The sequence below is a fragment of the Culex pipiens genome, chromosome 3 (genome assembly GCF_016801865.2).
Source record: "Culex pipiens pallens isolate TS chromosome 3, TS_CPP_V2, whole genome shotgun sequence".
Lineage (NCBI taxonomy): Eukaryota > Metazoa > Arthropoda > Insecta > Diptera > Culicidae > Culex > Culex pipiens.
Genome location: NC_068939.1, coordinates 119,924,901 through 120,201,392, shown reverse-complemented (window position 1 = coordinate 120,201,392; position 276,492 = coordinate 119,924,901). Strand labels below are relative to the sequence as shown.

Here is a 276,492-nt window from a genome sequence, read left to right as displayed (position 1 = left end):
AAGGTTGATATTCACCACAAGCCGACACGTGTGGTGTTCCCTCCTCAAACTTGTCGCGCGCAAACACACTCACACTCAACTCGGTCCGCACGCACGCACGTGTTGTACGCGTACGTGTCCGTTTGTTTAACACAAACTTGCGTGCAAACGGTGCAGTGTTGGTATTTCTTCCGCCCTCTACCAAGTGTGCCTGTGTATTGGTGTGTTGTGTTCGAGTTGAATGCTTTGATGGTTTTATTATTTTACCTTCATTCACAACGTCACTTTTGACAACTTTCTTGCAAGATTAGTTTGATTTTGGGGTGAATAGTTTAGTATTGTTTTGAAAGAGTTTTAAACTTGAGTGAAAAGTGCAAGGGATTGCTTGGATTTGGGTTTGATTGCAATAATTACGCGCCAAATTGACTTTCAAGTTGATATCGGTGGATGCAAGCTGGCGGCGTACAAAAATTGCATTCTCCATTTTGTTTGCAAGCAAGCCACTTCTAGGGAAATCCGGGAGTCGTGTGCAAGTGAATTTTCATGAAAACGGGTTCTTTGTTGCAACTGTCGATAGAACCGTACGACCGTGAGTCTGCGAGCAACCGAGCCACCGGAAGTGCCAAGATGAGTTCGATCGACTGGAAGCGGGGCGCGACGGAAGTACTGCTGAAGCTGTACAAAGAGCATCCGATTCTGTACAACATGAGACATCCCAAGTACTACAACAAGGGCGAACGCCAGATGGCGCTGAACACGATCATCGACCTGCTGGAAGATCACCGGCCCGGCACGACCACCAACGACATCCTGAAGAAGATCCAAACCATGCGAACCCAGTTTGGCCAGGAGTACGGGAAGGTTCGGCGGGCGCAGGAAAAGGGCGGCCAGTACGTGCCAACGGTTTGGTGGTACACGTATCTGTCCTTCCTGCGACAGCACATCCGGCCACGGAACGGAGCAGCGGAAATTGTCGAAGACGACGACAACAGCTACCAGCAGGCCGAGGAAGAGTACGAGACTTACGAGACCGAGGTGTACGAGGACGATAACGACGACTCGGAGATTGTGTACGAGATTCAGAGTGCCCAACCGGGCAAAGGTAAGGAGTCCCACTCGTAGTCCTGTTCAAGACTAATTCAACCCGTTCTTTAACCTGTAGACACCAAGGAGGATCTGCTCGGCAAAACGAAAATGGTCCGCAAAAGCCACAACGTGTCCGCCTCGATGACCCACAACGGCCCCAAGGAGGAAATCATCTTCGAAATCACCGACGCCAACACGGTCGTCGCGAAGCGCAAACACGAGGTCATCAGCGCCGCCGACCTGGCCGCCGCCACCCCAGTCAAGATCATCCGCACCGATGTAATCGCCGCGCCACATCCGCAAACTCAAACCCCCGCCGCACCCACCAGCCTTCCCAAGCACGAACCCGTCGGAACGCCAGCAACGACGCCCGCCAACACCTCCGTCGAACAAGTTGAACCGATCTCTGTCGAGTCGGACCGGGCCCGCAGCTTGGGAAACTTTGTGGCGGCCCAGATCAACGGCATCAAGGACGACTATCTGTTCTACTCGACCCAGATGGACGTGCTGAACGTGATCAACAAGGCGCTGCTCAAGCAGCTGCACATGGACAAGGAGGAGAAGGCGGGCCGGAAGTCGTCCGCGGTGGAGTGAAGGAAGCAGACGCTTTTGTTTTAGATTAGTTGACCACCTTTCATTGAAGTGTAAGAAATGAATAGATTTGTAACGTTTATTGTAGAATTTTTCAATAAATCTATTGATATGTTTTTATAAGGGAATTCAATCTACATGCATGCATTTGTCTTTCAATCTTGAGATATCTTGAAATAGTAGTTTATGCACCAAGTTGCAAAAAGAGGTGAACCTCGTTAGATAAATGTACGACTCGTGCTGAAAAAATCAAGTTTTGCAACGAGTTCCATACAACAGTTTTTGCAATTCCGAAAAACACCCATTGAGTGAAATTTTAAGTAAAATTTTCATGTATTTTGTCAATAAATCAAAAAAATGTTGAATAGTGTTACTTTTCGAAACAAGTGTTGAAAAGTTCAACTTTTCAGCACCCATTTCATTGCTGAAAAGTAGAACTTTTCAGCATTTATTTTGAAAAGTGTTGCTATTCGATTCTGTTATTTTTGGTACAGAAAAGTAGGCTTTTTCGTCGTTCAAGAATGACAGGAAAAGTAAGTAGTTTCACGACGAAATTGCAAAACAGATTTTTTTTTCAATAGACCGATTCTTCGACTTCTATCTTCCAAAATACGAACACATGAGCACAACGCAAAATCACTCGTGGACTCTCCCTTCATCTATCGTTCGCTCAGAGCCCGTTCGTTAGAATCTTCCGAAATTTCGATCGCTTGGCCCATGACTGCTTCAAATGATTGCTGTCACCACACTTACCCGAGTTCCGAGAAAAACGCGTTTTATTGTTTGACCTTGAATAAACAAAAACGGGAGCACGCAATGTAAACAATAACAAACACATTTGTGTTGGTTTACCATTCTGTGCATAGTCCTGAAGTTTGGTTGATTTGGGTTGCTGGAGTTAAAATTACAAATGTTTACGTACTTGTGTGAAACGCGTACTGACCTGAAATCCCTACCTATTAACACCATTTCAGGTTCTTGGCACTTGTAAAGCAGCTCTCCTAGTAGCAACAAGCGTTACTAACATCCCTTTCGCTTCACTAGGAGACGTTGATTTTAGCAGATTGCAGACTTGCCTTTAAATCGATAATAAGGAATAGAACCAATTCCACTTGAACCAGATTCGCACCACCATGGCAGCCATCCATTGCCGGCCGCTCCCATCTGTACCGCCCACCAGGGACATGGAAAGGGATTTGGAAGACAGAAAGTGTTGATGCTCCACTTTTTTAAGGGGGGCGAGGGAAAATCTCCACGGTATCCACAAGTAAGTTTCTATAAAGGAGGTATAAGACTGCGGCAAACAAACACACAAACTCGCACATTTTGACAGTTTGTCAGTTTGTCCGCCAACATTTGTTTGCAGAAAGGTCAGCTTGCATACATTTCTAGAGTTTTTTTTTATTAGGTCCTATAAACATATGAAAGACAATAGTTTATTGGTCCTTTTCAAAAAAAACTCTGGATTTTATCTTGTTTGCGAGTTTGCCGCAAACAAGTTTGCGAGTTTGGCAAACTGTCATACGCGATAAAGTGCGAGTTTGTTTGTTTGCCATAGTCTAATACCTCTTTTTAGCGAGGTAATTTGGGTAATTTAGATTCAATTTCAGATGCGTCTGCAATCTTGTTTAGTTCTGAAATTCAACTTGCATTCAACTTGTATTCTCATCCGATTCCTGGATTCAACTATATCAGCCTATAAGGTCCTCATTAAGCTACCAATGCTCCACGGTAAAGTGGAATGCATTTTGCTTTCCAATCTAAAGGACAGGGGATCGTGAACCCCACCTGTGGTAACTTCATGTTTTTAATTAATTTCTAATTCAATGACCGGGACCGTGGTGTAGGGGTAAGCGTGATTGCCTCTCACCCAGTCGGCCTGGGTTCGATCCCAGACGGTCCCAGTGGCATTTTTCGAGACGAGATTTGTCTGATCACGCCTTCCGTCGGACGGGAAGTAAATGTTGGTCCCGGACTAACCTAAAAAAAGGTTAGGTCGTTAGCTCAGTCCAGGTGTAGGAGTCGTCTCCCTGGGTCCTGTCTCGGTGGAGTCGCTTGTAGGCAGTTGGACTAACAATCCAAAGGTCGTCAGTTCGAATCCCGGGATGGATGGAAGCTAAGGTGTAAAAAGAGGTTTGCAATTGCCTCAACAATCAAGCCTTCGAACACCTAGTTTCGAGTAGGAATCTCGTAATCGAGAACGCCAAGGCAATGCTGTAGAGCGAATAATTTGATTTTGAATTCAATGAGTCCAGATCTTTCTGGTTGAGGGCAGATGGGAATCGAACTTAAAATCGAGATCTACAAACTGACATGGCGAGCGCCGTTGGTGTTGACAGGATATTGCGGTTCTGTTCAGCAACGGAGGGGCAACCATGGGTGGTCTCTCATGCTCAAATATCGTAAATAACACAAAAAATGGTCATTTTCACTGCAAGGCGATCAGTTGTTTTGAGTGTGTGTTATGAGACTGTGCAAAAGAAAAAAAAAACACTTAGTTTTGTGTTTAGATAATCCAATTATTTATTTTTGATTGCCACTTATGGTTAATATATGTAACTTTTAGTCTAAAAAGGCGATGGGGGAATGATTTCAACGTGTTTTCTCTCAGATTCAGGTCGCTACTTTTCTACAATCAGATTCACATCGATATTGGTTGGTAATACTCTTGTCGCTAAAGGCAAAACTTTCTTCTTCTTCCATCACTCACTCACACCAACCCGTTCGCAGTACGCCGCCCACAACCTGTCCCGGTACGTCTTGGCCGCGTCCTCCTGGTTCTTGGCGTTCAAGATGCCTCGGCCCACAACGCAAATGTCCGCTCCCTTCTCCTTGACCACGTGCTCGGGGCTGTCGTACTTTTGGCCAAGAGCGTCAACGCCCTCCTCAATTTTAACGCCCGGCGTCAGCTGAAGCAGCCCCGGCGATGCAACCAGATCAGCGCTCTGGCACACGATTCCGGCCACAAAGTCACCCTCCATCTCGGTGGCGATCTTCATCGTGGCCGCGCTGTACTGCGCCGTGGCTAGGTTGCCTTGGGAGCTCATCTCCGCCAGCAGAAACACTCCGCGCTGTTGCGTCGGATCGTTCAGGACCGACTTGAGTCCCTTAAGGATGCCCTGGCCGGGCAGCGAGTGAACGGTTACGAGATCAGCCCAGCTGGAGATTTTGAACGCACCTCCAGCGTACTGCTGCGCTACGGTGTTCCCGATGTCGGCAAACTTACGATCCTCCATGATCATAAAGTTGTGCTTCTTCGCCAGCGATTGCAGCGACTTGACAAAGTTCTCGCTGAAATCCTCGACGATGTCCACGTGCGTCTTCAAAATGCAAATGTACGGCCCAACGCGCTCCACCAGATTCAGAATCTCCTCCGAGCTCGTCAAATCCGCCGCCAAGCAGAGCGTGCTTTTCTTGTTCGCGATCAGCTTCATCAGCTCCTTCGTGATCGCGCACTTGGCCAAGTCGGCCCGAGCCTCGAACGACATCCCAACGCGGCTCAGCTCGTTCACCACCTTGGTGCCATTCTTCATAAACGACCCGTCGCTGCGAATCTGCGCCCCGGCGATGTACTTCGCCACCGATTGCACCGTCTTTTCCTCGATCCGACCGGCTTCGAGCAGCACGTTCAGCAGATAGGACAGCGTAAACAGCGAGTGCATCCGGACGCCACTTTCCTCCGTGTTCTGGACGCCACCCTGCTCGCGGTCCACCACCACGATGGCGTCCGTTACGACCAGACCTGGAAGCCGGAATACATCATTGAGTTATTTATGCAATTTTGTTGAACGGTGTTCAGTTCTTAAAAAAGTGCTGAGTAGGGGAAATATACCCATTTTAAGCCTAATAAGCGGTCGTGTTTGAATGATGCTGGATAATCTGGAGTGTTCCTTGAAATTTACTAAAACCAAGTACACCAACGAGTAGAGCAACTTTTTGTGAACATTTCTGTTTATATTCACTTTACTAAAAGTTATGCTATTCCTTTTACAAGCATTTAAAAAAATATATTTCCCAAATGCATTCTAATCAGTCGAGTGCATTGGGCCACGCCCATTTTCCTATTTTCAGCTTAGTTCTTTTTTTCTTCCAGCGCTCTTTTGGGTCTGCTTAGTGCTGCCAAAATTGATGAAATTTTAAGCGAACACTCACGAAAAGTAGCATTTATAGAGAATATTTCCTGGCAGCACTGGCTCACCCACAGGCGCTGGTGGTGGTGTTGATGGCCACCCTTGGTTCTTTCTTTGCCTTCGCTTCTCGCTCGGTTTTCTTCAGACTTTGATTGGAATGGGTCGTCAAAATTCAAACGTCAAAAGACTTGGCGCGTTTGTTTTTTTGATGGCGCTTGCTAAATATTTACATGTTTCGGTCATAAAAAAACCCTATATTATAACCTCCATACAACCTCCCAATAATTTTTATAATACTCACAAATAAAAAACCTTCAAATCCCCTAACTTCCTATCCCTCACAAATCATTTCAATTATCCCCCATCATCTTCCATTCCATTAATCCCATCCCATCCCTTTATATTCTTAACTATTACTTCATTATCAAAAAAAAACAAAAAACCCAAACAACCACAAAAAAAAAAAAAACCACAAAAAAACAATAAAAAATCCCATATTTTCTTTATACACACATAAAAAAATAACCCAACAAAAACCCCAAAAAACAAATAAAAAAAACTACAAACAACAACACTCACCTTCTCACACTCCATAATTAACATCCCACCCCTCAAAAAAAAAAAACAAACCACCCCTTAATTCAATCAAATAACCCCACCCCCCACTCATATCCATATATAATCATCACAAACATATCATTACTCTATCATCTCCAAATTCAAATACATAATAAATTCATTTTAAAATTACCTTTAATCCCCATATAACATATATTCAAAATATATTCCACTATTCTATCAATAAAATATATCCTCAAAAATCCAAAAACCTTCATTTTTTCCCCCCCCCCAACTTCCTTCCTCTATTTACCCAAATATCTTCTACATTATTTATTCCCTATATAATAATATTAAATCTATATTTAAATCTCCTCTTCATATTACTCCACTCATCCACCCTTTCAATCTACTTAACTACATAATATATAGTTCTCCTCCAACACCGAACTCATTCCTTATCAAACCCTCATACACTCTACACACCCTCTCTCCTTAAATCTTCTTCTTTTAGCATCTATTCTCACAATCACCATCATCCAACTCCCTCATCCCAAACATCTCTAGAATTCATACTTATTTTATGTGCATCTTGCTGTTGTAGTGCGCGGTGAGTTCGCTCCATGTTGAGCACACAGTAAAAAGAGAGAAGAGTATCCCAGTCACGAAATATTCTAGCAGATCTGGTTTTACCAGAATCCTGCTAGACTGGTGGAACATTTCTGCTAGAATGCTGTAAGAATATCCAGCTCTGTGAAAACCCTACTAAATCCTACTAGAGCGTCGTGACTGGGATGCTGCTGAGAAAATTTTCGTGTTTACGGATTTTTTAATTTTTTTTTCTCAGTTTGGTATCAAATTTCAGATAAGCTTGCAAATTTTTAAATTGATATGAGACCAACCAAAATAATTTTCAACCGTGATCCAGTTTTTCCACAGCCGGCTGTCTAAGACTGAATCGATTCTAAATCAACAATATTGTAATACCTAGACAGACATTTTCTCAACTGTTGCATCTTACGCTAGCCGGTTCTCACAGATGCCAAGGCTGAATACTTGGTGAGGACTTTCCATTGTTATTGTGTTAATTTAGAAATATTAAATATGCTGATTAATCCCATTACACAAACAATTTGAATTATTAACTAATTATGCTTTTTTTAATCGGTCGTTTTAATTCAAATTATAAGTCCTACATTTAAATGAAACAAATAAATAATTAATGTTTACTTAGCATCGCTGTAAGAGTTTAAAATCAATATTCCAATTATGCGTTAAATCATTTATAACACCGAATTTCGCTTAAACACATAATAACTAAAGAAAAATATAAATTTCTCTGTACTCTTACAGTCGGTAGCTTGAGTTTAACAGCATACATGTTAAAACTGTGTTTAATCAGCATTGCTTTTGCATGAGAAAATGGTTGGTTAAGTAACACAAAAGTAAATTTAATCAAACACGGCTTCGTCGCGTTGTATCTGCCGTGGCTTTAAATAGGATATATATATATAAATCATGCATCGTTCATACTGTACAATCATCTGTATAAGTTTAATAATACAAAAAACTAACTCTACTTGATTCGCCCGCAACGCCTTTCGGGGTGTATCCTAGGGTTTTACCTCTCTTACTAACATTGAGTCCAAAACCACCCTACAAACATCTATACCACTAAGGTGACGCAGGGATCCTTGCGCACTTTAGATAGGTGTTTACTAACATTCCTTCCGTTCCCCAAAGGATAGCTTAGACCCGGCAAGGACCCCCTTATGCCCTGGGCTGTATTACACACTCATCAAAAGATGAAGACATGGTATCTCCCGTGTTGGATTATTATTCCGGATGAGGGTCTAACACAACCAGACCAAACAGTGGGATAAGCGTTGTGGAGCCATTCGTGGATAGGGCGTCCTGAAATGCTAATGCTAATGCTAATGCTAATGCTAAATGGTCTCGCAAAATAGAAATTATGATCAAAAGTGCATTAAATTTGATTTTTTTGGCCAGTAAATGGCATAAATTTGCGTGCTTACTCGAGGCGGTGCTGTTGCTGGTAAGTTTCTAGCCTAAATAGTATTTTTGGAGCTTTAATCGAGCATCAAACTCTTCATATGACGAAGATAGGTGTTTGATTAGAAAGGGTATATTTCCCCTAGTTGAAAAAATCATAACTGAGGCTATCGAACGAATTCCAGGAATCAATTTCAGAATAAACATTTCAAAGTGCTTCGCTTTGACTTTTACTATCGCCGATTCGAGCGAGTACTTTGCTACTATTCCCAACCGGCACGTCCATAAAATCTAATAAAGTCGCGGCACACCCAGCTACTACATCTGATAACCGATTAAAGTTATGACTGTTTCAATCCACAACAAGAGATAGTGCAAATGCACAACTTCCACGTGCCTGTTCCGGCACTTATCTACTACTCTGGGGTGGCCAATAAATCACCCCTCACGATAACGTCGACGCGACCCAACAATTCAATTAAACTCACCCTCGCCGCGCAGATCGTTGACCGTGTCCAGAATGCTCGACCCGGACGTGACCACGTCCTCGATGATGAGGCACTTGTCGCCGGCGTTGAACTTGCCCTCGATCAGCTTCTTCGTGCCGTACGTTTTCGCCTCCTTCCGGCGGATCAGCATCGGTTTGTCCGCCTTGATCGAGATCAGCGTCGCGATCGGCAGGGCCGTGTACGGCACGCCGCACAGGTGCACCCCCATGTCGACGCGAATCTGCCGGATGTACTCGGTCAGCAGCTCCGACAGGGTGTTCATCACGTCCGGATAGCTCACGATGACGCGCAGGTCAAAGTACACCGGCGAGTTGATGCCGACCTTCATCTTGAAGTCACCGAACTTGAACGCGTTGATCTCGAACAGCCGCAGGCCCAGTTCCTTCAGCTTGGTCTGGTCCATGGTTTCTCGCGTAGCAGAAATTGCACGTGGTTTGATCGTGAACCTTTTGCTCGTTAAAAAGCAACTCAACCTGTTGATTCCGAAGGATTGTCGCCGGGGACACTAACCACGCTGTTGAAACACCTTCCAAAAGAACGGGCACTGTTTGACGTTCCCGAAATTCGACACTGACCTTTCCCGGTGGACGTTTTGCTTGGTAATAAATTCTTGGGGTTTTCGTTTCCACGCTACACGCGGTAGAACGCAGTAGGCAGGTAGGGTGGTGGGAGATACTGTTGAACTGTATGTTCTGAGTTGTTCTATTTCTCGCAGTTGGAGCAAACATGTGGCCAAGTACTGTAAAGTATGAATGTAGTGAAGAGTTGAATTTTATTAGAGTTGATTGAGCTTGAATGTGTAGGAATGTTTCACTTGTGTTGGAATTTGTTTGTATACTGCTACTCACACAACAAAAATTTAACTAACTTTTTTAAACAGCATAGTCGGCATTCACTAACTAGGAAGCTAACTTAAAAAAAACATTACTTAACGGTACACATCAAGCAGATCTGGAGCCTAACATTTCAAAAGGGCACATAACTTTTGTAAACAATAGTGTATCCCTTTCACTCAAATGACAGTTTACATAAGGTGTGAAAGGGACACACTCTTGCTTAAAAAAGTTATGTGCCCTAATGAAATGGCAAGCACGATCTTTTACATCAAGATTTTTGTTACAGACATTTTAGTATCTTCAAAACTACGGGAACTATCGATATTATTTTTGATTCATCCCCTAAAGTACTATCTACAAAATAATTTACGACAAAGTTTGTTTATTTTTACAAACAGATTGTTGCAGGATAGGGTTCATAAGTTTGTTATTGATTTTTGTATATTTTTAAAAGCAAAATATCAAAATCAGGCTTCGTCATGCACTAGGTCATGCGAGCTGTCAGTTATGGTCAAGGTACATAGAAAATTATGGTATGCCAGATATTGTAGTGATATCATGTAAATTCTATCATACTTTTTTATGTGTTTTAAAGGGGCTGAATTTATTAACTATGAATTTATTTATGGTCATATTAAAATGTTTTCAAAAAGTTGTTTTTTTTCTCCACCATTTACAACTGATTGAATTTCGCAAAATTGAAACCACATTTAACGCAGATCACGGCCATCAAGAATCTGAAACAAATCCAGATTTCATTCACAAATTACAAAAGACTAAACAAAATTAAAATAACTCACAAAACAACGATTTTTTCAAACAATTTCTTTGGTCGGTTTAGAATTGTCAATCTGAATAGCTCAAAGCTAACTCGAACCCGGTAAACACACGAAGCTTGACATATCAACAAAACAACAAATCTGACAACTTCCAATTTATAAGTATAAAAATTCATTAAGAGGCTAATAAAATTTAAAAAATACGTTGAAAAAAATTATTTTGATTTGAAAATCTGCCATACCATGAGCGTTTAAAGCCTTGAAACGCTGGTGCAATTTTGACAGTTTGAGCTGGTGTGAAAACGGCGACAGAGCTCGCACCGCACAGGTCATGCACACCCAGGGCCTCGCCTCGAAACGTCATACAGGAACAAAAGCTGCGAACTGAAGATTCGCGTGACGTTCTGGAATTTTGACAGTCTGGAACGCATGAATTACCCCATTATCGGTTTCCCGCACGGGTCAAATGGAAATTGTTGCACATGGCTGAAGTTGGAAATTTTGCAACTTATCTTAATTTATGCTAAAAATCAATATTTAAACAACAATCTAAAGCAAACCGGATTAGAAACTAAAGATAAACTAAAGGCACGATGATTTGTTGGGTAATCTTGCTTAGAAACGCGATGAAAGCGGTTTAAATTGATTTTTTTTTATTTATTTTTTCTGTTCTAGAATTTAACGAAAATTTGTTTATTTTGTATAACTTTAAAATTAGAACACTACGGTTATAGAAAATTTTACAAAAAAGGATTTTTTTGGTTCGTCCACAAAACATTCTCATGTTGGTAAACAAACGACGCCATATTGCCAATGATGTTCGGTAGCTTTTATCAGGCGATCGCCGGGGCCCTGTGCACACCGGATAGTCTTGAGAGTCTTAACCACAAATTTCAGCTCATTTGGTTTATTTGTTTAAAACCAACAGGCACCACATGCCCAAATGGTGTGCTTAAAACTTAGTACATGTACACAAATTATCGCCTAAAAAACAATTAAAACTTATGTTTGATGAAGTCACGGTAAATAAAAAAAAAGAAGCTACAAAATTGAATGCTTTGCGGTCCATCCCATCTCGAGATATTGTGGCACTCGAAAATCAATTCTTTGTTTAGGGACCATCCACGTGGACACTTTTTTGGTAACAAACAAGCATAGATTGTATTAAGGGCAATTTTTAGGGCGGATGAAAAAATATTCAATTAGATAAAAAAAGAAAAGGCACATGATAAACAAAATTAACATTAAGGAAAGCAGACAGTTACAGCAGCATCAATTGGTAAATTAGAGTGGAAAAGCGTTGAGAGATAAGAGAATCAAATAACCAAAATCGATATCAAATGGAGGATAATAAACAGAAACCGTGTTAGAAAATCAGTGAAACAAAATAAATAGGAGATAGATGGTAACAAACTGAAATAAAAAGAAGAGAAACCCCGTTCTGCGATGTTCAGATACATCCACAGCAGTTGACTCAACATACTGCGAATCAAAACAATACCGTCTACAAGCACAAATTACTTCCCTTTCCCACAATGACGCGCCCCTTTCTTCTAGCCGTCTCGACTCTGACACTCGCTGGTCAACGGTTTACGAGCCGTTTCCACAGGCCACCAGCTAGGTTACACCTTGCCATGATGACAAAACCAAGCCAACGTGGAGGTAAAAAATAGGACACTTGCAAGGAACCAGAGCCAAACTGTGTTGACCAACAGCACTACGGATGTAGTTGGGCTCCTTCCGGGATGTTCCTCGCCTGGGCGTCAACCGACGAGTATCATCAGTATCATCCACCCTAACCCTGCAATTTTTCCTCACAAAATGTAATGATATTATGAAAATTTATCATGTATCTCCTGAATAATGTTAGCTTTTCGAAAAAACGTTCAAATTAATGCGAAGATATTATTATCACTTCTATAAACGAAATACATTATAATCTTATGTTTCTAAGTGATAAGTATTCAATTGTTAGCCAATAAACATTATGTTTCATGCATTGTTCCTCTTGCCCCATCGGGTTGTTCATTTTCCTTAGCATGCTATGAAAGCTTGATGAACACCGCGACGCCATACGTCAGGCAGCTACCACGTGGTTGAAATATTTGCAAAAAAAATACAAATTTGCTATGCAAAGATTCTGAATTCGACTAAATAATATCAGGATTGCATGAAATGATCATTTTCTAGTTAAAAGAAGGTTTGCAATTGAATATTCCAGCCGTTTCTCACCCACGTGTTAGCTGTCTGACGTATGGCGTCGCCGTGTTCATCAAGCTGTCATAGCATGCTAAGGAAAATTTGATGCTTTTTGAGGGAAAACCGTTGATTTCGGAGACATCGGATTGTTTGCCAATGCGCCAGCTCTAGGTACAACGAATCCGTGTGCTCTCTTCGGGAAAAGTTTTTCCAGACCATTCCCCTTAGGCCTGACCATACCAGAAGTTGGCGCGTGATTTTCCCAGACCTGTAGGAGCGTTTGAACAAAAAGTTCCAATTTCCCATAGTAGGGGAGCTGGAGATAAGACGGCTAGGCGGGGTAAGACGGCCACCCCACTGTTTTACTAAGACTCGGATTAGTTTTCAAAAAGCCGTAAGAGCCATTGGTAACCAAAGTCCTTTTTGCGTCGGTACTCCATCTACTTACGAAAAACCAAAATCAAAAATGCTCGAGATTGTTCATCTACACGTCCTTCAAGTGCCCCAAACTGAAAATAAATGAAATTTAGTTTCATTTTCGAGAAAAACGAAAATTAGTGTCAGAGGTCGCGGTGGCTCTTACGGCTTTTTGAAAACTCACCCGAGAAGTATACTAATGAATTTTACTAAAATGTTTAGCAATACTGTTCCTCATGCTAAATAATGCATATGGAGTCACCTTTACCAAACATATTGTTTGAAATAGTATAAAAATAGCTTAAAATAAACAAATATTTTTTCAACTTGATACTGGATGTTATTTTTATGATTTACAACTTAAGCATTTTTGTTAGATAACAATATGTAATCCTTCTTTAAATATTTTTTCATGTTAAATTGAAGTTATCCCAAGATTATGTCGCTCGAAAAAGTTTAAAAAATGCGATGAGCTATTTGCAAAAAATGTTTTATAAAATAAGTAATTTGGGGGCAAGACGGCCACCTCCACGGGGGGTAAAAAGGCCACCCGTAATTTGTAAATTTGATTTGATAAAGGTTAATTTTTTGTAGGATTTTTGACTGTTAAGACATATTTGACATATTTTCGATAAAACTATCAATTTTTAATCAAAATGCTGTTAACTGCCGGTTCGTCAATATTCCTTACTGTGATATAGCAAAATTCATTGAATAGTATGAAATTCTTTCAAACTTTTAATAAAAGTCGCTAATTTAATATTGTTTACATAATTTGCATTTACAATTTCAAATCGAAATACACAAACCAGTTAATTTGCATTAAATTGGGTATATTTTCGTGTAAAAATGCAAAGTTTTTCATGAAATGTGGTCGCAATAATATGAAATTCACATAGCCAAAATATAAAATTTGAAACTAGTTTTTTTTTTCAATCAAAATAATTATGATGTTCAGAGAAGTCTGTTCAACCAATCATGTAGGTATTTGGGTTGGTTTAGCAAAGTTATCAAGTTAATTTATAACACTGACCGTCTTACCTCACATGGGTGGCCGTCTTACCCCGCGTATTTCATATATATACGATTTCAATTATTTTTTTTTTAAATTGCTGAAAAGTATTCAAATTTGATTTCTAGACCAACTAATTTATGTCATTTCTATAATGGACTATAAGTAGAACAATATGTACCTGATTTGGGTTCAAAATAATCAGTAGTGTTAATTTTATGAGACTTCTCCCTTGGGGTGGCCATCTAACCCCCATCTCCCCTAATTCCCATGTAATCTTTAACCCTGATGCGCGCAGCCAGTTTACAACCAAATGAGCTGATATTTGGCATTAAAGTCCCTATGGGTATGCCCTACAATGGGACCATACTAAAACTGGATCCGAGAACTTTTTGAAAAACGTACCCACCCTATTATTTATGCACTTTTTGGAGGCCGGATCTCAGATATTTTGATGAAAACGTTGTCCGTTGTGCGACCAACGAGCACGAATTAAATTGGAGGTTTGACTACCCTATCATAAGTTGTTAGCACATAAGTGCCCTGAAATATGAAGATCTGACAACCCAATCTGATGGTATGAATAATGAGTCAAGTTTATAGAACACTGAAAGGTCCGCCCTTTCGTGTCTATTTTGGATAGCATTACCCTTAAAATGTGAGGAAGGCACCAAACACCCAAGGGTGGATTAAGTAACGTTTTTTAGTAAAATTTGTATTTTTAAGGTCCATCTTGTAATTTAAAATTTAACTTGTAAACTATGGATGCTTTCGGATCCCAAAACGGTAAATTAAAAAAATAAATCAATTTGAATTCAAAAGACTAGTTTATGATTTTAACAAATTCTACAATTCCTTACCCCTACTGCTTCACCGCTCCACTCCGACGAACCCCCTCGCCAGCACAAAGTTCTCCGCCGAATCCGCCCGACTAGCCCGGGGTTTTATCCGCTTCACCTGCTGGTAGTACCGCTGGATATTCTTCTCCAGCGCCGGAACCTCGCCGTTGTCCCAAACCTTCATCAGCAGCGACGCATTCGGCGAGGACATTAAAATCGCAAAACGCAACACCGAATAACAAAGAGTGATGATGTTCTCCTGGTCCAGCGACCGCACCCCGGTCGCATTGGGGGCCATATCCGAGAGGACACAATCTATCCGTTTTTCGCCCAGGAGGGAGCGGATTTTGTCCTGCGATTCAGTCCGGGTAAAGTCCGTGTTTCCCAGCGTGGTGGCGTGCGCGATTGGGTAAATTTGCAGCAGATCCACCCCGATTACGGTGCCTTTGGGTTTGCCGGGTGCCGCGCCATCGGCGTTTGACTGTTTAACGGCAATCTGGGACCAGGAGCCGGGAGCGGCACCACAGTCGATGACCGTGAAGCCGGGTTTGATGATGTTGTACTTTTGATCGATCTCCAGCAGCTTGAACGCACTGCGGCATCTGATTCGGCAAAAAGGTTTTAATTGATCAGAAAAACTTGAAACTTTCAAATATTACCTGTAATTTGCCATTTTGGCCCGTTCCACGAAGGGATCGTTGAGCTGCCGGGTGAGCCATTCTTGAGAACTTTTCTTCTTGCCCTTAAGATTGGTAGGAACGACTTTGCTAAATGAAACACTTGAAGTGTGGAATCTGCGGACGAACATTTTTCTTGCTTTTTTTTATCAAAATTATCTGATTTGCTTGCTTAAAATTATTGGTAATTTAAATTTAATTCAAATTTCTGCTGAAATTAGAACGTAACGTTCCAGGGGGGCGACATCTATATCTCACTACAGGCAGCTCGCCCGTAGCCAACACAAGCTGTCAACTTCGGCATCAGAACAAAAGGGAACTGTCAACTTCGGCGCCAGCACAAAAGAACAGCTGTTCGTTACGGAACCAAAATAAAGCAACTGCGCACTGTAAAAAAAGTACAAAAACTGCAGGCATAAAATGGAAATAAAGTCATTATTGTTTTTATGTAAAATTTTACCGCAATGTACGTTTAAATGTTAGTGTATGTTTGTGAGGTGATTTTTATCAATTTATTTGCAAAATAAACTACTAAAGTTGGGATTATTAAGCACATATCGGGCCGATGACCTCATTTAAAGTTCTACTTTTATCACATGAAACGTTAAACTTAACTTCTGTGTAATTTGACTTTTACGACAGTAATTCTTATAACAAAAATTTAATTATTAATAAAAGAAATATTTTTGGTTTTCACTGTGCGCAGTTTGCGCGCGTTATCAATCTCAATCACCCAAGATGGCGGCCTTTAGCATCCCCCTGTAACGTTCAGCTCACACCGAAAATGTTTTTGTTTACTTTGAACCGTCAAATGACGTTTATGGATTTCAATATCAATCACATACACGGTGACATCCGGCTACGCAACATGCATATTAATAAAACATGATTCGCTGAAAAATTAGCATTACACATTGTTCAATTTACTTTTACACATTAAGGGGAACCGCATAAGTTTCCATCGTGCACCTAATGTTAGCACATTGAAGGAGATTACAGATTTTAAAAAGCATGATAAGCCCATATCAAGCAATAAATATCTTAATTAGCAGTGAGCAGAAATCTCAGTGGGCAATTGGGTATTAAAATGGGGTCTAAAAGCCTATCTCGGGTGAGTTTTCAAAAAGCCGTAAAAGCCATCGTAACCTCGGACACTAATTTTCATTTTTCTCCAAATTAAAACAAAATTTAATTCATCTTTAATTTAGAGCACTTGCAGGACGTGTAAATGAACAATCTCAAGCATTTTTGAAGTTACTTTTTCGTAAGTAGGTCGAGTACAGTTGCAAAAAGGGCTTTGTTTACCAATGGCTCTTACGTCTTATTGAAAACAAATCCGAGCTATAGGCATAACTGCAATTTTTTATATACAACAGTTATAAACACGATTGAAAATTTCTGGCGACAAGATTGGGTGAAAAGTTCATCGCTCGGAGATCGCGAGCTGGCGCGATTTGCCGTTTTATCCTCAATTCTCCTTGTAGAACAAAAGAAAAGTTCATCTGCGGCCTGTCAGCAGCGCGCTTTTTTGTTTGCTGGATCAACATTTGGAAATGTCGAACTTTGAAGGGAATCGCTGAAAAAATGGAAATAAACCGATTTCTGATGTTTTGGCTGCAAATGGAAGGTAAGGATTTCTCTAGGGATGGCTTCTTTTGGGTTCCGATCTGTAAAGCTAGTTCTGGCGAGGGTTCTGAGCACTGCGGTAACTGGAAAACCTGCTACAACTTTGAATTGAATGCACAAAAAATACAAAAATACAAAAATACAAAAATACAAAAATACAAAAAAACAAAAATACAAAAATACAAAAATACAAAAATACAAAAATACAAAAATACAAAAATACAAAAATACAAAAATACAAAAATACAAAAATACAAAAATACAAAAATACAAAAATACAAAAATACAAAAATACAAAAATACAAAAATACAAAAATACAAAAATACAAAAATACAAAAATACAAAAATACAAAAATACAAAAATACAAAAATACAAAAATACAAAAATACAAAAATACAAAAATACAAAAATACAAAAATACAAAAATACAAAAATACAAAAATACAAAAATACAAAAATACAAAAATACAAAATTACAAAATTACAAAAATACAAAAATACAAAAATACAAAAATACAAAAATACAAAAATACAAAAATACAAAAATACAAAAATACAAAAATACAAAAATACAAAAATACAAAAATACAAAAATACAAAAAGAAAAAAAAACTTTGACTTCTCTTTAAATAATCGTGTAATCATTGAACATTTTGCTATAATATGCCACACTGGCAACACTGCTGGCTGCGTCATTCCTCCCGTCAAATGACAGTTGCGTGACACATCGCTGTTTTTGCACAACACAAAAACATTTTCCATCACAAAACTTCTCTTCCTTCAGTCAGTTCCAGAAGTTCCACTCGATCGGATGATTATTGCGTTTTCGTGTGCCACCATAAAGTGCTTTTTCCACTAGAAATCTCATTGTTTATTCAACGTTTCTGCTAGATTATTCTTCTATTTTTGGTGGGTGTAAATTGCGTGGAAACCTCCGCCGTCGTCGTCGTCGCGTAAACTCCAGTGTAATGACCGCCGAGGGGGGAGTGTGCTTTGGAAGAAGAGTGAAAAATCTGTGCAAGCCAATTGTGGCCACTAGTGAAAGGCACCGATATTGCCTGGCAGGTTCCAAGTGAGGACGTCGGAAAAAGTGTTCCTGACATTTTGTCCCCCTTTCTAGAACTGCATGAAGAATCAACTGTAGGAAAAGAGTCGCAAGAAAAACATTTCTCCCGCGATGAGTTGGGGAAGGATTTACGGGCTGCTGCTGCTGCTGGCAGTCCAGTTGACCGCCGGAACGGAGGATGCCCTTGAGGGTGCTGCGTCACGGCAGCGAAATGAGGTAAAGCAAGAGAGAGAGGGGCACATTTTACTGCGTTTTAGCCAGAACAGAATTGCTCCGTTGGCAATTGGAGCTCTGGTGTGATAAGGCAACGGAGCGTGAGGGAAGTCCCACAGACCGGCTTGGGAGGAGGAGGTGGAGGAGGAGAAAGGTGCACGGAGGATGATGAAATCGTGGCTCAAGTGCCCACCTCGAATGTGCTGGAAAAAGGGGGCGTTAAGCTGAATTTTGGGCGATTTAGAAACTGTTATCTGAGTCATGGCAAGATTGTTGAACGTGTTCGGCTTTTTTAATCTTTCGATTCTAATCTTTAAACCCGGAAGAGTGCGACGCAACTTAAACTCAAGCGGTTGAATCTAAACCAATCAACAAAATAGTTATTGCTTATTATTTAAATAACTTCGCAAAAGTTCATTTGAGAAAAACAGTGCTGACTAAGTTTTGCTGACACGTTTCTCCTTCTCTGAATATGTTTGGCCAAACGCGAAAAATAATATTAAGCACTAAAACAGCTGCTCAAGCACCGACCAAAAAGGCAGGCAAGGGCAGGGCCGGGCGCAAGCATTGTGGTCGAACCAGTTTTTGTGTTTGTTTGTTCCTATCGAGGAGCAGGTTTGGTTGCCGGCAAGCTATTGTAGAGTTTAGGGTTTGGGCTTCGTTTTGCGCATTATGCCGGCTTGTGGATGTTTTGAGTTTTATCGCCGGTGGTTAGATTGCATTAACTCAACACTTTTCAAAAGCTTAGAATAACATTTACATAAGTAAAATGGGCGACAGTTGTCCATAGGAATAATCTCGTTGAGCTTGAGCAATGTCCATAAGGCTGGTACAAATTTTATTTAAAGTTTTTGTCTCCCAGCATTGTTAAATGCTCAAATCAGTATCGGGGCAATATTTTGCTGAATTATCGTGACAAATTTTACAAAGAAAAAAAAATTCAGTCGTCTTGGTTCTTCCAGCTTTGATTTTGGGGTAATTTCAATGAAAGGTAGAAATCTGAAAAAATGATGATCGGAAACTTTTTATTGAGGGCCAAATACACGGTGCTTCTGTAAAAATACTATTTTATTGCATTGGTTTGAAACATTTTGTTAACAATAGAAACGCAAAAATGAAGGTTTTCTATACAAATTTAAAACAAGTTTGCGAGTTTGGCAAACTGTCTAACACGAAAAAGTGTGAGTTTGTTCGTAAAGGAGGTATTAGACTATGACAAACACACAAACAAATTCGCATTGTTTCGTGACAAAATTTTCAGATTTTTTCCAAAACCGGGAAAAATTACGTCAAATATGTTTTTGCATAAAATTTCGATTTTTTCCAAAAATCACTATTTTTTCGAAAATTCATAACTCGGCGGCAGTGGCTCAAAAGTTGCGGGTTTTTGTCCTCTAAGACATATAAAAAATCTCGAAAATAAAAAAAGTGATTTTTTTTTATTTTCGAGTGATTTGTGAAGCTACAAGGAGTAAAATAATCCATTTAGCTCAAATTTCGTAACTTTTGATTGTTTTTATAAGGCAGGAAAAGGGTGGTCCATTCTGCCCCCAAGTGGAATTTAATTTAACACTTCCACCACCAAGCCTCTAAATGATTTGAAGGTTCCGTTGTTGTTTGTTAACCTTGATAGTAACCTCTAGTAACATTATAAGCATTGAACAAACTTTTTCAAACAATCCAACTTTTCAGAAAGCTTATTTAAAAACCTCTAAATAAACAACATTTGCGTGGTTTTTCAATAAATTTACATTTTTGCTCATAATTCGAAAAATACAATGAATTCATACGTCGTTTTCGGTATGGTGATGTTATTTGACGTCCTTTATAAGACCCTTGCCTTACAGTTGGTCTAAATCCATTCTAAAGCCCAAAACCAAGGGTGGCCCATTCTGCCCCCCTGGTCCATTCTGCCCCCCCTGCCCCTATATGCCGAATACAAATTTCAATGCTTTAAAATTCGTATCGATTATTATGTATCCAATTGTTCATTTATTTCTACCAAATCTGAATTTTTCAAAAAAAATATTTTTTAGAAATGGTTACTCTTGGTCACTATTTAAAAAAAACGAAAAAATGGAAATATTTCGCTAAAATCAAACTTTCGGTGGCTATATCTTGAAAACAGAGCCCTTCATAAAAAAATCTGTAAAATACTTTTCGATTGCAAATTCAATTTTGCATTAAAAAATAATGTCAAATTTGTTTTTGCATAAAACTTCGATTTTTTCCAAAAATCACTATTTTTTCAAAAAAATTAAAACTCGGCGGCAGATTTTTTGACCATGTTTCTCTATGGCTCAAAAGTTGCGGATTTTTGTGCCCTAAAACATATCAAAAAATATCGAAAATCAAAAAATACGTATTTTGGGAAATTGAGTTTTTGTGAAAAAAAAGTTGATTAAAAAATCTGCAAATTTTTTTCCGTTTACCTATTTTTTCTCAAAAGTCCTTAACAATACCTACAACTTTGCCGAAGACACCAAATTGATCAGAAAATTCACTCAAAAGTTACAGCTGTTTGAATATTTACATACCATTTTTGTATGGACAGCAGCCAAAATTGTATGGAGACTTGTATGGGTGAACCAATGACACAAAATAGCTTATTTGGTCATAGGGAAGGCCTACACAAAGTTTGAGCCAAATCAAAAAATACAAATTAAATCCATTTCCGGTTTTGGTAGAGAATTGCTCATATATTCATACCAAGAACTTTATATTTTTGGTAAAATAGAGTTAAAACTCAATAAATATGCCAAAAATCACTTTCAATTCATGTTTTGAAAAATTTACATAGATTTTGAAAAGTTTAATGAAGAAAAATCAAAGTGTCTCATTGTTACCCATGGGCTGAAATGAGTGGGGAACAATGAGACAGCCCTGGATTCTGGGTATATTCTAAATTTTGGCCAAACCTAATGAAAGGACATTGTAGCCCAACTGGTTCAGTGCCTTCCTCTCAATCATAGAGTGAATCGAACACCCCCAAAAGTGTCCACAAGGTTTATGGATCTCCCCTAACGTGATCGCAGCACCTATAGGAGGTCCTAATAAAAATAAGTTATGAGTAAAAAAAAACAGACTACCTACAGACTTTCTGTCAAGATTATACAGACACCGCCTTTGAGGAAAATGGCATCCCTCTACACGGCTTTTTCGTGGCAATCAGACCCGGCCATTTGAGGTTATGTAAATTCAGAGCATTTTTGAAACTGCATGTAATTTTGGATACACTGAAAAAAATCAACATAGCTAAATCAAATGTTTTTTAACGTGAGCTGCTCCAAAAACCAACACGATAACTTCACGTAATTTTCCTTTGACTTTCACATGCTTTTCATTTCAAATGAATGTAAAAATCATTCAGCTCCAGCTGATCATTAGGAAAAAAACATTCACTCATCTTTCGCATGGTGTTCACGTGGGATTCAAATGAATTTCACTATGATTTACCCCAATCGGCTTGTCCTTTGGTGTTGAAGTGGAAGTCATGTGAGATTCAAATGAAGTTCATTTTGATTTGCCCTACTCGACTTGTCCGTTGATTTCCAAGTGAAATTCACGTTAGTATCAAATGCTATCGATGATGAAAGTTAATCCTAAAGCAAGATGGCAATTTTCAATGGGTACGAGTTAGAGCTCGCACTTTTAATTCTAATTTGCTCCCGAAAAAAGTGGTTTAAATATTTTAATTATTTCAGGATTATGTGGTAAGTATTTTTTTATTAATTCTTAGTTAAATTGAATACTAAGCAGACAATTTTATACCATTTTTCCAGGAAATCACGGATAGGCTAATTTCCTGCGAAACTCAGGGATTTCCATGGAAGAGACTTTTCCAGGTGTGTGGCTAATGAGTCCATGCATGGATCACTGATCGTCTTGAATGTGCGTGCATCTTATTTTTTAGTGTGAATTGTAAAGTTTTTTAAGTGTTTTTAAGATTATAAAAATAAAAGGCAAAAATCAAAAACATATGAAACGTATTTAAATAATATGCTACATGAAATTTTCACTTGAAACTAAACTGAAAATCATTTGATATTAATGTGCAATCCATTTCATTCTCAAAAACATTTCATGTGATAATCATGTGAAATGACACGTGAGGTTAACGTGATTTGCATTTGAATCTACCGCGTAACGCGATGAATTTTGTTCAAGTGATTTGCAAATGACATTCACAAGTAACGTCGTATGGGGCAGAATCACGTGTAAAACATGTGATATTGCTATGTGTCTTTCTTTCAGTGTAGGTATGTCAGATCTTGAAAATTCTTAATACACAAGAATGGTCATTTCTGAACCTTTCTATAAATATATAATATGGCAGGTTTTCATGCAAAAACCACCCTTTTTTGCAAACTGTGAAATTTATATGCAGCAGTTTTTTAAGCATAACTTTTGATGTGCTTTACTAAATCTCATGAATTTAAATAGGGACTTATGGGACCCCAAGACGAATCGAAAGAGGTCAATACGGTCAAAATCGGTTCAGCCAGTGACGAGATATTCCAGTGAGATTGATTCGGTACACATGTCTATATACAGCCAAACACACAGACATTTGCTCAGCTGGTGATTCTGAGTCGATATGTACAAATGAAGGTAGGTCTAGGAAGTCTAACTAAAAAGTTCATTTTTCGAGTGCTTTTATAGCCTTTCCTCAGTAAGGTGAGGAAGGCAAAAAGCGAAAAGGTAGAATTGCCAGAGAATCTGTACTCCAGGACGTGATCAAGCTGCTCGCAGCTGGAATTCCGGGCGCATGCGAACAAAACAGGGGACAACGTCCGGGTGCTTGAAAGCTGCCTATAAATTGGACAACCAGGCGATCCAGAAACTTGATCCGAACTGAAATTTTAAAATGTTTACCTTTATTTTCAACAATAATTAAATACGCGCTGATCCCTGTTTGCCTGCTGGGATTGGAAGTTTAAAGATAGATCGAGAACCCGTTTGTTTTTTGCTCTATGTTTAGGCGGGGCCGGACAGTGCCCAATGACCTCGGAATTGGACCGCAAGGAGCTCTGTCATTCTGAAACGGGTCGTTGGAAGCAGCGCGAGGGCTATCACCACCTAATACCCGGGACTGATATAAACTGTATCAGCATAACCCAAGTCTGATACAAACTATACTTTCCCATAATTTCGCTGCCGGCCAGCGGGTATTGGATTGGATCACCCTGAACCTGTTGTATTTTAACCTGATATTCTCTACTTTTTATGTAAAGATAAGTGTGCATTAATTTAAGTTTTGTCCCAGATTTTACATTGACTCATTTGGTGTGTAAAACAATATTTCCCCAAAACGACTCAAAACGAAAAATGTGGGCATTAGATGGTTATCGTTAAAGCGTGTTTTGAATTAGTGGTCAATACCAATTATTGCATTCAGCTGTGTGTTGTATGTTTCGTCATCTGCATGAAACGTGTTCAGCAAACAAACTAATGTTACGTTTATCAACGCAAATTACAACCATCAATTACTTAGAGAGTTTCTAAAAATGCTAAAAATAATTAAAAATGTAAATATAATCTCATTCCTTTTTTTTCCATCCAACCATTTACAGGACTGCACCGCCGTTGTCCCGGCCGAGGAAACGCTGCTGGTGTTCTCCACCCTGGGCGGTGGCCTGACCGCAATCGACCCGATGACGGGCGAAACGCGCTGGTCCATCGCGGACGAACCGGCGATCCGCGTTCCGTCGCTGTCGGAGATGAACCCGCACTATCTGCCGGATCCGCGGGACGGCTCGCTCTACACGATCCGCAACCCGGAGGGTGGTCTCAAGAAGCTCCCCTACACGATTCCGCAGCTGGTGGCCAGCGCGCCGTGCCGTTCCAGCGACGGAATTCTGTACTCGGGGAAGAAAAGCGACGACTGGTTCCTGATCGATCCGAAGACGGGCCGGAGGGAGAAGGTGCTCGGATTTGGGGCGCCCCTGGACGGGGACAAGGCGGAATCGATTGGGTGGGCAACGTCCAGGGCGGTCTACCTGGGAAGGACACAGTACACGGTGATGATGTACGACAGTCAGGCCACCGGGCGGAACTCGAAACCGTGGAATGTGACGTTCTTTGATTATACGTCGCACACGATGGCACCGGAGTTGACCAAGGATTATGGTGAGTTGAGGGGTGAGAGGGAATTCCCGTCACGCAAGTGATAAGATGCGTCGTCGCCACGCGGGTTGAATCATGCAACTTTTATCAGCTCACACATGTAATCAACGGGTTCGTCTGTGTTTTGGGAAGAAAGTAAATTTAAATAACAGTTTTGAACATTGAAACGTATTATCAACTTTTATTAAGTTTATTGCCTGGGTGGACTTTCCTAACACGATAAGGGTCATACGATGGCAACTATCGTGCTAAAAGTAGAACAAATCCATGAATGTTTGTTGAAGGTTTGCTAACAACCGTGATACTTGCGCAAACTATTGTTTATAAAACGATGTTATTTATGATTTCAATATCAACTGTTTAAGCAAGTGTCGCTCGTGTGACTGTGCTGAAGGCTTTGTTTGAATCTAGATAAATTGTAATGATTGAGTCATGCACGATGTAAATTTAATTTTACTATGGACTGGAATAGAAAATAGCGATATGTCATTGTAAATTCAAAGGTTTTTTCCTTAGTACTTTACTTAACTTAATTTTTGTATAGCAATAGTGGGGATGTCTTTGAACTTTGTTTATTTCGTTAAAAAGTTCTTAGATAAGTAACCAACATTTTCCGCAAAATATGATGAAGTTTGATGAATCTTATAATTAATGCCGAACTTTTTTTTACGAAATTCCAGAGAAATCCAAGGAAATTTTACATTCAATCAAAATGGTTCTGATTAATATTTTTTTGCTTTTTCGATATGAAACTATTTTTTTCCTGTCATTTTCGTCGCCAAAATAAACCGGTCTAAAAAGTTCTTTTCAGCATGAGTGCTGAAAAGTTCAACTTGATCGAAGTTCAACTTGATTGAAGTGGGAAAACAAACCTTTCACTGAAAAATTCCAATTCAAGAGATGTTTTCCGGAACTGCAAAAAATGTTGTATTCTACGATCTTTCACGAGGTTACAAAAATCCCAGGAACAAGAAATTTTCCACAAATTTCCTTGAAAATAAATTTTAAATTTATCAAAAAATATTGTGATCCTGATTCTGATTAATATTTTGCAACAAAACTGTATAGAGCAAAAATATTAATGGTAAAAATGAATGTGAGGATCAATTAATGGCTTGAATCGTTGTAAAAAATCATACAACTTTTATAAAATATATAAATTTTCAAATTTTATATGCTGGCTTTCAAACCGTTCCAAACCAAAAAACGATCTTTAGTATTTATTTCTTTTCATTTTTTTATTCAATTTGTTTGGACAGTGAGTAACATCCACACTCCACAACCATAAACCAACGATTGCCTTTAATTTTTTTTCTGTGACAAGTACGAGAGAATAGGTTTAAGAATAATATTGACACATAAAGTTGAAAGGAAAAAAAACCATGCAGAAATTATGTTTTTCATGGCAATTAACTTTTTCCATCTTATGAATAAATTGATAATCATTGAATATACCTACTCTCACTACTCCTGCTTTTTTGCGAGTTTTTGAAACATTAGTATTCTTTGAGCACCTTTGATATGCAAATACGAAGTTGTTGCAGCCTAATAAATGACTTAGGTTAAAATAATGTTCACGGTGCAAAAAGTGGATTAAAATAATTATGTTTTTCATACTACCTACACCCTTGGTAGCTCTTTTGATTTATACATTTTTATCTTTAAATTGTAATTTCTCGAATACTATTGAACAAATTCTTCTTGCACCATCCTCTTCGAAAAAAAATAATGATATCAATTCAATATTCATCCAATTTGGTCACGGTAAGCAAAAACGTTAAAAATCTCAATCTTAATCTTGGCCAGAAGGAGTTAATATCTTTTTTGCAATTCCGTCGTGAAACTACTTACTTTTCCTGTCATTCTTGAACGACGAAATAGCCTACTTTTCTGTACCAAAAATAACAGAACCGAATAGCAACACTTTTCAAAATAAATGCTGAAAAGTTCTACTTTTCAGCACTGAAATGGGTGCTGAAAAGTTGAACTTTTCAGCACTTGTTTCGAAAAGTAACACTTTTCCACATTTTTTTATTTAGACGATTTATTGACAAAATACATGAAAATTTGACTTAAAATTTCACTCAACGGTTGTTTTTCGGAATTGCAAAAAATGTTGTATGGAACTCGTTGCAAAACTTGATTTTTTCAGCACTCTTCGTATTTATCCAACTCGGTGAACCTCGTAGGATAAATGTACGACTCGTGCTGAAAAAATCCTCTTTTTGCAACTTGTTGCATAAACTACTATTTTCCAACAACCATTTTCGTTAAAAAAGGTTGCCAAAAAAAACCTTTATTTGCATTCCATATTAGCTTAATTCTAGCAAAACAATGTAAGAGGGCCGTTGTCGAAGTGTAAACAAAGAGTCTGTCCTGCTGATTCCGAATGTAAACATCAACTAACGTGAGCAGGATAAACTCTTTGTTTAAATTTCGACAACGGCCCTATTACATTGTTTTGCTAGAATTTGTGTTGCCCGACAAATAAGCAACAAAGACCCATGTAAATTTTTATGTACAACGGTAGGGCGTCCAATTTTCTCGGGTTTGGAATTTCCCGGTAAACGGGAAAAATATTTTTAATTTTTTTATTTTTTTTTATCCCGGGAAATTTTTGAAACAGTCATAAAATCTATGTTTCTCATTATATTTTTATGTTTTTCAAGCTTTAACGATCACAGAATTACACAAAACCATTAAATGGTGATAATCTACACTTCAATCGAAAAAAGGACAGCAGTTTTAGATAGCTCAACATTCCAACGCCCAAGGCTTTAAAAAAGTTGGAACGGTAACTTCAACTCAATGCAATGGTTCTCGGGCATAACTCAACCAATCAAGATAATTCTTCTTTCCAGTGATTTGTTAGGATGTCTAGATGATTCTAGAACTTTGTAGAACTCAATCTGATCAAATCTGTAATTTTTGCGAACAAAAACATCGTTCCAACTTTTTTTTTCGCGTGTAAAAAAAATTCGCCAAAAATTCCGCGGAGGCAGTCTTTTTAAAAAAGGTGGAACGCTGTTTTCGGTCGCAGAAATTACAGATTTGTTCAAATCAAGTTCTGCAAAATTTTAGGATCATCTGTACATTCTTACAAATCACTGGAAACAAGAATCGTCCCGATTGGTTGAGTAATGCCCCAGAACCAGCGAGTTGAAGTTACCGTTCCACCTTTTTTGGGAGGCTTGGGCGTTCGTGTTGGACATGCGTTGGGCGTTCCAGTGTTAAACAATATTTTTGTTTGCTCTTTGGTATGCCTTGAATTTTAAATGAACCACATTTTTTAATCAAATGTTATTCAAATTAAATAAGTCTCTTATGCTTAAAATTTTCTTTAATTTTTTTTTTATATTTCATGACTAGAAAATCTAGAAAAAAATCTATGAAAATGATAAAAAACAACAAATAAAATGATACCAAATAATGTCAATTTAAGATAAGTTTAGAATTTCATGTTATGTATAAAACATATTTTACAAATTATCTTTAAGTCACCACTGCCAAAGAAAATCAGGACTACAGTCTGAATATGTACATGAGATTTTAGAGCAATAAATTTGGAAATCCTTGTACTAATTTACTTGTTCTGTTCCTGTTTTAACCGAAATCAATCAACATATCAAAATTGGCTTGATTAGCTGTCTTAATTCGTTACATTTGTCCTGATTTTGATGAAAAATAATTATATATTATATATTTTTAATTTAAAATCATAAATACACGTAAATATAACAACCCGTCTATTTAAAAATATATCAAATCAAAAGGGAAATATTAAAAGCGCTAGGCATTTTGCGGATCTGTTAACTATCATTTTTATCAATTCTCTCTAATAAGCCAAACTTATGCTGATATATGCCGAATATAAATGTTAATGCTTTAATTTTTTTTATTAATATTTAACTGTTCATTTATTTCAAATTTCAAATTTCCCTACCAAAATGGGATTTGAACGGTGCGCGTCGCGGTAATCACGCAGGATTTTCGTTGCCGTTTCCGTCTTTGTTTTCCCCCCGATTGTGTGCGTATTTCGACCCGGGTGATTTCGCGATTGTTTGACAGTTGCTTTGGAGGATTTGAACGGTGCGCGTCGCGGTCATCACGCAGGATTTTCGTTGCCGTTTTCGATTGTGTGGGTTTTTCGGTCCGGGCGGTTTCGCGTTTTCGCATTTTATTTGGTTTTATCTTTCCACAGCCGGCTGTCTAAGATTGAATCATTTATGCTAAACTCAACACCAAATAACCGGGAATAATCTCATCCGCAACATCCGACTGTTTGCCTTGAGAATGCATAATACATCACACTATTAAACCAAATTTATTGATTATTGGGTCGCATCATCATCCTCTATGTTGAATCCTGGCCATTACCCTTACCCACTAACAAAATCCCAAGTAGAAGTAGTTTTCCGGCACACGTGGGGGTGTGGATATCGTATAGAACCCACCCTTGGTAGCAACCTGTGCTAACTAACATTCCCGTCCCAATCCCCCGAGATCTACAAACTGACATGGCGGGCGCCGTTGGTGGCCAACGACTGTTACCTATTTGCTCCAGATCTAGTTTTAATGATCTTGATGTTTTATCTTTTCAGCGCATTCATACATGCTGTTGATAAGGGAAACACCATTAGATCGTTCAAGCGTATGGTCGGTTGTATTGATAGGATATTACGGTCCTGTTCAGCAACGGAGAAGGACAACCATGGGTGGTCTCTCATGCTCATGCTCATGCTCAATTTCAAATTTCCCTACCAAAATTGGTTTTTTTTTTCAATCTTGGGAATTCCCGGGTTAAAATATAAAAAAAATCTCGGGATTCGGGAATTCCCGGTTTAAGAAAAATCCCGGGAATTTTGTCCCGGGAATTCCCGGGATGGACGCACTATACAACGGTTAAAAAACACGATTAAAAACCATTTCTGATCACTTTTTTTCCATTTTAACGCAAAAAAAAAAAATGCCAATACATCATTTTTTCGATGGATCAACGATGGTCTCCTTAGAACGAGCTGTCAAGTAGGACCGCTCCTGTCAAGAAGGGCAGCGAAGTAAATTTTTGCGTTTCTCACCTTACTGAGGAAAGGCTATAAAATCACTCGAAAAATGAAATTCTTAATTTAACCTCCTAGACCCACCTTCACGTATACATATCGACTCAGAATCAAATTCTGAGCAAATGTCTGTGTGTGTGGTGGGATGTTGATCAAAAAATTTGCACTGGGTTATCTCGGCACTGGCTCAACCGATTTTGTCTGTTTTGGTCTCATTCGATCCGTCCGTAACGTTTTTTTAAAATTGATTTGAATATCAATTTTAAATAATTTGCGGTCGTACAAAGGCTCATTGTACTCAGAAAAATAAGCTTAATCGTTGTGAGCAATAACAAATTTAAGCTTAATTTTAGAGCCCAATGATTTCCAGTTGTTCTCCCATATTTTTTTTTTAATTCTCAAAACATTGTTGGCAAAAAATTAAAAAAATCTATACTGCCGCTTAAATTTCGGAAACAGGCAAAATTATTTTTCTGGAAATCCCTGGAATTCTTTTCTCGGGACGGGAAATTGGACGTTTTAAACACAACCCAAAGTCTGTGCACAAGTAGAGGATTTTTTTTTAAATGTTATTGCAACTTTCGGACACTTTGATAATCCCTGGGCCTTGGGGCATGAAAATTTGGGTGTACATTCTTTTTTATAAGCACTGTGGACAGCACTTCATGCTAGGAGAACTTGCTTTGTCGTAGCCCCGACCTTTTAGATGTCTTTGTGAACTAGGAAGTTCTCCGATAGTAGTAATATCACAATTCTTCTTTTGTGATTTTTTCCCTATCATAATGTGGGTTTTAGGTTAGGACTTCAGGATAGTACAATTGTGTTGTTATTTTTGTGTTTATATTTAAAAAATAATTATTAAAATTTTTTTTTTAAAAAAACAGCTTAGCATTATAATTGAAAATAAATCTGCACCTTTTCCAAATCTATTAGAAGTCAAAGTTAGCTGCAAATTATAAGCTAGAGGTTAGTAATGCTAATTATTAAATTTCATTTAGGTAGAATACTAAGCATTTTTTATGTCAAAATTTCCATAGAGTCTCGATCAATCAATAATGTAATGATTTCGGACGAAATTCGTTGATCTGTTGAACTAACGGCTTTCGAATTATGTTTGTATCGACCATTGTTGCGAATCGAGGAACTACGGATTCATGGTCATTTTCAAATCAAGTAAAGACACAGTTTGATATTGTTTCTCTAGCAAATCTAAATATTATAAACTGGAGGCTACAAAGCCGACAACAATGTTTAACAGTTTTCTTCACATCGTTCAATTAATTCTCACAAGGTCCTTGCAAGAAAGTTCTCCAAGAAACACCCATTTCTTCCGTTCAATTGTCGCCCCAACTGCTCGCTTTCCCACAATTATCGCCGTATCGATTTCCGTTTCCCACCTACTAGGCACTACTTTCCGACAAATCAATCCCACCTGTTTTGTGTATCATCGATCCAAGTCAATTAACAACCCACACCATTTATCACTTTCCAGAATTCCTCCACCTGACCAGCAGCTCGTCTGGCCTGACTGCGACGTTCGAGCAGAAAAAGGGCATCCCGCTGTGGCAAAAGGACGTCGCGAGTCCGGTCGTGGCGGTGTTCTTGCTCGGTTCCGAGGGCCTGCTGAGCGTCCCCTTCCAGACGGTGTCGGACGAGGTGCTGCAGGAGATCAACGAGCGGGCCCAGGACGGGAACAACTTTGACAACTTGAAGCTGTTGTGAGTAGACATTGGAGGAATTTGATGTTTTTAAGAATCTAATTTGAATCTCTTCCATTACAGCCCAACAGTCTACGTCGGGGAAAGCTCCAACAACATTTACGCGATTCCATCGCTGGTGGACAAAAACACGGCAACCTTGCCGTCGGAACCGACGGTCAACCTTTTGGGAGGTCCCAACCGGCGTGACGAGCCGGGGCTGCAGCCCGGACATGAGTTGATCGCCGCCGAGTCGGCGCGAGTTCAAAATGACAACATCATCATCCTCGGTCACTATCAACCGCCCAAAACGGACGAGAGTCTCAAGTTGGACATCTCGCCGGGATCTCCCGGGAGGTTCTACAAGGACGGTGGACTGTCTACAGTGCGGTTGGAGTTGAACGGCGGTCTTCAGAAAGATGGAAAGAATACAAAGACGATCGGAGTTCAAACGGACCAGCTAAACGGAACTTCGTCCTCCACGACGGCACTCAAAGAGGACGTTAGCTTGCGGACGCTCTTCACCAAGCTGTACATGGACGTGAAGCTGTGGCTAGACGCGCAACCAAACAAACTCCCCACGATGATGTTCGTGGCGTTGTTCGGAGTGGTCGTCTTCGGCTTTTGGTACTTCCACATGCAGATGAAAGCCCTCCAAGAGCAAAGCCAAAACGGATCGCAAACCAACTCGAACCGCAGCACCGGAAGCAACTGTGTCGAGGCCATCGACTTTGGCGACGGAGAAATCCGCGTTGGCAAGATTCACTTCAACACCAGTCACGTCCTGGGAAAAGGTTGCGAAGGAACGTTCGTGTTCCGAGGCACCTTCGAAAAGCGCGACGTGGCCGTCAAGCGAATCCTCCCCGGTTGCTTCACCCTGGCCGATCGGGAGGTCACCCTCCTCCGCGAAAGCGACAAGCATTCCCACGAAAACGTGGTCCGGTATTTCTGCACCGAGCAAGATCGTCAATTCTGGTACATTGCCGTAGAACTATGTGCCGCCACCCTCCAAGACTACGTTGACCCAAAATCCGCCGACACGTTCCAGAAGCAAATCTCCGTCCAGGAAATTCTCTGCCAGGCGACCTCCGGGCTGATGCATCTGCACTCGATCGATATCGTGCATCGGGATATCAAGCCGCAGAATATTCTGCTCTCGTTGCCGGACAACAAGAAGCGCGTGCGAGCGATGATTTCGGACTTTGGGCTGTGCAAGAAGTTGAATTATGGGAAGGCGAGCTTTTCGAGGCGGTCCGGAGTTACGGGTAAGTTGCAGTGCTTTCGAGTTTTTGCTAAATATTGGCAGGGTCATTTAAAAAAAAACTAACTTAATCCACCTATGTGATTGATGCCTTACTCACTCTTTACCAACAACGGATAATATGATAGGTTCGGTTGGACTAAAATTTCATCTATTTTTTTAGATCTGGTATAAAAAGTACATAACCAGAGTTTTTTTTGTTAAATGGACCAATAAAATACTGTCTTTCATATGTTTGAAGGACCTCATAAAAAAAACACTAGATAAATATCACGAGCAATTCCAGCTCAAATCAGGAATTTTTCTGGTACTTTTGTACCCGACCCTCTCCGATTTCAATGAAACTTTGTAAACATGTTATCCTAGGCCTATGTGTTTTATATATATTTGTATTTTTATTTCAAAAATATACATAAATACAAGCCTTTTATCGTATACAGAGACATCATTAATTTCGAAAATGATAAAACTACAAACAAAAAAAACTTAAAACTAATTAAAAATTAGGTTAGAGTACATCAAATGATCATTAAATAACTTAATCTAAAAATAACTTAACCTAAAAACAAATGAAAATGACTTCAACAAGAAGAATTCAAGTGAGAAAATGTAAGCCGTTTTTGTGTATTGTACTCGCCAATTGTACTCGAAAATGGCATTTGAGAAGGGCGCAAGTTATTTAAATATTTTTGTATTTTGTGATTTAAAAATTTCTGTATCTCAAAGCTGTGCATCGTATCAAAAAGTGGTCAAAGACAAACTTGGAAATTGGACGGGTTCTTTGAAAAAAAAAAATACACTGAAAGAAAAAAACACTTCACTTCTATGAGATTTTTAAATTTTCAAGTTTAAAAATTAAATTTTTAGGTGACGTCACGACTTTTTTTTACATTCAAAATTTTTAAGGAAATAGCCTGAGATGTGAGAAAAAGACTCCAAAAAAATGCAGGATGGTATATCTCTCCTAAAAAAAATACAAAAATCATTTACTAAAACTGTTTTTTTTTGAAAAGTGGTCTAAACGTCTAAATTTTCAAAAACCGATAGCAAAAATTGATTTTTGAGACAATTTTACTTAAAAGTCTCCATATTGACCAATGTCGTATGTCTAATCCTTGTCAAGATACAGCGGTTTTAAGAATAAAAAAGCTGAAAAATAGTTTTTTTTGTGGTTTTTTGGCAATTTCTCTATGACAGACTTGATTTTTCAGTTTCGAAAATATTTTTACCGGAAAGTTCGCCCGATTTCCCATAAGTTTGCCTTTCACAGATTTTAAATGACCAAAACCGGGAATTTTTATATTTTGTCTCGGTTTTCTTGAAATTGAAAATAAAATATTAATTCTGAACTGGAAATTCAGATTTGGTTGTGAAAAAAAACAGTTGAATAATTTTTTTTTTATAAGTGGATTCAGGAAAATTGTTAAAATTTTAGTTTACGGATCCGGAAAATGTCTATAGAGCAATTCTCTACAAAGTAGGTCGAAGTTTTTTTTTTTAATCAAGACTAAAATTTCAAAAGGGCGTAATATTGAATGTTTGACCCTTTTATAATGTTAGTTTTGATTAAAAAAAATAAAATATTGTTTTCGAAAAGATCGAAAAATTTCACGATTGTTTCATATTTTAACATTGAAAATCGGACCATTAGTTGCAGAGATATCGACATTCAAAAAAGGTGGGATGTTTGGGTGAGACTAAGAAAACATCAATTTTCCTGTTTTTAAATCTTTGCATGGCAATATCTCAGCAACTAAAGCAAAATATAGAGAATTTGCTCAGCTTTTCAATTTATTTTCCAAAAGTGGGCAAACATGTGCACTGATTTAAAAAAATGAACAACTGTGACTATTTTCAAAAAAGTTACCTAAAAATGGCTATAACTTGAAAACGGTGCACTTTACCAAAATTTCATTAAAGTAATTTTTGATTGCAAATTAGATTTTACATCGAAAAATGAAGTTGAAAAATTTTTGCGACCAATATTTCGATTTTTTGAAGAAAAAAAACAGTATTGATTCAAAAATTCATAATACGGTGCACAGTCTGGAAATTTTTGAATAGATGGCCTTTTATGTCCCCTAAAGCATATCAGAAAATGAAAAAAATAAAAATAAATCAAGTTTTAGTGTCAAAAAGTGAAATTAAAAATCACCAAAAAAAAAATTCAACGTGTCTCATTTTTTTTCAGTGTAGTCCTAATCCATATCTACAACTTTGCCGAAGATACCAAATCGATCAAAAAATTCCTTCAAAAGCTACAGATTTTTGAATTATCCTATATCATTTTTGTATGGACAGCTGCCAAATTTGTATGAAAAATTATGTGGACAAACTAATGATGCAAAATGGCTTCTTTGGACATACCGAAAGCACCAAAAAAGTTTCAGCCGGATTTAAAAATACAATAAAATCGAATGACCGAAATCTCAGAGAATTGCTCAGTTAGAGCCGAGGGACAAAAACTTTGAAACATATTTGCATCGGCCTTATTCATATTTAGCATGTTTGGGCTCGTTTAGAAATATTTTGATTTTTATGAAATTCCAATGTACAGTAACGAAAAAACTTTTTCTACTCGCAAAAAAATCCTTATTACTTAGATAATTTGGAAAGTTATGAATGTTTTGAATTTTTTGAGAATTCAAAACTTTGAAAATTTTATAAATTTATAAATTCAATACAGTCCAGACTTAATTATCCGAAGCCTCGATTATCCGAAGCCTCGATTATCCGAAGTTCCTTTATCCGAAGGACGTCGGATAATCGAATCACGAGCAAAAAAATTTTTTTTCGTATTTTTTATTTTCGAGTTCTATGATCCCAATTTAGTCAAATTTAAATGGTTTGATTGCCTATAAAATTGAAAAATGTATTTTTTCAATATTTAATCACCGCCATTTTGGATTTAAAGATTCTAAATCACTTTAGAGTGGTATATAACAAAAAAAATCTTTTCGTGATTCGATTATTCGAAGATATGATTATCCTAAGTGAAATTTTTCTGAGGCCTTCGGATAATTAAGGCTGGACTGTATTCAAAAAAATGTAAAATTAAAAAAAAATCTAGAGATATTTTTTTGAAAAATCAGAGATTTTGGTAATCGAGTACAAAGTGTATTTAAGCTTTTTTTTATTCTTGGAATTTTCAATTTCAAATTTTAAAATTTTAGATTTTATCAGATTTTGAATATTTGAAATTTTGGATTTTCAGATTCTTAAACTTTTAGAATTTTAAATATTTTAATTTATGAATTTTAGAAACCTAAACATTCAACTGAATGAGGCTTTCTAGTCGAAAATTTACTAACACGTTCCTAACACACCTCTGGGTTTTTTTCTCATACAAACTTCAACGTTCTATCGGAACCCTTAAACCTTAACCGAGTTGGCTCAAAATTGGCACAGATACTTATTTTTGCCCTAAGGAATCGAGCCATGGGGTTTCCACTATAATCTCCACTTTTTTTGCAATTTTTTTTCAATGCCTCATGCTGAATTTAAACTAAATGTTCAAACCTTCGCTTTCCCCCTCAGGCACCGACGGCTGGATCGCTCCGGAGATGCAGCGCGGTCACCGCACCACCACCTCGGTGGACATCTTCTCGCTAGGTTGCGTATTCTACTACGTAATGACCCGCGGTCAGCACCCATTCGGCGACAACCTGAAACGCCAAGCCAACATCCTTTCCGGGGAGTTTGATCTGCGCGGGTTGCACAAGGAGCGGAAGGTGACGCACGTGTCCGTGCTGGCGGAGGAGTTGATTGGGGCCATGATTGCGAACGATCAGTCGAAGCGACCGCCGGCGGCTGCGGTTAGGAATCATCCGCTGTTTTGGGACAATGAGACGATTCTGGGGTTCTTGCAGAACGTAAGCGATCGGGTGGAGAAGAGCGATATTATGCAGCAGCCGTTGAGGGCGTTGGAGCGGAACGCGAGGTTGGTGGTGCGGGAGGATTGGAGTTTGCACTTGGACCAGGAAATTACGGCGGATTTGCGCAAGTACCGCGGCTATCAGGGCTTTAGCGTGCGGGATTTGATGCGGGCGTTGAGGAACAAGAAGCATCATTATCATGAGTTGACGAGTGACGTTCAGCAGGCGCTGGGGACGATTCCGGACGGGTTTACGTGCTACTGGACGGGGCGGTTCCCGCATCTGTTGTCGCACGCGTTCCACGCGCTTGCGGACTGCTCGCAGGAGTCGATCTTTACGCGATACTACAACGACTGCGTCGGCTATCGGTTCCCGCGGCCGGCGTACTTTGACGAGGAAGCGAACGACAATCACGAGCTGATCCGGTACTACGAGGGCGCGCAGAAGGCGAAGGCCACCCAGAGTCCGAAGAGGAAGCCGGGGACATGGACGACTGCGTCGTCAGCGGAAGATTCTCCGCTCAAGAATAACCGAAGGGGGGCGTACAACTTTGGCAAGTACGCCAACACGGGGTTCATCACGCGGGAGCAGATGATGGGAGGGTCGGCGGTCAATCCGGCTGCTGTTACGGCGGGGGAAGGTGAGGAAGAGGGGGTTGAAGGCGGCGCTGAGAAGGATGACTTTGTTACCGTTGTTAATCATAATCACAATAATCGTAAGAGGTTCAACAATAATAACAATCACGGCGTGAGGCGGAGAGAGAACGTGAAAGTTACGTGGAACTTGAATCCGCAGCAAGCAGGTAGTGAATAGGAAAAATCTAGATTAATAAGTTAAATTATATTTTTTGTGTTTAGGTAAAAAAACCATTCCTTCGTTGCAATAAGTCTAATTAACTCTACTTATCAGTCACAAATTGTGTAAAATTTTTGTATATTTTCAAAAAATATCTTCTTCAATCTGTTTACAGTTTATAGAGAAAAGCATCAAATCTTAAAGGTTAGTTTTGCCAAACAACGTGCTCAACTCTGCAGTGAGAAACCGTCGAAACTCTTTTGAATCAACTTCACCCCAAAATCTGCCAACCCCGCTGGTAATTTTGAGTGATTTGATTGATCTCTCTCACACAATCAAAAACAATACACAAAACACAACTGAAGTTTGATGTTTATCGGCACGGAAGCACACAACTTAGAACAAAAAAATTAAGCGCGTTTATTTTGGAGAAAACGAAAAAAAATGTCTGTGATACATTTTGCTACTTGATTTCAAAACTTGTGAGCCTTTTGACGAGAGTGTCATACTGTGTAGATAAGTTAACGGAGGAAAAAAAAGGAACAAGATTGGGCATCGCGAAGGTTTTGTGTTCCTGAAAAAGGAATGGAACTTGTTTAAGGTTAGATTTAAGAAAAATGTGTACTTTTAAGGTTTTTACTACTAAACGACATAACTTTGTGTTGACATTGTGAATAAACTATAATTTTTAACAGAAAATGTGGTTGTTTTGTTTAAATTTTGATGACAGCAATGAAAAAAAGAATAATAAATGGAAAATAAGTCGGAAAGCCTTTACTTCTCCACATTCTAGTGAAGCATTTTTTTTGTTAATTGTTTTATTGTATTTTTTTTTTTATTATTATTATAGAGACTTTACACCATTGTGCATTCATCTCTTCAAGGTGGATAGTGAAAGAGGAAAGATTACAGAGTTTAAAATCACTTCAATAATTATTACCATGCCTTTTTTCTAACGATTTCTGTCTATGTTTCAAATATTTAGCGGAATATTTAAAGAGTGAATTATCAAGTTCTTCAAGTTTATCTTCGTCCTCTTCTTCCAGGGATTTAGAAGTTATCTCACAACACTTTTTCTTATAATATTTTGCTTTTATGACATCTTCGTCTTCTTCATCTGTTTCTTCTGCAGCCATCTCTCTTCGTTTTTTTGATAGTTCGTCTTCCGCGTCCAAATATGCCTGTAAGCGCTTTCGGCGGCGGGTGTGCTTAGAAAGCACGGTTTCGAATCCATCGTTGTCTTCTTCGTCAATTTCACTTGTTTCCATTGCATTTTGTTCTGGTTTACTGTTGTTGTTTTTACTGCTGCTGCTGCTTGGCTCGGGTTCAATCGGTTGTGTACTGCTTTTTTGGTTCACCTTTTTACTGCAAAGCGATTTTTTGCCTATAATCGTCACTGCTGCAGCAGCATTGTTTACAGTGATTGATTTCGGCGTTGGCTGTTTCAGCAACATCCGCAGGGTCCGAACTCCATTTGGGATCCCTGGGAAGAAGTTAATCCAGCGGTCGTTGGTGATGGTCAAAACTTCGCCGTATTTACTCATCACTTTGACTACGTCATCATTGCTTATGCCTAGAGGTAGGTCAAGCACACGAACTTCCGTAGCGTTGTTGTCCAGGTAAATCGGGATTTTGCAATCCTGATATACCAGAGGTTTGTCGATGATGGACGAGGCCATTGCTGAGTCGGCGAACTGCAACACGGCTATTTTTCTTCTATTGCATAATTGCAATGCTCGCAAGTTTTCTTGGTTTACTTGAAGGTCTGCGAGAAATTTTTTTACAAGCTTTGGGCTTGGTTGGTTTTGGAGTTGACAAAAATCCAGAACCACACTGTTTTTGTCTACGGTGCACATTTTAAAAAAAGCGGCGACGCGCACACAAACTGCGGACTGGCGTTAAGAATGCGACTTGTAAGGTCGGCGGTTACTTTGCAACTGATTGTATTTTTTGTTTTTTTTTTATTTGATTGAAACATTTTTTTTTTTTATGATCAAAGAAGACATTTTGCATCATTAGTTCTTCCATACCAGTCTCCATACGGTTTTGGCATAGATTAGACATTTTACACAAAACGATTAAATTGCGCAAAATGTCCAATTTTGAAAAATCTAATTTTGGGTATTTTTGACAAAGAACTTTATCCTAAGGTTTCTATACGTGGTGTCAATCCAAAATTTTCGCGAAGCGAAAACGTTGCGTGACGAATTCCCCTCTCGGAAAATTTCCCCTCTCTTTGGTGCACGCTGGTTGGATGAACGAACGTTTCCCAATCAGTCAATCGAGAGACGTGAAATTGATGTATCTAAAACCACCCCCACTCCACCTCATAATTTTCAGATCGTCGACGAGGCAACAAAACGCGGCTCGGTCGGTCCCGAAAATTCATTCTATTGCTGGACGTCGACGAGAACACATCAGGCCACCACCTGGACTGGAGTGGCCGGAGGCCCCGCGGATGTTCCGATGGGGGGACATTTGCCGAACCGTAAGAGTTGGGGCAATATGGGTATCACAATTTATGGTTTTTGATACTGGACATGAGATTTGACAGTTCGGCAGTAGTGGCCACAATCCGGAGTGGCCGGAGGCCCCGGGGATGTTCCGATGGGGGGACATTTGCCGAACCGTAAGAGTTGGGGCAGTATGGGTATCAAACTTTATGGTTTTTTATACTGGACATGAAATTTGACATTTCGGCAGTAGTGGCCACAGTCCGGAGTGGCCGGAGGCCCCGGGGCGGTTCCGATGGGGGGACATTTGCCGAACCGTAAGAGTTATATATAAAAGTTGCATTTGGCCATTTTCTGAAGTTAAGCAGTTTAAAAATTGCTTATTAGGCAGGAAGTAATAAATAGATTACTGCGATGCAGATTTTTTAGTGCCGCTGCGAAAATCTTTTCTGGAAATTTAGAATAACTATTTCGTAATCAATTAGAGCCCTGTAAAGGGCAGTTTTAATGTCTGCTGTTGAAATTTCCTTTACTGCCGCCGATTGCTTGCAACAGCCTTGCAAATAGGACGTTAATTATAAGGGAATTATGAGGAAATTTGGAACGGACATTCTAATCGAAAATTTCAACAATCATCTTGCAAAGTTCTTTGTCATACTGGTCATGTGTAACATAACAACCTGCACCTTTTTTTAGATAACATAAATTGACACTTTTTGAGCTACCGTCAGTGGGGGTGAAAAAAAACGATATACCTCTCGAAATTTCTTAATAGCACAAACAATTCAAATAACATCGAAAATCTTTCAACGTAGATTTGTTCTTAGATAGTTTACTAACATTTTCCCAAAATATGGTGGATTTTGATGAACACTCCCTTAAATGCCAATAGTTTGAAAATTTACCCAATCTCACCCCTTAGAGGGGGTGACATTGGGTCAAATGAAACTAAAATGATGCTCAAATACAAAGATATGGTAAAAACAAGTCATCCAACAGCGTTTCTTGTTCGAGGGAATCGTATTGACACGCTACAATGTTTGAAGTGGAGATTTTCAAACATTTGGGTAGTTTTCGAGCAATTCTAGCAAAAATATTAGAAAAATGATTTTTCGAGAGGTCATTTTCGGCCAAAAACGTATCCCAACTTTAGACATCTGCCAAAATAACAGGATTTGTTCTAGGAACGAGATTTTTTCAGCGAAGTCATCTTAAGATGTCCCTTACACAACCCCTTTAACAGAATTCAGTTTCATAGAGAATAACCTGAAAAATGGTAAAATCCGTAAAAAAATCACTTTGACCCAATCTCACCCCCAGACACAATATCACCCCCACAGACGGTATTATATAACTTACTGAGAATCCTGGCCAGAATTCTCAGTGGGAACCCACTGAAAATTTTGGCTCGAGCCTCGACTCGATTCAGGCTCCATCTCGAGCCAGATCGACTCGAGGCTCGAGCCAAAATTCTCAGTGGTAAGTTGTTTAAAATTCCTATGGCAGTGTTGCCAATTTTGCGAAAAGATCAAAATCTTTAGAAAACATGGAAAAAGTAAAAAAAAAACTTTTTGATTTTAGTTTAACATTTCATATCTAATTTGCAATCAAAAGGTACTTTACATAAAATTTGTAACGTGCAGTTTCTCGAAATTATAGTCACTTAAAATTCATTTTTTTTGATAAAAAAAATCAAACCATCCACATTAACGACTCCCGGGTCTTTTGTGGTCCCTATTGCAAGTTTCTGCTCGAACCTAGGAGTCCGAAGGCTTGAATGGGGAGAGCACCCAAACCTCTTTCTACTCCAAGGAACCTTCCACCCCAGTGTTTGAACTGACGACCTTTGGATTGCGAGTCCAACCGCCGCCAGCGATTCCACCGGAGTAGGCTTGGTTTGGTGTGTTGTTTGTACTTATTAACGGCCTAACAACCAAGGCCGGGACCGACATTTTACTTCCTCATCCGATGGAAGGTTGGAGCAGATGGGAATCGAACCCAGAATCATCCGCTTACAAAGCGGACAGCGTAACCATTCGGCCACGCACTGCCACTTTTTTTGTTAAAAGATGCGAAAAAAATTCTACAAATTTGCTTTAAACGCAAGTCAAGAAATAAAACTATCATGAAATCTCGGATTAGTTTTCAAAGGCCGTAAGAGCCATTGGTAAACACAGTCCTTTTTGCATCGGTATTCAACCTACTTACGAAAAACCAATATCAAAAATGCTTGAGATTGTTCATCTACACGTCCTTTAAGTGCCCCAAACTAAAAATAAATGAAATTTGTTTAATTTTTTAGAAAAACGAAAATTAGTGTCAGAGGTTACGTTGGCTCTTACGGCTTTTTGAAAACTCACCCGAGAAATGTTCTCCTTTCCGAAATCAATATTTTTTAAATTTTCAAATCAACCTCGACATTTGGTATGATAAAAATAAGTTAATTGAATTTATTTACTTTTTTTAAGGCAGGAAAAGCCAGCAAAGCAGCGACACTAAAAACTTCACAAATAATTTTAAGTTGCATAACTTGAAAACGGTGCACGATAAACTAATAATAAAATCAGAAATGTAACACTTAAGTGCTAATAACTTTTGAAAGAGTTGTCAGATCTTCAATATTTTGGACTCATTGAAAAGTTCTTTCAAATGTCTTCTAATGATATATAACATGCAGGGTTTTCTCACAAAAACCACCCTTTTTAAATCTTGCGAACTTTAGTCAAAATCGTTTTGTTAGCATAACTTTTGAAGTACCTAACTAAACATCATGATTTATAGATAGCGGGATCTCATGACGGATCGAATGAGGCCACAACGGTCAAAATCCGTTCAGCCAGTCCTGAGATAATCGAGTGACAATTTTTCGATCAACATCCCTACACATGCCCAGACATTTGCTTAGAATTTGATTCTGAGTCGAAGGTGGGTCTAGGACGTCAAATTAATAAGCTCAATTTTTGAGTGATTTTATAGCCTTTCCTTAGTAAGGTGAGCAAGGCAAAAATTAATTTGAGAAATTTTCTGCACTGTAAAAAAATACAAAAAAAAAGAATAAAGAGCTCGATCAAGAGAAACATTTAAAAAAAATCTGCCCCCTCCCCTTAACACAAATGGAGCCTAACATTTCAAAAGGGCACATAACTTTTGTAAACACTAGTGTATCCCTTTCACTCGAATGACAGTTTACATAAGGTGTGAAAGGGACACACTCTTGTCTAAAAAAGTGATGTGCCCTAATGAAATGGCAAGCACGAAATGTATGCGCTCGAGATAAGTCTGTATAATACGAAATGTTGTAAATTAAAACCTTATGGTTCGAATTAACTGTTAGATTTGTTTTGGAATTTTCAATTCCAATTTCAATCAGAATTTTCAATTCTGATTCAATTAGACTCACGATGATATTTCCTTCAAAAAATAAAATTTAAATGTAATAATCCGGAATGGAAATGGACAGATTACAGATTTCAAATAATAATCAAACGATCTATTCAAAACGTTAAATTTCACCCGCGTTGAAAACCATTTTAACGAAAGGCAAACCCTGTCACGATCCCACTTTAACTTTTGGGGGGGGAGCGGGCGATTATCGGGGGTTGCCAGTGCCAGTCAAGACGCTTTAGTTAAGACACAATCCTCAAAAATTTAGATTTTTTGTGGCAAACGCACACCATCATGTTTCACGCACGCCGACACGCACACTCTCACACGCTTCATAACGCGTCAACTGTCAAACTTTTTCAGTGACGTTTATCAGAAATTTCGTGCCATTATTTCGTAAAAAGTGTTGATGCGATTTTGCCTCAAACTTTCAGGTAAGTTTTTTAGGAAAATACTAAACATTTCATGATCTAATTTAATATTCTTTTGCTTTTTGACAACCAGAAACACTTGGCAGCTGAAATCCACAGTCCAACAAATGTATGGTCCAAGTTTTGCACAGTCCCTTCGCCACGGAAACTTGCTTGATTAATCAAGCTGCCTGGAACGTCCCTTGACCGGCCCTACAACCAGAATATGGGAAGCTCGCCGATCCGCGACCAAAACATTACTCCACTCCGACTTTTCCACCCCTTCCGATGGAAAGTCCTAATATTTCCGGTGATTGAATGGCCGCGAAGATGAAATCTTGTTTGCGGCACAGAAAATGCAGTTTTCGGCGACCAGTTCCGTGCTAGCAGCCGACGATTTGTAGTGCATATCAAACCCACCGGAAGTGCCGTAAGCTGTACTGAAGGAATGGCTCAACGGGTGCGTCCACTTTGGGCAGGTGAAGACTTGGGTGAAGACGAAAAAGATTTGCGGAAGTGTCGTGGTCAACCTGATTCCCATCATGCACAACTTGAATGCTCCCCCATCAACTTTCGGTCTAAGAACGCTCGAAAATTCAATCCGACTCGGCGTGCGTGGTTCCTTAGCGGTTGAATAGCGTTGAAAAGGTTTGTAGATTTTATTGAATGTGTTGTTTTGAGTTTAACGTTAGTATTTCTTCGAACAGGTTCCGCCTTACAAACTATCGAGCGGGGAGAATTTTCGCCAGGCGTTTCTGTTGAACTGCAACGCCTTCGGCAACAGAATCAACGGAATCACGTCACGGCTTGGCGATGAGTCCTGCACGGCCCAAAACCTGTTAGCTCGGATCACCCAGAACGCACTGCTGCGCAAAAAGCTGCAAGTCCAGCGCAAGGTGCTGTAAAAGCAGGCCGTCGAACCGGCCGTCCATCAATTTGTCCAGTCCTTCTGCCTCAACATCCATCGAAGTCTGTTGGTGCTGAGCAAAATGGTCGCCGGAGCGAACCGTCAGCTGCCAACTTAATGTTCCCCGACGGATCAACCGAGGCCGAGCTGTCCATCTCGCTGCAGCAAACGCTGCATCTCTCGAAACCCCAGGGACGTTACGCCGCCGGGCTGGCCGAGTTCGCTTCGGCATGGGTTCCGTCACCTGGAACCTCAACTGAGCAGCGTTGATTTGCTGATTCGCATTTGTTCCTTTTTTTTTTGCTTTTTTCCTGAGAGAGAATTGCCTTCTCGCATCCTTTTTGTTCCGGTGCTAGTTCTGCGCTTTGATCTGCGGAATAGTAGTTTTTTATTACTTTTCAATGTTTTCACTTATTTATTTCCTCCCAAAACATTAATTTTTTTGGTCAATTTTTCTTTTTACTGTGTTTCGTTTCCTCAGTATATTTTTAAAGACTAAAAGTTTCCATAATTATTCAATATTTTCTTTAAAAATGCAAAAAATACCCAAAGATACATAAGAAAAACCAAAAAACTTTAAATACAAAAATACACGAACAGTACAAATTAAGAATTACTAAAATAAAAAATACAACAAAAAGGTATAAAAATACTAAAATACTAGAATACAACAAAAACCAAAAATTAAACTAAAATTAACTAAATTTAACTAAATTTAACTGAATTTATCAAAATTTAACTGAATTAAAGTTAATTTTAGTATATTCAATAAAATTTAACTTAATGTTTAAGAAATTAGGCAAAATTAATTAAATTAAAGTATATTCAGCCACTTTAAACTAAATTAAACAAAATTTTACTAAATTGAGCTTATTTTAACTTAATGTAACTTAATTTTACTCATTTTAGTCAAATTGAACTAAATTTTATCTAATTTTGCTTAACTTAAAATATGTTAAACTTTACTAAATTTAACTGAAATTACCTTAATTTGATTTTTACTAAATATAACTTAATTTAACGAAATTAAACTTTTTTCCACTTGATTCTACCAATTTTAACTATGTTAATCTTAATTGAACCTAATTTAACTTAATTCAACTCAATTTAACCTAATTTAAATCAATTTTGCGAAGTTTAATAAAATTTATTAAACATTACTGAATTCAACAGAATCAAACAAAAATTAACCAAGCTTAACTAAATTTAGCCAAACTCAACTAGTCAAATAAATAAACTCAACAAACAAACAACAAAATTTAACACAATTGAACTTAATTTAGCCAAATTTAACTAAAATTAGCAAAATTTAACTAAATTTTGCAAAAATTTAGCTAAAACATCATTTAACTTAATTTAAGTAAATTTTACTTAATTGAACTAAATTCTGCTTAATTTACTTAATTTAATTCAATTTGAGTTAATTGAAAGTAATTAAACTCTATTTTACTAATTTTCTATAAATTAAGCCAAATTTAAGTAAATTTTACTCAATTTTACTAAATTTAAGTGAATTCAGCTAATTAAGCTTAATACTACTTTATTTTGTAACTTTACTAAATTAAGCGAAATTTTACTAAACATAGATGATTTTTACTTTACCTAACCTAATTTTATTTAATTTAACCTAATTTAACTGAATTTAACAAGGAATTTAACTCATTTTGGCCAAATAAAACTAAATTTTACGAAATTTCGCTAAACTTAACATTTTTAAACTAAATTTAACTTAATTTAACAAAATTTACCTTAATTTAAATTAATTTACTTAAGTTCTGCCAAACTTAACTCAATCTTACTAAATATAACATAATTCAACTAGATTTGACTTTATTTAACTTGATTATATCAATTTTAACTTAGTTTATCTTAATTTATATAATTTAATAATTTAATTTGACAAAGATTATTAAAAAATATTAAAATTAACTGAATTCAATAAAATTAAACATAGATTTACTAAACTTCACTAAATTTAGGTTTCCAAATTTACCAAATTTAACGTAATTTAACTAAATTTAGCCAAATTTAAGTAATTTCAATAAATTCAGCCATATTTAACCAAATTATATTCATTTTAACAAAATTTAAATAAATTCAACAAATTTTACATAAATTTAACTTAATTTAGAAATTTTTTACTAAATTCAGCCAAACTTAACTTAACTTAGTTAAATTTAACTAAATTTAACCACATTTATGCAAATTAAACATAATTTTGCTTAATTTAGCTTAATTTAACTAAATTCAACAAAATTTTTCTTAATTTTACTAAATTTAACCTAGTTTTACTAAATAAAATTTAATTCGACTTAATTTAAATTAATTCAACTTTTTTTAAACTGATTTTATTCAAATTTAGCCACATTGAAAAGAATAAGACTAAATTTGAGTAAATTCAACGAAATCAAGCTTAATCGAACTAAATTTATTCAATTTGAAGTAAATTAACCGAAATTGTAATGAACTTGAATAAATTTTACTTATTTTTATTAAATTAACCTAAATATAGCTTAATTTGACTAGTTTTAACTTTATATAACTTAATTAAGCCAAATTTAGTTAAATTTAAATAAATTAAACGAAATTTTACTAAATTTAATTAAATTTTAACTAAATCTAAAAAAAATATTATTTTAACAAAATTCAATTAAATTTTTCTGAATTTTAATCAATTTAACAATTCAACTAAATTGAATTTAATTTCACTAATTTAAACCTAATAGAACTTAATTTAGCCAAAGTAAACTAAATTGAAATAAATTATGCTAAGTTTTACGAAACTTAATTAAATTTTACTTAATCTAACTAAATTTTACTTATTTTAACTGAATGTAACTAAATTCAACTAAATTTATTTAAATCTTACTAAATTCAACTGTATTTAACTAAATTGAACTAAGTTTAACTAAATTTAGCTAAATATAACTTAATTTTACTAAATTTAACTAAATTGAAATAAATTAAGCAAAATTTTAAGAAATTTAATTAAATTTTATTTAATCTAGCTAAATTTTACTTATTTTGACTAAATGTAACTAAATTCCCATAATTAAGTTAAATTTAATTAAATTTTATTAAATTTAGTTCAACTAAATATATTTCAATTTAAGTCAATTTAAATTAATTTAACTTATTTTAACTTGATATAACTTAATTTAGCCGAAGTAAACTCACTTATTTTGCCTAACTGTTATTAAATTCGACTAACTTTAATTAAACCTAACTAAATTGAACTAAATTTAACTTAATTTGACTAAATCTAACTAAGTTTAACTTAATTTAACTTAATTTAACTAAATTTGCACTAAATTTAACTAAATTTAACCAAATTTAACTAAATGTAACTAAATTTAACTAAATTTAACTAAATCTTACTAAATTCAACTGAATTTAACTAAATTCAACTAAATATTACTAAATTTAACTAAATTCAACTAAATATTACTAAATTTAACAAAGTTTAACTAAATTTAACTAAATTCAAATAAATTAGGCGAAATTTCACGAAGCTTGTTTAAATTTTACTTAATCTAATTCTAATCTAAATTTGACTTATTTTGACTAAATGTAACTAAACTCAACTAAATTCAATTAAATATAACTAAATTCAACAAAAATTTAACTTAAATTATCTAAATTTAACTAAATTTAACTAAGTTTGATTAAATATAAATAAATTTTACTAAGTGTATCTAAATATAACTCAATTAAACTAAATTTAAATTAATTTCACTAATTTTAACTTAATATAACTTAATTTAGCCAAAATTAATTAAATCAAGCGATTTTACGAAACTTTATTAAATTTTACTTTATCCAACTAATTCACACTTATTTTGCCTAAATGTTACTGAATTCAACAAACTTTAATTAAATCAAACTAAATTTAACTTAATTTGACTAAATCTAACTAAATTGACCTAAATTTAACTAAATCTAACTGAATTCAACGGAATTTAACTAAACTCAACTAAATTTTACTTAATTTAACAAAGTTTAACTAAATTTAACGCAATTGAAATAAATTACGCGAAATTTAATGAAACTTAATTAAATTTTACTTTATCTAATTCTAATCTAAATTTGACTTATTTTGACTAAATGTAACTAAATTCAACAAAATTTAATGAAATCAAACTAAATTCAACTAAATTTAATTAAATCTAACTTAATTCAACTAAATTTAACTTAATTTAACTGAATGTAACTAAACAAAACTAAATTTAACTAATTTGAACTAAATTTTACTAAATTTAGCTAAATATAACTAAATTTAACTAAATTTATCTAAATGTAACTCAATTCAACTAAATTTAAATTAGTTTAACTAATTATAACTTAATATAACTTAATTTAGCCGAATTTAACTCGCTCATTTTGCCTAAATGTTATTAAATTCGACTAACTTTAATCAAACCTAACTAAATTGAACTAAATTTAACTTAATTTGACTAAATCTAACTAAGTTTAACTTAATTTAACTAAATTTGCACTAAATTTAACTAAATTTAACCAAATTTAACTAAGTGTAACTAAATTTAACTAAATTTAACTGAATTTAACTAAATTTAACTAAATTTAACTAAATTTAACTAAATCTTACTAAATTCAACTGAATTTAACTAAATTCAACTAAATATTAATAAATTTAACAAAGTTTAACTAAATTTAACTAAATTCAAATAAATTAGGCGAAATTTCACGAAACTTTATTAAATTTTACTTAATCTAATTTTTATCTAAATTTGACTTATTTTGACTAAATTTAATTAAATTCAACTAAATTTAATTAAATATAACTAAATTCAACTATATTTAACTTAATTTAACTAAATTTAACTAAATATAACTAAATTTAAATTAATTTCACTAATTTTAACTTAATATAACTTAATTTAGCCAAAATTAACTAAATTGAACTAAATTAGGCGAAATTTTACGACACTTAATGAAATTTTACTTAATCTAACTAATTCACACTTATTTTGCCTAAATGTTACTGAATTCAACAAAGTTTAATTAAATCTAAATAAATTTAACTTAATTTGACTAAATCTAACTAAATTGACCTAAGTTTAACTAAATCTAACTGAATTCAACTGAATTTAACTAAACTCAACTAATTTTTTGCTTAATTTTACTTTATTTAACAAAGTTTAACTCAATTGAAATAAATTAGGCGAAATTTAATGAAACTTAATTAAATTTTACTTTATCTAATTCTAATCTAAATTTGACTTATTTTGACTAAATGTAACTAAATTCAACTAAATTTAATTAAATCAAACTTAATTCAACTAAATTTAATTAAATCTAACTTAATTCAACTAAATTTAACTTAATTTAACGGAATTTAACTAAACAAAACTAAATTTAACTAATTTGAACTAAATTTTACTAAGTTTAGCTAAATATAACTAAATTTAACTAAATGTTTCTAAATGTAACTCAATTCAACTAAATTTAAATTATTTAACTAATTTAAACTTCATATAACTTAATTTAGCAAAAGCTAACGAAACTTTATTAAATTTTACTTTTTCTAACTAAATGTAACTTATTTTAATTGAATGTAACTAAATTCAACGAAATTTAATTAAATTTTACTGAATTCAAACTTAACAAAATTTAACTAAGTTTAATTAAATATAACTAAATTTAACTGAATGTAACTAAATTTAACAAAGTTTAACTAAATTTAACTAAATTTAAATAAATTAAGCGTAACTAAATTTAATTAAATGTTACTAAATTTAAATAAATTTTACTAAATCTAACTAAAATTAAATAAATTTAATTAAATTTTACTACATTTAATTTAGTTTAACTAAATATAACTAACATTAACTATATATAACTCAATTTTAGTCAATTTAACTTATTTTAACTAATTTTCACTTGATATAACTTAATTTAGCCAAAGTTTACTAATTTGACATAAATGAAGCGAAATTTTACGAAACCTTGTCAAATTTTATTCAATCTAACTAAATTTTACTTATTTTAACTAAATTTAACCAAATTCAACTAAACTTAATTAAATCTTAATACATTTAACTAAATTTTACTTTATTTAACTATATTCAACTAAATTTAACTATAGTTTACTGATTTTAACTGAATTTAACTAATTTTAACTAAGTTTATCTAAATTTAACTAAATCTAACTAAATTAACTAAATTTGTCCAAATTACCAATAAAATCAATTTAAAGTCCTCTTAACATACTAACCCAACTTATATTTTGTTTAGCTAGTTAGGTAATTAGTTTAAGTTTTTTTATTAATTCAATATTTTTGTAAATAAAAAAATAATCTGTCGTGTTTATTTGTCACCCTATTTTATTTAATCGCCCTAACTTGAAATCCGAAGTAAACAGGAAGGAGAAACCCCCCGGTTTCCGGCACGTCGGTCCCCCATTTATAGGCCCGTTATCGTGGTCATAACGGGCCCAAAAGCGTGCCACAGACGGGCGTAACACAGCAGCCAAAATGCGTAACGCCCGCCTAAATGTTGCATTCTGGCACGCAATGGGCCACAACGAGGGGAAAAAGCGTGCTGAAAATCGGGCCCGCTTTCAGGCAAAACGTCCCCGCTTTTTGGCCGTTTTCCGCCCATTTTTCTATGTGGGGATGACATATCCTTCAGAAAAACTTAACGAAGCAAGCCTCTGTTGATTGCTGTGCTTTTCCCAACTAAACATCCTGCGAGGAAAAATCGCCGTCGCCGTCGCGGTAGCACAAGCGGGGGTGGCGTCGTCGCATCAGCGCCAGACACAACACACTCACCATCCAAGCTGGATTTTCCTGGAAGTCATGCTTCCATCCACGCACGCACGCACACCTCCACGCATACTTTGATTATTCTGAATGCGCCTGAATGTATACTAGAATGTAACAAAAATGACTTTTTAGCGGGCATTCAGGGGTTTGTTCCGGTGGGCATACTGAGCCCAAATCCCAAATATGAGCTTGATTGGACGTAACAGGAGCTGGCGCTCCGCCCTTCAATTTTAAATGGGGTTTAACCCGTAAAAAAAGATTTTTTTCAAAAATGTCAATTTTCGAGGCATTTTGGCCACTGAAGAGTTTACCAAAAACATCACTGGCGTGTAGGCCAGATCCTTGCGCATCTTTTGGTATATATAACATTGAAGTTTGGAGCATCCTGGAGCTCGGTACAGACCTTCAAAGTTTGGCATTTTTTCGAAAAATCGGTCCCAGCAAAATCAAATGGCGTCTCGGGCGTCGCGAGACGCGACGCATATCTTTTTTGCCGGGGCCGGTTTTTCGAAAAAATGCCAAACTTTGAAGGTCTGTACCGAGCTCCAGGGTGCTCCAAACTTCAATGATATATATACCAAAAGATGCGCAAGGATCTGGCCTACACGCCAGTGATGTTTTTGGTAAACGCTTCAGTCGCCAAAATGCCTCAAAAATTGACATTTTTGAAAAAATCTTTTTTTACGGGTTAAATCCCATTTAAAATTGAAGGGCGGAGCGCCAGCTCCTGTTACGTCCAATCAAGCTCATATTTGGGATTTGGGCTCATTATGCCCACCGGAACAAACCCCTGAATGCCCGCCAAAAAGTCATTTTTGTTACACTCTAATATATACCCTTGTTTGGTGGTGTGATAGCACGCTTACGGTGCTTTTTGACACGTGTTTGCCATCAGCGTGAAAAAGTCACGATTTCGCGTTTCGTTATTAATTATCAAACTAATTGAAATATTGTATGATAAAATTAAAGTTTTTCTTGAAATAATTGCCAAAATTATTCCATTTACTACTTTTAAAACCAATAAAAAGGCTTTCGGCGTTTTACAGCTTTTTATTGAAAGACAACTTGTCTGAATCTTTTATTTTGAGTGAGATGCCTACAAAATGACTAAGAAATGTTGTAAAATTGAAAAACAACTCAATCGATCATGATCATCTCCAGGCCTAACTTAACCTTTACGGACCGTTTTTGACAAGATTTTTGCTCGCCTAATTTTACAATTAGCTTCCGTTTTGCAACAAGTTTTACATATTTTTTATGGTCGATTTCATAGGCTAGACCACTGGCCGAAATTTGAACATGATCTTATTGCTTTTTCTTAGTGAACTACTGAGGGCGTGTCACAAGATAGCACACACGCAACCTTCGTAAAATTTTCTAGATTGCCCCTATGAAAATGGTGGCTTCTGAGTATCTCACGGCGAATGTATTACAAAAAGTCGAAAGACATGAGGTCAAAATTGGATAAAATGTCTAAATGTCTCTATCTCTATCTATATCTTCAAATTTTGGACACAAGCAGTTTATGGCGTAAACTTTAGAATTGCTACAATATACAAATTGTGGGTTTAGCGAGCGGTTTCCAGTGATGGAAGGTACAAATTATTGAAAACAGACATCACTCAAGTATTACAGAAAAAGAGCTCTCAAAAATCAGGCTTTGAGTTCCAGTTTTCGGGTCAAAATACAATCGAAAGAGCGCATCGAAACCTTCAAATTAGTAATAACGATTCCTAACCAGAGCACGAGTTTTTAAATTTTGTGAGTAAAGCGTTTTTTTTCAAAAGCTAACCTGAACCCTTCCTTTTTTAAGAAAGGAAAAATATGAAAAACAGGATAGAAATAGAACTTCATTAAAATAAGTTCGAATTTTGTCTATTTCTCATATAACTTTTAAATAACTGCTCATGTTTGAAAGAATGAAAAAACAAAAAAATGCGCAGGAATAAATAACATTGAGTTAAGTTATAAAATATCTGGAGCTACATTTTAAAAGGGCGCATAAGCATCTTGACAGCTAGAACTATTTTGCAAATTCCGAAACAACAGGTAACTATTTAACAAAACTCGCTAAGTTAGATGGTAGCTGAGAAGGCCAGCTATTGTTTAACACAAAAAGTTACCTGTTGGCACGAAATTTGCAAAATAGTTCTAGATGTCAAAATGCTTATCCGACCTTTTCTCGTATTGTTGTAGCAAACAAACCTTATAAAAATAATTAAAATACACTTAATGTTTGAAGGATAAAGAAGTCACAAAAATATGCTAACGAAACAAAATATATTATTTCCATAGAAAAGTTTTTCTTTTAATGCGTTTTAGTTCTCTTTTTACCTTACAACATTTTTATAGAAATTTTTATGTTTGAAAGAATAGAAACTTTTCAGAAATAAAAATAAACTGATCTTAAAAAAAACTTTAAAAAATGTGCATTTTTTTAAGAATATCATGCTTGAAAAAATGGGCAACTCACAAACATACTTATAGTACAATGTAAAACCCTTTTAAACATGTTTGAATTAAAATAATGCCATACAAATATTTATAGAATTGTTATGTTACTTTTTTTTGTACATTAGAAATAATACAAAATTAATGACATTTTTGGCAGGTGTCCTGCCAGAATGATAATTATTAAAAATATGCTTGCCCAAGTTCTTCAACTCAGAGTAAACTTTTTCAATAAGGCTATTGCAAATTGTTTTCCACAATAATGAATAAATTATTTTGAAATTATATATATCTATATTTGTTATTTGTTAAATTTCTCTGTTAAATCTAAATTGTTATTTGTTAAATAGGAACTTTCCCTTCATTTTCTAACTTTCGATCTTTATAAGAAATGAAGTGTTAGGAACAAAATACACTTAAAGAATAAAAGTTATAGCTTTTTAAGGGAAAAGTCAAATTTTCAAACTGAAATCACTGAAATCGCAAATTTATGTTAGGTTTTTAGGCATTTAGTTTTTTTTCGCAACGAGAAATTTAGCTTAACAAATCGATGCCTCTGTGCTCTCTTGTACTAAGCTTGCTGGTTTTTCTATTTAGTTAGCATAAGAGAGCACAGAAGCATCGAATCAAAACGTTAAAATAAATCCCAGATGTTAAGGGTGTTTTACATGAAAAAATCTGTTTTGCTTTAGAAACAAAACCATATTTAGTTGTGTTTTTTTTTCGATAAGCGTGATTTCGTGAATTTTCACCCACCATCGCGAGGAAAATCGTCCTTTTCACACCCACACCAACAAACCGAGCGATTTTCCACCACCACCGATCTCAGTGGTGGTGGTGATACGAAAACTCCTGTGCTGCTAGAAGGGAAGCTAGGGCAGGCAGCAGCAGCAGTTTAGTTTGGTGCAGTTTTTCGTGAAAAGCTCTACTTACATTCACCCCTCTGCTGTCTGCACACACTGTCTGTCTGTCTATTCCTGTTCGTCTAACAAACTGCTCTGGGTTCCCTCCTGTCTGGGCCTGTCTGTGAAGATTACCGAGGACAAAACCATGGAAATTTGTTTGAAATAGTGAAGTGCGTCCTGTTTTTCGTGAATTTCGTGTCGTGAGTGTGATTTTAGGTTTTTGACCAACCTCGAGAGAAAAAAAAGGAAAAACCTCAAGGCAAGGACTGCATGTGCTCTCTCTACCCCCTCGAAAGAAAAAAAGGACTATGAACTTGACCGATTGATCGCGCCCTCAAGGATACCAGGCTAGAGTCATGAATTTTTCCGCCTTCGGAGGTCCCTTCTCGGGGATCCACCAGTTTGCGGCCAAATTTGGCAGCAACGACGGGGCCTTCACGAGCACCAGCAATGCTGCGACGGCGGCGGCGGCCAACGCGACGGGAAATGGCGCCGGACCAGGTGGCGTCGGAGGGGGTGGTGGCGGCCAGGGTGGGACCGCGGGCGCCACAAACCTGGTCCAGCAGCAGCAGCAGGACCTGAACCGGTACCACGGATCCAACGGGAATCACTTCAATCAGAATTCTACCTCAAGTAAGTCAGGTGGTGCCGCCTTTTGGGCGCTGAAATTTGCCGAGAAAAAAGGTCGAAATTTCCTACAAAAAAAAGAAGGGTGTGTAGGCGTGTGACGGTGTGTGTTGCATACATTCAGGCGAATTGACAATGAAAACGACCAACCACCCCCCTGGAACGTTCTTTGTGTTGGTGGAAACAAGGAGGAGGGTGGAAAATGCGTTAGTGTTGGTGTGTTTACACTCAGGCAGTTCCTTTTGTTGAGAGGGGTGTGGGTGGAGATGATAATGAAAATTTCGGTGGAAAGTCGCAGCGCAGCGCAGGATGGGAAAATGGTGTCTTGCTGGCTGTTTTTTTTGTGGTTGTGTGGTGAGGGGTGATTCACCGATGTTAAGGGTAGGGTATTTACATTTTTTACTTGCTTCGCGTGACGATGATGCGCGCACTAATGCAGCAGCACTTTGCAATGTAAGGTGAGGTGTTGATTTGGAGAATTTTGGCATGTGTTTAATGCTGTTACCACATTTTTTTTCTTGTTTGAAATACATAATTTTAAAGCAAAATTGAATTGAATTGTCAGTTTCTGATGAATTTTCATTAGGTTCACATTTTTACACATTTTATGAGTAATATAACTCAAAAAAGAGGTACCGTAAACTGGGGTGACATTGATAGCCCGGGGTGACTTTGATAGGATTTTCAAATGGCCGTCAAATGAATATCTAAACATTTTTGAGAATTTTGAGTATGTAAGCATTAAGCGATAGCTTATTATCGAAAATATATGCAAAAATGTGACTGTTACATTGGATGTATCAAAATAAGTGGCCAAATCAAATTTCTATCAATGTCACCCCAGGCGATCATAGTCACCCCAGTTTACGGTAATATTCAACCAACCAAATTTTCAACCTTTCAAAATGGATTTTTTTGCTGTGTGTTCAAACATTTTCAATTAAATGGAAAAATGTTTTTCTCATTAATTCCCAGAAAATGTGTAATTTTTGTACCAGGAACTGGTGATTTTTCATAAGGTTCACGTTTTACACTTTTTGCCTTCCTCACCTTACTGAGGAAAGGCTATAAAATCACTCGAAAAACGAAATTCTTAATTCAACTTCCTAGACCCACCTTCATGTACACTCAAAAAAATGAGTTCGCGTAAACGTGAACAGCGTTCATGCCAACGGGAACCAGGAAGAAAACTGTTCACTTTCATGGTGCAATGCACTATAAAAGTTGAACAGATTTCTTCCTGGTTCCCGTTGGCATGAACGCTGTTCACGTTTACGCGAACTCATTTTTTTGAGTGTATACATATCGACTCAGAATCAAATTCTGAGCAAATGTCTATGTGTGTGGTGGGACGTTGATCAAAAAAATTTGCACTGGATTATCTCGGCACTGGCTGAACCGATTTGGACCGTTTTGGTCTCATTCGATCCGTCGTGGAGTCTCATAAGTCGCAATTGAAAATTATAAAGTTTAGGTAAGTACTTCAACAGTAACGCTAAAATACGATTTTAACAAAAGTCCGGAAGATTGTAAAAAGGGTGGTTTTTGTAAGAAACCCTGTCATGTTATTCATTTTTAGAAAGGTATTCGAAAGACCTTTCCAACGAGTTCAAGTGATTGCAGATCTGGCAACCCTATCAAAAGTTATAAGCACTTAAGGGTTATTTATGAACTTTTTAGAGGCCGGATCTCAGATATTTTGACAGAAACGTTGTTCGGATCTATCATGCGACCTGTCGTTGGATAGGTAATCAAAAGACCTGTTCAACGAGTACAATCAACGAATACAGATTGAAGATCTGACAACCCTATCAAAAGTTATAAGCACATAAGAGCCCTGAATTATGAAGATCTGACTACCCAATCTGATGGTATGAATGATGAATCAAGTTGATAGAACACTGAAAGGTCCGCCCTTTTGTATCTATTTTGGATAGCATTATGCTCTAAATGTGAGGAAGGCACCAACCACCTAAAGGTTGATTAAGTAACGTTTTATTGTTGTGTTGAGTGAGGAAATTTAACCTTAAAAATAATTGTAACGAACAAAGAAGTTTTAATGTTTTTTAATAGTTATAATGTTTTTCAAGGTATTCCATTCCAATCAGAAATTACAATGCAATTTTTTGCAATTCCGTCGTGAAACTACTTACTTTTCCTGTCATTCTTGAACGACGAAATAGCCTACTTTTCTGTACTAAAAATAAAAGAATCGAATAGCAACACTTTTCAAAATAAATGCTGAAAAGTAACACTTTTTAACATTTTTTTGATTTAAACGATTTATTGACACAATACAAGAAAATTTGACTTAAAATTTCACTCAATGGGTGTTTTTCGGAATTGCAAAAAATGTTGTATGGAACTCGTTGCAAAACTTGATTTTTTCAGCACTCTTCGTATTTATCCAACTTAGTGAACCTCGTTGGAAAAATGTACGACTCGTGCTGAAAAAATCCTCTTTTTGCAACTTGTTGCATAAACTACTATTATAAAATTTAAAATTAAAATGAACTTTTTTTAATTTTCTTCGCAAAACAAATATTTTTATTTTCTTTAAAAATCTTCTTGATCAGGTATTTTTTTTTTCAATTTTCATTTAATCCTGTCAATGCTTCTAAAAAATCAGATCAGCCGACAGGGCCAAAAGTGCCAACTCTGATCTATACTTTTTTGAGAACTAAAAATTACACAACTTAATCGAATTACGCCCATAATCGAAAATTCGGCTATTATGCCAAATCAAGTATTCCGAGAAAAACGCGTTTTAGTGTTTGTCACCAAATCTCCGTCAAGGCAATTTCCCATAAAGGTGGCATATGAGCCGTTAAGTTTTTCGCATCGGCAGCCAAATCTAAACACATCCTCTACCACCTGGTGCTAATATTTCGTTTTTGCCAAAAGTGGATATTAGCCGTTTTTTCAATGTTGGGCAGGGTACTTCATCACTAGAGGGTGACGAGCGGGAATTCCCGGGAAATCGATCATTTTTGGACCTCTCGATTCCCGGGAAATTTTGTCGAGACTCCCGGGAAATTTTATTCTTATAAATATATAAGCCAAATTATATAAACTAATCAGAAAACCATTTGAAAAAAATCGAAATTGTCCAGAACATTGAGTGTTCAATGATCGATATTTAAGTTCGAATAAACCAATGCTTTTATAATCTTCTTATTTAGAAAGTGTAAATTTTAACTTGTCAAAAATTCCAATAACTATAATTGAGTGTAAACAAAAGTTACTTTAAAGCATACTTTGCAGGCACACCCCAGAAATGAAAAACTCAAGTTTTTTTTAAATATTATTTCTATTTATTATTTCTAAGAAGGAAAAGCCCTTTCAAAATAAGTTCAATTTCCATATCATCTCTCGAGCATAGCAAACCTTATAATTTTGTTTCTTTTAATCTAAGTAAGTTAATTTCGCTGTATCAAGGAAAATTCCTTTTTGACGTCAATAGTAGTATTGGGTTTAGTATCAACCGCAATATTAAATAACATTTTGGAAAAATAACTCTGCAACTCTTTGTAATGTGTAGGTCCGCCAATTGTTAAAATTCTGGTTTTCCGGATAACTGTTAATATTTCTTCATTTAATATTTACAGGTGACCCAAGAAGGAAAAACAATTTTAAATTGTTGTTTTGAGTCGTTATTTATAAAATTGCAAAAATAAAGAAACTGGGAACGTATATATTAGCTAATTTTAAATTTTTAAAAATCTAATAACAAGTTTATGCTAAAAGCTTCAGAATTCAGAAAAAATATATCAAAATGTAGAACTGTGAACTATAAAACGAGGCTACTTAAATTAACGTTTCATTGAATAAGCCGGGTCCGGTGGTTTAGTGGTTAGCGTGGTAGCCTCTAAATCCCAGTATGGCCTGGGTTCAATCCCAGACGGACCCGGTGGCATTTTTCGAGACGAGAGTTGCCTGACCACGCCTTCTATCGGATGGGGAAGTAAAACGTCGGTCCATTTGCGTAAAAGAGGTTTTGGGTGACTCACCACACACAACCTTCGGACGCCTAGAAATGAGCAGAAACTTGCAACAGAGCCCACAAAAGACCCGGGGGTCGTTAAAGTGGATTGCTTTGCTTTGCTTTTGAATAAGTTTGAATTAATTGTAACTAGAGGGTGACGAGCGGGAATTCCCGGGAAAAAATTCCCGGGAAATCGACCATTTTTGGACCTCTTGATTCCCGGGAAATTCTTAACTTATAAATATTGAAGCAAAATTATTTAAACTAATCAAGAATTATTTGAAAAATTTAAAATTGTTTGGAACATTGGATGTTTAATGTTCGAGGTTCAAATTCAAGTAAACCAATGCTTCTCTAATCTTCCTATTCGTATTTTTTTATTTTTTAAATTTTAACTTGTCAAAAATTCCAATAACTATAGGGGAGATGGGGGTAAGACGGCCACCCTAAGGTAAAAACCCATTTAAAATCAAAATAAACCATTATTTTTAACTCCAACTTAGTACAGATCCTAGTTGAAAGTCTCCTTTATAGAAATTACCTAACTTGGTATCTTTAAAATAAACTTTTCTATACTTTTTATTGATTTCAAAAAAGTGTGTTTTTTCGATCCTTCCTCCTCTTGCGGGGGTAAGACGGCCACCGTATTTTGCAACTTAGATAATTAAGATAAAAATACATAAAAATCTAATATTTTTATCTAATACTGTTAAGGACATTATCACCATGACTGCGAAATGAAAAGCTTTTAGTAATATACTCCAAAATGTTTTTAAAACAGTTTATAATCAAAGAACTTTTTCCAAATGATAAATATTACGACACATTGGTGATTACGGCAGTTTTTTCTTAATTATCAAAATTTTGTTAACAAACCACTTTTTAGCTTTGCAAAAAGTGGCTTAAAATAACCTATTTTACCTAAGGTACAATATCATTAGATATTTTGGTAACTTTTATCATGTTAAGTAGTAAAACAAGCGCATGGCCGTCTTACCCCGCCTGGCCGTCTTACCCCCACCTCCCCTAATCGAGAGAAGCCAACAAAATGTGGACCCCAAAATTTACCTTAAAACATACTCTGCAGTTACTTCCCAGAAATGAAATTTAATGTTTTCTTTTTTATAAATCCAGAGTGTTTATAGGGCGTTATGAAAAAAACTCTAGAAATATTATTTTTATTTATTATTTCTAAGAGGTAAAAGCTTTTTCAAGATAAGTTCAAATTCTATATCTTCTCTCGAGCATAGCAATCCTTATTTTTTTTAATTCTTAGTACCTATGTTAATTTTCAAGGTAATTTTTTTTTATGTCAAAGCGATGTAATTTTATGTTTCACGTCAACCTCAATATTAAACTTACAGATGACCTTAAAAAGGATGAAAAAAATTTAAATTGTTGTTTTGAGTCGTTTTTTATCATATTGCAAAAATCTCGATACTGGGAAATTATAATAATAAGAAGTTCATGGAACAAGTTTGTGCAACATTTGAAAAGTCACTCATTGCGAATTATGATTCGCAAAAACATTTTAAAACAATTATTGTAAACTATATAGTTCCGAAAAATTATGAGTATACTTAATTTAACGAATAAATAACGAATTTAATACTTTTCTTTTTAAATTTTGCCACTTTTGGCATAGTAAAAAAAAACTCCCGGGTCCCGGGAATTCCCGGGAAATGGCCAAATTCAACTCTCGATTCCCGGAAAATCTCGAGAATCGTCACCCTCTAATTGTAACTGAATTAGTTTATAACATAACATGTTACTTAACAAATTTATGAGGGGGTAGGCGTGGCTGAATGGTTACGCTGTTCGCTTTGTAAGCGGAAGGTTCTGGGTTCGATTCCCATCTGCCCCTATCGAGAAATTATGGAAAGAAGGAATAATTCTGAACACTTGAATATGAACGAAAAATTCATTAGCTCGCGGCGGGGTTCGATCCCCCGTCCTTTGGGTCAGCAGACAAAAATGCTAACCACCAGACCATCGAGGCTTAGTTGTCTAGAAGGATTAAGAATGCTATAAGAATCCAAGAAACTTGATTGGAATCTGTGTGAACCTAAGAACAGGAAAATGCAATATTGAATGCAAGTTGAATTCAAGGACACTGGTTGCATAATTGTTAGGCGAATATTGAACATTCAACACGACCAGAATTCACCACATAAAGCTTGGTGAACCGAATTGGAAAGCTTCCAAAAATGAATCCAAGAACATACGAAGAATTAAGGACTATAAATAGATTTGACCGGCCGCATCACTTACCACGGTGAATCCTGGCTTCACACCCATCTTACTAACACCCTCAAACCTCACGTGATACTTTGTCGAAGACGCAGCTGATTTAGCGGTCTTCATCACTCAAGTATCGGACTAAAATTCCTATCCACTTCCCCCGTGTCTTACCACTGGTCGTGGCCGGCGCTGTGATTGGCTAGCATGATAGGGACATTTGAAAGTTGCGAAGTGGTGATGATTGGTTCCTACTCTTCATCTGTGGTCCACGGAGCAATTCTTGGAGGTCCTGGTCAATAACAGAGTAGCAACTACGGGTAGACACCAATGCTATGCTATGCTAACATGTTACTTAACAAATTTATTACATTTCTGTTAAATTATTGGCACTATTGCATAGTTTAAAAAAACTCCCGGGTCCCGGGAAATACCAAAATACAACTCTCGATTCCCGGGAAATTGAAAATCTCGAGAATCGTCACCCTCTATTCATCACATTTTAAAGTTATCGCAATTTTAGCGAAAAAGCAGTTTTTTACCTAATTTCTTAAAATTGTGTTTATTAGTGTTTTAGTTTTGGCTGGCGATGTGAAAAACCAAAAAAAAAAAATAAAAGAGCTTTAGTTTAAATGATGTGCAGTAAAAAAGGAATCAATTTTACATATTAAAAACTTTGGCGTTGAATTTAAATGTGGAGTTGGAGGAATTGAAAAAAGTTGTGATTTGAGATTAGTAGGGCAATAAAAATCCTTAAAGCTTGAAGAATTAGCCTGGAATGAGTGGAAGTTAGGGGGCCTCGTGGCGCGGTTGTTAGCGGTTTCGGCTGCCGATCCCTAAGTTGCTATGGGGCGCGGGTTCCATTCCCGCCTTATCCTCCTGGCCTGGGAAGTTAAACGTCGGTCCATTTGCGTAAAAGAGGTTTTGGGTGACTCACCACACATAACCTTCGGACGCCTAGAAATGAGCAGAAACTTGCAACAGAGACCACAAAAGACCCGGGGGTCGTTAAAGTGGATTGCTTTGCTTTTGAGTGGAAGTTAAGTTTTAAATCCAGTTTTTTGTATGTGTTCTGTAAGTTTTGTGGTTTCTTTTGAAATTAGATGATGACTCTTGCACGTGGACTGACCAAACGACCTAACCGGGACATTTACTTCCCCATCCGACGGAAGGCGTGATCATTAGCCTGTCCCATTTTGAGGTCATGTCGAGGAATTTCAGGTGCTCACTTCTTAATTGATAGATTATGATGTTAGGAACAATGTTTTCTTAGACAAGAAAAAATAATAAAATACTTTCTCGCACCCCCTAGTCGATTTACTGAAAAAAGTCACTTTTTTGAACAAATTTTCTAAAATCGCTTGGAATCAATACGAAAACTGTTTCGATCAGGTGTGTATTATCTTCAAATGATAGGTTTTTGTCCATAGATTAAGATGCACTATCAATATTGGACCAAAATTTAAGTTTTTGGACTCTCCCAGGCGGATTTGTGTCGAAAAAATCGCGTTTTTTCGAAACTTTTTTCAGAAATGTTCATTTAATTTAGGGTAGCCTATTTTTCCCAGTGAAACCAATACATGCAGCTTGTAGGAAATTTCATGGCGAACATTTTTCCCTCTGAGAAAATGCAATTTCGACACTCCAGAGCCGAGATATTTGAGTTTTAGTGAGGAAAAAAGTGCCAATTTTCAAAATTTCTCAGAATTCAGAAGCAAGGCCTACTAATTACACGATGTAGCAAGCATATGTCTCAAAGGTCAGGGTATGCTTTTTTATAGTAATTTTGGCCGCTGAATCCGAATCTGAAATCAAATTTCGTGTAAACAGTGATGTTTTGGAGCTACACCCTTATATAATGTTATTTGCGTGTTTAAGAGGCAGTTTTTGTAAATATTGATCGGTTTGTTCTAGAGGTCGTATCGAGGTGCTCCAATTTGGATGAAACTTTCAGCGTTTGTTTGTCTATACATGAGATGAACTCATGCCAAATATGAGCCCTCTAAGACAAAGGGAAGTGGGGTAAAACGGGTATTGAAGTTTGAATTTTCTGAGGATTTCAAATATGACAAAAGTGAGACTAAAAAGTGCCGCTATGGATGCCTACAGGACAATAACTAACGTTGTAAAATGTTTGTTATAGAAAAATCGAAAAACTATTAGAAAAACTGTGATTGGCCAAAAAGTTATTACCGTAGGCTTATAGTCTATGAAATTCCCTAACTTTTGAACTAAAAGAGTATGGGTGTTAGAGGCTGTTGCAAAAAGATATTGAGGTTTAAAAAAAACCATTTTAACAGTAATTTGCAAAAGCTATGAGAAAAAGTTAAACCAATCCTGGATGTCTATGGCCCATTTTGAAGTGCTTCAAAAGACCTTTCGAATGCATCTAAGAGAGTGGGAATTGATGAAGTATTACTAAAATGCGAGCAATTTAATTTTAAGATTTTTTATGTTTTTACCCCACTTCCCTTTGTCGTAGAGGGCTCATATTTGGCATGAGTTCATCTCATGTATAGACAAACAAACGCTGAAAGTTTCATCCAAATTGGAGCACCTCGATACGACCTCTAGAACAAACCGATCAATATTTACAAAAACTGCCTCTTAAACACGCAAATAACATTATATAAGGGTGTAGCTCCAAAACATCACTGTTTACACGAAATTTGATTTCAGATTCGGATTCAGCGGCCAAAATTACTATAAAAAAGCATACCCTGACCTTTGAGACATATGCTTGCTACATCGTGTAATTAGTAGGCCTTGCTTCTGAATTCTGAGAAATTTTGAAAATTGGCACTTTTTTCCTCACTAAAACTCAAATATCTCGGCTCTGGAGTGTCGAAATTGCATTTTCTCAGAGGGAAAAATGTTCGCCATGAAATTTCCTACAAGCTGCATGTATTGGTTTCACTGGGAAAAATAGGCTACCCTAAATTAAATGAACATTTCTGAAAAAAGTTTCGAAAAAACGCGATTTTTTCGACACAAATCCGCCTGGGAGAGTCCAAAAACTTAAATTTTGGTCCAATATTGATAGTGCATCTTAATCTATGGACAAAAACCTATCATTTGAAGATAATACACACCTGATCGAAACAGTTTTCGTATTGATTCCAAGCGATTTTAGAAAATTTGTTCAAAAAAGTGACTTTTTTCAGTAAATCGACTAGGGGGTGCGAGAAAGTATTTTATTATTTTTTCTTGTCTAAGAAAACATTGTTCCTAACATCATAATCTATCAATTAAGAAGTGAGCACCTGAAATTCCTCGACATGACCTCAAAATGGGACAGGCTAGTGATCATACAAGCCGGGTAGTCCCGTTTTGCCCTATAGTTGATGGTATTCTATTCTTTTTGCTCCTCAGGATTTTTTTTCTGAGACAAGATTAATATTTTGAATCTTAATGATATTTATTCAGAACTACATCATCTGTGGAATTAGATTAAAATTATAGTAATAATTTGCCTTTGAATTTAAAATTGACTAATTTTTCAAATTTTCTGTTCATTTTTCAGTGATCAACACACCGATGTCCTACGGCCAAAACATTTCGCTTCCGTACAGCCAACCGCAAACTGCCGACCACGGCACGGGCGGTTTCGTGCAGAACATGCAAACCGAGCAGAACAAGCTTAAGAATGCGACGATCAAGGTCGACCGGGACGAGATGATCAACCAGCAGATTCTGCAGAACGTGAACCAGTCGTGGCAAACGTTGGCCAATCCGTCGAACACGGTGGACTATTCGTCCCATCTGCTGTCCGCGACACTGCCAATTTCGATCCAGCACTTCCTCAAGTACTCGGAATCGATCAAGAAGGAATCGAACGGGGTTGGGACTGGGTTGACCTCGCCGGGACCGCTGAGTGGACTGATTGGGGTTGAGACGAACGCGTTTAACGTACAGAAGGACTTGCTGAATCTGAAGAATGGAAACAATTTGAACTTGGCGTTGGGGAACGTAGCTGTTAGTGCTGCGGCCGCCAGCCTGGGATTGAACCACCAGCATCTGACTCATCACAATAACCACCAGGACAATGGTCACGGGTACGGAAACGTGAACCAGCTGTCCCAGATCGCAACCAACGGCCAAACACAAAATGCCAACCAGCAGCAGAGCATGATTAACGGCGGAACGGGTCCGGCTGTTACGGCCAACGGTGGCCAAAACGGCACCACCAACGGAACGGACTCGACCGCGACGACGACCACCGCAACAACCACCGGAACGGGGCTGACCAAGTCCGGCAAGCCACGCAAGAAGAAGGAAAAGAAACGCAAACCACCGAAGGAGAAGAAACCCCGACCGAAGCCGGGCCAAATCCGGGAGACGAAGGCCCTCGACGGGTCACCGCTGTTTTGCTGTCCCGAGTGTCAGATGGCCTATCCGGAGCGTGGCCTGATCGAGCAGCACGTCATTTCGCATGCCGTCGAGCGTCGCTTCGTGTGTGACATTTGCCACGCGGCGCTCAAGCGGAAGGACCACCTGACGCGCCACAAGCTGTCGCACATCCCGGACCGGCCGCACATTTGCAGTGTAAGTGAATTGGTCCAATTTCAGTCCAAATTTGTGCGATTCATTAGCTAAAAAAAAGTGACGAATGACCTCTCTAGGTTAAAGTCACGTTAATAAAATAAACAACAACATTAGCTAAAAACGGATGTCCGGAATTCGAATCAGCTTTTATCAGTGTCCGGGATTCGAAGCACAACAAGTCATTTTAATTTTCAAATTCTGATGAAAAATCGTTTGAAAAGGCATATTTTGCATGCATTCTCTTAAAACTGACTGATAATACTACATCATGATGATATTTCTTCATTTCCAACTTATTACATGAGCAATTCTCTACCAAAACCGGAAATGGATTTTATTTGTATTTTTTGATTTGGCTCATACTTTGTGGGGGCCTTCCCTATGACCAAAGAAGCTATTTTGTGTCATTGGTTCACTAATACAAGTCTCCATACAATTTTGGCAGCTGTCCATACAAAATAGGTACTTAAATATTCGAATATCTTTTTTATTTTTTTGTTAATAAAAAGAAACTTATGATTTATAAATATTTTGATCCCCACTTTAGGATACAAATAATTTGTTCAAAATATTTTATAATTAAAACAATTTCACACGTTTCAATGTGAGTGAAACTAGTAAATATCGTCAAAACTTTCATGGAACATTTTTAGAAATATATATAAAAAAAAACGTTCCGGTTTGACTTGGGTAGAATTCTGTAATAGTTGCAAAAATAAAAGTTTTCTTTATTAATTTGCAAGTCATATTGACCCTTTTATGAACTGACCCTCAAACTTAATGTCACCACCATTTTCGAAATATAAAAACAAAACTCTATTTTTTTTTTTAAAACACAAGTACATTCAGCTAAGATTTTTTTTTTCAAATACCAGAAACAACAAAATCAACAATACCGATAGAAACTCGTTATTTGGTGGTTTCTAATATTTTGAAAAGACATTTTTTTAAAATAACAGAAATGTAATCTTTTACATTAAAATAACGTAATTTATTTTTTTAAACAACCTTTTTTTGTAAATTTGGCCCGCAAGCTCATTTGAGCTTCAAATTTGGCCCGGCCTTCAAAAACTTTGAGCACCCCTGTTATAGATATTCGAATATTTACGTACCATTTTGCCTTCCTCACTGAGGTAAGGCTATAATCCTGCTCGAAAAATGAACTTTTGAAAAACAGCTCGTAGACCTATTCATGTATACCTATCGACTCAGAATCGAAAACTGAACAAATGTCTGTGTGTGTGTGTGTGTGTATGTGTGTGCGTATTCACTTTGGTGCTCAAAATTCTTGCCAAGTTTTCTCGGCACTGGCTGATCCGATTTGAGTCAAACAAGTTGCATTCGATTTGTTTTGGTGCTCCATACTGCACTATTGAATTGTTTGAAGATCCGATAAGTAGTGCAAAAGTTACGTATAAAAAAGTGTCAGAGTTGCGAATCAGGTGCTGGAATTTCGATGCCGGATCTCACTAATCTATATGAAAACTATGTCCGGATCTATCATCCGACCCATCGTTGGTTAGGTAATCGAAAGACCTTTCCAATGAGTCCAAAACATTGAAGTTCTGGCAACCCTGTCTCAAGTTATAACCACTTAAGTGATATTTATGTACTTTTTTGAAGCCGGATCTCACTTAAATGTATGTAAACTATGTCCAGATCCATCATCCGACCCATCGTTGGTTAGGTAATTGAAAGGCCTTTCCAATGAGTCCAAAACATTGAAGATCTGGCAACCCTGTCTCGAGTTATGACCACTTAAGTGATATTTATGTACTTTTTTGAAGCCAGATCTCACTTAAATGTATGTAAACTAAGTCCGGATCCATCATCCGACCCATCGTTAGTTAGGTAATCAAAAGACCTTTCCAATGAGTCCAAAACATTGAAGATCTGGCAACCCTGTCTCGAGATATGACCACTTAAGTGATATTTATGTACTTTTTTGAAGCCGGATCTCACTAAAATGATTGTAAACTATGTCCGGAACCATCATCCGACCCATCGTTGGTTAGGTTTGAAGATCTGGCAACGCTTAGTTTCATGTTATGACCGCTTAAGTGACATTTGTGCATTTTTTTTTATTGAGAAATAGATGAAATTGGTGTCCAAACCCATCATATCACCAAATGTTGGTAGAAAGTGAGGAAGGCGCCAACCACATAGCATAGCATAGCATAGCATTGGTGTCTACCCGTAGTTGCTACTCTGTTATTGACCAGGACCTCCAAGAATTGCTCCGTGGACCACAGATGAAGAGTAGGAACCAATCATCACCACTTCGCAACTTTCAAATGTCCCTATCATGCTAGCCAATCACAGCGCCGGCCACGACCAGTGGTAAGACACGGGGGAAGTGGATAGGAATTTTAGTCCGATACTTGAGTGATGAAGACCGCTAAATCAGCTGCGTCTTCGACAAAGTATCACGTGAGGTTTGAGGGTGTTAGTAAGATGGGTGTGAAGCCAGGATTCACCGTGGTAAGTGATGCGGCCGGTCAAATCTTTTTATAGTCCTTAATTCTTCGTATGTTCTTGGATTCATTTTTGGAAGCTTTCCAATTCGGTTCACCAAGCTTTTTTGTTGTGAATTCTGGTGGTGTTGAAAGTTCAATATTCGCCTAACAATTATGCAACCAGTGTCCTTGAATTCAACTTGCATTCAATATTGCATTTTCCTGTTCTTAGGTTCACACAGATTCCAATCAAGTTTCTTGGATTCTTATAGCATTCTTAATCCTTCTAGACAACTAAGCCTCGATGGTCTGGTGGTTAGCATTTTTGTCTGCTGACCCAAAGGACGGGGGATCGAACCCCGCCGCGAGCTAATGAATTTTTCGTTCATATTCAAGTATTCAGAATTATTCCTTCTTTCCATAATTTCTCGATAGGGGCAGATGGGAATCGAACCCAGAACCTTCCGCTTACAAAGCGAACAGCGTAACCATTCAGCCACGCCTACCCCTAAGGAAGGCGCCAACCACATAGGTGGATTAAGTTAGTTTTTGTATGGACAGCTGCCAAAATTGTATGGAGACTTGTATGGGTGAACCAATGACACAAAATAGCTTCTTTGGTCATAGGGAAGGCCTCCACAAAGTTTGAGTCAAATCAAAAAATAAAAATGGTCGAAATCGGCCGATTTCATAGAGAGTTGCTCACATGATTTTTTTGTCAGCTATAACGAAAATGATATGCTACTAAGTGTCCGGATTTCGAATCATGACGTTACCCGACACTTTCCGATTTCAATGACCTTTGTAGACATGTTATCCTAGGCATATATAAGCCATTTTTGTGTGTATGGAGCATATGACATATGAGAAGGGCGTAAGTTTTTTAAGTATTTTGGTATTTTGTAATACAAAATTTTTCTTACTCTTGGTGACACCTTTATTTACAAGTAATAATTGTTCCAAAATGGATTTGATGTAACACACAGCTGAAACGAACTCCAAAACTCTGTTATGTACTTCAAAAGAACTTATTGTATCTTGATTATTCACCAATAATAACATTTTTTGTTATGGAAGAATACCTCCAACTGTTATTGGGGTGATCGGATTAGTTGTTTAAATAACAACAATTAATAACAAAAATTTGTTTGAAGAATAACTGAAAATGTTTTTAGTCTGTTATTACAATAACAATCCAATAACAAAACAATCATAACGGCGAATATCAAATCTGGTTATAAATAACATAAAATGTTATTGGCCTAGTATTTTCAAATATCAATAAATGTTATTCCCAAGTTATTACCGTCTGCTCGGGATACTGACAAATAGTGACTTAGAAAGAAATAGTTTGAAAATTCAAAATACGCCAAAAATTGTTTTGTAAGAAGTTACACTATTGCTGTCTACTAAAAATCGAAGTTGACTTTATAGCTGTCGGCCACCATTGCTAGTACCAACCACTAGTGTCTTCCTTTTTAACTACAAGGACTTCGCCGCCCTGGGCTCCTAAGTGTACTAGAGTATGGCACGGAGCGACGGCGCCGAATACCCATATTTACACAAAGAATTTTAGAGCGCCCGCCGCGGGATTCGAACCAGTGCGCGGTCCGATTGATCCACACGGGCGGGACAACTACTGTCTACTAGGAACAAACAATATGTTGATTGATATTTTTTTGTAAATAATTTTTTTCGATACAGGTTTTCGATTACAAATAATCTAATGAATATTTTATTTTTCCAGATATGTTTGAAATCCTTCAAACGCAAGGAACAACTAACACTGCACATTGTGATTCACACCGGCGAGAAAAAGCACGTGTGCATCGAGTGCGGCAAAGGTGAGTCACAGTTTACCACCAATTTTAAACTTTTGTTTTACTAAACCATCAATATCTTTTAAGGCTTCTACCGCAAGGACCACCTCCGCAAGCACACCCGTTCGCACATCGCCCGGCGCGTCAAGTCGGAAATGTCAACGCAGGGCGGTGGGAGTGGCAGCGGCAGTGGCACCGGTTCCGGCTCCAGTGCTGCCAACCAGAACCAGAACAACTCGGCGGTCAACAATGCCGCCCTGGCCCCGTCGCTGATGGCCACCAACATGCAGGGCGCTCCGGTGACCGCCTCCTGAGCCTCGTACAAGGACTTTTGGTAAGGTGGATGTTCTTCAGCTCTTCTACTGCTAGAAGATCTCGGGTAGTTTGAGCAATGTTGGTTCCATTCGCACGCGATGGGTTTGGCGGAAGATATTACCTCTCGTTTGGGGACTTGTTTTTCATTTTCTTGTTTTTAAGCACAACAACCGATCAATAGTTCTTGTTAAGGTGAAGCAATTTTTCGGTTCTACCACAATCTAGCCACAATTAAATAGACCATTTTACAACTCTTTCTAAAAGAAGAGTGACAGTTAGCACTAATTTAGGAACCGAAACTTAAACGGAACGCACCGTGATGCCAAACCTGGCCAACATTGCCCTGCCCGAGGGAACATCACTGGAAACCTTACCAGAAAGTCCATACGATGGTTTTTGTGTACTATTATACAAAGCCAAATCCCCCTTTTACTCTCCACCTGAGTTATACTTAATTTATTGAAGTATGCTAATGAAAAAACGAAACGGAAAGTATACGTGCAATCTCTAACAACCTGAAACCTGAACCTATCTCCACCGGCCGGTATCGATGCACAAATTAACCGAAATACGAACAAACTAAAAAGGAATATTACGCACTGCTGTCTGAAGAAAAAAAAAATGAAAACTAACTAAACTTATCGCAGCATTTGCGAGCGCTTTACAATCTATAATACGAGCAGTTTTATGCAAAATTATATTATTTTTTCATATCATGATCATATTTGGGTTAGACAAGCCCCTATTGAAAATTTTGATATTTAAAGTAAGAACTTCCAAAGTTATGCTTAAAAGAAATTTTAGGTGGAGTTTATGTAAGATTTTTTTTCGAGTGGATCATTATGGGTATTGAATATCTGGCAACACTATTATCAGTTTTGAGTACTTATGTGAAATGTTAGGAAAATGAAAACACATGAAAAAGTTTTTTTTTAATTAAGTTATTAAGTTTGATGACTTGGCAACACTGTTGTATAGCTAAAGGAGGTACTAGACTATGACAAACAAACAAATATATTAGTTTTTTTTGTGTTTTTGTCAGTTTGCCAAACTCGCAATTACAGCAAAATGTATGCAGGCTGACATGTTTGCAAACAAATGCAGGCAAACAAACAAAGCAGGCAAACTGCCAAACTGTCAAAAAGTGCGAGTTTGTTTGTTTGACATTTTTTTAGGAAAAATTATGGAAATTTATAAGGCCAGAGTTTCATTCGTTAATTCTGCATTTGAATTAGCGAATCCGAATTCGCTGAATGGAACGACTGACAGCTTGTTCCAAGGGGACCATAGTTGATCTATCGTTAAAAGTTGTTTTGTTATTTTTTTGCATTAAAAAAAGTGATCAGAAATGGTTTTCAGGCGTGTTTTTTTAGAACTCTTGTGCCACAAAGAAAGGTTAATTTTTACATAAATTTTGAGAATGAATCTGTATGAAAACAGATATATTCAAAAGCCTAATATCATCTTGCAATAGCCTCCAGCAGTAAAAATCGAGACATTGTTCACCAAACAGTTCCTAGTTTCTTGCGACACAAATCAACAATACATAAGCATTTATTATGCTTTAATATTATTCGTTTATGTCTTTGACATTACCATCTTGCATTTTTTTTCAGCTGAACATTTTATTGCAAGAATGTTAAAAAAAATATTCCTGTTGTTGGAGAAGTAATTTAAAACCAACAATTGGGTCCTACAAGCAGGCATAAATTGCTGATATGATTGTTTATAAAGATAAAGCTAATTTTGATCAGCGCAATGAATTTTTGTACGACCAGAAGGGTTTAAAATAGGTTTTTGAATCAAATTGAAAAAAAACTCACCGGCCTTTGTAGGCAGAAAGTAGGGGAAATATACCTATTCTCGTCAGTCATTTATCTTCGGCATATGAGGAGTTTTTTGCTCGATTAAAGCTAAAAACCGTTTAGGCCATAAACTTATCAGCAACAGCTCCATCTCGAGTAAGCACACAGATTTACGCCGTTTACTGACCAATAAGATAAAATTTAATGCACTTTTGAACAAAATTTCTATTTTGCGGCACCATTTCTAATCACTTTGTTTGAACATACACAAGATTAATATCAACTCAATCGCTTAACGAAAGTCGCCAATCATCTTTTCACTTGCGCTAACGCAAACTCACTTGAAAAATAATACCGAAACATGTAATTGATTAGCAAGCGCTATCAAATAAACAATTGCCCTGAAACACTTGACGTATCACCTATTCTTATCGATGCCAGGAGACTTTCAATGGAAGTAGTACTTTTTACCTAAAAGTGGTGTGCAAATGATTTGAACTGACAACACTTGGCAGACACACAAGTGCGCTGAAAGAAAAAAAAGGCCGATAATAGAAATTGCGTGGGCTTCAGTGCATTCTTGTGTGATTAGAATAGACGAAAGAAATATTTTTGTAATATGATTATAAAAGGAGTAGGAATAACTTTTGGTAAAAGTCAAATTCAACAGAAATGTTCACAAAAAGCTGCTCTACTGGTAGGTGTACTTGGTTTTAGTAAATATCTAGAAATATCTAGAAACATATCGAGCATCATTCAGACACCACCGCTTAGAGGGATGGGAATGCCTTGAAGTGTTCTATTAATTCCACCTAACTATTCATTAATATCTCATAAAAGTGCTGCCAAATAACGTTGCAATAGGGTTCTATACAGCCCTTTTATAAATTTTTGTGCACAACTTTTTAAAAAAAAAAATGAAAAGACAACATTTTTTCGATGGATCAACTATGGTCCCCTTGAAACGAGCTGTCAAGTAGGACATTTTCTGTCAAGATGGTTCGCGAAGTTATTTTTTTTAATTGATTTCAAAATCCATTTTTAAATACTTTGCGGTGCGGGTCATTGTACTCAGAAAAAATAGCTTTATCGTTGTGTACAATAATATCACAAATTTGAGCCTAAATTCGATAAATAATTTTAAATTGATGTTTCCTCAATTGTTCTTTTTAAGGGTTATGCCACCTGCCAACTTTTTGTGTTTTGAATAATTTCAGCGAAAACAAAAAAATAAAACGTAATTTTGCATAGAACTGCTCCGACCAACTTTCCAAAGTCGAAAACCGAAATCTTCGCCTCTAACGCAGATATGAATAATAGCAATAATATTTCGAGACAAAAAATCCACGCGATCGAGACTAAAAGCAGAGAGACTAAAATATTGAGAATATACGAAATCAATAAACTAAAAGACGGATAATATTTTTTCTTATCGAGAGTTTGCGATTAGTAGATATTTGGTGGCCGCGCAGTTATACGACGATATACAACAATTGGAGAAAGTGTAATATTTTATTTACTGTACGGGAGAAGTTAAGAAAAAAAAAAAAAGAATAAAACACGACGTACGGTAGTCAGATATCTTTAAGAATAATATATATATTTTGTACTGAGTATTGAGAGAAACCAAAAGCACAGCGGAAGAGATGTTTAAGCTAAAACAGAAACTATATATTAAACCAAAGTATTACACGATGACTTAAATATATATGCATAAAAAGAAGTTTTAACAGACAAGTAATAAAGATGGGGGAAACGGATTTTGCTGTAAACAGTTGTTACGTTGAGATTGGAACGGAGTTTTGGTAAACCGGATTCGAGAGAACGCAAACGGAAACAGGAAAGGAATTGCATCGGAAACCGCCGCTGAAATATAGACTACCTTGCATAAAAAAAAACTATGTCTACCTATCTACAACAAAAAAGTACCGACAAAGGAATCGTTTGAAAAATACAAAAAATCTCCTATCTTACTCACTACTAGAGGACACACACAGATGAAACAAAATAAAACTAAAAACAAAACACTATCGCATGCAGCAGCAACACACAACAAAAAAGTATAAAAAGAATTCAAAGTACAAACTAACGAAAAAAAAAGAGAAGAAAAATAAATACTGTTGACACAATAGCGAACACAAAACACAACAAGAGTTGCAGATGAAAACATAAACTAAACAAAAAACACTTACCAAAGCGATGTTCAAATAATTACAGCAACTACAACACAAGTGGAGGAAAGAAGACGAAAAACGTACGAAATTTCAACAATACAACATAGAGTATAAAACAAACACAAGAGAAACCCCCTATCATATTTCATATAACCGAAGAAGAATTGATATTTGTCGTTCAGAGAATTATGAAAACTATAACGAGAAAGGATATCCCACAAATGCTATTTTATTATTTTTCAAGTAGACACAGCGAACGAGACGAGCGATACCTGTAGAGAAAGAAAGAGAAAGGGAGAAGCATAAACTTCACAATACAAAACAGAGAAAATCAAACGCAGAAAAAAAACAAATGTATAACGAAATATAGTGACAGAGACAAACAAACAAAAATATAAAATCAAGATAACAAAGCTACACCAGAATAGTACCGTTAACATGAAAAAACACAAGTAAACAGAGAATAACAAAACCCACACAAAAGTACATAAACATACGTTACAGCCAGCTGTTGTGCAATAGCAATAGGTAAACAGAACCCACTTTTAGTCCTCATGAAGAGAAGAGAAGACAAACAAATGTTAAATTTACATTTTTTTTGAATCTCCGAGAAAAGAATTGTGACTCAGCTCATTTCAACAATTTCTAAAATTTGTTGTTGCAAAGATGATCCCTTTTAATGAATATTTTGACAGCTAGCTGTCAAATTAGTTCCATATTTCGCCACTCTGTTTGGTGTGGCGCACGAATTATCGGCATTAAAAACTATTTTTTCCCGAAACGAAAAATGCACTTCAAAGTAAATTTTAATGGTAATCAAATAAGGTTAGCAGATATGATTGAATTAAGGCTTCAAACTTAATTTTGATCGGGTTCCCGAATATTTTTTGTTTTATTACTGTGAATTTGTGTTGACTGATGTTTATATTTAGTGTTATTTGATGACGATAATGACCTAATTTTATGTCTGATTAAAATTCTGGAAAAGGTATATTTCTGGAGTTTTTTTTTAAAGGTCCAATAAACCAAATATCCAGTTTTTTGCTTTTTGGGTGTTTTTGAAACCACCTTGAGTCAGGGGTATTAAAAAACATCCAAAAAGCAAACACTGAAAATTTGGTTTATTGGACCTTTTCAAACAAAACTCCAGATTTTTATGATTTTGGTAGGGCTGCCAATAATTTAACTAAACGAAACATCATTTTTGAAGGTTTAATTTCATACTTCACCCTATTTGCATAAGTATTTTTGAGCAAATTAAAGAAAAACCTTTTGTAACCTTTTGACAGGGTGACCAGCCTTATAATAATGTAATCATTGCTTCTAAAGTTTTCAAAATAGTTTCCAGAGTGACTAGATATAACTTTTATGACTGTCTTGTTGTTTTTTTTATTACGATATAGGGTTGCCAGCAATTTAATATAGAAAAAAAATAATTTAAAAATGTTTGTGAAATTATGGTTAATGTGTAACTTCCAGGAAGTTTGAAATTGTGAATGATAAATTTTCTTTTGTATATCTTTTGATAGGGTTACCAACCAAATTTCAAACTAGATTCACATATTTATGAAATGTTAACCGTTTGGATATTTTTAAGGAGAGTTTGTGAAAGAATCTTTCAAGTTTAATTCTAAGATTAAGTTTTATTATTTATTTTTTCAAACTTTTTGTGAAAAATCTTTTTATTATCATATCGATCAAACAAAATTCAAACAAAAATACAGACTTGTTCTTGCTAATTGACGTTAAGTCGCAATTCTTTTTAGGAATTCAAAAGTTATCACTTATAGTTTGAAAATATTTTCCGAAAAATCGACGATATCAACATTTAAGTACGAAGCAAAGGCACTTGTTTCCCTAATTGTGTGTGCTGTATAAAACCTTCAAACACCCGTTGTGTAAATGTAACTTACTCTCCTTTTTCATTGATATTGTGTAATAGTTTAATTTCCCGAGCGGTGAATCTTGGAAATGAGAAAATAACCTAAAAAGTAAGACGGAAGACGACGGAAAACAACACGAGAAAAAAAGGAAGATTTTGAGTGGAAAATTTGAAAGCAGGCGGTCAGAAAGTGTAAAATAATAAAGTATTACTTTGGAAGGAGGAATTATGCGTACAATACAATATATATTTTTATACAAATATCTACTTTATCTCGTATATTTTGTAAGTATATTGTAGTATCATGACGGAGGAGGTGGAGAAACACGTTGGAGAAGTATATTACTATCAACATAGGAGGAGAATGTTCGTTTTGATGGCAACAAGTGAAACAGAAAATACATTAATTTACTCTAATTTAGCAAGTACTGGACAAATATTTGAGTGAACGCAAAAAAGGAAAAAAAATATCAACTCAAAACTGGGTTATAAAATTTTAAACGCGCAAAATAAGTCTTACGCAACAAAATCGCATTCTATGTTATGATATAAGTTATGATTAATACACGCAAAAGAGAAAAAAAAAGTTTTAAAAAGCAAACAAAAAACTAAGCAGTTCCAGTTCCAACTAAGGGCGTTTAAGCAGGAGTCGAAATCCGAAATATGAAAGCGATATTTTTAGGGTTTTACTGATTTACTGAGCAACACGTGTAGCCTGTAAGGTGAAAACAGCAACAACAACAACAACAAAATAATATATACGATAAATTTGTGCTTTTTCTTAAACAAACTTGGGGGCGTTTCTTTTGCGTTCTACACAGAACGGGTGAAAGCTTTGATGACAGTCATACATGTCTAAATGACTAAATATATGGATAGAGGATGTTGCAATGCATCTTTCACAAATAAAAATCACTTAATTAGTCTTTAGTTTTGGCTGTTTTGGCCTTAAGACAAACGGCTAATCCACTTGGTCCTATAGAAGGGGTTTGAGTTTACGCGCCAAGTACTGGGTTTTCTTATCATCCCCCGCGGAAGTGATGACAACATGTGCTGCTATGTGAGCCATCGATTAGAGTACAGAGCGGATTCGTTAATTCGAATATCGCTAGTTCGAACGTGCGTTAGTCGGAATTCTCGCAAATTCGATCGGATTCGAAATAAAAAAGGACTCAACCGTCATAACTAGTTGTCAAACTGATGTTCACATGGGGTTTTTTCGAAGATTTCCGAGCACGTGGATTCATGCTTTTGACAGTTGTCAGTCGTTCCAATTGACGTATTTGGATTCGCTAAAAAAATATTATTAAACAGGCTACCTGATTTATGGAGCCCTAATATAACAAAAAGATGTTCTGGTGAAAAACAATGAAAGAAAAGTACACAAATAGTAGTTTATGCAATAAGTTGCAAAAAGAGGAAAAAAATGAAAAAATCAAGTTTTGCAATGAAATCCATACAACATTTTTTGCAATTCCGAAAAACACCCATCGAGTGAAATTTTAAGTCAAATTTTCATGTATTTTGTCAATAAATCGTTTAAATCAAAAAAAAGTTGAAATAAGTTACTTTTCGAAACAAGTGCTGAAAAGTTCAACTTTTCAGCACCCATTTCAGTGCTGAAAAGTAGAACTTTTCAGCATTTATTTTGAAAAGAGTTGCTATTCGATTCTGTTATTTTTGGTACAGAAAAGTAGGCTATTTCGTCGTTCAAGAATGACAGGAAAAGTAAGTAGTTTCACGACGGAATTGCAAAAAACAAATTTCAATCCGCCGCTCAGTCAAGTGCAGTTAATCAGACCACCTGAAAAATACCGCGATGATGTTTTGTGCACACGAACGGCAAACAGATTGGCGGCTTCATTCAAAAATTAATAAACAACACTACGAATCAAAACGATGCAGCCACTGAAATTGAAGTTGACCTGCTTGCTAGCCATACGCTACGGCTAACTCGTTCTCTTCGATCATCTGAGCACTCGCATTTCACTTGCAACTGAGTCAAAAAGAAACTCGTCGGCGTCGTCACCGAAACCATCACTGGGGCCATCACCGGAGCCAACGCCGTAGTCATCGCAGGCAGCTACCTCGCAGCAACGCGGCAATTGCAAGTCAACGGAGACATCGCCGAACAGCTACGTCGGCGTCGGCGTCGTCACCGAGTTATCGCAGGCAGCTACCTCGCAGCAACGCGGCAATTGCAAGTCAACTGAGACATTGCCCGTGTGCTGTGTATGTCCCCCTCACAGCTACCTCGCAGGCAGCTACTTCGGCATCGTCACCGAGTTATCGCAGGCAGCTACCTCGCAGCAACGCGGCAATTGCAAGTGGACTGCGTTATGAACATGGGATTGGAACAAATTTTCGTATGTTGATCGACACATTTTTGCAAGAGATACTTGTTGAGTTTAGAATAATACGTCGGCGTCGTCACCGAGACCATCACTGGAAACATCGTTTTCTTTTCACATTTGAAACATACAAATTAGTAAATACCCTGACTGACAAACCCAAACAACATAATTAACAAAAGCAGTCCAAACAGTTGCAGTCTAAATTTGCCCTCCTGTTTCTTTGTACAAGTTATGAAAAGAATTCAAATCGTACAAGTCGTATTCTTTACCCGATTCAATAAAACATTGAAGGGGCAGTTTGCGCTTAGACAACATGCGGATTCTGTTTTCAACCAGATTTCCCAGTTCGTCCTCATCCACCGGACGCCAACACACAAATGGGTTCGTACCCAAGCTAGACAACCAAACCCGGGATGTGCTTTGTCACTGGCGAAAGGAAAGCTTGGGCCGTATTGCTGATAACGCGTCGCGCACGCGAGACCGACCGGAAAGTAGCATTCATGAAAACTATCCCTCTCGTGTGCGCGATAAGTTTATCTGCATTACACGACACTGCGTTATGAATTTTTGCATGAGATGCTTGATGAGTTTAGAATAAATCCCCCTACATAAGAAATCGATTCTTTGGGGCCACTTAGGTCAGTGCTGAGGTTGGTCTTTAGTCCTACGGTAATCGATTGGCCATATTTTGAAGTGAGAGGTGAGATTTTGCCTGCACTTGCTAAGTTAAAAAAAAGGTTTAAAAAGTTTTTTTTTTCAACAGGACTTGCGGATTGCGAATGGAACGCACTATGTCAGTTTTAGGGCTGAGGGCGCAGTTGTACTCCCTTGACAAAGGAAATAAACCACTTAAGGACTTGCTGTTCCAACACAACACAATCATTCAGAAAATGGTGCGCGAAGGGGAATCGATCTCTTATCTGGAAAATCACTATACCTTCATGAGAGCGATTCCACAGCTGAGGCAGGAGCTCGAGAACGTTGTTCAACTGGATGGCGTGGATGTGGTGGGGTCAACGCGTCAGCGGAAGAAACACGTGGTGTGTCATCACTGTGGAAATGCGGGTCACAAGCGGAACAAGTGCTTGGCGCGAAAACGCAAACCACGTCCAGAGCCAATGGAGGTGGATGAGGAGCCGATGGAGCTGCCGGTGCCATCAAGCTGTGACCCGACAGTGGCCAAACGAAGGGCACTAATGGCGTCTCTCAGTGACGAAAGCAACATTGAGGACAAAATTCGAGGTTTGGCGGATCGTAAATTGCCGCTACAGTGTTGCATAGAACCAGGCGAAGCGTACAATCTGTATGATGTGCAATCATTTAATGAAATGTACGACGAAGCAATGATGCAAATAAAGTCGAATAGTTGATTGTTATCCTTTTCTGTGTTTTTTCTTTTTTTCATAAAATCGAAACTTTCTTGCTAGTATGTTGGTATGTATTGTTTTGTATTGCAGCAACTTAATTTTAAAATATGGCTAATGTCTTAGGGGGCCTTTCATAAACCATGTGGACTTTTTTCTTTAAAATTTGATAGGTTGAAATGAAAGTTTAATCCAGGTGGGTCTAAACATGGAGTTATTTGCGATACTATCAATGCTTGTGTGCTCGATTGTGCCACTTTTGCTAGGTTTCTTATCTTGAAATTGCAAGTGCGCACTAGGGTGACAAGAAAAAAAAATGTTTTTTGTAAATAAAATCTTAAGAGATCACCAGCTTTAACTACAGACTGTCTAGGGAAACAGACTGGCCAATGTAAAATAAACAGGCACTGGCAACGTATGTTTTGCGCTTGCAACACTGCCAGTTTTGCTGGGCGTAAAGGGCGTTTGGTGTCCAGAAACATTGGCTAGACAATCTGTAGCTTGACCGATCTTTAGCGACCCTTAAACCTTAACCGATTTGGCTCAAAATTGGCACAGTTACTTATATTTTCCTAAGGAACCGAGTCAGGGGGTATCCCTGATATCGATGTCTTTTATTGTCACCCTAGTGTGCACCCATGCATGTATAGTAGGGTGTTTCAACCAAACAAAAAAGTTCTCAGATCACGGCAAACCGAGGTTCCCCTTGTAGAGGATACCCATAGGGACTCTCAAGCCAAATATCAGCCCATTTGGTTGAGAATTGGCATGTCCCCAGCGAGTTGAAATTTACATGGAAATTATTGGGTATTCAGAGAAAAATGTCATCCCCGTTCGCCGAACAAGCGTCACTTTGCTTCCGCGCCGACCCAAATCCACCAAAAAGGAAGTAGGGTGAACGGTCATGCGGCTTCGTAGTTCCCCAAATCAGTTCCGTGACGGCTCTGGGAGCATAAACAAATAGACATAAGAATCAAAAAGCAACAGTGTACACAGAAAAAAAATATGTGAATTTACTCGACACGGAAAAAATGAATCAAATGTAAACTCAGTCGATGTAAATTTGAGATTTGACGTAAACGGTTGAATCACACGTAAAATCATGTTTTTACGTATAATTTGTTGCACATTTACATCAAATTGTATTTAAATTTAAATGTTTAATGACGTGCAAAAGTGTTACATCATAAATGATGTAACATTCGGATTTTTTTTTGTGTGTAGGGAATATTGAAGGAACAGTTGATAGAAACAGTTGCTTGACCAGTTCATTTTCTAACTTGATTTTTTCTTGTAGAAGTCATTTTCATTTGTTTTTAGGTTAAGTTATTTCTCTTCAATTATGATGAAATGTACTATAACTTAATTTTTAGTTATTTAAAGTGTTTTGTTTGTAGTTTTGCCATGTTTTACTTCAAGTGCGGTTACATTTTGAGTCTCTTTGTAATTTGATTGTTATGTCTGTTTGACTATGCTTCCAGAGTCGGCGCGGAAGCAAAGTGACGCTTGTTCGGCGAACGGGGATGACATTTTTCTCTGAATACCCAATACCTACTGTTGTACAACGACTCGGTGGAACCGGCGATCACGCCGAACGATCCGCCAGGGCGTGAAAGAGACTTTAAGCTTTCATCATCAAAGCCCACGGATGGTAAAAAATTGTAGAATTTAGTCACAAAAGTCAACTGATTAACAAAAGAAGGGAAAATTCTTGCATAACATCACATTGAAAGAATGCACAATAGGGTGACAAGAAAAAATGAAAATTTTGGGAAATCTGAAGAGATACCCCCTGGATCGTTTTTTTAGGCAATAATAAGTTACTGTGCCAATTTTGAGTCAAATCGGTTAAGGCTAAGGGGTCGCTTTTTATCGTTGAAGTTTATATGGGGAAAATCGCTAAAATGTATGGGGAAAAACATCGCTTCAGGATTTTGGCAGCAGGTGGCGCAGGTCTCGCCCAAAATTGTCCAAGTGTGAGATTCTTGTAGGAAATTTAATCTCCTGCAACTTTGTCGAAGGGTGCAAGTAGATCCGGGTTGATCCTGATGAGTTATTAGCAATGCGATGAAAAGAAATTGGCTTATATACTTGAAAGAATATAAGGGGTATATAAGAAGTACACAAAAAAATACTTTTTACTAGAACAATCATCAAAAATCAGGATCAACTCGGATCGTTTTGCACCCTTCGACAAAGTTGTAGGAAATTAAATTTCCTACAAGAATCTCACTCTTGGAAAATTTTGGGTGAGACCCGCGCCACCTGGCAGAAAAATATTAAAACGATGTTTTTCTGCATACATTTTTGCGATTTTCCCCATATAAACTTCAACGGTAACGGGGGGGGGGGGGGGGGGGGCGGTCGTTCAACTAGAACGGACGGTTGAATGTTGAGGGTTATGAAGATAACCAGGGCGAAGAAACTGTGGAGAATGTTCCCTTGGTGGAACAAGTGAAAGGTAAGTGAAATGTAATGGTTATAAAATATTGTGAAAATGTTATGCAGCTACTTGTTTTGCCATTTTCTTCAAAGACTGCGTGTATTTCCTTGACAAAAAGTCAGCAATTAATCGTATGAATCGAAAACATCACTAAAACATACAAATATAAATTGAGTGTATAGACTTATCTAAGCCCGATTTCACGCACACTACCTTACCATTTGTGTTAGCTGGCGGGTACAAATTTTAACTTAAAAACCCTTCTTGTACGTACACGCAATACACGCACGTAGATAACTCTATGGGCATATGTTGTGGAATGTGGTAAAGAATTTCACTTCTTTGATTAGAGCCTTAGTTGAACGATTAAAGAAGATTTTTGTTGCTTTTGGTTCGTCATGTTACTCTTTCGTGCGCTTTTGTTATAAAGTTGGACTGTATAAAAAAAATGTTTCGCGAGTTTTTGTGAAAAAGTTAAAATGTTGTCCATGACCAATATATTATCCAATTGCCAATTATATCTTTCAATAACTTAATATAATATAATGTTTTCAAGCATTGCCACCTCCGTGAAAATAAATTGCCAAAACACGAAAGTTGTGCGTAACTTTACATGTTTAATTGGAAAAATAATATGCTTCGATGCATTCCGTCAGTGGCCATTATTTTCATGTACCAAATGATATTGTGATATATGATGTATTTTTACATTGATTTAATTTTCATTGGAAATGAGCCTTGACCCAGTCACTTCAAAAAAGTGTTGAATTGCAATGTCCGCTTCATGACGTCTCGCCCAGAGGTAACGTCTGTTAACGTCTGTCTGGTAGTTGTTGGCAACGATGCGAGGTTAAATCATCGTAGGTCTTCTTTTCTGGAAGATCGCTCGTCTGGGTGGGCTGAATACAAGAGTAACTTTTCCGTTAGGATGGTTCCCGCTTCGCAGACCGTTAACTGGCACTTATCGCTCCTCTAAAACGCACCCATCTAAATCGTACCGGAAGTGCTGCTACAGATATTCTGCCAACCACCGAAACACAATCCGAACCTGGTTACCCGATTAGGGGTTTAAAAGAAACAGAAAAAAAACTTGTTCTTAAAAATCAATCATTTCGAGCCACCTTAAGGTGTATTAATAAATCTTTGTACAATATGTAACAATAGATCTTCGCTTTAGTATTTCCAAATTATTTTCAATTGCACACAGGTTATCGTTGTTTCAGCGAACGATTGGAGCACCGTTAAGAAAGGAGCGATTCTGAAATTTGTGGTTGAGTTTGAAATATTACATAGCAAGCAACTGGCGTGTGAGATCGGGGAGATCTTATTCTTCGTGAACGTGTTGAATGAGGCGTGGGTGAACGTGCGCCGTCTGTCGATCGGGAACGTCCAGGAGGGATTAGTTGCGATGAGCAGCGTTGTCATCATGAACACGAGCAGCGAGAAACGGATGTGTTTCAAAAAAAGGATTTATTTCTGTCGGACATGTCCATATTACACGACATCGATGTTCAAGTCCAGGTCCCACGACATACTGTGGAAGGACTGCAGCAACAATCCCTTCTGTACAAAATGCCGCACGTTGTTTTCGAACTCAACGAACCTAGAAATTCACGTCTCGAGGGACAAATGCGAAGATCTGAAGCAAAGCGAGATGCGTTGCGTGAAACGCGGGAAGGCGTTCAAAAATAACAAATATTTAAAAAGGCATTCCAGCAAACAGTGCCTGAAACTGGTGATGCAACAACGCTACACCATCGATGCAAAGAAGGCACTGCCGGACATCATCCCGCAGTGCTCGTACTGCTTGCGCTATTTCATCGAACAAAGCAAATTGGATGCCCACCTCAAAAAACGTGCCAAATGTTGCATTACGTCAGAAAAACTGCTGAAAGATCCTTCTACAATTCGTTGCACAAAGTGTTTGATGGTGTTCACGTACGAAAAAACAATGAAAGTACACCGAGACAATAATTTCTGCCGAACTCAAACACTTTGCACAATATCCGGCATAAGGTAGGATGCAGAGGCCAAGTCTTCCGCATACCTATTTTCCCGGAGGACGACACCGTTTAAATTCGCGTCCACGACTTGCCACCACAGATGCCGAGCGATGATAGAATGGGCTCTTCGGTCGCGTTGCTCGGATGATTTTCCCCTCAAAACAGGTACTTGACATTCCCGTCCGTGAGTGGGAAGCGCTCATTTTGCTTGCAAAATCTCTGCATTTTGAAAACATTTTAAAACATTCAATTGTTTCCAGGGCTGTGGAGTCGGAGTCGGAGTCGGAGCCGGAGTCGGTGGAGTCGGGTCTTTTTGGGGACCTGGAGTCGGAGTCGGAGTCGGAGTCGTCAAAACTCGAACAGCTGGAGTCGGAGTCGGAGCCGGAGTCGGCTAAATTTGAAGAGCTGGAGTCGGAGTCGGAGTCGGAGCCAAAGATTTCTGATAACCCGGAGTCGGAGTCGGAGTCGGAGTTATCTTAAATTCAACAATTTTTTTTTATTTTCCAGTATTTGCTATGAAACCGCTTAATAACTCAAAAAATTAAAATCATAATTGGTTTTGTAGCCAGAATTAATTGATTCTTGACTGCTTCCTTTTGCCTGTATTCATGTACCCTTTCAATGCAAATTTGACCAAATTTAATTCAGTTCTGAAAAAAGTTTACACACAATCATCTTATACCACAATAAAAACCCGTTTTTTCAACATTTTTATTTTTAAAACCGCTGTATCTTCCCAAGGATTGGACATAGGACAATGGTCAATATGGAGAGTTTTATGTAAAATTGTCTGGGGAATCGAATGCCACTACCGGTTTTACAAAATTTTGATGTTTAGACCACTTTTCAAAAAAAACTTTTTTAATAAATGATTTTTGTATTTTTTTAGGAGAGACATACCATCCTTTATTTTCCGTCAGTCTTTTGGTAACATTTTAGGCTATCTTCTCAAAAATTTTAAACAAAAAAAAAATCGTGACTTCACCTTAAAATTTAACTTTTAAACATAAAAATTTAAAAATCCCATAGAAGTGGCGTGTATTTTCCTTTCAGTGATTTTTTTTCAGAAAGCCCATCCAATTTCCTACAAGTTTGTCTTTGACCACTTTTTGGTACGACGCAACGGCTTCGAGATACAGTAATTTTAAATTACAAAATACAAAAATATTTAAATACCTTACGCCCTTCTCAAATGTTGTTTTCGAGTACTATTGGCTCCATATACACAAAAATGGCTTATATAGGCCTAGGAAAACATGTCTACAAAGTTTCATTGAAATCGGAGAGGGTCGGGTACAAAAGTACCAGAAAAATTCCTGATTTGAGCTGGAATTGCTCTATATATTTTTTATATCTTGACAGATACGTATTTCGTCAACTACTTGCAGACTTCATCAGTGTTCTGTTCTCGACTATTAAATATATCGATTATCTTAATTTTTACTATTTCTCTACTAAAATCTGAGAATGTTGATCCTTAGGCAAACTATTTTGATATTGTCGCATACTATCGTTAAAAAAATCTCAATATTTCTGGACAGAATAGAATTTCAAGATAAAAAATGTATAAAAAATGATAGGATTTTAATTTATGTTTAAAATATTATTCAAAATAATCAAATTCAAAATAGTATTCAACCGGTAATATTTTTCTCATTCTGTTTGTCCCACGTCAATATGATATCCGTGCCCTAGAAATTATTTTACCTGTAGATTTTTGTGTTTATCCAATTTTAAGTTTTTCATATATTTTGATGGATGCGCGACCATTTTTTTTTTATTTAAAAAAACAAAACAAGGTGACTTTGATTGTCACTGTGCGTTTTATAAATCGTCAGCTGTGTGCTATCTTGTGACAACGATCATTTAACACTTTTCGAGAAAATCGATTTTTAAAGTTTGATGATAAATATTTTCAAAACTATGAATGATAGAGCCAAACTTTTTGAAGCAATCGGTTCGTATACTATCGCTTAACAAACGCTCCAAGTTTCAACTAATTTGGTTACACCAGTTAAAAGATACAGTAAATTATGTAATCAAAAATCTGAAAAGCACGTGTCACAAGTGTGTTTCGAAAGTAAAATTGTACTACGTGTCACGAGTGTGCACAGAATTTCCATACAAACTAAAATAGACTTAAATCAATAGTTTAACCGACTTAATCAGTATATTTTCAAAAACAAAAGATTGCAATGCCTTCAGAAAATGAGTATCAACATAAATTTGTGAAAAACAAGAAAAATTTCCCACATTTTCCAACAACATGTATGACGTGTCACAAGTGTGCACGATCATTTTGTTGATAAAATGGTCTATGTCACAAGTGTGTATTGCGATATCCGGGAAACGAAAGCGAGTTTCCAAAATCGGGTTAATGCATCTTGTGGTGTTTGTTAAGTATAGCAAAACGTCATCATTAACTCATTTTCGACCAAAATGGTCTATGTCACAAGATAGCACACAGCTGACGAAATGTCAGCCTTGAAGTGAGCAAATTAAATTTATATGTAAATCGATTATTAAGGCCAGTTTTCTTTTAATGATCATTCAAAACATAACATATCAATATTTCAGCTTTTAATAAATTTATTAGAAATTTGAGGTTAAGTAAATAAATCCAAATTTACTTACCAAACTGTTCTTCTGAAAATGCCTTCAAAAATGGAGATATTTTTTGATTGCTGTTTCAATAACTAATAAATAATAAATAATTCTATTCATCAATGTTTTCTAACTAACTTTTGAAACATTTAAAAATATGTGGAGTCGGAGTCGGAGCCAACCATTTTTTAAAAACTGGAGTCGGAGTCGGAGTCGGAGTCGGCTAATCTCAGAAAGCTGGAGTCGGAGTCGGTTGGAGCTGAGAGCCGGAGCCGGAGTCAGAGTCGGAGTCGGCTAATCTCTGAAAGCCGGAGTCGGAGTCGGAGTCGGAGTCGCTTGAACAATGACCCGACTCCGTAGCCCTGATTGTTTCAATAGTTAAACTATTTTGCCAACAATGAAAGTTTTGTGGTAAATTGCTGAATAATTTTCGAATCGAATGGAACATAAATCGTGTCGATTCGATTAGAGGGAAGGAAGATATAAGCGTTTGACGGATGACGCAGTATTCCAGGGCCTTCGGCCCGGGTTTTTTGGAATGGCACCCCAGTACCTTCGAGTAAGACGTAGCCAACGAGCCAACGACCTCGGACGATGAGCACCACACAAAACCAACAGATCAAACAAACTTCCAGTCCAATCCAATGGATCTTTTTTTTTTCTTTCTGTTATAGTATTAAGCAACTTAATCCTGATAACGAGAACTATTGTAGCGTGTTACCCATTTTTACTGTTATTAAGCATTTCCAGATCTATAACACAGTCCCTATTGAGAGGGAAAGTGCTGCCGCGAAACGGCGCCGCGAAACGCTGCCGCGAAACGGCGCCGCAAAACGCTGCCGCAAAACGGCGCCGCAAAACGGCGCCGCGATGATTTTCTTGGATTTACTAATTCGCCGTTCAACATATTTTGTTTTGTTGGTTGGTTGTCAGGATTGCAGTGATGTGCTTGCCTACGCGCACGGGTATGAATCTTCAAGCAATTTCAATATGGCGACTTGTATCAGAAGAAAGCGAAGCATTTTCGCTAGTTCTCACTGTTCTGTGTTCTGAGTGCACGTCCGCAAACATAGACCACACACATACTAACACAAAGCGCCACCAAGAGACAAAAGGTGATTACGAATATTTTTGACACTTTCGTTAAAAATATGCGGTTTTGCAAAAACAAATAACAAAACAAACTTTTTAAGTGTAGTTCGGCTGTCAAACTTGTAATTCGTTGCTGATTTGTTCGAAAATTTGTTAAAAATAATAAGTTTTATGCAGCACCCATTTTGGACGGACATTTCTGTTGTCACCTTCTGGTTCCTTGGATTGGCCATGGATAATTTTACAGTGTAATAAACAGGGCAGCTAACACCACGCGGCGCCACTGTTCCGAATGAAAAAATGATACAGATTTTTCAGACGAGTTTCAATCCCGTGCTACGCGTCTCTACGTATCTCTTCTCTCTGCAGAGACGGGAGAGCTTTTGGAATTTTTTTTTTTTTTTCATAAAATTATTTTTATTAGGTCCTTTTCGGTACTGGGACCTGGTTAGGACCGAGTCGGCTTTTGTAATTACATTTGGCTTAATAATTACAGAGGATCTTGTGTGTAAATGTTAGTGGGAGGGGAGCCGATTACCCGCGGCCTACTCGGGGTTAGTAGGGAAGGGATTGATGTTAAAGACAAGGCGTGGGAAGGGAAGGGGGATTGTGTAGGGGTCTTGGTTGGCTCTGCTGGCCTTTGCGTTTTGTCCTCAGCCGCAACTCGGTGTCCAGCTGCTGGGGCGTTCTTGCTTTGCTTCCGGTGCAATCCAGAAACGACGGCTTTGTGCGAAGGCGAGTTATACTAACAGAAGGAAAACTAACTGAAGGAAAACTAACTGAAAGAAAACTAAATGAATATTTTGGAATCTGAGAGGAACTGATAGATCGGATAGAGAACATCAAGGTCAAGTTGAGACAACGCGTCTCGCATCGGGATTTCTGGTGGTCTTCCTCGGGCCCTGAGGGTATCTTTCAACTTAATTCTGTGAGCCTGGTGATCTGGACACGCCCATACGAGATGGTCGATGTCCTGATAACCCTGCCCACAGTCGCAAAGGTTCGTATCACTCATGTTGATACGGTACAGATGAGCCTTGGACGAGTAATGGTTCGACATAAGGCGGGACATCGTTCTGATGAATCCACGCGTCAAGTCCATTCCCTTGAACCAGGCTTTTCTTTGCACCTTAGGTCGTATGGAATACATCCAACGTCCTTTGGTGTCGCCGTCCCATTGTGTTTGCCAATCCAGAAGCGCACGCTGCCTCGGAAAACCGTAGCATTCTTGTAGGCTAATTGGCCTTTCAAAAATGTCTCCACTCTCAGCACCCTTCTTGGCGAGCAAGTCCGCTTTCTCATTACCCGGAATCGAGCAATGAGCGCGGACCCATACCACCGTGATGCTGAAGGACTGAGCCGCCAGGTTGTTTAAAGTCTTACGTATTTCCGTGAGGAAAAACGTAGACTCCCTGGTCGGCTTCAGAGACCGGATAGCCTCAACAGAGCTAAAGCTATCGGTGAAGATGAAGTAGTGGTCAGGTGGCATGGTCTCGATGATTCGCAGTGCGCAGTAAACCGCGGCTAACTCTGCGACATAAACCGAACTCGGGTCCTTCAGCTTAAAGAACAGCTGATAAGATTCATGATAAACACCGAAGCCCGTACAGCCGTCGAGCTTGGAGCCATCGGTGAAGAATCTGTTGTTTGGAGGAACATGGTTGTACTTAGATGCGAAGATCGACGGTACAACTCCCCGCAGAAGATGGTTTGGGATACCGCGAGTATCGGCTTTCATGGACGTGTCGAAGCCAATCAGGGTGCTGCTGGTTAACGGAGGCGTGCGCTGTACCGTTGTGCTCGGGCTCCCCTCCCACGATGACATAAAGTCATAATATAGAAGCATGCGCCGAGACTCAACGTGAAGGTTCAGCAACGTTTCAAAGTTGTCAATTACCAGTTTATTCCTGTAATCACACCGGATCAGGAACCGGTAAGACAGTTCGTAGTAACGAGTTCGCAGAGGCAATACTCCCGCCAAGACCTCGAGGGTCATGTTGTGAGTTGAGTGCATGCATCCCAAGACAATGCGAAGACTTCGGTACTGTATCCGCTGGAGAACCAACAAGCGTGATTTCGCAGCTGTTTGGAAGCAGAAACTGCCATATTCCAGCACTGAGAGTATCGTAGTCTTGTACAGTCGAAGCAGGTCAGAAGGATGAGCACCCCACCGGTTGCCAGAGACGCTGCGCAGAAAATTAGTTCTTTGCAGGCACTTTTGCTTCAGGTAGTTAATGTGCTTCCCCCATGTTCCCTTCTGATCAAAGATGGTACCCATGTACATGAAGTGGTCCGACTGCTCGATAGTCTTTCCCGAGAGAGAAAGATTGAGCTGCGGCGGTTCATGCTTCCCCGTAAAAACGACCAGTTCCGTCTTCTCCGGAGAGAATTCAATACCCTTTCCAACTGCCCAATGGGCCAAGTTGTTCAGGGTATCTTGCAAGGGTTCTAGCAGATCGACTTCCTTCTTGGCAGCGATTGAAACCACTGCGTCATCTGCGTACTGTATAAGGGTGCAGTCTCCGGTCAAGCAATCGTCGATATCGCTGACGTAGAAGTTATACATGGATGGGCTTAGGCGTGAGCCTTGTGCCAAACCCATGTAACTTATCCGGGTGATTGCCAGATCACCTTGCACAAAGTGCATGTGTTTTTCTGACAACAGGTTGATGAGGAAGTTGCACATCGTCGGATTGAGACCGCTCCGCCGCAGCTTTACTCCCAACACATCGATGGAGACTGAATCGAATGCACCCTTGATGTCTAGGAAGACAGAAGCCATTTGCTGTTTTTTACCACGGGCTATGTCGATTCCTGTGGCCAGCAAGGCTAGACAGTCGCTTGTTCCCTTGCCTCTCCGGAAGCCATACTGCGTGTCTGACAGCAAGTGCTCTCGTTCCATCCATGGTTCGAGGCGGTCGAGGATCATCTTCTCCAGCAACTTGCGTAGACACGACAGCAAGCTGATTGGACGATACGAGTTGTGGTCGGACGCCGGCTTACCGGGCTTTTGAATGGCAACCACCCGGACCTGTCGCCATTCGTGTGGAATTACGTTCTGCTCCACCAACGTGTTGAACAGTTTCAACAGACGCTGCTTGGCGACGTCCGGAAGATTCTTCAGCAAGCTGAACTTGATCTTGTCCGGACCAGGAGCAGTGTTGTTGCCCGTCAATAGTGCTATGGAGAGCTCTACCATCGAGAAGGGAGGATTAGCATCGCTCCCATCAACAACGTCGAATGATGGTTGTGTCGGCACCGAGTCCGGGCACACCTTCTTGGCGAAATCCAATATCCACTTGTCCGATTTTTCCACACTCTCGTTCGGAACGGAACCTCTACGCATGGCCCTCGCAACGCGCCACAGAGTGCTCATGGACGTATCTGCTGGTAGTCCTTCAACGAACTCCCGCCAGTACATTCGCTTCTTCCGCTTCAGAGTATTACTGTACCTGCGATCAAGAGCTCTGTACTTTTGGAAGTTCGCTCGGATTCCACACTTGCAGAAGTCCACATAAGCTTCAGACCTGGCCGCCGAGAGATCCGTACACTCCTTGTCCCACCAGGGGAGTGGAGGGCGCGTTCGGATGTACGGTCCCGGGACGGGTTTCGTCTGAGCTTGTAACGCACTGTCATAGATCAAATTAGCCAGATACGCATATTCTTCAAGCGGTGCCAACCCATCTCGCAACTCAACTCCAATGGAGACTGCCTCCGCGTACTGTTTCCAGTCGATATTTCGCGTCAGATCGTAAGGCATCTCCACCGTTGTCGATTGCTGTGGGCCATGGCTAACCAGAATAGCGATCGGCAAGTGATCACTGCCACGAGGATCTTGAAGCACGTTCCAGTCACAGAGAACTGCCAGACTGTTGGAACAGAGCGACAAGTCGATGGCACTCGCCTTCGTGCCGGACGTGGTTGGCGTTGGTGGTGTTGCAATCCGCGTAACTTGCTTGTCCCTATTTAGGAGGGTCATCTGGAAGTCGTCGCACAGTTCATGAATCAGATATGCTTGAGGGTCTGTTTTGTGACTTCCCCACTCGGTGCTGTGAAGATTAAAGTCACCCAGAACCAGTCGCGGTGCCTGCAACAGCTCAAGCATACCCCACAACTTTTGTCGAGTTAACGACACCTGTGGGGGAACGTAGACGGATACAATGCAAATGTCCAGTCCTCTGATCCTGGCCTGTACTGCGACTGCTTCGATTCCTCCTAGCTTCGGGAGCGTGACCTTTCTAAAGGTGTGGCATTTCCTGACCCCAATCAGTACGCCTCCACCTCTATTTGGTCCTGCCCTGTTCTCTGTGATGATGTTGTACCCCCGGAAAGCTGGCGTCTCATCTCCGATAAGAAACGTTTCGCTCAGCGCAAACACATCACAGTCCCGTTCGAATGCGAATTGTTGAAAATCGTTTAACTTGGGGGTTAAACTTCTACAATTCCATTGTAGGAAGGAGATGCCATTTTTCGTTTTTGGTGTATTACCCATCGAAGGAAATGAACGACAAGAGGGGCATCGTGGTAGCAAGCTGTTTCCCGATGTGTCTAGCGAGAGGCTCAAACCGCTTTATGATTAAACGCGTCGGTTCACTCACGAAAGAGCACAGCCATTCCACGATTGTGGAAAAAGGAAGGACTCCTTTGAAGGCATCGGTGATCGGATTCGGTTGAGGAACCGGTTTGAGGGGGATCTTTGGCAGCTTGGGAACGGGCTTCAGCGGCTTGAGAGGAATCGGTGCCGGCTTCGGTGTCGGCTTCGGAGCGGGCTTACCTGACGGACCGAAAGGAAAATCCTCCTCGAAGTTCAACGAGTCACTTTCCTTACCCTTGCCGCCAGCGGCTTTTCTGGACTTGGAAGCCTTGTTGCGCTTCGGGTTTGGCCCGGAAGAGTCACTTTCCTCGTCTCTCTGGAAGAGGACCTCCACATCGGAATCTTCATCCCCCGAATCTTCGTCCGCCAAAGGAGCGAAGCGATTGGAGTGGGTCACCTGACTAAGGATTTCCGCGAAGGACTTCTTGGAGCGTTCCTTCAAGGATCGCTTCATCTTGTCCTCGCGCTCCTTGTACTTTGGGCACTGCCGAGTTTTGTGCGGTTCCCCGCCACAAAGCAGGCATTTTTCAGCCTGCTTTTGGCAATCCACGTCCTTGTGGGGGCCGGCGCACTTTGAACACTTGCTCTTGTTGCTGCAGTAGGTCTTGGTGTGTCCCAACTGCTGGCAGTTTTCGCAGCTCATCACTCGCGGAACGTACAATCGAACTGGAAGCCGAAGCTTGTACAGCTCAATGTAGTCCGGCAGAGCTGACCCTGCAAAAGTCACCCGGAACGAAGCAGAAGGAATGAACTTCTTCTGGCCACCCTCGGTGGTGACGTTGCCCAGTTGCCGACACTCGAGTACCTCCACAGCTGGAAGTTTAGGGTTCTTGAAGCGTCCCACCGCCCTTGAGAGGTCGACAAGCGACAGACTGTCATCGGTCACCACGCCGTCGATTTCGACTTTGTGGGCCGGAATCCAAACACGGTACTCAATGCAGAACCGCAGATCAGTTACGATCTGATTAGCTTGCACCGCGGAGTTCACGATCACGCGGAGCTTGCTCTTGTTCAGCTTGGTACATTCGACCACCCCAGGATAGTGCTTCTGCAAATCCTTGGTGATCTGTACAAAGTTTAACGGCTTCTGTTTGGGCCGGAAGAAGACCACCCATTCCGTTTGCGATCCCTCTTGATACTGACGAGGACGAGGAATCGGTTTTTGAGAATGAGGATTCAGGGGCGGAGGGGGATTTGGATCCGGATTCGGCACCGGTGTTTTAGGAGGAATTGGATCTGGATTGGGAGGAATCGGTTCTGGAGTCAAGGGAGGAACCGGGTCTGGAGTCAAGGGAGGAATCGGGTCTGGAGTCAAGGAAGGAATTGGTGGTTGAGGGGGAACCGGATTCGGATCTGATTTAGGACGCTTTCGCTTCTTCGTCTTAGACCCGTCCGAGGATCCCCCTTTACCGCCAGCATCCTTATCCTTCAGGAAGAGGTCCCTGTTGGTGGTGTTTGAAGGAACTCCCAAAACGGAGTCCGCCATTTCCACGTCCTCATCACCCTCAAGGGTAGAATCGAATTCAGATTCTTCATGTTCCGACTCGGTCGGATCCATGATTGCGGAAAAACGGAAGAAAACTAATCAAAACTAAAAATAATGAGACTAAAATAACGCAAAGAAATGAGAAAAAAAAACTAACAGGAGAAAAAAAAAAACTATGAGAAAAAAAAAAAAAAACTAAAAGCAAACAAAAAACTCGCCTTTTGCACTCACCGCCGAACTGGCCGCACTGGCTGCCGCCCGCAGCGGGATGCGCGGGAAGCTCGTTTGCGCGCGCTTGTTGTTGTTGTTGTTGTGCTGCCTGCTGCCAGCCACACACAAACACCGGGGTTGTCTCCGACCTGGCCTGGCCGGAAACTGGTCCGTCGACTGCAGTCGACTCTCCGGGGCCGCCTCCTGCGACCACCGCTCGTTTGCGTCTGCCGCCGCCTTCTCCTGCTGCCGCCTCACGGGAGCGGGAACTCGGGAAGCTGCCTTGGGGAACTGCCGCTTCTGGGCCGTCGCCGTGTCCACTTCTTCCGGAACGTGGTCCGCACCACCTGCAACCGCCGGAACGGGAAATCGCCGTCGAAGACGCCGAAAAAATCGCACAGAAAACTCGCGTGTAAGAGACTCGCTAAACACGACCGACTCGCACCGAGTTAGACAGGGCAATGGCTTTTGGAATTATTTCTGCGTGTTTCGCACTTACCGTTCGCGGCTCGTTTTAACCATCGCTAGCGGACAAAAGCCGGTATGGTAATATATAGGAGGTACAGAATGTTGACGTAGTTGGTGCTAGGCTTCCTCAACAAAGCCCGTAGCGCACACTGCCTTTGGCAAATTCTGTTATCGATGTGACGGTTGATCGCTTTGTCACTTTCAAAACATTGGTCGCAGCGTGGACATGGATACCATTTTTCGTTCTTTTTCCCTTCTTGGCGATTCTTGCCAAAGGTTTTGCTCTTCGCGGCGTTTGTAATATTGAGTTTGATCGAGCATTAGGAAATCGCATTTACGACAAATAAAAATTTTTCGTACTTTCTGCAGTTTGTTACGTTTTTTGAGGTGGGCATACAATTCGCATTGATCCAAGAAATATCGTAGGCAGTACGAACACTGCGGGATGATATCCGGCAGTGCTTTCTTTGCGTCGATGGTATAGCGATGTTGCATTACGAGCTTCAACCACTGTTTGCGGGAATGCCTTTTTAAATATTTGTTGTTTTTGAACGCCTTCCCGCATTTCACGCAACGCATCTCGCTTTGCTTCAGATCTTCGCATTTGTCCCTCGAGATGTGAATTTCTAGGTTCGTTGAGTTCGAAAACAACGTGCGGCATTTTGTACAGAAGGGATTGTTGCTGCAGTCCTTCCACAGTATGTCGTGGGACCTGGACTTGAACATCGATGTCGTGTAATATGGACATGTCCGACAGAAATAAATCCCTTTTTTGAAACACGCTGCTCGTGTTCATGATGACAACGCTGCTCATCGCAACTAATCCCTCCTGGACGTTCCCGATCGACAGACGGCGCACGTTCACCCACGCCTCATTCAACACGTTCACGAATGAAAAGATCTCCCCGATCTCACACGCCAGTTGCAGGGTTGTTACGGACGGCGCGGATCGCGCGGATGGCGCGGATGGCGCGTATCGCGCGGATCTGGCGCGGATTTGCTGGCTAATTTTGTTCAGGCGCGGATTTCGCGCGGATAGCAATTTTCATAAATAAAATAATTGAGAACGATAGAATTTCTTTCAAGGTACAAAGGAAAATATTATAAGCAATTAAATAAATTCAATCTTTTTCTTTGAGTGCAAAAACATCAATTTCTAAATAGTTGTTAATGAAGAATTTTTTTTCTGAAAACTATTCATTGTTTTTTTTCTTAATACGAATCTTTAAAAATAGTCTTAAGGAGCGTTTATTTTTAAAAATGTATTGAGATTTCTTATTCTTATAGCAAACAATAAATATTGAGCGATCATATTAATTACAATTTCAAAATTACAAAATTCGAAAAATTTCAGAATTTCAAAAAGCTTTACTTCTTTTTAGATTTTTTAAGTTTTTTCAATCTTATATTTAAATTTTGAAATTTGCGATTTATTAAAAAAATTAAAGATTCTGTTGCCACTCTGATTTAGGTGGAATTGGTTCTACTCTCAATTATCAAAATATGACGAAATCCACTTAGCAATCTGCTAAAATCTCCGTCTAAAATTGAAAATTTCAGAATTTACATATTCAATTAAACAAAAAAAATAGAATTCATAAATTTGCCAAAACATGCAGACTCAAAAACGATCCTAAATTCTCACATTGAAAAATTTAAAAAAAATAACATGGATTTTTTCTAATTCTTAAATTCTTATTTTTTTATGAAAGTTCTTTAGTTATTCAATCATTTATTTATTAAGTTATTAAATTTTTAAATTATTGAATTTTTAAATTAATCAATAATTAAATTATTAAATTATTAAATAATTGAATTATTAAATTATTAAATTATTAAATTATTAAATTATTAAATTATTAAATTATTAAATTATTAAATTATTAAATTATTAAATTATTAAATTATTAAATTATTAAATTATCAAATTATTAAATTATTAAATTATTAAATTATTAAATTATTAAATTATTAAATTATTAAATTATTAAATTATTAAATTATTAAATTATTAAATTATTAAATTATTAAATTATTAAATTATTAAATTATTAAATTATTAAATTATTAAATTATTAAATTATTAAATTATTAAATTATTAAATTATTAAATTATTAAATTATTAAATTATTAAATTATTAAATTATTAAATTATTAAATTATTAAATTATTAAATTATTAAATTATTAAATTATTAAATTATTAAATTATTAAATTATTAAATTATTAAATTATTAAATTATGAAATTATTAAATTATTAAATATTTAAATTATAAAATTATTAAATTATTGAATTATTAAATTTTTAAATTATTAAATTATTAAATTATTAAGTTATTAAATTATTAAATTATTAAATTATTAAATTATTTAATTATTTAATTATTTAATTATTAAATTATTAAATTATTAAATTATTAAATTATTAAATTATTAAATTATTAAATTATTAAATTATTAAATTATTAAATTATTAAATTATTAAATTATTAAATTATTAAATTATTAAATTATTAAATTATTAAATTATTAAATTATTAAATTATTAAATTATTAAATTATTAAATTATTAAATTATTAAATTATTAAATTATTAAATTATTAAATTATTAAATTATTAAATTATTAAATTATTAAATTATTAAATTATTAAATTATTAAATTATTAAATTATTAAATTATTAAATTATTAAATTATTAAATTATTAAATTATTAAATTATTAAATTATTAAATTATTAAATTATTAAATTATTAAATTATTAAATTATTAAATTATTAAATTATTAAATTATTAAATTATTAAATTATTAAATTATGAAATTATGAAATTATGAAATTATGAAATTATGAAATTATGAAATTATGAAATTATGAAATTATGAAATTATTAAATTATGAAATTATGAAATTATGAAATTATTAAATTATTAAATTATTAAATTATTAAATTATTAAATTATTAAATTATTAAATTATTAAATTATTAAATTATTAAATTATTAAATTATTAAATTATTAAATTATTAAATTATTAAATTATTAAATTATTAAATTATTAAATTATTAAATTATTAAATTATGAAATTATGAAATTATGAAATTATGAAATTATGAAATTATGAAATTATGAAATTATGAAATTATGAAATTATTAAATTATGAAATTATGAAATTATGAAATTATTAAATTATTAAATTATTAAATTATTAAATTATTAAATTATTAAATTATTAAATTATTAAATTATTAAATTATTAAATTATTAAATTATTAAATTATTAAATTATTAAATTATTAAATTATTAAATTATTAAATTATTAAATTATTAAATTATTAAATTATTAAATTATTAAATTATTAAATTATTAAATTATTAAATTATTAAATTATTAAATTATTAAATTATTAAATTATTAAATTATTAAATTATTAAATTATTAAATTATTAAATTATTAAATTATTAAATTATTAAATTATTAAATTATTAAATTATTAAATTATTAAATTATTAAATTATTAAATTATTAAATTATGAAATTATGAAATTATGAAATTATGAAATTATGAAATTATGAAATTATGAAATTATGAAATTATTAAATTATGAAATTATGAAATTATGAAATTATTAAATTATTAAATTATTAAATTATTAAATTATTAAATTATTAAATTATTAAATTATTAAATTATTAAATTATTAAATTATTAAATTATTAAATTATTAAATTATTAAATTATTAAATTATTAAATTATTAAATTATTAAATTATTAAATTATTAAATTATTAAATTATTAAATTATTAAATTATTAAATTATTAAATTATTAAATTATTAAATTATTAAATTATTAAATTATTAAATTATTAAATTATTAAATTATTAAATTATTAAATTATTAAATTATTAAATTATTAAATTATTAAATTATTAAATTATTAAATTATTAAATTATTAAATTATTAAATTATTAAATTATTAAATTATTAAATTATTAAATTATTAAATTATTAAATTATTAAATTATTAAATTATTAAATTATTAAATTATTAAATTATTAAATTATTAAATTATTAAATTATTAAATTATTAAATTATTAAATTATTAAATTATTAAATTATTAAATTATTAAATTATTAAATTATTAAATTATTAAATTATTAAATTATTAAATTATTAAATTATTAAATTATTAAATTATTAAATTATTAAATTATTAAATTATTAAATTATTAAATTATTAAATTATTAAATTATTAAATTATTAAATTATTAAATTATTAAATTATTAAATTATTAAATTATTAAATTATTAAATTATTAAATTATTAAATTATGAAATTATGAAATTATGAAATTATGAAATTATGAAATTATGAAATTATGAAATTATGAAATTATGAAATTATTAAATTATGAAATTATGAAATTATGAAATTATTAAATTATTAAATTATTAAATTATTAAATTATTAAATTATTAAATTATTAAATTATTAAATTATTAAATTATTAAATTATTAAATTATTAAATTATTAAATTATTAAATTATTAAATTATTAAATTATTAAATTATTAAATTATTAAATTATTAAATTATTAAATTATTAAATTATTAAATTATTAAATTATTAAATTATTAAATTATTAAATTATTAAATTATTAAATTATTAAATTATTAAATTATTAAATTATTAAATTATTAAATTATTAAATTATTAAATTATTAAATTATTAAATTATTAAATTATTAAATTATTAAATTATTAAATTATTAAATTATTAAATTATTAAATTATTAAATTATGAAATTATGAAATTATGAAATTATGAAATTATGAAATTATGAAATTATGAAATTATGAAATTATGAAATTATTAAATTATGAAATTATGAAATTATGAAATTATTAAATTATTAAATTATTAAATTATTAAATTATTAAATTATTAAATTATTAAATTATTAAATTATTAAATTATTAAATTATTAAATTATTAAATTATTAAATTATTAAATTATTAAATTATTAAATTATTAAATTATTAAATTATTAAATTATTAAATTATTAAATTATTAAATTATTAAATTATTAAATTATTAAATTATTAAATTATTAAATTATTAAATTATTAAATTATTAAATTATTAAATTATTAAATTATTAAATTATTAAATTATTAAATTATTAAATTATTAAATTATTAAATTATTAAATTATTAAATTATTAAATTATTAAATTATTAAATTATTAAATTATTAAATTATTAAATTATTAAATTATTAAATTATTAAATTATTAAATTATTAAATTATTAAATTATTAAATTATTAAATTATTAAATTATTAAATTATTAAATTATTAAATTATTAAATTATTAAATTATTAAATTATTAAATTATTGAATTATTAAATTATTAAATTTTTGGAGTCGTATTTTAGTTTAGAGAAATTTAGAGAAGAAAATAAAATAAATTTCGTGTTTCGATTTTCCAGCGTAAAATTTTGGTGGGAATTATCAAGTACAAAATCCCTAGATTTTATAATTTGGTTGTTTATTTTAGGGTTTTAAATTTTTTTAAGTTTTGAATTTAAATTTTTTTTCCTGAATTTGTTTTTAAAGCAACGATATTTAAAGTGTTACAAAAAATGTTAATATTGTTTCAGAAATGGCAGAAAAGGTTCCACTTGGCGCAGGTGGGATATGAATCCACAACTGATCAACGGATCAGTAATGCTTTCTGTATCATTCTTTTTTCGTTTAAAATTTTATTCATTATGTTACTCTCTTCTATGTTTGTCGCGATTTTTTTATATGGCGCGGATTTCGCGCGGATTGGGTTTTGAGGTCGGCGCGGATCTGGCGCGGATTTTTTTTCGACTTTTCCGTAACAACCCTGCAGTTGCTTGCTATGTAATATTTCAAACTCAACCACAAATTTCAAAATCGCTCCTTTTTTAACTGTGCTCCAATCGTTCGCTGAAACAAATATAACCTGTGTGCAATTGAAAATAATTTGGAAATACTAAAGCGAAGATCTATTGTTACATATTTATTGTGATGACTGTAATTGCGAATGACGGAGGCCGAACGAACCTAGCACTAGTAACGCGCTTTGATGGAGCCCTCTCGGAATCCGAGCTTGCATCCTCGTCGCTGTCATCTTCCTCCGATGAGGCGTTTGGATCGTTCTCCTAGGAACAAAGAAATGTTGTTTTGAATGGAAAAGTCAAAAAAATCTATCAGCCATTCCACGTCAAACAGGAAGTCTCCAAATCAAAAGTGCTCCGATTTGGCTCAAATTTAGAGTGGGGGTTCTTTGGCCCAAATAATTAGACCCGTATTTTTTGTTTGGCGATTAGGGTGGTCCTATCCGAAATAGGGTGGTCCAAAAAATTGCGTTTTTCGTCGATTTTCACAAAAACCACATTTTTCAAAAAATCATATCTCCGGAACGGCTGAACCAATTTTGGAGCGAAAGAAAGGTTATTAGTTGGGCTTTTAAGGAAAAATATGTTGAGGTCCAAAAAAACTAGCTGAATATTCGAAAAGGTCCTATGAAAATTTCATTGGCCGATTTCAAGGTCTCGGGACCAAAGAGCCCACGTCTGAAAATATTTTTCCCTGATTCCTTGTAAAATTTTACATAACATAAATGGAAAAATGACGAAAACGGGTAAAAATCTACTTTTTTCACTAAAACTGCGATGACTTGAAAATTTCAGCGATGACCTGTACATGTTTGGGTACCAAAATTTTCGTAATTGAAAGACGCAACTTTTGGTACCTAGACATATATAGCTTCAAAATTTTTCTGGGGGTTCCTTGGTCGAAATAATTAGACCCGTATTTTTTTGTTTGGCTATTAGGGTGACCTATGCCGTGTTGGGGTGATCCGAAAAATGGCAATTTTCGTCGATTTTCGCAAATACAACTTTTTTCAAAAAATCATATATCCGCGCCATTTCGTCCGATTTTAGTTGTCTTAGATGCAAAAGAAAGGTGATTAGTTTGACTATTTAGGAAAAATAGTAAGAAGTTTTGAAAATTTAGCTCTACACTTGAAAAGGTCGTATGAAAACTTAATATGCTGTTTTGAAGGTCTCGGGACCAAAGAGCCTATGTCTGAAAGTATTTTTATTGGATTCCTCGGAAAATTTCACGACTTTCGACGCGCCACGCGCAAAAATGGGAAAAAGACGAAAACGGGAAAAAATTGACTTTTTCACTAAAGCTGCGATAACTTAAAAATTTCAGCGAAGACCTACCAAAACCAAAATACCAAAATTTTCGTAATTGAAATACGCAACTTTTGGTAATCTCAAATACTTAAAACATTAAAATTCGATATCTCTGGAACGAAACTTTCTGTCGAAAAGTGATTCTTATGAGCAGTTCTCCAGGATTTCGGTCATTCGATTTTTTTGTATTTTTTAATCCGACTGAAACTTTTTGGTGCCTTCGGTATGCCCAAAGAAGCCATTTTGCATGATTAGTTTGTCCATATAATTTTCCATACAAATTTGGCAGCTGTCCATACAAAAATGATGTATGAAAATTCAAAAATCTGTATCTTTTGAAGGAATTTTTTGATCGATTTGGTGTCTTCGGCAAAGTTGTAGGTATGGATACGGACTACACTGGAAAAACATGATACACAGTAAAAAAAATTTGATGATTTTTTATTTAACTTTTTGTCACTAAAACTTGATTTGCAAAAAAACACTATTTTTAATTTTTTTTATTTTTTGATGTGTTTTAGAGGACATAAAATGCCAACTTTTCAGAAATTTACAAGTTGTGCAAAACTTTGACCGAGTCATGATTTTTTCAATCAATACAGATTTTTTCAAAAAATCGAAATATTGGTCGCAAAAATTTTTCAACTTCATTTTTCGATGTAAAACAAATTTGCAATCAAAAAGTACTCTAGTAAAATTTTGATAAAGTGCACCCACGGGTTCCCCACAGACCGTTATTATGAAGAAAAAATTTCCACCCAAACCAATGATTGGACATGGTTTCTGGGACCATTCTGCACCTCTGGGCCAAGTTTCAAGATATTTGCCGGCAGAATTTTCGAATACGGTCAGTTTTAGTATTTTTAGTTGAAATTAAGGGGAAATCGCATGTAAAATGCATAGGTCATCGTTCGACCAACCTACAGCCGGTAACAACAAAGTTTTCGGTGCTCCACAGTTTTTCCGAAAATTACGTCGTAAATTAGAAGTGATTGTCCGCGAACATCTCCCCCGGGATGCCTAAACCCGGCCGGGGACGCGGGAACTCGAGTGTGGCCTCGAGGCAGTCCCGAAGCACTTCAACTGGCCGCGTGATAAAAGGTGCCAAGACGAACAACGCCGCCATCCTAACCTCACCAGCGGGCCAAGATGGAATCAACTCTAATCTGCTCCATGCCAACACCAACATCCGTCCAATTGTACCGATACGTAGCCCCGTTCGTACGAGAGGCATGTTGAGCAAAAGTGGCCAGAAGAACCAGGTACCTTCCGGCAGTAATTCTGGAACGCAGCAATCCACAACTGTAAACATCCCTGCGAGAGACACGTACACTCCGCTCATGACAATGACGACATCAGCATCAGCAGCGTTGATGACGGTGACGACGACGACGGCTCAACAAGCAAGTCGAAGAAACGTAGCGGCGCTACTACTACGGCGGCGAAGGAAAAAAGACCTCCGCCGATATTCGTCATCGACACAATAGCCGACAGCGTGGACGAGCTATTGGAAGGGCAAGAATACAGCTTGAAGATTGGTAAGACTGCAGTGCAGGTCATTACTTTGAGCAAGAAGAATTTCGATAAAGTGCAAATGGTCCTGAAATTGCACAATGTGAAATTTTATACGTTTGACCTTGCTCAAAATGTTCCTGTAAAAATCGTTTTGCAAGGCTATCAAGATCGATCAATTGAAGATCTGACCCAACACCTTGCTGACGTTGGTGTGCATCCGCGAGACATCAAAGTGCTCTCGCGTACGACTACGGTTACAGGTACTCATGTGTTGTACCTGTTGTACTTTGATCGTGGTGCTGTAAAAATTCAGGACCTTCGACGGAACAAGACTCTGGACGGATTCTGGGTTACCTGGAGATTCTACTCCAAGAATCCGGCTGATACAGCACAATGTCATCGTTGCCAGCGCTTTGGCCACGGTTCTCGCCACTGTAACCTGCCACCAAAGTGTGTGAAGTGCGGCGAAGAACACTTTACCGAGAGGTGTACTTTGCCCCGCAAGACGAGCTTGGGCGATAACGACAACACTCAAAAACATAAGTCCCTTGTGAAGTGTGCCAACTGCCAAGGTAACCACACGGCAAACTATCGTGGGTGTGCCGCAAGGAAAAACTACATCGAGGAGCAAGAGAAAAAGAAGCAGAAATCTGCTGCATCGAAGCAACCTCTGCAGTCTACGAGAGCTACGCCTGTACCTAAACCAACGGTTCCACCAGGGTGGGGTCGCTCGTACGCAAGTGTGACTGCTGCTGGGAGTGGCACTGCTGCAGAACAATATGCCGTCACCGGCGAAAATCTATTCACCTTGCCAGAGTTCTTCTCCCTGGCTGGTGAGATGATGACCCGCTTTCGAACCTGCCGGAACAAGGCGGAACAATTCCTGGCTCTTAGCGAGCTAATGATGAAATACATCTACCACCCGTGAGCTGCATTCGACGTCAAAAGACATCAATCACCTGTGATCTAGTTTTTAAGTTTTCCTTTTTCTATCCCCCTTTCTATAACAATTGTAGTAGTTTTTTTTTTGTTGAAATTTTTCCTACTCTGGATTAAACCCTTTTGCTAGTTCTAATAGTATCACTAAGTGTAAATTTTGATGTCAATCCACCCAGCAGGGCAATTTGACCAAATCAAAAATCCAAGTATGCAGAAGTTATCTACCAAATTGGTACATATGTCTACCTCGAAGGATTTTTAGTCTACCTCAATAGTTCAATAAGTAGCATTGCCCTGCTGGAAAGATACCTGTTTTCAAGAAAACGACGTCAAATCAACTTCTGAAGTAATACAAAGTAGTCTACCTCCGTTCTACCTAACGAATCTGCAATCAGATTTTTCCTAAACTTCTTATAAGTAGTACTTCTCTTTATACTTAATTTTCAAAGTACTTTATATATCGATTTTGACCATGGCATCGTGTTCCTTGGAAAATTCTAGCCCGATTTGACCTATGAAAGTCCATACTTAAGTTGAAAAATGACGGTTCTGGAGCAAATTAAAGATTGTTAAAAAATGAGCTACCATGCGTCTCCATCAAACAGAATAATTAAACCTTAAGTTCAATATATCTGCAGTTCTGATTATTCCTAGCATGTAGCAAGTATTTCTGCTGCAAAATGATGCCACATAATAATTTTATCAAGTTCTACCCCATAAAGAAATAAAGATAGCTAATGAATACTTAAAGAACGACAAATGGAAATTTTAATAAACTTTCAAATAAAAGCAGCCCTGCTGACAATCTGTGGCTCATTCAATGATTGGAGAATGTTGTTCTGATGACTAAGAATAATATTCAGTCATTCTACCAAATTCTACCTCATTGTAAAATTGTTTTTAAATACATTTATTAAGAAATTCCAACAAATTCCTTAAGAAAATTGCAATTTTAATAAAATTTTAAATAAAAACTGCTCTGTTGATAATCTGAGGCACATTCAATGATTGGAGAATGTTGTTCTGATGTCTAAGAATAATATTCAGTCATTCTACCAAATTCTACCTCATTGTAAAATTGTTTTTAAACACATTTTTTAAGAAATTCCAATAAATTCCTTAAGAAAATTGCAATTTTAATAAAATTTCAAATAAAGCAGCCCTGCTGAAAATCTGTGGCTCATTCAATGATTGGAGAATGTTTTTCTGATGTCTAAGAATGATATTCAGTCATTCTACCAAATTCTACCTCATTGTAAAATTGTTTTTAAATACATTTATTAAGAAATTCCAACAAATTCCTTAAGAAAATTTCCATTTCTAATAAAATTTCAAATAAAAGCAGCCTTGCTGACAATCTGTGGCTCATTAAATGATTGGAGAATGTTTTTCTGATGTCTTAGAATGATATTCAGTCATTCTACCAAATTCTACCTCATTGTAAAATTGTTTTAAATACATTTTTTAATAAATTCCAACAAATTCCTTAAGAAAATTGCAATTTTAATAAAATTTCAAATAAAAGCAGCCCTGCTGACAATCTGTGGCTCATTCAATGATTGGAGAATGTTGTTCTGATGTCTAAGAATGATATTCAGTCATTCTACCAAATTCTACCTCATTGTAAAATTGTTTTTAAAAACATTTTTAAAGAAATTCCAACAAATTTCTTAAGAAAATTGCAATTTTAATAAAATTTCAAATAAAAGCAGCCCTGCTGACAATCTGTGGCTCATTCAATGATTGGAGAATGTTGTTTTGATGACTAAGAATAATATTCAGTCATTCTACCAAATTCTACCTCATTGTAAAATTGTTTTTAAATACATTTATTAAGAAATTCCAACAAATTCCATAAGAAAATTGCAATTTTAATAAACTTTCAAATAAAAGCAGCCCTGCTGACAATCTTTGGCTCATTCAATGATTGGAGAATGTTGTTCTGATGTCTTAGAATGATATTCAGTCATTCTACCAAATTCTACCTCATTGTAAAATTGTTTTTAAATACATTTATTAAGAAATTCCAACAAATTCCTTAAGAAAATTGCAATTTTAATAAAATTTCAAATAAAAGCAGCCCTGCTGACAATCTGTGGCTCATTCAATGATTGGAGAATGTTGTTCTGATGTCTTAGAATGATATTCAGTCATTCTACCAAATTCTACCTCATTGTAAAATTGTTTTTAAAAACATTTTTAAAGAAATTCCAACAAATTTCTTAAGAAAATTGCAATTTTAATAAAATTTCAAATAAAAGCAGCCTTGCTGACAATCTGTGTTTCATTCAATGATTGGAGAATGTTGTTTTGATGACTAAGAATAATATTCAGTCATTCTACCAAATTCTACCTCATTGTAAAATTGTTTTTAAACACATTTTTAAAGAAATTCCAACAAATTTCTTAAGAAAATTGCAATTTTAATAAACTTTCAAATAAAAGCAGCCCTGCTGACAATCTGTGGCTCATTCAATGATTGGAGAATGTTTTTCTGATGTCTAAGAATGATATTCAGTCATTCTACCAAATTCTACCTCATTGTAAAATTGTTTTAAATACATTTTTTAATAAATTCCAACAAATTCCTTAAGAAAATTGCAATTTTAATAAAATTTCAAATAAAAGCAGCCCTGCTGACAATCTGTGGCTCATTCAATGATTGGAGAATGTTGTTCTGATGTCTAAGAATGATATTCAGTCATTCTACCAAATTCTACCTCATTGTAAAATTGTTTTTAAAAACATTTTTAAAGAAATTCCAACAAATTCCTTAAGAAAATTGCAATTTTAATAAAATTTCAAATAAAAGCAGCCTTGCTGACAATCTTTGGCTCATTCAATGATTGGAGAATGTTGTTCTGATGTCTAAGAATGATATTCAGTCATTCTACCAAATTCTACCTCATTGTAAAATTGTTTTAAACACATTTTTAAAGAAATTCCAACAAATTCCTTAAGAAAATTGCAATTTAAATAAAATTTCAAATAAAAGCAGCCTTGCTGACAATCTTTGGCTCATTCAATGATTGGAGAATGTTGTTCTGATGTCTAAGAATGATATTCAGTCATTCTACCAAATTCTACCTCATTGTAAAATTGTTTTTAAACACATTTTTAAAGAAATTCCAACAAATTTCTTAAGAAAATTGCAATTTTAATAAACTTTCAAATAAAAGCAGCCCTGCTGACAATCTTTGGCTCATTCAATGATTGGAGAATGTTGTTCTGATGTCTAAGAATGATATTCAGTCATTCTACCAAATTCTACCTCATTGTAAAATTGTTTTTAAATACATTTATTAAGAAATTCCAACAAATTCTTTAAGAAAATTGCAATTTTAATAAAATTTCAAATAAAAGCAGCCCTGCTGACAATCTTTGGCTCATTCAATGATTGGAGAATGTTGTTCTGATGTCTTAGAATGATATTCAGTCATTCTACCAAATTCTACCTCATTGTAAAATTGTTTTTAAATAAATTTATTAAGAAATTCCAACAAATTCCTTAAGAAAATTGCAATTTTAATAAAATTTTAAATGAAAACTGCTCTGTTGATAATCTGAGGCACATTCAATGATTGGAGATTGTTGTTCTGATGTCTAAGAATAATATTCAGTCATTCTACCAAATTCTACCTCATTGTAAAATTGTTTTAAAATACATTTTTTAAGAAATTCCAATAAATTCCTTAAGAAAATTGCAATTTTAATCAAATTTCAAATAAAAGCTGCTCTGTTGATAATCTGAGGCACATTCAATGATTGGAGAATGTTGTTCTGATGTCTTAGAATGATATTCAGTCATTCTACCAAATTCTACCTCATTGTAAAATTGTTTTTAAATACATTTATTAAGAGATTCCAACAAATTCCTTAAGAAAATTGCAATTTTAATAAAATTTCAAATAAAAGCAGCCCTGCTGACAATCTGTGGCTCATTCAATGATTGGAGAATGTTTTTCTGATGTCTTAGAATGATATTCAGTCATTCTACCAAATTCTACCTCATTGTAAAATTGTTTTAAATACATTTTTTAATAAATTCCAACAAATTCATTAAGAAAATTGCAATTTTTATAAAATTTCAAATAAAAGCAGCCCTGCTGACAATCTTTGGCTCATTCAATGATTGGAGAATGTTGTTCTGATGTCTTAGAATGATATTCAGTCATTCTACCAAATTCTACCTCATTGTAAAATTGTTTTTAAATAAATTTATTAAGAAATTCCAACAAATTCCTTAAGAAAATTGCAATTTTAATAAAATTTTAAATAAAAACTGCTCTGTTGATAATCTGAGGCACATTCAATGATTGGAGATTGTTGTTCTGATGTCTAAGAATAATATTCAGTCATTCTACAAAATTCTACCTCATTGTAAAATTGTTTTAAAATACATTTTTTAAGAAATTCCAATAAATTCCTTAAGAAAATTGAAATTTTAATCAAATTTCAAATAAAAGCTGCTCTGTTGATAATCTGAGGCACATTCAATGATTGGAGAATGTTTTTTTGATGTCTAAGAATGATATTCAGTCATTCTACCAAATTCTACCTCATTGTAAAATTGTTTTTGAATACATTTTTTAATAAATCCCAACAAATTTCTGAAGAAAATTGCAATTTTAATAAACTTTCAAATAAAAGCAGCCCTGCTGACAATCTGTGGCTCATTCAATGATTGGAGAATGTTGTTCTGATGTCTAAGAATGATATTCAGTCATTCTACCTTATTAATAGATTCAAATTTATTTTCATATTCATAGATTAAAGCCAAGGCAGCTTTTATTTGAAATTTTATTTAAATTGCAATTTTCTTAAGGAATTTGTTAGAATTTATTAAAAAATGTATTTAAAACAATTTTACAATGAAGTGGAATTTGGTAGAATGACTGAATATCATTCTAAGACATCAGAACAACATTCTCCAATCATTGAATGAGCCAAAGATTGTCAGCAAGGCTGCTTTTATTTGAAATTTTATTAAAATTGCAATTTTCTTAAGAAATTTGTTGGAATTTCTTTAAAAATGTTTTTAAAAACAATTTTACAATGAGGTAGAATTTGGTAGAATGACTGAATATCATTCTTAGACATCAGAACAACATTCTCCAATCATTGAATGAGCCAAAGATTGTCAGCAAGGCTGCTTTTATTTGAAATTTTATTTAAATTGCAATTTTCTTAAGGAATTTGTTGGAATTTCTTAATAAATGTATTTAAAAACAATTTTACAATGAGGTAGAATTTGGTAGAATGACTAAATATTATTCTTAGTCATCAAAACAACATTCTCCAATCATTGAATGAGCCACAGATTGTCAGCAAGGCTGCTTTTATTTGAAATTTTATTAAAATTGCAATTTTCTTAAGAAATTTGTTGGAATTTCTTTAAAATGTTTTTAAAAACAATTTTACAATGAGGTAGAATTTGGTAGAATGACTGAATATCATTCTTAGACATCAGAACAACATTCTCCAATCATTGAATGAGCCAAAGATTGTCAGCAAGGCTGCTTTTATTTGAAATTTTATTTAAATTGCAATTTTCTTATGGAATTTGTTGGAATTTCTTAATAAATGTATTTAAAAACAATTTTACAATGAGGTAGAATTTGGTAGAATGACTGAATATCATTCTTAGACATCAGAAAAACATTCTCCAATCATTGAATGAGCCACAGATTGTCAGCAAGGCTGCTTTTATTTGAAATTTTATTAAAATTGCAATTTTCTTAAGGAAATTGTTGGAATTTCTTTAAAAATGTTTTTAAAAACAATTTTACAATGAGGTAGAATTTGGTAGAATGACTGAATATCATTCTTAGACATCAGAACAACATTCTCCAATCATTGAATGAGCCACAGATTGTCAGCAGGGCTGCTTTTATTTGAAATTTTATTAAAATTGCAATTTTCTTATGGAATTTGTTGGAATTTCTTAATAAATGTATTTAAAAACAATTTTACAATGAGGTAGAATTTGGTAGAATGACTAAATATTATTCTTAGTCATCAAAACAACATTCTCCAATCATTGAATGAGCCACAGATTGTCAGCAGGGCTGCTTTTATTTGAAAGTTTATTAAAATTGCAATTTTCTTAAGAAATTTGTTGGAATTTCTTTAAAAATGTGTTTAAAAACAATTTTACAATGAGGTAGAATTTGGTAGAATGACTGAATATCATTCTTAGACATCAGAACAACATTCTCCAATCATTGAATGAGCCAAAGATTGTCAGCAAGGCTGCTTTTATTTGAAATTTTATTAAAATTGCAATTTTCTTATGGAATTTGTTGGAATTTCTTAATAAATGTATTTAAAAACAATTTTACAATGAGGTAGAATTTGGTAGAATGACTGAATATTATTCTTAGTCATCAAAACAACATTCTCCAATCATTGAATGAGCCACAGATTGTCAGCAGGGCTGCTTTTATTTGAAAGTTTATTAAAATTGCAATTTTCTTAAGAAATTTGTTGGAATTTCTTTAAAAATGTGTTTAAAAACAATTTTACAATGAGGTAGAATTTGGTAGAATGACTGAATATCATTCTAAGACATCAGAAAAACAGTCTCCAATCATTGAATGAGCCACAGATTGTCAGCAAGGCTGCTTTTATTTGAAATTTTATTAAAATTGCAATTTTCTTAAGAAATTTGTTGGAATTTCTTTAAAAATGTTTTTAAAAACAATTTTACAATGAGGTAGAATTTGGTAGAATGACTGAATATCATTCTTAGACATCAGAACAACATTCTCCAATCATTGAATGAGCCACAGATTGTCAGCAGGGCTGCTTTTATTTGAAATTTTATTAAAATTGCAATTTTCTTAAGGAATTTGTTGGAATTTAATAAAAAATGTATTTAAAACAATTTTAAAATGAGGTAGAATTTGGTAGAATGACTGAATATCATTCTAAGACATCAGAAAAACATTCTCCAATCATTTAATGAGCCACAGATTGTCAGCAAGGCTGCTTTTATTTGAAATTTTATTAGAAATGGAAATTTTCTTAAGGAATTTGTTGGAATTTCTTAATAAATGTATTTAAAAACAATTTTACAATGAGGTAGAATTTGGTAGAATGACTGAATATCATTCTTAGACATCAGAAAAACATTCTTCAATCATTGAATGAGCCACAGATTTTCAGCAGGGCTGCTTTATTTGAAATTTTATTAAAATTGCAATTTTCTTAAGGAATTTATTGGAATTTCTTAAAAAATGTATTTAAAAACAATTTTACAATGAGGTAGAATTTTGTAGAATGACTGAATATTATTCTTAGACATCAGAACAACATTCTCCAATCATTGAATGTGCCTCAGATTATCAACAGAGCAGTTTTTATTTAAAATTTTATTAAAATTGCAATTTTCTTAAGGAATTTGTTGGAATTTCTTAATAAATGTATTTAAAACAATTTTACAATGAGGTAGAATTTGGTAGAATGACTGAATATTATTCTTAATCATCAGAACAACATTCTCTAATCATTGAATGAGCCACAGATTGTAAGCAGGGCTGCTTTTATTTGAAAGTTTATTAAAATTTGCATTTTTCGTTCTTTAAGTATTCATTAGCTATCTTTATTTCTTTATGGGGTAGAACTTGATAAAATTATTATGTGGCATCATTTTGCAGCAGAAATACTTGCTACATGCTAGGAATAATCAGAACTGCAGATATATTGAACTTAAGGTTTAATTATTCTGTTTGATGGAGACGCATGGTAGCTCATTTTTTAACAATCTTTAATTTGCTCCAGAACCGTCATTTTTCAACTTAAGTTTGGACTTTCATAGGTCAAATCGGGCTAGAATTTTCCAAGGAACACGATGCCATGGTCAAAATCGATATATAAAGTACTTTGAAAATTAAGTATAAAGAGAAGTACTACTTATAAGAAGTTTAGGAAAAATCTGATTGCAGATTCGTTAGGTAGAACGGAGGTAGACTACTTTGTATTACTTCAGAAGTTGATTTGACGTCGTTTTCTTGAAAACAGGTATCTTTCCAGCAGGGCAATGCTACTTATTGAACTATTGAGGTAGACTAAAAATCCTTCGAGGTAGACATATGTACCAATTTGGTAGATAACTTCTGCATACTTAGATTTTTGATTTGGCCAAATTGCCCTGCTGGGTGGATTGACATTAAATTTTGAATTCATAGCTGAAAGGAACTCCAAAACTCTATTTAGGTATATAAGAAAAACAAATTGTTTATTGATAACTGAATGAATAAAAACTGAATTGAAAAAAAAAAAAAAATGCATAGGAAAACTTCAAAGTTTCAATGTTTTAACTCTAAAACGTTACTGGTCATGGTTTTAAATTGTACTTACATGTAGTAGAATGATATAAAACGATTTACGGAACTGACTTAGCCGGATTATGCCTTAGTTAAGTGACTTAAGTACATTATTTACAAGTTTATATCAAAATATTTTTTAAAAACTCCTTCATTAGGCATTTTTAAGTCTAGGAAGACTAGATTGCACAAAAAATAATTAAAATGGGGTGACTTTGAGCCAAGGGGTGACAATGTAAAAAAGATAGTTTTGATAAGCATTAAGTTTATGTCAATATTTGTTTGTAGACTGCTTAATTTGGTCTATTTATGTTCCCAAACCCAAAAATAATTTGATGATATTGCTTCGCAGATCGCAAATTAATATGTTTAAAAAGGCCTATTGATTTTAAATCACTTATAAGTGACAAATTTGAAAATGATGCGCACATGTTCCAGTTCTGAATCGATTCCTTCTGAATACAAATGAAAGAAAAACAATTATGTGACGTGGCAAGTTTGTAGCATTGCATTAATAATAAAATTGTTTTTTTTTAAACGTTTAGAAACTTGAACAATACGAATAAAATGTAGTGAGTATTTCAGCTATCATTTAGCTCAAACATTTTTGTTGCCCTGTGTAATGATTATAATTAGCAAAAGTTTAATGGCACAACTTCCCACAGGATTAATATTTCAAACCAATTATAATTTTGCAAAATTTCAGTTAATCATCATAAAACTGTGTTTTATAATTGATTAATGTATTGTTGATACAGTTTGATCGTCGTTGAAATTCATCAAAACATATTAATGATCAGCAATACTTTTACTGATAATATATTCAGTAAAACAAAACCTACGCCTGTCTCATGTGAAAACACAACCACTTATCTACTTTTTTAACAAGCCTGGCATATCTTAAGAAAATTTGAAAAAAAGTATAGTCTAATATGTATAGGTTATTGAAGTTATAAATATTTACATATGAAGGACGATGTAAGTTTTCAATGTAGTTTGTGTCCTAAAACTCTTGTCAGGGTCCAACAATAAGGCTAATAATTCTTTGTAGTTTTTTTTTCGTTCTTATTTAACTTTTTATGGAATTTTTCAAAATTGTGGGAGAAGACAACAATATTTACAACGAGTAATCCTTACAATTCAAGCTTATCGAGCTTGTTGTTAAGCTATTTAGTTATTAAACAAACGTAAAATTTGGCACAATGTCACCCCTTGGCTCAAAGTCACCCCATTTTAATTATTTTTATGCAATCTAGTCTTCCTAGACTTAAAATTGCCTAATGAAGGAGTTTTTAAAAAATATTTCGATATAAACTTGTAAATAATGTACTTAAGTCACTTAACTAAGGCTTAATCCGGCTAAGTCAGTTCCGTAAATCGTTTTATATCATTCTACTACATGTAAGTACAATTTAAAACCATGACCAGTAACGTTTTAGAGTTAAAACATTGAAACTTTGAAGTTTTCCAATGTTGCCCGGCTGAGGAGTGGCGTCCGCCGTCCAGTGACGTTTGTTCGTTTTGAGTGAGGGAGAGAGAGCATCGTCAGTGTTTGGGGTCATCGCGGTTTGTTGGTAAACAGATGACATGCTGGCGCTGTGCTCTAACGGTGGTGGGTGGTGTTTACTACCGAGTCTGGGTGTTGGGTGGCAGGCTCATTGGTTTAGTGATGTTGGTTTGCGAGTGATCGGTGGCGGTTGTGTTTCAAAGATGGAAGGTGAACTTCTTCATCTATGAAAGCGAAAAATTTCTGCGAGTGGGGGATTATCAACTATCATCTGGTGAGTTCGTTCCATGTTGCGTGTTTACTTGATTTTTTAAGTATGTGTGGGAGATATAGGCCCTTTTCTTAGTGAATCCTATTGTTTTAATGTATTTTTTTGTTGGTTTTATTTATTTCTGCCTTTAAAAATTGTCCACGTTGTGTTCGGGCCGTCGCAAACTATTAACGGTTTAAATTGTTTCTACACTTTGGCAATTACTTTAAATCAATTCGATTTTATTTTTGAACAATCAAGTGAGTTCATTGATCATTAGTGCAGTCCTGTTTTTTGTGTTATTTTCGTCTCTTTTGTGTCGCTGTTTGTGTGCATGGGGTGATTGGACTTCTTCTTCTTCTTCTTTTTCATTTTTTTTAGTTCGCGCGTTCGTTGGCCGATGAGTTTTTTTTGTTCTCTTTATATAGTTAAAACGATCCGAGTTCGTTAGGTTTATCGCGCAACAAAATTATTTTGATTTATCAAGAACGTCGTGTGGTGCGCGAGTCTTTTTTGTGTTGAAAAGACCTTCCCATAGCTCCGTAGCTCGGAGGGCTCGACGTCGGTTGTTGGTGTGTTAAGCCCTCTCCATAGCATCGAAGCTCGAGAGGCAACGAAAATCAATACCTTATCTAGCTAACAGAAAGAAGATCGGAAGGCACTTGATGGTTGAGTTCGTTGCGTCTATTCCGTAACAAATTCATGAACTAAATGATTATATAATTAAAAATCAGACTACGCTATCATTGCAGCATTGCGTTTAACAACTCATTTTATAAATAAATATTAGTTGGTTTATCTTTCCACAGCCGGCTGTCTAAGATTAAACCATTTCATAAAAAATTTAACAGCAGTTAAACGGGAAATGTCTCATCCGCAGCATCCGATTGTTTGCCTTGAGAATAAAATATAATACCTTTCAACAAACACTATGATTTTGGGTCGCATCATCATCTTCTATGATGAATCCTGACCAAACACCCTATCCTACTAACAAGTTTTCAGGTTCCTGGCGCTCGTGGGGTGTAAGCACAGAGTAAATCAGCTGCCCTAGTAGCAACCTGCGCTAACTAACATTCCCGTCCCTTAAAATCGAGATCTACAAACTGACATGGCGGGCGCCGTTGGTGGCCAATGACTGTTACCTATTCGCAACTGATCTTGTTTTGGAAATCATGGTGTTTTATCTTTTCAGCGCATTCATACATGCTGTTGATATGGGAAATACCACTTGATAGTCGAAGCCTATGATCAGTAGTGCTGAAAGGATATTACGGTTCTGTTCAGCAACGGAGAAGGACAACCATGGGTGGTCTCTCATGCTCATGCTCATGCTCATGCTCATGAAACTTTGAAGTTTTCCAATGCATTTTACATGCGATTTCCCCTTAATTTCAACTAAAAATACTAAAACTGACCGTATTCGAAATTTCTGCCAGCAAATATTTTGAAACTTGGCCCAGAGGTGCAGAATGGTCCCAGAAACCATGTCCAATCATTGGTTTGGGTGGAAATTTTTTCTTCATAATAACGGTCTGTGGGGGAACCGTGGCACCGTTTTCAAGTTAAACCCATATTTAGGTGACTTTTTTGAAATTAGTAGGAGTTTTTCATTTTTTTTTAAATTAGTGCACATGTTTGCAAACTTCTGAAATTTTTTTTTTAAAAGCTGAGAAAATTCTCTATATTTTGCTTCTTCGGACTTTGTTGATACGACCTTTAGTTGCTGAGATATTTCAATGCAAAAGTTTAAAAACAGGAAAATTGATGTTTTCTAAGTCTGACCCAAACAGCCCACCATTTTTCAATGTCGATATCTCAGCAACTAATGGTCCGATTTTCAATGTTAATATATGAAACATTTGTGAAATTTTCCGATCTTTTCGAAAACAATATTTTAAACCATGACTAACATTTTAAAAGGGCGTAATATTGAAGTTTCGGTCGGATTAAAAAATACAAAAATTAAAATTGAAGAAAAAAGACCGATTTCGTAGAGAATTGCTCTTATGTAAAATTGGCCGGGGAATACAATGGTGAGGTTAAATTTAAAAAAATAAATAGGGCTGTTTCGAGATACGGCCATTTAAAGTTTTCAATTGCGCAATACAGGTAGAACAAAATATTTTAATCTCAATTTTGGTCACGAAAATGGATTCTACGTCCAATTTCCTTCAATATTGAGTCTAAGACCGACCCTCTAAGATTTGTGGTTCCTCCTGAGTTATCGTCGTTTGAAGATAGGGGTTTCGCTCAAAAATCGCAAAAAAGTCGATTTTTTTGGAGGGTACAAAAATGGAGGGGGTGGTCCGATTTGGATGAAATTCTGATTTTTTTAATGTATTGAAAATCGCGAATTTCGTGTAACCACCCTGTAATTTTAAAATTTGCATTTTTTCTTGCACACTTCAGGTGGAATGACCCATATGTAGATTGCAGCAAATTTTGATAAAACTTAAATGTTCAAAATGGCATATCTCCGAAAAAGCAAAAAATCGCAGGCTGGAAATTTCAGCAATGTTAGATTATGATCCAATCTTTCAAGTGATCTTAGTTTCATGTTTAGCATCGGTTAGCAAAAAAAAAGTATTCGATTAACAAACACAAAAAAAAAAATAGTTTTGTCAAAAAATGCTCCAGTTATTCGATGAAAACTTCAGTTTTTGGTTTGGAAACAACATTTTATCTATTAATAGTTTCAAAGCTAATTTCATTACCTTTCCAACGATGTATAATTGTCCTAATAAAATATTTAAAATGGCTGAGCTATGTTAAAATTAAACAATCAGCCTTTTTTACGAAAAACGCTAGTTTTTTAATATACTAATTCTCAGAACAGCAGTTCTGGCTTCACTTCTACAACCTAACGGTCATTTCAAATAGCACTGTAGCGGTCAGTTCAAACTACACTGTATGGTGGGACAGTACAACAGTTCCTACACAATAGAACTGCATGACGAGTTCTCTAATGAGAACTCGTCTTTGTAAAGATAATACCATCCAAGCCGAATTGAAGATCGTGAAACGCGAGTGCTTTTTCAACACCTCTCCTCAATTCGGACGTTGAGGGTATCAATTAACTTTCGATGCTGGATTCTGGGTAGCCCCTTGGTGAATGCATCTGCTGGTTGATCTTCTGATCTTATGTGCTGCAGCTGTACTTTACTGCTCCTAATGAGATCCCGAATGAACATGAATTTTAGGTCCAAGTGTTTCATCCTTTGATGAGATCGTGACTCCTCGGCGAACTGGATGCATGGGATATTGTCCTCCATGATTGTGAATGTGGTGTTGACTACACCTAACTCATTCAATAAGTTTGTTAACCGCACAAACCCTCTTTGACCGCAGTGCAAAGCGAAACCAGTTCGGCTTCTGTCGATGACAGACTAACCGTCTGGTGTTGACGTTTCGTTGACCATGAAACAAGATTGCCATAGACCTGAAACGCGTTTCCTGATACTGACTTTCTGTCATCTGTATCGTTTGCAAAATCCGCGTCAGCATAACCTGCTAACCCAAGAGTATCCCTCTTCTTGGCATAAACCAGTTTTGTTGTTGTTGTTGTTTCTCGTAGATAACGTTGTATACGTTTCAACCCCGTCCAATGTGCATCTGATGGAGCCGCTTGGTGCTTACTAAGTGCGATCACTGCAGCGCATATGTCAGGGCGTGACGTAACTGCCAAATATTGTACACATCCAAGAAGCTCTTTGAATGGTTGCGATGTCAATTTATCTGCTTCCGCCTTAGTCCATCTCGCGTTCGGGTCTAGGGGTGTTCCCATTGGTTTACACTCGGACATGCCAAATCTTTTTCATATCTTTTCAACATATCCTTCTTGTGAGATTTCCAAATTACTTTTTGAAAATCACGTTTGATTTCCATTCCTAAGAAGTGTTTGACGTCCTGTAAGTCTTTCTGGAATAACCTTCCGAGCTCTGTTTTCCATTTACATTAGAAATACTGATAAACGCAAGAATCACTCTTTGAAGAAACAAATCCAAGCATTTTGATTTCGTCATCAAAGCGATTGTTCCAAGTTCTGCTAGCCTGTTTCAACCGTTTCAACCCATACAGACTTTTCTGCAGTTTTACTATTTTGGAACATCCCAATTCGTCCTTTGGGAGCTGCATAAAAATTTCCTCATCCAAGTCTCCAATGAGAAAAGCTGTTTTTACATCCATTTGATGCCAAATTCATTTGCCAGGGCAAGAATGGTGCGAACACTTTCCATTTTAACCACTGGAGCAAAGGTTTCGACGTAGTCAAATCCAGGTCGTTATGAGCATCCTTTTACTACTAATCTAGCTTTGTACCTTCCGTCATCTTTAATCGAAAATACCCATTTCAAATGAATTGCTTTCTTGTCTCTAGGAAGAAAATTAACCACCTTCCATTTTTGAAATTTGAAATTAAATATGTCTTTATTGAACTTTCTTATAATAATTACATTTATTTTACATGCTAAGTGGTATGGCCTAATGCTCTTCATCTTTGTTGTATTTTTCGTTTTATTATTAACTGATCACATTTATTTTATTTACTTCAAATTGTTTTACATTATTGCATTGAATCGAATACATTTGGGTAAAAAAGAAAAAAAAAATCACTTTAACAACTAATCCTAACTTAAAACTAAAAAAATAAATTCATTGAAATATTAAAAATCACTAGAACGAGTAAACTACGAACTGTATTTTAAGATGAATGCTCCAAGAGTTCTTACTTGTTCCTGGCGAGTTTTGAAACCACGCAGTGTTGTTGTCATCTCGATGAAAATGTTAAGAAGTTCTTGTGGTGAAAACAGGTCACTACTTCCCTCACCCGTTGATGCTGGTTGGTTTTCCCTCGGTTGCTGACTGAACCCAGGAGGTGTTGTATTCTCTGCAGCTTTTTGCCGCTGATTCAACGGCAATGGCTGCAGATTTGGAACCACTCGAACAGATCCCGCTCCAGGTGACGCCAAAGCAGGAAAACCCACGTCCGTGAAAGTTGGTGGTGTTTTGCGACGATTTGGTTGGTGCCTCGTCGTCGCTTGCTGCCGAATTTTCACAAACTCAGCTCGTTTTGGGCAGCTTCGATTCTTGGTCGAATGGTCGCCGCCGCAATTGAAGCATTTGGCTTCAATGTTCTCGTTGATTGTTTCGCAAGCTTGAGTTTTGTGCTCACCTCCGCAGGTTGCACAACGACTCTTGATGAAACAGTTCCTTCCACCATGTCCAAACTGCAAGCAGTTCGAACATTGCGTCACGTCACGGTGCACTGGACGATAACGTTCCCAAGTCACGATGATATTGAAAATTGCCCGAACTGCTTTCAGCTCAGACGGCGTTGTCGATCCTTTCTCGAGTTGAACCAGGTACAGTTGATCACGATACTTGATGTCCTTGTTGTGTCTCGTCATCTTGAAGACTTCGATCACGTTCAACTCAAGAGTTTTGAGCTCTTCTTTCAGCACACTCACATCCATGTCGTACAGGCCTCGGAGGACCTGTTTCATGGGGCGTTTACCTGGATCGTCATGGCTGTAGTATTCAATCTTTGTATTGTTCAGGAAATCCCGAACGTAGTTGTAATCAGTGCTGAAAATGTCAGGGGTCATGACTCGAAAATCGGCGACGCTGACACGAATTTTTGAGATCCATTCACTGAACAGAAAAACCGTGACATAAACAAACCCGGCGCAGTCGTGCGTGCCCTAGCTCATTGAGCAGCTGCAATTCGAGGCAGTAGTCGACCAACGCTCATTCGACGTTGCACGCACACACATAAAGAAACAAGTTTTACACAAAAAGTTCGAATTTATGCTTGGAAATGTAATTTTGAATATAAGTTATGGTTGTTTTAAGTGTTTTGCACAGTCTACAACCATTCAACTGTTTGAAAATAGTCAAACACTATGTTTAAAGAGGATTCTACGAGTCAGTCATATGACACGAATTGAGTGAGTGTAGCTCATTTTTTCACGTCTCTCATTCTCCAGCAGCCGACCGGCACAAGTCAGGCGGCAGTGGTTGAATAGACACAGTAGGCTTGCAGTCACATGCTAGCAGTGAACAGACATTTTGGTTTGCTCTATGTGTACGCTGTGTTGGAAACTTTTTGCAGGTCTGGTTGTAATCCTTTCTGGTAGGTAGCAGAATTTTGAGTCCATCACCACACAAGCGAATGGAAGCTCGTAAGGCACCAGATTTGATAAACCCGGTCAGCCACTTTCGCACCGAATCCGATGACGATGTTTTCACAAAAATGGGTGGCAACTTTTCCCGTCGTTCAAATTCTTCCTTCTCGCTCTCGTCTACAGGGAGGGTAGCGAACTGGTTTCCAGACAAATTTCGAGCGTCCTTGCTCAAACTGCCTGGCTTTGCAGGTAGCGCTTCGGCATTCTTTAGCTTCTTCAAATCTGACGATCCTGCTGGTGAGGACCGCCTCTTTTTCTTGCTGTGAGGCATTTTTGCACTTTTTAAGCACTTTTCAGGAGCTAATATCCAGGAGTACCTCACTGATTGGTGGTCCACAAATGAATGTGAAACCACCTTCCATGTTTTATTTTCCTCTAGAGATTTGAATTCCTCAGCAATAGCTTCTCTACAGCTCTCCCAGTCATCTCTACTTTGAAGATCATTCAATGATTGGGGCGCACTCTTTTAGCGCGCTCTTTATGTGGATTCTGCTTATCGGTCAACTTGTTTTCTGTGTTGGCGGTTTCTGGTTCAGAAACGGGTTCGTTCACAGGTTCAAACTGCTCGAACTCGTCATCATTTTCTGGTGGGGTTTCCTCCGTCGGCGTTTTGTCAGTGCTCCCAGAATTACTTTCTGGCTCAGACTCACCGTCTGGTAAATCTTCTTCGGAAGAAGATTCCACGCTTTGATCACTAATAGACTGACTATCTATATAGTTTTGATCGTTGGCTTTTTTCCTTGGGAACGTGTGCGAAGGCAGTGGTCCCAAATATCCTCAGATTGCAAAGATTGGGCAATTTTCCAGTCAAAACTTCGTATGATATTTTGGCTTCAACAAGACCTCTAGTTGGTGAACGATTCAGCAAATATGTTGCACAGTATAATGCCTCTCCCCACATGGCTTTAGGAAGCTCACTTTCAAAAAGCATAGCCCTAACTTTCTCCATTAGGGTTCGATGTAATCTCTCACTCACTCCATTTTGTTGGGGTGTGTAAGGAACTGTGAGTACTAGTTGGATTCCCTTTTCTTTGCAGAAATTCTGGAAATCTTTCCCCACGTATTCTCGGCCATTATCGCAACGTAATTTTGACAATTTTTGACCAAAGTGTGCCGTCGCCATCGCCTCAAATTCTTTGAATTTTGCGAGAACTTCGCTTTTGTGCTTCAGAAGATAAACCATAGCAAAATGCGACAAAATTACGATATCCATCGTTAGTTGATTTTTGACCTCGAGCGGTCTGCTCGTCCTTGGACTTAAACTTCATGCTAGACTGTTTCCCAGCTAAGCAACTCTAACAAATTTTATTTTTGGACGCAAAATCTGTGGATTTCAATCGATACCTTCGACCATCTTCTTCTGTACCAATTCATTGATACCACTGTAGCTTAAATGCCCAAGAAGCTTATGCCAATGCTCAATACTAACCTTCCTCTTGCTCATCAGTGCCGATTTGTCCGTAACCCGAAACAAATCTAGCCAATACAAACCGTTTTCCATTCTTCCTTGAGCGATAACCTCGCTAGAAGTCTCAATATAGACTGCTGCACCTAGAAAAGTAACCCTTTTCCCTTTTGAGGTAGCCATTCTTACTGAGAGTAGGTTTTCGTCCAATCAAGGAATGATGAATCGTACAAGAAGACATCGTACAATTCAACATCGTTTATTTTGTTGCCAACAACGCTTTGGAGACGAACGGTCCCCTTTTTGAACGAGCGCAGCGTCTCGCCAGACTTGGTGGTCGATATCTCCAGCGGCTCCTCCAGCATCTCTACGTCCTCAAGGTCTCGATCATCATTCACCATGTGCGTGGACGCACCAGAGTCCACAGCAAATCGAACGCGACGACCTGACGGCTTCCGGCCATCTTCACGTGGCAGCAGCACCTCCCGACGATGTTGGCGGCCCACGGCTAGACACGACGGACCTGCCTGCTGGCCGTCCTGCTGCTGGCCTCCGGCGACAACCGGGTTTTCTGCTACTGCAGCATAGTGGTGCCCGATCCTCCTTGGTTGGTTCCGTTGGAAATAACCGCCGATGCGGAGGCGCGCCATCAGCGCTTGTCCACCTTGTTGCATCCAAGGCTTCCTTGGCAGCGGTTTGGGGATCTTCGGGCACTTTGATTTGAAGTGTCCGATCTCGTTGCAATGGAAGCAACGGGTACGGGTTTGAACGCTCCGTCCGGGTTTCTTACATTACGTTGAAGTCCCCGGACGAGCGGCCTTCATTGCCACGCTCGGTGGCCCCGAACCTCTCCTGCACGGATAGAAATCCTGTCCGGGAAATCGACAACATTGTTCTCGATTCGTTCTGAAATTCGTTTCAGAATGTTGTCGACCAGTCGTCCGGTAACATTTGCATCAAAATCGAGAACAATGTTGTTGATTTTGAGTCGTCACGGTTGGTGACGCCTGGCAAAACAGAAAGCACGCAGCCATCCCGAACGATTTATTCGGTTTTTGAATTGACCGTTGGATTTGGTTTTTGAATTGACCGTTGGATATTTCTTTTGGTTCAGTAAAACAGTTGATTCGTTTTTTTTTATTTATTGAGGCAAAAAATACATCATTAATTAAAAAACTACTATTTGTGTGTGTGTGTGTGTGTGTGTGTGTGTGTGTGTGTGTGTGTGTGTGTGTGTGTTTGTAATATGGGAATACAAGAAATTTAGGAATTTGGGAATATGGGAATTTAGGAATTTGTGAATTTGGGAATTTGATAATTTGGGAATATGGAAATTTGGGAATTTGGGAATTTGGGAATATGGGAATTTGGGATTTTGGGAATTTGGGAATTTTTGAATTTGGGATTTGGGGATTTTGGGAATTTAGGAATTTGAGAATTTAGGAATTTGGGAATTTAGGAATTAAGGAATTTGAGGATTTGAGAATTTAAGAATTTAGGAATTTGGGAATTAAAGAATTAGGGGATTTGGAGATTTGGGAATTAAGGAATTTGACAATTGAGGAATTTAGGAATTTAGGAATTTAGGGAATTGAAAATTTAAGAATTCAGGAATTTGGGAATTTGGGAATTGAAGAATTAGGGGATTTGGGAATTTGGGAATTGAAGAATTAGGGAATTTGGGAATTTGAGAATTTGGGAATTTAGGAATTTGGGAATTCGGGAATTTGGGAATTTAGGAATTTGGGAATTTCAGAATTTGGGAATTTGGGAATTTGCGAATTTTGGAAATTGGGAATTTGAGAATTTGGGAATTTAGGAACTTGGGAATTTTGGAATTTAGGAATATAGGAATTCAGGAATTTAGGAATTTAGGAATTCAGGAATTTAGGAATTTAGGAATTAAGGAATTTAGGAATTTTGGAATTTTGGAATTTAAGAATTTAGGAATTTAGGAATTTAGGAATTTAGGAATTAATGAATTTGAGAATTTAGGAGTTTAGAAATTTGGGAATGTAAGAATTTGTGAATTTGGGATTTTGGGAATTTGGAAATTTGGGAATCGAGAAATTTGAGAATTAAGGAATTTGGGAATTAAGGAATTAAGGAATTTAGGGATTTGAGAATTTAAGAATTTGGGAATTTAAGAATTTGGGAATTTGTGAATTTTGGAAATTGGGAATTTGAGAATTTGGGAATTTAGGAACTTGGGAATTTAGGAATTTAGGAGTTTAGGAATAAAGGAATTTAGGAATAAAGGAATTTAGGAATAAAGGAATTTAGGAATAAAGGAATTTAGGAATAAAGGAATTTAGGAATTTAGGAATTTAGGAATTTAGGAATTTAGGAATTTAGGAATTTAGGAATTTGAGAATTTAGGAATTTAGAAAATTGGGAATATAAGAATTTGTGAATTTGGGAATTTGGGGATTTGGGAATTTAGGAATTTAGGAATTTAGGAATTTAGGAATTTAGGAATTTAGGAATTCAGGAATTTAGGAATTTAAGAATTAGGGAATTTGTAAATTGGAGAATTTTGGAATTAGTGAATTTGTTAATTTGGGAATTGAAGAATTTGTTAATTTGGGAATTTAAAAATTGAAGAATTTGTTAATTTTGGAATTTAAGAATTTGGGAATTTAAGATTTTGGGAATTTGGAATTTGAGAATTACGGAATTTGGGAATTTGTGAATTTGGGAATTAGTGAATTTGTTAATTTGGGAATTTAAGAATTTGTTAATTTGGGAATTTGGGATTTTAAGAATTTGGGAATTTGGGATTTTGGAATTTTGGGAATTTTGGAATTTGAGAATTACGGAATTTGGGAATGTGTGGATTTGGGAATTTTTTGAATTTGGGAATTTAAATGAATAAGTGAATTTGTAAATTTGGGAATTCGGGAATTTAAGAATTTAGAAATTAAGTAATTTAGGAATTTAGGAATTTAAAAATGTAAGAATTTTAGAATTTTTGAATTCTTGAAGCTTTGAATTTTAAAATTTTGGAATTTAGAAATTTTGGAATTTTGAAATTTTGAAATTTTGGAATTTTGGAATTTTGGAATTTTGGAATTTTGGAATTTTGGAATTTTGGAATTTTGGAATTTTGGAATTTTGGAATTTTGGAATTTTGGAATTTTAGAATTTTGGAATTTTGTAATTTTGGAATTTCGGAATTTTGGAATTTTGGAATTTTGGAATTTTGGAATTTTGGAAATTTGGAATTTTGGAATTTTAGAATTTTGGAATTTTGGAATTTTAGAATTTTAGAATTTTAGAATTTTAGAATTTCAGAATTTTAGAATTTTAGAATTTTAGAATTTTAGAATTTTAGAATTTTAGAATTTTAGAATTTTAGAATTTTAGAATTTTAGAATTTTAGAATTTATTTTAGAATTTTAGAATTTTAGAATTTAAGAATTTAATTTTAAAATTTCAGAATTTCAGAATTTCAGAGTTTCAGAATTTTATAATTTTAGAATTTTAAAATTTTAGAATTTTAAAATTTTAGAATTTTAGAATTTTAAAATTTTAGAATTTTAGAATTTTAGAATTTAAGAATTTTAGAATTTTAGAATTTTAGAATTTTAGAATTTTAGAATTTTAGAATTTTAGAATTTTAGAATTTTAGAATTTTAGAATTTTAGAATTTTAGAATTTTAGAATTTTAGAATTTTAGAATTTTAGAATTTTAGAATTTTAGAATTTTAGAATTTTAGAATTTTAGAATTTTAGAATTTTAGAATTTTAGAATTTTAGAATTTTTGAATTTTAGAATTTTAGAATTTTAGAATTTTAGAATTTTAGAATTTTAGAATTTAAGAATTTTAGAATTTTAGAATTTTAGAATTTTAGAATTTTAGAATTTTAGAATTTTAGAATTTTAGAATTTTAGAATTTTAGAATTTTAGAATTTTAGAATTTTAGAATTTTAGAATTTTAGAATTTTAGAATTTTAGAATTTTAGAATTTTAGAATTTTAGAATTTTAGAATTTTAGAATTTTAGAATTTTAGAATTTTAGAATTTTAGAATTTTAGAATTTTAGAATTTTAGAATTTTAGAATTTTAGAATTTTAGAATTTTAGAATTTTAGAATTTTAGAATTTTAGAATTTTAGAATTTTAGAATGTTAGAATTTTAGAATTTTAGAATTTTAGAATTTTAGAATTTTAGAATTTTAGAATTTTAGAATTTTAGAATTTTAGAATTTTAGAATTTTAGAATTTTAGAATTTAGAATTTTAGAATTTTAGAAATTGCTAGTGCCTTAGTTAAAGAAATAATTGTTCCTAAATGGATTATGATGCAACACACAGCTGTAAGGAACTCCAAAACTCTGTTATGCACTTCAAAATAACTCATTGTATCTTGATTATTCACCAATAAAACCGAATTGAATTGAAAGAATTTTAGAATTTTAGAGTTTTAGAATTTTAGAATTTTAGAATTTTAGAATTTCAGAATTTTAGAATTTCAGAATTTTAGAATTTTAAAATTTTAAAATTTTAGAACTTTAGAATTTTAGAATTTCAGAATTTTAGAATTTTAGAATTTTAGAATTTTAGAATTTTAGAATTTTAGAATTTTAGAATTTTAGAATTTTAGAATTTTAGAATTTTAGAATTTTAGAATTTTAGAATTTTAGAATTTTAGAATTTTAGAATTTTAGAATTTTAGAATTTTAGAATTTTAGAATTTTAGAATTTTAGAATTTTAGAATTTTAGAATTTTAAATTCTAGAATTTTAGAATTTTAGAATTTTAGAATTTTAGAATTTTAGAATTTTAGAAGTTTAGAATTTTAGAATTTCAGAATTTTAGAATTTTAGAATTTTAGAATTTTAGAATTTTAGATTTTAGAATTTGGGAATTTTAGAATTTTAGAATTTGGGAATTTTAGAATTTTAGAATTTTAGAATTTTTGAATTTTGGAATTTTTGAATTGTAGAATTTTAGAATTTTAGAATTTTAGAATTTTAGAATTTTAGAATTTTAGAATTTTAGAATTATAATTTTTGATGCAGAATTGAAGATTGTTAGTAGGGTGTAACAAAGTGTGTGTGGATGGGCTATTTGTGTGTGTGGAAGGGCTTGACTGAGATCTCCTCCAGGATACCGACGGAGCTCGAGTTCGGTAGATGCGTCTCGTCTCGTCGTGGAACCGTTTACCGGGTCGCTTTCCTCATTGCCGTGGTTCAATTCGAAGTGGCTGCAGATCTGGTGAAGATGTTGGCGTCGCTGCCTGTTGCGGAATGAAGGTCAATTAGGTCGGTCGATAACGAATAGGAGATTTTTTCATTATAATTTTATCAAGCTTTCGAAGGACGTACCTGCATCAGTTGCGTGGCTAGCCTAGTGTTGACTACTTTCTTCAACTCGTCATGCAGTGAAAGTGGCCCCTACAGCAGGAGGAGGAAGAGGAGGAGGAGGAGGAGGAGGAGGAGGAGGAGGAGGAGGAGGAGGAGGAGGAGGAGGAGGAGGAGGAGGAGGAGGAGGAGGAGGAGGAGGAGGAGGAGGAGGAGGAGGAGGAGGAGGAGGAGAAGGAGGAGGAGGAGGAGGAGGAGGAGGAGGAGGAGGAGGAGGAGGAGGAGGAGGAGGAGGAGGAGGAGGAGGAGGAGGAAGAGGAGGAGGAGGAGGAGGAGGAGGAGGAGGAGGAGGAAGAGGAGGAGGAGGAGGAGGAGGAGGAGGAGGAGGAGGAGGAGGAGGAGGAGGAGGAGGAGGAGGAGGAGGGCAAAAGCGTCAGTTTCGTCCCCGTCGCTAGTTTCGTAACTCTCGATGTTGCTTCTTGGTTCCGGCGATGCTATTATTCCGCAGTCCGCCTTCTCGGGCTTGTCCGTGGGCAATGGTCCCTATTCCCACTCCGGAACTGACACTCTGCTCGTCCTTTCCTTCACTCTTGCACGTCAGGATCGATGCTGGCGGTGCGGTTCGACCTCGCTCACTTCTCTCGGCCATGTGATTTCGGCACTTCCGAAACCTGCAGCTACAGCTGGACAGCACAGACGACCTACACGTCTTCCACTTGGCCACCATCCTCGGAACGGAACCTGCTACTTTCGGGCCACCAGTCACGATTTTTTTCTCGCAAACATTAACAAAAAAAACAAACAAACTGTCATCAACCTCGGGTTGACGTTTTGATTTAGGCTGCGTTTTGACAGATGTTACGCTCCCCAAAAAGGGTGACGGAAAAAGTTCCGCTTTCGAAAACAAAAGTTTTCGAAATCGAAGAAAATGTTTTCATATTTGAAAACATTGTAAACGAAATCGAAAACAATCGATGTTGTCGATTTTAAAACAATTAGTTTTCGGTTTTTCGGACAGGATTTCTATCCGTGTGGCTTGCAGGGAATCCCTGATTCCGTCGTCGGCGTCAACCAACATCCGTTTGATCTCCGGAATGGATTTCTTTGCCAGCTCTTCCCGGTCCAGGACGGTCAGAGCGGCAACGACATGGTTTAGCGCCGGGGGTGCGGCCAGAAGTAGGGCATGCACCCTTTCTTCTTGACTTACACACGCGTTCATGCGGTAAAGCTGACGCAAAACCGCGTCATACTCATCAAACAACTCCCCCAACGTCTCAAACGATCGGTTGATTCGTTCGTTGTTGATTGACAACACGATCTCGTCTAACGCCTCCACGTCCTCCCCCTTCCTTTTCGCGACCCTCTCCAGCCGCTCTTGCTCCTTTGATGCATTGTTCCCCGGCAGGTAGTAGTCTTCCTCCTCGGGCGTTCGGGGAAGCGTATGCAACAGCTTTATCCTGCCGAACCGGCGCGTCAGACGCAAACGCCATGCGTCGAAGAACTCCTCCGTTCCGTCAAACACGTTGATCAGTTATTGTTTTGATCTTGGTGCCCCCGAAGATCGTGAAACGCGAGTGCTATTTCAGCAGGAATAAATCTTACTATTATAATAATGAATGTTGTTTATTTTTCTTTTGCCAAGGAAAGCACTGTGTGATTGTTTGAACTCTATCTTCCACCCCGTTCACCAATTTGAAGTCTACCCAACAAACGAAAGAGAAAGTCTTAAAATACAAGTTGAATACCTCCTAAAGTAGAAAATACTAATTCAAAATAATCAAAAATTACGAAGAAAAATAAAAATTTCAGACCGGAAAAACACCAACATGGAAGGAGTTCCTTGTTCATAAAGATTGTCAGGAGGCTCACCGGAATACTGGAAATGTGTTTGTTACCGATTTGGTAATAATTATCATTTTCCATTCTGTTATTTTTGGTAGAGAAAAGTAGGCCGTTTTGTAGCTCGGGAATGACAGGAAAATAAGTAGTTTCACGACTTAATTGCAGAAATAGATTTTTATTCTAAGCAAGCCTTATGGGCCATCTACAATCACTTAGCTTAGAACATCTAAGTAAAGTAGTTACTTAGGAAAGTACGCAACTTACGGCCGTCATCCACAATCAACTTAGAAATTTTGCTGGGCTGATATACGTTGCTATGCAGTTGTTTGTTTACCTTTGATATTGAAACGTCAACTTACCGTAGATTTTGAAATTTATCAAACCATACGTCAGTTTCTAATTTGATAACTTTTCCATTGTAGAAGCTCGGCTTCATTTCCATTGATTCAAATTCCTAAGCTAAGTGAAATTTTCTAAGCTAAGTGATTGTAGATAGGCCATTACCCGACAAACTTCGTTCTGCCTTTATTTCGTTTGTTGACGTTGTTTTATTTTTTGCTTATTCAGCCTCCTGTGATCAAAATTTGGTTTTACGTAACTTTTCCCATACAACCTGCAGATTTTCCGGAATCGGTTCCAGAGTGGCCAAAGTTGTAACTTTTTGGCGTAAGAACCTTCCATGGACTTATACGAACCCAACGCAACAAAGAGCACCTCGATCCGACGCTCCGTGTTGAATTGATTCGCGTTCGAACAAAACCGTCGAAATTTTTTATATATATAGAAGAAGAAGATTTAACCATAAACGTGTGTGTGCACATTTTGATCCGTAAGACAACATCTGTGTACCTGTGTACCTTTAATGTAAAATCTTGAAAATGATGGGTCGCTTGTTGGTTCAAATTTTGAGCGCACATTGTAAATCGGACCATTAGTAGTTGAGATATCGACATAAGAAAACGGTGGGTTGTCTGGGTGAGACTTAGAAAACATCAATTTTCCTGTTTTTAACATTCCAACGCCCAAGGCTCCAAAAAAGTTGGAACGGTAATTTCAACTCGCTGGTTCTCGGGCATAACTCACTTAATCAAGACGATTCTTTTTTTCAGTGATTTGTTAGAATTTAGATGATCCTAGAACTTTACAGAACTCAATTAGATCAAATCTATAATTTTTGCGATCAAAAACATCGTTCCAACTTTTTTTTTCGCGTGTTAAAAAAAATCGCTGCAAATTCCGCGGAGGCAGTCGTTTTAAAAAAAGGTGGAACGATGTTTTTGATCGCAGAAATTACAGATTTGTTCAAATAAAGTTCTGCTAAATTTTAGAATCATCTAGACATTCCTACAAATCCCTGGAAACAAGAATCGTCCCGATTGGTTGAGTTATGCTCGAGAACCAGCGAGTTGAAGTAACCGTTCCAACTTTTTTGGGAGGCTTGGGCGTCCGTGTAAGTTGGACATGCGTTGGGCGTTCGAGTGTTAAACACTTGCATGGCAATATCTCAGCAACTAAGGGTCGTATCAACAAAGTTCAAAAAAGCAAAATATAGAGAATTTTCTCAGCATTTCAAAAATATTTTTTTCAAAGGTGGGCAAACATGTGCACTAATTAAAAAAAAAGAAGAACTGCGACTTTTTAAAAAAAAGTTACCTAAAAATGGATTTAACTTGAAAACGGTGAACTTTATCAAAATTTCGCTAACCCACCGGAGGTCGCGTACGTGTACTTTGTACACAGTTTGTAAGGGCACTTGTAAGAAAGGCGAAAACACGCGACTTCTCGAAGGCTAAAGAGCAATTCCAGCTCAAATCAGGAATTTTTCTGGTACTTTTGTACCCGACTCTCTCCGATTTCAATGAAACTTTGTAGACATGTTATCCTAGGCCTATATAAGCAATTTTTGTGTATATGGAGCCAATAGTACTCGAAAATAAAATTTGAGAAGGGCGTAAGGTATTTAGATATTTTTGTATTTTGTAATTTAAAAATTACTGTATCTCGAAGCCGTTGCGTCGTATCAAAAAGTGGTCAAAGACAAACTTGTAGGAAATTGGACGGGCTTTCTGAAAAAAATACACTGAAACAAAAATACACGCCACATCTATGAGATTTTTTGATTTTTAAGTCTAAAACTTAAATTTAAAGGTGATGTCACGATTTTTTTCGTTCAAAATTTTTGAGGAAATAGCTTAAAATGTTACTAAAAGACTGACGAAAAATGCAGGATGGTATGTCTCTCCTAAAAAAATACAAAAATCATTTACTTAAACTGTTTTTTTGAAAAGTGGTCTAAACGTCAACATTTTTAAAAACCAGTAGTGGGAATCGATTTTCCAGACAATTTTACATAAAAGTCTCCATATTGACCATTGTCCTATGTCCAATCCTTGGGAAGATACAGCGGTTTTAAAAATAAAAATGTTGAAAAAACGGGTTTTTTTGTGGTTTTTGGCAATTTCTATATGACAGACTTGGTTTTTCAGTCTCGTAAATATTTTTACCGGAAAGCTCGTCCAATTTCCCATAAGTTTGTCTTTGACAGCTTTTTGATTTATATCGTTTTTATATTTACGTAAGCAAATTTACTATCCTTGTTTCTACCACACTGAAAAAAATATTCTATTTTCAGTTATTAGCAATGCAATTAAGCTTATATCTGTAAGCCCTTACATCCTTTTGAAATGCTGTCCAAGGCACACTTATAAAAATGGCTTATATAGGCCTAGGATAACGGAGAGGGTCGGATACCAAAGTACCAGAAAAATTCCTGATTTGAGCTGGAATTGCTCTAAAGTACTTTTTTAATGCAAATTTGATTTTACATCGAAAAATTAAGTTGAAAATTTTTTGCGACCAATATTTTGTTTCTAAGAAAAAAACAGTATTAATTAAAAAAATCATAACTCGGCCAAAGATTTTTTGTACAACCTGGAAATTTCTGAAAAGTTGGCATTTGATGTCCTCTAAAACATATCAAAAAATAAGAAAAAATAAAAAATAGTGTTTTTTTTTGCAAATCAAGTTTTAGTGACAAAAAGGTAAATAAAAAATTACAATTTTTTTTACCGTGTAAAATTTTTTTTAGTGTTGTTCCTAATCCATACCTACAACTTTGCCTACAAGACACCAAATCGATCAAAAAATTCCTTTAAAAGATACAGATTTTTGAATTTTTATACATCATTTTTGTATGGACAGCTGCCAAATTTCTATGGAAAATTATTCGCAATTCGCAATTTTCAGTGTAAGAACGGGCCTTGACCGATCTTATGCACCAGGTTCCCGACGAACACGCACTGCCCTTACAACTACATCTTACCCTTGCTCTGAGTCAGTACGAGCAACAAGCTAGAACACGCTTTGAGTGTTCGTGCCAGGCATGCACACCTTCTTTTCCGGTTACGCATTTTAACTCGGCCGGGGGTGATACATTACGTAGGGTTTGATGTAAGTATAAGCGCCTAACCATTTATAGTGTGCCTACCAATTTTCATTAAAGCAAAAACTGTTATATTTTAGTTTGAATTCAAAAACTTATTGTTATTTACTGTGTATTGTTTTCTCCTGAAATCTTTCTTAGTGTTGAGTCGTGTTTATCTGTTGCTATTTCTTTTGTCGCGGTGTTTTGTTATAATATTTTGGTCCTAAGCATTTTAGAAAAGTTTTTCAAAAGTACAATAGTAATATTTGTGTTAATCCTTTAATCATTCCATAAATTGAGTAAGGGCTCGAACCTCACTTGCTTAAGAAAAAGGAGAAGTTTCAAAACAATGGACAGTGAAGGAAATATACTATGAGCAATTCTCTGAGATTTCGGTCATTCGATTTTTTTTGTATTTTTTAATCCAGCTGAAACTTTTTTGGTGCCTTCGGTATGCCCAAAGAAGCCATTTTGCATCATTAGTTTGTCCATATAATTTTCCATACAAATTTGGTAGCTGTCCATACAAAAATGATATGTGAAAATTCAAAAATCTGTATCTTTTGAAGGAATTTTTTAATCGATTTGGTGTCTTCAGCAAAGTTGTAGGTATGGATATGGACTACACTGAAAAAAAATGATACACGGTAAAAAAAAATTTGTGATTTTTTTATTTAACTTTTTGACACTAAAACTTGATTTGCAAAAAAACACTATTTTGAATTTTTTTTATTTTTTGATATGTTTTAGAGGACATAAAATGCCAACTTTTCAGAAATTTCCAGAATGGGCAAAAAATCTTTGACCGAGTTATGATTTTTTGAATCAATACAGATTTTTTCAAAAAATCGAAATATTGGTCGCAAAAATTTTTCCACTTCATTTTTCGATGTAAAATCGAATTTGCAATCAAAAAGTACTTTAGTGAAATTTTGATAAAGTGCACCGTTTTCAAGTTATAATCATTTTTAGGTAACTTTTTTGAAAATAGTCGCAGTTTTTCATTTTTTAAAAATAGTGCCCATGTTTGCCCACCTTTGAAAAAAATATTTTTGAAAAGCTGAGAAAATTCTCTATATTTTGCTTCTTCGGACTTTGTTGATACGACTCTTAGTTGCTGAGATATTGCCATGCAAAGGTTAAAAAACAGGAAAATTGATGTTTTCTAAGCCTCACCCAAACAACTCACCATTTTCTAATGTCGATATTTCAGCAACTATAGGTCCGTTTTACAATGTTAAAACATAAAACATTCGTGAAATTTTCCGATCTTTTCGAAAAAAATATTTTCAAAAATTTTAAATCAAGACTAACATTTCAAATGGGCGTAATATTGAATGTTTGGCCTGTTTGAAATGTTAGTCTTGATTTTCAATTTTTGAAAATATTTTTTTCGAAAAGATCGGAAAATTTCACGAATGTTTCATGTTTTAACATTGTAAATCGGACCATTAGTTGCTGAAATATCGACATTAGAAAATGGTGAGTTGTTTGGGTGAGATTTAGAAAACATCAATTTTCCTGTTTTTTAACCTTTGCATGGCAATATCTCAGCAACTAAGAGTCGTATCAACAAAGATCAAAAAAGCAAAATATAGAGAATTTTCTCAACTTTTCAAAAATATTTTTTTCAAAGGTGGGCAAACATGGGCACTATTTTTAAAAAATGAAAAACTGCGACTATTGAACGGCCCGAGCGGTTTAGGCTTTCAGGATTTTTGTGATATTTACTTGCAGAGTCAAAACAGATCAGTAAACTTCACTTATTTGTATATTACACTTTTTTAAAGATTACATTTTTGCGGTAACACTCTTAACTTTTTTACGCGCACGATCACATCACTTTGCATTAAGATCTTCGTCAAGCCAGTTCTCTATGTTGAAGCCAGACTTGTCCTCCAGACCTCTGCGCCGAGCCATGCCAGACCCGAAATCTGCTACGTCCCTGGTTGACTCCACGGCGGCTAAGTCCCGGCGGACTCTTCGCGGCGGCTAAGTCCCGGCGGACTCTTCCCGGTGGCTAAGTCCCGGCGGACTCTTCACAGCGGCTAAGTCCCGGCGGACTGCGGCCTCCACCGCTAAGTCCGGCTGGACTGGGGCCTCTGCTACTGGTGGCTGCTGGCGGGTCTGGCTGGTCTGGGGCGTCTTCTGGAACTGGAACTGGACTGGAACAAGAACTGGAACTAACTGGACTAATTGCCCTCCTCAAGAATTTTGGGGTTTTTATAGTCAGTCCCCGAAAACTCTACTAAATTTTGTTCTACTAAAAGTGGTCCGTTTCGATGAGAAGCATCGATGAACCTCATGAATTAAATTATGCAGACCTCTGCAATTCTTCATGACTTTCCGTATGGTGTAGTGAGTACACCTCAAAATCGGAAGTCATGGGTTCGAACCATTGTCGTGAAACTTTAAATTATGTTATTGGAATATCAAAATTATGTTCCCAAAACATTCTCAAAAATGTTGGTCAATAATGAGAAGGTCGAATTCTCCATTGAACAAACATGCCAATGAATTTGGTTAAGCCACACCCTCAATTTCCCCTGTGTAATAACATCGCACATTCATAATTGAAAGCTTAACCATTTTTTTGATTGCCTAACAATTGGCGAAATTTAATAAAGGGCTTTTCAGGTGAGGATGACTCATGATCCACACCTGTACATAAGCTTAATTATTTGTCGCGCAACGCGAGTCGACGGGTAAAATTATTTATGCTTGCGTAAGCGCGCATGGTCAGAACTGTGGTGAGGATCGATAAATGGACAAATTTAATGATTTAAATTTGAGGTCGCTGCATTCCCCCACACTTACCAGCTAGATGTTTGTATACTTGAAAAGCATTAAGAACATCTATCGAAAGTTATTTGTAGGTTGGAAGAATATTCCCAAAATTAATAATTTGATTTGTGAAAAAAATACTTTGCATAAATCATAAAAATATAAATGGCTGGCTATAAAAAACTGATTTAAAAAAATTGGTTCGGTTAATCTCCCCCACACTTATCAGCTAGATGATCGTCTAAAAGAAATGATCATCTATGGGAAGAATATTGTCGGGTGTAGTGATCGTGCGGTTTACAATTTGTTCTTCTTGTGCTTTCTTGTAAATTGCTTTATAATTATTATTGCTTTTTTGATTTTTCTACTGTAAAATTATTTTCATTACTCTTTTGATCTTCTGTCCTGTTAAATTATTTGAATTACTGTTTTGAACTTCTCTTGTAAAAATATTTTCGTTTAAATTGATTTAAATAAACTTGCATTTGAAATTAATTTTCATTATCTCTCCTAAAAAAATCATTGCATTTTTCCCACTGTAAGCAAAATTTGTTGTTGTTGTTGAACTTTGTTGATCGGCTGGATGTTATCGTCGTCGTCTTCCATCAAAAATCGTCTTTATCGTGAGGCTATTCATTCCACAGTGACTTGGTCAATTGTTCAGTTTTCGAGGCTAAGGTGTTGAATTTCGTCGATTAGTGCAATTGTCGTTTCCATCATGAATTATGCTTCATAACTCAACTGTGAGTTGACTGTGGTCAATTTTGAGAGTGCATTGACTTTTCACTTGCTGAGCATTGTGAATTGTTCGTAAATCCAGTATTGTTGTCCAAAATTGACTTTTCCAGTTGCTTTGTGTCTTTGACAATCTCAAATTATTGATATCGGTTGATGTAATTCTTTTTCCAAATGTTTAGGAAATGTTGTTTGTCCAAAATTGTCTTTTCGTGTAATTTGCAACTTTGGCTTTTGTAAATTAATGACATCGGATTATGTTATCATTTGTTCATCATGAACTTCTCCTTTTCAATAGTTTCAGACGTGCAGTATGATCTCAACTTGCATTATTGTTGCATAATTGATGTTTCGCATTTCAATCATCTTTGCTTCGCTTAATTCCACATTTCGATTGGTAATTTGTTTTACGTGAGTGTCTCGTTACTAGAATTGTGTCATAATTCGACTTGATCCTCATTGATATGACCTTTTACAACAACATCAACACCGTTACCTGTCCAACCTCCCGCATGACTTTGCCACTCACCATCTTGCCATCACAAACTTCTGCATACGAACGCGTAGAACCTCTCAGCATACGAACGCGTCGATCATCCTTGTGTTTCGTCTCCCGTCTCTGCCATATTTTACTTCAGTTTCTACTTTTGTTTCTCCCACAAAAATGTCTTACTTGTTTTCTTCGCATGAACAATATTTTATAATTTTCAGGAATGTATCATTTACTTTCTGTGCAAAATTGAGATTCAAATTTACTTACAATCTTATAAATCTTGTTGATATTTTTATATGAAATCAGTTCTATTATTTTCAATACTAAAAAAAATCAGTTCTAATTGACTATTATTTTTATACTTGAATAAAAAAATTACTCTATAAAGTTTTTCATTGATCTATACATCCTATCATCTTGTCATTGCAATACTGCGCAATAGAATATCCTTTCTGTTATATCAACTTTTTATGAAACTTGTCTGTCACTTTGTGTTTTCAAATTTGTCAAACCCATTCAATAAATTTGTTTATTTGAGCAATTCGCAATAAAATGCTGAATTTGCAAGATAATTAGTTGGTTCAATTATCATTCTAATGATAACGATCTGATTTTTTTCCTCTGAATTTTATCAGTTTAAAGGTGTTTTTCCCTTGAAGCATTATTTTATCCCTTGATTTTCCCTTGAAGCATTATTTATCCATTCCCTTTAATTATCATTTGACTATCCCCGTAAAGTGCAAATGTTTTGAAATGTTTTTAACATATTGAATCCCCCCATGGATTACAACTGTTTTGAAGCTATATTTGACATAAAACTCTCCCCATAGAGTACAATTGTCTACTTTTTAATCCCTTTGGCGTTGCTTTATCAGTTTATGTATCCCTAGATTGGAACTTTACCGTCCTTTTCGATCTTTTTAGATTCCCCACGATATACTTACAAATTTTACCTTTCCTTGAGCTGTAGTTCATATTCGTTCTTGTTGAAATTGTTGTCTTCTTGATCGTCTTTCAATGGTTTCCTGTAAATCCTTCGTATAAGCATATAACATTCTGAAATTAAATTCTTAATACTTTGTTAAGTAAATTATAAAACACATGTTTACATTCAACATTCATGCTGGGGCGCGCCTCCCTTGTCCAATTATTCTCACACACATTCTTACTTGCATACATGTTGTTTTGAAACATTTAATAATCACACCATCTTCATTTGCTTGTCGTTGAAATTTCATTATTGTTTAGTCATGATATATATTTTTTCTCAGTTAAAAATGCGTCATTGTTCTTTTTATACCCTGTTAACCCATTTCAGCTCAATTTTAGTATGTTCCCAAAAAAATTGCAACCCAACAGCTTCTTAATTGTTTTAACGTGTTTCATCACTGCTTCATTGTTTTGTTTATTTTTGATCATAATCGCTTCATCTGAAAAAAAATAAGCTCAGTACTGGTACTTTTCATAATCTGTTCCTTGTTTTAAACTCCATCAATTCAATCATTTATAAAAATTATCTTTCATCTCCAATTCATAACATTCATCTTGTTTGCGCATTTCTTTGATAATAATCTTTTTATTTATTTATTTTTTTCAACTAATTCATCAACCTATAAATCATATATTTTTCATGTTTATTTTTCTATATATCTTAAAAAAAATCCGGTTTCTGTAACACATATTTTGATTCATTGAATTCTCTTGATAATCATCATTCTTTTTACTTATTCATCAATCATATCAATTCAATAATTTTTTTTTTCATATATTTTTTTTCAATATACATAAATAATCCCGTGTTTAAAATACATATTTTCATTCATTGTAGTCTTTTGATATTAATCGTTTATTGTACTATGCCATTCATTTTATTCATCATAATTTTTATCTATATTCCATTTAATTGTACTGTAATTGTCATTTTAAAATATTTTATCCTGTATTGGAGTATTTAATTTTAAGGTATTTTCAATATATATTGTTAAAAAATGTTAAATGTATTTTAATACGGGTACATTGTGAATTATCATTTAGTAATATGTTAATCATTATATTTTCTAAGTCTATTATTATGTACATCTTCAAATTTGTTTCCATTTTTAATAGTGGTTGTTTGATCGCTGTTAAATTTAACGATATCGTAAGGGCCTCGCCACTTATTTTGTAACTTTTGACCAATTCCTGTTTGTACCATTTGTACCAAAACTCTATCTCCCCACATTGGTACCCAATCATTTGTCTTTTTGTCATAAATTTCCTTTCTTTTTTCTTTTGACAATATTAAGTTGTTTCTAGCAGTTTCATGAGCATCCTTGAATATATCTTTCATTGAACAAATATAGTCATCATAATTTAAATCTGAATCATTGATTTTATAAATTGTGCTTGGTATTATAGCTTTTCTTCCATACAAAAGTTGATGAATCTTCTGTAGTGTTGTATTCAAACATAAAATATGGTATTAATTCATCCCAACATTGTGGATCTTTGCCAATAAAATTTCGTAAATAAACTTTGAATTCTCTGTTTGATCTCTCAACTAAATTAGCTTGAGGATGATATGCACTTGTAACGATCTTTTTAATGTGTAATATTTTGCATGTATGTTGCAATAATTTGCTTACAAAGTTTGTACCTCGATCGGTTACAACTTCTTTAGGAGCTCCAAATTTACAAACAAAGTTTTCAACAAATGTTCTAGCAACAGTAGTACTTTCTTGATTTTCCATGGGAGCTACAATCAAAAATCTTGTTAAATCATCTTGTATCACAAGTCCACAATTGTTTCCATTATTAGAAATTGGTAACATAACCACATCCATATAAATTTTATCAAAGGGTTCATACGATGTTGTTGTAATTTTCATTGGCATCTTATTTGCTGGCCATATTTTATTCTTTTGACAAGAATCACATTGCTTTACATAATTCAAAACATCTCTTCGCATATTTTCCCATGTAAATAAAGGACTCATTCTTTTAATCATTCGTTTACCTCCGACATGACCACCCAACGGTGCGTCGTGAAAATCTTTGAGCACTTGATCTCTGTCTTCTGGCTTTACATAAATTCGTTTATTTTCTGTTGCATACAGTGTAAATGACTTTGAAAGTTTTATTGCAAAAAATCGTAATAAGTTTATTTCCAACTCTGTTTTAAATATTCTATGAGAAATAATTTGTATAACTGATGCATCTTTAGCAAAATCAGGATAATCTTTAAAGCTTTTAAATAAACCATCGAAAAATTCTTCATTCTTAACTGCTGAACGATATGTTCCATTCAAAATTAAACCCCAAATTTTCTTTTGCGGGAATACAAATATATTTTCATTGGTGTAATCCTTAATACCATGTGGAAGGTCAATGTATTTACTCAATTCTTTGTGTACCGTAACACTGTTTAATATCATAAATGTAGCTTCGGCTTGTTCAAGTGGTATAATATTTTTAGAAAATTTTAAAACGTTGAAATCGATATCTGTATCTTGGAAATCCTTGTAGGTAAATGTTTTATCGTTGCTATCATCGTCATTATCTAAATTTATGTCAATTTGTTGAAGTCCATTCATATTATTATTCCAAATAGTATTGTTTCTAGATGAATTCTGTCTGTTTGGAGTATTTGTTGAGTTTTGATTATCTGAAATATTTTGTCTATTTTGTTTTGCTTGTTGACGAGTTGTAATTGCTACTAATTTTGATGCTTGTTTATCATCTGCATGATCTTCATCATTATTTAAACGTGAGAGAAAATCTGCAACCACATTTTCCTTTCCTTGCTTGTAACGAATTTCACATCCAATGCCTTGGATTTTTAAACGAAGCTTTGTCAACGTTGGTGAAGTTTCCTTCAAATGCCATAGAGCTACCAATGGTCTATGATCTGTGTAAACGATAAAATCTTGGTTATAAATAAAATGTTTGAAGTGGTCTACTGCCCAAACAATAGCAAGTAGTTCCTTCTCGATAGTAAAATAATTTCTTTCAGCCCCGATAAGCGCACGACTTGCGTAAGCGATGGGGTGATCATTTGACTTCTCATTAGTAAGAACTGCTCCGATAGCATAATCGCTAGCATCAGTTGTCAAAACAAATTTGTCATTGTAGTTCGGTCTTACTAAAACTGGTTCTGAAATTAAATAGTTTTTTAATTCTTCAAATGCATGTTCACATTCTTCTGTCCAAATAAATTTCACATTTTTCTTTAATAATGCATTAAGTGGCTTACGTTTATCTGCAATGTTTGGAATAAATTTTCCATAAAAATTAACAGTTCCCAAAAATGATCTCACATTTTTAATCGTCTGCGGCCTTTTCATGTTTTTGATCGTATCAATATTTTCACTAGTTGGTCGAATACCTTCTTCATTAATAATATGACCCAAATATCTGACTTCTTTGTGTAAAATTTTACATTTTGATGGTTCAACTTTTAAATTATGTTCATGTAATGCATTCAAAACTTTATATAAATTATTATTGTGTTCTTCTATAGTTCTTCCAAATATAATAATATCATCCAAGTATACAAACGCATTAACAGGTTGTATTTCATAAATAAGTGTGAATGTAAATTTTTGAAATGTTGATGGACTATTTTTCAGTCCCATTGGCATTCTTAAAAATTCATAATGTCCTAGAAATGTTGAAAAAGCGGTTTTCGCAGCATCCTTTGGGTTAATTGGGATTTGATAAAATCCTGATTTCAAGTCAATGGTTGAGAAATATCGAGCTTCTCCAATACTGTCCAAAATTTCGCTAATAAGCGGTATAGGGTACACAAATGGTTTAGTTATTGTATTTAGGTCTCGAAAATCCACTACAATTCTGTAGCGTTTGTTGCCTTCGGCGTCTAAGTCTTTCTTTGGGATGCATAATACCGGTGCATTCCACGGACTTTTACTTGGGCGTATTATCCCTAATTTTAACATTTCTTCCACTTGTTCTTCTACGTGTTTCTTGGTAGCTTCAGGAAATCTATATTGTCTTTTATTAATTGGAATTTCAGTTGTTGTCTCTATATCGTGCATGGTTAAATTGGTATAAGTCAACTCGTCACCCTCTAAATAAAATATTTCATTAAAATCATTCAAAATATTATTAATTTCTTGATTGATTTCACCTTTCAAGTGGTCTGTTTTAACCAATTCATAAATTTTTCTCATTCTGTCGTTGCCTGTAAGTTTCTCATGCTTCATGTTTTCAATCACATCATAATCTCGATCGTTTTCTAAATTCATCTCTTTTGGGTAATCTTGGTTATCATCATCAATTTCAATTTGATCGTCATAATACTCTTCAATGCACGGTTGGATTCTGCCATTGCAGCCATTGTCATTATCATAATTATTTCCATTATTTTCATCATAATTTGTATTAAAATTGTCATAACTGTTTGCTCCAATACCTGTCATATTTACTTTGTTTATATTTTCAATGTCATTGTTGCTAAATAAATTGGTCATTGCATGATTATGATATTGCATATTTTTTGTATCAGGCGTTCGTAAAACTATGTAGTCGAAACTTTGACTAATATATAAGGTGTATTTCTTTAGAAAATGTGCTCCAAGAATTGCATCATCAGCGAAATGCTTCAAAATGTAGAACTTTTCCTCGTATTTTGAATTTCCTATCAATAAAATCATATTTACAGATCCTACTGTATCTTCTGCTATTCCATGAACCCCTCTAATGGAAATTCTATCGTTGAAATCAATGTTAGTTAAACGCATATTACTAACCACATCCCATCTTACAAAATTGTTACATGATGCGGAGTCAATTATAAATTTGTGAAATTTTGTTGGCCTTGCCAAGGTAGCAATATTTGCATAAAATATTGAATCATTATTGAAATTGATTTTTAATGTTTCATGTGGTGGAATGTATTCTTTAAATTGCATTTTAAAATTATTTGGAATTTGATTTTTATTGCGTCGACTATTTGTATAAGTTCGTTTTAAAGTGCTCTTTGCAGTATTCGTTTTATAAAATTCATAAAATTTGTTAGCTTGATAATTATTTCTTTGATTAAAATTTGTATTTTTATTGTACCTGAAATTTCTGAATTTTCTGTCAAAATTAAGGTTTGAATTTTCAGTACTAGCAAGTAACCTTTGTTCGAGAGTTCTTAAAGACTCTCTGTCAATTCGTTCATTTTCTAAAAATTCTAGCAAATTTTCCAACTTCATATGACGGTTATTAGTGGCAATTGCTTTGATTTCATTATTTATAATTCCAACTATAAAGTGGCTTTTTAAGCAATAAGCTGTAAATGAATTTTCGTTGTAACTTTGATCAATTTTTATGATTTCGTATTTTATGTCAAGAACTCTTCCTGCATATGATTTTAATGATTCATCCCGTCCTTGTTTCAGAGTTTCAATTTGTTCAATTATACTACCAAAAGTAGTTTTGATACCAAACTCTCTAATTAAATTTGCCTTGGTTTCTTCCCAAGTGCTTGCATAAATTCGGTTAATACGTGCTGCTGCTTTAAATTTTAGTTTCATAAAAACAATATTTAAAAATTTACTCTGATCTTCGCCTTCAGGAATTTGATCAGCATAATAATCTATTAATATTAAAAATTGCTCCAGTGAGTCTAATGACCCATCAAATTCTGGAATAAGCTGGATTAAATCCGTCATCTCCAAATTCGCCATCTTTAACGGTGCACATCAACAAGAGCTTTTGCACCAAGATTTTTGTTACAGATATTTTAGTATTTTCGAAACTACGGGAACTATCGATATAATGTTTTATTCATCCCCTAAAGTACTGTCTACTAAGTGATTTACAACAAAATTTGCCTGTTTTTACAATCAGATTTGTGCAGGATTGGGTCCGTAAGTTTGTCAATTTTGGCATAAGAAGACAACAACTTCCTTGGTTGCTGTGCACCCTTTTAAGCGTGTTTTTAACTATTTACATCAAATTTCGGTATAACTTTTGTTTACTCACCCTAAACTGCCAGATTTCCATGGTCGTCTTCTTGGGTGTCCGATGTGGCTGATTTTCGTCTCCAGTTGGTCCAGATGATCTCGTCATTGTTGAATCCCTAATGCTGTCCATCGTTGGCCGGTTTCGAAATTTTCGATGCTTCTGCCATTGGTCGATCTCGTTTTGGTTCCATCTCGTACTGCTGCACATTTGCTTCCATCTTAGAACTCCTTACATAACATTTTCTTCAATTTAACGTTTTTTTTTTTTACTATTTTAACTGTTTGTTACTTCGCGAAATCATTTTGTTCATTAACTTTCACACATAGTCACATTTTCAACTCTCGGTTTTGTCCAATCATAATGGCGTGTCCAAACACACACAGCGTTGCTTTCCGCTAGTCACCACCTGAACGGCCCGAGCGGTTTAGGCTTTCAGGATTTTTGTGATATTTACTTGCAGAGTCAAAACAGATCAGTAAACTTCACTTATTTGTATATTACACTTTTTTAAAGATTACATTTTTGCGGTAACACTCTTAACTTTTTTACGCGCACGATCACATCACTTTGCATTAAGATCTTCGTCAAGCCAGTTCTCTATGTTGAAGCCAGACTTGTCCTCCAGACCTCTGCGCCGAGCCATGCCAGACCCGAAATCTGCTACGTCCCTGGTTGACTCCACGGCGGCTAAGTCCCGGCGGACTCTTCGCGGCGGCTAAGTCCCGGCGGACTCTTCCCGGTGGCTAAGTCCCGGCGGACTCTTCACAGCGGCTAAGTCCCGGCGGACTGCGGCCTCCACCGCTAAGTCCGGCTGGACTGGGGCCTCTGCTACTGGTGGCTGCTGGCGGGTCTGGCTGGTCTGGGGCGTCTTCTGGAACTGGAACTGGACTGGAACAAGAACTGGAACTAACTGGACTAATTGCCCTCCTCAAGAATTTTGGGGTTTTTATAGTCAGTCCCCGAAAACTCTACTAAATTTTGTTCTACTAAAAGTGGTCCGTTTCGATGAGAAGCATCGATGAACCTCATGAATTAAATTATGCAGACCTCTGCAATTCTTCATGACTTTCCGTATGGTGTAGTGAGTACACCTCAAAATCGGAAGTCATGGGTTCGAACCATTGTCGTGAAACTTTAAATTATGTTATTGGAATATCAAAATTATGTTCCCAAAACATTCTCAAAAATGTTGGTCAATAATGAGAAGGTCGAATTCTCCATTGAACAAACATGCCAATGAATTTGGTTAAGCCACACCCTCAATTTCCCCTGTGTAATAACATCGCACATTCATAATTGAAAGCTTAACCATTTTTTTGATTGCCTAACAATTGGCGAAATTTAATAAAGGGCTTTTCAGGTGAGGATGACTCATGATCCACACCTGTACATAAGCTTAATTATTTGTCGCGCAACGCGAGTCGACGGGTAAAATTATTTATGCTTGCGTAAGCGCGCATGGTCAGAACTGTGGTGAGGATCGATAAATGGACAAATTTAATGATTTAAATTTGAGGTCGCTGCACTATTTTCAAAAAAGTTACCTAAAAATGATTATAACTTGAAAACGGTGCACTTTATCAAAATTTCACTAAAGTACTTTTTGATTGCAAATTCGATTTTACATCGAAAAATGAAGTGGAAAAATTTTTGCGACCAATATTTCGATTTTTTGAAAAAATCTGTATTGATTCAAAAAATCATAACTCGGTCAAAGATTTTTTGCCCTTTCTGGAAATTTCTAAAAGTTGGCATTTTATGTCCTCTAAAACATATCAAAAAATAAAAAAAAATTCAAAATAGTGTTTTTTTGCAAATCAAGTTTTAGTGACAAAAAGTTAAATAAAAAAATCACCAAATTTTTTTTACCGTGTATCATTTTTTTTTCAGTGCAGTCCATATCCATACCAACAACTTTGCTGAAGACACCAAATCGATCAAAAAATTCCTTCAAAAGATACAGATTTTTGAATTTTCACATATCATTTTTGTATGGACAGCTACCAAATTTGTATGGAAAATTATATGGACAAACTAATGATGCAAAATGGCTTCTTTGGGCATACCGAAGGCACCAAAAAAGTTTCAGCCGGATTAAAAAATACAAAAATTAAAATTAAAGAAAAAAGACCGATTCCGTAGAGAACTGCTCCTATGTAAAGAATCAATAGTAAAAGAAAGATAGTAATTTATGAAGTAGATAAAGAAATTAACAATAGTTAATAAATAGAGGTAACAAACAAGCTTAGGTTGTATTGAGGGCAATTTACAGGGAAGATGAGAAATTATTCAAACAGATAAATAAAGAAAAGGCACATGATAAACAAAATTGACATCGCTGCCAAATTAAGGGAAAGAAGACAGTTTGTTACAGCAGCATCAATTGGTAAAATAGAGTGGAAAAGCGTTGAGAAATAAGAGAATCAAATAAGTAAAATCGAAATCAAATGGAGGATAGTAATCAGAAGCCGTTTTAGAAAATCAGTGAAACAAAATAAACAGAAGATAGCTGTTAGCTGAAATGGAAAGAAGAGAAACCCCGTTCTGCGATGCTCAGGTACATCCACAGCAGTTGACTCAACATACTGCGAATCGAAACAATACCGTCTACAATCACAAATTACTTCCCTTTCCCACATTGTCGCGCCCCTTTCTTTTAGCCGTCTCGACTCTGACCCGCGGTGATCAAAGGTTTACGATCCGTTTTCACAGGCCACCAGCTAGGTCATCATGAAAACCAAGCCAACGTGGAGGTAAGAAAATAGGACACTCGCAAGAAACCAGAGCTATACTGTTCTGATCAAGATAATTCGGATGATCTAACAGAACTACGGATGTAGTTAGTTGCGCCCCTTCCAGAATGTTCCTTACGTGGACGTCAACCGAAGAGCACGCAACAAGGTCAGTGCCATTGCATGCTCTTAGGTATCAATCCTTGGCCTGCAAATTTCTATGGAAAATTATATGGACAAACTAACGATGCAAAATGGCTTCTTTGGGCATACCGAAGGCACCAAAAAAATTTCAGTCGGATTAAAAAATACAAAAAAAAAAATCGAATGGCTGAAAACTGAGAGAACTGCTCATGTACCTTCATACGCACCAACTTGGCTCGTGCTCTATGTGGTATCAAGTCAGGGCTCCGGCGATGGCCTGATATAAGCTACCGAACAACATTGGCAATATGGTGTCGTTTGTTTACCAACATGAGATTGTTTGTGAACGAACCAGAAAAATCCTTTTTTGTAAAATTTTCTATAATCGTTATGTACTAAATTTAAAGTCATACATAATAAACAAAATTAAGTTAAATTCTAGAACAGAAAAAAATATATATATTTTTCAATTTAAACCGCTTGCATCGCAATTCTAAGCAAGATTACGCAACAAATCATCGTGCCTTTAGTTCATCTTTAGTTTTTAAACCAGTTTGCTTTAGATTGTTGTTTAAATTATGAAATTTAGCATAGATTAAGATAATGTGCAACATTTTCCATTTCACCCGTGCGGGAAACCGATTGTTCCTCGATAAATCAGATTTCAGCGGACTGTATTTTCTCGGTTTCGAATTTGGCGGAAGAGACACAAAACACGCGTCTTTCCGCTCCGTTTTCTGGTCAACAACTTGACGTTTAATGCAAAACAATACAAACATATAGGTACACACAAAAGGGGAAACCAAGGCTTGTTACACAAAAGGTGTTAACACAAATCTCGTCGAGCACCGATAGTAGGGTAATTCATGCGTTCCAGACTGTCAACATTCCAAAACGTCACGCAAATCTTCGGTTCGCCGCTTTTGTTCCTGTATGACGTTTCGAGGCGAAGCCCTGTATCAAGTGGAACAGAAAATGTTCGAGAAGGGCTCCTCTTAAGTCTTATCTAACGGGACTTCGATGAGGGTGACAATCAGCACTTTACGACCAAACGGGGACTCCAAACTTCATGCTTCCCCTCGAGTTGAGCCTGTACAGTCATTTTTGTTATTTTTGTTGGTCAGTGTAATCGAGGGAGTTTCTTTTCTGTTCTACCTTGGGATGGGCGAAAGATTTGATTACAGTCATAATAGGTTTATTCAACAATCCGTTTGGTCTAAACTTTAAGTTTGATGGGTCCTACGAAGCCATTCGTTGCATTGATTTATCCCTCGATCTGAATTGCTAAACTGGCAACACTGGTGTCACTTTGACAGCTGCGATGAGGGGTCAAACGATGCTTCAGAAACATTTCAACAGGGAGTAACTTTTCAAGCATTTCTGCTGTCATCTCAAACCGTTTCAAAGAATCGTCTCAGCGGTTGATGTAACGCAGGAGGCTTGGTGATGGTAAATGATGTTCGAAAGATTTGGCAGCGCTAGTGGTAGATTAGATTAGATTGACCGAAATGAACAATGAGGTGACGTTTCAAATGGACTAAAATTGAATGTATACACACATGTGTGTCCCGCTCACTCTAGCTAACGCATAGTTTGACGTGTGCGTGATGGGCTGCTTTGTTTACATCCAAAGTTACGACCGATTGAAAATTGACAGCAGATCAATTTGCAGCATAAAAAATAACGCCCTTTTGAAATGTTTGTTTTTTATAAACTGTAGGGTTCACTGTTTGTTAAAAATGCAGGTTAAAATGTGTGCGCGGTTTGTGCTATTCGGTTTGATACGTTAAAAGCTATATTTTAAAAGCTTTGGTTCGTAGAAGATGAGGGAGTTGTAACAATTATATGAGTTGTTTTAAATTTCATATTTTTTAAATTCTAGGTTGGGAAATAACAAGTTTCTTCAATAAATAGTTAGTACGATGGCAAATAGTTTCAATTTTAACCTAACTCAAATTGCCTAGTGAGTAACGTTCGATTTACAACATGTAAAACGTAAATTTCAGCTAAAACAAAGATTAATTTATCAACAAATTAGTTGAATTGCACCGAACACGAGAGAAAATCAACTAAAGCGCGGAGGGAGTAGATTTTTGGTATAGTTGCTTCTGGACAATCTTACGTGATTGTCCATTTGCGGGAAGATATACTGATAGATAAATGTTCGATAATTTAAGATTGCTGTTTCATTTCCTGCTTGAGACAGTGCTTGAAAGCCTCCCAGCCCTCGGATTTCACGTTCGACTGAAAGAGAAAGAAAAAATAATTATTAGTCATAGAAAATCAAAACTAAAAAAATGTCTAAACTTCTGAAATTATTAAAAACAGTACTAACCTGTTCTGAACCTCGAAGACGTTAAAACACAAAACATACAACAAAAATGGACAGCACAGAAATGGTCAAAACCGAAAGTCTAAGAATTTTGGTGTTTTGGGATGTGTACTGAAAAAGTAATTCTGTTGTGTTTAGTAGGTGTGGGAAACAAATGTGGATGCCAAATTTATATTTTTGAACAGAATGCTTAAATTAGTGACACTACTAACGAACTTATATTAGATGATTTGATCAATACTTGTATGGTTGTTATTCAGACAATATTCACAAATAACAAAAGCAGGAGCACATAATAATTTAGAAAAAAAAACAACTGGAGCTACTTACCGTGGCAGTTAGTATCGGTTTGGTTTGAAAAGAGTGGTTCTAGATTCTCGTTTAAACGGACTCGATTTTACCTGGACAACCAGGTCTGAACCAAAAAAAATCTGACAAACAAATTTTCTCAAATTATTGAACAAACTTGTTATAAAAATTGTATAATTTTACCGTTTATACTTCACTAAATAAACTAACTGGATCTATATATTAGTGATGGCGATGGAGAAAAAATCAATTATCCTCAGTTTTGATTTCTTTTCAGTTCAACAATGGTAACTCCAAAGAATTTTATCGGCTTCTCTTAAAGAAATATTTTTAAACATGAAAATACATTTTTTAATAAAAATTAAATTGGCAATGGGAGAGACTAGGAAACTTGGGAGTATTGAAAATCTAAAAAAGTTTGAATAGGTCAAGCAGTTTTGGTTTTTAAATATTTTTTAGAGGATTAAAAACGACATCTTTTGAGCTATAGTGCGTTATGGTGCAAAATCTGGGTTAGAAGACACCATGTTTTAAAAAATAGTGTTTTTTTTGGAAAATATAAGAAAAACTGGATAACAAATTACAAAAAATCATTTTTCAAAGCTAAATCGAAATACTTAACAATTTTTTTTATAAAATGAAATAGTTTAAGTCAAAATTTTTGATTATTTATAGGTTTTTTGAGTTAAAAAAATGGTTCTTGAAAGAAAAGTACCTTTGAAAAAGTATTTTTAAAAGGCTGAGAAAATTTCGTACAAATTTCCCTCTGGAACTGGAACGATGAAACCGAATTTCTCTAAATGCCGCCTAATTTTTTACTGACGATATCTTGGAAACTTTTGGTCCGATTTTCAATGTAAAAAATTTAAACTTTTGAGAAAATTTCAGAACATTTCAATAAAAATAATCTAATATTTTAAAATCAAGCTTAAATTTAAAAAAGGTGTATAAATACATTATTTTCTTTATTAAATATTTTGGACCAATTTATGAAATTTTTAATTTTTGTTGTTTTGATATTTGATTGATATTTTAATTTATTTTAAACCCAGCTCTCAAAATTGTATGGAGACTTGTATGGGAAAAACAATGATGCAAAACTACTTCTTTTGGCATTAGGAATCAATTTTTGAATGGAGTGAAAAAATATTTGCTGATTTTTTAATTTTTTTCCAGAAACTAAATTTCCTAAAATATATTTTTTTTTTTGATTTTCGAGATTTTTTTTATATATTTTAGGGGACAAAACCCCGTAACTTTTGAGCCATAGAGAAGCATGGTAAAACAATCTGACGCCATGTTATGATTTAAAAAAATAGTGATTTTTGAAAAAAAAAACTCGAAATTTGACCTGATATTTTTATGTAAAATGAAATTTGCAATCGAAAATACTTTACAGATTTTTTGATAAAGGGCCTCGTTTTCAATATATAGCCACCAAAATTTTGATTTTTGCGAAATATTTGCAGTTTTTCGAATATTTAAAGAAATATTTCTCGAATTAAAAAAATACGTTTTTTGGGAAATTGAGGGAATTGGGTTTTTATAAAAAAAAATAATTAAAATATCGGCAAATATTTTTTCCGTGTGCCATTTTTTTCTCAATAGTCCTCAACAATACCTACAATTTGTCGAAGACACCAAAACAATTAAAAAAATCCTTGAAAAGTTACAGATTTTTGAATATTTACGTACCTTTTTTGTATGGGAAGCTGCCAAAATTGTATGGAGACTTGTATGGGTAAATCATTGACCCAAAATGGCTTCTTTGGTCATAGGGAAGGCCCCCACAAAATTTGAGTCAAATAAAAAATACAAAAAATCGGCCGATTTCGTAGAGAATTGCATCCCTTTCTTTTTGGAGCGGCTTGAATTTTGAAAAATACACGGAAAAAAAAGTGTGCGAGAAATCGTGAATTTCGATTCATGAATTCGTGAATAATTTTGTGCATGATTTCGTGATACCTTTCATGATTTCATGAATTTTATTCATGAAATCGTGCATAAAAATGCACGAATTTATGAATTTAATTCATGGCAAAAATATTTTTACGAATATTCATGAATTTTCCTTCATGAAATCATGCATATCACTATTCATGATTTCATGACTGATTTTCATGAAGTCATGACTAAACTTCATGAATTTATGAAAAATATTCATGATTTTACGATTATTTATGCATGCGTAAATTTTACGTCGTAAAATTTTATTCGCGAATTTATGAATCATGTTTTTCATGATTTCATGAAAGTTAACATGTTTTCATGAATAAAATGCATGAATTCGTGCATAACATTCATGGGTTTATGAATTTGTATCCATGTTTATGACGAGTGATCTTGATCAATCAAGAACAGTTTCGTTCGAACTGTCAAGTTTGTTTTTCGCTTGCCAGTTCAGCCGCGTGTTTATTTGCCACGAAGTCAATCGCGTTGTGACTTGTCGCGTCCTGTTGTGTTTGCCGGTGAAAGTGGCCGTGATTTGTGGACCCGGGATTTGGAGGTGCTGTCCACCGGAACCGGGAAAAGATCTGCGGCCGTTCCGTTGGAAATGGCAACGGAGCCAAGGGCTAGCAGGAAGAGGACCGAACTGCAGGAGGAGGACCGAGTGGCAGTAGGAGAACCGAGCGGCAGGAGGAGTAACAAGGTAAGATATCTGCAAAAGACGGAACAGTTCCCGGTTTGTTCGCGTGTATGTTTGAAGTCAAGGGGAACATGGTCCATAAGACAGTTCCCGTGTTTTATTTCCGCGTGTGGTAGTTTCTTGGTCGCGGACTCGTAGGGATTTCGATTTTCTGTCAATTTCCGGAGCATTCTACGCGTGTGACAGACAGTGAGGTTTGTTTTGGTTTTGGAAACGAAAAAATCCCGTTTTTTTATCGGTTCTCGTGGATGCGCTGAGTGACATTTCGGTGCTTTGTTTTGAGCTAGAAATGGGGACATAGGTAAAGTATGTTAATAATTTTAATGATTTTAATATTGTAAGCATATTATTTTAAAGTATTTAACATATTTAAAGTATTTGAAGTTAATAACGTATTTTAATAATTTTCAGCATTTCAATTTTCTTAGGTACTTTAATTTAGTAAAGACTTTTATGTTTTTTGAAATATTATTATTTTTAGGTATGTTAAGTATGCTAATGAATTTAGGAATTTTTATTTTAACAGGTATGTTAATATTGTGACTTTTAAAAGTATCTAAGTATTTCAAGTATTTTAAATATTTCAAGTGTTTAGAGTTTGTTGAGTGTTGAAATAATTTTAAGCATTTAATTTTTTCCAGGTATTTTAATATTGTAAGTATTAAAAATATTTTAAGTATTTGAAATATTTATTTTTTAAGTATATTCATTTGTTCAGGTATTTTAATATTAAATGTTTTTAAAGTTTTCAAGTATTTCAAGTATTTGAAATAATTGAAGTGTTTAAAGTTTGTTAAGCTTTTAAATAATTTTAACGGTGCACATCAACCATAGCTTTTGCACCCAGATTTTTGTGAAAGACATTTTGATATCTTCAAAACTACGGGTACTAACAAAATATTTTTTTATTTATCCCCTAAGGTACTGTCCACAAAGTAATTTACAACAAAGTTTGATTATTTTTACAATCCCGTTATTGCAGGATTGGGTCCGTAAGTTTGAGAATTTTGGAATAAGAAGACAACAACTTCCTTCATTGCTGTGCACCCTTAAGCAATTAATTTTTTATGGTATTTTAATATTTCAAGAACTTGAAATATTTTAAGTATTTTTAAGTTTTTAACATATTTAAAGTATTTAAAGAATTTTAATAATTTTAAGTATTTTCAGTATTTTAAGTATTTTAAGTATTTTAAGTATTTTAGGTATTTTAAGTATTTTAAGTATTTTAAGTATTTTAAGTATTTCAAGTATTTCAAGTATTTCAAGTATTTTAAGTATTTTAAGTATTTTAAGTATTTTAAGTATTTTAAGTATTTTAAGTATTTTAAGTATTTTAAGTATTTTAAGTATTTTAAGTATTTTAAGTATTTTAAGTATTTTAAGTATTTTAAGTATTTTAAGTATTTTAAGTATTTTAAGTATTTTAAGTATTTTAAGTATTTTAAGTATTTTATGTATTTTAAGTATTTTAAGTATTTTAAGTATTTTAAGTATTTTAAGTATTTTAAGTATTTTAAGTATTTTAAGTATTTAAAGTATTTTAAGTATTTTAAGTATTTTAAGTATTTTAAGTATTTTAAGTATTTTAAGTATTTTAAGTATTTTAAGTATTTCAAGTATTTAAAGTATTTTAATTATTTCAAGTATCTAAAGTATTTAAAGTATTCAAAGTATTTAAAGTATTTGAAGTATTTAAAGTATTTTATATATTAAAAGTGCTTAAAGTATTTTAAGTATTTCAAGTATTTCAAGTATTTCAAGTATTTCAAGTATTTCAAGTATTTTGAGTATTTTAAGTATATTAAGTTTTTAAAGTATTTAAAGTATTTAAAGTATTTAAAGTATTTATAGTATTTAAAGTATTTAAAGTATTTAAAGTATTTAAAGTATTTAAAGTATTTTAAGTATTTAAAGTATTTAAAGTATTTAAAGTATTTAAAGTATTTTAAGTATTTTAAGTATTTTAAGTATTTTAAGTATTTTAAGTATTTTAAGTATTTTAAGTATTTTAAGTATTTTAAGTATTTTAAGTATTTTAAGTATTTTAAGTATTTTAAGTATTTTAAGTATTTTAAGTATTTTAAGTATTTTAAGTATTTTAAGTATTTTAAGTATTTTAAGTATTTTAAGTATTTTAAGTATTTTAAGTATTTTAAGTATTTTAAGTATTTTAAGTATTTTAAGTATTTTAAGTATTTTAAGTATTTTAAGTATTTTAAGTATTTTAAGTATTTTAAGTATTTTAAGTATTTTAAGTATTTTAGGTATTTAAAGTATTTTAAGTATTTTAAGTATTTCAAGTATTTAAAGTATTTTAATTATTTCAAGTATCTAAAGTATTTAAAGTATTCAAAGTATTTTAAGTATTTGAAGTATTTAAAGTATTTAAAGTATTTTATATATTAAAAGTGCTTAAAGTATTTTAAGTATTTCAAGTATTTCAAGTTTTTCAAGTATTTTGAGTATTTTAAGTATATTAAGTTTTTAAAGTATTTAAAGTATTAAAAGTATTTAAAGTATTTAAAGTATTTAAAGTATTTAAAGTATTTAAAGTATTTAAAGTATTTAAAGTATTTAAAGTATTTAAAGTATTTAAAGTATTTAAAGTATTTAAAGTATTTAAAGTATTTAAAGTATTTAAAGTATTTAAAGTATTTAAAGTATTTAAAGTATTTAAAGAATTTAAAGTATTTAAAGTATTTTAAGTATTTAAAGTATTTAAAGTATCTAAAGTATTTCAAGTATTTAAAGTATTTAAAGTATTTAAATTATTTAAAGTATTTAAAGTATTTAAAGTATTTAAAGTATTTAAAGTATTTAAAGTATTTAAAGTATTTAAAGTATTTAAAGTATTTAAAGTATTTAAAGTATTTAAAGTATTTAAAGTATTTAAAGTATTTAAAGAATTTAAAGTATTTAAAGTATTTAAAGTATTCAAAGTATTTAAAGTATTCAAAGTATTTAAAGTATTTAAAGTATTTAAAGTATTTAAAGTATTTAAAGTATTTAAAGTATTTAAAGTATTTAAAGTATTTGAAGTATTTGAAGTATTTGAAGTATTTGAAGTATTTGAAGTATTTTAAGTATTCTAAGAATTTTAATTACTTTAAGTAAAGAGTTTAAAACTCTAAAATAAAGTATACAAAGAAAGTATTTTAGGTATTTCAAGTATTTTAAGTTTTATGAGCACTTCATTTATTTTATGTATTTTGCTTATTTCAATTATTTTGAGTTTGTGAAGTATTTAATTTATTTAGCGTATTTTAAATAGTTTGAGTTTTTGAAGTTTTTAAAGATTTTTATTTTGTTGAGTATTTTAAGAATTTCGGTGTTTTTTTTAATTTTCAATTCAACTCTCTATGACTCTATTTGCGTCAAATTAAAGTGTTTGATCATCTGCATTTACAAAAATAAATCCTTTTATTGTAATTAATCACTTTATTGTAATTGGAGTTATTAATGAGACAAAAAAATTATGGCTTTATTATACGAATTATCGATTATTCTATTATTAGTTCATCAGACAATCGAGTCTGGACTGTACAAGAAATCCCTTAGGTCTTTTTGTATTTAATTTAAGTTTTCGTTGTATTTTTGTATAGTAACGATCGGTACCCAATAAACGTTTCCGAAATGCTCATGTCAAGTTTTTGAATGTTGGTTTTACTAAATTTATGATTGTATTTTTAATTTATTTAAAGCATTTTTGAACATCACATAACTGGGACCTTTGTAAATTCAGAATTCTTCCGCAGTGACCGGTAATCGGTTCCAAGGTGGCCAGATGGAGCCAGAGTACATTGGCATCACATACAATGGCTACAGTTTTAAATTTCATGAATTTTGATATGTCACATAACAGGGTTCCTTGCACATTCCGAAATGTCCCCAGTGACCACCGGTAACCGGTGACCGGTTCCAAAGTGGCCAAGTGGGGCCAAATTACATTGGCATCACTTAAAATGGCCAAAGATTTGAATTTCATGAATTTTGATATGTCACAAGGCAGGGTTCCTTGCACATTCCGAAATGTCCCCAGTGACCACCGGTAACCGGTGACCGGTTCCAATGTGGCCAAGTGGGGCCAGAGTGCATTGGCATCACATACAATGGCCACAGTTTTAAATTTAATGAATTTTGATATGTCACAAGACAGGGTTCCTTGCACATTCCGAAATGTCCCCAGTGACCACCGGTAATCGGTGACCGGTTCCAAAGTGGCCAGGTGGGGCCAGATTACATTGGCATCACATTAAATGGCCACAGTTTTAAATTTAATGAATTTTGATATGTCACAAGACAGGGTTCCTTGCACATTCCGAAATGTCCCCAGTGACCACCGGTAATCGGTGACCGGTTCCAATGTGGCCAGGTGGGGCCAGATTACATTGGCATCACATTAAATGGCCACAGTTCTAAATTTCATGAATTTTGATATGTCACAAGACAGGGTTCCTTGCCCATTCCGAAATGTCCCCAGTGACCACCAGTAACCGGTGACCGGTTCCATAGTGGCCAGGTGGGGCCATAGTACATTGGAATCACATAAAATGTGCTCCGTTTTTTTTTTTTTTCACAAAACAGGATTCCTTGTCAATTCCGGTATGTGGCACGATATGGTAAATGTACAGAAAAAGTAATCCGGAAATTGTGAAAATCGTACCATGAAATCGTGAATATTACGAGTTTTACTTTACGAATTTTTGAACTATGCATATTGGGCACGAATAAGCCAGGAGCCGTGAATAAATATGCATGATTAGACATGCCCGATTACACTCGTAAACGTGAATTAAATTCATGATTTCATAAAAAAAAATCACGAATTCATGAAATTTATGCATGATTTCATGAAGTTTATACATGATTTCACGAATTTTTTTACGCCTTCAAAAATAAATCATAAAAAATATTCCAGAACTCATGAATTTTGTGCACGAATTCATGAATAAAATTCACGATTTCATGATTTATTTACATTTTTTCATGAATTGTGAGCATGAAATCGCGAATATTTTTACGCCTTCATTTACAAATCGTAAAAATAATTCGAGATTTCATGAATTTTGTGCACGAAGTCATGCATAAAAATTCATGATTTCATGAATTTTATGCATGAAATCATGAATTTTAATTCACGAGGTATATTTTTTTGATCGTAATCATGAATTTTTATTCATAAAATCGTGAATATTTTTCACGACTTCATGCATCCATTTCATGAAATCATGAATATTATTCACGTTTACGAGTGAAATCGGTCATGGAAAGTCATGCATATTTATTCACGATTCCTGGATAATTCGTGCCCATTATGCATAGTTCAAAAATTCGTAAAGCAAAAATCGCGATATTCACGATTTCATGGTACGATTTGCATGATTTTCGGAAACCTTTTTTTTCCGTGTATTTGGAACGGCCTAAGAATTTGTAAAAAATTCTCGCAAAGAATTTTGTTATTTTTTTAAATTAAAATAATATTATAAGGTAGGAGAATGAGATCCTAAGCTATAGTAAAAATTCTAGTCGTAGTTGAATTGTGATTTTTAATTTCTCAAATTCCTACATTGAAGTTCAAGTTAAATGCCACCTTCAAACCAAACCGATCCCAATTCCACACAATTTAGACCGAAACCCATTTCCTCCCCCCCTTACTGCCGAAACTCCCCGCTAAACTTGTCGTAATACCCTCCCCCGCGGGCGTCCGCGTGGAAGTAAAAGTAAAGCAAATACCGTCTCAACCGACGACACGCTCGCGAGCGCATCTTCAGCAGCTGCCGCAGCGTGTTGGCCTCCATCGTTTCCTTGTCGATATCGTCCAGATAGTCCTCGACCACGTGCTCGTAGTGACTTACTTTGAATCCGCGGTGCAGCCGGTCCTTCATGATGGCGATAAACTCCTTGTACGACAGCAGCCCGTCGCCGTCCTCGTCGAAAATCGCAAACACCGTGTCGATCAGGTGCGAGTTCAGCTCCGAGCCGGTGCAGATCTTGACGGCGCGTCCGAATTCGTCTGAAAGGTGGCGTTGAGAGTTATGAAATCGTTGGAAACTAATCAAAGTGGAGTTACCCTTGGAAATAGGTTGATCGGCAAGCGTGTACATCCTCATAGCGATCGAGAAGTCGTCCAGGTTGTTCAGAAACTGGCAAAACTGGCGGAACTCGTCGAACGAAACGCCCTTCTCCTTGGCCTCTCTGTCCAGCAGACGGTCCAGGTAGTTGTCGTACTCGTCAGTGTCCTAAAAAACGCATCACTCAATGACCCATTCTTCAAACGAAAGCTACTCATCATACCAAGTAGGTGTACCGCAGCAAGATCTTGGCAAAGTCCACCTCGGTGATGCACTCGCAGCCCTTGGAGAACTCGCAGAACTCCAGTTCCAGCACCTCCGTCTGGAGGTTCTTCATGAAGTTGTAGAAGCCGTCGTACTGCAGATCCTGGTTGCCCTTCTTACCGAAGAAGTGAATCTGCAGCGTCGTGTCGACCTTGTGCTTTCGCTGCAGACCCTGCTCGTCATCCACGTAGTCGTCCTGAAATTGAGGTTGAACATCAGAACCACAATTTTTGAGGATTCCGCAAATCTTACATGTTCTTCAGCTTCCTCTCCCTCCTTGCTTTCGATTCCGCGTTTTCCCTTCCAGGCAAAGCTGAATATCTTCTCCATCTAACATTGTCCGTGAGTGCAGTAAAGAGATAAACAAAAACACAAACAAAAAGAAACATTAGAAACTTCGTAAAAATAAAGGTTGAAACCGGGACCGGGGACGCATTCACAGTTTTACCAAGGAATACAGTGTGTGCCGCTTTAACATAATTACACAACTTGCGATTCCGTGTTACCCATTAACCTTGCGCAGATGCCTCATTCACCAGAATAGATACCTATGTGTAAATTTGCCTTTTTGAACATGATGCGGTATGCACGTGGACGTGGACAATACGAAGGACAGTTTTGGAGCGAAATCGGTGCGAAGAAAGATATTCTCAGTTTTTCAAAAAAAGTATGCCCTGCTGAGTTTTGAAGAAAGGGGGAATGAGTGCGTCGTATTTTTAAAAACTTCCCGAAAATAGGATGGCTAAAAAGTTTGTGAAAGATTTGTTTGCAGTTAATGGACATTCTTGTGGAGTAGATGCATATTTTCATCCATTTGGCAAATTTGTGTTTCATGCTTCTCATAAACGACTGGTTTCAGTGAGGATGTGCCATGTTGCATTTAGTTGTAAGTGAATTAAGTCGCGTATGGGTTTCCACCTTAATGTGTTCAAATAGAATTGGTTACAACTGGACCATTAGTGGGACAATATAATTTTCGCGATTTCGCGGATGCCGCGAAGTCCGTGAAATTTGTCCTACACTGAGAATTTTGATCAATCGGTGAAATTTTGAATATTCAAAGAAATGTCTCTAATGTAATTCTACAATATTTTTTTTATGTTTTCAAACGCATTTCTTGAATTGTAATACCTTGTTAAGCTATTTATTTTGAAATTTGCATATTTTTTTATTTGTTCACCCTCTACAACCCAACCCAACATCTAGACGGGCTTTGATCTTAAAAATGGCCAAAAATCAATTTTCCAACCAATTTTTGATCCTCAAAAGCATTTGAAAGAAGAACTCTAAAAATTAAAGAAATTTTTGGGGTTGGAAGTTTGACTTGTTTTATGTGCCAATCAAGGGTCCTGATTTTCGGTTTATTGAACGAAAACCACTCACTCATCGCCTATCCATTCGTCGCCTATTCTAACCCGTTAGCATTCATGAGCGAATGATACTCGCAAGCAGCCAGCGAGTGGCCCGAACTGTTCACTCAGCGAACAAATACATCGTGAAAATATTTGTCTACTTCGTCGCTCGACGACACTCACACACTACCATGCTCAGCGAAGATCCATTCTCACAAAATGCCAGCGCGGCAGTCTTTTTGTCTTCACGCCCTCAGTTTGCCATCAATTTGATTTTTTCTTGGTGGAAGTTTCTTTGAATGGTGTCTATAATGTTATGAAATCAAAATAAATGCACAATTTAATTGATAACATTGAATTTAGGCAACCCAAATCAATGAATATAACGCAGCGCATCAGAGAAAAAATGTGTTCAGTTCAGAGTGATCGGCGACGTTCGGCCTGCCTGAGCCGTTCGGAGACTGAGCCGATCAGAGAGAGAAGGAGAGTAGAAGAGAGAGTGTCCGGGAGCGAATGATGTGAAAGTGACAAACGGTAGGAATTCATCAGGGCAGTATCGCGTCGCTTGCTATTTGTGCTCGCGAATGGAGTGGTTGATTTTGAGCAATCAGGACCCTTGGTGCCAATGTTTTTAAATATTTTATTTAAGAGGTCAACTTTGGCTGTGTTTTTTACTAACATTTCCTATATTTTAAGTAAAAAGAAGTATGAGGTAATTTTTGTAGTGTCCCAGAATATGCCTCTCTCTCTCATTTTTTTACAATTTAAATTATAATGTTGCCATTCTATACACGGAACAAAATCCGGTCAGCGAATCTGAAACAAAATCGCGACAAATTCGGAAACTTCTCTTGTTTTCGAAATCATCGAGAATGTTGTCGATTCTGGAGAAATTGTTTTCGATAACGAAACAAATTGTTTCCAAAATCGCAAACATCGTGTTTTCGGTGTATTTTTCTGCCTTTGCTCGCCGCAGCAGGCCGCAGCCAATGCGTTACGCGACGTCAAAGTCAGCTGGACGCGCTCTGCAAGCAAAATCAAAACAAACAAAAATCGCGCAAAAATATCCAATACTCCGTGTGGAGCAGGTTTCGGAGATTGTGGTCCCATAGAATCCGACCACGTTTACCCGGACAAGAAGCTGTCCGTGAAGGCGGCGGGGAGGAAGGGTGCTAACAGTTCTTCTCGGTTCTACGCGGAGGTAAATATGAGTAAATTTTTGATTCTCGAAGTTGTTTACCAAACTTTTCCGTTCCAGCTGACTCCGAGTCGAAAAGGCGCATCAGAACCGCCGGAAGATGCTGAATCTGTTTTAGGTGATCCATTTTCTGACGCCCAGTTTGTGCGTACGGATCGTAAAGTAGACCAGTTGACCGAGTGTTAAATGCTGACCTCAAAATAAGCAGCACAGGTGAGAATTTGATTTACAAAGTGACTAATCAAAATCAGAATTGCATGTATTTATGGTTCAGCATCAAGAACGATCAAACCTCACTAGTTTGACAAACTCTACTAGATCGACCATGAGAGAGAACATGACGAGTTCTTCGGGAGGATCAACGAGGACTTCTTTGGAATCTGCTGCAAACTGAAATCGCTTTTCGGTGCAACTTCTGAAGTGTTGCTCAATCTGCACACTTTGGCTGGTCGTTTTGGTCGATTGATCTCAAGCCGATGCACGTGATTGGTGAAAACGGTCGAGCTGAAGTAGATTCCTACACGCTTTGCGGCGTAAATCTGTACGCTTTGTCGCCTCAATTCTATCGGGTACACTCCACTTCCACCGACCCAAGGTTTCCCGGTAGATGTTATGCACATGGAGCAGCTCGCGATTCACGCAAAAGTCGAGATCGGTTGCATTGTTCCTAATAATGAAGCTTTTCTTCAAAAAATTTATCTGTCCACGTCCAGCTGTCTGAGCTCTGTCCACGACCAACGGGTGCAAGCTATATTCCTTCTCATTATCCCGAAAACCTATGGCAGCTTTGTCCGGTCCGCGTTCGGCACAGTTCGTCTAATCAACGATGAGTACTTCAGCTGTGGTTGAATTTTTTTTATTAGTCTAAGAAGTCTGAGCTTAGTCTAAGCTTTAATCATTCTCAGGCTTTGTGAGTTTTAACGCTGTTGCCTTTCCATCTCTTCTTTTCCCTAGGGGACCATCCATAAACCACGTGGACACTTTTGTGGGAATCTGTTACCCCCCAAAAATACAAAAATACAAAAATACAAAAATACAAAAATACAAAAATACAAAAATACAAAAATACAAAAATACAAAAATACAAAAATACAAAAATACAAAAATACAAAAATACAAAAATACAAAAATACAAAAATACAAAAATACAAAAATACAAAAATACAAAAATACAAAAATACAAAAATACAAAAATACAAAAATACAAAAATACAAAAAAAAAATACAAAAATACAAAAATACAAAAATACAAAAATACAAAAATACAAAAATACAAAAATATAAAATTACAAAAATACAAAAATACAAAAAAAAAATACAAAAATACAAAAATACGAAAACACAAAAATAAAAAAATTAAAAAATATAAAAAAAACAAAAATACAAAAAAAATACAAAATACAAAAATACAAAATACCAAAATACCAAACTACCAAAATACCAAAATACCAAAATACCAAAATACCAAAATAACAAAATACCAAAATACAAAAATACAAAAATACAAAAATACAAAAATACAAAAATACAAAAATACAAAAATACAAAAATACAAAAATACAAAAATACAAAAATACAAAAATACAAAAATACAAAAATACAAAAATACAAAAATACAAAAATACAAAAATACAAAAATACAAAAATACAAAAATACAAAAATACAAAAATACAAAAATACAAAAATACAAAAATACAAAAATACAAAAATACAAAAATACAAAAATACAAAAATACAAAAATACAAAAATACAAAAATACAAAAATACAAAAATACAAAAATACAAAAATACAAAAATACAAAAATACAAAAATACAAAAAAAAAATACAAAAATACAAAAATACAAAAATACAAAAATACAAAAATACAAAAATACAAAAATACAAAAATACAAAAATACAAAAATACAAAAATACAAAAATACAAAAATACAAAAATACAAAAATACAAAAATACAAAAATACAAAAATACAAAAATACAAAAATACAAAAATACAAAAATACAAAAATACAAAAATACAAAAATACAAATTTTAAATTTTAGAATTTGAAATTTTTTGAATTTTTGAGAACTTTTGAAATTTTTTGAGAATTTTTGAAAACTTTTGAAATTTTTTGAGAATTTTTGAAATTTTTTGAGAATTTTTTAGAAGTTTTGAGAATTTTTGAAAAGTTTTTAGAACTTTTGAGGATTTTTGAGATTTTTTTAGAATTTTTGAGATTTTTTCAGATTTTTTGTGAAATTTTGAGAATTTTTGAGAAATTTTGAGAATTTTTGAGGAATTTTGAGAAATTTTGAGAAATTTTGAGAATTTTTGAGAATTTTTGAGACTTTTTGAGACTTTTCGAGAATTTTCGAAAATTTTTGAGAATTTTTGAGAATTTTTGAGATTTTTTGAAATTTTTTGAGAATTTTTGAGAATTTTTGAGAATTTTTGAGAATTTGTAAGAATTTTTGAGAGTTTTCGAGAATTTTTGAGAATTTTGGAATTTTGCGAAATTTTTTGTGTATTTTTGAGAATTTTTGAGAATTTTTGAGAATTTTTTAGAATTTTTGAGAATTTTTGAGAATTTATGAGAATTTTTGGGAATTTTTGAGTATTTTTGAGAATTTTTGAGAATTTTTGAGAATTTTTGAGAAATTTTGAGAATTTTTGAGAATTTTTGAGAATTTTTGAGAATTTTTGAGAATTTTTGAGAATTTTTGAGAATTTTGGAGAATTTTCGAGAATTTTCGAGTTTTTTTGATTTTTTTTTTGAAGTTTTGAGAATTTTTGAGAATTTTTAAGAATTTTCGAGAGTTTTCGAGAATTTTTGAGAATTTTGGAATTTTTTGAAATTTTTTGTGAATTTTTGAGAATTTTTGAGAATTTTTGAGAATTTTTGAGAGTTTTTGAGAATTTTTGAGAATTTTTGAGAATTTTTGAGAATGTTTGAGTATTTTTGAGAATTTATGAGTATTTTTGAGAATTTTTGAGAATTTTTGAGAAATTTTGAGAATTTTTGAGAATTTTTGAGAATTTTTGAGAATTTTTGAGAATTTTTGAGAATTTTTGAGAATTTTTGAGAATTTTTGAGAATTTTTGAGAATTTTTGAGAATTTTCGAGAATTTTTGAGATTTTTTGAATTTTTTTTTTAATTTTTGAGAATTTATGAAAATTTTTGAGTATTTTTAAGAATTTTTGAGAATTTTTGAGTATTTTTTAAAATTTTTGTGTATTTTTTAGAATTTTTGAGAATTTTTGAGAATTTTTGAGAATTTTTGAGAATTTTGAAAGTTTTTGAGAATTTTTGAGAATTTTTGAGAGTTTTTAAGAATTTTTAAGAATTTTTGAGTATTTTTGAAATTATTTGAGAATTAATGAGAATTTTGGAGAATTTTTGAGAATTTTTGAGAATATTTAAGAATTTTCGAGAGTTTTCGTGAATTTTTAAGAATTTTGGAATATTTTGAATTTCTTTGTGAATTTTTAGAATTTTTAAGAAATTTTTGAGAATTTTTGAGAATTTTTGAGAATTTTTGAGAATTTTTGAGAATTTTTGAGAATTTTTGAAAATTTATGAGAATTGTTGAAAATGTATGAGAATTTTTGAGTATTTTTGAGAATTTTTGAGTATTTTTGAGAATTTTTGAGATTTTTTGAGAAATTTTGAGAATTTTTGAGAATTTTTGAGAATTTTTGAGAATTTTTGAGAATTTTCGAAAATTTTCGAAAATTTTGGAGATTTTTTGAATTTTTTTTTGAATTTTTGAGAATTTTTGAGAATTTATGAGAATTTTTGAGTATTTTTAAGAATTTTTGAGAATTTTTGAGAATTTTTGAGTATTTTTTAGAATTTTTAAGAATTTTTGAGTATTTTTGAAATTATTTGAGAATTTAAGAGAATTTTGGAAAATTTTTGAGAATTGAAACTGTACTATTGAAATTTAATATTCTCTATTCGCAGTCTACGGCTCGCAGCTGAACCGTGAGTTCGGCAAACACCTTCACAGATCCGACTGCTGGCGGAGATTCTGGGGACTTGTTCCAGGCGGACGGTCTTCTAGTGGAGGCCACTCCGCTCAAGTCGATTCTCGAGGTGTCGGCGGTCTACCTCCAGGACTTCTGGCGGTACGCGAATCCGCTCAAGGAACGTGCCAGCTCGTTGCGCGACGCTGGAAATCAACCAGATCGACGACCCGAGCACGCTGCACCGGTCTCAGCACCTCTATCCGGGTGGCCCCGCCGCCGACGTCACCGAACACGAGAAGAACCTGTACAATCATTACCAAAAACATAGTTGCCGATACTTTGGCAATTAGAGCCACCTTCTTCTCAAACTGCTAGCACCGGGATTCACGTCACGGGGAGTAACATGCCAACGGCGGCACCGACGCCCAGCAGTAACCTGCTGCCCCGCGGACATCCAGGACGACCAGATCAGAACAATCGACGACTGATTGAATCAAAATTCCGAAGTAAAACCACTCACACAATTGCTTTGATTTTATTTTGAGTCATGAATAAATAAATAAAAACATTGAAACCTTTTCTTCTTCTTCTTATTTCCATCCAAAATTAGAAAACCAACGGTCAATTCAAAACAGTAAATATTGTAGTGGCTGCGTGCTGCGTACTTTTGGCAGGCATGCGTTACGGCGTTACGTTTGCGATATCGAAAATCACCGTTTGCGATATTGGAAGCAATGCTTCCTGCTGACGGGTGTGAACGGAGGTTTGCGATTGGTAGAGCAAATCGGAAGCAAAGTTTGCGATTCCGCAAACCGGATTTTGTTCCGTGTAGCAGAAAATGTAAATAAAACAAGCAAAAATTTAAAAAGTGAAAAAATTAGATAGGCAAAATGGAACGATAGGAGGTGGTAGAATAGGCCAAATACTACCAAAGCAAACATAAACTAAATAAGATAAATGCTAATTAAAATACTAAAAATAAAACAAGAAAAATATAAAACAAGAGAGGTAAAGTTTTTCGTAGAACAAAAGTTGTTCAAAATGACCTCCTAAACACGGGAAAAATAAAAAAAAATCAAAAAAAAAATTTGGGTTGTAGAGGGTTGTGAACATTTTTTTTCACTTACTGGATAGTAGCAAAACACCGGTTTGAGAAAATTACAGACCGATTTGTTTCACTTTTTTTCAAAAAATATGTAAACTTCGAAAAAAAATTGCTTTGCCCTAGACTGATATGCTCAAATTTCAACAAAAATGGAACATTCATAAAGGTAAAACCTTTATGAATGTTCCATTTTTGTTGAAATTTGAGCATATCTGTCTTTTTAACTATGGCAAAGCAAATTTTATTCGATGTTTACATTTTTTTTAATACAAAATAAAAATATGTTTTGCTTCAAAATAAAAACTTTCATGATGAAAAATTGTACAATCGATTGTAAACTATCAAGAATACATCGTATAACGTTTGTTTTTGCAATTTTAACCAAACGCCTTTTTACATTTTGATATTTGAGACCACAAATTTAAAAAAAGTTAAGTGAATTAACTAATAATAACATTATAGGTAACCTACAACTTTTCCAAAGACTAAAGATACATATATTTGAATATTCGCATGCCCATTTTGTATGACCATACAGCCCTCAATGTTGATGAAGACTTGTACAGAAAAAAAATCATCTATAAATAAAACAAAACAAAATTTAAAATCTTGAAATAAATTTCAAAATTCCAGAGAATTGCTCAGTATGACTTTTTCAATGATCGATTGTTTTGTAATTTAGGAAAATTTTGTAACTTTTATTATTCTATTCACAGTCAAATGAGGTAGATTTCTACCAAATTGCTCAATAACATATGTGTGTGTGTGTGTGCAACCAACCAAACGGGACCACGCGGCCGCCTCTTACAAATTGAGTTGTTTCCATGAATTTTAGATTTGACATCCTATACATGCAAATAACTCGCATAGGCATTTGGAAGGTGATAGCTCTGCCGAGCTTCGGTGACCCATTTCTACGCAGGCTAGCCGTGCGCGAGGTACCTCAGCTTGAATCGACAAGCCCCGCCCTAAAGAACGTTTGCATCAAACAGATTCAAACGTTATTTAGAACTTCTGAGCCCTTGTCAAGTGGACAAAGACCCAGCGCGTATATAGTTTGTAGTAATATAAGTATTCCTAATTCACCAATCCAAAGAACGGGGGATCGAACCCCGATTCGAGCGACTTTGATTTTCGTTCATGTTTATAGTTTCAAAAATTCATATTTCCTTAACTTTATCGTTTGGAGCAGATGGGAATCGAACCCAGCATCATTCGCTTACAAAGCGAACAGCGTAGCCAGTCAGCCACGGCTGCTCCATATGTCCAATTGGAAGTTTCTCACCCGAAAAGCAGCCTCATCCGTCAAACCAGCAGCGATTACACTCGCATGGGGCTTGACCAAATCGATCATGGCGTTGTAGCTTGAAGATGTCAACCGCAATTGATGACTCCCGTCGGATGTTTCAGGTCATCATAAAATCTGCAGGAACATCGCAGGAACCCACCACAACCGCACGAGCACTTTAGTTCAAACGAAAATAGTGAAAGCGCGCGCACTTAAACCCTTGCCACTCACGAAAAACACACAAAAACGAACATTTTTTCCCAAATTTTCGAATCGGAGGTTAATATTTCCGTGTATTCTCGGACACCAGATTGACAACCATTCTTTAGATTTTGCCGCTTGCGTTCAAAAATTTTAAACCAATCTTCCTCACTTCAGTCATCTTCGCATCAGATCAAACGCTAAAACTGCTTTCTCTTTCTTGCCAACACACCGATGCTCATCAGACTGATCAGACTGGACAAATATCTCGCTCTAGCTCTCGCTTTCGGGTCTCTTCAGTGCTCTCTTCCGCACCCTTTTTCATGCTGCCAGGCTGTTCACATCACAGCAACCAACAAACATAGCGTCACCGGCAAGCTTGCAACACACTCCAAAAGAGAGCAGCATAAATTCTCTCTCAAATTCCCCTCCCTCTCCCACAACCAAGCGGTCGCACTAATACAATCGTGTGCTTGCAAAAAAGATTCCCAGCACGATTAACCACCACCAATACTAGCACACGTCTTCTGTTTCTGCTGCCACTTCAAAATCAAGCTGTCATCTTGGAGACGCTTGGAAACCAAATTTATTTCGCGAATTTCTCCCAGTATTCTTGGGAAATTCATAAAACTCCAACTTTTTCACAAGATAAATGTACACACGCGACGATTCAAACACTTTTTGCCATATTAACATTTATATTTCACAATAAAAAACGCATTTTGAATTCGCGAACCGTTTAGGCCAACCTACCACGCCAACAGTAGAGGCTCAGTTCACCAAATTGCTCAATAACATATTGCTGAAAAATGCATCTCTTGAAGGAGGCTCCAAAGTAACAATAATTAAATTTTGTTTTAATGCAGAGAACATTGAATATAAGTGTTGAAGTTCAAAGTGGCTTATGCGTCCTTCTGAAATTATTTTTTTTTTATTGTTAGCCAATCAAATGTTGCTAATTCAACATATTATTTGGATTTTGCTTTTGTCTTTTTTTGAAATTTAATAATATAAATATTTATTTTCAAATTAGCTTTAATTTCTTTTTTTGTTTGAATTTTACTTTTTTCTATTCAAAGCAAGTATTTTCAGAATAAATTTTATGATTGAAAAATTTGCTATAAGGCTTTCTAGTCAGAAATTTACCAACACATTCGAAGAATGTTTACATGACAGCAGAGGGTTTGTTTGCATCCGATTTGCTATCTCTTTCTAGCAAAAGTTTTTTTGTCTGGTGACTTCTAGCTAGTTCTTACTAACCGCCCGATATGTCAGCCATCATATATCGCAGGGATGTGACAGCTCGAGCTCGATCACTGTTTGCATCAGGACACATTGGCCCATTTACATTGTTTTGCTTAAAATTTTTAAATAGAAATTAGAAACAAGGTTTGCTTAGCTTAAAAAAACGCATCAAAAGTAAAAAAAATCTTCATTTTGAAAATAAAAATCGCTGCAATTTTTTCCAAAGATTAAAAAACAAATCTTTTTAAAGCAGGGAGCAAAAATATGTGCGAATAATCAAAGAAGTTTTAATATTTTTTCCAAGCTAATTATAACAGGATATTTTAATGCAATCGACAAGAACAATTGCAACGCTTGTTTATAAATAAGTTTTATTTGAAAAGTTCTATCAACGCTGAAAGCCCCTAAGTTTGGTAGATATCTTTTTTTTACTAAATCAATTTTTTCCAACCCATTTTGGGCACCTCTGCTCTACACTAATCCCCCGGTGGTTTGACACTTTTTAGCTTGTATCTCGTATCAATTTTTTGAAGATTTTTCAATTCCGGCCACTTTCGGAACCTCCCAGAAGATCCTCCAGGGAACCTGTTATAATGACCACTTGTATGTTTTGTCTAAAACACGTCTGAGAGGTTTCGTAAGTGGCCGGAATCTCCAAATAATGTATCCTTAAAGCATCTTCAAGAAAATTCATGAAGTTTGTGCAGTCGCAAGACAATTTCCGATTGAAATTGAGAAACGGCCATATCAGAAAAATGGGGGAAAATGGATTTAGTGAAAATCTCAGCTTAAAAGGCATGAAATAAAAAAAACCTTTTAGAGACAGTCCCGAAAAATCCGGAACTTCTTCGGAGGTCAGTGGTCCAACCCCTGTATAGATGAGTTTCCTCTTTTTTATTAAATTTATAAATGATGAGATTTAGTTTCTAAAAAGCTCTTAACATATTTAAAAATCCAACCTAATTTCTGAAAAACAAACTTAAAAAAATATTGAAAATAAGTTTTTCTGGATTTTGGAGTTACGGAATCACAGAATTAACTTACGTTGTAAATGTAAGGATAGGTAGTTAATTTCACACAGAATCAAACATTTAATGCTATTTTTACTTTGGGGTAAGTTGGATCAGTACGGCCACTAAAAATCGGTTATTCTCTTATGTTTTTTTTTTTCATTACTTGGGAATAATACAGAAGTCTAAATTAATATGTTCATATGTGATTAAATTACAGGAGGGGAATCCAATGGCGACCGGGGACATTTCACACACACGCAAAAGAGGGGGAGGGGCCCAAACGCACACAAATTCCTTGATATGTTAGACGGGGATGAAGAAAGAAAGAGAGAGCTCTATTGGTCTGCTTGCGCATTATTGGTGAGACAGCGAAGAAAGGAAGGTGGGACAGACGACAAACCATACACGCAGTTTATGCTTCAAAACCATTATTTGGGAACAAACTACTCATTTTTTTAAGGGGGAGGCATTTCTCGGGGGGGTCAAGACTTACAAAACTCTTCTTGCTACTTTTGATTGCTTCTTCAGATGATGGTGACGACGACGACGGTGACGGGGACGTTTGCTTGAGGTCTTCTTTGACCGCCTTGAGCGACTTTGGTGGCGTCTTTTCCGGACGGTACCCTCGCAGCAGGAACTTGGCTTGGGCCGTGGTCGATACCAAGCGAAGTAACTGCGGCGTTTTGATTTTGTTTGTTTGTTTTTTGAGGTTTAGATTTGTTTTTTTGACAGTTTTGTGCGATTTGATGAACATGCGAAAATGTGCAGAAAAAAAGGGTGGAAAGAGAAATTTTGATCATTTATGTGTTTTTCGAATAGAAAAATGGCTATTTTTACTGATTAGCAAAACAAACCACTCAATAAGGTTATTCACATCAGATTGACCTTTATGTCAATTGAAAGGTCTTACAAAAATGTTATATCAATCAACAAATTGTAGGATTCAACTATTTTTTCACTTGAGGAAAGGTAGGGACTGTTAGTGTACTAACAAATCATCACTATTTGGACAGTTGATCACAAAAAAAGCTCAAAAGCAATAATTTTGATTGATTTAAATTTCCACAAAAAAGCTTAGTAGCAATTTAGTTGCATAAGGCCAAATTTGGAGCATCAATTACAAAAAAGCCAAAGCAAGTTATCCACTCGACATTTCAACATAAAAGCCTGGAGGTTAGAGTTGGTTTTAGTTTCACTGAAAGCGCGACAACACTAATCTATTTAATCTCACAGCTTTTCTAGTGGCTTCGTCTAGGTCACGATCCTTGAGTGATCCTCCGAGCAGCTGACGGATCTGTGAACGTGTGTGTGTGTGCGGGTTTGGTTGGGTTTGTGTGTTCACACACACACAACGATACGACAATAATAAATAGAAAAATGGCGGTGGCGTGGTGTTGGTTGGTTGGTTGTGGTGCATTGATTACGGGGTCAAAATAGTGGGCGGTTGGAACAACATATAAAAATAGAAGAAAAAAGCAAAAAACAAAGTAAAAGTTAAAAACTAAACAAAAACTAACTGGATGAAAGTTTCTAAGCGATTGTAACATTAAAGGTTGGAAGCCACAAGGTTGAAAATGCAGCAAAGGTCAACATATAAAAAAGTAAGTTGTTCTCTTTTCTAAAATAACCCATTCACCGACACACAGACTAACTCACACAGTTACTCACTCACTCACCCTCTCACTAAATGACTCAGTCACTCAATTACATACTGATTCCCTCGCTCACTCGCTCACTCACTCACTCACTCACTTACACATTCACACGCTCACTCACTCACTCACTTGAACTTTTGAAGTTTTGGTCAACCTTTTCCTTATGTCCAATTGACCTTTTGTATATTTTAAGTTTTTTGACCTTTTGTCCATTCGACCTTATGTCTTTCGATCCATCACTCTTCCTTAGCTTACTTGGCGAAATGAATTTGTGTTGGACCTGATTGGATACGAGACTCATTTTGAATGTTTTTTTAATTTCCAAGTTACCTGAACTTACTGTCCATCGAATCTGTTCAAATTTGAAAAAGAGTGTTTTTCCACTTAATTGAGAACTTACCACTAAAAATTCGTCCTTGTCAACGCGCGAATTGCCATCAGTATCGAACATGTTGAACGCAATTCGGAATCCAGAGTGGGGCTCTAAAATGTTATTTTAAAATTATGACTTTTGTAAACTCAAGTAAGACAATACAGAAAAATACTAACTTGTCAGAACCGAGAGCAAGAACAGATATTCGGTGTAAGAGATAATTCCTAAAAAAATTAAACAGCAAAAATTACCCAAAAGAGCCAAACTGTCTCTCAAACTGCGCTCTTACCCTTATCGCGCAGGCTGCGGAATAGCTGCGAAGATCCGTGCTTGAGTTGGGGCGTGACGTCTTTTAGCTTCTGTACCTCCTCTGGGCTCAGCGTTTTTCTTTTCAGGCGAGCTAAAGGACAAAAACAAAAACATGTAAACAAGAATAAGTGCCAAGTAGCAAGCCCAAAGTACCTACATGGGAGGGAAAAACCGGTGGCAAATTATCTCAAAGAGCGTTGTGATTACGCGGCCAAGTTGACACGCTTGGAAATTAAAAGCATTTTTTCCCTCTCCTCTGGGAACCGCCTAAACGGATTCTTGACCCTTTAGTTGCAGGAGTTTTAATTTTGGAATGGCTAGATTTCCAAAGCAAACATTGTTTATCTTTGTTTGTGTCCCTAAACAATATTTTTTTTAGGTTTTTTTTCCTTAAACGGTTGAATTCGGTTTGTGGAACATTCAAAAACCTGCATCTTGAGAAGGAATTTTCTGAGCGAAGTTTTTGGTTAGATTTGGACTTTTCAGAGAATAATAATTAAACGAAAAAAAACCCGATTTTCTTGAATTAGGCTTTTTATTAAGGGGTTACATACATGTAAAGCGTCAAAAATGTCAGAGGTTGGTATGAGCACACATTTAAACATTTTTTAAAATCTTTTTGCAGGACATTAAAATAAATATTTTCATCTATCAACAAAATAAATATGCAGACATTTGGATGTACCTTTGCCGAGATATAACTATTTTAAGTTAGCAGTTTGCCACGATATCTCAACACTGCTTTGACCAAATCGGCTCAAAATTTTGGTGAAGACTCGTTGAACCGGTCCTGTGTGCATGACGAAGGCCGATTTTCAAAAACTTAATTTAAAAAAAAGATAAAAATATTTTTATGTTTTTCATATAAAAAATCGTCAGTTATTGTTTTTTGTATTTTATAAAAAAGCAAAATTTCAAAATCGGGATTCGTCATGCACACGGAATATGTCTTGAGAGTCTTCACCCCAAATTTCAGCCAATTTGGTCCATCCCATCTCGAGATATCGTGGCACCCGTAAATCAACTCGGTGTTTAGAGAAAAACGTTCACAAAGTTTGACAGTTCGCTTTGCGCATGGCAAAATTGTGAACTTAAATCGTCTCTTACTCAGTTCAGTCACGAAATATCTTCATGAAACTTTCAGGAGTGATTGAAAATCATCTTTTTAGTGAATTTAGTGAATTTTCTGTAATATGAAATTTTGTGATTTTCTACATGTTTGTAACCCCTTAGTGAAAGTTGAGTTTCTTAAATATGTATTTTTAATTTTCAAATTTTTTATGTTTTTTAAGGGATAAAATGGCAAATTAGTCGTTAAAAAATTTGATGGTGCAAAAGCTGGTTCCGGAGATATACATTCTTGAAAAATTTATGGATGATGATTTTGGAAAAATTCGGAAATATTGTCGAACAAAATTTAAAAAAACATTTTTAAATGCAAAATCAAATTTACAGTCGAAAATGACACAACCTTCTCTTTTTTTTTTTTTTTGATAAAGTGAACCCAAGTAGCATTTAAAAAATGTGAAATTTATCGAAAAATGCCTTTTTTTTGCAATTTTTAAGCGCTAGGAATTGATCTCGAAAAGATACAGGATGATTTTTAGAGTTTACTCTTCTCGGAAAAAATCAAAGCATGCTCAAAAAATTAACCTGTATCTTCTTGGGAACAATTCCTAGCGCTTTGCGTTGTTGTACAAAGTTGTTCCTCGGATCAAAACCTATAAGAAATCTCTAAGTCGAGAAAATGTCATCCGTTTGAGGAAAACTTTCTAGAAGAAAAGTTAAAAAGTGACAAATAAATCAATTAAATTGATTAAAATTCCATTCTAACTTCAGATCAAAACTGGAGCAACTAAACCATAACCAAATAAGCTAAAATTTTCAAGCTAGCGTCTGGGACTATAGTGCTAGAAAATTCCGGTTGATGCATTCGAAATTAAACAATTTTCTATTTTTCATATATCCGTGAACCACGCAATTAAGTACAATTAAGTTTTGAAATTTTGTTTGACAATATTTAAACTATTTTATATCATTTTTTTTAATCATATCTCTTCTACCAGATTTGGCATCATCCTAAACTCTAGCTCCCTCAACAATAAAAACAAATCGAAAACCAAAAAATAAATATTTTTTAGAATTCAACTTACAGTGAATCTATCTTTAAAAAATCTAAAATTGATTTCCATATACCTATTTTTCTCTGAAAAGTCCTAATCATAACCTACAAATTTGCCGAAGACATCAAATCGATCAGAAGATTCCTTCTCGTGGTATAGATTCACGATGCGAAATTTGCGAAATTCTAGAGAACAAGTCAGGGTTGTTAATTATCAAAAAAGCAAAGTAATCCACTTTAACGACCCCCGGATCTTTTGTGGTCTCTGTTGCAAGTTTCTGCTCATCTCTAGGCGTCCGAAGGTTATGTGTGGTGAGTCACCCAAAACCTCTTTTTTACGCAAATGGACCGACGTTTTACTTCCCCATCCGATAGAAGGCCACAAGAATAAGGCGGGAATCGAACCCGCGTCCCGTAGCAACTTAGGGATCGGCAGCCAAAGCCGCTAACCACCGCGCCACGAGACCCCTGTTAATTATCATAGAAAATCTTGATTTCGAAAAAAAAATCGAAACAATTGTTTAACTTCATTCTTAAATGGAATATAATGTTAACTTGAGAATTTTGAATGAATTTCAAGGTTGTTGAAGTAAAAAAGCAGATTGTTGAGTCAGAGTTGTCAAATTCTGAAAAGCCGGAGTCAAAGTAGTGAAATCTTCAAATGCCGTCAAAGTTTGTCTCACAAATTTTTCAGAAGCCGAAGGCAAATTAATAAAAAAGGGTTAGCCGACTCGTCAGTCCTGATACAAAAAATATTGATGATTTTCAAAAACAGTGGCGTTAAATTTCAATTCCAGATTTTTTAGAAAACTGAAAAAAAGCTTTATCTTCTGCAAAGATATTTCTGATTTTTTTTTCTTTAATACCTACAATGTTACTGAAAACACGAATGGTACGTTCGTTTGATGGCTAGTTCCACACTGAGTGCCACACTCAGAGCTGTCTTTGAAGAAACTCGCGCTAGTTCCTCACGAGTTTCGCTGCCATCTTGGAATCGAAACTCGAGTGCCGCACTCGATATTTTTTCAGTTTCATGCGAGTTCCACGCACACTGACAAATGACGTTCGATTGAACCAAAACTGGCACTGCCGCAACGGCTCTTCAAACCAACGTACCAGAAATCAAAAATCCCTTACCAAGATGCATGTTCGAATATTCGATGAAAGCGAAGGCACTAAAGCTCAAGTCAAATAAAAATTGGTTTAAAATACCAGGAAATCGGCCGGTTTTGGGAAAAATGCTCACAAAAGTTGCTTGTTCTTAGAAGAACTTCTCAGGGACAATTTAGCACTATAGTTTCCAGAAAAATGATTCATAGTTCAAGACGGTTGTAATTCATTTGAGAGTGTGTGTGTGTGTGGTCCAATCCAATACCCGCTAACCGGTAGCGAAATTATGGGAAAGTATAATTTGTATCAGACTTTGTATATGCCGAATGCTGATACAACTTATCTCAGTCCCGGGTATTAGGTGGTGATAGCCCTCGTGCTGCTTCCAACGACTAATTTCAGAATGGTAGAGATCCTAGCGGCCCAATTCCGAGGTCGTTGGGCATTGTCCGGCCCCGCCTTAACATAGAAGCAAGCACCAGACGGATCCTTGATCTATCTTAAGACTCCCAATCCCTTCAGGCAAATCAGGGATCAGAGCGTATATAATATGAGAAGAATACAACATGTTTTATAACCTTTAGATGGCCGACTGGTTAGAGTCCCAGACCATCAATCCAAAGGTGTGAGTTCGAATCCCACCTGATTCTGTTTCGTTTTTGTTCATATTCAAAGTTCAAATTCCTGATTCCAAATTTCAAAGGTACCGAGCGGGATTTGATCCCTGAACCTTCTGCTTGTGAGGCAGAAGCCGTAACCATTAAGCCACGGAGCCGGTGCTGGTTGTAATTCATTTGAGAGTGTTGCTAAAAAAACATCATTTTGCTTTGGAAATTGATAGAATTCTAATATAAATTTTTTCCTAAAGTTTACCTTTCAAAGATACCTTTCATAGACCTTTCATAGACTAATTTTCACCAAATTAGCAAATTTATGATACAAATTCAATTACAATCATTTTTACTAAACAGAACTCAAAGGGTTCCGAGGGCGTTTTGGCGTGCGCCCGCGACAATCACCAAAAAGGGGGCGCGCTCGTACAGAACCGGTACCGGCTTTGGCAAAAGGTCAGAACGGGTGCCTCTGCCGTCAACGATCCGTGGCCCCCATAAAAGGGGAGGCCGAGAACGCGTGGTCAGCTCGGCTGATAACAGCGAGAAAGAGAAGCCGCCACCGATTTGGCAAGCGAAAACAACGACCACGACGGGTTATCACCGCTCGATTGAACCGGGGAGTCAATTTGGCGGCGCGTAGGATAAAATGCCATGTGGGGACCACTTACGCCTTGGTTCCTGCTCCACGACCGACTCCAGAAAGTCTTGCGGCGTCATGTAGATTTGGCCGTCGAACTCGACCGAGGCGAACTTGATGAACCGGCGCTCGCGGGCCGTCAGCTTGATGGCCTTATCGGCGACCTCATCCTGGGGGAGAAAAAAAAAGAAATGACATTTTATTAGATTAGATCACTGGTTTGGTGACAGAAGTTGGTTGGTTGTGAATCTGATGATTAATGGAATCCTAGTAAGGAGGAGAAGGATGTGGTTTCGAATGATTCCAAGTGGATTTCCCTCAACCACAACACCTTAATTCCTAATTAAAATACTTGCTTATGCGCACGTCAATTTGTTTATCAAAAATGTTTTGAAATCAAATTAGTATGCATCGACTGCCACTCGATTATTCAGATCAGCTATTTTCACAATGACTTGCGGACAAACAGGTGTGATTAGTGAAGACAAATATTTGATTGCTGTAAGTAACTGTAAGAAACTGTAAGTTGTCATAAACGGAAAGGCGATTTGCACCTTTTGTTGCAATAGCGCATATAGCTGTACTAATTTGCAAGTAAACATCACATTAAGCCTTGACAACCAAATTCACGCGGCATCCGATAAAGTTACATCAACCTCAGCATAGTTTACTTTCCACTGCATCATAAGCAGGATAGCCAATTTGCCAGATAATCAGGGAATGCCAGATTTTCCAAGTGTCAGTCAAAATAAAGATTAAATATGGTCTGTGCCAGATTTTGTCAGATTTTGCCAGATTTTTCATTTTCTGCCAATTTCGAACAACTTTTTGATTGAAATGAACTTTTTTAAGCAGTTTTTTGATCTTTTCGAAAACAATATTTTCAAAATTTTCAGATCAAGACTAACATTTCAAAAGGGCCAAAAATTCAATATTACGCCCTTTTGAAATGTTAGTCTTGACTTAAAAAATATTGTTTTCGAAAAGATCGGAGAATGTCACGAATGTTTCATATTTTAACATTGGAAATCGGACCATTAGTTGCTGAGATATTTACGTTTGAAAATGGTGGGTTGTTTGGTTGAGACTTAGAACACATAAACCTTTGCATGGCAATATCTCAGCAACTAAAGGTCGTATCAACAAAGTCCAAAAAAGCAAAATATAGAGAATTTTCTCAGCTTTTCATAAATATTTTTTTCAAAAGTGGACAAACATGTACACTAATTTAAAAAAAAAGGTGCAGGTGGTTATGTTACACATGACCAGTATGACAAAGAACTTTGCTAGATGATTGTTGAAATTTTCGATTAGAACGTCCGATCCAAATTTCCCCATGATTCCCTTATAATTACACAAGACAACTCTTTTGTGGTCTATTTCGTGGCTCTGAAACAGGCTGTTTAATTTGTAAAGTTTTAAGACATAATAGCAACGTCCTATCGAACTAAGGGGATGAAAATTGCAAGTGGAGCTGAACTGCCCTATTCAGGGCTCTAATTGATTACGAAATAGTTATTCTAAATTTCCAGAAACAGATTTTAGAAGTTTAACAGTCATTTTTCCCCAACTCTTATGGTTCGGCAAATGTCCCCCCATCGGAACATCCCCGAGGCCTCCGGCCACTTCGGAGTGTGGCCACTACTGCCGAAATTTCAAATTTCATGTCCAGTATCAAAATCCATAAAGTTTAATAGGGACCATCCATAGACCACGTGGACACTTTTTTGGGAATCTCAACCCCCCCCCCCCCTTCGTGGACAATTGTCCATACAAAAAAAAAACTTTTTTGTATGGAGCGTGGACAATCGCTTACCCCCTCCCCCCTCTAAGTGTCCACGTGGTTTATGGATGGTCCCATACCCATATTGCAACAACTCTTATGATTCGGCAAATGTCCCCCCATCGGAACATCCCCGGGGCCTCCGGCCACTCCGGATTGTGGCCACTACTGCTGAAATATCAAATTTCATGTCCAGTATCAAAATCCATAAAGTTTGATACCCATATTGTACCAACTCTTATGGTTCGGCAAATGTCCCTCCATCGGAATATCCCCGGGGCCTCCGGCCACTTCAGGTGGTGGCCACTACTGCCAAAATGTCAAATTTCATGTCCAGTATCAAAAACCCTAAAGTTTGATACCCATATTGCCCCAACTCATATGGTTCCGCAAATGTCCCCCCATCGGAACATCCGCGGGGCCTTCCGGATTGTGGCCACTACTGCCGAAATGTCAAATTTCATATCCAGTATCAAAAACCCTAAAGTTTGATACCCATATTGGCCCAACTCTTATGGTTCCGCAAATGTCCCCCCATCGGAACATCCCCGGGGCCTCCGGCCACTCCAGGTGGTGGCCACTACTGCCGAAATGTCAAATTTCATGTCCAGTATCAAAAACCCTACAGTTTGATACCCATATTGCCCCAAATCTTATGGTTCGGCAAATGTCCCCCCATCGGAACATCCGCGGGGCCTCCGGCCACTCCAGGTGGTGGCCACTACTGCCGAAATGTCAAATTTCATATCCAGTATCAAAAACCCTAAAGTTTGATACCCATATTGGCCCAACTCTTATGGTTCGGCAAATGTCCCCCCATCGGAACATCCCCGGGGCCTCCGGCCACTCCAGGTGGTGGCCACTACTGCCGAAATGTCAAATTTCATGTCCAGTATCAAAAACCCTAAAGTTTGATACCCATATTGCCCCAACTCTAATGGTTCCGCAAATGTCCCCCAATTGGAACATCCGCGGGGCCTTCGGCCACTCCGTATTGTGGCCACTACTGCCGAAATGTCAAATTTCATGTTCAGTATCAAAAACCTTAAAGTTTGATACCCATATTGCCCCAACTCATATGGTTCCGCAAATGTCCCCCCATCGGAACATCCGCGGGGCCTCCGGCCACTCCGTATTGTGGCCACTACTGCCGAAATGTCAAATTTCATATCCAGTATCAAAAACCCTAAAGTTTGATACCCATATTGCCCCAACTCTTATGGTTCGGCAAATGTCCCCCTATCGGAAAATCCCCGGGGCCTCCGGCCACTACAGGTGGTGGCCACTACTGCCAAAATGTCAAATTTCATGTGCAGTATCAAAAACCCTACAGTTTGATACCCATATTGCCCCAAATCTTATGGTTCGGCAAATGTCCCCCCATCGGAACATCCGCGGGGCCTCCGGCCACTCCGGATTGTGGCCACTACTGCCGAAATGTCAAATTTCATATTCAGTATCAAAAACCCTAAAGTTTGATACCCATATTGCCCCAACTCTTATGGTTCCGCAAATGTCCCCCCATCGGAACATCCGCGGGGCCTCCGGCCACTCCAGGTGGTGGCCACTACTGCCGAAATGTCAAATTTCATATCCAGTATCAAAAAACCCTAAAGTTTGATACCCATATTGGCCCAACTCTTATGGTTCCGCAAATGTCCCCCCATCGGAACATCCGCGGGGCCTCCGGCCACTCCAGGTGGTGGCCACTACTGCCGAAATGTCAAATTTCATATCCAATCAAAAACCCTAAAGTTTGATACCCATATTGCCCCAACTCTTATGGTTCGGCAAATGTCCCCCCATCGGAACATCCGCGGGGCCCTCCGGATTGTGGCCACTACTGCTGAAATGTCAAATTTCATGTTCAGTATCAAAAACCTTAAAGTTTGATACCCATATTGCCCCAAATCTTATGGTTCGGCAAATGTCCCCCCATCGGAACATCCCCGGGGCCTCCGGCCACTCCAGGTGGTGGCCACTACTGCCAAAATGTCAAATTTCATGTGCAGTATCAAAAACCCTAAAGTTTGATACCCATATTGCCCCAACTCTTATGGTTCGGCAAATGTCCCCCTATCGGAACATCCCCGGGGCCTCCGGCCACTCCAGGTGGTGGCCACTACTGCCGAAATATCAAATTTCATATCCAGTATCAAAAACCCTAAAGTTTGATACCCATATTGCCCCAAATCTTATGGTTCGGCAAATGTCCCCCCATCGGAACATCCGCGGGGCCCTCCGGATTGTGGCCACTACTGCTGAAATGTCAAATGTCATGTTCAGTATCAAAAACCTTAAAGTTTGATACCCATATTGCCCCAAATCTTATGGTTCGGCAATTGTCCCCCCATCGGAACATCCCCGGGGCCTCCGGCCACTCCAGGTGGTGGCCACTACTGCCGAAATGTCAAATTTCAGTATCAAAAACCTTAAAGTTTGATACCCATATTGCCCCAACTCTTATGGTTCGGCAAATGTCCCCCTATCGGAACATCCCCGGGGCCTCCGGCCACTCCAGGTGAGGCCACTACTGCCAAAATGTCAAATTTCATGTGCAGTATCAAAAACCCTACAGTTTGATACCCATATTGCCCCAAATCTTATGGTTCGGCAAATGTCCCCCCATCGGAACATCCGCGGGGCCTCCGGCCACTCCGGATTGTGGCCACTACTGCCGAAATGTCAAATTTCATATTCAGTATCAAAAACCCTAAAGTTTGATACCCATATTGCCCCAACTCTTATGGTTCCGCAAATGTCCCCCCATCGGAACATCCGCGGGGCCTCCGGCCACTCCAGGTGGTGGCCACTACTGCCGAAATGTCAAATTTCATATCCAGTATCAAAAAACCCTAAAGTTTGATACCCATATTGGCCCAACTCTTATGGTTCCGCAAATGTCCCCCCATCGGAACATCCGCGGGGCCTCCGGCCACTCCAGGTGGTGGCCACTACTGCCGAAATGTCAAATTTCATATCCAATCAAAAACCCTAAAGTTTGATACCCATATTGCCCCAACTCTTATGGTTCGGCAAATGTCCCCCCATCGGAACATCCGCGGGGCCCTCCGGATTGTGGCCACTACTGCTGAAATGTCAAATTTCATGTTCAGTATCAAAAACCTTAAAGTTTGATACCCATATTGCCCCAAATCTTATGGTTCGGCAAATGTCCCCCCATCGGAACATCCCCGGGGCCTCCGGCCACTCCAGGTGGTGGCCACTACTGCCAAAATGTCAAATTTCATGTGCAGTATCAAAAACCCTAAAGTTTGATACCCATATTGCCCCAACTCTTATGGTTCGGCAAATGTCCCCCTATCGGAACATCCCCGGGGCCTCCGGCCACTCCAGGTGGTGGCCACTACTGCCGAAATATCAAATTTCATATCCAGTATCAAAAACCCTAAAGTTTGATACCCATATTGCCCCAAATCTTATGGTTCGGCAAATGTCCCCCCATCGGAACATCCGCGGGGCCCTCCGGATTGTGGCCACTACTGCTGAAATGTCAAATGTCATGTTCAGTATCAAAAACCTTAAAGTTTGATACCCATATTGCCCCAAATCTTATGGTTCGGCAAATGTCCCCCCATCGGAACATCCCCGGGGCCTCCGGCCACTCCAGGTGGTGGCCACTACTGCCAAAATGTCAAATTTCAGTATCAAAAACCTTAAAGTTTGATACCCATATTGCCCCAACTCTTATGGTTCGGCAAATGTCCCCCTATCGGAACATCCCCGGGGCCTCCGGCCACTCCAGGTGAGGCCACTACTGCCAAAATGTCAAATTTCATGTGCAGTATCAAAAACCTTAAAGTTTGATACCCATATTGCCCCAAATCTTATGGTTCGGCAAATGTCCACCCATCGGAACATCCGCGGGGCCCTCCGGATTGTGGCCACTACTGCTGAAATGTCAAATTTCATGTTCAGTATCAAAAACCTTAAAAACCTTGACCGAGCCGCGTAGCCCAGTGGTAACGCTTCCGCCTCGTAAGCGGTAGATCGGGGTTCAAATCCCGGCTCGGACCAACACAACTGGTGATCTTTTCCCTTCTGGAATCGATTGCTTAGTAAAGGGAAGGTAGTGTATCGTCACAAACTGGACCTTATCACGACACCTTAGGGAGGCGACCTATGGAATGTTAACATTAACCTTAACATGTTAACATTAAGTTGAGAATGAAACTGCCACTGAATCCGCTTTGTAAATGCCGGCCCCGATACTCTTCAAGGGTGTTCCCCTCAGGAACTGGGAAAGATTTACTTTTTTTTACTTTTTATCAAAAACCTTAAAGTTTGATACCCATATTGCCCCAAATCTTATGGTTCGGCAAATGTCCCCCCATCGGAACATCCGCGGGGCCCTCCAGATTGTGGCCACTACTGCCGAAATGTCAAATTTCATGTTCAGTATCAAAAACCTTAAAGTTTGATACCCATATTGCCCCAAATCTTATGGTTCGGCAAACGTCCCCCCATCGGAACATCCCCGGGGCCTCCGGCCACTCCAGGTGGTGGCCACTACTGCCAAAATGTCAAATTTCATGTGCAGTATCAAAAACCCTAAAGTTTGATACCCATATTGCCCCAACTCTTATGGTTCGGCAAACGTCCCCCCATCGGAACATCCCCGGGGCCTCCGGCCACTCCAGGTGGTGGCCACTACTGCCAAAATGTCAAATTTCATGTGCAGTATCAAAAACCCTAAAGTTTGATACCCATATTGCCCCAACTCTTATGGTTCGGGAAAAGTCCCCCTATCGGAACACCCGCCGGGGACTCCGGCCACTCCAAGTGGTGGCCAATTCCAATTCCCGCTCATGCCGGCTGGCATGTCTTGGCGTGTCCATGCCTCCAGGCTATCTGCTCCCGGGCCTCCAGGCCGTCTGCAAACGGGCCACCAGGCCATCTGCTCCTGATGTGTTCTCGTCGACGGCCAGCAACAGACTGAATTTTCGGGACCGACCGAGCCGAGTTTTGTTAATTTAGATCGGGGACGTATGCCCCGCCTTTTTGCACCCATTCTCCTACATCTCCTTATTCGCTTTTTGCCGCGTCGACGATCCGAAAATTATGAGGTAGAGTGGGGGTGATTTTAGATACATCAATCTCACGTCTCTATATTGACTGATTGGGAAACGTTTGTTCAACCAACCAGCGTGCACCAAAAAGAGGGGAAATTTGCCGAGAGGGGAATTCGTCACGTAACGTTTTCGCTTCGCGAAAATTTTGGATTGACACCCCGTATAGAAACCTTAGGACAAAGTTCTTTGTCAAAATGGAAAACTGCTACTATTTTCAAAAAAGTTACCTAAAAATGGCTTTAACTTGAAAACGTACCATTCATGAAAATTTCACTGCAGTACTTTTTGATTGCAAATTTGATTTTACATCGAAAATGAAAAATCAGTATTTATTCAAAAATTCATAACTCGATCAAAGATTTTTTGCACAACCTGGATATTTCTGAAAAGTTTACATTTGATGTCCCTAAAACATGTAAAAAAGTGTTTTTTTTTGCAAATCAAGTTTAGTGACAAAAAGTAAAATAAAAATCACCTGAAATTTTTTTACCGTGTATCATTTTTTCTGTTCAGTCCTTATCCATACCTACAACTTTGCCGAAGACACCAAATCGATCAAAAAATTCCTTCAAAAGATACAGATTTTTGAGTTTTCATACGTAATTTTTGTATGGACAGCTGCCAAATTTGTATGGAAAATTATGTGGACAAACAAATGATGCAAAATGGCTTCTTTTGGCATACCGAAGGCACCAAAAAAGTTTCAGCCGGATAAAAAAAATACAAAAAATAAAATTAAGAACAAGATCGATTTCGTAGAGAACTGCTCAGCTTTCCACACAAACAGATTTTAAAAATATTATGTACCTTGAGAACGGATGTTCTTATCGCAATAACTGACATTGAAAATGGACAGCACATTTTATATGTAAATGTAAGGCTTACCGTTCTGCACTCACGTAGGCAACATTTGCGAAAATAAACTAACGATTCAATCTTGTTGCACAACACTAGAGTGCGGCACATCCGCGTGACATTTTTCTCGAGTGCCACATGTGACGTACATGTATGTGGTGTCCAACTACTGAATGTCAAGGGCGCGCTCTCTAAATTGAATCCGCAATCCAGATAATCTCACTAGAGAAAATAAATTCTCAAAAAGAATCCCCGACTAGAGGCACGTCCACCTCGATCTATGGCAACACGCTTCGATGACAAACATTTGAAAATGGAGAATATTGTTTTTTTTTTGTGAATGCCAAAATTCATAAAATATAGTTACTAACATATAATTGCATATTAGTTTTAAAAAGCTCAAAAATTAGAACAAAAAAAAAAACTACTTGATTTGAGGCGCGTGATGCAGCCAATTCATCTAGCTATATTAGGGTAACTGTCCTTATTTTGTAGCTTCTTTTTTCATTATTTAAATTTATTCAAAATCATGCCATTAATCGCGAAAATAAAGCAAGGAGCTAAATTATGATATTTGAATTCATTTAGTAAATTGTAATTTTTACAAACAAAAACATCGGGGCCGGCATTTACAAAGCGGATTCAGTGGCAGTTTTTCACTCAACTAATGTTAACATGTTTTAGGTTAATGTTAACATTCCATAGGTCGCCTCCCTAAGGTGTCGTGATAAGGTCCAGTTTGTGACGATACACTACCTTCCCTTTACTAAGCAATCGAATCCAGAAGGGAAAAGATCACCAGTTGTGTTGGTCCGAGCCGGGATTTGAACCCCGATCTACCGCTTACGAGGCGGAAGCGTTACCACTAGGCTACGTGGCTCGGTCATGGTTGATTTAGCAAAAACATTAATTATTTTGATATACCGTAAACCGGGGTGACTTTGATAGGATTTCAATTTGTTTTCAGAATATTTTCCAACAGGTAAGGTTTTTCTCAAGATTATCATTTTTAAAATATGGTCTGGGGTAGACCACACAAAGTCCATGCACTATTTCGAGAAAAAAGTTTTTTTCAATAATGTTTAGAAAAATAGTTACGTTAAAAAAATCTTAGTTTTAATTCCGGGGTGACTTTGATAGTCATAGTTTTTCTTGTTAAAATCATATTTAAGATGTTCAAACTTTATTTGTACGTTAAATGTACCATCACTAAAGTAGCAGATATAGTTAAAAAAAAATAATCAATGTTTATGTTTAGTTAGCTAAGTTTATAAGCTTTTTAACAAAATACGTATAAACTTAAGGTAAAATGGTTAAAAAGTCGAAATTTTGCCTGAAATTTGTTAAAACTAGTTTTGTTTATAAAATTATCGATTTAAATTGCATTTTATACTGAATTCGAAGCACGAATCACAATTTTGACATTTTACATGAAATTTGTTCAACTGAAATTGCCTATAAATTTGGAGATTTTTTTTAAATTGTGTTACAAAAACACTTATTATTAATTATTTACAAACTTATTTAACCTTCTCCTAGTGGAAAATTGTCCAAAGAATCCGAAAATGCATTCCGTTTTCCGATTCAAAATCATGTTCATTGAGAAAATCATGACACTTTGAGAAGTTTAAAATAATGACTTTCATCAACATTTTCTTAACTATAGTAAACTAACTTTTTAAACTTTTCAAAATTTTATGAAAAGTTCTTTTTGAGGTACTTTGAACACTTCTCTACCACGGTCAGTATGATTCTAAACCATTCCGTACGTATTTTAATTGTACTCTTCATTTTGCTGAAAAATCGCAAACCTATCAAAGTCACCCCGGCTATCAAAGTCACCCCGTTTTACGGTACTCTTTATGCTCTTTGACACTAAGCTTGCTCCTAATTAGGTAGAACAAAAACATCGATATTTTGCGGAATCAACACATATTACGCCCAACATATCTTCAACAGTCCCAATTGAAGGACATTCACCTTACAAGTAGGCATCGTCGCGTCGCACTGCCGGTCATCGCGACTGATTCATGACCATCAGCTCGCACCTACCTTAAATCTGTCGCAGACAGAGTGTGGAGGGCAGGGCATGTGACACATTAGCTTTCGGAGCGCGAGACTGATTTACAATTTCGAGGAAATGTTCAACAGACTGTCGAAAATAGTTTTCCTCAGCTGACCGCACGAGACACTGCCCGTTTATGTAAAGAGATTTTTTGTCATTTTTGTCTACGATCCAATTCCAGACGACACCCAAGTTTGCGAGCAGCGCATGTCGTCGCCTCTTGGGTGGCAGCCCCGTCCAATTTATTAGCTGCTGCAACTAACTCTTAAGCTCTTTTTTTTTCTGGTTCGAGTGTGGCGTCGTTTGATCTCGAAACGGCTTTATTAGCATATGTTCTAAGAGCTCTCTGGCGGTGTTAACAAATCTGTTCTGATTAGTCGCTCTGTGGAGACAAAGTGGGCACACATATCTCCAAGTTGCGTCGTCGTCGTCACATGAATTAAATTACCGTTGGCGTTGAGCAGCTTGTTCGAGCTTTGGTTCTGTATCAATTTCATTGGGATTGTCTCGGTTTTTTGCTCTCTCTTGGGCGGCAAACCACAAATTGGTGAATAAATCGAGCAAACTAATCATCCTAGAGTGGTCGCATTTTTCCGAAAATGGTTTGGCGTTGGATGACATCCTCGTTCAAGGAAAGACCTTGAACTCGGTCAAGTTCAGTTCATGCGGTGGAATGGATTCTAATCCAATCAGAGAGATGAAACTATCGGTGGTTTCGGATGTTTGCTCTTAATACGAAATCGACCAAGTAATGCTTTTGGCAAATTGGTATTGACATTGAAAGTTGTTTTATCGTGACTTGTAAGGGACAGTTGCTCAAAAAGCGATTTCTTAACATTATAGGTTGTTCAATATTTCTCTTAAAATTAAAAATTCTTAAATCTTTATTTTTAAATTGTTGAAGAACTATTTTTTTTCAGTTTCACGTTATGTTCCCCAATTTAAAAAGTTTAGGATGAAATTCAGAAATTCAGAATTTTAAAATATAAAAAAATCGGAAATTTCAAATCTTCCAATTTGACAATTCAAAGCAAAATTTCAGCTAAACTCAACATTTTTAAGATAGTCCCAAATTGGTAATATCTTAAGTGTTGTTTTTGATCAAGAATCTGAGGTCTATTTAGGGATTTCTACTGACATAAGGGCGGTGCGATCCTTTTAAATGTTAAACATTCGAAAAAATTAGATTTTTCAAATAATTCGTAACCATATATGATGATTAATTTGAAATTTTGTTTAAAAAGGACTTTTAAAATTCTACGCCCGATTTAATAGCGTACGCAAAATTAAAATAAAATCCTGTTTTACAAAAAAAAAATATATCTCAAAAGTATATAATAAAACTCTGGCGTTTTTTTTAATTTAACTGGATTATTCTCCCAAAGCAGTTGTCCAACCCATCTTCGATTTCCGTAAAACTTTGCTCTAAGGGGTTATTTTGGTCCCTGATCACGAATCCCAGGTCCATTTTGCAATATCTCGTGACGAAGGGGCGGTACGACTCCTTTCATTTTTCTGGATTTTTACCAAGACACGTTTTTCATAATGGTTCTCTACAATTTTGCAAATCGACTTTTCTTTGGATTTTTTTTTTCGGATGAAAATTTGTGTATGCATTCATTATGTTAAAAGAAGTAATTTTGCATCACTAGTTTTTCTTTACAAATCTCCATACAATTTTGGGGACTGGTCATACAAAATGGGTACGTAAATGTATGAAATTCTGTATCTTGAGAAGGGATTTTCTAATCGATTTGGTGTCTTCAGCAAAATTGTAGGTTATGATTAGGACTACACGGAAAAAACTATTTCTCATTTTTTTTATTTAACTTTTAATCACCAAAAATTATGTTCAAAAAGGACGTTATTTTCTAATTTTGTTTTTTATATGTTTTAGAGACGTGTTCTCTAAAAAAATATCGCAAACTTTAGCAAAACATTATTTAAAATCATTATTTTTAAGCAAAATTGAATTAGCAATGGAAAAATAATTTACGTTGTTTTTTTGATAAAATGTACCATTTTTAGGTTAGAAGTTAATTTTAGATTTCTTTTCGTTTTTTTTGCATTTTGAAAACATTTAAAAAAAGAACCTTTGTAAAATATATTTTTGAAAAACTGAGAAAATTTCCTACAATTTTCTCTCTGGAACTTTGGGCAATTAGTTGCTGAGACAGCCTCACAAAAATTCGAATAGATGATAATGATTTTTTCTCAGTGTCACCTTATTAGCCTGTAATTTTCAACTGACAATATCTAGAAAACTTTTAGTCCGATTTGCATCTTTTGTGAAATTTTCGTGATCTTTCCAGCAAAAATATTTCAAAAAATATTATGATTTGGTCGAAAATATTTACGAAATTAGGAAAATTTACTATTTACAGATTTTTTTCAAAAGTAAGGATTGATTCTTTTTAAATTTTCACCTCCGAACACGCACGAGGGCTCAGTGTTCTATCGTATTTATATTTTTTTTTCGTGGTAATTGACCGTGATTACCCAGATTTTTTTAAATTGTCTGTTCCACAACTTTGTAGATTATTGATACACTCTAAAAAAAATCATGAAAGACACAAAAAAACAACGAAATTTTAAAATGGAAAAAGGTGTTATAAATTCTTCTGGGTTATTACAGATCCGAAAAGTACATTAAATTTTCTATAAAATGAAATTGTTTTAAAAAAAAACATTGATTTTTTTTAACAACTAGGTTGGTTCTAGGTTATCTAGGTAAGACATCTACCGCATTTTTTTTTGTTATTTCTCAGAATCCACATTTGTGAGAATCTTTTTCAAATCGTGATCTATGAGAAGCATCTTCGCCATACAAAGTATCCAACACCTTGGTGATAAATCATTTTTAATTGATCAGTCCAACTGAACACGGGATGCGAAATATTTTAGAACAAAAAAGTCCAAAACTATCCACGAAAAGAACCAGCAATTTCCAAAACAAAGCAAAAAAAGGATTAAGAATCAATCCACTGCTGGTGATGGATTGCTTGACCCTTGCTGCATTCTCCGGCTGTTCTTTGTACGAAGCCCGCGCGCGTTTCTTTGTCGTTTTATACCTGAACCTTTCAAATGAACCGTGTGACATAAATCTACGGAAGGAGTCTGGTCGAAATTCCTTCCAAGCGCTTCCATAACTGTCGAAACGTGTCCAAAATTGAACACAGAAAAAGTTATTAAATCAGTTGAAATGGCGCTTAAAATCACGAAAAAGAAATAAAAATCGAGTTCATTCTTCTCCGGGAGGTAATTTCCAATCACATTAGTCAAGGATCCTTGGCGATTTCCGTTCCGTTCCGAAGTGCACTCCTCATAAATCGAACGCTGAAACGTGCGTTACTTGGCGAGACTAAAGTGCCAAGTGTGTGCTGCAATTTAGAGCATCGAAGATCATAAGCCTGCCCTGAAGACCCAGATTTGAGAGTTTTTAATGTGCAGCACGAGCTAATGTGCGTTTGCAGAGCGGGAAAGTGTCATAACAGGACACTTGGAGGGATATTTATTGGGATTGGTTTCGCTGTTTGTTTGTAAATAATAATCGAAAAGGGGTTAAATGGTACCCCTTTTCGAATGATGAGCGCATAAGAAGTGGGGTGGACTTCAAAGGATATTGAGAGGAAGGGGGAGAACCAATCAGTGTGACTAAGTGTTAAAAGTGCACCCAAAGGAAAAATATATCTCAAAATCTGCAACAGTGGATTTGCTGCAGAAAATGTCACATTTTATAACATTTTTTGCAGTAAGCTCATAGCTCATTTTTGCCCGCGTGTAAACATTTCAGCGATCTCCAGTTCTCACCAATACATATAATGCTGGCCCGTCCCCGAGCAACACTCCAAAGAGAAGATTATGTCGGTGATCTTTCACTCACATTTCATCAAGCGTCCATGGCGCGGTGGTAGCGTGTCGGATCTATAACCAAGAAGTTGGTGGTTCAATCCTCGTTCTGTTTAGGGTTTTTTTTTTGTGAAATACAACCAAAAAGCTGTCGGTAATGTCGATAATTGTCGGTAACGGGCAAAAATGTCATACCCCTATATCGCAAAAAATGCATGAGGACAGATTTCATGCAGATTCTGATATACTTTCATGCCGCCGTGCATCACAATCATGCATCCGCCGGTTGGGTGTGTGTAAAGAATAATTTTACCATTTTTAGTAGGCGTTTTATGCATCATTTCAATTTTTAGATACAGATCAATTCAAACCATTCAAACAATTTCTTAAAAGAGGCATTAGGTCAGACGTCAGATTGTTGAAAACTATTAGCAATTATTTCAAGAGCTTATTCTGTGTCAATCATTCTAATAAAGTAAAAGTTTTAGGTTAACAGCTTCCAGCTTGCGTCACATGCCTTTCAGCTGAAGATTTAACGATGGCTCTATTCTCGCGCAATCATCCTGCTTGACAGAACATGTGTGACAAATGCTCAATAGAAGTCAAGAACATGCGCCAAGAATGGGCCATAAAGTCTCCCAGTCGGGGTTAGCTAGTACCCCAGAAGGAATCCGTTCTAGCAGCATTCGCGAAGATCCCGGGCGTGACTAAACATGTAATAAATACATCCCGCTTGATTAAATCTACAACTTGTACCAAACAATCACTATTAGGACGCCTTCGCAACGCCATCACCAGCTAACAAGTCTGCAAGAAATCTACGAGCTAATGTCAGCTTGATAGCATCTCTTGGAGCTCGGGGTCTCCAGAACTCATTCTTCATCCCGGGGGCAACCGTCGCCTGGTCTGGACCTTGACTCCGTCTCAATGGCGGTTCATAAGAGCGAAATTATTTCACTTTTATTGACTCTGGCAGCGAACCGCAATAACAAATAACCGTTCGGAGGACAGATTACATTAGCGCGAATCGAATCGAAGAGGAGCAATTAAAAAGGGTAAACTGTCCACCAGAGGGAGCTGTCCGACACATGACAAATGACGTGAACCCACGTCCTTTGGCCAGCATCCGATATTGCCACCATGAAGAGACAATTCAAACGGCTAGACAGGAGAGACAAATAAATTATATCTTAAAATCACATAAATCGATTACAGAGGCGAGCCACAGCATCCCACTCCAGAAGTCAATCAGAGCAAGTTCAGTGATTTACTCTTAGTCAGCACCGCTCGAACCGAGATAATAACTGGCAAACTAAAGATCCGCCAGTAATCTTGGGTTAGTTCGCTGACTGGTTCAGGGACAGAGTTAATAAACGCCCTCCCCGGCTCGTAGTGGCTTGGACTGACATTAGGGCCAATATTTGCCGTCCTGTCTGTCAGCGGGATGTTTCCACGCCGGAGTAGAGATGACGAGCCTGAAGGAAGGGTAACAACCCACCACATTAGCATGCTTCACAAATAGGCGGATTTATTTTCTGCACAACGAGAAGGAGGAGGTTCTGATTTCGTTTTCATTATCACAACAAGGTGTTGACAGGGGTAAATGTTTAGACACGATCTCAAGTTACTGTGGAGAGACGCCTCCGGCGGAGGCAGCTTCCTCCTAATCTTTTTTTTTCATAACATTATTTTACTATTAGCTTAACGCTGGATTCTTTAGTTTTCGATTGATACAGTAATTTATTGATACACCCAAATATTAGGAATACATTTATTTATTTATTTTGATTAAATATAACATTCTTTGGAATATCTTCGACTATAGACTACTTTTCAAACAATTTTTTGGAGAACTCATGATTGGAAGAATGGAAAAACTGACAAAAATATCACTGAAACAAGATCTATCTTTTTGGAAGGATCGAAAAAAATAAGGGAACTAATACAGAAACAGGAATGTTTTTTTTAATATTTTCGTTTTTTCATAAGTTTTTAAAACACGGCTCATGTTTAAAGAATAAAAAAAAACTGACAGGATATATTTAAGAAGAAAAAATAAATTATTTTTTAATGAATAAAAAAAACTCGAAGAAAATTACATAAAAAATGAAACAGTATTTCGATAAACTTTACTTAATCCACCTAAAGGTGATTGGTGCCTTCCTCGCATTCATAAAGTGAATACACTACACATCCTCAAAAAAGTGTATAAGTAACACTTATCAAAATATCTGAGATCCGGCATAAAAAAAAGGTATTAAAAACACTAAAGAACTTACAACTTTTCATAGGGTTGTCAGATCTTCAATCTTTTGGGCTCGTTGGAATGGTCTTTCGATTACCTATCCAACGATGGGTCGCACTATAGATCCGGACTACTTTTTCATCCAAATATATGAGATCCGGCAAAAAAAAGTGTTTAAATAACACTTAAGTGCTTAAAACTTTTGATAGGGTTGTCAGATCTGAACTCGTTAGAAAGGTCTTTTGAATACCTTCCTTAAATAGTATAACATGACGGGTTGTCTTACAAACACCACCCTTTTCACAATCTTCCGGACTTTTGTTAAAATCGTTTTTTTAGCATAACTTTTGAAGTACTTTTCTAATTTTCATAATATTATCAAGGGTCATGTGGGACCCCAAAACGGATCGAATGAGACCAAAACGGTCCAAACCGGTTCAGCCAGTCCGGAGATAATCGTGTGCATATTTTTCGGTGCACGGACTTACAGACATACACACGCACAGACATTTGTTCAGAATTTGATTCTGAGTCGATAGGTATACGTGAAGGTGGGTCTAGGAGGTCGAATAAAGAAGTTCATTTTTCGAGTGATTTTATAGCCTTTCCTCATTGAGGTGAGGAAGGCAAAAACGGAAAATTCTTTAAAATATGCTTTCTTATTTTTTCAAAATATATTTTTCATGTTAAAAAGAATGAAATAATATTGCTGGATCATGAACAAATTATTTTGAAAGGAGTAAAAACATGCTCGATTACAATCTCACAAAAGTAGTAACAAACACTTTCCGATCCTTTGAAAAAAAAAAAAAAAAAAAAACACACGCATATTTTCAAAATTTTAAAATCATTCTCAACATTTGCAATGACCTTCACACTTATTTAGACCATATCAAATGTCAGGGTTGATTAAAAAATGTTTAAAATACTTTCTTCGAATTTAATGACAAAATATGTTCGGAGGCAGTCAAGCTTGCTCATGACTTCTACAAGTAAAAAAAGTCACGTTAACAACATAACATATTTTTTTGTGTGGCAATAGCTTGAAAACGGTGAACGAAATCGAAATTAATGTACTGTACTATTCGATTGCAAATTCGATTTTACATTTCTAAATAAAATCATGACTTTTTTCGACATTTTTAATTTTTTTAAATCACGATTTATTTTGAAAAATTGACAACTCTGCCAAATATATTTTGACCAATTTGTACCACAGCTCAGAAGAACATATCCAAAAATAAGACTTTTCAATAAAAGTTATATTGCGCATCTATTTTTTTGGTGAAAAGTCCAATTACGAAAATAAGAATTTTTTTGTAGTGTGTTTTTCTAAAAAGTGGCAATAACTTCAACTTCGCCGAAGATATCAAATTGATCAGAAAATCTCATCTCAAGATACAGATTTTTCATTACATGGACGGTTGCCAAATGGAGACTTGTATGGACGAACTCATGACTTCTTAGTTCGTACAAACAGTACACACAAGTTTCATCTAAATTAAAATAATATTCGATGTCCGATGCTTTATGTAAAGAAATGTTCATTTTTGAAAGAATGGAAAAGCTTGAACTAGTTTCAGTGGAACAAAATAACATTATTTTGAAAGAATATAAAATTCTTTAAAATACGGTTGAGCAAAACTTTCGAGCAATTCCAGCCCATAACAGGATTTTTTTAGGTACTTTTTTCTCGACCCTCTCCGATTTCAATGAAACTTTGTAGACATGTTATCCTAGGCATATATAAGCCATTTTTGTGTATATGGAGCTAGTTACACTCGATAATGACATTTGAGAAGGGCGTAAGTGTTTTAAATATTTTTGTATTTCGTAATTTAAATATTGCTGTATCTCGAAACCGTTGCATCGTATCAAAAGTGGTCAAAGACAAACTTGTAGGAAATTTGACGGGCTTTCCGAAAAAAATACACTGAAAGAAAAAAACACTCCACTTTTATGAGATTTTTTGATTGTTATGTTTAAAAGTCAAATTTGAAGGTGAGCCCACGATTTTTTTTCGTTCTAATTTTTTGTGAAAGAAGCCTAAGATGTTAAAAAAAAGACTCACAAAAAATGCAGGATGGAGCAACTCACCTAAAAAAATACAAAAATCATTTACTGAAACTATTTTTTTCAAAAGTTCTCTAAGTTTCAAAATTTTCAAAAACCGAACACTAGAGTCGATTCTCCAGACAATTTTACATAAAAGGTTCCATATTGACCATTGTCCTAAGTACAATCGTTTTGAAGTTACAGCGATTTTAAAAAGAAAAATGTTGAAAAAAAAGTTTTTTATGGTTTTTGACAATTTTTATGTGACAGACTTTATCATTTCTACCTTATGTATTTCGACTTATTATAGTATTCGACCATTTGTCAATTCGACTTACGTCCTCATATAAGATAGTTGCAATTTTTGGCTGAAACAAATTTCAATTTCAACGCTCAACAATTTATTTTAAAATAACTCGTCGGATGACCAGCGACTATAATTCGTCTTCTTTGAAATGTTGAATATTTCGTGAACGAATGAACTATGCAAAACTTATTGACCTTTTCGCAACTTGCTTACGCCAATGTTTACCGCCATAAACACCGACTAATCCTCGCGATAACAAAACCGTCAGCAAGGATTAACCAAATTCTGGCAGGTTGTTTTTGCGAAAGTCCACATCAAACAAGGACAACATTTTTCCCCTATCTCTAATGAAGTCATTAGACCTCTCTAGACGACGACGACTCTATCCGCGTACGCAGCTGCTGTGGTGGGAATTTGTGTAACAGACGATATCAGCTCCCAAAGTTCGATAGTCCATTCGATCCAAATCCCCGTCTTGGACTCCCGCCCCCTCAGGAAAGCCCATAATCAAGTCGTCGTACATCCGACAGTCGACGACGGAATGTCGCTTTTGATCTTCCCACGCCGAATTTGATACCGCAGTCTTGGACTAAGACCAAACCTGCGGTCTGTATTATAGGCTTGTTAGCCAAAAAGATAAATGTCAGTGGTACTGACGGTCGGTCTGCGGTGAGACCGTTTTCGTTTGTGGCCATTACGACCCGTGGGGGCCCCACCGGAGGGACACAGATATCGGTTATTAACGAGTTTTGATTTCGATTGGTGGTCATTTAGGCGATTTCACTCTTCTTTTTCCTGTGTTTTTTTGGGCTCACTTTGACCAGGTTGCGGACCAACTTCAGAGGGCCGAGCTCGGGCGAAATATACGATTATGACTCAATGTGTGTGCCTTCTATCGGTGACAAAATATCAATAAAACATAAATTAAGTGTCATAACTTGAGAGCGTTGCCAAATTGAACCAATTTCCGGTTGCAAAGTGGGCAAACTATACACATTTGGTACGAAATATTGCTTAATTTAGTATAATTAAGGGAAAAATTTCCAGTTAAATTATTTTTAATCACAGCAATACTTTAAGCTAAAAGTAAACTGAAACTGTTTTTTTCAATCGCGTTGATCTTGTAACGACCTGCTTCCAAACCCAATAACTCAAGCCTAAAACAAGCCTCGCTTCGGCTCATCCGATACCGATCTATTTCCCGAGCCTCAAACTCGAAGAAGTGTCGCCGCACCCACGCCACGCCAGATGATGGATTTATGGGATCAATCGCAAAAGGTCGAATTTCAACGCCGCGCCGAGTCCCAAGAAAACAACAAAAAAAGGATCTCCCACCACTTGACGCCCTCGAGGCCACTTGACTCAGTAGCAAGCTCAAGGATCAAGATCAAACGGAAACGGATCATTTGTCCTTCGATGTGGGTGATAAAAATGAGGCATTGTTTTACACACATGTGAGGGGAGAGAGCTGCCTGGGAGTGTCCTCGATTTTATTGGTTATGCGAAGGACAGCGATCGCGTAACATGGGGTGATGGATTGGACCCGTCCGGGAATTTATGGTCACTGATAAAGTTTAATGAGCCTTAGGAGAGTCCCTTTTAGGAGAATTGAGCAATAAATTTTGCTCGGATGTCATCCGGGGCGATCGTGTGGTGTCCGAGAAAGGACTCGGATATTCCCAGGATCGGACGCTTTTGTTTGAAGATCGTTCGCGCTCTGTTGTCCGTATTTAGGGCCAATTTTTCATATTCTAACGAACCACAATACATGTTATTATCAATATTTATTTTATTGATGTCAGTTTATTTCCTAACCGCAGTTTCGAGATCCAGTCGAGATCGTGCCCTCAGGGCCCACGATCAGCAAGATCGACTTCTTCAACGAACAGAGAGCCACTTGAAAATCGATTCCATAAATATGTGCGATTAACGACCCTATCCGACACGCCGAAATGCATAAAAAACTTGAAAAATAAAACTCCGGAATCGCTTGGCAGACCTACGGAAGCGATTGAGCCGTTCGTGGCAACTACTTCATCGTCGTCTTCCGAGATTGCGGCATCGCGGTCTCAGATCTCGCCATCGCGATGCTAACAAGGCCCGCCGGACTACACCGACTTCACAGAATGTAACGAGGTGCAACCTGCCAACATTAGGGGTCCTCGGACCTGTAGTTGATCCTTGCTCAAAACATCGAAGATCGCGAATCCCTCGGTCGACCGCGTACCCTAGAGATCGATTGAAGATCGCGCGCGCGTTAAAAAGGAAGGAGTTTTTCGCACTTTTGCCAGCTAACGACGTGCGAACCGGTCCTTCCCCGAGGGCACTCCAGACGCGTCTTCCCGGTCCGGAACCCCAGACACACGTGCCTTACGGCACCTAACCTCGATGCGCGCCCCGTTTCTAAGCCCGTAATTTATTGGGACTCATAAGCATGCAAATTGTAGTCCATAAAGGAACCTTTAATGGCGTTTACAGCGCGCGATTTGGCGAAGATCGCCACGCGTTGATATCTCTATTTTGGAGATTCTTTCCAGGAATGCCCTTCGGCAAATTCCGAACTTGAAGCTTTCAGCGCTCAATCGTCACACGAACAGTAGTTTACGACTTCTAGCCCATATAGCTTGATTTAATTTGGTATAAATTAGCTTCCAGCTTTACGGCGTTTGGATTGATTTGACATCTCGCCCAAAACGCCATAAAGTCCCTAGTCGTCACAGCATCAATTTCGAGTGGTGTGACACTGTCACGCGTTGTTTTACGACGAAGGCCTAATTAATATCTGACGTGCGCCATAAACAACCCCCCGTTTACAACAATAAAAGCTCATAAAAATCGAACGAATTGGAATCTATCAATTCTGGGCGCGAAAACAAAGTTGAGTGAGGACCCCTCAACACAAGACGATTTCATTCATCTCGGCGAAGACTTTGTGCGGAAGATGCACATTGATGTATCGATCGGGACCGCTGATTTATTCCGGTATCAGGTGAGGGGCATTGTCTAGACGTCGTTAATTTTCAAGTGAAATAAAAATTAGTTTTTCGGCCCCGCAGGATGGACATATGCAAATTGTTGTCGTGGCCCAATTTGGAAGTGCACGCGCGAAGTTTAGGTTGAATTATGTGGCGTTTAGAACGTTCAAGGTGAGAGGCATTGACTTTCGATTTCATCGTGGTTGAATACTAAAATTCTTGACAAAAGGATAAATTTCCGGCTCAGTTGAATTCAGTTTCAGTTCAGTTTCAGTTCAATTTCAGTTCAGTTTCAGTTCAGTTTCAGTTCAGTTTCAGTTCAAAATCCAAATATTTGACAGTTATCTTCCAACGACTAAGAACTCATAATTTGAACAAGCCCTTGAATATTCATAAGCCTGTAAGCCTATAAGTTACAAATGATCGCGAATTTATGTTCCTTTCAACCTTGATGATCCAATTAAAGGCTGACTGTGTAATATAAAAGGGTTCTCACCAACATAAACAAACAACTTCCCACACTTCTTTCGGATAAAATTATGGTCTCCCTGTGGAGCGAATTTACATTTTTACATCGATTTGGACTAATTTAAATCCATTTCGCGGACATTTACATATTTAGGGTGTTTGCTGGTGCCATCGAGGGTGTTTGAAATGGTGTTCACATTAGTTGGAAATTTAGGGGAAATTTATTGCTATTGGAAAAAGTTTAAAAAGCTTCCGTTGTCAGGATGGCATGATTTTTAAGATTTATAGCTCGAATGAAACGAATCAATTCAAAGTTCCACATAACCTCAAATGCAAACTACTGTGTGAAATCTCCTTCCAGCATCCGGAAACTTCAACGATGACCTACTGGACCAAATCCCTCCCAAAAAAAAAAAAAACGGTTTCAAATTGCTAATTTGCACTAATTTCTGCAATACTGCACAGCAAAAAATCCGATGGTAAAATCGCATGCAAAAGCATGCACATCACCTTCGTCAAAATAAACACTTAATATTACACACTGCATGTACAGTTTTTGCAAACACAAAAAAAAATTGCAACCGACGGGATTCAAACCCAGCACAAATAGCAAGGACTGGCACCTTAGCCCACTCGGCCATCAGACCGATGAATAACTGTAAGGATAAACGCATATATGAGCTTGACATTTCGGTCAAGTTTGTTTCCCATACTGATGGGCTACATATTTCTGGGTGTAAAATCACATAAAATTGCATAAAATAATGCAATATTTATTTTACACCCAGGCCTTTTACACGCAGCTGGATTACTACTTTTTTAGCTGTGTGTTATCAAATCCTTAAGATGACAGATAGGATTATTGCAGGTCCAGTTCGTTGGCCTGCATCCCAGCAACAGCAAAAAAGTCCGTTGAACTGCTACTTCTCAACACAACAAAAATGTGACCCACCGAGATCGTATCGGTCCCGGGTCCCGGCGCCTTTGCATAATTCGCCAGGGTGACGACAATATCGAATGTCATAAATAAAAACCGCGCGCCAAAACGAGGGAAGAAATAAAAAAAATCACGCTGCTGCAGGAGCAAAAACTTCCACAGAATCTGCAGGAGAAATTCTATGCCACGATGCAGGGAGCAGCAATGCCGCCACCACCAAGATGATGAATGGATTGGAACCAGATTGGGACGATGTGACAATTTTGGGGGGGGGTTTTGGAGAGATTTGGAATTTGTGCTTAAAGATTCATAAAAAATATGGGAAACTAGTTTTTATTTGGAATGATAAACTATGTTCTAATAATGTAAAACATTTTCCAAAAATTGAACAAAAATGTAAAATGCATTCTTAAAAGTTACTATTAACTAAAACATGTGCTACAATTATCAAATTACTCCACCCAATTTTTCGGGGTGATTTATGGCGCTGAACTTGAACCAGTAAATAGTGCTGAAATGTGGCGCTCTCCTCCTGCATGAGAGAAACTAAATATGGGGAGGTTTTTGGGGGCGAACAGCCAACAAACGTCAGCAATTTAGCGCTCTAGAATTTGCTAATTGTGGATTCAATTTCCGAGGAAAGTGACGACAGCTTCGAAAGTTGTGGGAAAATTTCTTGTATCGAGGAGAGTTTAGAAATGCATTAAAAAGTATATTGAATATTAAGCAAATTATTTTTACAAAAACTACAAACTACAATAGTAAAAGTGATATTAATTCTCGATTAAATTTTCAAAAGGCCCTATCTGCATAGGAAACCCATGAGGGATAGGTTGTTTTGAAAATTTAAACTAGAATTTTAAAAAGGTTTTATTTATGTGTATTTTAAGCGAGATATAAATTTGACTGTTATTTATTCCTAAGAAAAGTTTAGCCTTGATGATAAAAAAAATAGTTCAGATTGTCTCATTAAATAGGTTGGTTATGGAAATCCTATTCAAAAAGTGTATCTGTATTAATTTTAGTTGTTTAGCAAAACTCGATTTTTCCCAGCACTCGTCGTATTTATCCAACTCGGTTAACCCCTGTGGATAAATATCTGAAAAAAAAATCCGCCACTCGTTGCATAAACTAATATTTTATTGGTTCATAAGGACTATCAATAAACCACATGGACACCTCCCCTACCTCTTGGACAATTGTAAATACAAGAAAATCTTTTTGTATGGAGCGTGAACAATCGCCAAATTCCCCCCCCCCCCCCCATTTGAACACCGCTGAGTTGTTTTGCATTTATTAGTTTTCAAAATATCTAAGTTTTAAGCAAAGGGTTCTGATTGCTCCAAAAAGACTCAGTCACTCGCGAGCACAAATCTAGAACGACGAAAAACTGCTCTGATGTAATATGCCTACCGTTTGTCACTTCCACACCAATCGCTACCGAACACTCTCTCTTTGCTCTCCCTCTCATTCCAATATACTTCCCAGTGGATGGTTCAGAGATATCGATTTCGTTAAGTCGCTCAAAGTTGACTGAGAATAGTTTGCGATCAGCTTTGCGTTGATCATTTAAGAAATAGCTTAAAATAAATGAAATCAATAATATTTTCCAGTTTTGTTGTTTACACAACATCAAAGACACATTTGGCAGCAATTTCCACCATGCTAAAATCTAATTGACAGCAAACTGCTGTAGAGCAGGCCAAGTGAGCGCCGCGCTCTTTTATTTTTAGGCTCTCTCCTCGCTGAGCATATTCGTGTGTGACTCGGGTTGAAGGACGGAGTAGGAAAAAAACACGAAGTATTTCTAGAGTTTTTTTTAAAAAGGTCCAATAAACAAAATTTTCAAATTTTGCTTTTTAAGTGTTTTTAGAACCGCCTTGAGTCAGGAGTATTCAAAAACACCCAAAAAGCAAAAAGTGAAATTTTTGTTTATAGGACCTTTTCAAAAAAAAAAAAAAAAAAAACTCAAGATTTGTTTCGCTGTCGTAATCGCTCGCGAATGGTTGCGCGGAGCGGTCGGCAAAGATTCGTTCGGTAATGAGTGAATGATTTCTGAACTTTCAACTGAAAATCAGGACCCTTGGTTTTAAGTGTTTTTTCGCAAAAAAAAACTTTTTTTTGTATGGAGCACACGGCGTGGCTGGAACAAATTATTAAAAACCGAGATTTCTATGTAGAAAGTTGTGTTTTACCGGCCTGAATAAGAATCTGTATGAATCTTAATATTCTATCGGTGAAAATTGCGTTGTTTTTTTTTGTTAAAAATAGGTTTTTGATTTTTAGTACGGATTTTTAATTCACCTGGCTTTATAGGTGAATCGATCTTTAAACAATATTTGTTAAAACAGATTTGTAGAGAAATGTCTTACTTTTGAAACTCTTTTTGAACTTTGTAATTCCTTCTTGATTGTCAAAATATATTCAAATTTTAGCTCAACTATATTTTAGCTGATTTTTGAGTGACATACATGGTCCCAGAAGTTCTAGGTCAAATGAAGTTCGCCTTAAAAAATTGATGTCTTTAAAGTGGAATATCTTTTGACAATCAAAACGGATTTACAAAGTGCAAATAGGTGTTTAAAGGTAAGGAATTTCTCTACAAATCTTGTGAAACAAACATTTTTAGAAGATCGATCCACCTAAGGCCAGGTCAATTGAAAACCCGTACTAAAAATCAGAAACTATTTTTTTTTTGAAAAACGCTATTTTCACCGATAGATTACACAGAAAAAAATAATGTAAATTTGGAAGCTTTAATTTTGGAAGGTTGAATATTACCTCTTTTATGATGTAATATTACCTCAATTTAGACTGAAAAAGTGACATTACACCAGAAAAGTGGTAAAATTACACATTTCCAGAGGTAAAATTACACTTTTTTTCTGACATAAAAGATGTACCCCTTCCCAGATGTAATATTACCACACCCAAAACTGGCAGCGCTAGTCCAAGAGAATGATGGTCTCGAGTCGAGAGAATAGTGGTACCATTCACGGACGCAGAGAACACAGCTCGAGATGGGCGATAGAACTATTCTCTCGAGGTTCATTTGCAAAAAAAGTTCATCCGTCAAACAAAAAACCAAAAGTGTCGACAACGGGAATCGAACCAGAGACCTTTGACAAACCAATCCAATGACTTAGCTGCCTCGGCCACCACAGCTTGGTGACCAAGGAGAAGTCAGTAGTCGATGTATGACACTTGTTGGAGATTTATTGATTCAACTAACGAATGAACTCATTTGTTATGATGGTGTGAGTTGGTACCATTATTCTATCGATTTTGGCACTGGACGGTTTCCACGCGAAATCGACCATAAAAATACGATTTTGAACCGGACCATTTCCGATCTTAATAAAACTTGCTGGATCGTTTGTCCTACTCAAATCAACAACTCCTGTGCACTCAGTTTAGTAATTCACAATGGCTTTTGAATTTTAGGAATTCTTTAAGTTTTAAATTATTGGTAGTTACGTTTAAATTGAAAAAATCATATCTTTTGAAGCAGATGTTCAAAAAATCGATCGAAAGTGTGTTTTAACGAAAATCGTGCGCTCTTTTCAATAAAAATATTTCCAAAAGCCGAAACTTTCATTTTCGATCAAAAAACAGCCAAAATTCAAATTTTCTTCGAAAATCAGGCTGAATACACCCTTTGATTCAAATTTTGCCATTACCATTCGAAAGAGCGGACAATTTCCCACGTTTCTTCCATAGACACCAAGTTGGAGCGAAAGCGTTTTCGAGTGGTTTGTAAATAAAAACCTTTTTTCGTTTTATTTTTTTTATTTTTTTCTACAGACTAAATTACATGTTTTATGGCAAATTTTGTAACAGATCCCATTTTTGTACAAAAAATAAAGTTCTGCTTCCGTGTTTTTGAGTTTTTCCTTGACGTACCAGTTTCAAATACATATAAAAGGAACGAAATAATTACTAAAGATAACCAAAAAAGGTGCATTTAAAGTAACATTTCCTGAACCACTTTTATTATGGAAAAATGTTTATCTCACTCGTCAGTGTTGTTAATACCTGCAAAATAGTTTGTTTTCCTATTTTTTTTCCAAATTCATCTGGAAACATCAACGTGTTTATCAAACTTTTTGCGTAGATTTGTAGCTAATTATATCCAGAATAAATTTGCAGAATAAACATGCTATTTCATCAAATCTCTGAAAGGTTACAACAATTTTTGTATAGAAAAGCTGCAAATTGTAAAATTCTGTGATATTTATTCCCTTTTCGTCCTACTATTACTTAAATTACTTCAGGATGACAAATCAAAAATCCTGTGTTGGATTTTAATTTTATTTTAATTGCAGAAAAAAAAACACGTTAACTAATTATTGAACATCTTACAAAATTCTGCTAAGCGACTTAGGTGTATTGTTGAACAAAAATTTTGTATTAACGGTGTTCCAATACAACAATTTTCTAGGCAAACGGCATGACCAAACTCTAAGGTGATCGGATCGGCTCTACCCAAAAAAGTTTTATACATAATTTTTGTTAGGTCATTAGAGTGGTTCCTGGAACGTCAGTGTGTGCTTTAAAATGGTAATTATGGCGATTTTGAAAAAAAAACACATATTTCCAAAACCATTACTTGACATTGTTTCAACCAACTTTAGTTATCCGGTTTGTACAAGAAAAGTGACTAATTTGGCTTTCAAGGAAAAATACGCATGAGTTCAGTTTAAACGGCGTTTGACAATGATTATTAAAAAAATACTCAAAATTGTCATCTTTGAACCGCCCTGACGCGACAAGAATCACCCTAAAACCCAAAAAAATAGGAAACTATTTTGCAGGTATTAACAACACTGACGAGTGAGATAAACATTTTTCCATAATAAAAGTGGTTCAGGAAATGTTACTTTAAATGCACCTTTGGCGTCATCCATAAAGTATGTCACGCTCTAGAGGGGGAGGGGGGGGTCTGAGTAAGTGTGACATTGCGTGTTATAAGTATAGGAAAAGCGTGGCAAAGGGGGGTAAATTTTGGCTGATTTTAGCGTGACGTACTTTATAGATAAAGCCTTTTTGGTTATCTTTAGTAATTATTTCGTTCCTTTTATATGTATTTGAAACTGGTACTTCAAGGAAAAACTCAAAAACACGGAAGCAGAACTTTATTTTTTGTTTAAAAATGGGATCTGTTACAAAATTTGCCATAAAACATGTAATTTAGTTTTTTGGAAAAATTAAAAAAAAAACGAAAAAAGGTTTTTATTTACAAACCACTCGAAAACGCTTTCGCTCCAACTTGGTGTCTATGGAAGAAAAGTGGGAAATTGTCCGCTCTTTCGAATGGTAATGGCAAAATTTGAATCAAAGGGTGTATTCAGCCTGATTTTCGAAGAAAATTTGAATTTTGGCTGTTTTTTGATCGAAAATGAAAGTTTCGGCTTTTGGAAATATTTTTATTGAAAAGAGCGCACGATTTTCGTTAAAACACACTTTCGATCGATTTTTTGAACATCTGCTTCAAAAGATATGATTTTTTCAATTTAAACGTAATTACCAATAATTTAAAACTTAAAGAATTCCTAAAATTCAAAAGCCATTGTGAATTACTAAACTGAGTGCACAGGAGTTGTTGATTTGAGTAGGACAAACGATCCAGCAAGTTTTATTAAGATCGGAGATGGTCCGGATTTTGAGTGGTCGATTTCGCGTGGAAACCGTCACTGAGCCCTCAATAAATTTTGAGAGAACGATTATCTCGACTCTGAATTTTGGGTGCATGATTTGGACAATCGCTGAACCCCCCTAAAGTGTCCTCGTGGTTTATGAATGTCCCCTTCGTATTTTTTAAATGAAAATTGTTGTTCTTAATTAAAATATTACCTCTCTTGGTTATTGCAGATTTGAAAAGTGCTTTAAATTTTCCATAAAATGATATGTCTCACAATTTTTGACAGTTGAGTTACGGGAAATGGTAAGGGCTCGTACATGAACCACGTGGCCTATTTATTTGAGATTTCGTGGTTTTTTTCTCGACACAAAATTTCATTACCTCGAAAAAAAATGAGCATACAAAATTGGTAAAAAAATTCCTATAGTGAAAGTACAATTCAACAATAAATTGCGGATTGTTTGTTCAAAGTTGGAATATAAGTTTTAGAAATGTTATTATTTTTTCTTCTCATTTATAGAATTGAAACCCGTATGAAGATGAGGTTGGGTTTAAGATTGTTAGTAAACTAAAATCTAAACATCGAAAAGTGTAGTTTAGTGTGGAAAATTCAAGAAGATAGATACCTAGGTGTGATTTATATATATCCCAGTTGCCCACAATGTTGCAATGAGTAATCCCTTCCGTACACACTCACTTTCCCATCTAGAGGTGTTAATTGCGATGTTTTTCTCCAACTGAGCACGCTTTTCCGATAAAACGCAGTTGGAATCACCAAGCTAATGGGATTTTTGTAATATACTCGAACGCAAAGTACATTAAATTGCTCCAGCCCACGTCGAGGATGACACATGGACTTGAAAGTCAAGGAACTGCTACCGCTTCTTGCCATGCATTATTAGTGTTAAATGTATCGAAAAATGGAAATTCCATCCCTTAAAAGACCATCTTCCAAGTGCGAGGACCCTTCAATTGCCCCTATCGAGAAGGAAAGAAAAGACAAACGCCACGACATGTGCAAGGCAGTCCCAGGGCAGAAAGCAAAGGAAGTTGGAGAAATACAAGGGTCTTCGAGCTAGGCAGATCAGATAATTGAAAACAAAACCATAAAACTGGCGTTTGCCGCGCGCTGCTGACACACATTACAAAGGGAAAATGACACAGTTTTACCCCCCGAAAAAAAAAGAAGGTCGCCTCTGATGAATGGTGTCACTTTGGAACGAAACTGTAAACAAACAAAAATGCACGCAAGTGGAGAACCCTCCGTAATTAGCTGAAGAGACGGAGGGGGGTGTCTCGTCTCACTTTCACGGACTCCTCTCATATGCTGGGAAAGTGTAATTTATGCTCTCGCCTTAAGGTTCCACTGCCTCGCGGCTGCCAATCAAACTTGAAACGCATCCTAAACTGAATAGTGGAGTGAGTTTATGTCATGAGGAAGGTTTGTGACCTTCCCTCCTAGAGGGACATGCATGAGAGACAAGTTCATGGAAGCCGTGTGAGGTTCGTGAACTTAGAATATAGCGGTTGAGGTTACCAGGATTTTAAAAATATTCACGAAAAAGTTACAGCATTGTTATTTCACCTTGAAATTGAATGAAAATAGCTTGAAGATGAATTAAAGATAATAATGAAGGTTAAACTATTCAGAACAGAACTAAAAATCGAAACGTAAACAATAGCAGACAAGTTATGGTAAAACAAAATGTGTAAATGTTGTTCCAGATATGAAAGTTTATACGTTCTTGATTCTACCGGAAAAATATAAAGCGATTAACTCAATTAATAACCTTAAAGTCCACTGATTCTGTCTAGCTTTTCGGACAAATCCTCAAGACCTCCTAACTGGAGCGGATCGACCCGACGGTGTTGTTTTCGAGACGAAGTGGCTCGCCCAAATCTTTACGCAATCTCTGTGATTAGCATATTTCCCCAACGATAGCACCAGTTCATTCATAACTTACGAGCACGTGTGCTCTCGTGCAATTTGATATCCGAGCTCTCGAATCGATCCCCCTTCCTCCCAAAACTTCAATGAACAACAACGACGGGCACGTTTTCCAAAAAGGAAGACTAAAGTATCACATTTCGCGCGTTCGGCAAACCCCTTGTCAACGGATTTTGGCCGCTCGCGTCAAGTCGCTGCGATGTCCGATTTGGAATGGGGAGACCATTAATTAGGCCACAATTTATTGGATCTTTTCGGGCAAAACTTGTCACCGCGAAGAAGCTTTCCGATATCGCACACCGAACTCAACAAGATCGATATCGCTGCGAGAAATCTGGATAACGTCCAGCGAAGATGCCCTTTCTAACCTCAAAATTTGGCTTACAAGCGCAGAACAACAAGTGCAACAACCTCCGGGCCAAAATTAGGTTCCATACTCACGGAGAGCTCAACCGCACCTTGACAACCTGACCCGAAATGTGTCACCAAGCTAAGCTGACTTGACTTAAGTTGTTGTTATCCGCGGTGCTAATTCGAATGTTAACACGCGGGGTACCCTCGTCACTGAAAGGCTTAGAGAACTAGCGCGGATTTGAAAGTGCAACTCTAAAGCGATTAGCAACCAGCACCAAAGGAAGTTATAAATCAGCCGATCGGGGGATCGATTCCGATCGGAACCGACGACTTATCGAAGTTCTCGCCGCCGCCGAGATGGAGGTGAAGATTAATATGTAGTGCAAAGTGGTGTTATGAGCTGTCGTCGACCTCCCCAACCACACCCCGGAGTTGGTCCGAGTGCGCTCGAAGTTGACCAAACCTAATTAATGCAATTTTCTACATTAAGATCGAGTCACCTAGTGAGTTTGAAGATTTTCCATGAGACTGTCTTCAAAATTACATTTTGTTCTAATATCATTATCATCTCATTCTCATCTCATTCTCATCTCATTCTCATCTCATTCTCATCTCATTCTCATCTCATTCTCATCTCATTCTCATCTCATTCTCATCTCATTCTCATCTCATTCTCATCTCATTCTCATCTCATTCTCATCTCATTCTCATCTCATTCTCATCTCATTCTCATCTCATTCTCATCTCATTCTCATCTCATTCTCATCTCATTCTCATCTCATTCTCATCTCATTCTCATCTCATTCTCATCTCATTCTCATCTCATTCTCATCTCAATCTCAATTTGCGTATCAAATTGTCTTTGTTTTCTCAACACGCAATCTTTCTTGAATCTTGTAATCCTTTTTACTCGAACCAACTCCGAATATGATTTACGACTTTCCCTTTCGAGCAAACGACTCTTACGATGCGTTACAAGGACGCAATTTATCGCTCACTTGGGTTTGTGCGTGAAAAAGAATCCATTAAACGTCATCCCTCGTCGCGTTGTAAGTGGAATGCTCTAAATTATATGAAAACACTGTTTTTGTCACTGCTCGAACAAGAATCCTGCGCCAATCCCTGGCGCAACAAGTTTGTTTACAACGCACGAAAGCTCTTAAAAGGCATCTCACTGAGGATTGCTGAATAAATTATTGCGAACGGAATCGCCCCGGACAGACGGAATGTCCATTTAGGGAAGCCTTGAAACTCGCACTTTCATTCATGTGCGCGCGCGCGGCATATTTTGAGCCGCGTGTATCAATAAATTAACTCTTGAAACTTAATCACGCCGGAACAAAGCGAAACATAAGAGCTGTTTCGTTGAACAACATAGCTCGGATTTGATTTACATCTGAGTAGCATGCATTCTTGAATGAAAGTGAAAAATGAGGATCAGAAATCGAGAATCAAGTATCAGCAATGTTTGAATCTTTGAATCTTTGAATTTTTAAATCTTTGAATTTTTAAATCTTTGAATCTTTGAATCTTTGAATCTTTGAATCTTTGAATCTTTGAATCTTTAAATCTTTGATTGATTCAGCGAAAAAGCACTTGTCTCGCCATTCCCACCATCAAATTTATTCTGTTTAGATTCTGTTTGGCTTTCGGATCAACACAACCAAGTCTGAATGTTTCATCGCTGAATAACTCGTTCTTAAGATGATGCAACTTGCTCAAGACAGCTTGCAATAACCCACGGCTAATCTAATTCATTGAAAAATGCTCTCCATCAGACATCCGTTGAACAACCGGATCCGGCGTGCACCTCGAGCGCGTACAAATATTTGAAAAATCTTTTCATAACGAACCTTAATTCAAAAACAAAAACCGCCCGAAGACGCCGAAATCGAAACTGTTAATTTTACTTTCAATCTTCTGACATCGATCGATCAGTCATCGCAAACCCGCAGCTCAGGATGTTTCAATGTCAAGGTTTCCGGACATGCAATACCTCTGCACCGGGATGAGTTCATTATTCAAGGGTGGAATAATGCAAATTTTTCGGGGTCCCTTGACTCGATCCGATGTGGTGGCATTCCCAAGGGCCTCATTAATTGGGGACCTCGAACTTGGGGCGCGCATAAATCAAAGATAAACGTTTATCAACCAAGGTATTACCGGTTGGCGCGTTGTTGTAACCCCGTCCGGATTTCGTTCCTTCTGGGCAATCCGGGACTTTGGGACCGGGTACAACTTTCTACCCAAAGTAAGAAGTAAGGTAATGGAAATCGAAAATAATTTGGCGTGCCAGGCAAGGAGCAGGGAATTTGCATGATGCCGTGTGCCAGCTGGAGAACTGCGGAACACGTTGATACCCGGAAGGTAGCTGACAGCCGAGCTCTGAGATCTTCTTCGAAACGAAGACGTAATGTGGATTGCGCATGCACAAGTGCCCCGCGCGAAAAATTGGAATCAGCTGGAATTGGTCCCTTTTTCTGGGTGGAAACAATCAAAGAGAACAACCAGACCTTTGGCGAAATGTTTAAATTTACGATCCAATGCTTATTTATCATTACTGTTAATTTGGACAGATGCTGCTGGGAGAGAGATTCGAGGTTACGTTTTAAAAGTTTGAAGGGTAGATATTCCTATTCCGGGTCGGTGAAATGATGGATTTAATTTTTGCCTAAATTTGCTAGTTGGAATTGCAATTCGGAAATTGTTAATACAAGGTATCAATTAAATTCAAATAACTAAAATGAATAGGACCAAAATAGGGACTAAGCCCAATAAAGGAACACTTGCCCCACTTCTTCGAATATTTTATGGCGATGAACTGTGTTGAGGTGAAGATCTGATACTGCCGCGTACTGGTCTGAAGATTTATGAGAGTATTACAGTTGCATGCCAAAATCTTCGATGTCTCATTATTGTTACGTGAAGATTTATGTAAGTATTAAGTGAAAACATTTGAGAATCTACAGTTATGCAATGTTTTTGGAATTCTTTCACTCGAAATCTCACCGTTCAACATGAAAAAAAAAGAAATAGTAAAATGTCTTTCCCACCAACCGCGAAAGCGGTGCAATTTGTCAAAAGTTCACCCGGTTGGCGAAATCGATCCAATAAATTTCACCAAAAATGGCAAAACTATAAAGCCTAGGTTCGATTTTTAACAATTTCCCGCTGACATAGTAACAAAAGCCCGATCGGTCGATTTGCATACCAGACAGAGCAGAAGAAAGGAAGTTTATCATATTTGGGTGTCTAAACATGGGAAATTGGTCGAGCACGCACTTCCCAGCATGGGAGCCGAAGACGACGCACTTTTTTTCGCACATAATAATCCATTAGCATATTGGTTTGGCTTGATTTGGCGAAATTTTTCGACCTAGACGACTTAAGACAGAAAATCAGCTGGAAATTAGGTTTCGATGTTTGGGTCGGATGAAAGGTTTATGAATAAAGTAGCACTTGATCATCGATCGGATCGTGACTTTGTTTTTGCCAGAACTGTGAACCTCAGCAGGATTCGCGAGAGATTTTATTGCTAACGCGTGGCAAAAAATTCAGATTTGTAGACTCTTTAAATTAGAGAATGGAAGAACAAATAAATTCTAATCAAACCAAAATTTATAACCGAAAATTTTAACAGAGCGTAAATAACCTTGCGTTTAACAATTCATGTAATAACTTCTCACAGCACTGAAATAGTAGTTTATGCAACAAGTTGCAAAAAGAGGATTTTTTCAGCACGAGTCGTACATTTATCCAACGAAGTTCACCGAGTTGGATAAATACGACGAGTGCTGAAAAAATCAAGTTTTGCAACGAGTTCCATACAACATTTTTTGCAATTCCGAAAAACACCCATTGAGTGAAATTTTAAGTCAAATCTTCACGTATTTTGTCAATAAATCGTTTAAATCAAAACAATGTTGAAAAGTGTTACTTTTCGAAACCCATTTCAGTGCTGAAAAGTAGAACTTTTCAGCATCTATTTTGAAAAGTGTTGCTATTCGATTCTGTTATTTTTGGTACAGAAAAGTAGGCTATTTCGTCGTTCAAGAATGACAGGAAAAGTAAGTAGTTTCACGACGGAATTGCAAAAAGTACTTTTCAACACCAGAAATTTGTATTACAATATCAACCTTCCCACGGTATTGGGGTTTTTTTCGGCCTTTTTGAAAATGAAATACCCCATAACTTTGGTTGTGTAAAAGCTAGAGCCTTGAAATTTTCTGACATTAAATTTATAGTATACATTTACATTTTACAAAACAAATAAACAAAAGGGTGAGATTTTGCTGAAACGGTTTAAAAATTTCGGTAAATTTATAACTAGAAAATGCTTCAAAATAAAGTATCAGTACATGTAAAGAGAATCTTCTGACCTCAGACCACATTAACCTCCAATTTCAATACCTTCCATTGATAAGAAGCTCAGCATCAGTTCACAGGTTCTGGCCATTATAAAGTGTGGTGTAAACAAGCTAATTGTCCGTAATGGTGGAGCGATGAAAAGAGTGGACTCTCGTCGGCTAGCGCCACTCTTTTATGATGGTGATTGCGATCTGTGAACCGTGGTGTTGGTCATACATAATTAATTGGCGCGCATACATTAGATGGCGGCCGCGGACGGCGCTGGATTCGGTAGCACGAGACACGCATGATAATGTTGTCGCGGCGGCGCTCTAATTTAATCAAAGCTAAACGATGTGTTTAATTGAGGTGCGTTTAAAAATTCAAATGAGAGGTCGTGACTTTTTCACGATTCGCGTTGTTCAGACTAACCCGTTTGACATTTGGTGTGCCGATTTGACATGTTGATCTGGCTCAAAAGTGTTGAGATTTACCTGAAAAGAGAAGGAAAACAGCTTGGTTAGAATGCTTCCAGTCATTGTCAGCAGAACAACTATTTGCCATTCAAATCACAATAATTAGTGGTTTCCTGCGCACCGTATAATTATACCAAATCGAGCTAAATAGTTGAAGATCAATGTCACGTCACGCCATGATTCACGCCACTCGTAATTGCAAGCAAGTTTTATGGTTTTCACAAGATACGCCCCCAAAAAGGAACCAACTCTGCGGTTGGTCTGGCCAGATTAGCCTTCGCCATTTATGTTGCCATATCGTCGTCGTGATCGCACTATCAAGCTGACGACCACTTAAATTTAGTGTACAGACCAGACACCAGACCAGACTTCAACCTCCTTCTAAGATACAAACTGGTGCCGGAGGATGTGAAAAGTTGTCCTGGCCAATTCTTGCGCGAATATGATTTATAGTTGATTAGGGAAGTGACCACACTTTGGGGTGCCTTTCGGGCTTCTAAGTACAATCTGGACTGGACCCGACTGACGACCGACGACAGTCGGCGCGAAATTGTTAAATTTAGACCCTCCGGGAAGACAATGAAACGGTGGGACAGTGGGTGGCGTAATTTGAGGACCTTTTTGGGAATAAATGGACAGTTTACCTAAATTAAATCGATATATTAAGTTTTCTTCAAATTGTGCTTTAGTAACGCGTCTTTCAAAAAATTTACAATTTTCAATGTTATTTCAAAAATCAAAATTTTCAAAAGGTTCAAGTGCCCCAAAAAATAAAAAAAAATAAACATAAATCAATTTATTATTTACATTTACAATTTATTGTACAAGTATTTTAATAAAAAAAACTACTTAAAGGTCACCAATTTCATTTGATTTTTTTTATTAATTTAAAATATTTTCAATTTGTAAATTGGACAAACTGCATCTGATTTTTTTAAATTAAATCTCGTCATCCCGGTACAAAAGTCGAACAAAATTTAATTGAAATGGTTATAAATTGAATTCCGTTTCTTCAATGTATTTAAAATAAGATGAATCTGGGCAAATACATAATTTTTTTTCGTTTTTCGTTTTTTTCGCATTTTCGTTTTCTGAAGCATTTTTTTAAATGATCCTTGCATTTTTTTTTACTTTGTGTCACCTCTTATATTCAGAACATGAAAGAGTGAGGAAGGCAATAATCACGTAGGTGGATTCAGTCAGTTTTTTTTAAATTAAAAATCAGACAATTGAAAATTTAGTTAAATTACACCTTAAAAAATTTAGTTTTTATTGTTTCTATATAAAGACCATTTGTTTATGTTTTTAACACGAATTTTTAGGACATGTATAATTTTTTTTTGTAAATGTGTCCCATTTTTGAATTATAAAGTTTGATTTTGAGAAAACATCGTAAATTTTTCGACGTGCCCATCTCTGAAAATAAATTTCCTATAAATTAATCTAAGAAACATATAAAAATTGTCTACATAAAGAAACACTAAAAATAAGTTTTTTAAGTACCGTCATCAGGGGTGACATTGGGTCTGGGGGGTGAGATTGGGTCCTACAAAAAAGCTGAAATTTGTATGACCCAATCTCACCCCCCAGACCCAATGTCACCCCTGGTGACGGTACACATGTGTTTTCTATTGCAAATTTGATTTGAAATAGCAAATTATGGAACACATTTATTATGATTGACATTCTAATTTTTTGATATCTATATTTATTTATAAAAATCATAACTCGGAACAATTTTTTGGCCATACTTCTCTGTGGCTCGAAACGAAAGATGCCTTTTTTGGTTCCCTGAACATATAAAAAAATAAAGTTTTAAAATAAGGATTTTGGGGCTACAACTTTTAAATAAAAACAATGGTGAAAATGGGTGATTTTTTTTTGAAGCTACATATTTTAAAAAGTCCTTACCAATACCAACAACTTGGCCAGAGAAACCAAATCGATATAAAAAATTCCTTCTCAAGATACTATTTTCAAATAATTACATACAATTTTTGTATGGATAGCTGCCAAAATTGTATGGAATGGTATGAGCAAATCAATAATACAAAATAGCTTCTTTGGTCATAGAGAAGCCAAATCAAAAAATAAAAATAAATAATAATAATTTTCCGGTTTTTGTGGAAAATTGCTCTCTGGTTAAAATATACCTTTTCGAAGTAAGTTTAACACAAATCATATTTTAAAAGTGGATTTACACAGTAAAAAGATGAATTTAAAAATTGTTTTAAAATCAATTTGCACTTTTTGTCTGAAAAGTTATATTACACTTATTGTAGTGAAAATAGTATATTATCTTTTTTGATGATTTTTATTTTTTGTCTCAGAAAACAAATATCAAAACATAAAAATTAAGATATTCAATTAAAGAGAATGGACACTTATTCTTTGTAGCAACTTTTTTGTTGGAAATACTGTCATAACCACACCACGATTTTTTTTACTGCACAGCAAATTTTGGTATTCCATTTCAGTAAAATAAATAACTGAATGCGAATCAGTAATCATCACTTTGCTGAAATTCTACAATAAACAAAAACATTGCTGAAAAATCAATAGCTGCGTATCTGTCAAACTGAAATGACACTTTTGAGTTATTGTTTAGATGCTGCCGAGAGAAAATCCTTTTTCAAATGTGTTGTGTTTTTATATTTTGTATTGTGATCTTTAGAAACAAAGGTAAGACAAATGCCTCGATGCAAACCAGTTGTTTTTCAAGGTGTGGAGGATTGCCCAAACCACCAACTTGTTCCAAACGAAAAACAAAAATAACGGCAAGTCACAACATAACCACGATTGAAAGAATAGCTGATAAAAATATGATTTTTATGGTATTGTTTAATTTCAAATGTAATTTGAGAAATATTTGTATACAAAACAGCATTAGAAACTTTTTTTTTTTTTGGAAAGAAAGATCAAATCGTAATAACTGAAATACCAGCAACGAATGCCACGGGTCCCCCACAGACCGTTATTATGCAGAAAAAATTTCCACCCAAACCAATGATTGGGCATGGTTTCTGGGACCATTCTGCACCTCTGGGCCAAGTTTCAAAATATTTGCCGGCAGAAATTTCGAATACGGTCAGTTTTAGTATTTTTAGTTGAAATTAAGGGGAAATCGCATGTAAAATGCGTAGGAAAAGATCAAAGTTTCAATGTTTTAACTCTAACACGTTACTGGTCATTGTACTTACATGTAGTAGAATGATATAAAACCATTTACGGAACTGACTTAGCCGGATTAAGTGACTTAAGTGCATTACTTACAAGTTTATATCTAAATATTTCTTAAAAAGTCCTTCATTAGGCAATTTTAAGTCTAGGAAGACTAGATTGCATAAAAATAATTAAAATGGGGTAACTTTGAGCCAAGGGGTGACCATGTACAAAAGATTGTTTTGATAAGCATTAAGTTTATGTCAATATTTGTTTGTAGACTGCTTAATTTGGTCTATTTATGTTCCCAAACCCAAAAATAATTTGATGATATTGCTTCGCAGATCGCAAATAAATATGTTTAAAAAGGCCTATTGATTTTAAACATAGATTATTAATTACCTAGACACAGAGTAACCCAGAGTGACCAGTCCGAGGAAATGTCATTTAATTCTTTGGCTCCATAAGGTTTGCTGGTAGCAGGCGTGCGATGTACCTGCGATGTACCACCAAGTTGAACCAAAAATCAAGAAGCAGTGCGAACTCTGTCTTACTCTGTGACCTAGATGTCTCACTTCGTGATTTTTTCATACATCCAGTTGGCGACACCCCTTTAGCGCTCCGAGCGCCACCACAGTCAAGTTACAGGTACTAATTTGGGTAAACAAATCATAGTACTCTGTGCACTTGCCGATTGTTTTGTTTTTGAAAAAAACTGTCACCCAATTTGGTTAAACACGCGTTTGAACAATTTGTTTTTTTTATATAATTTATCCCCGCGGAAACGTGAAAAATGTTCGGCCTGCAGGGCAAGTGGCAAAGGCAGTAGCAGTGAAGACTCTGGCCATAATAAAGGAACTGACAAGGGTCATATCTTCAAGCCGATCGCGACTCCCCTGGGTTTGCGTCAATCCCCGGCCAGAGGCAGAGGGTGGTAGAGGCAAAACCGGCGGTGGAGCGGGGCTTAGGAGAAGGAACGTTGGCGAAGAAAAAGCCGTTGCGGAGGCCCGAAGCAAGCAGGTGTTTAGACAAGGCCACCGAAGTTCCCGTAGCGTGACAATCATCCTCCGTATCGGCTTTCTCCCGGTTTGGTCTCAAATATTGATCTTTTAAACTTGCTAACCCTGCACTCGATCATGACCACCTTTATCAACGTTTAATTTGGCCTCGCACGATAATTTACAGGGGAAAAACCAGTAAGTACAGACTTGTTTTAAATTGTGTTCTTAAAAGTATCTGACTTGGGTGTTTCTTTTCAGTGGCCTCTCAAAGTCGGTACAGGACGTCGACAAGGTGCTCCTTAAAAACACCTAAACTCCCATGCTCGAGAAAAAGGGAGAATTTGTATGGAAATTCTCCCTTTTTATCGAGCTTGGGAGTTTTGGTGATAATCTAGCGGCCAAGAACATTTCTATGGGGTAGCCGAGTCTGCAGAAGTCGATCCAGTAGTTCACCGACTTGGCGATCAACATTAGCTAAACTACCCAAAAATTGCATTGTGATGTCCAACAACAAGCAGGGCTTGACATCAGCCAGGACATCGTCGCATCCAACAGTATCCGCGAATCTCCGCAACTGGATACTGCTCCTAATAAGCTGGACATTCTAGTTTCACTAGTCAGTCTGTTCACCAAATTCGCTCTCAATCCCAACGATCTTATGCTGGACGAGTGCTGCTTCCTCCCGAACCAGGTGCGGATCCCCCAGTTGCAGTTTGTCCCCTCGCGGACCATGATCGCTTCACCGTCACAGTTTAGAAACATACAATAAACATGTGTTAATCGTCTGGAGAAAGAGGAGCTGTTTCAAAGTCTAGACAAATAAAATTCAATCCGCTTGTTGGATAATCTTTCTATTTGAGTCATCATTATTATATTGAATGCTTAAAAATCAATAAAATACTAAAAGAAACCCGTTGCAGCAAAAATCGATGCAATTTTGTTCATCGTAGTGTCTAGCATGTGATGTGATTTAGATTAGACGTGTTCCAATTTGCTCGACAAATGGGCGACTATTCCGGCAACGGAGGTAGCCGCGCAGAGTGGTTCTTGAGGAATTAGGCCCGAAGGAATCTAGAAGCACCGAAGGTCATCTAGATCGCTGTGCAGTTTCCTCTTGCCGTGGTTGAATTGGTGACAGGTCCATCTTAACAAGGCCTGTAAACATTAAACTTTTCCATAAATATTTTTTTTTTCTGTTATTTCATTCTACTCACTTGCAGACACGTCCTCACTGCGAACACTCCGTGTCGTCGGAGGTTCTGCGCGTGAGATTTTTGGTGGCCGGAAACGCCCACAACGGGTTGATATTGTAGGATCCAACGCTTTGAAGTTGAAATGTTGACAGAAAATAAGCAAAGTTTAAAAGCAGCTGTTGCTACGATGCAACCGTTACACTTGAACTGAAACTGGGGAAAACTCACTTTCCCTTTGGAAACATCGAAAAGTAGTACCTGTGAATTGCCACCAGGTGCTATTTTGGCGTGGCGGTAGTGTCGCCAGCCCCAACAGGGGAGTGGCGTATCTATATATATTTAGTCTATGTTTTAAATCACCTGTAAGTGACAAATTTAAAAATGATGCGCACATGTTCCAGTTCTGAATCGATTCCTTCTGAATACAAATAAAAGAAAAACAATAATGTGACGTGGCAAGTTTGTAGCATTGCATTAATAATAAAATTGTTTTTTTTTTTGTTATAAAACGTTTAGAAACTTGAACCATACGAATGAAATGTAGTGCTGAAATACTGCAATCATTTATGCTCAAACATTTTTGTTGCCCTGTGTAATGATTATAATTAGCAAAATTTTAATGGCACAACTTCCCACAGGATTAATATTTCAAACCAATTATAATTTTGCAAAATTGCAATTACAATTCAAGCTTATCGAGCTTGTTGTTAAGATATTTAGTTATTAAACAAACGTAAAATTTGGTACAATGTCACCCCTTGGCTCAAAGTTACCTAATTTTAATTATTTTTATGCAATCTAATCTTCCTAGACTTAAAATTGCCTAATGAAGGAGTTTTAAAAAAATATTTAGATATAAACTTGTAAATAATGCACTTAAGTCACTTAACTAAGGCTTAATCCGGCTAAGTCAGTTCCGTGAATCGTTTTATATCATTCTACTACATGTAAGTACAATTTGAAACCATGACCAGTAACGTTTTAGAGTTAAAACATTGAAACTTTGATCTTTTCCTACGCATTTTACATGTGATTTCCCCTTAATTTCAACTAAAAATACTAAAACTGATTGTATTCGAAATTTCTGCCGGCAAATATTTTGAAACTTGGCCCAGAGGTGCAAAATGGTCCCAGAAACCATGTCCAATCATTGGTTTGGGTGGAAATTTTTTCTTCATAATAACGGTCTGTGGGGGACCCGTGAATGCTGAATCTTCAGCAAATGTTCTGTCAAACTGACACAAGGAAAAACTAAATTTTCAGTAAAATAATTTGACATTTCTTGAAATTTCAGTTGGTTTGACAAACATTTTACTGAAATTTCAGTAAAAACAATTAACTGAGAATTCAGTAAAATCTAAATTACCGTCATAGGGGTGACATTGGGTCTGGGGGTGAGATTGGGTCATACAAAAATGCTGAAATTTGTATGACCCAATCCCACCCCAGACCCAATGTCACCCCTGATGACGGTACTTAATCTTTTACTGAAATTTCAGTTGATGAAAATGCAGTAAAACTTTGCTGAATTTCAGCAAAAAAATTCGGTGTGTATAAATGACATTTTTAATTTTGTTTTAAGTTCATTACTTCACGGCACCCACTGTTGCGTGCTGCAAATTCAACATCATTTCGCGTAGACAGTTTCTGTCGGCGCTCGCGATCATGTTGAACTGATAGCGCGTATGATCCTCAAGCGTTGGTCCTCTTGTGTTCCTTGGACAGGTTTTAATTGGTCATGTCATAACGACTCGCCATACCTAGGGACTGACTGTGTGTGATAGCTGGTAGCATTCCGTTGAAACAGTTGCTCTGATGGATCACCCTGAACCGTTGAAATGTGCGGTATGTTGCTCTTACTTTTTGCAACAATAAAGCTGCAGCGAGGTATCTTAAAGATCAACGCGGGAGTTCACGTCAATCTGATTCGCTCTTTACAGTTCACTGATGAGAGTTATTAATTCTCATCAAGATTGGCTACCTGAACTCTTCGGGGATCGTGGTGCAGAAGACGGATGCATCATGCAATCTTCACAGATGCTCTCTTCAGAGAGAATTATGGGTTGTGGCAGTCTGAATGGGGTTTATAATGAAAACGTACAATAATTGGGATTCTTGACTGAGTTAAGTTGCCTTTAGGGTTGTTGATCATCAGGGACCTAATTTCAGTTTTCGTCAAAATCGCTGTCATTGTCATCCTTTCCAAATTTGGAAACCCCATAAATGTCTCCAGAATCTGCCAACTCATCATTACAGTGTTTAAATTCTCCAGCGAACATCACTTTCGCTGTTCCCCGCGATATCGCGATTCCCTTACAAATTGATCCACCAGACATCGCGTAACTTGTACCAACCTCCTAATAAACGTCACGATCTTGTGTAGTGGCGCTCGTGTCGTCCACGGAGGAGGTAATCAAGTCCGAAATTGATTTTATCGCCTCCGGCTTTTAGTAGCTGAGCTTGCGCCTAGAATGGGCAATTTATACGACGACGACGACGGCAGGGATGGGTCCTTAAGAGCATAATTTACGATCCCCCTCGCAACACTTTAGCGTTGGTCCGGTCTTGATCGTCATTATTAGAGCAATCACTTTAGTCTCAAGTTGCGTGCGTCGGCGGCGGCGTCTAAAATAATATGTGAAGAACTACGACGGTTGATGAGTTTGCGAAACTAGACTAGACTGTTCGACGAGTGCCGCCGAAGAAAGGGTTTCTGTTGGTTGTGGGTCAACTTGATCGACCCAATTGAGTGTGATTGAATGGACTAGTTGAAGGAAGAAGCCTCGCTAAGTTCTGCTGATATGTTGAGTTGAATTGTTAAGAAATGGCTAGATATTTGATACAGACAGACAGAAATGTTATCAAACATGGAAAAGGTCAAGCAAATGGAACTCCATGGAAAAACAAATCGGTGTAACTATCATCAGTCTCCACTTTACCGGTTTTAATATTGTAATAAATTTTGCTCCACACAAGACATGTCGTATTTGTTTACCCAATAAAGTTGTATACAATAAAGAACACTCACAAACCTTGAAGGGTAGACCACACTCTTCATCTGCAACGCTTAAATCACACTTATCTTAGCGCCAGGATGTACTGCCACAGCGGGACACCGAAAGTGATTCGGAACATTGTTGTAAAGTGGCGTTAGTCTGATGTAAACAGGTCAAGTGAGACTCGAGATTCGATTTCAAACAAAATCAACCAAAAAAAGGCAGTAAAAAAAGACTTAGCTTGGCATCCACGCAACAGCATTCCTCGAGCAAATCAAAAATGGGAACATACTTAAAATTCCTCTCTTTCGCAGATGATTCAAATTTTACTACCCAAAATATCTTTGCCATCAGCATAGAGCTCCCGCGCATCGCGCAGATTCCGCAAGTTCAATTTGAGTTTGGAAATTTACGACACCTATTTCGCCCCAATAAGAGTCCAAAGCTAGTTCAATAACCCATAAATTAAGCCACACCACTTGCCACAACGGAACGGTTCTTCCCCTTGAGAGAGTGACTGGAGTGGAATGGAACGCAAATATTTGGAGGTCTCACGCAGCAGGGCGTCCAAGACATGGTCGTGACCATAAAAACGACGCTCGCAAAAAGGGAGCTTCTGTCGTCGACGAGCAAAAGGGATCACAGCATGATGTCACAGAGCAAGATGTTACGAAATCTTCCAGAGACCCGCGAAGATTTGAGTTGTTTTGCAAAAAAGTGGATGCAATCTTTCCTCATCGGCGCAGAGTTGGTGTAGGTTTGAGCGACGTTAATGCACTGAAAGACTGCTGAAAGTGTGAACATAAATCGTGGCTTCTCCATCAAAAGTGGTTTTGGCTGAGTCGTTTTCTTTTAAGATCAACCCGGAGTGTGAGTTCAAGTTCAGCGACCTGCTGGCGAAACGAGAACAAAACAGTCTGTTCCGGGGCTATAAAACATTCCCGCGCGCGCGGAATCTAACCTCGGAATAAATCTCCCCCGCGGAGTTTTGGCACGCAGTAAATTAGTTAGGAGTGGAAAACGGCATCACGGCGCAGAGCGCCCCTTTTTCGGAGGTTTCGACGAAAGGATTCGATGGCTTGACGCCATCCCGCATCACGCACCCGACCTTGAGTGTGACTTTGCGTTGGACGAGATTTAGGGATCTTTCGTGAATCACGTGTTTTCAAAATCGGAAATGTTGAACCTCCCCTAGTCCTTAATTTTTTTCTACATGCAATGCCACGTGGGAAAAGTAAAAGTACATTGGACGATTTCATCCAAGTCACTTAAAATTCAATTGGCTGGCGTTCGCTCGAGTTACCAAATCTAGTCTGGAATGTTTTCTTTAAATACTGTCGAATTAACTTCATTAACTTCTGGAGTTTTTTTTTTTTTTGAAAAGGTCCAATAAACCAAATTTTCAGTTTTTGCTTTTTGGGTATTTTTAATATCCCTAACTCAAGGCGGTTTCAAAAACACCCAAAAAGCAAAAATTGGAAATTTGCTTCATTGGAACTTTAAAAAAAACCTCCAGACTTAATTATGAAGTTATTAAAATTATAACAAAGTAAAACTTAAAAGTGACCAATTATTGCCACGGCGCTTACGCACACTACTAAAACAATGATTACGTACTGTAGCTTGACAAAATCAGGTTGTCGTAGTGAAGGTGAACGAAGCGCTTACTCACCGATCATTAAAAATGTCGAATGGTCATAAACTCTGAACAAACCAAGTAAGCTTTGCTCCTTCTCCTCAGGGGTTCTGATTTTCGGTTCAAAGATCAGAAAACTATTCTCGAAACTTTTGAAACACAGATTACTCTAACGAGCAATTCTCTACGAAATCGGCCGATTTCAACCATTTTTTATTTTTTTTTTTGTATTTTTGATTTGGCTCAAACTTTGTGGGGGCCTTCCCTATGACAGCTATGTTGTGTCATTGGTTCACCCATACAAGTCTCCATACAATTTTGGCAGCTGTCCATACAAAAATGGTACGTAAATATTCAAACAGCTGTAACTTTTAAGTGAATTTTCTGATCAATGCTGATGCCGAAGACACCAATTGAGAAAAAATAGGTACACTCACCCAAAATTTGGCGATTTTTTTTATTAACTTTTTTTTCACAAAAACTCAATTTCCCAAAATATGTATTATTTGATTTTCGAGATTTTTTGATATATTTTAGGGGACAAAAACCTGCAACTTTTGAGCCATAGAGATGTATCGTCCATAAATCTGCCGCCGAGTTATGATTTTTAGAAAAAATAATTATATTTGCAAAAAAATCGAAATTTCATGCAAAAAAAATTATGACTTAATTTTATTTTAATGAATTTGCAATCGAAAAGTACTTTATAGATTTTTTGATAAAGGGCTCCGTTTTCAAGATATAGCCACCGCAAGTTTGATTTTAGCGAAATATTTGCAGTTTTTCGATTCGACAAAGTTTGAGCCAAATAAAAAAAAATAGAATAAAATCCATTTCCGGTTTTGGTAGAGAATTGCTCTAATGTAACAAGATAACAGCATATATCTTAGATTAACCCTCTACTGCCCAAATTTTTTTTTCGAAAATATTTATTTTTCCCGTGTTCAGGAGGTCATTTTGAGCAACTTTTGTTCTACGAAAAACTTTACTTCTCTTGTTTTATGTTTTCCTTGTTTCATTTTTAGTATTTTAATTTGCATTTATCTTGTTTAGTTTATGTTTGTTTTTGGTAGTATTTGGCCTACTCTACCATCTAATATAATTACATTTCGCCTATCTAATTTTTTCATGTTTTTACAGTCACTTTTTCAATTTTTTGCATGTTTTTCACATTTTCTGCCATAGAATCGCACCATCATCATTTAAATTGCAAAAAAATGCGTAGAGGCATAGTCTGGAACACTACAAAAATTACTGCATACCTCTTTTTTACTGAAAATATAGGAAATGTTTGTAAAAAACACAGCCAAAGTTGACCCCTAAAAAAATGACATTTTTAAAAACATTGGCAAAGTCACATAAAACAAGTTAAACTTCCAACCCTGAAATTTTCTAAAATTTTAAGAGTTCTTCTTTCCAATGCTTTTTAAATATCAAAAATCGGTTGGAAAATTGATTTTTGGCGATTTTTTAGATCGAAGCCCGTCTAAAGGCGGGGTTAGGTTGTAGAGGGTTAAGATTCATAATGAGAAAAAAAATCATCATACTCTCTTAACAACATTGTATAAAATTGTTTCACACCTATCGCCAAAGGGGCGTACGGTTTGCTTCCTGGAAGTTGCGTCCATTAACTGAATGATCAAAAGCGCCGCTACCTCTAATTATAGTCCACATTAGTTAATCTCTCAATAATCGCTATCCCTATGATTATCAGTATTCCGCGACCCACCGCTTGAGACGATATGGTACTTGGAACCGCGATATCGTGGCATTAAGATATCATTTTCCCTAAAAAGATGCTCGCAAATTGAGCATCGTCAGTTAGATTTATTACGGATTGTGTTGGTCCAGAGACCTGGATTCCGGTGAAGATCGCTCCCTCCCGGAATCCCGCAGGTTCACCTCGGAAGGGCCTCGTTATTTATGGCTTCTAATAATCTACTAATAACTTTGGATAAATTTGAGCCTCCCAAAAATTTCCGACTCCCCTTCGGAAACTTCCCCCCGGGATCGGATAGGTCGAAGATCCGCAGAACTACTGCTGCCCCTTGCTGCTCGTTGGTAGTGCCGGATTGATTAATTATCCCGACTGAATTGATACATTACTGCTGGAACACTGCAGCAGGTCGGTCTGGACGTTCCTCCCCGGAGCGATCGCGCGTAGAACCCTTTTTCGCGTGTCGGTCGCGCCCGAGCCCTCCTAAACAGGTATTAAACGCCATGTCGATCGCACCGACCGCGGGCTTATTTATGGCCCTAGTTCCGCGCGCGAAGCCCTCCGCCGGGGTGATTTGTGGAAACGCGAACTTGGCGTTTTGGGGGGCGTCGTCGCGGCTGAGGTGGAACTTTGTGTGAGGTGTCAAACGTGTCACGGGGTTCCTCTAAATTTCCGGACAGGTCACCAGACGCGCGCGCCTTTCCCACACCACAAGGTCAGCGTGAGAAACGCACTTTCCATTTCGGGCTGTCTCGAATGCAGTGTCATTTTGGGACCATCGAAATCCCCGTTGACCGTGGACCCTTGGGGAGGGCGTATCGATTTGGGAAATCGAGGCACTTGGAACAGTTCAGCTTGGTCGAGAGGGCAAGTTCCCTTTCGGGGAGAGATTATCTCATTTTGCATATCACTCTGAGAAACGTTAAGGGTTTCCGGTAAGGCATTGAAAGGGTGCTAAAAGCAGGTCGGTTTCACGGACACCACGCTTGAAAGCCACAGGCCATTAGATGCAAGTGCACGACATAAGTAGCTTAATGGATAAAGCTCAAATTTATTAGCGGTTAGATTAACCTCAGCGTGTTAGAGGGAACTGCCCACAGAAAGTGTTGTCGGGATGGCGACTTGTAAAGACTAGGTTGGTGAGAGAATCTGGCGAGGTTGTTGAGAGTTGCCAAACTGATGGTTCGAAGAGGATCGGTCTTTTTTCTTTCATTTTATTTTTTGTATTTTTTATTCCGGCTGAAAATTTTTTGGTGCCTTTGGTATGCCCAAAGAAGCCATTTTGCATAATTAGTTTGTCCATATAATTTTCCATACAAATTAGGCAGCTGTCCATACAAAAATGATATAAGAAAATTCAAAAATCTGTATCTTTGGAAGGAATTTTTTGATCGATTTGGTGTTTTGCGCAAAGTTGTGGGTATGGATAAGGACAACACTTAAAAAAAAAAATATTCACGGTAAAACAAATTTTGGTGATTTTTTATTGCACTTTTTGTCACTAAAACTTGATTTGCAAAAAAACACTATTTTTTTTCATTTTCTGATATGTTTTAGGGGACATAAAATTTTCAGAAATTTCCAGAACGGGCAAAAAATCTTTGATCGAGTTATGAATTTATGAATCAATAATGATTTTTTTTTAAATCGAAATATTGGTCGCAACCATTTTTAAACTTCATTTTTCGATGTAAAATAGAATTTGCGATCAAAAAGTACTCTAGTGAAATTTTGATTAAGTGCACCGTTTACAAGTTATAGCCATTTTTAGGTAACTTTTTTGAAAATAGACGCAGTTATTATTTTTTTAAAATAAGTGCCTAGTTTGCCCACCTTTGAAAAAAAAAACCGAAAAGCTGAGAAAATTCTCTGACACATTCCGCCGTGACGTTGCAACGCTTTGACTTTTCTTTTTTCAGTATTTCGGCTGTAACTAAAAAAAAAACATTGAAAAGGTACGTATGTTATTACAGATTCGGAAAGTACATTAAATTTCCTACAAGAAACAATGTTGAAACATTATTTTAAGCGAATATTTTATTTTTGAGAGGGGAATATGTAGCGTGACGTTGCAACGCGTGACTTTTTCTCAATCCTGACCCAATTCATGTTTCGCCATTAACTCTGCTCTGTTAAATGGCAAATTTGGAGTTCTTCTTCCATTTTTAGTGTAAAATTGGCCAACAAATCGAATGCAATCATTAGTTTTTCGAAAAAATCAAACCTCGATTTTTAAAGACCATTAACATTTCGTGACGTTGCAACGCACTGTTTTTGAAAACAGGGTTTTTCGTTGCGTTGCAACGTCACGAAATTTTAGTTTCAAAATAAATCATAGTTTTTGTTAGTTTGAGCAACTTCAGGTTATGATTTTATTATAAGACATTAATAGACAGTACAAGGACATGTGAATTGATTGGCCCGCCCATGTTAGACCCCCCCCCCCTCCCCCTATACCGCTTTCACAGTAGCAGTACGATATACGAAGTTTTCCAAGCATTTTCAAAGTAAAAAAAATATTTGTATTATTCCATTATCACGAAGGACAGCCCCCCCCCCCACTCCCACCTCCTCTATCCATGTTATGGGATGTCCATGCATTACGTAACGCCGTAATATCAAGGGGGAGGGGGGCGGGGTTCGAGGATTTATACAAAAAAAATGTATTGGAAATGTATTACCAGGGGGTGGAGGGGGTCTAAAAATATAAATGTTTTGTTACGTAATGCAAGAACGCTCCCTTAATATTTTAATCGTTTTGGGAAATTTACAAAACACGTGGAAGTTTTAGAAGGGAGGTATGGAGCTTCAAGTTTTCAGGAGGGCAGAAATTTATAACTAAAGTGCTCATATCGTTTGTTGATGGCCCCTGAACGGCCCGAGCGGTTTAGGCTTTCAGGATTTTTGTGATATTTACTGTAGAGTCAAAACAGATCAGTAAACTTCACTTATCTGTATATTACACTTTTTAAGGATTACATTTTTGCGGTAACACTTTCAACTTTTACGCGCACGATCACATCACTCAACTTTTTGTTGCTAATTTCATTAAGACCTTCGTCGAGCCAGTTCTCTACGTTGAAGCCAGACTTGTCCTCCAGACCTCTTCGCCGAGCCATGCCAGACCCGAACTCCTAAGTCCCGGGTGGACTCTTCACAGCGGCTAAGTCCCCGTGGACTCTTCACGGCGGCTAAGTCCCGGCGGACTCTTCACAGCGGCTAAGTCCCGGCGGACTCTTCACAGCGGCTAAGTCCCGGCGGACTGCGGCCTCCACCGCTAAGTCCGGCTGGACTGGGGCCTCTGCTACTGGTGGCTGCTGGCGGGTCCGGCTGGTCTGGGGCTTCTTCAGGATCTGGAACTGGACTGGGCTTGAACTGGCTGGAACTGACTGGAACTAACTGGAACTAATTGGAACTAACTGCCCTCCTCAAGAATTTTGGGGTTTTTATAGTCAGTCCCCGAAAACTCTACTAAATTTTGTTCTACTAAAAGTGGTCCGTTTCGATGAGAAGCATCGATGAACCTCATGAATTAAATTATGCAGACCTCTGCAATTCTTCATGACTTTCCGTATGGTGTAGTGAGTACACCTCAAAATCGGAAGTCATGGGTTCGAACCATTGTCGTGAAACTTTAAATTATGTTATTGGAATATCAAAATTATGTTCCTAAAACATTCTCAAAAATGTTGGTCAATAATGAGAAGGTCGAATTCTCCATTGAACAAACATGCCAATGAATTTGGTTAAGCCACACCCTCAATTTCCCCTGTGGAAAAACATCGCACATTCATAATTGAAAGCTTAACCATTTTTTTGATTGCCTAACAATTGGCGAAATTTAATAAAGGGCTTTTCAGGTGAGGATGACTCATGATCCACACCTGTACATAAGCTTAATTATTTGTCGCGCAACGCGAGTCGACGGGTAAAATTATTTATGCTTGCGTAAGCGCGCATGGTCAGAACTGTGGTGAGGTTCGAAAAATGGACAAATTTAATGATTTAAATTTGAGGTCGTTGCATTCCCCCACACTTACCAGCTAGATGTTTGTATTCTTGAAAAGCATTAAGAACATCTATCGAAAGTTATTTGTAGGTTGAAATATGATACCCAAAGTTAATAATTTAAATTGTAAAAAAAATACTTTGCAAAAAATCATAAAAAAATTTAAATGGCTGGCTATAAAAAATTGATTTAAAAAATTGGTTCGGTTCATCTCCCCCACACTTATCAGCTAGATGATCGTCTGAAAGAAATGATCATCTATGGAAAGAATATTGTCGGGTGTAGTGATCGTGCGGTTTACAATTTGTTCTTCTTGTGCCTTCTTGTGAATTGCTTTATAATTATAATTGCTCGTTTGATTTTTCTACTGTAAAATTATTTTCATTACTCTTTTGATCTTCTGTCCTGTTAAATTACTTGAATTACTGTTTTGAACTTCTCTTGTAAACTTGCATTTGAAATTAATTTTCAATATCTCTCCTAAAAAAAATCATTGCATTTTTCCCACTGTAAGCAAAATTTGTTGTTGTAGAACTGTGTTGATCGGCTGGTTGTTATCGTCGTCGTCTTCCATCAAAATCGTCTCTATCGTGAGGCTATTCATTCCACAGTGACTTGGTCAATTGGTTCGTTTTCGAGGCTAAGGTGTTGAATTTCGTCAATTAGTGCAATTGTCGTTTCCATCATGAATTATGCTTCATAACCCAGCTGTGAGTTGACTATGGTCAGTTTTGAGAGTGCATTGACTTCTCATTTGCTGAGTATTGTGAATTGTTCGTGAATCCAGTATTTTTGTCCAAAATTGACTTTTCCAGTTGCTTTGCATCTTTGACATTCTCAAATTATTGTCATCGGTTGATGTAATTCTTTTATCAAATGTTTAGGACATGTTGTTAGTCCAAAATTGTCTTTTCGTGTAATTTGCAACTTTGGCTTTTGTAAATTAATGACATCGGATGATGTTATCATTTGTTTATCATGATCCTCCTCTTTTCAATAGTTTCAGACGTGCAGTATGATCTCAACTTTTTTTTTTTTTTTTCATAATTGATGTTTCGCATTTCAATCATCTTTACTTCGCATGATTCCACATTTCGGTTGGTAATTTGTTTTACGTGAATGTCTCGTTACTAGAATTGCGTCTTAATCCGACTCGATCCTCATTGGTATGACCTTTTTGCAACAACATCAACACCGTTACCTGTCCAACCTCCCGCATGACTTTGCCACTCACCATCTTGCCATCACAAACTTCTGCATACGAACGCGTAGAACCAGCATACGAACGCGTCGATCCTTGTGTTTCGTCTCCCGTCTCTGCCATATTTTGCTTCAGTTTTTAGTTTTGTTTCTCCCACAAAAATGTCTTACTTGTTTTCTTCGCATGAACAATATTTTATAATTTTCAGGAATCTATCATTTACTTTCTGTGCAAAATTGAGATTCAAATTTACTTACAATCTTATAAATCTTGTTGATATTTTTATATGAAATCAGTTCTATTATTTTCAATACTAAAAAAAATCAGTTCTAATTGACTATTATTTTTATACTTGAATAAAAAAATTACTCTATAAAGTTTTTCATTGATCTATACATCCTATCATCTTGTCATTGCAATACTGCGCATGTTAGAATATCCTTTCTGTTATATCAACTTTTTATGAAACTGGTCTGTCACTTTGTGTTTTCGAATTTGTCAAACCCATTCAATAAATTTGTTTATTTGAGCAATTCGCAATAAAATGCTGAATTTGCAAGATAATTAGTTGGTTCAATTATCATTCTAATGATATCGTTCTGATTTTTTTTTCTCTGAATTTTATCAGTTTAAAGGTGTTTTTCCCTTGAAGCATTATTTTATCCCTTGATTTTCCCTTGAAGCGTTATTTATCCATTCCCTTTAATTTTCATTTGACTATCCCCGTAAAGTGCAAATGTTTTGAAATGTTTTTAACATATTGAATCCCCCCATGGATTACAACTGTTTTAAAGCTATATTTGACATAAAACTCTCCCCATAGAGTACAATTGTCTACTTTTTAATCCCTTTGGCGTTGCTTTATCAGTTTCTGTATCCCTAGATCGGAACTTTTACCATCCTTTCCGATCTTTTTAGATTCCTCACGGTGTACTCACAAATTTTACCCTTTCTTGAGCTGTAGTCCATATTCGTCTTTGCAAGCGTCCTTGCTGATATTGTTGTCTTCTTGATCGTCTTCCAATGGTTTCCTGTAAATCCTTCGTATAAGCATATAACATTCTGAAAATAAATTCTTAATACTTTGTTAAGTAAATTATAAAACACATGTTTACATTCAACATTCATTCTGGGGCGCGCCTCCCTTGTCCAATTATTCTCACACACATTCTTACTTGCATACATGTTGTTTTGAAACATTTAATAATCACACCATCTTCATTTGCTTGTCGTTGAAATTTCGTTATTGTTCAGTCCGTTTGATTTGTTTTTATTTGTAGTTAAAAATTGCATCATTGTTTTTCTAATACCCTGTTAACCCATTTTAGCTCAATTAAGTATGTTCCCAAAATTGCAACCCATCAGCTTCTTAATTGTTTTAACGTGTTTCATCACTGCTTCATTATTATGTTTATATTTGATCATTATCGCTTCACGTGTTTTTCAAAAAAAATGTATAAACTCAGTACTGGTATTTTTCTTATTCTGTTTCTTGTTTAAACCCCATCAATTCAATCATTTATAAAAATTATCTTTCATCCCCAATTCATAACATTCTTGTTTGCGCATTTTTTTTTTTTTTTTGATAATAATCATTCATATTTTGTTTAACTCAGCATTAATTCATTTATCATATCAAATCAATCATATATTCTTTTTTTCATGTTTATTTTTCTATATAAAAAAAATCGGTATTTGTAACACATTTGTTTGATTCATTTAGTTCTCTTGATAACAATCGTTTTTTTTCTATTTCATCAATCATATCAACTCAATAATTTTTTTATTATTATTTTTTTTTCAATACACATAAATAATCCCGTGTGTTAAAAATAAATATTTTCCTTCATTGTAGTCTTTTGATATTAATCGTTTATGATACTATGTCATTCATTGCATAAATCGCTTATTTTTTTACTTTATTTTAATTGTACTGTAATTGTCATTTCAAAATATTTTTCTTGTATTGGAGCATTTGATTTTAAATTATGTTAAATGTATGTTAATACGGGTACATTGTGAACTATCATTTAGTGTTATGTTAATCATTATATTTTCTTAGTCTATTATTATGTACATCTTCAAATTTGTTTCCATTTTTAATAGTGGTCGTTTGATCGCTGTTAAATTTAACGATATCATAAGGGCCTCGCCACTTATTTTGTAACTTTTGACCAATTCCTGTCTGTACCATTTGTACCAAAACTCTATCTCCCCACATTGGTACCCAATCATTTGTCTTTTTGTCATAAATTTCCTTTCTTTTTTCTTTTGACAATATTAAGTTGTTTCTAGCAGTTTCATGAGCATCCTTGAATATATCTTTCATTGAACAAATATAGTCGTCATAATTTAAATCTGAATCATTGATTTTATAAATTGTGCTTGGTATAGTAGCTTTTCTTCCATACAAAAGTTCATAGGGAGAATATCCAGTTGATGAATTTTCTGTAGTGTTGTATTCAAACATAAAATATGGTATTAATTCATCCCAACATTGTGGATCTTTGCCAATAAAATTTCGTAAATAAACTTTCAACTCTCTGTTTGATCTCTCTACTAAATTAGCTTGAGGATGATATGCACTTGTAACGATTTTTTTAATGTGTAATATTTTGCATGTATGTTGCAATAATTTGCTTACAAAGTTTGTACCTCGATCGGTTACAACTTCTTTAGGAGCACCAAATTTACAAACAAAGTTTTCAACAAATGTTCTAGCAACAGTAGTACTTTCTTGATTTTCCATGGGAGCTACAATCAAAAATCTTGTTAAATCATCTTGCATCACAAGTCCACAATTGTTTCCATTATTAGAAATTGGTAACATAACCACATCCATATAAATTTTATCAAAGGGTTCATACGATGTTGTTGTAATTTTCATTGGCATCTTATTTGCTGGCCATATTTTATTCTTTTGACAAGAATCACATTGCTTTACATAATTCAAAACATCTCTTCGCATATTTTCCCATGTAAAAAGAGGACTCATTCTTTTTATCATTCGTTTACCTCCGATATGACCACCCAACGGTGCGTCGTGAAAATCTTTAAGCACTTGATCTCTATCTTCTGGCTTTACATAAATTCGTTCATTTTCTGTTGCATATAGTGTAAATGACTTTGAAAGTTTCATTGCAAAAAATCGTAATAAGTTTAGTTCCAACTCTGTTTTAAATATTCTATGAGAAATAATTTGTATAACTGATGCATCTTTAGCAAAATCAGGATAATCTTTAAAGCTTTTAAATAAACCATCGAAAAATTCTTCATTTTTAACTGCTGAACGATATGTTCCATTCAAAATTAAACCCCAAATTTTCTTTTGCGGGAATACAAATATATTTTCATTGGTGTAATCCTTAATACCATGTGGAAGGTCAATGTATTTACTCAATTCTTTGTGTACCGTAACACTGTTTAATATCATAAATGTAGCTTCGGCTTGTTCAAATGGTATAATATTTTTAGAAAATTTTAAAACGTTAAAATCGATATCTGTATCTTGGAAATCCTTGTAGGTAAATGTTTTATCGTTGCTATCATCGTCATTATCTAAATTTATGTCAATTTGTTGAAGTCCATTCATATTATTATTCCAATTAGTATTGTTTCTAGATGAATTCTGTCTGTTCGGAGTATTTGTTGAGTTTTGATTATCTGAAATATTTTGTCTATTTTGTTTTGCTTGTTGACGAGTTGTAATTGCTACTAATTTTGATGCTTGTTTATCATCTGCATGATCTTCATCATTATTTAAACGTGAGAGAAAATCTGCAACCACATTTTCCTTTCCTTGCTTGTAACGAATTTCACATCCAATGCCTTGGATTTTTAAACGAAGCTTTGTCAACGTTGGTGAAGTTTCCTTCAAATGCCATAGAGCTACCAACGGTCTATGATCTGTGTAAACGATAAAATCTTGGTTATAAATAAAATGTTTGAAGTGGTCTACTGCCCAAACAATAGCTAGTAGTTCCTTCTCAATGGTGAAATAATTTCTTTCAGCCCCGATAAGCGCACGACTTGCGTAAGCGATGGGGTGATCATTTGATTTCTCATTAGTAAGAACTGCTCCGATAGCATAATCGCTAGCATCAGTTGTCAAAACAAATTTGTCATTGTAGTTTGGTCTAACTAAAACTGGTTCTGAAATTAAATAGTTTTTTAATTCTTCAAAAGCATTTTCACACTCTTCTGTCCAAATAAATTTCACATTTTTCTTTAATAATGCATTAAGTGGCTTACGTTTATCTGCAATGTTTGGAATAAATTTTCCATAAAAATTAACAGTTCCCAAAAATGATCTCACATGTTTTATCGTCTGCGGCCTTTTCATGTTTTTGATTGTATCAATATTTTCACTTGTTGGTCGAATCCCTTCTTCACTAATAATATGACCTAAATATCTGACTTCTTTGTGTAAAATTTTACATTTTGATGGTTCAACTTTTAAATTATGTTCATGTAATGCATTCAAAACTTTATATAAATTTTCATTGTGTTCTTCGATAGTTCTACCGAATACAATAATATCATCCAAGTATACAAACGCATTAACTGGTTGTATTTCATAAATAAGTGTGAATGTAAATTTTTGAAATGTTGATGGACTATTTTTCAGTCCCATTGGCATTCTTAAAAATTCATAATGTCCTAGAAATGTTGAAAAAGCGGTTTTCGCAGCATCCTTTGGGTTAATTGGGATTTGATAAAATCCTGATTTCAAGTCAATGGTTGAGAAATATCGAGCTTCTCCAATACTGTCCAAAATTTCGCTAATAAGCGGTATAGGGTACACAAATGGTTTAGTAATTGTATTTAGGTCTCGAAAATCCACTACAATTCTGTAGCGTTTGTTGCCTTCGGCGTCTAAGTCTTTCTTTGGGATGCATAATACCGGTGCATTCCACGGACTTTTACTTGGGCGTATTATCCCTAATTTTAGCATTTCTTCCACTTGTTCTTCAACGTGTTTCTTGGTAGCTTCAGGAAATCTATATTGTCTTTTGTTAATTGGAATTTCAGTTGTTGTCTCTATATCGTGCATGGTTAAATTGGTATAAGTCAACTCGTCACCTTCTAAATAAAATATTTCATTAAAATCATGCAAAATATTATTAATTTCTTGATTGATATCACCTTTCAAGTGGTCTGTTTTAACCAATTCATAAATTTTTCTCATTCTGTCGTTGCCTGTAAGTTTTTCATGCTTCATGTTTTCAATCACATCATAATCCCGATCATTTTCTAAATTCATCTCTTTTTGGTAATCTTGGTTATCATCATCAATTTCAATTTGATCGTCATAATAATCTTCAATGCATGGTTGAATTCTGCCATTACGGCCATTGTCATAATCATAATTATTTTCATTATTTTTATCATAATTTGTATTAAAATTGTCATAACTATTTGCTCCAATACCTGTCATATTTACTTTGTTTATATTTTCAATGTCATTGATTCTAAATAAATTGGTCATTTCATGATTATGATATTGCATATTTTTTGTATCAGGCGTTCGTAAAACTATGTAGTCGAAACTTTGACTAATATATAAGGTGTATTTCTTTAGAAAATGTGCTCCAAGAATTGCAACATCAGCAAAATGCTTCAAAATGTAAAACTTTTCCTCGTATTTTGAATTTCCTATCAATAAAATCATATTTACAGATCCTACTGTATCTTCTGCTATTCCATGAACTCCTCTAATGGAAATTCTATCGTTGAAATCAATGTTAGTTAAACGCATATTACTAACCACATCCCATCTTACAAAATTGTAACATGATGCGGAGTCAATTACAAATTTGTGAAATTTTGTTGGATTTGCCAAGGTAGCAATATTTGCATAAAATATTGAATCATTATTGAAATTGATTTTTAATGTTTCATGTGGTGGAATGTATTCGTTAAATTGCAGTTTAAAATTATTTGGAATTTGATTTTTATTGCGTCGACTATTTGTATAAGTTCGTTTTAAAGTGCTCTTTGCAGTATTCGTTTTATAACTTTCATAAAATTTGTTAGCTTGATAATTATTTCTTTGATAAAATTTTTTATTTTTATTGTTCCTGAAATTTCTGAATTTTCTGTCAAAATTAAGGTTTGAATTTTCAGTACTAGCAAGTAACCTTTGTTCGAGAGTTCTTAAAGACTCTCTGTCAATTTGTTCATTTTCTAAAAATTCTAGCAAATTTTCCAACTTCATATGACGGTTATTAGTGGCAATTGCTTTGATTTCATTATTTATAATTCCAACTATAAAGTGGCTTTTTAAGCAATAAGCTGTAAATGAATTTTCGTTGTAACTTTGATCAATTTTTATGATTTCGTATTTTATGTCAAGAACTCTTCCTGCATATGATTTAAATGATTCATCCCGTCCTTGTTTCAGAGTTTCAATTTGTTCAATTATACTACCAAAAGTAGTTTTGATACCAAACTCTCTAATTAAATTTGCCTTGGTTTCTTCCCAAGTGCTTGCATAAATTCGGTTAATACGTGCTGCTGCTTTAAATTTTAGTTTCATAAAAACAATGTTTAAAAATTTACTCTGATCTTCGCCTTCAGGAATTTGATCAGCATAATAATCTGTTAGCATTAAAAATTGCTCCAGTGAGTCTAATGACCCATCAAATTCTGGAATAAGCTGTATTAAATCCGTCATCTCCAAATTCGCCATCTTTTAGCGTGTTTTTAACTATTTACATCAAATTTCGGTATAACTTTTGTTTACTCACCCTAAACTGCCAGATTTCCATGGTCGTCTTCTTGGGTGTTCGATGCGGCTGAATTTCGTCTCCAGTTGATCCAGATGATCTCGTCATTGTTGAATCCCTAATGCTGTCCATCGTTGGCCGGTTTCGAAATTTTCGATGCTTCTGCCATTGGTCGAGCCCGTTTTGGTTCCATCTCGTACTGCTGCACATTTGCTTCCATCTTAGAACTCCTCACATAACATTTTCTTCAATTTAACGTTTTTTTTACACTATTTTAACTGTTTGTTACTTCGCGAAATCATTTTGTTCATTAATTTTCACACATAGTCACATTTTCAACTCTCGATTTTGTCCAATCAAAATGGCGTGTCCAAACACACACAGCGTTGCTTTCCGCTAGTCACCACCTGAACGGCCCGAGCGGTTTAGGCTTTCAGGATTTTTGTGATATTTACTGTAGAGTCAAAACAGATCAGTAAACTTCACTTATCTGTATATTACACTTTTTAAGGATTACATTTTTGCGGTAACACTTTCAACTTTTACGCGCACGATCACATCACTCAACTTTTTGTTGCTAATTTCATTAAGACCTTCGTCGAGCCAGTTCTCTACGTTGAAGCCAGACTTGTCCTCCAGACCTCTTCGCCGAGCCATGCCAGACCCGAACTCCTAAGTCCCGGGTGGACTCTTCACAGCGGCTAAGTCCCCGTGGACTCTTCACGGCGGCTAAGTCCCGGCGGACTCTTCACAGCGGCTAAGTCCCGGCGGACTCTTCACAGCGGCTAAGTCCCGGCGGACTGCGGCCTCCACCGCTAAGTCCGGCTGGACTGGGGCCTCTGCTACTGGTGGCTGCTGGCGGGTCCGGCTGGTCTGGGGCTTCTTCAGGATCTGGAACTGGACTGGGCTTGAACTGGCTGGAACTGACTGGAACTAACTGGAACTAATTGGAACTAACTGCCCTCCTCAAGAATTTTGGGGTTTTTATAGTCAGTCCCCGAAAACTCTACTAAATTTTGTTCTACTAAAAGTGGTCCGTTTCGATGAGAAGCATCGATGAACCTCATGAATTAAATTATGCAGACCTCTGCAATTCTTCATGACTTTCCGTATGGTGTAGTGAGTACACCTCAAAATCGGAAGTCATGGGTTCGAACCATTGTCGTGAAACTTTAAATTATGTTATTGGAATATCAAAATTATGTTCCTAAAACATTCTCAAAAATGTTGGTCAATAATGAGAAGGTCGAATTCTCCATTGAACAAACATGCCAATGAATTTGGTTAAGCCACACCCTCAATTTCCCCTGTGGAAAAACATCGCACATTCATAATTGAAAGCTTAACCATTTTTTTGATTGCCTAACAATTGGCGAAATTTAATAAAGGGCTTTTCAGGTGAGGATGACTCATGATCCACACCTGTACATAAGCTTAATTATTTGTCGCGCAACGCGAGTCGACGGGTAAAATTATTTATGCTTGCGTAAGCGCGCATGGTCAGAACTGTGGTGAGGTTCGAAAAATGGACAAATTTAATGATTTAAATTTGAGGTCGTTGCACCCCTAAGGGGTGATCTGCAAACAACGTAACTTATTTTGTTGAATTTTGTGCTTTTTAAATTAAATTTGAGGAAATTATAAAACTGTTTACCTGCGCAACATAACATTTTGAATTGCGAACAACTAAACGTTGCATACAACTTATTTAGGTAAGGGTTCGTCCAACAACAAAGTGACAAAAGTTTGTAAAAAAAACAATCGAATCACGTGATTATTATTGTTTGGTGAATTTCACCGTAAATTGGCCTACATAAGGGTGTGCGATAAAAAAATTCGTTGCGTTGTATTAGAATGAACCCTCACATAAATCAGTTTATCATAAAGGGGCCATCCAGTAACCACGTGATTATTTATTTGAAAGTTATAGAATTTTTCCCCATTGTGAACATCGGTCTATTTTGATTTACTCAACAAGTTTTATAAAATACCTACTTTTTTCGAGTTGCTACAAACCTAAGTGACGGAATTTGTGAATGACCCATGTACAATTTTCTGTAAATAGGCTCGGAAACATTATATAAAACATATATAATATTTATTATCCTTTGATCTCCAACAATCAACTACGCATACACCTTTTTTGCCATGTGACCAATATGATTTAAAATTTCGTGACGTTGCAACGCAAACTTAAACCTGTTGTAACTTTGGATCTAGACAACCAATTTAGTCGCTCTAGGTTGCATTTGAAAGCTCTTTCCAAGTACAAAGAGCATCCGAAATATCAAAATGATTGAATGTTTAGTTTTCTGTTGACATAAACAACTGTCCCTTTTTCGTGACGTTGCAACGCAATAAAATGGTAAACTTACACTAGTTTGAAAAAATACTTGACTTAAGATAAACTGCAAATCCATGACATTTCCGTTTAGTACATTTAAAAACCTACAAAATGCAATCAAAAGAATAATTTTTGGATTTTATTTCACTGAAAACCAGGAGTTTTTAGAAAAATGTTTTAAAACGCTGATTTTATCACAAATTGTTGCATAACTTAATCAACTTGTACATAATGATATTCAAAAGTTCAATTAATGAAAACCATGATTTTTGAAGCTTCATGTAGTCTAGAATCGAGGAAAAATATCCAAATAGCTCATACACGCCTTTCAAAATTTCATCCTAAGGTGTACATTGCCGGAGAATGTGTCCTCTACATTTTGCTTTATTGAACTTTGTTGATACGACCCTTAGTTGCTGAGATATTGCCATGCAAAGATTTAAAAACAGGAAAATTGATGTTTTCTAAGTCTCAGCCAAACAACCCGTTATTTTCTAATGTCGATATCTCAGCAACTAATGGTCCGATTTTAATTTAAAAATATGAAATGTTCGTGAAATTTATTTGAAATTTTATGAAAACAATATTTTTTTTTTTAAATCAAGACTAACATTTCAAATGGGCCAAGCATTCAATAATATGCCCTTTTGAAATGTTGAAAGGCCATTTTAGCCAAATTTTAATATATTGCCTTTTAAATAAAAAAAAGCAGTTTTTCAAGTTATCACCGCAATTTCGGCTTTCGGCCAGCTTAAATTTGAAAATTCTAAATAATTTGAGGGTAATTTATGTAAAAAAAAAAAAAAAAATTAGGGTAATTTATGAGTAAAAAAATGGTAATTGGATCTGTAACCTGGTATCCAAGTTACAGAACTTGGAATTTCGGAAGATTTTTTTTACTTCGGCAAAGGTAAGGCCAATTTGGGAAATACTAAATCTACACTCTTAAAAAAGTAACCATTTATCAATACGCATTATAAAAAGGATTTGCTCAAAGGTATTACTTTTGACAAGATTGGATTTGAAATAAAAAAGTATTTTACGGAGAATTTTACAAAGTTTACCGTTTTCAAGATACCTATAAAGTTTTTTTTTGCAAAAATAAAGATTTTTTTTCTTTTAAATTTGTCTGAGAAATACTGTCACAAAAGAGAAAGAAACAGTAAAAAAATGAAGTATTTTAAGATTTTAAATCCGATTATGCATTGAAAAGTTTTCTAAAAAATATGATATTTTTTATCAAAAAATGGCAACTTCCATTTTTTTTGCCATTGCTGGTACTTTTTTAATCCTTTTAAACATATCAAAAAAATAAATTGTGAATATAATGTTTTTGCGCAAATCTTCACATTTTTGAGCTTAGACATTTGTAACGTAAATAGAACATTTGAAAACTTTGCAAACTTTGAAACCACTTTTGTGAAATTTAGAACTGGCAACCCTTTTCCCATCCACTAAGTACCTACCGGGGGGTGGCCGTTTGTTTTCAATTACAAGTTGTTCGTACCGTTTCTTTGTCGCTGTACGGCGAAAGCAAGAATTTGAAACATTGCGAACATTTTTCATAAAGCACCCCACAGGGATTTGACTGCAAAATCTAAAACGTGTTCAAGAGGGAAGCTTTTGCTTTGGGCTCATACAAATGAATACAAAGTGATAATGGTCAATTTCTCCCGGGTATTAATGGACGCGGTATTAACGCTAACGCGTACATGATTTGCTGTATCAACACTGTAATCCCGAGCAGGGGTAAATAACACGGGAATACCAAATTTTGGTATTACTAGGGCAAATAACAGCGACCAAAATGTGCCCTTGGTTGCCCAGTAATAGATGGTAAAATACCATGAAATCATACCAAAAGCTTGTATGTGGAAGGGCACAACAATACCATACCATGTTATTCCAAAGGTAAAATAATACCACAAAATAAAATCATTTCAATACCAAGTTGAGGTCTTCTGGATTTTTGACCATTGCTTGAATACCAAAACTTGGTATTGTCATGGTTTTAATTTTAGGTATTCCCGCGCCCTTGGAAAATCATATTTTGGTATTCCTGTGGTCTTCCACAAACATGATATTGGTTTGATTTCATGGTATTTTACCATCTATTACTGGGCAACCAAGAGCACATTTTGGTCGCTGGTATTTGCACAAGTAATACCAAAATTTGTTATTTTCATACCATTTTTAGTGCAGCAGTTGCAGTTAGTGAAAAAAACGTAAATGATCCTTATGCAACAACCAAATCTACTCACCTGATGATTCCATGTTGTTTTTAGTGATATTCTTCACCACACCGAATGCATTTGTCATTGATGAATGGCTGTACTTGAAGTTCTTGAAGCTTCTGAAAAATAACAAGATTGAAAAATAAGTATTATTAAAATGAAACTGGATTGAAATTCACCAAAATTCAATAATCTGTTGATTGACTCGTTTTTCAAAGTATTTGGTTATCCCAACTTAGAAAAATTTCAACGTTTTTGAAAAAAATATTAGTGGGTATATCACAAAAAAAAAATTTAAATCAGCTTTAACATTTTTGGGTTTCAAGTCATTTTAGCGCAAAATTAATTATCTCGTCAAAAATTAAAAAAAAATCCATAGTTTCAGAGAAAATTGATGAAACCTTTCAATACCCAAATAATACCAGAATGTGGCATCCTGACTAAGAAATTTTTCCACAATGTCAAGTCATTTCTGTAGGGGGTATATCAAAAATGTTTAAAATCAAGTTTGAAATTTCCGGTTTTCAATGAAAGCATTCGCTTTGAAACATCATTTTAGCGCAAAATTAATTATTTTGTCAAAATTGGTCAAAATTTTCCCATAGTTTCAGAGGAAATTGATAAAACACCTTAATACCAAAATAATACCAAAATGTGCCATCCTGACTTAGAAAATTTTCCACAATTTCAAGTCATTTCTGTAGGGGGTATATCAAAAATGTTTAAAATCAAGTTTGAAATTTCCGGTTTTCAATGAAAGCATTCGCTTTGAGACATCATTTTAGCGCAAAATCATTATTTTGTCAAAATTGGTCAAAATTTTCCCATAGTTTCAGAGGAATTCGATAAAACACTTTAATACAAAAATAATACCAAAATGTGCCATCCTGACTTAGAAAATTTTCCACAATTTTAAGTCATTTCTGTAGGGGGTATATCAAAAATGTTTAAAATCAAGTTTGAAATTTCCGGTTTTCAATGAAAGCATTCGCTTTGAGACATCATTTTAGCGCAAAATTAATTATTTTGTCAAAATTGGTCAAAATTTTCCCATAGTTTCAGAGGAATTTGGTAAAACACTTTAATACCAAAATAATACCAAAATATGGTGTTCGACCATTGACAAATTCTGCAATTTTGCAATATCAAAACAATACCTTAAATTGGTATGATACCACATTTTGCTCTTGCATAATCCTTAAGACAAATTTTTAAGGGTCCAGGAATACCAAAATTTGGTATTGATACCAGAGAAAGGTATTATTACGCATTTCCCTTATTATTTACCCATGCTCGGGATATGTTGGAGTTAATTTATTCTGTCATAATTATTGCTATTCAGCTCGATATGGTCACGCAGAGGGGACTTGTTCAACCCCTGGGTCGGGCCTGGGTGTAGGGCCAACAATTTGCACCTCGCGCTAGATCTCTCTCTCTCTCTCGCGGGAGTGATAATTTGATTAACCATTTTCGCTGGAAATTATGAAACCCACGGCTGACGCCAGGCCCAATCAAAGGTCCCGCATCTTAATGGTTGCATTGTGGCAGGTTTTGGAAAACGGCGACGCGACGCCTTGAGCGATTCAAGTTGTAAAAACAATTTGCTTAGATTTCATTGGCTGCCGAGTCAAAATCAAAAGTGCTACAAAATTATAGAGTACGATTGAATTAAATCCATAAATAATGATCCTATTAAGTGGATGCAGGTTGCACACTGCGACCGGTCGCCGTTGATGATAGATCGGCGTAACTAATAAACTTGTACACTGGCTGGACTGTTTAGCCTAAAGGATGTCGTGTACTTGGTAGCTTGGACAGTGGACGAAACTGAAAATCTTTTGAATCTTTGAGACTTTGAATCTCTGAAATTTTAACCTAACCAAGTTTGCCTTTCCCAATATTCTACAACATTTTAGAGGAATTGGTCAGATTGGCCTGCATTACCAGAGTTAATTGCGTAACCGAAGTCGCGCCAAGTTCAGCAGCTTCCTCAACCCACCTAAATCAAGTTCTTATAAACTCCTAATGAATCTCCACCCGGCGACTCACACACAAAGCCCCAGGTCAGTGATGTTAGTCCGTGACGAAATGCAGGCCCGGAATCACGCACGCAAAGTCTCCATAACTCAAAACGCGCCTGAATGGGACGCGTGGACGCGCTAATGCCTCAATCACGAGTAGCTCGCGCGATGCTGCAGCCTGATGAGATTGGATAAAATACAGTTCGTATGGGAGTGCAGTTGCCTGTTGGAGCAGATATTTTAATCGGTTGATAAAAATCTTCCTACGCCGTATGAATGGTGGCCGATTGGCGGCATTGAAATGTTTGCTTCAAGGAGTAGATGCAGTGGCGTAACCTTTTTCATCTCATTCTCATCTCATTCTCATCTCATTCTCATCTCATTCTCATCTCATTCTCATCTCATTCTCATCTCATTCTCATCTCATTCTCATCTCATTCTCATCTCATTCTCATCTCATTCTCATCTCATTCTCATCTCATTCTCATCTCATTCTCATCTCATTCTCATCTCATTCTCATCTCATTCTCATCTCATTCTCATCTCATTCTCATCTCATTCTCATCTCATTCTCATCTCATTCTCATCTCATTCTCATCTCATTCTCATCTCATTCTCATCTCATTCTCATCTCATTCTCATCTCATTCTCATCTCATTCTCATCTCATTCTCATCTCATTCTCATCTCATTCTCATCTCATTCTCATCTCATTCTCATCTCATTCTCATCTCAACCTTAAGAGCATCGAATCTCCTCCTCACTAGCTACGCCCATGGCTTAATCCGACCTGACTTAGAACGCGAATCGCCTGATCAAGTGGATCGCCCTGACGATGTGAGTGGAAGGGTTCGAGATAATCTCTCGGAGGTACCTTCGTCGCCCATCTACCGTGTTTCACGCAAGAGTTATCTTCTCGACTTGTTGTTATTCTAAAGTGCTAGAAACTCGCTGCTGTCCACCTGAGGGTGGGGGAAACTAAGATAAAGTGCGTGTTCAAAATCCCAAAGAATCGGCTACAAATCGGTTGACAAATCTGTTTGTTCTCCGGCCGCGACTTGGATTTAGGTCCATAAATGGAAGTTCGTTGTTTGGCGCGGCAATTGGATTACGGTCATGTTTCAGTCTAGATTAAAGCCGAATTCAGGGTCATGAACAAATTCACTTTTCGCTGAGGTTTTCGCGTTTTTTTTTTGCTCTGATGTCAGCAATGTCGGCGATTCAGCCATAAAACGTGCTGTCCCCGGCAAAACACAACCTTTTCCGCGCAAGTACGAGTTGAGCTGCACGTAGGCCACCCCGTCCAGGACTGGTCAGCGCCGGCAACTAGCGGAATTATTTATTACGCAAATTATGAGCGAATCTAAATGGCTGATTGCAATTAATTTTCGCGACGGCAGCTCGACCAAGGTTATCTTGTGGGAAAATCAGTTAAGGTCCTGCTGTGGTTGGGCACGTCCTGTAGTGCCATTTTTGGGTGGTCACCAGAACACTATCTTGCGTCAATCAATCAAAGGTGCATTTACTGTCACTTTTAAACGATAATGATGATACAACCGCAACGCCTTTAATTGATTGACATTGGACTAAACTAAATTTCAACATTGCAAGCAGTCGATATCATTACTCAACGATACTTTCGGGCGGAACCATTTGTTGACGGCAAACAAGACAATAATGTGGTTATTACAAGTCAATAAAAAGGATTAAATTTCGTGAAAATCCACACAACATGATAATCAAACATGCTTGTAGAGATGGTAAGGTTTATGAGTATTGTATACAAAACATCAACAAGAAATTTGTAAAGGGTAATTCTCTACCAACTCACAGGAAATCGGGAAAAGTTGCCCCAACCCCTCTTCGATTTGCGTGATACTTTGTCCTAAGGGGTAACTTTTGTCCCTGATCACGAATCCGAGGTCCGTTTTTTATATTTCGTGACGGAGGGGCGGTTCGACCCCTTTAATTTTTGAACATGCGAAACATGTCAAGTTTTTCAATAATTTGCAGCCTGAAAAGGTAATGAGATGGAAATTTGGTGTTGATTTCGACACCGTCCGAACAATTATCTTTCTTTTTTTGTCAATCATTTCGAAATCTTGGAAGACGATACAGCTGCTGTCCACATGTATCAGAAGTATATGGTTTGTTTTTGAAATTAAATGTACCAGAATTGAAAAAAAATCATCAATTATTCAGATGAAACTGGCTCACAATATAAAAATCGGTTTAATATGATCATGCTCAACCTTTCATGGCAAAAGCTCTAGAGCCCATGAGAATTATTTCATCTACTACATCCAAGCTCTTGCGTCAAATAAAAGAAATAATTTGATAAAGTGGGAAGAAATGAGGAATTAGGAAAAATATGAAAACAATAGAAAAATGTATTTTTTTTAATTGTGTTGTAAAAACGTTGTAGCATTTGCAAATAAATATTAAAAGTTCAAATTTTACCTAATATGGTTCAATGTCACTGAGATCAGGAAAAACAGTGCATTCAAAATTACCCAATAAATATTCCTTAAACAAAAAATAGATTGTTAAAGGTATTGATTATCTCAAAATCGTATAAAATTATAAAAATAATTCATCTTACAGAACACCAGGTAGTTATTATTGATCAACGCGCCCAGGGGCTTCTAGCATATGCGGCGAGTGTAGCTAATTTAGGTAATCTCAAATACTTAAAACTTTAAAATTCGATATCTCTGGAACGAAACATATTCCTTTCTGTCGATAAGTGATTTTTATGTAAAATTGGACGGGGAATACGATGGTGAGGTCAAATTCAAAAAATAAATAGAACTGTTTAAAGTTTCAACGGCCATTTAAAGTTTTCAATTGCGCAATACAGGTAGAAACAATATTTTAATCCAAATTTTGATCACGGAAATGGATTCTACGTCCAATTTCCTTCAAAATTGAGGTTAAGACCGACCCTCTAAGATTTGTGGTTCCTGAGTTATCGTCGTTTGAAAATAGGGGTTTCGCTCAAAAATCGCCAAAAAGTCGATTTTTTTGGAGGGTACAAAACTGGAGGGGGTAGTCCGATTTGGATGAAATTTGGGATTTTTGCATGTTTTGATAGTCTCAACAGCTCTGCCAAATTTTAGCAGAATCGGAGAGGGTAATTTTCAAATGCTGTTCCGCTTCAGATGGAATGGCCCATATTCGGAACACTCACAAACTCGAAACACTTTTGTGCCAATTTGTCTATAGGATGTAAAAGGAGAATGGGCAAATTTGTATGGGAGCTGGTCCAAGGATGTACACGAACGGGCCAACTTTTTTCGAAAGATCTCGCCGATACATGAAAAAAGTCTACTTGACCAACTCTTCAAAAGTTACAAGCTGTTGAAGCACAGAGTAAGACAGAGTTCGCACTGCCTCTTGATTTTTGGTTCAACTTGGTGGTACATCGCAGGTACATCGCACGCCTGCTACCAGCAAACCTTATGAAGCCAAAAAAATCAATGACATTTCTTCGGACTGGGCACTCTGGGTTACTCTGTGGTTGAAGTTTGAACATTTTGGATAAAAATGTACAAAAAATCAAATATTTGCTGTTTCTAAAATCGTTCATAAAATCTCTATTTTATTATGGATTTTGACCATCTTGACTTCATCCGACGCGTATCAACAAAAACTATGAGTTCTGATATGTCTTAGCATGATTGAAACATGACTTCTCTTGTTTCTATCCGTTTGAACCGTCTGCGTATTTTGTCGAGTACAGAAAAAAAATAGCCTCCAAATTAACTGTTCCAGATTTGTGGATTGTTTTGTGTTTGTTTCATTTATTAAATTTCAAATATCAAGCTCTGAGGTGCTGCTGATGCTTCGGTGTCGGAGTCGGTGGCGTCGTGTACTTCTGAGAAGCCGGAATCGGTATCGGCTAATTTTCAACAAATTTGTATGGGAGTTGCTGTTGGAGCAGGAGCCGAAGTCGGTGGGGACAGGTTTTTTTGGCGAGCTGTATACGTAGGCGCCTAAGCTTCAGAAGCCACTCCGCAGCCCTAGTGCATCTATATCTCACCGATGTTTTCCCTCAGTTAGTGCACAGTGAGAATTTGTTCAACGCTACGCTCATATTAACTCTTTCACTAAACCCACCAAGGGAATAAAGACCCCCGACCGATTCACAGAATTTAGCTCCAGACTCCAGTTCGATTTGTCCTCATCTCTCTACACCCAAAGTTAAAGAACGAGGGGATAGTCCTCACGAAAAGAAACGTGAGGAAAGTACTATTTTGCGAGAGTATAGTCCTCTCGCGTGTTCATTCGTTCATTGGAACAGTTCATCCTATTGAGTGGCTTATATGGACAAATGACCGCCACTTAGTTACCGAACCATGGTGGCCCATACGGCAAAGGCACGGTTCAATATGCCGAAGGTCTTGGGTTCGAGTCTCGATACCGGTACTTTTTTTTTTTGATAGATGAACTTTTTTTGAAGATGAACCATGAGTAAAGTACTCGCGGTAATTTCGGGATTTATCCTCTCCGTCCGCACACAGTACAATTTTACTACCGAATCGTGCTCTTTATCCTCTCGTATGCCGATACCCAGTTCTGGGTGTACCCTTCCCTTCTTTTTGACCAACTGCGGTGCACCTATCATCTATCGATTAACTCCACATGCATTGGAGTCAATCTTTTATAAGCTGAAAATGACCGTATTAGAGCTGTGTAAGCTTATCATCATCAGTTCCATTCCGTCCGTCCGTTGTGGTGATCCATAAACACACGTGGACCGCGCAGGTGGAGTGTGCTCTGCTGACACATTTCAGGAGAGAAATTCCCGTTGGAACGGATCTTCATTCATTACGTTACGCGAATGAGTTAGTAGGTAAGGAATGGTTCGTCACGTAATGAAAGGATGCCCCTCAACTGGCGGTGACTTTGAATATTGAATATAAAACGGATCTCAATTCGTGTTCGAACACGAATTAGATTAAATCGATAGCGTTGGAGAAGGTAAAATGCATTCAACTCGATTCGTACCTAGGTTGGAGACTTTGGAGCCGCATCCTAAGTGCATCGGAATGCCAAGAAATTCCTGGATCTTCCCTTAAGGGGGGCGACTCCATGACCTGGGCGCACGCGCAAATGAATCATTTTTCATCGCGCTGATCTAGATCTTGCTGCTCCTTCTCCAAAAGGTTCAAGGTTATCCCGTGACAGGTTACACAATTGTGCGTTTGCGCCGGGTCATGTCGGGACGTGACCTGGCCCCGCGCGATCCGTGTACGGCCAGTAGAGTGACTGGTGTCGCCCCATAAATCTTGACTCGTGGTCGTGCAGTGGTTGAAATCGATAGTGGTTCGCGTGGATCTTTCACGACGGATCATTTCGAGAGAGGGTTATTTTTATTTATCATCCTCGAAGTCGAGACAGACGAAATCGAATGACCGGCTCAAACTTTTGCTTTTATTAGGAGGGTGAGGGAGTTTGGACTTGGGGTTGGTGCCTGGATAGGATTGAATGTGATTTTAATGCGTTGGCGGAGTTCAGATCAAATACGGCGTTAGAGATGGTAGAGTTGAGAATTAACAATTTCATAGGATCGTCAGTTATCAATTGGAGATCTGCGTTACATCGGAATCAACAGTTGTTAGACCACTCAGTCCAGATCAACAAAATAAATGGCGTCAAATTATCGATTCCCAATTCATGAAATCCACCGTAATCCAGAACGATGACCAAGAGGTGCTACTGCTATCGCCAACAAATCTGGTAGCGCAACCCACCTTAGAACACGAACAAGCCCCTCCAAAGCCTACGTTCTAAGCTGTAGAAAATATTAGAAGGCATTAAATTTAATCACCTTCTCACACACACTTGTCAGCGGTTCCAGGTTTGTTTCAGAACGATCGCGGTGCGACGCCCAACAAGGGTGTTTATTACCGCTTAACACGGTATCCCAAGATTAATAACTAAATGCTTTCGTGTTCCCGGGATTATCTCCCGAAGGATCTACGCCCAGCTGGACAGCTTCATTTTGGACTGACTTTATCGCGTACGAATCTGTGATAGCTGCATGAGATCTAGGCTATGTGTCGCGTGTGCGATTGGGGTAGGATGGGAATTGCTGGAAGCGTCCGGTGACTCAACCGCGCAGGTCAACGTCTGATAAAGGTGGTATCTTGGAGCAATCGGAATGGCAGGCACGCGAAATCTGCGACATTTGCGCTGATGCGAAGACTTGTGCGTAATTGGATGATAAAGATCTGAGACTTGTTGAGTATGTCAATGATGTAAGAATAGAGAGAAATAGGTTAAGGAATTCTCTGAGTTTTCGATGATTATTTGTATTTTTTGCTGGATGAAACTTGGTATGTACTTTTTTCTATTAGCAAAGAATACATGTTGCATCATTAGTGCGTCTATTCAAGCCTCTATACCAGGGGTGCTCAAAGTTGTTGGAGGCCGGGCCAAATTCAAAGCTCAAATGAGCTTGCGGGCCAAATTTACAAAATAGGTTATTTAAAAAAATAAATTATGTTATTTTGTTTAAAAGACTGCAAAGTACATCTATAAATTGATTTTTTTCAATTTCTTTTATTTTTTGGACATTTTCTTTAGTTAAAAATAATAGAAAATGCAAAATGGCAGTTTTTTATCTGTATTGTTTCAGGTATTTGAAAAAAGTATTTTGCTGAATGTACTTGAATGTACTACAATTAAATTTTAATGTTTTGTTTTTATCTTTAGAAAATGGTGACATGTTAACTGAAAAATTTATGTAGTGGCGTAATTTTATCTTCAAATTAAGCGTGACGAATACATTTTTTTGAGAGCCAGAATTTCAATATTTCAATGAAAACAAATGTTAGAAAATGTTTTAAGCACCCGTAAAGTTAAACTGCAATCATTATTTTCAAAAAAAATAGATTCGGCGAAAAAAAAAACATTTTTGCGAAAAAAATACATTTTTTTATCAAAAATTCACTGAAATTCAAATTAATGATAATAAACCGAACCATGCCAAATGATTCTAAATGCAGAGGAATGCATAATTATTTTAGATCAGTTGATTGCACTTAAATTTCCATTGATTTTTTGAAGTTTCTAGAAAAAATATTTTTGCTTCTGGTTTTTTGACCTATATTTTAACACTCCAACGCCCAAGGCTCCCAAAAAGTTGGAACGGTAACTTCAACTCGCTGGTTCTCGGGCGTAACTCACCCAATCAAGACAATTCTTTTTTCCAGTGATTTGTTAGGATGTCTAGATGATCCTAAAACTTTGCAGAACTCAATTTGATCAAATCTGTAATTTTAGCGATAAAAATCATCGTTCCAACTTTTTTTTCACGTCTAAAAAAAAATTCGCAAAAAATCCGCGGCGGCTGTCGTTTAAAAAAAGTTGGAACGATGTTTTAGGTCGCAGAAATTATAGATTTGTTCAAATTAAGTTCGCAAAATTTTAGCATCATCCGGAAATTCTTAAAAATCACTGGAAACAAGAATCGTCCCGATTTGTTGAGTTATGCCCGAGAACCAGCAAGTTGAAGTTACCGTTCCAACTTTTTTGGGAGGCTTGGGCGTCCGTGTAAGTTGGACATGCGTTGGGCGTTCCAGTGTTAATAATGCGGGAGGGAGGGTTGTTTGTCAAAAGCTTTGTAAAATATTTCCAATAGCCTTGATCAACCGATTTCAACATTTTGTCTACCTGAATCAGATGGTAGTCAATCAGATTCGTTATCTAACTGTCATGAGTTTGAATCCCGAAGGAAGGTTATAAGTGCAAAGTAAGTTTGAGGGTCAGTTCATAAAAGGGTTATTATGACTTTGAAATGTATATGGAATACTTATATTTTTGCAGTTATTACAGATTTCTACCAAACTCAAATTTTAACGTTTTATAAATATTTCAAAATATTTGTGACCTAAGTTGGGAATCAAAATATTGATAAATCATTAGTTTTTTATTGTAGCGACCCTATGTCGCTCCTCCATATTTCAAACATAACATCCAAATTCAAGTTTATTACAACGGTGGCAAAAAAAATAAAAAAGATTAGAATTAAAAAGTTTAAAATAAATTTTGAAAAAAAGTATACATCCATAAAATTACATTACGGGCCAATTTAAAAGTTAAAAGTTATTGAAAGTTTGGGCATTGAACTTGAAACTTCTTTTGGGAAAATTATGATTGCAGCTGCATATTTACCATTCCAATGCACTGGGGAAAATAAAAATTATTTCAAAGGGGATTTGAATAAACTTACTCGGCATAGATCTCGATTTTTGATCATCGGTGATTTTAATGCCAAACACCAATCTTGGAATAATTCAAAAGTAAATTCCAATGGTAAAATTCTATTCAGAGATTGCACTTCTGGTCTTTATTCGGTTTTATACCCGAATGGGCCAACTTGCTTTTCTTCTGTTAGAAATCCATCAACAATTGATTTGGTTTTGACAAATCAAAGTCAGTATTGTGGTCCTTTAGTGACTCATGCTGATTTTGATTCTGATCATCTTCCAGTAACTTTTTCACTTTCTCATGAAGCAGTTACCAGACCCAATAGTTCTGTGTTTAATTATCACAAAGCTAATTGGGACAGGTATCAGCATCATATTGAGAATAATTTAAATCATGATTTTGTTTTAGAAACCAAAGCTGATATTGATTCAGCCTTGGAATCTTTAACTAATGCGATTTTGGATGCTAGGAATATTGCTATTCCTAAAGTCCAAGTCAAATTTGATTCTCCCATTATTGATGACGATCTTCAGCTTCTGATTCGTCTGAAAAATGTTCGCCGAAGACAGTATCAACGTTCTCGTGATCCTGCACTGAAGCGAATTCAAAAAGATTTGCAAAAGGTTATTGACCACAGATTCACTCTCCTCCGAAATGAAAAGTTCGCAAGAGATGTCGAACAAATTAAACCTTATTCCAAACCTTTTTGGAAACTTTCAAAGGTTCTTAAGAAACCTCAAAAACCAATCCCTTCTTTAAAAGATGGTGATAATATTCTATTAACTAATGGGGAGAAAGCTCAAAAACTTGCTCAGCAGTTTGAGAGTGCCCATAATTTCAACTTAAATGTTTTGAGTCCTATTGAAGATCAAATTTCAATAGAATTTCAGAATATTGTTGAACAAGAATTTTCATCAGATGAAGTTTTTAATACGGATCTGAATGAAATAAAATCTATCATCAAAAAATTTAAAAATATGAAAGCCCCTGGTGAGGATGGCATTTTTTACATTTTAATTAAAAAATTACCTGAAGCAACTTTAAGTAGCTTGGTCAAAATTTGCAACAAATGTTTTGATTTGGCATATTTTCCCAGTAGTTGGAAAAATGCCAAAGTAGTTCCGATTTTGAAACCGGATAAAAATCCTGCTGAAGCCTCAAGCTATCGGCCCATTAGTTTGCTTTCATCTATTAGTAAATTATTCGAAAGAATAATTCTTAATAGAATGATGACGCACATTAATGAAAATTCAATTTTCGCTGAAGAGCAGTTTGGATTTCGCCTTGGGCATTCAACTACTCATCAGTTGTTGAGAGTTTCAAATTTAATTCGAAGCAACAAATCTGAGGGCTATTCTACTGGCGCTGCTCTTCTAGACATAGAAAAAGCATTTGACAGTGTTTGGCATAAAGGTTTGATTGCGAAATTAAAAAGGTTTAATTTTCCGATTTATATTGTGAAAATTATCCAAAATTATTTGATTGATCGTACTCTACAGGTATGTTATCAGAACAGCAAATCTGATCAACTACCTGTACGTGCTGGCGTCCCTCAAGGAAGCATTTTGGGTCCAATTTTATACAATATTTTTACTTCTGACTTGCCTGATTTGCCCCCAGGATGTCAGAAATCACTTTTTGCTGATGATACAAGCATCTCCGCCAAAGGTAGAAGCCTTCGTGTCATCACAAGAAGATTACAAAAAAGCTTGGATATTTTCAATTCTTATTTGAAAGAATGGAAAATTACTCCAAATGCTGCAAAAACTCAACTTATTATTTTCCCTCACAAACCAAGGGCTGATTTTCTTAAACCAAAAAGTCATCACATTATAAAGATGAATGAGGTAAATTTAAATTGGGAGGATAAAGTGAAATATCTTGGACTTGCTTTTGACAAAAACCTTACTTACAAGGATCACATTGAAAGTATCCAGGTTAAATGTAACAAATATATAAAATGTTTGTATCCACTTATAAACAGGAATTCTAGACTTTGTCTCAAGAATAAACTGTTAATTTATAAACAAATTTTCAGACCTGCCATGCTTTATGCTGTGCCGATCTGGACAAGCTGTTGCTTAACCAGGAAGAAAAAACTACAGAGGATTCAGAACAAAATTCTGAAAATGATTCTGAAACTTCCTCCCTGGTTCAGCACCAGTGAACTTCATCAATTAGCCGAAGTTGACACTTTGGATGTTATGTCCAATAAGATAATTGATGCATTTCGACAAAAATCATTGCAGTCTTCAGCTGCATTGATCCGCTCTTTATATAGTTTATAAGTTAGTTTTAAGGTATCCCTTTTCCCTTTTGTACATGTAGGACCTCCTAGATTTGAAATCACTGAATAGCGAAAGCTACAATATTTCATGAATAAATGAAAATTGCTAGTATTTAAAATTGAGGTGAAAAGTCATCGGTTGTGATTGGACACTCAATAATATTTTAACTGAATGAATGTACATGGAAGAGAAAATCTGAATAAATATAAAAAAAAAAAAAAAAAAAAAAAAAAAAAAAAAAAAAAAAAAAAAAAAAAAAAAAAAAAAAACGGGCCAATTTAAACGATCATTCAAAATGGGTCCGCGGGCCACAAAAAATCACCTCGCGGGCCACGATTGGGCCGCGGGCCATACTTTGGTCACCCCTGCTCTATACAATTGTGGCAGTTGTCCATACGAAAAGGCTATAAAAGAATATTCAAGAACGGATTTTTTGATCTGCCTTCGGCAAAGTTGTAGGCTAGGTTGCCTGCAAAGTTACAAAAACACGAAACTTTAAAATGAAAAATTTTGTTCTAAATGAAATAATGACCCTTCTGGGTTGTTGCAGATTAAAAAAGTTACATGACATGTTCTGAAAATTTTTTCAGACAAGTAACGAAAAATGGCAAAATTTGTGAAATATTTTTTGCATTTTTTGATCAAATCGGGCGTCCAATTTTCCATTAAAAGTCCTTTTGACACCAAATTTCCATCTCATAAAAAAAAATAGAATTCGGATTCGTGATCAGGGACAAAAGTTCCCCTTAGGACAAAGTTTCACGTAAATCGAAAAGAGTTCGAGGCAACTGCTGTGTGAGTTGGCGGAGAATGATCCCTTAAATAATCTTCGAATTAGTTTTATTGAAAAATCTAAAGTTTTCTTTAATCAGAAATTTACTTATTAGTTCAGCTTTCAATGGTAACACCAGTTAATATAAGATCACAATAAAATATCTTTAAAGCAAACTTTCAAAAAGATTTTTATAATTATTTTTCTGTTAGATTCACTTTACTTTTAGTATAATATAAAACCTAATATTTAATTAAAAATAAATAAAAACGGTTTTATTTTGGTTTTTAGCACGATTAGTGACTATACTCAATTTGGCAAGATCATCTACAACTTTGCCTAAAACACCAACTCGCTAGAAAAAGAAAAAAGTTAGATTTCAGCGTCACCTATGCGGCAAAAAATGGAACAAAATTTCAGTATAAAATGTAGCCCTAATTCTTCTGAGAAACTTTGCTAAAGACCACAGAGCGTTATTAATTTTGTCCCGCTAGATTGCCACCTCGCCCCACTGAGCAATGTCTTTAAGCAATTTTAAAGGATCCAATCTTTTCAATTTTTCAAAGAGCCATTTTTTTGTTTATCAAGACTAAGATCAGGGCGTAATATTGAAGGTTTGGCCATTTTAAAATGTAAGTCTTGATTCAAAAAAATTAAAATTATTGTTTTCGAAAAGATTGAAAAATTTCAGAACAAAAATTCACGAATGTTTATGTTTTAACATTGAAAATCGGACCATTTGTTGCTGAGATAAAAAAATAATAAAAAAAAAATTTCCGTGTACCTATTTTTTCTCAATAGTCCTCAACAATACCTACAACTTTGCCGAAGACTTGGTGTCTTGATCAGAAAATTCACTCAAAAGTGACAGCTGTTTGAATATTTACGTACCATTTTTGTATGGACAGTAGGGTGACAAGAAAACTTGATAATTTTGGAAAATCTGAAGAGATACCCTCTGGCTCGATTCTTTAGGCAATAATTCGTAACTGTGCCAATTTTGAGCCAAATCTGTTAACGTTTAAGGAACGTTTTTTATCGTTGAAGTTTATATGGGAAAAATCGTGAAAATGTATCGGGAAAAACTTCACTTCAGGATTTTGGCAGCAGGTAGCGCAGTTCTCGCCCAAAATTGCCCAAGTGTGAGATTCTTGTATGAAATTCAATTTCCTACAGCTTTGTCGAAAGGTGCAAGAAGATCCGAGTTAATCCTGAGGAGTTATTAGCAATGCGATGAAAATAAATCGGCTTATTTACTTGAAAGTATATAAGGGGTATGTAGGAAGTATAAAAGAAAATACGTTTTACTAAAAAAAAATCACCAAAAATCAGGATCAACTCAGATTGTTTTGCACCCTTTGACAAAGTTGTAGGAAATTGAATTTCCTACAAGAATCTCACACTTGGACGAGCCTCGCGCCACCTGGCAGAAAAATACTGAAATGGTGTCTTTCTGCATACAATTTTGCGATTTTGCTCATATAATCTTCAACGATAAAAAGCGACCCTTTAACCTTAATCGATTTGGCTCAAAATTGGAACAGATACTTATTTTTGTATAAGGAATCGAATCAGAGGGTATGCCTGATGTCGATTTTTTTATTGTCACCCTAATGGAATGACCGGATAATGAACTTTTCGAAAGTCCCAGATGTATTTTTTTTACATTTAAATAGAAAAAAGTGGTCAGGAATTGTTCTCCGGAATGCATTTTCTCGTATTATGCTAACATAATCATAGGGATTTATGACCCTACTATTGTCATACAGCAATTCCCCACGAAAGCTGGGGGTTCCTTGGCCGAAATAATAAGACCCGTATTTTTTTGTTTGGCCATTAGGGTGACCTACGCCGTGTTAGAGTGGTCCAAAAAAAGGCAATTTTCGTCATTTTTCAAAAAAAAAACACTTTTTTCAAAAATTTTGGTACTCTGACATGTATAGGTCATCGCTGAAATTTTGAAGTTATCAAAGTTTTAGTGAAAAAAGTCAATTTTTCCCGTTTTCGTCATTTTCCAATTTTTGCGCGTGGCGCGTCGAAAAACCCAATATTTATTTTCAAAAAATCGTATCTCAGTGTATTGAAAACATAACTTCACCATTTTTTGATATATTATGTAAAATTTTCCGAGGTATTTGATAAAAATATTTTCAGACATAGGCTCTTTGGTCCCGAGACCTTCAAAACAGAATTTTAAGTTTTCATACGACCTTTTCAAATGTTAAGCTAGATTTTTGAAACTTTCAACTATTTTTCCCAAATAGCCAAACTAATCACCTTTCTTTTGCGCCTAAGACAGCTATAATCGGATGAAATGGCGCGGAGATATGATTTTTTGAAAAAAGTGTTTTTTTCGAAAATCGACGAAAATTGCCATTTTTCGGACCACCCTAACACGGCGTAAGTCACCCTAATGGCCAAACAAAAAAAAATACGAGTTTAATTATTTCGGCCAAGCAACCCCCAGATAAAATTTGAGCCCGATCGGAGAACTTTTTTTTTTTCGAATCATGCTGTTTTCGTGGGGAATTGCTGCATAATCAAATTCTGAAAATCCGTATTATTCGAAAAATTCTGTACAAAAATCCGACTACCAAAAAAAAAAAAAAAACGTGAAGGAATCGTTACATTTTGTAGCCTTAGTTTTGCAATTTTTAAGTTATTTATTTAAATAACGTTTTAAAAGAGTATTCATAATAGAACTGATATTCAAAAATGAAAACAAAAATGAAAACTTTTAAATTCTATTGTTTGAGGTGCAAACGTACTTTTAACAGCGCTAATCCTGTTTGAATCCCGTTGATGTCAACAGCATTATCAACTACTTCAAAAATCATAAAATGCAACAAATCGTGGCAAATCTCCAAAGTCCATAAACAAATAAAAGTGATCCCGTGAGTAACACCAATTTACATTTATAGACCATATCATTCCACACACTCTCACACGATCCGGGGTAATAATCTGACTGCATCCCAGAAATTTATGAATGCAACACCCCATGATGTCATAACATTTTAATGAACCAGTTTGTTTCATTATACGAACCAGGATTTCCCGAAAGAAAGCTTGATCGCTTCGGGGGCGCCATCGCCATCGGCTCACATTTGCTCTCGTTAGAACTTTATGGCTTTTTAAAAGCGAACAGATGAACGGAAATTTATGGCTATCAGGTATTTAGAGATTAAAACAAATATTTATTTATTGATTTTTATTCCCCGAAGCTCAGTGATGCGGCGGCGATATGTGAAGCCGATCGAACACGTAACTTCCCGCGCGCGCACACACAATCACCTGCCTCTCGGGATGAAGTGGGCTTTGGGCAGGGAGAGCAGATCGCTGCCTGGCTGGGCCTTTATGGGCATGCCGACCGCCGGTGGCTATCGTGTCCAGGGGTAACTGGTCCTCTGGGATGTTTGGTATAGAGAGGGAATTCCACGTCAAAAAAGGTACAGTGGACGTACTGGGAGAATTGAGTTTGAGTCAGAGTCACTGAAAATCTTCAAAGGAATCCAAGAACCTTTCGCCTTTCGCCATGGAACCTTTCGAACGGCAGCACCCGCAGTGGTCATCTCCGTCGAACAGCTATTGATAGTGACCCCCAGACTCCTGTTGGCCGTGGCCGTGGGAGACCCCGTCTGCCAGGTGAGGGTGCGTGTATCTCTCCAAAGAGTGTCGGGGCTTTTGTTGTGCGTTTCAGACGGTGGAGGTTAGGTTAGGTTCCGACTTATCTTAATCCAGTGCTGAAGAGCAACGCATTTCGTGTTCAGGCGGCTCTTCGATCGATTGGGTCGTGCCCAGCCAGGTTCGATACTCTTCGCGCCCAATGAAAAGTGATGCAGCAGAGAAACATGAAATATCGGGTGATAATGCATAATAAAATCAATAATGCATGCAAAGAAAGGATTACGGCATTCAATGAAGAAGAGGGTTTAAAAATTCCACAATGCATCTTTTACCAGAACCACCAGTCATTCGTTTCAACCTGTTCTAGACTCGGCATGAGGATAGAATGCATTACCATTTAACACTTGACTGCGCGTAACATAACATCAACGAACATTTTTCTTCGGATTTTCCCAGCATACTCTCCCTCAGACTTGAACCCCCGAACCGAACTCAACCGGCAAAGTGACAAATTCCTGCGCAAACCACGCACACCCAGTCAATCTCCCACGTTACCTTCTAATCCACCTAATTAAAACGGTTGACAGCTAGAGATCAATCTTGTGACGTTTCTGCTTTGGGTCCTTCTTCTGTCGCTGAAGGATCTCCGCGCGATGATGTTTGGCCAGCTGCGTGCAACGGAATCCACCACAACCATCAATGAACTGTTAGTACCAGCAGCAGCAGTTCAACTCGTCAAGCCAGATAACAAGCCAAGAAATGAAGGGCGCGAAGAAGATCCAGCAGAAATGGAAAAACAAGGAAAATCTCGTTTTCGGCGAACCGCTTGAGTAATCGTTTCGATTTTTCACTTGTCAAAACTATTTTGCCTTTGCGGCGAGCCAGAGAGGGAGAGATATTGTGAGATTCCTCACTCTTGCTGGTACAGGGTGGCAAATCAATTGGGTAAAAATAAAATTTGGTACAGTTCCAAATCAAGGTGCTAACTTGTCTCGTATATTTTGGATCTGAAATGATCATTTCAACGTCCTTCCTTAACCTGATACTAAGTTTTGTACAATTTTTTTTCCAGTGTCGGAATTTTGAACATTTGAGAGCTGTTATTTTACTAAGGTCAACTGTAAAAGAGCAGGAGTATTAAACATTTCCAAGAAGAACTAAATGTTTAAAATTGGAGAACCGTCACTTTTTAACAAATGCTAGATTCTTCGGCTCCCCCCCCACAAAAATATTAACACACAAATTCCTATAATTACTCTTAGCTTTAAGTAAAATGTAATTACGAAAGCCGACTCGGTCCTAACCAGGTTAGATTTTTAGATGTTAAATTCTTATAAAATTATAGTACAATATTTCGAAGGTCAAGTAATGCTTAAACAACGAAATAAATGAAATGAAATAATAAGATGTTGATCAGGGCCGTATCCAGGATTCTTCAATGGGGGGTGTTTTCCCCCATAAGGCGTTAGGGGTGTATGTGTGTGATAGGAAGGGCGTATATAGTCAATAAATGCATACCAATCAAATAAAAAAACACAGTTTCGATTTTTTTTTAAAAGCGTGAAATTTGCTTTTACATTGTAACAGTAATTCTAAAAAAATATCGAAACATCAATAAGTTCATGGAAGTATTGTTATTCTTGCATCTATTTTTGTTGTGCTAAGATTGGCATTTTTTCGAAAAATCGGCACATCGCGACGCCCGAGACGCCATTTAGATTTGCTGGGGCCAATTTTTCGAAAAATTCCAAACTTTGAAGGCCTGTACCGAGCTCTAGGATGCTCAAAACTTCAATGTTATATATACCAAAACATGCGGATCTGGCCTACACGCCAGTGATATTGAAAATAAACGCTTCAGTGGCCAAAGTGCCTCAGAAATAGACATTTTTGAAAACATGTATTTTTACGGGTTAAATCCCATTTGAAATTGAAGGGCGGAGGCCAGCTCCTGTTACTTGGTTTCCGAATTGTCATATTTTGGAAACAAAAAAATTCAATTCAATTCAATTTATTTTATTAGTAAATAATCAATTTACAATTCCGTATTTCTTATAACCTAATAGAGTTTTGGAGTTCCTTTCAACTATGATTCATTTTGATGTAATTGGATATTCTAACAATGGATTTGGCAAGAGAAGGAAAAAATAAAAAAACCTTCTAGATTTGCAAAGGAAAAGGATAGAAAGCGAAAAGCTTAAAACTAAATCACAGTATGTTAAAAAAAAAAAACAAAAAAATGATATAGCAAAACTCGACTACTTTTTTTGAAAGAAACGCTGAATTTTTTGTGCGTCATCAATTTTTTATTCGAATCAAACTCTCATGCATTTTGCGCAATTGAAAATTTAAGATGCAATTTTCTTAAAATACTTGCGGTTTTATTTTAAATTAAACGTAATCATCGTGTTTTCTAGATTTTTCACTTAAAAATCATCTGTTTACTTGTTAGGCAAGTTGAAATCTCTTTAGATTTCAAATTTATATGCTTGCTGTAGCAAAATTTACCTACATCTATCCCTGCATCCAATTTTTTTAATTGCTCAAAATGCAGCAATGTTAAATTTAAATACAATTGATGACGCTGAATTGAATCAGCGTCAAATTTCTTTGAGAAATAGCAGTCGAATATTTCCAAAGTTTTTTTTTGACAACTGTCAAAAATCGTAAAACTTTGGGGCATCGTATTGAGTTTTTCTGTGGCCATCAAGGACCCTTTTTTAATATTTTATAAGGGCGTATTTAGTGAGGGTTAAGTTTTTCTCCTGGCGTCAACGATGAAATTATTTTTTTGTTAAGGCGTATCTAGTGAGGATTGAGTTTTTCTCTGGGTGTTAACGATCAAAGTTTTATTTTTAGTATTTAGTTAAAGTTTAGTTTTATTCTTGGCGTCATCGATAAAAAAAAATGTTTAGGAGGGCGTATTTAGTGAGCGTTAAGTAAATATCTTGGCTTCAACGATTTTTTAAATGTTTTTTTTTAGAAAGGCGTATTTAGTGAGAAATAAGTTATTCTCTTGTCGTCGACGATCAATGTTTATTTTAAATATTTTTTGTGAGGGCATATCTAGTGATCTTGTCCCGCTCGTGTGGATCAATCGGACCGCGCACTGGACTCACAATCCAGAGGTCGACGGTTTGAATCCCGCGGCGGGCGCTCTAAAATTCTTTGTGTAAATATGGGTATTCGGCGCCGTCGCTCCGTGCCATACTTTCATACACTTAGGAGCCCAGGGCGGCGAAGTCCTTGTAGATAAAAAGGAAGACACTAGTGGTTGGTACTAGCAATGGTGGCCGACAGCTATAAAGTCAACTTCGTTTATATCTAGTGAGAATTGAGTTTTTCTCTGGGCATCAACGATCACATCTTTTCAAAAAAAAATAAAAATATGAGGACGTATTTAGGAGGGTTAAGTTTTTCTTTAGGCGTCAACGATCAATGTTTTTAATTTTATTAAGGCGTATCTAGTGAGAGTGATTTTTTCCCTGGGTGTCTAACTTTGATAATCATAAAAAATGGCGGCCCTTCGGGCCGTGTCTTTGTCGGGGCGTTATGGGTCTAAGCCATTTTTTCCATGGGGGGTGTTGAACACCCATAACACCCCCCTTAGATACGGCCCTGATGTTGATGCCGAAGGGAAACACAAAATGATTATTGCCATCAAAAAAGAAAAAAAGAACCTTAAAGAGAAGTCAACTTAGGCCGTTGCAAATGTTTTTCAAAGTTATGCAACCCCCCCTGATTTTTTGGACCAATTTTGAAGGGGTGGGGGGGGGGGGGCTTCAAAATTGGTCCGAAAAATCAGGGGGCAAAAAACATTTTTTTGTAAGCATCGAAATTTCAATGGAAAAAAATCATTGAAGTGTTGAAACCGTGGCCTGTAATTTAAATTTTTAAACTTTTTTTCTAAGTTTTAGGGCAGGGTGATCAAAATATAGCCCGCCGGCCAAATGAGAGCCTAAGGGTCATTTCCTTGTTGTTAAATGGCCCATTATTTATATTTTTTTAAATTACGGTTTAAGTTAAGCATTTTCTGTAAATTTTTAATGTTTTTGTTAATTTAAAACTCATGATTATTCCATACTTTGATCCCGATTAAATGAAACAAATATTTTGTTGAAAATTTCATGTTTTGAAACAATTTCACACGTTTTTTTTAATTTTTATAAAATGGTTTTGGAAATGAGTTACAAAACGTTAAAAGCTCACTACATAAGAAAACTATAAGACAGAAACATAAAGGCTTTCCGTATTAATTCATGAATGACAGCTTCCATAAAGTGTTTTTGAATATTCCAATGTAATAATTAGCTCAAATAAAAGTGAGCAAATAACCCTCAATTGTTGATGTATCTGAAAATGATGTTTGATTAGCGAAAAATTGCAAAAGTGATGAGAATAGGTCGAAAAGGTAAGTGTGATGAAAATGGGTATATTTCCCCTAACGCACCATTTTTCTGGCATGGGTCCTAAAACGGAATTCGAACTCATGGCATTTGGGTTACGAATCTGAGTGCCTAGCCAATTTTTTTTCAAATTTTAATGATATTAGGAATTATTGTTGAAAACTCTTTTGATTTTTTTCAAAGCATGCCTTTTTTCATTTTAACTAAAAATAAAATTGTAAAATTTTGATAAATCGTGAAAAGTAAATATCAAAATTTTGGTTTTTGTCTGTTTTATAATAATGTCGTATATAATAATAAGTACATTAAATTTCCCATAGAATGACATGCGTCTAGATTTTTGAAACCTAAGTAATTACACAGAAAAAAAAATCATGGCAATATTACATCTGGGAAGGGGTACATCTTTTATGTCAGAAAAAAGGGTTAATTTTTCCTCTGGAAATGTGTAATTTTACCACTTTTCTGGCGTAATGTCACTTTTTCAGTCCAAATTGAGGTAAAATTACATCATAAAACAGGTAATATTCAACCTTCCAAAATTACAGCTTCCAAATTTACATTATTTTTTTCTGTGTAGAAATGGCAATGATTGTAAAACTAATTAAAACTTTTTTTGATGAAAATACATTTTTTTGGAATTTTTAATACTCCATCAAATTTAACACAATAGCCTCTTTGACACCAAGTGTCTATATTTTCACGTTTTCGAGCTATTCACTGAAACACGTGTAGTAAAAATCCAGAAAAATGAAAGGGGCCGTACCACTCCACCGTAACGTGATATCAATAAATGGACCGCGGATTTGTGATCAAGGACCAAAATTACCTCTAAGAGCAATGTTTCATTGAAATCGATAATCGTATCGGGGCAACTGCTCTGTGTTAGTTGGCGGAGAATGACCCATTTTTTGTAATGATTTGAAAATTTCAAAAAAAAATCTTTCAAAACGTTAATGATTAGATCAATATTGAAGGAAAAACAAAAGAAAAAAAGTTGGTTTTCTGAGTGTCAAATATTCAAATGCAATGGTTTGATTTTCAATAAAAAAAAATAATCTGATCAATATTTTTTTGTAATTTAAATTCCTCAAAACCAAAAATTATACCATTTGAAAAGTTAGGTCTGAATATAAAATCTTAAAGTGATTTTATTAGGGACCTACATAGGGAAATGAAATGTTCTGGGAGAAATTTCAAACACCCAAAGTCATTCAAATATAAGGTTGAAAAACTTGTAGTTTTTCTTTGGTGCTGGCACTTTTCTTGTACCGAACAAGCACAAACATAACAAAAACTACCAGATTATTATCAACGACAGTTTTACAATACTTGTGATTGTTATATGTCTCGTTTTTTGCCAAAATTATTTTAAATTGATTCCCACCTTGTTCTTGCATGATCTTGTTGCTCGATTGGAACCCCGATTTGACAGTTCGATTGGAACCCTGAGAGTGACATTTCGCCTCTCCATATAGGCTCTCTAGATTTTATCTGTGAGATCAGAACTTCAGAAAAGAAACACTGTCGGGAAAGAGTCCCTTAGATCAAATATCAGATTTGACGAATTTTGATCTTAATTTGTTTTACGAAACACATCGTAAATACAATGAGATAAAAATGCTAATTCCGTTTGAAATTGTTTTTACTCAATGAAAGCAAACTTCGGGTCGGTAGACACCCTGTATCCCATTCAATTTATCCCAACCCAAGGACAGAAAGCCCCGATGCCACTGCTGTTGGTCGGCAGGGTGTCGATCGGCCAAAAGGGCAGGGCTTGTTTTCGCGCTGATTGCCACCAAGTACAAGGGTACAAGTGCCACCACCTCTGACTGCCACCAGCAAAGTGAGATGTTTGACAGCCTCCTTTTAGTCAGCCACGCCAGCAGCATCCTGAAGAACCAGTCAATCGGGGCCGATGATGATGTTGTCAAGTTTGTAGAGTTCTTGAATGGAACGGATGTCGAAACGAAAGGAAAAGCCTTGTTCGGAATTCTTTCTTTCTGATTTGTTAATTTGTGAAACCGGGTAGCGGTTTGAATGGTGGTTGGGGCGAGAGAATCAGAACAAGAATAAAATTTTAATTTAAAAAATACGGACGCGGCTTTGATGGTGTGTTTTTCATTATACACTCCACAAACAATCTTTGAAACGTTCCGCGTGATTTCAAAATTGATCGTAAAACACAAATCTAATATGTTTCGCCATAAAATGCGCCTTTAAGCGCGACATCATTTGGTCTAATAAACAGCAGGTTTTAAAACTTTGGGATTCCACGAATTTTACTACCAGAAACGGCGATTCCACTCAATTCAAATCGCATCACCAAGTCCTGGAATCTCCCACAAGCATGCAGAATAGCTTAATTTAGTGTAGAAAAGCGACCATCAAATCCGTCTCGCAGTGTGGCCATCCAAAATGTCATCAACCCGACGTTAGAATTTCACAATGACAGGGTGTTGTGACACTTCTTAATGGAATGATGCGAATTTTATTCATGATGAGCAATTTTCGAGGAACAAAATCTCGTAAAACTCAATCAAGAGCAGCTGCAGTTTGCTGTCACTTTGGCTTGCAACAACTGGAACAAAATATTTTATGCATTTTTCGGCATTGGCATTTTGAAATTTAGCGCCGCCCGGTCATAATCGTTTTGTTTGATGGCGAATTTATAGGTGGGAATCGGTCCATTTCGATTAGGAGTGCAGAATGTGGGCTTCCAGACGCGCGTCAAACGGAAATTGATACACAGAATGATGGGATATTGCAATTTGGAAGATTTTGAACTGTTTGGAGATCGTTGAACTCTTTTCATTTGTCTTATATATGACAATGAATGAATTTCATTTTATTTTTCAAAAATCATTGCAACGGTAGGGCTTGTTTTAAGATTAAAATTTTGACATTGACAGGTTGAAGTTTTCTTACAAAATAACAAATACGAGCATGGTAGATAACTTAGTTTAAAAAATTAGTTAAGTATAGTAAGGGACCATCCACAAACCACGTGGACACTTTTTTGGAAATTTCAACCCCCCCCCCCCCCTCCCCCCATCCTTGGACATTTTCCATACAAACAAAATCTTTTTTGTATGGATCGTGGACAATCGCCAGACCCCCCCCCCCCCTCCTAAAGTGTCCACGTGGTTTATGGATGGTCCCTAATGAAAATATTGATAAATATGAATATTTTAACACTCTCAAAGAGTCATGGTTTCCTCACTGAAAATGAATATGGATTACAAAACGGATTTTAATATCGAATTCTTTCATAAACTTGAAAATTACATGCAGCGGCCAAATGTGGAAATAATATACATGCTGCAAAATCTAATTTTCAACAGTCGAAATTCAAACATATTCTTATACATTTTGTGTAAATTTAGAATTATTTTTCTACCTGTCCGCAAGTTAATATCGATTTTGATAAAAGTTTATTAACTAGCTAAACAAAAATTTAATTTTGAATTTTAAAAACATATTAATTTAAATCCTATCAATGTCACTCCGGTGAACGACAATTTGAAATTTCAAAATAAACTTGTTTTTATTAGAAAAAGTTTTAAAAAATTGTTTTCAAATAAGGCCGTAACAAGAATTATTTGAAGTTAATGTTTATAACAAAATACAAGTTGAAACTACAAACCATACCTCCAACAGTTGAATGAACAAAAAAAAAGCACATGCATCCAATTGAAATGCTGTCAACGACAAACTTATAGGAAATTGGACGAGCTTTCCGGTAAAAATATTTACGAGACTGAAAAATTAAGTCTGCTATATATAAATTTTCAAAAACCACCAATCAAACTATTTTTTCAACATTTTTATTTTTAAAACCGCTGTATCTTCACAAGGATTGGACATAGGACAATGGTCAATATGAAGACTTTTATGTAAAATTGTCTGGGAAATCGATTTCCACTATCAGATTTTAAAAAAATGACTTTAAACCACTTTTCAAAAAATCAGTTTTAGTTAATTATTTTGGAATTCTTTTAGGAGAGACATTCCATCCTGCATTTTTCGCGAGTCTTTTTGTAACATTATAGGCTATTTCTTCAACAATTTTGAACAAAGAATCCAATTTCCTACAAGTTTGTCTTTGTCCACTTTTTGATACGATGCAACGGCTTCGAGATACAGTAATTATAAAATTACAAAATACAAAAATATTTAAATAGCTTACGCCCTTCTCAAATGTTATTTTCGAGTACAATTGGCTCCATATACACAAAAATGGCTTATATAGGCTTAGGATAACATGTCTACAAAGTTTCATTGAAATCGGAGAGGGTCGGGTACAAAAGTACCAGAAAAATTCCTGATTTGAGTTGTAATTGCTCCATAAACTACGTTTTGCAACGCTATCACTGCATACCGGCGTCTACAGGTAGTGGGGTCATTCACCTTTACTAACTAGATAACTGCTCTGTTTACATCGTATGACCTTGACATACATCGTACGGGGCGAGCTTTGACAATCATATGGTTTTTAGTACAAGCCAAATGCATTCGTACTAAACGATAGAGCAGCGATTAAATTCCTCAACATGGATCGATATATGAATTTTTGGAGCGACTTTTATCCAAAACGAGACATTTTCGGATAAAATTAGCGTCTCTTTGGCATAAAACACTAATTGCCGAACTTCTAAAAGTATTGTTCTAAAAACGGGCCTAGACGGGCGCTGATTCACACTAATCACTGAATGATGTCATCGATAAAGGGTATGGGAATTTTTCAGTTTTTAGAATGCGAAATGAGTATTTTTATGACTTAAACTATGATCTAGTGCTGAATCGTTACTGTTCATCATTGATACCGATCTAATTGAATGGATCTTGGGCATTTTTGCATTAATTTCCATTTATGGTCACTATCTGAAATGGTTTGTTTACATGTAACAAACATTAAATTTGAAGCAAACTAAACTTAATCAGAGCTCAAATTTACTTGCATCCCATAGCCCTGCTCCCAACCAACCAATTCCCGATAAAGGTCGCCCCAATCCGGCCCCAATTCCGCCGGAAATGTCATCGCCAAATGTCACCTACCTTGCGAAGCTGCAGCGCGTACACCCGCGGCTGATGGCGATGCTTGGCGTACGCCAGGGCCACCACACTGCCCCCAATCAGGCACAGGTACTTGACGGACGGATGCAGGAACCACTTCCGGCTGGAATCGGCACTGAATCCGCGCACTACCGTCCCGAAATTCGGCCCTAATCGCGAGCACCGCACCAATTTATTTGTGTACATCGCCATTTTTGTTGTGGTACTAAAAATCAAGCTGTTGTTTTTGTTGTTGTACAATATTTTGACGTTTCGCTCGGTGCTTGGAGTTGGGAGAGCGAGAGTAGTAAAGAGAAAGAGAATAGTGCAAATCGAGAGAATAAACTGATTGTGGGAGATTGCGCGCGAGAGAGAAGTTATGCCGGTTCAGAGAGAGCACGTGGTGAGAAGTGCTGCCAGCAGAAGCTTACTAGTAGCACGTGCTTGGGTGCGTGGAGGAGTTCTACCGAAAACAACGCATGAAAAATAACTTACCAAGCAATCATTCTAACATCTAGAGTTTTTTTAAAGGTCCTATCAGCTATTGTCTTTCATATCTGGAGTTTTTTTTAAAGGTCCAATAAACCAAATTTTGGCGGTTGGACTCGCAATCCAAAGGTCGTCAGTTCAAACACTGGGGTGGAAGGTTCCTTGGAGTAGAAAGAGGTTTGGGTGCTCTCCCCATTCAAGCCTTCGGACTCCTAGGTTCGAGCAGAAACTTGCAATAGAGACCACAAAAGACCCGGGGGTCGTTAATGTGGATGGTTTGATTTTGATTTTTTGAAGTTTCCAAAATATTTAAAAACAATACATTATTTTAGACCAAAAATCGTTAAGGTGAAGCCGTTGATCAATTTCGAAGAACATTGATCATCACTATAAAATATTCTGTATTAAATTCAATTTAACACCAAATGGAATCAGCATGTGCCGGTTGTTGCCTTCTTGAAACCACTGAAAGAATTGTTTATCTAAATCAATTGTGCTTCAAAAATTGTATAATTTTGTGGAACAGTCATTAACGTCCTAGTTGGCAATCATTGATTAATGACGATTTCTATAACTTAACAAGGAATGGGATAATCGTTACCTAAAGGAATCAGCATGTGTAGGGCACTATTCTAATCGACATGTTGAAGGATTTTTTTCAAAATATTGAAAGCGACGCAAAATTTATATCTTTGTACGAAAAATCATGACAATGATGGAAGTTTTCACAGTTAACTTATTGAAACAGTATTTTCTTACGAGTTCTTGAACATTTAAATTTTTTTTTGATAAAAGGAAAGCTAAAAATTAAATTTATACATTTTTTGAAACCCGTTTTTGAAAATAAGGTTGGAAATTTTATAAAAGCTATAGCCAAAGCACATCTGTCAACATTTTCGAAATAATTTATTAATATTATTTATTTTTGACGAACTTCTCTACTTAATTCAATAAAAACTGACAAAAATTTCACCAGTTCTTGATGAAAATTTTAAATTTTTTGACACAGACGTAATATTCATACTATTTTTTTGTTAGCCATGGTTATTTTCAAAGAAAAACATTACAACCTGGATTCGCCAAGATTCGATTTTTTTAAAGAGTTAATGTCAGTTCACTGAACTAAGAGCATGATAAAATATTGAAAATTAAAGAAAAGCACAAAACAAGAGAAGGAAAACACTTTAATAACTAAACTTCAAGTTCAAACATACCTAATTTCTATCTTTTTGCACTTTATTTTAAATATTTCATGATTAAAATTTTTATAACGTTTCAACTACCAAATAAATTGTTAACATATTTATATAGGATATACGATCAATTTCAAATGCTCATCGGGTGGTCCATTCAACAAACAACTTGTTTATTGAACGGTTTTCAGTTCAAAAGCTTCGAGTACGATAAATAATTTTCTCGACTGAAGAAATGGCTAAAAGCTGCACGCAAATCTAGTTTATACCATCAACATTAACCAATAATACCCGGCTTAGCGAAGAAAGGCCCTAGATTAGCCGCATTCAAATGATGACCGCCTTTATCTAAATCCAATAAATTTATCAAGCTTTTTGCTACACTTTCAACACATTTTCCAGCTCCACCTCGTCCAGTTTGGTTGGCCTGCCTCCGATCTAGCAAATCTTCGATGGAAAGCTTGTTCAGGCTTGTAAACAGATCTTGTTTCGTGTTATGTTTTCTGCTTTGACGGTAGGACCCCGACTGGATCGCGGTGGCATTTCAAGTGGAATGTTACTTCAGGTGAATAGGTCCTGCTGGTATGTAAATTTGTGGTAATTACCATCGCGCACTATCGCATGTCATAATCTACGTTTAAGTAAATACTGCAATTACTTAGCTTATCTTTGTCATGATCATCGTCAATTTCTCATGTGTCCTTGTTGAATCATGTCTTGGTTTTGTTGTTAGCAATCAAAATACCTAGTTCAGATGGCCGAGGTACCTCGATGGAATCGCGAATATCTTCCGTAAATTCCCCTCGCCCAAATATTCCATCAGGGTCCGACATCTGTTGGTTCACTTTGGTGCAATCATTCGTTCAAATGGGTCCTAAAGTTAAGCTTAAATTGCTGATATTATTGTTAAAAACGATAAAGCTTATTTTTCTAAGTACAATGACCCTTTGTACGACCACAACTGCCGTTCTACGCATAATTGTCTCATGTTCAAAAAAATGCAACTGAGAAAAAAGGGATTGAAATTTTTCAAACGATTTCTGTGTTTCTACGCATAATTGTCCCGTGGGTTACAATTCGCCCTATGTGTCCCTAAACGCCCCAGTGAGCAGTTTATCACCCTTATTTGTGATTATCTTGCTATACAACAGGCAAACAAGAAATAATGCTTCATAAAACTAATGATTTCGTGTAAGAAAATGCTTGGTGGGACAATTATGCGTAGAAGTTTAACGATGGGACAAACAGGCTTGGTGTTGTTTATAATGAGTTTCCGAACAAAGTACCAGATTTTATGTGTTTTTCTTAAAAGATTCGTCAAACTAAACTTAAAAATGTCAAAAAGTCAAAATCGTCAAAAAATGACATTAGACAATTATGCGTAGAACGGCAGACAAAGAGTTTAAAATGGAGAAATTCTGTCAGATTTCGGTCATCCGATTTTTTTGTATTTTTTTCTGGCTGAAACTTTTTTGGTGCCTTCGGTATGCCCAAAGAAGCCATTTTGCATCATTCAAAATCAAATCAAATTATTCGCTCTACAGCATTGCCTTGGCGTTCTCGATTGCGAGATTCCTACTCGAAACTACACAGCTAAAAAAGTAGTAATCCAACTACGTGTAAAAGGCCTGGGTGTAAAATAAATATTGCATTATTTTATGCAATTTTATGTGATTTTACACCCTGAAATATGTAGCCCATCAGTATGGGAAACCTACTTGACCGAAATGTCAAGATTATATATGCGTTTATCCTTACAGCTTTACATCGGTCTGATGGCCGAGTGGGCTAAGGCGCCAGTCCTTACTGTTGGTGCTGGGTTTGAATCCCGACGGTTGCAACTTTTTTTTGTGTCTGCAAAAAAATTACATGCAGTGTGTAATATTAAGTGTTTATTTTGACGAAGGTGATGTGCATTAGAGTGTAACAAAAATGACTTTTTGGCGGGCATTCAGGGGTTTGTTCCGGTGGGCATACTGAGCCCAAATCCCAAATATGAGCTCGATTGGACGTAACAGGAGCTGGCGCTCCGCCCTTCAATTTTAAATGGGATTTAACCCGTAAAAAAAGATTTTTCCAAAAATGTCAATTTTTGAGGCATTTTGGCCACTGAAGCGTTTACCAAAAACATCACTGGCGTGTAGGCCAGATCCTTGCACATCTTTTAGTATATATAACATTGAAGTTTGGAGCACCCTGGAGCTCGGTACAGACCATCAAAGTTTGGCATTTTTTCGAAAAATCGGTCCCAGCAAAATCAAATGGCGTCTCGGGCGTCGCGAGACGCGACGCATATCTTTTTTGCCGGGGCCGGTTTTTCGAAAAAATGCCAAACTTTGAAGGTCTGTACCGAGCTCCAGGGTGCTCCAAACTTCAAAGTTATATATACGAAAAGATGTGCAAGGATCTGGCCTACACGCCAGTGATGTTTTTGGTAAACGCTTCAGTGGCCAAAATGCCTCAAAAATTGACATTTTTGGAAAAATCTTTTTTTACGGGTTAAATCCCATTTAAAATTGAAGGGCGGAGCGCCAGCTCCTGTTACGTCCAATCGAGCTCATATTTGGGATTTGGGCTCAGTATGCCCACCGGAACAAACCCCTGAATGCCCGCCAAAAAGTCATTTTTGTTACATCCTAATGTGCATGCTTTTGCGTGCGATTTTACCATCGGATTTTTTGCTGTGTAGGTGTTCGAAGGCTTGATTGTTGAGGCAATTGCAAACCTCTTTTTACACCTTAGCTTCCATCCACCCCGGGATTCGAACTGACGACCTTTGGATTGTTAGTCCAACTGCCTACCAGCGACTCCACCGAGGCAGGACCCAGGGAGACGACTCCTACACCTGGACTGAGCTAACGACCTTACCTTTTTTATTTTAGGTTAGTCCGGGACCAACATTTACTTCCCTTCCGACGGAAGGCGTGATCAGACAAATCTCGTCTCGAAAAATGCCACCGGGACCGTCTGGGATCGAACCCAGGCCGACTGGGTGAGAGGCAATCACGCTTACCCCTACACCACGGTACCGGCATCATTAGTTTGTCCATATAATTAGCCATACAAGTTTGGCAGCTGTCCATACAAAAATGATGTATGAGTGTTCAAAATTCTTCGGCAAAGTTGTGGGTATGGATAAGGATTACACTGAAAAAATATGATACATGGTAAAAAAATTGTGGTTTTTAAGTTAACTTTTTGTCACTAAAACTTGATTTGCAAAAAAACACTATTTTTATTTTTTTTTATTTTTTGATATGTTTTAGAGGACATAAAATGCCAACTATTCAGAAATTTCCAGGTTGTGCAAAAAATCTTTGACTAAGTTATAAATTTTTGAATCAATACAGATTTTTTTTAATCGAAATATTGGTCAAAAAAAAAATCAACTTAATTTTTCGATTCAAAATCAAATTTGGAATCAAAAAGTACTCTAGTGAAATTTTGTTAATGTGCACCGTTTTAAAAGTTAAATCCATTTTAGGTGACTTTTTGAAAATAGTCGCAGTTTTTCATTTTTTTTAAATTAGTGCACATGTTTGCCGACATTTGAAAATTTTTTTTTTGAAAATCTGAGAAAATTCTCTTTATTTTACTTTTTTGAACTTTGTCGGTACGACCCTTAGTTGCTGAGATATTGCCATGCAAAAGTTTAAAAACAGGAAAATTGATGTTTTCTAAGTCTCACCCAAACAATCCGTCATTTTCTAACGTCGATATCTTAGCAACTAATGGTCCGATTTACAATGTTAAAATATGCATATTCGTAAAATTCACCGATCTTTTCGAAAATATTGCTTTCATTTTTTTTTAAATCAAGACTAACTTTTCAATAGGGCCAAACATTCAATATTATTCCCTTTTGAAATGTTAGTCTTGGTTTTAAATTTTTGATAATATTGTTTTCGGCAAGATCGCAAAATTTCACTTTTTTTTATCTTATTTTAACATTTATTTTAACATAGTTGCTGAGATATCGACGTAAGAAAATGTTGGTTGTTTGGGTGAGACTTAGAAAACATCCATTTTCATGTTTTTAAACCTTTGCATGGCAATATCTCAGCAACTAAGGGTCGTATCAACAAAGTTCAAAAATGCAAAATATAGAGAATTTTCTCAGCTTTTCAAAAATATTTTTTTCAAAGGTCGGCAAACATGTGCATTAATTTAAAAAAAATTAAAAACTGCGACTATTTTCAAAAAAGTTACCTAAAAATGGTTTTAACTTGAAAACGGTGCACTTTATCAAAATTTCACTAGAGTACTTTTTGATTACAAATTTGATTTTACATCAAAAAATGAAGTCGCAAAATTTATGCGACCAATATTTCGATTTATTTTTAAATCTGTATTGATTCAAAAATTCATAACTCGGTCAAAGATTTTTTGCACAACCTGGAAATTTCTGAAAAGTTGGCATTTTATGTCCCCTAACACATATCAAAAAATAAAAAAAATCTTTTTTTGCAAAAAAATAAAAAAATTCTTTTTTAGTGACAAAAAGTTAGTTTAAAAATCACCACATTTTTTTTACCATGTATCATATTTTTTCAGTGTAGTCCTTATCCATACCTACAACACTGCCCAAGACACCAAATCGATCAAAAAATTTCTTCAAAAGATATAGATTTGTGAACTTTCATATATCATTTTTGTTTGGACAGCTGCCAAATTTGTTGGAAAATTATATGGACAAACTAATGATGCAAAATGGCTTCTTTGGGCATACCAAAGGCACCAAAAAAGTTTCAGCCGGATCAAAAAATACCAAAATTAAAATTCAAAAATAAAAAAACCGATTTCGTAGAAAGTTGCTCAATGGATTTTTATATCATTTTTGAAAAATTAACCTCACGGTCCTTCTTGACAGGGAAGGTAATGCTTGACGGTTCTTTCCAAGGGGACCATAGTTGTTCCATCGAAAATAGTTCGTCTTGACAACTTTTTTTGCATAGAACTAACAAAGAGTGTTTTTTTACCGTTGTACATAAAAATTTACAAAAGGCTTTAGGGCCCTATTGATTTTAATTTCGAAAATAGATGACACGATTAAATACCATCTCTGATCACTTTATTTTTCATTAAAATGCAAAAAAAAAAATTATTGACATGACAACATTTTTTCGCTGGACCAACTATGGTTCTCTTGGAACAAGCTGTCAAGTGGTACCTTTTCTGTCAAGAAGGGCCGCTAAGGAGCAATTCCAGCTCAAATCTGGAAGTTTTCTGGTACTTTTGTACCTGACTCTCTCCGATTTCAATGAAACTTTGTAGACATGTTATCCTAGGCTTATATAAACCATTTTTGTGTTTGGATCCAGTTGCACTCGAGAATGACACTTGAGCAGGGCGTAAGTTATTCAAATATTTTTGTATTTCATAATTCAAAAATTACTGTATCTCAAAGCCGTGCATCGTATCAAAAAGTGACCAAAGTCAAACTTGTAGGAAATTGGATGGGCTTTCTGAAAGAACTGAAAAAATACACGCCAATTCTTTGAGATTTTTTAATTTTTAAGTTTAACAAAGTAATTTCAGGGTGATGTCAAGATTTTTCTCTTTCAACATTTTTGAGGCTATAAGCTATATCGTTGTGAACAATATAATCACAAATTTAAGCTTAATTTTGGGACCCAATTGAAGGATATTGATAATTTTCATAAAAAAACTGTGGACCATATTGAAAAGAAAAACCTCTACATTTTTAGATTTTTTTTTTAAAGTTCCTATAAGCTATTGTGTTCCTTATGTTTATAGGACATTTACAAAAAAAAAATCTTGATTTAATTTTAGAAGCTATTAAGAAGCTAAAAATATACTATTCGTAAGAGCAATCAGAGCTAGCAAAAACAAAAACACCTCCACTGGAAACCCATAAAAACACGTTAACATTGCTAAGCGGATTATCAGCGTGAGAAATATACTCAAATGAGTTAGTACGGCTCACTAACTAATGTGGCTGTAGGTTTGTGTGTTTCCTGTAGTAACCAGTTTAGCCAAACAACCAACACTGCTGCAAGTGCTGAAATGCTACTCTTTTCGAGTGTGTCAATTTGCGCTCTCCTAACTCAATGAACGCGCGTGCTTAGTTCATCACACGATAACGTGAAAAATCGTTTCGATGTGTGTTTGAATGTTGGAGGTAAGTATGTCGTTTGAGAGTGTGCAATGAAAAGTTTGAAAATACACACACATGACGAATGACGTTGACGGAGACAGCTGACGGACCGTTGGCACGCATTACGATTCAATTATTTTTTTAAAAGAAACAAAAATCTAACGAAAAGTTTCACTCTCATGTGGTCATTAGAAGCTAAATGAGCAACATTTTCTTAATGAACTTGTAAATTTGAACGATAGAGCACATGGCTACGGGGAACAGACGTCTATCGACGTCATCGTCAGTCTCGGAGAAGCTGCAATACAGATGGGAATAGAATGAGTCGTGTGGGAGCGATTACGGACGCAAATGTTGTCACTGCAAAATATGAGCTTTGTAGCCCGACCGGCAAGTTGTATCAACATTTAAAAAATATCGAATAGAATTATTACTTTACAGACTAACGTAAAGAATTATTTATTTTAAGGTTTTACGAAACAAACAAAAACATGACATAACATAACATAATTTATAAAACAATAGAAAATATGCAGCTAATGATGCTATAGACATGACCAGTTTGACAAAGAACATTGTAAAATAGTAATGAAACAAAAAAGTCTAATAGTATCTCTTAATTCACCTTAGTTAAATCGGGTTACTTATCACGCGTCTAGTTCGCGGCCGCAGCTTTTCTTGCGCATTTCTAGTATTTCAATAGACTCTCTCTTTCTCTCTGTACACTTTGTATAAACTGCCGTCACTGGCTGGTTGGCTACTGCTACTGACATTGCTCGGCGGCGGCCTACGTGCAAATTCGCAGCTAGGCAATGGCTCGCTCACTCTCGCTGACTTTGGACTAAGCAGAAGCAAAAAAAAACTGAAGCAAATTCGCAAAAACAGACGTCGTCAGTACGAGGCTACACTACTGGACGGACTCGCCATCGTAAACTGTTCTACGCTACAACGCTACTAAGTTAGTAGCAGTTAATGGCTAAGCTTGTCCCAAACCCAAAGATTAACGACGGACACTGCTCTTAATTGAGACGATTGATTTGCAGAGCTGGCCAGACTCGCTGTCTCCAACTGTACGCACAATTCGCACAGTTATGTCAATGGTCTGTTGCCGTCAAAATCAGTTGGCTTGATCGGTGGAACTGGCTCAACTCTGTACTGACAGCTTGACCAGCCCTAAAGTTTATCTATCGACAGGATTAGAATGACCCCTCGTTGGGTAGTAATTAAACTTGTTATGAAAAAATTCTTTAGGAACCGTGCCTGTGAGACAATTTTTTTTATAATTTCGTCCAACACACGTTCTTATAATACCGTCATCAGGGATGACATTGGGTCTGAGGGGGAGATTGGGTCATACAAAAATGCTAAAATTTGTATGACCCAATTTCACCCCCAGACCCAATGTCCCCTCTGACGACGGTATACTATCCATTAGTGGACCATTTCCTATAGTGGACCCTCTGAAGGTGTTTTGATGAAAAAATCAATAAAATCACAATTTCAAGCGAGTATTTGTCAACAAATATTGTTGTTCAAACAAACAATGCTGATTTGAGTTTGAAATCTGAAATCAGCCATGGCCACTGGCACTTGCACAACAAAACAGCATTTCTCTTTTATGATTGAATTAACAATCCGAACAAAGCGTCAAAATAACGTAAATTTGAGGAACTTTACTAAAATAAAATCAGCAACTGTTCAATTTCGACCAAAATTAAGAGTAAAAAAAAATGACCCGCTGCTCCACAAGCAAAAAACGGTTTTTGGGTTATTTTCCGCATCTGTGCAAATTTTGAGCGAAATTTTTTGATGAAAAAAATGTTTTTCATGCAAAAATGACTTTTTGAAATCGTTAATAACTTTAAAGTATCAAGTTATACAGCTTTGGTATGTTGTAGAGCATTAAATTTCCAATGAGAATCTCACTATTAGGATTATTTTGATGGAAGAAGCATACCGTGCAGGCCAAACAGTAAGAA

The 276,492-nt window shown here is 36.2% G+C and overlaps 8 protein-coding genes and 2 long non-coding RNA genes across 14 annotated transcripts; 6 read left to right on the top strand and 4 right to left on the bottom strand.

The window, feature by feature from the left end:
• The first annotated feature begins 215 nt into the window (after positions 1 to 215).
• LOC120413971 (uncharacterized) lies at positions 216 to 1,774 on the top strand. The gene is made up of 2 exons (XM_039574978.2): positions 216 to 1,081; positions 1,142 to 1,774. The coding sequence occupies exons 1-2, from the start codon at positions 523 to 525 to the stop codon at positions 1,657 to 1,659; spliced, it is 1,077 nt and encodes a 358-aa protein (XP_039430912.1). The 5' UTR covers positions 216 to 522; the 3' UTR covers positions 1,660 to 1,774.
• A 2,380-nt stretch (positions 1,775 to 4,154) lies between these two features.
• LOC120413907 (uridine 5'-monophosphate synthase) lies at positions 4,155 to 9,425 on the bottom strand. Its single transcript, XM_039574882.2, has 2 exons — positions 8,846 to 9,425; positions 4,155 to 5,398 (listed from the first exon to the last, which is right to left on the bottom strand). The coding sequence occupies exons 1-2, from the start codon at positions 9,267 to 9,269 to the stop codon at positions 4,359 to 4,361; spliced, it is 1,464 nt and encodes a 487-aa protein (XP_039430816.1). The 5' UTR covers positions 9,270 to 9,425; the 3' UTR covers positions 4,155 to 4,358.
• A 138-nt stretch (positions 9,426 to 9,563) lies between these two features.
• LOC120413908 (rRNA methyltransferase 2, mitochondrial) lies at positions 9,564 to 15,877 on the bottom strand. The gene is made up of 3 exons (XM_039574884.2): positions 15,608 to 15,877; positions 14,970 to 15,550; positions 9,564 to 9,605 (listed from the first exon to the last, which is right to left on the bottom strand). Exons 1-2 carry the CDS (start codon positions 15,754 to 15,756, stop codon positions 14,980 to 14,982), a joined length of 720 nt encoding a protein of 239 aa, XP_039430818.1. The 5' UTR covers positions 15,757 to 15,877; the 3' UTR covers positions 9,564 to 9,605; positions 14,970 to 14,979.
• Positions 15,878 to 18,024: 2,147 nt separating this feature from the next.
• LOC120413906 (serine/threonine-protein kinase/endoribonuclease IRE1) lies at positions 18,025 to 37,527 on the top strand. Its single transcript, XM_039574881.2, has 5 exons — positions 18,025 to 18,535; positions 24,106 to 24,661; positions 31,211 to 31,436; positions 31,500 to 32,680; positions 36,214 to 37,527. The coding sequence occupies exons 1-5, from the start codon at positions 18,431 to 18,433 to the stop codon at positions 37,362 to 37,364; spliced, it is 3,219 nt and encodes a 1,072-aa protein (XP_039430815.1). The 5' UTR covers positions 18,025 to 18,430; the 3' UTR covers positions 37,365 to 37,527.
• Positions 37,528 to 54,620: 17,093 nt separating this feature from the next.
• LOC120413973 (zinc finger protein 717) lies at positions 54,621 to 71,546 on the top strand. The gene is made up of 4 exons (XM_039574980.2): positions 54,621 to 55,274; positions 65,015 to 66,036; positions 70,240 to 70,336; positions 70,400 to 71,546. The coding sequence occupies exons 1-4, from the start codon at positions 54,998 to 55,000 to the stop codon at positions 70,624 to 70,626; spliced, it is 1,623 nt and encodes a 540-aa protein (XP_039430914.1). The 5' UTR covers positions 54,621 to 54,997; the 3' UTR covers positions 70,627 to 71,546.
• A 6,304-nt stretch (positions 71,547 to 77,850) lies between these two features.
• LOC120413965 (uncharacterized) lies at positions 77,851 to 80,218 on the top strand. Its single transcript, XM_039574971.2, has 2 exons — positions 77,851 to 79,542; positions 79,606 to 80,218. Exon 2 carries the CDS (start codon positions 79,622 to 79,624, stop codon positions 80,210 to 80,212), a length of 591 nt encoding a protein of 196 aa, XP_039430905.1. The 5' UTR covers positions 77,851 to 79,542; positions 79,606 to 79,621; the 3' UTR covers positions 80,213 to 80,218.
• Positions 80,219 to 103,382: 23,164 nt separating this feature from the next.
• Positions 103,383 to 104,809, top strand: LOC120413916 (uncharacterized). Its single transcript, XM_039574890.1, has 3 exons — positions 103,383 to 103,628; positions 103,688 to 103,904; positions 104,142 to 104,809. The coding sequence occupies exons 1-3, from the start codon at positions 103,383 to 103,385 to the stop codon at positions 104,807 to 104,809; spliced, it is 1,131 nt and encodes a 376-aa protein (XP_039430824.1).
• A 43,269-nt stretch (positions 104,810 to 148,078) lies between these two features.
• Positions 148,079 to 275,276, bottom strand: LOC120413922 (calcium uptake protein 2, mitochondrial). 5 transcript variants are annotated; one of them, XM_039574903.2, is made up of 13 exons: positions 275,139 to 275,270; positions 266,717 to 266,996; positions 176,741 to 176,879; positions 172,207 to 172,317; positions 172,094 to 172,141; positions 171,945 to 172,027; positions 171,121 to 171,183; positions 170,383 to 170,562; positions 158,784 to 158,861; positions 158,491 to 158,727; positions 158,267 to 158,435; positions 158,052 to 158,209; positions 148,079 to 149,149 (listed from the first exon to the last, which is right to left on the bottom strand). In XM_039574903.2, the coding sequence occupies exons 2-13, from the start codon at positions 266,924 to 266,926 to the stop codon at positions 149,078 to 149,080; spliced, it is 1,548 nt and encodes a 515-aa protein (XP_039430837.1). In that variant the 5' UTR covers positions 266,927 to 266,996; positions 275,139 to 275,270; the 3' UTR covers positions 148,079 to 149,077. The 5 variants fall into 5 exon arrangements, with proteins under 5 accessions (XP_039430837.1, XP_039430835.1, XP_039430836.1 ...); XM_039574901.2 differs by lacking the exon at positions 148,079 to 149,149 and having other exon boundaries at positions 157,701 to 158,209; positions 275,139 to 275,276; XM_039574902.2 differs by lacking the exons at positions 148,079 to 149,149; positions 171,121 to 171,183 and having other exon boundaries at positions 157,701 to 158,209; positions 275,139 to 275,276.
• LOC120413923 (uncharacterized) lies at positions 158,861 to 165,615 on the top strand. Its single transcript, XR_005604990.2, has 3 exons — positions 158,861 to 161,084; positions 161,142 to 161,294; positions 165,033 to 165,615. It is a non-coding gene; the product is annotated as an uncharacterized LOC120413923 (long non-coding RNA).
• On the bottom strand, positions 229,560 to 236,433 carry LOC128093292 (uncharacterized). The gene is made up of 2 exons (XR_008212385.1): positions 235,772 to 236,433; positions 229,560 to 230,053 (listed from the first exon to the last, which is right to left on the bottom strand). It is a non-coding gene; the product is annotated as an uncharacterized LOC128093292 (long non-coding RNA).
• Positions 275,277 to 276,492: the final 1,216 nt, after the last annotated feature.

What these genes read in the sequence shown, in the direction of transcription:
- LOC120413965 (XM_039574971.2), top strand. Translation starts at nt 79,622, where the DNA reads ATGGAACGCACTATGTCAGTTTTAGGGCTGAGGGCGCAGTTGTACTCC.
- LOC120413906 (XM_039574881.2), top strand. Translation starts at nt 18,431, where the DNA reads ATGAGTTGGGGAAGGATTTACGGGCTGCTGCTGCTGCTGGCAGTCCAG. An exon ending in GGAGTTGACCAAGGATTATG is followed by an intron (nt 24,662 to 31,210) that starts GTGAGTTGAGGG and finishes ATCACTTTCCAG; the next exon opens with AATTCCTCCACCTGACCAGC. An exon ending in GAGGCGGTCCGGAGTTACGG is followed by an intron (nt 32,681 to 36,213) that starts GTAAGTTGCAGT and finishes TTTCCCCCTCAG; the next exon opens with GCACCGACGGCTGGATCGCT.
- LOC120413971 (XM_039574978.2), top strand. Translation starts at nt 523, where the DNA reads ATGAAAACGGGTTCTTTGTTGCAACTGTCGATAGAACCGTACGACCGT. An exon ending in GAGTGCCCAACCGGGCAAAG is followed by an intron (nt 1,082 to 1,141) that starts GTAAGGAGTCCC and finishes TTTAACCTGTAG; the next exon opens with ACACCAAGGAGGATCTGCTC.
- LOC120413973 (XM_039574980.2), top strand. Translation starts at nt 54,998, where the DNA reads ATGAATTTTTCCGCCTTCGGAGGTCCCTTCTCGGGGATCCACCAGTTT. An exon ending in ACCGGCCGCACATTTGCAGT is followed by an intron (nt 66,037 to 70,239) that starts GTAAGTGAATTG and finishes TTATTTTTCCAG; the next exon opens with ATATGTTTGAAATCCTTCAA. An exon ending in GTGCATCGAGTGCGGCAAAG is followed by an intron (nt 70,337 to 70,399) that starts GTGAGTCACAGT and finishes ATATCTTTTAAG; the next exon opens with GCTTCTACCGCAAGGACCAC.
- LOC120413908 (XM_039574884.2), bottom strand. Translation starts at nt 15,756, where the DNA reads ATGTTCGTCCGCAGATTCCACACTTCAAGTGTTTCATTTAGCAAAGTC. An exon ending in GCCAAAATGGCAAATTACAG is followed by an intron (nt 15,551 to 15,607) that starts GTAATATTTGAA and finishes TTGCCGAATCAG; the next exon opens with ATGCCGCAGTGCGTTCAAGC.
- LOC120413922 (XM_039574901.2), bottom strand. Translation starts at nt 266,926, where the DNA reads ATGGCGATGTACACAAATAAATTGGTGCGGTGCTCGCGATTAGGGCCG. An exon ending in CTTGCTCTCGGTTCTGACAA is followed by an intron (nt 172,028 to 172,093) that starts GTTAGTATTTTT and finishes ATAACATTTTAG; the next exon opens with AGCCCCACTCTGGATTCCGA. An exon ending in GAGAGGAAGCTGAAGAACAT is followed by an intron (nt 158,728 to 158,783) that starts GTAAGATTTGCG and finishes CCTCAATTTCAG; the next exon opens with GACGACTACGTGGATGACGA.
- LOC120413916 (XM_039574890.1), top strand. Translation starts at nt 103,383, where the DNA reads ATGCCTAAACCCGGCCGGGGACGCGGGAACTCGAGTGTGGCCTCGAGG. An exon ending in AAAGTGGCCAGAAGAACCAG is followed by an intron (nt 103,629 to 103,687) that starts GTACCTTCCGGC and finishes CATCCCTGCGAG; the next exon opens with AGACACGTACACTCCGCTCA. An exon ending in AGAATACAGCTTGAAGATTG is followed by an intron (nt 103,905 to 104,141) that starts GTAAGACTGCAG and finishes CTACGGTTACAG; the next exon opens with GTACTCATGTGTTGTACCTG.
- LOC120413907 (XM_039574882.2), bottom strand. Translation starts at nt 9,269, where the DNA reads ATGGACCAGACCAAGCTGAAGGAACTGGGCCTGCGGCTGTTCGAGATC. An exon ending in CAACGATCTGCGCGGCGAGG is followed by an intron (nt 5,399 to 8,845) that starts GTGAGTTTAATT and finishes TCCGGCTTCCAG; the next exon opens with GTCTGGTCGTAACGGACGCC.